Raw genomic sequence first — 288,358 nt, 5'->3', positions numbered from 1 at the left:
TGAACTCCGTTTTTATGTGAATGTTAGTGCCACACATTGAAATGCATGATAGAATTTTCATTAATATAACATGTAAAGGTGATATAGTTGTGCAAATGTAAATTACCTCAAGGTAGTGTTATGAAAATACCAGTGTAAGAGTATCGCATAAATTGTCCTAAAAGACAATAAAAGATTGACATCATTATTTCATGATGCACATCTTCCCACTTCTAAACTTATCTCCTTACTTACTTACAAATGGATTTTAAGGAACCCGGAGGTTCATTGCCGCCCTCACATAAGCCAGCCATCGGTCCCTACCCTGTGCAAGATTAATCCAGTCTCTATCATCATATCCAACCTGCCTAAAATCCATTTTAATATTATCCTCCCATCCACGTATCGGCCTCCCCAAAGGTCTTTTCCCCTCCGGTCTCCCAACTAACACTGTATATGCATTTATGGAGTCGCCCATTCGTGCTACATGCCCTGCCCATCTCAAACGTCTGGGTTTAATGTTCCTCATTATGTCATTTGCAGAATACAATACATGCAGTAACTTCATCCCTCTTAGCCCCAAATATTTTCCTAAGAACCTTATTCTCAAACACCCTTAATCTCTTTTCTTCTCTCAAAGTGAGAGTCCAAGTTTCACAACCATGCAGAACAACCGGTAATATAACTGTTTTATAAATTCTAACTTTCAGATTTTTTGACAGCAGACTAGATGACAAAAGCTTCTGAACCGAATAATAACACACATTTCCCATATTTATTCTGTGTTTAATTTCCTCCCGAGTGCCATTTATGTTTGTTACTGTTGCTCCAAGATATTTCAATTTTTCCACCTCTTCGAAGGATAAATTTCCAATTTTTATATTTCCATTTCGTAGAATATTCTGGTCACGAGACATAATCATATACTTCGTCTTTTCGGGATTTACTTCCAAACCTATATCTTTACTTGCTTCAAGTAACATTTCCATGTTTTCCCTAATCGTTTGTGGGTTTTTTTCCTAACCTATTCATGTCATCCGCAAAGATAAGAAATGATATAACCCGTTCAATTCCAAACCCTGTCTGTTATCCTGAACTTTCCTAATGCCATATTCTAGAGCAAAGTTAAAAAGTAAAGGTGATAGTGCATCTCCTTGCTTTAGCTCGCAGTGAATTGGAAAAGTATCAGGTAGAAACTGGCCTATACAGACACTGCTTTAAGTTTCACTGAGACACATTTTAATTAATCGAACTAGTTTCTTGGGAATACCAAATACAATAAGAATATTATATAAAACTTCTCTCTTAATTGAGTCACATGCCTTTTTGAAATCTTTGAATAACTGATGTACTGTACCCTTATACTCCCATTTTTTCTCCAATATCTGTCGGATACAAAAAATCTGATCAATAGTCGATCTATTACGCCTAAAACCGCAATGATGATCCCTAATAATTTCATCTACGTACGGAGTTAATCTTCTCAAAAGAATGTTGGACAAAATTTTGTACGATGTCAACAAAAGTGATATCCCCCGAAAGATACCACAGTTAGTATTGTCTCCTTTCTTAGATCTTCTTTCAGAGGTCCACAGATGTTGTTCCTTTTTCTAGTAAAAGCAACCTTGCCATTGCTATCCTCTTTTGACCTCCTGGCAGGAGCTAATGTCACTACTTATAGCACATATTAACAGACTATAAACAGAATGGTGACATTAGAACGGAATTATGATTAATAGGAACAAATAAACTGATTGAAAAATATGAATAAATATCTTTGACCGCATGCAGTGTATGCTACTAACAAAACTTCTCAAAAGAATGTTGAAGGGACAAACCTCAAAATAAAACAAGATATATCTCCTACGTTGGAAGAGATAAACTGCAATATGATCTCGTGACCGGAACAGGCCACGAAACTGAAACCCCTAATCAGAAGAAGGAGAATAAGCACAAGCTTTTGTTGAGAAACGTCATTCTTCGGTTTCTCAGAAGACGTATTTTAAGTGTCATATTGCTATTAACAGATTTGTGTTTATGCTTCAGCCGTCTTGATGGTATTACTAAATAATGACCAGCCTATTACTAAGTAATGATCAGATTCCATTTCAGCTCTTCTGTATACCCTGATATCCACCACATACTGACTCTTGATAGTTTCTTGTTGCTTATTGTACAGTGTAGTAATTTAGTCTCTCCGCAGCAAAGCAGGTAGAGTAGCTTACATCCAGAAAATTGGTAGCTTGATTCTGAACAAGGCAAGTAACTGCTCGCCCACTAATAAGGGTTGTAGGTAAGTCGGTTTGAAACTGTCTCTTTCTGGGTACAGGTGTAGTGACAAGTGAAATGATGTTCGGAACACAGCAACATATGTTTTTAGTGAAGAATGTCTTTCGGGTAAGCACAATTAGGCTTACATGAAAAAATTTGAGCAGCAATATATTGAACAATTTCCAATCTCGAAATTACTGCGTCGAAAAACTGTCCATGATTTAATAAATTAATTTTACTGGACTGATTCAGTGCATGATGTTGGAAGGAGTGGTAAGGAAAATATATTTTATATACTCTTACGATAACATAATCCTTCGAAGTCCACAAAAGCCATCGAAATTCGTCATCTGAAAATCCGCATGCAATGAAAGAAAGGAAACTACAACCAGAAGGAAAAGAGGAGAGGTGTGCTATATTCCGATCACGAAATGTTGCACCATATTTGGACGTGTGACGACGTCTATATTGGAGGTGCAAACTGAGGAAACTCATATTTTATGTGCAACAGGGATAAGAAACGTCTTGCAGTGATAACAGTACATCATCAGTAGTATACTGAAGAAATGAATAAATGTAAGTTATGAGACGCGTACAACATACGGAACATAAGACTCAAGTTGTTGACTAGACAAAAGATTACCTAAAATAAACTGTGTTTTCACCCTACAAGCAACTGACAATATTACCCGACCATTCTGTTTATGGAACGACAATCGCTCGTGCTACACAGCGAATCGCTGTTACGTCATCTGTGCAGTACGAGCTCTCTATTATTCTAGTCATAGATTAGTCGTAGACTACCAATGTCTTTCTCTCTCGCACAGACTAACAACATAAGAGCGCAGTGGCTGTTTACTCTCCACACACAAACCGGTCACCTACAACAATGTAGTAACAACAATGCAGGTTACTAGCCGATAGAAAACAAAAGATGCGGGAAGAAATTAATTATATGTATAAAAATGGAATAATAATAATATTATTATTATTAGGTAATAATAATAATAATATTATTAGACCTATTATTTATTTATTTATTTATTCATTTATTTATTTATAATGCAGAATTAAGGCCATAGGGCCTTCTCTTATAGTCTACCAGGTCACAAAGTATACAAGCAGTGAATAATTTCGAGGGAAAAATTGTTCCGGAGCCGGGCATCGAACCCGGAGCCTTTGGTTAAACGTACCAAGCAGTAAAATTTAACAAAAAGTTAAACAACAGAATACTAACATTACCTAGGGTACAACAATAATATCATAAAAAATCGACACTAAACAATATGAAAATAATACCGTAATAGAAAAAAATAAAACGCATATCTAAGGATTGAAATATAATAAAAGCAACTCAGTTAGTACAAATAGTTAATAGGGAAAACGTAAGGAAGAATATAGCAAATGAAATTTACTATAATAATAAAAAAGAAAAAAAAAATACGAAATTTAAATAAAATCCATAATAAAAAGGGTATGTTAATAAATTCAGCTTATATTTGAAAAGAATCTGAATTGAAAAAGTGCAATTTTCATTTATTTTTGAATGTAGATAATGTCCGACAGTCTCTGATATGTTGTGGTAGAGAGCTTCAGAGATGAGCTGCAGAGACGGTGAAAGATGAAGAGTAGCAGGATGTACTGAGTTTAGGAATGGAGAGTGTGATATGGTGTTGTGAGCGGGTATATATTTCGTGTTATGAGGACAAATGTTGAAAACGAGAAGCTAAGTAGCTAGGGTTAGAGTTCCGAAGAATATTGAAGAGTAAAGTGAGAGAGTGAATAGTTCTTCGCTCTTTGAGATGGGCCCAGGACAGCATATTTAGTGAAAGTGTGATACGGTCAGATCTACGGACGTTGCAAATAGCTAAATCGAACACATCCATTATTAACACGCTGTAGTCTGTCAGTCAATCTCATGTTAAGGTCAGTGTAGAGAGTGTCACAGTAATCAAAATGAGCCATCAAGAGCGACTGTACTAAATTTTTCCTGAGAACCAACGGAAGGAAATTTCGGATGGTTTTTAGTGTGTGAATTTTCATAAAAATTATTTTACATGTGTGTGATTTAAATATTCCAACTTAAGGTTTTGTCCTTATAAATTCCTACATTTTTTACTCTGTAACTGTAAGGCAGTGATCGCCAAATTCTGTGTCGCAACACATGTCCCTGCCTCCACTCAAGCGTAACCATGGCATCATACCCCCACCCTCTGTTTACAGCCTTCACTTCGATATAAATAAAGACAGATATCAGCAGCGGACGTACACGGGTGCAATGCGTTTGCGCCAGATTTATTGTTTATTTGTAATTGAAAAGTACGGTCATATTTAAGGGTAATGAGTTTGCGCCAACGACTATTTTGGGTAAGAATTTTCATTTTTCTTAAGTTGGTAGATCACGAAATCTACTAATGCACGATACCCAGGTGGCGTGTTTTGTTTTAGTAGTAGTGGGAAGACCTAAACATTGTGAGGGAGACTAGTGACTAGTGAAGGTTGTCATGGAGCAATAGAGGACAGGACTTTCTTGTAAGAGATGGTTTCAAGTTTCGCAATACGTACACATATGTAGACGGACGTGTACGTTGGCGTTGTACAGTGAAGAATTGTCCTGCCAAAATAATAATCTTAAACAGTGAAACGAAAATTTTAGACGGCCATAATCACCAAGGTAATGAAAGAGATCTCGTACGGCAAAAAAGTACATGCGTCGTGTAAAAGGAAAGCGACTAGTGATATAAGTGTAAAACCAGGCATCATAATAATCTACAACATTCAATGTGAATCCAGAGCCTTGTGCTAGTGTATTGCCTTTCACTGGCGTTAAACTATTACGAGAAGCAATCTACAGAGAATCACGTCACCATATGACGAAACTACCAACAACCTTACTTGAAATTCACGAAGTTCTAATTGAATTGCAACCAATATCCTTCACTAACGAAGATTTTGTATCATATCGTAACATCTTAAATAATATTTTTGTACCAACCTATGAACAAAAAAGTTGCATATTACGTTTGAGTTACTGGCGCAAACGCAGTACTGATATACAGCAACCCATTTGGCGCAATTACAAGTGGCGCAATCGTGGTGGCCCGGAAATACACATGTAATGTTACAAGTGTGTAGGATAATATGTTTCTATGTCTTTTTCAAAACAGAAAACAGATAGGCCTAGTATGTAAAAACTTAATTTTAAGGAGCATGGGAGAAAAAGTATTTTTTTTTTTTTTTGTGCAGATGACAAAAATATGAGATTTTAAATTTGTTTTAAAATTTTAAGTAAAGTATAAAAGAACAATGTACGTTGTCATTATTCTTCTCGTTATAAATATCACCACGCCCTTACCTGTAAATTGAATATCCACGAATAAACGAACAATAAAAAGTATCGGCTTCTATTCACAATCGGGGTAAAATACTTCGACGTTTTTTATCGACATATGTAGTGTAATTTGAAGATTTAATTAATAAACAAACAATAAAAAGTATCGGCTTCAGTGTCTTAATCGGGGTAAAATACTTCGACGGTTTTTTTTTTTTAAGTATCTAGTGTAACTTACAACTTCGTGACCAGCCTGGTACGTCTTTTTAAATTTAAATCTCTGCTGATGTAAAGTACACGTTCTTTTTATGGTAAATAAGAAAATATATATTTTATTTTATTAATAATACAAAAATAATGAGTGGGAGGATAAAAAGTTCGCACGGAAAAAAGTGTGTGCAGTTAATAAGTAGAAGAATATTATATTGTTTTTGTTTTTTGATCTCAGTCCGTCTCTGCACTATTATTCATGCATTACCTGAGGAGATACCCACTCCACCCCTTTACCTGCTATAGTGGTGTGCAGGTTGCATTTCTATTATGTCACAATTTCGTGGTGTTTGGCAACCACTGCTGTAAGGGATATTAGTTTCATTCATTTTAACATCAATACTCTTTCATATTTATCATAAGTATCATAATATTTGGGTTCCATTTGAGTTTTCAAGTGGGTGGGAGTGAGGGAATGAAACCTAAAATGCAATTAACGCTGGTTTGAAACCTCTCCCTCAATATTTAAATTTACGTATTCTTTGTTTAATTTTAATTTCATTGAAATAAATAGTTATTTTGACTGGGAACTTTTGAAATCAAGATACTCTTTGTCTACGTATGGTAATCTGTAGTGGTCACAGGAAAAAATACATTAATAAGTAATTTAGTTCATGAACGCAGTCAGAAGGTTTAGATCAAGAGAGAATATCAATTATCACATTAGTAATCCACCCGCCGTCTTCCAAGGCAAAGGTATACCATTTCAGGACCCGAGAGACGTTTAGAGTGGCATAATGTTAAGGCTTTCACCACACGAAACATTTATCGTTGAGTAGCAGTAGAGGGGTCAGCCTTATCTTACAGCAGTGATCGTCAGCACTCGCTGCAATGGGTAAAATGTAAGCGGAGCCGTCCCGTGTGCCCCGTCGTGCAGCAAGAAAAGATATGGAGCATACCCGCTAGCAGCTACGAATGCACTATAGTGCAGTGTGTTCTCCGCGGGTATGAGACGCTAGCCCTAGGGTGCTCTGTGCTGATGATCGCTGTCTTACAGGCTGGTAGACTTGCTCTGAATGAAATACTCTGGTACTCATTTGTGTTAGAGAATAATTGAATGAATGAATGAATGAATGAATGAATGAATGAATGAATGAATGAATGAATGAATGGATTTTTACATAGTGATAATTATAGGAAAAATAACGATATAACAGAAAAACTAATAATTTACAAAGTAGGTATATGAACAAAAGTCAGCGACAGCAAATAATATAACGAAGAAGAGAATATAAAATCAAAAAAATAATACAATAAAAGCACATAAAGAAATATGTTATACTTCTAAATATTACTTCTTCACTACTAACATTTTCAATAACTCCTGTACATTCTCTAATCACTACACATTAGCTGCGCTCATTCCTCGGTTGCTGACTCAATGCTGACTCAACTGGCTCAATGCATGGGCTACTGTAAAGCTTGCACACACACTATAACTCACAGCAGTTGCACTTCCGCTCACTGCGCATGCAATGTTACTCACTTTCACTGCAAATCTAACTCATTGCTTGGTTACTACAGGGACATCATTTTATTTTTACTAACATTTTTAATATTAACCTGGCTATACCTTTTGCTACCCCTTCCCACGATTGGAGTTCGATGATACTGCGTAAAATAAAAACAAATCACTTTACTAGGTATAGGAGGGAAGAAAAGTAGTTAATCCATTTACGTAAACTAGGAAATATCGCAATTTCGAGTTTGATAATTTTCATTAAGTTTTTGTGTAATCAAAATACAGCACAGTATTAACAATAAGTGTTTTTACTCACGAACTGAACTGAGTTATCCATGCGAAAGTATTCATTCTGCAGTGTATATTATACTGTCTACAGTACATTAGCGTACAATATAGAGAATTAAGTTAAATTGTAAAATAATCATAATATGGATATTTAAACACATTTTTGAAAATGGTGACCGTTCATTTCGATACAGGGTTCAGTCCTTTTGTGCATATTATAGCACTATAGACTATTGTACCTAATTCCAATTACCAGTTTCGTCCTTCGTACTAATAACTCATGTTGAAATAATTCTGTACCTACTCTGTAAAAACGTACCTTACGTACTGTAAATTCAATCTTCACTTCTGTCCGATCCGAAAAAATAAAATTACTCAGACATGCTATCTACTGTCCGTCCAAGTAGTTATGTCGGAGGATCGTAGAAAAGGGGGAAATCACGTTACAATTAATTATTTAACGAGGCCCTTTTATTTAAGTTATTTTAAACACTTGCATAATATTACGTAGACGTTCAATTCCTAACAGAAATTAATGTTTTCAGAAAATACTAAGACAGCCCAGCCACTAGCCTTTTCAGCGGCGTGAGCAGAAGCAGGTGGGGAAAATCGGGATGCGACGTAGGCAAACGGACGACAGCACCTGTGCGAAAATATGATTCAATATTGAAAGCTGTTTCGTCACTAGAAAACGTGAACATATTTCTGGAACGTACTATACTCAGTACTGCTTGAATGCATGTATGCGGCCTTGGTTGTGTTGGAAGTTTACTAGTAGAAGGGGTGGGAGTGAAGTACATTCAAAAACTCAGGTACAGTAAAAATTGAAGTAAAAATAAAATGATGTCCCTGTATAACTTAATGCATTGGTTCCCAACCGCTGTCTCGCGACACACTGGTGTGTTTCGCAGCCCCATGGATGTGAGTGGCAGAGCTTCAAGACCAACTTCTTCTTCTTCTTTTTCTTCTTCTTTTTAGGATGAAAAGCCAGAGAACGCTAAACTTTTTAGTGTGCGAAACTAGCACGTCTTGCCGAAATTTTCGAGAGACTGAACTCTTTAAATGCAAGTATGCAATGCAACATAAGACAATAACTATTACTATTTCAGCCACAAACAAAATCCAAGGATTTAAAATAAAATAAAATTTTCGAAGTCTTCGTTTTTACCAGGTAAATTATTGCCCTTTACTTCAGTTGAGAGTTTTGAAAATGAAAAATAATTCCTGAAGAACTTAATAGCAGAACACCTAAATACGGTAACAAGGTTCTTCCCTAGCTTGTCCGTTTCAGAGTTACAATGGATAATTTCTCCTTTTTGGTACTTCTGGTGAGGTCAACATTCAAAATTCCATCAACCTGTCAATGAGAAAAATGAGTTCCTAGATTTTTCATGTGATTCTATAATGAAAACATTCTAGACAATTCAGTGCAGTCTTTTTGGATTTATGCACTAAGTCAGCATCCCACAATTGCAGAGGGCCATAAACATTTTGCTGCCGTTTCCAACGTCATACTTGTGTGAATCAGCATTTTCCACCATGAAAATATTGAAATCTAAACAAAGTAACAGACTGCTGCATATTGAAGATGATTTACGTGTTGGCCTGTCAATCATAATGCCACATATAGAGAAACTCTGTACAACCCACCAAGCGCAGACTTCAAATTAATTTAAATATGTGAGTTTTCAAAAACGATAATAAAAATCTTTTATTGGACATCCAACATAGAGAAGCTAACTCGGATTTTTGGCACATAACTTTGGTTTTTCCTAATGCCACTCAAGTTGCTGCTTGTTTTTTTTTTTTGTTTTTTTTTTTTTTTGGATTGCGCGTTAACATCGACCTGTCTACAACACCGGATGTCCGACACTACACAGAAGTTGTTATCAGTACTTTATTTTTCTGGAGGACAGCGCTGGAACGGCATTTTTCATTATGGAACCAAAATATGTGTGAATAACGATGTTTTTAATATAATTTTTCTTTTAATTCCGCTCAGACCTTGAAAGTCTTAATTGGACGAAGAGGAAGTTAAAAACAACAAAATTCCCAAGCAGTGAACAGTAAACATCTCTCCGTAGCTATAAAATATTCTGCACTGAATTCCACCACCACCTTTTTCTCCACACGAAAAGCAATGGTTGTTATTATTACTAGATTATTATTAATAAAAACAAATAAGTGTGTCGCGATATCGTGGGCGTTCAGTAAAGTGTGCCACCAGTCAAAAAAGGTTGGGAACCTCTGGCTTAATGGACTCTCTCTCTCTGTAGCTCACAGCACTTTCACTGCAAAACACTGTACACACTGTATCTTATAGGTACCTAGGGGGCGGACTGGTATGTACTAAAAACGGCAAAATATGACTGCACATATGTACTTAAAAACTACGATATATGTATTAAAAATAACAACATATAAAATCTTAAAATTGAAAAAAAAAATAGCAATTTACTATTATTGATGACTTTTCTGTTACACAATATAAGAATATTGAGGCACCATGCTAAATTTTCGTGTCCTTCAACTCACTGCTTAAGCGGTACTCTTATAGGACATTTCTCGTTAGGCAACGTTGATAAAAATAATTCAAAATTAATAATTTTCTTGTAGCTAAGCTGTTTTAAAATACAATACGCTCTACAGCGTGATTCATAAGTCACGCAATCCTCACTAATTTGTTTAACTAAACTAACGACTCATATACATACACGTCGACCTAGTTGGCGAGTTGGTATAGCGCTGGCCTTTTATGCCCAAGGTTGCGGGTTCGATCCCGGGCCAGGTCGATGGTATTTAAGTGTGCTTAAATGCGACGGGCTCATGTCAGTAGATTTACTGTCATGTAAAAGAACTCCTGCGGGACAAAATTCCGGCACATCCGGCGACGCTGATATAACCTCTGCAGTTGCGATCGTCGTTAAATAAAACATAACAATTTTATACATACACAGACTTTATTTATCCAGAAGATCTGTGTGTGCACCGTCGTTATCATGACAAAACTGAATATGACGCGATGTTCGACGAGAGGTTTTGCGAAGAAAATCTTCTGTCGAAGTTTCTAAGACCTGCCACTATAATAAAATGAAATATTCTGATATTTGCCACATTGGTAATGTAGCCACGTTCAATTAGTAGGCTAGCGGTGTCAAAGAGGACGGAAGCTTTGTAGTTTCAATAATTTTAATTATGTCGCGCTGTCCATTGTCGTCAAGTCTTTTGAAGGCCGCTCCAATATTCCACGCTGAGAGTATGGACGGAAGCTTTGTAGTTTCAATAATTTTAATTATGTCGCGCTGTCCATTGTCGTCAAGTCTTTTGAAGGCCGCTCCAATATTCCACGCTGAGAGTATGGACGGAAGCTTTGTAGTTTCAATAATTTTAATTATGTCGCGCTGTCCATTGTCGTCAAGTCTTTTGAAGGCCGCTCCAATATTCCACGCTGAGAGTATGGACGGAAGCTTTGTAGTTTCAATAATTTTAATTATGTCGCGCTGTCCATTGTCGTCAAGTCTTTTGAAGGCCGCTCCAATATTCCACGCTGAGAGTATGGACGGAAGCTTTGTAGTTTCAATAATTTTAATTATGTCGCGCTGTCCATTGTCGTCAAGTCTTTTGAAGGCCGCTCCAATATTCCACGCTGAGAGTATGGACGGAAGCTTTGTAGTTTCAATAATTTTAATTATGTCGCGCTGTCCATTGTCGTCAAGTCTTTTGAAGGCCGCTCCAATACTTCACGCGGAGTGTATATATATAAACCAAAGTTGCAAATTTTAGCAGTGTGTCTTGTTCCATGTTATATTAATATATAGCAGCAACAAACAAGACGTGACAACGTCGCATTTTCATTTTATTATCGGTGCATGCAATAAAGACCTACAAATCTTAAAAGGAATGCCGCTGCCTAATAATAAAACGAGGCTACTATAAGTAAGAAACAGAAAATTGCATTATCGTGCCTATATTATTGTTAGTAGGTCGTGAAATTCTACTTTGGCGAGTACAAAGAAGCTTATGAATACTCTCTGTAACTTCTGCTCTAATCCTATTGCAGCGTTCTAATCTTAAAATTTTATGCACGTGCGGAGTACACAATAAGGTGACTTCTTGTTTTGAATAACAGTTCCTTTAATCACAACTTTCATCCATTATATCATCGCAATATTGTAAATTTGCACAGAGTCAACAATGCATTTAATTAATTGAACGCTTTGTTGATTGCCAAGGACTTGTACAAAATGATTCACGGACAACAGTGCCCTGTCTGCATGTTATCAGACTGATATAAATGAAATATAACTCCTGTAATGTGTTTCAGTATCTGAGTTTCTTCTGTATTCCATTTTCCCGATTTTCCACATTCTTAATCTTGGTTTAAGCACCACATTATTAAATAAATAACATAATGTTTTTATATGCGCTAAAGCTGAAATATGCATTAACCCCTTAAATATGCATATAGAGTAAATGTTGGTAATATTGTGATATGAGTAACATTGTGATAGTTCTTTCTGAGAATTTATTACAATTTTACTGAGCGAGAGGAAGATCGGTTTTATGCGTCAACGTATTAAGGGAATGTTCGTGGACAAGTTTCTGCACAAAACCGGTTCTTCTCTCGCTCAGTAAAATCGTAATAAATTCTCAAAAAGTACTATTACAATATTACCAACCTTTATCCTATACTGTATAACATATGCACTACAAAATCTTGACCTTTGGTTACAAATAACTTGAAATGCAATTACGTGTATATAATGGTAGCATATGATTTGTAACTGAAGAATAAAACAAGTAAATATGCTAAAATCTGCTCCCTACTTATAACTCAGTGCACTTACAATACTGCTCACTGCGCATTCACTGTAAATCTAACTCATTACTCTGACACTAAAAATTCATTGCACTGTTTCTGTACCCCACTTCTACTACAGCACACTGCACACACACTCGCTCACGAAACTTTCACTGTTACGCTCTGCTCAGTCACTATAACTCTCTCACTTGTCATCTTTACCACAATTTAGTATATATATACAGTCACGAAGCTTGAGTTGTGAGGATACTAGGAACAATAGACTGTGCCAGTACTATTTCGCATTGTCTGTGATGAGGCGATAGTAGCGATCCTAGTGGTTAGCAACTATCTATGGATGCATATTTACTACGTATTTAGCTTTGTGACTGTATATACTAGACTGTGTCTTTACTACTAATACTGGGTGTTCAGTTCAAAGTGTGTCATGGCTCGCTGTATGCCGTCATGTGGCTAGCCGATGAGCCTAGAGAATTCAATCTTCCTACACTTCCGCAGAGGTGTATTATCTATGAGGCAGAGAAGTTGCCTAGCAAGTACGGCGTTCATTCTGAAGAGTACGTACCGATACGTACGGTAACGCCGGTAGTGGCAGGAATGTGAACTGTTTGGAAATACGTACTGTCGAGATATGGGGAGAGGGTTAAGACGATTACTTACATATTTGTTGATATTAACTTCGACGGTCAACATGGACACGGAGCATTTGATTTGTGTTGTGGAATGTTGCCGTACGCAACCGATGACAACAAATACCCTGCGTACGACTTTCCGGCGCAAAACACAGTTTTTTTTTTTTTAATTGGGTTCACTTATCACTTTGTAGCTGTATACCTTCCTCTGTGTATTTTTTTTATATAGGCCTAGTTTTTTTGTTACACATACCCTAATTATTTATTCACACCATACATTCACTAAGTACACTGAAGAACAGAATGCAAAAACACACACACACATACATACACACACACACACTTGAAACCAGCCATAACCTTGTACCTTGAATGTACTTGTTTTAAAGGTTTAAAGGTGCAATGATTTTAGTTGCTGTAAATTCTGATTGTTCATGGCGTTGCACTTTTGCTCAAATTTGTGACGTTCTGTTGCGAGCATTTTCAAGAACTCCTCCATTGTGTGTACTGATGCCGTCAGTTGATAGTGTAGAAATCCTGCAGCAAGACAAACCTTGACGAAAACTGCATTTTCAGTTGGAGGGTCTACTAACAAAAGAGTTTGATGCTTATCATTTAATTGTGACGTAGGCCATATCTGCTGCAATAGATGTTTTGCTCCGTCCCAAGTTGTTTTTGCAGTTCCGCAATTTGTTATTCTGTGTTTCAGCGTGTCTAAGTAACCACATGTTTTACATGCAGGCGAGTCCGTCAAGTGGTGTCCGTGTTTTCTTTCCTCCGTCGGTATTATGTGATTGATGTAACAATAAACTGTTGTCTGCCATGCAGTGGGGATGTTGGCCAGATGTATGTTGTGCCAAATTTTGTGCCAGCGTTGATTGGGAAATTGTTCTGTAATACGTGGGGACTGAAAGTTGTTCTCCATGATGTGTGTATAAATTAATTTGGTTTGTTGTTTTGTGTCCGATGTGATTAGTTCTGGAGGATATGACTCTATTAATTGCCATAAAATTTGTGTAGACTTCGGTAGCGGGGATTTTCTGCTGCGCAATGGTGGAATTTGTCTCTCCCAGAAGTCGTTGTCCATTGGATCGCTTTCTCCTCGCTGTCCTCTTAGAATGTTCCGAGTTATGAGTGCTTGGCATTTTTCCTTCACTGCTATCAATTGCAGCCCTCCTTTCCCTTTTGGCAAACACAACTGTATTTTCTTTAGTTTGTACAGGTGCCCTTTCCAAATATAGAAACTCACTGCACGTTCAAGGACCGTCGCGTATTTATCTGGAAGTGGGAGAATTTGTGCTAGGTCCACAATTTGGACAAACAGAACACATTAACATGCCATACTCTTTCAAAAAGATTTAGATTTCTATGTATCTGTTGGAACAGTGCAGCTCTTGTGAGAGCAGTTGTCTTTGTCCAGTTGACTTCAATCATTTCATCGAAGGAACCACATACTGTCATTCCTAGAATTTTCGCTTGGCGTACCGTAATGATATCATTAAATGTGTGTCTGTCAGGCCAGCTACCCAGGGGTAATAAGAAGGACTACCGTGCGTTTATTTGTGCACCGGAGGCTGCACTGTATATTTCTAAAATACGTGACAGTGTCGCACATTCTTCTACGTCACGAAGGAGAAAGACCATATCATCTGCGTACACTCTGCTAGTAAATAGCGGGGATATTGTTCGTGCATCCGAATTTAAGTTCCGATGTGCCATTCGAATAAGAGGTTCCACACTGAGTGCAAACAGGAACATAGACAACGGACATCCTTGGCGTACGGACGATTTGATGGGGATTCGTTTCGTAAAAAGCCATTAATTTGGACTCGGGAATGTGCAGTACTATACATGTTTTTGATAATGTTAATTATTTTATCTGGTATGCAAAAACGTTTCATGACTTGTTGTAGGTACTGGTGATTAACCCGATCAAAAGCCTTGTTAAAGTCCACTGAGAGCAATGCTCCTTTATCGTCATGGTGTTCTTCAAAATGCAGAACCGTGTCGCGAATTGTGTAAAGGTTATGTATAATGGATTTTTCTTGCACACTGCATGTCTGACCAATTTCAAAAATATCCCGAAAGGCCGGCTTCAATCTATTAGCTAGTACCTTCATAAACAGCTTGTAATCAGTGTTGAGCAAAGTAATGGGGCGGTACTCTGACATTGTAGTTGAGTTAGTTGTTTCCGGAATTAAAGTCACTAGACCATCACTGAAACCATCGATTACTGAACCATTTTCTAAAATATAATTCATAAGCTCTAATAGATATTCCTTAATTAAGCGCCAATGGGTCTTGTAGAATTGATAAGATAATCCATCAGGACCGGGAGCAGTATTCTTGGGCGCGCTTTCTAATGCTGACCGAATTTCTTCTTCCGTTATTGGTGACTGGAGATTCTGTTGTTGTTGTTGTAGACTTAGATGTCTGCTCACACTTGTCAATATGTTTGCTGTTTCCTTCTATGATGTTGGAGATGCAGCATAAAGTGAATTAAAAAAATCTTCAGCTTCTTTGATACAATCTTTCGAAGTGTTTACAATATTTCCTTCGGCAGTGCGGAGCAGGCCTATATATTTTATTCTACTCTTTCGTTTTTCCTTTACTAGATGGTAAAGCGCACAGCGTTCTTCTTCGTGTACTGTCGGTACACGAGCCCTGACCATCACACCATTCATGAGTTTTTTGTGCATCTCACAGATTTTCAACTTAGTTGCAACGATGTCTGCCCATTTATTTCCCTCTGTTTTTTGTGCCTCATGACGTTCAGCTAACATCTGGTAATAAAAATGCAATGTTGCTCTGATTTCTTGTGCTCGTTGAATCCCTACAGACTGTTAAAAGGATTTGACACTAGGCTTCACTATTTTCATCCATTTTTCCATTATATTGAATTTTGAATTTCTGACTCTTATGTTTAGAGTTTTGAAATGTTGAACAAATTGGTCTCTGTAGTCAGGTATAAATGATAAAGACTCATTAAGTTTCCAGTAGCTTTTCCCATAGAGGGGGAGTTGTGTATCTGTCTGCAGTGAAATGCAGACACAATCATGATCCGAAAAAGGTGTCGGTATGACTTGTATTCTGTATACATCTGTTGAATGCGGACGCGTGATGTAAAATCGATCTAATCTGGACGATACCTTCTGTCGACGGAAAGTATACTCTACATCATTACCATGAATGAGTTCCCAGGTATCTATTAACTGTAGTTCTCTTGTTAAATTTTCTAATGCTGGCGATGGATTATATTTGCCTGTCTGGTCTTTTGCGTGTAATACACAATTCCAATCTCCACCTATAAGTAGCCGATTGTATCGGTGACGCAGGTAGAATGGGATTTCTTTACTAATAAAATTCTCTCTCTCCTGACGATATTTGGTTCCCGAAGGCAGGTACACGTTTATAACTTGTGTGTTATTAAGATTCATGGATATGACTCTGCCACTAGGATGTGTTTCTACTTGATCGATATCCATCCCCGCACGATAAATAATTGCAGTACCACGATTATTCTCACCGGTGTTCACAACATATTCATATTGGGGACCCAAAAATTCGAAATTATCATTGTTTACTTCTTGCAATAAAAGCACATCTATGTCATTTTGCCTAAGGAATGCATTAAGTAACTGTTGTTTGTGTTTCCCTTGTATACAATTGACATTTAAAGTAGCATATTTGCGTAATATTACCATCGAATAGAAAATCGAGAGGGCTGTGAGAATAAACAGACAAGATCGCTGACGTACATCCATCCTACACATTTAACGTGTCCAAGTCTGTAATAACCTCAAGATTGGTGGTAGAGTTTATATGTCCTTTCCGAGTCGATTTTGCTTCAACACAGTCTTTCTTGTTGCTGTCTTTGAGTAACTGTTGTTTGTGTTCCTCTTGTATACTAGTTATATTTAAGGTAGTGTTTTTGTATACTATTACCATTGATAGAAATCTAGAAGGCTATAAACATAAACAAACAATACCGCGGTCGTGCATATGTCATACACAACTTATATGTCCAAGTCAGTGATACCTTCGATAGTGTTGGCAATGTTTATATGTCCTATATGAGTCGATTTGACTTCCACCCCTCTTTCTTGTTGCTCTCTTTGACTGACTGTTGTTTATGTTTCCCTTTCATATAATTGAATTTTAGAGTACATATTTGCGTAATATTGTTATCGAATGGAGAATCCAGAGGCTATAAACATAAACAAACAGGACCGCGGACGTGCATATATCCTACACATCTAACATGTCCAAGTCAGTAATACCCTCGACAGTGGTGGTATTGTTTATGTTCCCCTTCTGAAACGATTTCCCTTCAGCACCCTCTTTCTTGCTGCTCTCTTTGGTACGTCCATATATAGCATATGGATGTGGTCTTGTTGGACTATTCTTCGTTTTACTACTCGGATTTACATGTGGCGAGTTTTTATCTGTGGCTGCATTACTGGGCCCCGCGTCTCGACTTCGCAAACGTGGGTCCCTTGAATTTTCCTGTTGTGTTGTGGGTTTTAGTTTTTTTGATGGAGTTTCCGTTGGTTCTTCTAATTGTAAAGTAGGCCTACAGCTTACCTCGAGTGGAGCATTTCCAAAATGCGACGGTGACTTCGATTCTGGCGGGATTACTGTTGTTTCCATTAACTCCGGAGCTGCATTTCGTCCGTCTGTGTTGACCTCCTCTGCTGTTGTATCCTCTGTCCGGTCTGTTGTCTCCAACATAGGCTGCTCCGTCCTGTCGGTCACTACGTTTGTGATCTCTGCTGTCTCGGAAGATGTATCTGTGACGTCTTCCACCGGTGCGTCTCGCTCCACGGGCCGTGTCATCGTTCACTCTTCGTTTGATGTCGATGGTCCTTGTGAAGATCTCCTCATAACTGTGTAACTCAATAACATTTTCCGTGACTGAACACTAACTGGTAAGATTGTTTTCCTTCGTGGGCAGTCTTCTTTTTTGTGATCAGGCTCATGGCATACAAAACATAAAATCGGTTGCCCAATGTATGTAACATGTGCATTATAGCCCGCTATCGGTACTGAGCCTGGAATATTTTGTTTCACTTCCATCTTTAGAGCACGGATACCGTTATTAACAGGAAATGGGAATGCTGTGCTCCATTGTTCGTTTCTCACTGAATGGATAACACCATATCTAGTCAAAGCTGTCGTTACTATTGAGTTCGGCACCTCGGGAGGAAGATTAAATACTCTAACTGTTATAGCAGGCGAATCAGCTTTACTAATTTGAAATTGCGTTTGTTCACCGTTGCCGTATTTAAACTTTGTTCCACCTTCATGTTTTTGCACTATTTTCTCATACATAGTTGGCGATATCACTTTTATATACAACGATTTTTCTTGCATGTTCAGCTGCAACATATCTACTTGATCCGTGTTTATGTTCAGAGTTTGTTGTATCCACACGTGTAACTCCATCGCCGTAGGGCGCGGGGCACTTGCTTCAAATTGAACTTTTATTGTGTTAACACGACGTATAGTAGCCATGTTCTGTTCAAAATGTTCGTTGCACTGTCCTTATAACACTCGAAAACAAAAAAAAAAAAAAACTTACAAAATAATTATATATATATATAAACGCAAAAACACTATATATGTAAGAAGTTATACACTGGATGTGCACTGTTGTTTATTACGCGACCAAACGACTCGGCACTGTACTCCGTCAGCAACGCTCGCGTACACAATACAACTGTACTCTACCGTGGTCGACGCCACACTGCATCTCGAAAGAGGTTATGGTAGCACACAGACCGTACAGACCGCCATCTGTTGCTACGACGTTCAAGTTATACCGTACACGTTCTCAAGTTCAGATTGAAGAACGCCTTGAATAATAGGCAACTTCTCAGACATATAAGCTGAAACTCGCTTCAAATCGGTGACTCAACAACAGTAACGTCATGACACACTTTGAAATGAACACCCAGTAGAATCAGGAAGTACCCGAACTTCGGGTGGCAACGCCATGCTCTGTAGGCAACTTCTCTGTCTTGTCCGTGTGGTACGTGGTCTACTCTCCAGGCGTATAGACTCAGTGTTCCGACCGATCAAAGGGGAAAATAATGCTTGAAGTGTTCTTCGATAACCAAGGCCTCGTACATTTCGAGGGTCAAACTGTCAGTAAGGAGACTATGTTGCAATTCTTCGACGTCTTCGGGATATAGTTCGACGAAAAAGATCCAATTTGTGACAAGGACAATCATGACAATACCCTAGCACATTGTTCGGTCTTGATAAGAGAATTCCTCGCACAACACAAAATATATGTTCATCCACAGCCACCGTGTTCTCCAGATCTTACTCCATCAGATTTCTACATATTTCCAAAGGTCAAGTCCCTACTCAAGGAATAACGGTTTGCTTCAGCCGAAGAAGTGAAAATTCATGCTACGTTCTCTCTGCGGGGAAGTGACCAAAGATGGACTGGAGGATTGTTTCGAGGAGTGATATGGACGCTGGCAGAAGTGTGTCACTGCCCAGAGGGACGTACTTTGAAGGTAGTTGTTGTGTAAATGGTTACATATCATCTGCAACAAAGTTATCTACACATGTTCGATTACTTTTTCACTCTACAGGTATAGCGAGTATATTATACTACCGTCTATTAGAGAAGTGCTTAAGATTATTTTTAAAACATTTGTGGCTTTTAATAAAGCCTTAAGTAAGTCTGTAGGTAGAGCATTCCAGTCTCTGATAGTACAGCGAGAAAAGAAAAATTTGCAAGTCTCTTCTCTGCATTCTTTTCCTCAATTTATATCAGTGATCATTCCTTGAAGAGTAATTTTGCGGCAGAAAGAATTACATGAATGATAACAAGTCCATAACATAATCGGGAATCAAACCAACGACTTTCTGTCTTGTAGCGCAACGCCATAAGAGCGACACTATGCATACCCACATCAGTATGGTGGTACTTCATATCCTGTTACAAAATAAAATAATACTAATAGTTAGTAGGTCTAATACAGTTTCATCACAGTCTAGTATATACAGTCACGAAGCTTGAGTTGTGAGGGTGCTAGGAACAATAGACTGTGCAGGTACTATTTCGAATTGTCTGTAATGAGGCGATATCAGCGATCTTAGTGGTTAGCAACTATCTATGAATGCACATTTACTACGTGTTGAGCTTCGTGACTGTATATACTAGACTGTGGTTTCATCTTGAGGGGCTGGTGGATGTGTAACGCAATTTCTTACGTTTAAGTAAGATGAGCATATTATCAATCAACTTGCGGCAAGAATTGTATCCTAGCTCTATACTGCTACTGCAGCGAAGTTTTACAAGTTTTTAACTTATGAAAAAATTACTGCAAAGAAATGAATTTGAAAATGAAACTCTTGTGTTTGGATTTAGAAAAGAAACAGTACAAACAGAGTCCCTTACGTATTCTGAGAATACAGTTTTTATAATCCCTTTATGAAGACGAATGGAATGTTTTAACGTTAAATTATGTAGAACCCCCGGGACTTTTACGCGCATATGCGTCGTCTCGTGTAAGTGAACCTGTTCCACTGTTGTTGCAGGCAGCACTGTCATGGCTGTAATCAAATTACAGCTGCGCCCCACAGCGCGTCGGTCAAATTGCTTAGGAATGACGACTTCGCTACAAAATTGATTACACCAAACTAGGAAAGATTTAAAACTCTCAGTTTTGATTAAACTCGCGCACAATACTCTCACTGCCTCATTCCTTTTGTAATCTACGTATTTTGACTATTATTTGGCAGTATAATTAAAATATATTAATGTTTGTGATTTATATCTCCACCAAATCCTTACGTAATTAAAGTTACGGTTCAGAAATTTAAATACGCTTCATGATTCGTTAGTAATGCGTGTCCCGTTCAAAGCTCTCCTATTTCAACATATTAAACATGAAGTTAGTACAAATTAGAAAATAAAAGTGCACGAAATAAACGAGAAACTAAAAGTGACCCTTTAGTGAAACAGACAAACTGAAGTAAATTTTTTACCAGTTTCATTTCAGCATAATTATACATTATTTACAGTAGCAATGACATCATAGATGGGGAGTCGTAAAGTTGAAGGTCAGGTGATATAGATGTACTGTAGAGCGTCTCGTTTAGGCACAGTGAAAACGTAAAACAAAGTGCAGGTAACGTGTTGGGGGAGGACGAGCTGTACGATAAACACGAGGGATGCACAAGGTTTTAGTTACAACATTTATGGCGGAGCATTAATTGAAATTATATTTTCCAAAAACACACAAAACAAAAGAACACAAATTCCACAACGTTATCATATACACATTTGTAACAAACAAGGAATAAAATTGTAACGTTGAAATAATTCAATATAACAAATCAAATTTTGCTACATACATATATGATGTTGCTTTCAAGTAGCATTTTTACGGTCATGAATTGTATTTCCTGTATGACTAACATAATATCACCGTGTTCTGTGGCCGAATTAACAAAACTACAGTATATTGGTCTGAAGTGACAACACTATTTCCTAAACATAATAATTATACCTTTTCAAACTTCAATTTATTCAGGTACAGTTCAGACCAATATACTGCAATTTTGTTAATTCGGCTACAGAAGACGATGATATTATGTTAGTCATACAGAAAATGACAGTAAAAAATGCTGCTTGAAAGCGACATCACGTAAGTAGCAAAATTTGATTTGTTATATTGAATTATTTCCACGTTACAATTTTATTGCTTGTTTGTTAAAATGTGTATATGATATCTTTATGCAATTTGTGTGTTTTTAGAAAATACAATTTCAATTAATGCTCCTCCATAAATGTTGTAACTAAAACTTGTGCATCCCTCGTGTTTATCATACGGATCATCCCCCCCCCCATACGTTACCAGCACTTTGTTTACGTTTTCACTTTGCCTAAATGAGACGCTCTACTATATATATGCTCTGTCCCTAATTTAGAGTTACGAAAAGATCCAGTGAAGTGATATCTTGTGTAAGTGATGAACACGAAGTAGGTATGATGCGTCTGATTCAACGACCTGGATTTTTTTTTTATTTAGAGATTTCGAAGCTGCTTTGAAAGTTTGGAAAATGAAACTGCACGAAATGAATGCGACCTATTAGTGATACTGAGAACATATGATCTGAAATTAGTGTTTTGCAATATTCTTTTCAATATGTCTAATAATTAGACATATACCGCAGCTATCACAAATGCTGACTGGTAAATTTGGAGGTCAGGCAATTCAGAATTCAACCGAAGAAATTTATATGGTTATAGAGGGGTTAGAGACAATCAGTTTGGGATAGGGAACAGAGGGTCTTCGACGAAAAATTTCAGAGTTGTCAGTTGTTAAAATAGTTTACATTTGATATTCAAAATCCAGTATTAAACTGAAATAGGGGTATGGAATGGTATTGGGTAGTTTCGGATCTTATTAAGGATGGGATGGAAACCAACTGTTAAGAACCAATCAACTGTGTTTTCAAAATTTGGCTTTTCTACAATCTGTCAAATTGACAGAAAATAATAAGACAATACACCACTGCACTGCTTTTTGTTTCATCCTCAGTCATTTTCATTAGCTTACCTATTTTAAAAGAGAACTATTGGTAGACTTCGTGGGATTGCCACGAGAATCGTAAGGTTTATTACACTCGCGGTATAGACTGTATGAGAAGGGGACGTGCAACGGATCGAGTATGCTTCTGATGTAAACACTGAGCAGTATACTGCGGTTACAATAAAACCTGTACCCTGCATTCAAGAAATATAATGAATGATCATTGAAGTAGCAAATGTCTAAACATGTAAATACACAATTATTTTGTAGTGAGATACATTAACTCTTAAAATTTAATGTAATATACTCACATCATCCTTGAATATGTGCATTGCAGTGAAGAGTTACGTACATTTTGAGCGACTGCAAAGTAACCTCCTCCGATGGTCACTTAAACAGTTTTTATTTTGGTAAAATGTACGTTCAACATCACACGATGTAATAGGTGCATATTTGAAGAACGGGAAGTCACTACTTTTTAGCACACCAACTTCACACGTCTTGTCGTGACGTGATAGTACATCATTTATAGTACGAAGTTGTGAATAGGCAGAATTTTTAGCAATAATGTTTCTCAACTTACATTTCACTTTTTCTGAAATTAGTGATATTTTGGATAACGATTTGTGATACTTTATCCACTATATTAAGGGCTTTTGAGAGTTGTAGTTTATACGATTCTAACAGGGCGATGCTTTTGGACACGATTTTAAAATTAGAATCAATGAACAGAATATCTTCCAATAGCTGTTCAGAAGGCAATGATTTTACAGCTACAATAGCGGAACTGTCTGTGCTATCTAATTCATCAATTACCTCCATTATTTTGTCGTAATATTCTGAATAATAATTAACAGCATCCAATCACGTTTTTCAACGGGTCAAGACTGGCTGCGAGGGTAAGGGTATTCCAGGGGCAATTATTTGGAACAGCAACACTCTCATTGTAGTATGTTTGATTGAATTCTTATTTGCACTGTACAAATATTAAGCTTTCACTATTCCGACCACAGTAATGAAAAAATAAATTCTTACATATGTATACATTAGCTGTAGTTGCTCTGTCTATTTGGACCGGTCACAACTCTTAACATGAACTGCTTATACTACGAGACCGGGCGGTCGCTCACCTCCTCTATACTACCGTACATCGGCAACCTGATTGCACGCTGCGTGTGGCAATTCAACGAAGCTATGGTGTAACGGATAACGCTTCAGACCTCAGGCCAAAATGTAGTATGTTCGAGTTCGGTAGTAGTTCTTTAAATCCCCAATCAATAGCGTACTTACCCAAAAAATATTTTACGCCATTGTGCACGTTTGAACCACCAGATCCCTAATTTCCTATCTCAAAATTTTATCTAGGACCCCTCCACAACGCTTAAATTTCTTCAGTTGAATTCTGAAATACTCTGTATTTTAATACTTAACTCTAAGGAAACAAAACCAGTGGAGTGATGGAATATCTGACGAACGTTACAACAATGAAATCAGTTATTTTTGTTCCATATAGTGACTTCGAAATGTGTTACTGAAAGACTCTAGGCTAAAACCTGCAGATTCCTATCTGGGAGAGCCTCAGTCTCAAGGAAGCAATACGTTGGGCTGCAGATCTGCTACGTCGTGAAAAAACCAACTGTCCCAGCATGTCAAGGTGCTCTGCTTTACTGTTGATTTACAGAAGATGAAAAGCCTGATAATCCCGCATACCAGAGATCTACGTAGTTTTGGACTGTCTCGGATTTATTCAGCATGGACGTCATATGGATTTGAGAGTCCCGAATTAGAACATGTTGACTGTTTTTTCCAGCTGTATGTCTCGTATCGTATGTTTACAGCACGTAAAAATCCTATCTTTGATATAGATCATCTGTCAAAATTCGTCGGCCATTTATCTCTTTCCTTTAATTTTTACGCTGAACAATCTCTACAGTAGAAACTAAATACTACTACTACTGATACTACTATTACTACTGCTGTTTTTCTGTTCCAGTGCCTACTGAGTTTCCGGCTGATAAATAGTTACATTCTGGTTTCCGTGTTAACTGGATTAGTTCCCCTACCACCTGCACTAGATAATTGGCTTCTCATTCTGTTTAGCTTCAGTTCTGATATTGTAATTCTTCTGGTTTTTATTTTAAGTTTACTTCCTACTATTTGACTAGGTTTTCTGGCACAGGTGGAAATTAATTAGTCATTGTTTTTTTTTTCTAAATCAGAATAAGATTGTTAATCTATTGTGTCCAATTTTAAATTATTTATTATACTGTTTCTAACTTCTCTTATATTTAAATGCTGTGGAGTAATAAATGTTATCGTTTGAATTGGTAATAGACAAGGTTATTTTGAGTTTAATGAAAAAATACTGCATCATAATATTACACATCTGATGATAGCCTACACCTTGAGCAATAGCAGCCGTTAGGTAGAAGTTGGTGGAACCTTCTGCGCAAGCGTTTAACAGATTTCTACATTCCAGCTAAATCAGTTATATCAGATGAGGTGTGTGAACAATGTTTGCATTTTTTCGTATACGAGCGGAGCGCCCGTTCTTACTTTTGTTACGTCTATTGACGTCATCAACGCACAAGAACATTTTACTTAACATGAATTGCATTTCACTCAGACAAGTTCGTAATACCAAGTGGAAACTGAAGTTTTTCTTTTTAATATCTTATGAGAAACTAGAAACTAGAAATTGGAAAAAGAAAGTGATTTAAGCTCCAATGACCATACACCGAAGAATAAGAAAATTATATATATATATATATATATATATATATATATATATATATATATATATATATATATATATATATGGAAATTAGAGTATGTAGTAATATATTACTACATACTCTAATTTCCAGACATCCGCGCCTTGGTAAAATATGTAATAATTATAATCTAATTATTAGAGACCTGATTTTGTACTGTGTATAGGTACGTAGTATACACTACAAGGCAACTTTGTACACTCATATGTTTTCAATTTCGGATTTTTTCTTCTATGCGCCCTAGTGTACAAATTCGTCTAATCCTGTTCTACGTTTCATCTCCACTTTCGAGCTAGTATTTTATTCTGCAGCAATTATTCGCTCCAACCTTTTCCATTTTTCGAACTATGCTTTATTTTTGGGGACTCTTTCCATTTAACTACCAGCATTTAATTCAGCATTCTGGTTATTAAATTCAAGATTTACTTGATAAAATTGACGAGGAAAGTACTGTATTTATTCCGTGAGTCTGAAATATTTAACATGTCTTCCTTTAGTAAAATCAAGAGGAGTAAATATTATTAGTAGTAGGCTAGTAGGACGCTATTGAACGACGTATCTAACTAGGCCTACATAGATTATTTAACGTTGCCGTGATATTATGGCCGATAAATTTTTCCATGAAGAATACTTCAGAAGCTACCATGTAGTCGCCATGACGCATGTTCCCCACACGTATGCATCATAAGACAAATATACAAAACATTTGCACAATCAATTTCTGTGAGAAGGATGTAGTAATTATCGGTTTCCGTGCTGAAATTTTAATTAGATTACACTGTATTGTTGTTTAGTTAACTCTACGAAGATAGGTTTGAACCTCATAAGTGACACCATCACTCATGAGGCAACCAATCCAGGAGATAATGGAATTAGTGTGACCAGTTTCTTTGTATTATGACCTGATATTCCGACACTTCATCACTACTCATTTAAGCGTACACAAACATAAAAAAGAATAAAATGGATGCAACAAAGTACTGTCCATCAACTAGGTTGATTGATTCAAGACAACACATGACTGTGTGCGCGTAGAAGCCCGCAGCCCTGTCAAATGACGGTCGCCATGTACAAGTGAATAGCGATGGAATGCGCTGCGAAGACCTCCACCTGCAGGTAGTTTATGAACGTTCCCTGCCTACTTGACAAGCTTCACCGCTGTTATGGAGTTGTGGGCTGGATAGGAACGCCAACATAGACCGCACTGGGGATAATCAGTGTGGAAAGACAGACGCGGCGATGCCAGCCTGCGATTGGTGTGGTTTCAGGCCACAATCACTGCATATTGCAGCGCAGAGCTGGTAGTGGCATGCAGCAGACGTGCCTTGTCGCGCATACTGGCCACAGAACTGCAGGGAACGGTAACAATGAATGGTTCTCGTTTAGTTTTTCACTAAGTATGTTCTGTAATAGAGGCGCTAAAACATTTTAGTGCGCAAAAGTGTGATTTTAAACGTTTTAACTTAGCATAGAACTATTATGCAATAGATTCTCGGTGTCCTAGTCTAAATGAAATCGAAGGAGAAGCAGTGGAAATTTTCGAATAATCAAAAAACATATTTAGGAAAATTAGAACTGGGTTCATTTGAACAGATGAAATATTTAGGCGTTATGATGGACCAAAACTTCCTCATATAGATTACGTTTGCTCTAAATTAAGATAATTGATAAATACATTTTATCAGCTACGATCTTTTCTGGCATATAGTGTAAGGATAGAGATTCGTGAAAACTTGGTGATTTTTAGTAAAAATCACATTTTTATTTTTATTTTTATTTTTTGTTTTTGTTTTTGTAGAAATTAAAAGTATGATGCCTGCTTTACACTTTAACCTAGTTTCAGAACCCTACGGCGATTGTGTCATTAATTTCACCACCTTTAGAAAGGCCGCACTCATTAAGTTTAAAATGCATGGAAACTTTTAAACTCATTTTCCCGTGGTTTTATTTTCCCCAATTCTCTGCATTCACATGTCTAAAGATTCCAACACTTTAATGTTAGGAGGTTGAAATTCTTGCTTCATGATCTTTAAAATATACTTAACAAAGTCATATTGGTAAAAAAAATAAAATTGTTTTTAATAAAAATAAAATGTGTTCATGTACTGTATAAATGTTAAAAATTTGAATATTATAGGTCTAAAATTTTCCTCTGTTTTTATAAGATAACATTAAAAATGTTACAAAATAGGATCTTTCTAAAGAGATCAAAGGTTCTGTAAAAAAATTCAGACTTAAAATTTCGGGAAATGAAACGTTTTGAAATATTTAAGTAGGCCTAACTCTTAAACAATTCAACCTTCCATCTCCTCCTTCAATGCGATCCATTTATTTAACTTTAATGCAGTCGTTTATTTAGTATGGAATAATAGGTTGGAGAGGTATAAGAAATACTGTTTTGTACCTCCTGAACCAACTTAATATCGGTACGGAATTATTAAAATGTGTTTAAAAAGCATTTCGAGTATCCCAAAAATCTTATAGGCCTATATTAAAATTTAAAACTTATAGACATTAAAAATAATTACGAATATGTACTATTATTAACACCTTACCACACAAACAAAATCAAGTACTCGGCGAATTATCATGCTTATTCTACAAGGAGATATGGTATTTCTCTTCCACTAATTCAACCTGGTCTGAGATATAGCTCTAAGCTAGTCCCAAGACAATGAAATCCAATTATTATGCATTCATAATATTAATGAATAATTTTGATTTCAGAAGGAAGTACAATGTGTCCCTTTCCCACATTTTAATTAATCATTGCTAACAAAGTTCGCGGAATTATTAAATGAGATTGGTATTAAAGGAAAAAGAAACTCAAAGATTTTTCATTGTCACACACTAATACACCTTTACCTGTACACCATTAGTAGCACGAACAATATCAAGTCTTTATTCGATTTTGTTCCAAGTTCTGTCCAACATGTAGATTGATACTGTTGCAATTGTATCACGGATACGGGTCGTAAATCTTGAATATCTTGTACTGGAGTCGCAAACACATAATCTTTTACATAGCCCCAGAGGAAGAAGTCCAATGGTGTAGGGGTACAAACGAAGTTGCTTATGAAGCACTCGATGCACAATTGATCTCGGCACATTGAACTGCCGGAATGCATGGCGAATTGATTTTTGAGGGTTTCCTTGAAATCCTGCCCTAATTTATTCAATCTTCTCTTCTGAGACATGTCGACGAGAACCTCCGGATTGTTTGTTCACAATTCTAGTCGCCAGAAACTTCTCACATAATCCTTTAACCTAATAATAATAATAATAATAATAATAATAATAATAATAATAATAATAATAATATACTCTGCTATGTTTAAATCTAACACTATTGTACAATGAACTTTCTGAGTTTTTGGTATAGGTGAAATGTGTGTCCAACTTTTCTCCAGACCACGTTTTGACTGCTTACAGCGCCATGATTTCACCTGGTGGCAAGACTTGGAACTAATTACATACATACATACATACATACATACATACATACATACATATATTCGCGATGATTGTTCACGTTCGACATGTGGCCGGGGTGGCATTCGTGAATCCGACGCTAACAGGTGGGCTATCCTGCCTCAGTCCCTGGTGGCTCATTGTCCCGTTTCGCTGACGAGTAGCCTGATAAGCCCCAGGGGCCCGACGTTCCAAAGTCCTTCGTATATAAGGATCGGCAACCCGTATTGCCCCCAAGTTTTAACTCCAGTCTATATTTACTATTGCAGAAGATAGATGAAATGAGGGGGAGGTGGAAAGTGTTGGAGGAATGGTAGAGGGAAACGGGAATACCCTGATAAACCCTCTGCAACGTCTGGTGGTTAGTACTACAGTCCGATCGCATTTTACCCCTGCGAATGACCAAATGCTCAATATCTCTGGGGACAGAGTGGACCTTGGTGTTTTTCTGAAAGCTTTAGCATCGAGAAATATCCTGCCATCATCTAAGATTGAACACTAGGCTTTCCAATACGTAGATATTTTTTTACCAACTGAGCTACGCAGGCGTCAGTAAAGAGAGAGAAATTCGAAGAATTACTCTAGAATTCTATCAGTAAATATGAAAAATGACATGAAATTAAATAGAATTTCATCAGTCAGAAGTTAGAAGAACAGCACGGAAGCATGGCATATTTTACTCGTATATAAAGCCTAAAGAAAGCTGGTTGTAATTGTATGAAAAAAGAATTGTGTCATCAAAATCGAAATAAGTGACATTTATATGAGAGGAATCAGTAAAATGACGTTATGAACTAAAATAAAATTGGCGCACCGTTAGCCGAACGTCTAGAATAACGGATTTCCACACTGGTAACGCGGGTTCGAATCCCGGCGTGTCCAAGTGAAATTTGTGATGGACAAAGACGATCTTAGGTGGCAGGTTTTCGCAAAGTACTCCCTTTTCCCTGCCGGTACTCCACCATTGTACCATTAATCTTCATCATACGGTTTTAAGTAGTTCACCTCTTATGGTAGAACAAAGACATCGCCTTAACCATAGACACGTAACGCTCGTCAGATTTACGACGCTGGATTTTATTTTCGTCCACTGTTGGAGCTTGTGTCAATGGAGACTAACAGTTTTCCGTGTACCTTCTTCTTGTGTTTTGAACTCTCCGATAATGTGCTTTCAGCTGCCAAACAGATTATACGTGTTGTAATTTCATAGGTTCCAATGTAATTATTATTAATTTTAGTGAGAGTATACTCGGGAAAATCAGTACTAGCCTATATAATAAGGTGCCACCACCGTAGCTTTGTCGGCTAAGGCGCTTTCCTGTCGATTCGGAGTTGCGCTCGGGTACGGGTTCGATTCCTGCTTGGGCTGATTACCTGATTGGGGTTTTTCCGAGGTTTTCCCCAATCATAAGGCAAATATCAGGTAAAATATGGCGAATCTTCGGCCTTATCTCGCCAAATACAGGGACATCATTTTATTTTTACTAACATTTTAATATTAACCTGGCTATACCTTTGGATCAACGCCGTTTGCTAACCCCTTCCACGACTGGAGTTCGATGATACTGGCGTAATGTACAAACAAATCACTTTATTAGGTATAGGAGGGAAGAAAAGTAGTTCATCCATTTACTTAAACTAGGAAATATCGCGATTTTGAGTTTGATGATTTTCATTAGGTTTTTGTTTAATCAAAATACAGTACTGTATTAACAATGACTGTTTTTACTCACGAACTGAGCTGTCCATGTGGACTTATTCATTATACAGTGTATAGTATACTGTCTGCAGCATATTAGCGTGTTGGTAAAACTACAGTCAACGGGGATTGACTTCAGAGTGCTCCAGTGGATCAAGAAATTTTTAACTTGTCGCACTCAGAGAGTACGGGTAGGGTAGGAATTATCGAACCCAATTGAAATTACTTCCGGGGTCCCGCAGGGGAGTGTCTTGGGGCCTCTTCTATTCTTGGCTTTTGTAAATGATCTGCCAGTTAATATCTTGTCTAGGGTTCACTTATTCGTGGATGATTGTATGGTATACAGGGAAATAAAAAGTCATGAAGATACTACTCTTCTCCAGAATGACCTCAATAGAATAAACGATTGGGCAATAGCCAACAAAATGAAAATAAATTCTCTAAAGAGCAAAGCCATCAGCTTTACAAGGAAAAGAAATAAAATAGTCGCATCGTATACGTTAGGGGGTGAAACCATTCCGGAAGTTAACAAATGTAAATACCTCGGAATAAAATTTAGCAGCGATCTCGGCTGGGGGGAACACGTTACAGACACAGCGGGAAAGGCATGGAGAGCGTTACACTTTGTGATGAGGGTACTAAGAAAAGTTTCTGACAAATCCAAAGAGATTGCAATATAAATCATTAGTAGTCCAGTAATGGAATATGGTGCTGCATGTTGGGATCCTTCCAGATTAGAACATATTAAGACACTGGAATAGATTCAAAAACGGGCCCTTAAGTGTTGTCGGAAAAATTCACCATTAAAATGGGACACACTCACGGACAGGAGAACGCGAATTCGATTATGCGCAATGTTCAAAACATACAGAGGTGAGCCTGCCTGGAGAGAAATAAAAAATAGGTTGCAGCCGCCAAGTTACTCTTCAAGGAACGACCACTCATATAAATTGAGGGAAAGAAGGCAGAGGACGGACACTGGAAAGTTTTCTTTTCTCAATCGTACTATCAGGGACTGGAATGCTTTACCTGCAGACTTACTAAAGGCTTTACCAACAACCAAAAATGCATTTAAAAATAGGCTTAAGGACCTTACTAATAGACGGTAATTATACACAGTAGTTAAAGGGTGTAAATGATATGTTGTTATTGAAGTGTTGTATCAGTGAAGAATTATGTTGTGTCAGTGAAGTGTGTTGTATCAGTGAAGAAGTATGTCGTGTCAGTGAAGTGTGCTGTGTAAGTGAAACGTGTTCCTGTCAGTGAAGCTTTATAGTTTATAGTGGCGGTGCAAAGAATTTGAACAGTGAAATGTTTTTGAAGTGTTAGTGAAATCAGGATAGAATCAGTGAAATGTGTCATAGTTCCAGTGCAGTGAGTGAGTTGACAGCGAAATGAGTGTAATGTTGAAAGGTACTTGTGCAGATATGAACATATACTCGTGGGTTTTAGTTCGATCTTAGTTTTAAGATACAAATTAGATTTATTTCAAATGTTATTTTAAGTGATCGTTTCATTTAATTTAGTATATTCCCTGTTGTTGTTGTTGTTATTATTATTATTATTATTATTATTATTATTATTATTATTAGTATTAGTATTAAGTATTAGTATTATTATTAATTGTATTTCTAATTAATAAATTTATTATTGTCATTATTGAGTGTAATTAGTTACCACTGCCACCGGGTATATACCCATTGCAGTGTGAATAAATACATACATACAATATAGAGAATGAAGTTAAATTGAAAAATAATCATAATATGGATAATTAAACACATTTTTTTAAATGGTGGCCGTTCATTTCGATACAGGCTTCAGTTCTAATGTGCATATTATCGCACTATAGACTATTGTAACTAATCCCAATTACCAGTTTCGGCCTTCGTACTAGTAACTCATGTTGAAATAATACTGTACCTACTCTATAAAAGAGTACCTTACGTTCTGTAAATTCAATCTTCACTTCCGCCCGATCCGAAAAGATAAAATTACTCAGACATAGGCCTACTATCTACTGTCCGTCCAAGTGGTTATGTCGTAGGGTCGTAGAAAGGGGGGAAATCACGTGACAGTTAATTACTTAACGAGGCCCTTTTATTTAAGTTATTTTAAATAGTTGTATAATATTACGTAGACGTCCAATTCCTAACAGAAATTAATGTTCTCAGAAAGGAGCTGAGACAGCCCAGCCACTAGCTGGCGAATAAAAGCTGGTGGGGGAAACCGGGATACGACGTAGGCAAATGGACGACAGTACCTGTGCGTAAATGATTCAATATTGAAAGTTCTTTCGTCACTGGAAAACGCGAACGTATTTTTGGAACGTACTGTTTACTATGACCGTATGGCTACTATGACTGTATATGCGGTCTTGGCTCTGTGTGGAGGACGGTTGAACTTCATTAGTAGAAGGGGTGGGAGTGAAGTACAGTTACACTTAAAAGGAATGAGACGACTCTTGGTCGTCGGAAGTTAAAGTTCTACAGCGCAGTTCACTCGATATCGACGTAACGATACATAACATGAGAAATACAGCAAGAATTGTTACGAGGACCACAACAAGGACAAGGACCAAAATAAGACAGCCATTTAAGGCCACGATTTCACAAAATAGCTAGGGTCACAAGGTATCATTGCTTCTCTGAACCGAATGGCAAATGCCTGCTATGGGATCTACATTATAGACTGCTGTTGTCACTGTCTTGTCTCGGTAGCTCATATAGTAGCGTGTCGGTTCCACTGTTTAACTGAAACGTCTCGTGTTCGATCCCAGGTAAAACTTTTTTTAAATTGAGGTGTAATTAATTTCTTCAGAGTTCCTAGACTATCTAATTTGTCGAAAAACATGAATAATTTATGCCCATTTTCTGGGTCTTACAAGTGGGCTGAACCTCGTCAAAAAAATAAATCTTACTTGAAAGTTAAGAGTATTTTTCCTCAAACAAAAACCACAAGAAACAAAAAGAGACCTGTCAACTTAAAATCTTGTCCACATGCCTTCAGCTTCTATTACAGCTCTAAGTCGGTCCGGCATGGATGTCAAGAGATGGTGGAATAAATTCTAATCCCCGGCGAGATCTTCCCAGGTTTCAACAACTTGATCCCACAATTCGTCTCGATTTTGAGGGCGTCAGTGGGCATAGGTGGCTATCCTTCTCTTTTTCAATTCCGCCCATAAATGTTTGATGACATTCAAATCAGGTGACTTCGGAGGCCAATTAATGATTTCGATCTCGGGTCTACTTTGAAACCGTCTTTGAATGCTTGAGGCATAGTGCACGGGATGGTTATCCTTTTGGAACAGCAATGTTCCTTCGATAAAACGTTCTAGGGGCGGAAGGAAGGAATATATTTTCCAGAATGTGCTCGTAAGTTCCCGTATTAAACCGGCCATCGATGCGTTCTATAACGCCAGGTCCAACGTAAGACACCCACCCCAACACGATATCACAGTCTACTATATACAGTCACGAAGCTTGAGTTTTGAGGGTGCTAGAAACAATAGACCAATAGACTGTAACGTTACTATTTTGCATTGCGTGTAATGAGGCGATATTAGCGATCCTAGTGGTGAGCAACAATCTAATGTTTGCATATTTACTACGTATTGAGCTTCGCGATTGTATACACTAGACTGTGACAATATGCTAATGCGCCCCGATCTTTCACGTCGGTGCACATAGCGCTGATCATGTGGAAGACCATCCATCGAAATCCACTCGATTGGTAACGAAGGCAAGACGGTCGACAGCTTGTGCTTCCCCCAATATTTGCATTTGCGCAGCCCTCCGGCTCCCAATACCGCGGTTCCTCAACCTGCTGATCACAGTCTGTGAAGAACCGGGAAAGTTAGATGCTGCTCTTATTTCGTTAGCAGTCCGAAAGGGGTCCTGTCGAACTTCCTCGAATAAGAGAGCATCCTCTTCCAATGAAGAAATCCGGGGACGCCCAGGAATAGGGCGATTTTCGACCTCCCCTGAATTTTGGTAACGATGAACCCACCTCTCGGCTGTACTGTACTTCCAGGAACACCGACCAAAAGGCCAGCAGATCTAGCCCCATATCCAGCCTCAACTAGAGCTATAACTCGCTGTCTCATGTCACGTCGGTTCGCCATTACGATGAGAAATGAGGGATGATGATAATACTTTAGTGTAGACAATGACTATTTAATGTGATATAGAATTATTGAAATAAGGGTCATCTTGCACAGTAAGAGTTAATAAATCAACTCTAACTCAAATATTTAAATAACAGGATATAACAGGAAGTCCAATTGTTGCGAAGCTAATCAAATTAAATCTAATTACATTAAGTAAACAAACCCCAAGTTATGACACCACATTGCTACAGCTAAATTGTAGGTTATTAACATAAGCATTGAATAGGTCCGTGCTTATGTGTTGGACGACAAAACCAAACATCGAAAAGTTCGAATCTTGCCGAGGAATGTAACTTCTTGCTTTTTATAATGTAAGTCAGACTTCTAACTACAATCATTCATATTTCTTAGTATTTATTAATATTTATAGCCAACATTGAATTTGTAAAGAAAATACTTTAGAAATCTCATATGGAATTTGTGATCTGTAGTGACAGAAACATAGATTATCTCTCGGAACTTTTCCGCAAAAGTAAATTAAATTCACTCCTTGAAGCTGGAAATCTTAGTCGTAGACTCATTTCCCCACCAGCATACAAGCTGAAGTAGCACAGCCATTGATAAAAGTTTTGTAGACTGAATTAGACTGAATTCCTATTCGGCAGCACCTATATACAATGGCTTGTATGAACATGATAAACACATCCTGTTTCCAGTGTTACTGAACAATTTCAAAATATTAAATTTAAAAACTAAAAAAGGGTCGTAAATGCTGTATCTAGTGATTATTTACATTTATGTCTACAAAATGAATCTTGGAAAAACGTATATGTTACTGGTACTACTGATATTAAGAGTAAATGTATTGTATTTTTCACTTCATTTCAGAATCATTTCAGTGGATGTTCTCCACTCAATGTTGTGAAAAAATTCAAAAGTTCAATCATGTAGATAATGCAGGGACTTAAAACTCTCGTGTATTAAAAAGAAGAATCTATATGTAATGAGCTGCAATGTAACTATCCTCATATTCTTAAATACTACAAGAAGTACAGTGTAATTTATCAAAATTTATGAAAGAGGAAAATAGAACACATTTGAATAGAAAAGCACAAAATCCAGATAATGCAATTAAAGATATTCGAAATATTATTAAAGTTAAACTTGTAGATATCCAAAGAAAGAAAATATTTTTTCATTAAAATTAGTGATCATAAAGTATAGGATCCCAAATCTATTGCAAATTCTTTTACCGTCTTATAGTATATAGTACAGAAATATTATTGACAACTTAAACATTCAAGATTTTGCAAAAGATACTGCAATTAGTTACTTAACACATGCATTTAATAGTTACTATTAATATATGTAATTAATCAATAACTGCAACAGAGCTTATACATTCAATCATAACATGAATTAAATTGAATGCACATTAAATTAAACACGTAGATAAAATAGTTAAAATCAACTGAAGGGGTGAGAATTAAATAATCCAAAGCCACACTTTAAAAAAAATTGTTTTGTGCGAGTGCATTTATTACACATATGGGAAAGCTACTAATAAAATATTGTAATAATTACTCAACAAATGACATGGCCTAAGGACTCTAAACCTTTGTAAAAGTTTTGTCTGTGTGGCTTAGGAATATATTTTTTATTTCATTTTAATTGTCAGTTTTTAATATATATATGCATTTACATTGTAGCCTATGTGTGTGTGTATAAATGCATTCATTAGATTAACGTTTATAATATTATAACTTGTAATTTTGTAAATTCTGTGATCATTAACACGTAATCTGAGGACTTTGTAAAACTCTATTTCAACGTTATTTAGGAAAAAAAATCGTTGATATAAACTAGGAATCGAACTCGCTCTCTTCTACACAACACGCACAGATCTTAGCGTCTGAGCTATTGCAACGACACGAAAGCTTTACTTTCTGTGCGGAGTGTCGATCTAGTCATGAAGGTCCATTGTCGATTTAACTACACGATTTACGTATATGTTTATCTCTTATTTACGTAATATCATCATATTTTTTGCGGTTTTGAACTGAATTCCGGAACGATGCTAGTAACAAACCAAATAGCTTGAATCTAAGTAACTCAATATTCGTTATCTTGTGTATCAGTGCTCTGGTCTCTGATCATGCGCAGTGTTTTACATCTGAGACCTAGGAATATTCAATCGTCTCATTCCTTTTCAGGGAAACTGTACATTAAAAAACTCAGGTACAATAAAAATTGAAGTAAAAATAAAATGATGGCCCTGTATCATCTCACTATCACCAATACCATCGACGCTAAATAATACCGTAGTTGATATAGCGTCGTTAAGTAACAAAGTAAATAAATAAAATAAAATAAATATATGATAAGGTAAGGTTTATCTTTATTTCGTCCCGCACTGTAGCGTCGTGGTCTAAGACATGATACCTAGCCGCATCTCTGGTTAAAGTGTTAGCACGTCGGTCTTCCATCCAAGCGGCCCGGGTTCGATCCCCGGCTAGGTCGTGATGAAATTTGTGTTGGCCAAAGGAGATGTTCCAGAGGAATTTGGAGCTGATATAGGAAGGGCTTGAGGCTCTGGGCCCGTGGAGTTTATTAGGCTAGCCATGTGAGGATGAGACGTGGTTCATAAGGGGCTGAGGCAAGATGATAAAACCGTGGTTGAAACTACAGGGGTTGAATCGTTAATTTAAAACAGGCCTGCACAAACAGCGCTCAACGAGCGCGCGCGCTCCTTCGGAGCGGAAGAGCGGTGTTTACCGCTCGCCGAAACGGAGAGGAAGATATGTCAGAATGACATAGACTTGCTATAGGTAGAGGAGAGGGAAACGACCACTTAGTTATCTAGTGGAGTGCAGTGTGTAGGCCTATTCTCAGTAAATGTTTCACGTTGCTTACCTACTGCTACAGTACAGTATAGAGGAATCTAAAAGACGGAACATAACATTTAACATTTAACGATTTACAGCTCGAACTTATTGATCTTCAATGTGACCTAAGGGCTAAAGATCGTTTGAATGATACTACTAACCTGGTTGAGTTTTACAAGACTAAACATTAGCAATAATATCCACGACTACACAGGCTGGCTGTGAAAATGATTGCTATGTTTGGCTCAACATTTATATTTGTGAACAACTGTTTTCTATAATCAACTTTAATAAAGGCAGGCATCGAACATCTGTAACTGATATTTCATTACTATCAGTAGGCCACTGTTTCTTTCAGCTGCCAACAGCATAAAACCTCGTTTTGTTGTACTGATAAATAAAAATATAACAAAATTATATTGTACATTTAAGTAGCTATAGAATTTCTATTATTTCTGTAAAATAATTATTTCTTTATTAATTAATAATAGTCCAAGATAGTTTTGCAAACACTGAACGGGAATTCATTTCATAAACACTCGTACTAGTACTTCCTTTTGTGTATATTTTGTACGAGATCACCCCTTCTTGCAGTCCACCCTTATACAGAGCGCAGCTAATATCTGCATTCCGCTCAAGAGCTGTGAGCCAGCTCGGAGAGCGCAAACCTTGTGCAGGTCTGATTTAAAAGGAAAACACAGAAAAAAAATTGGCACTGAAGAAGAAGAAGAAGAAGAAGAAGAAGAAATTCCTGCCGTTTTTTAATAAATAAATAAAACTGTATCAAAAGATAATATAGAAAAATGTCATTGAAGGCAGTAGAATTGTCGGGAAAGGCTGTCAAAATTGAGAGAAAATCGATAGATTATGTCAGGGAGAACCGTCTAATGATAAAAAAGAACGGAAGTTTGTAAAATAGAAAAATGCTTCTAAACTTTTTTTATTATCTACTGCCACTAGTTTCATTTGAACTCATCGGGATTTTAACCCACGTCCGTGGTGTGGGAAACAGTCTCTCCAGCCGTTGGGCAAAGATTCTATCTCTGAAACGCGTACCATATAGTGTAAGTAGTGGAAATAAAACTCCTGGAGCCTAGTAAAATGAAGACAAAGTCATACTCGCCTCACAGTTACAATGGGAGGTTATTTCCATTGTCCCCACTTCCCAATGAGGCATTACTGTTGTTACTTGGCTTGACTGAATATAATGGGAATATGCGACGAACTCTGGTAACCAACACCTCTCCCAGTCCTTTGTTTTCTTGTTTTATGTACAGTGAAGTCGCACAGTAGTAATGTGAAGATGGCCACCAAACGGAGTGGGAAAATGGCGCGAGACTTGCCAAATGCTTACCCGATTACTCGGCCCATTTCCTGCCAGATTTGTGTCCCTACCACTGGGTTCATTTCCGCCTAGCGTCTCTTTACTCATCGCTCTCTTTCCCTTCCAGAGAAATTCCAGTTCTTGGTTCAGGATCTTTGAGTACTTCTTCAAATTTGGCTAACACGTTTGTGATCTCAGCTGTCGGTGAAATCTACCTCTAAGAACAAACATCGAAATACCTGGAAAGTAGCAAGGAATGATGCCATGTAGCTGCAGATCAAGAAGACGAACTGCTTAAATTGTAGATCTAGTCTGACTCAACCCTGTTAACAATAAGTATTTTGTCTATAGGTTTTCCAGTTTTGGCTTTTTTTCAATTGTTAACTCATGCATTATTTAAAGAATTAACACATTTTTTATTTTATTGCTGTGTGTGCACGTCTATATACAGAAAGTTCAGAAGGATTACGGCAATGGCGGATGATGGGTTTGAAAGTTGAGGAGACCAAAGGTGACTGATGGAGAATATAAAAATATAAGGCCTGTGACGTACTTCATTACCAAACGCAGAATTTATAGGTTTTAAGAAACAAAAATTAGGTTTTCCAATCTATGTTTTAGGATTTCTTTAGAATGTTAAATCTTAAGTTTAAAAATTTGTATGATTTTAAGGGAAAAAATAAAATAAACAACATACTGTTAATTTACTACAATGGGTCGGTAAAGATGGCCTCTCTTTAGCAAATTTTAAGTTCTAACCTACGAATTAGATCTTTTTAGATCATATCAAATTTAAGAATAATGTTACTGGTTGCTACATAAGACCAATAAGAAAAGCAATATTTCGAGAGTAACGAGATAGCAACAAAATTGATTCGAACCTAAGATTCCGGGGCTTGTTCATTACTATTAAATAGCCTAATTTTACAGCAAATTAACTCGACGATCCTCTTTCTTCGCAAACCGATCAATTAGGTCACAACATACTGAACAACTACTACTAGAAGAAGCTAGAGAGAAATCCGCATTTGTTTCTAAACTCTCAATGTATTATTTAATATACTGTATAAATAAATGTATCTCGTAACACAAAAGAAAAAAATTACAGGAACACCCGCAAACAAGAGAAAAGTCTACCAAAATAAAAGAAAACTTTTACGCAGGGAGAGAACACTAATAACACGTAACTCAATTTTTTAAAACCAAGAAAAGGGAAAGAGAGAGAGTTTCCCTATACAGCCGAAAGCAGCCTCCCCTGAAAATACGCCGCTGGGTTACGGATTCTGTCAGTAAACAGATTTTCAGTCAAATATCGGAAGACAAGTTTGAACCTCATGACACCAATAAGGCGTCATAGACAGTATTCATCAAAATAAGAAAATTACTTAAAATGTAACTCCAAATACCAATACACGTGAACCACAAGGTCTTTTATTAATACTGCTACAGTATTAGGTTCTTTCAAGAATTCCTGTATGCTCACGAATCTGTGACAGACATTCGCAATCTATGGCACGTAGGCCTATAATCTGGGCGGCATAAATGCGAGACCTAGACCTTCAAATAATGCTCTCCGACAACAGCATAATGTGGAAAAATAGTCTGTTGAAGTCAAGTATTTTATCCTTCGTATTAACTGTACTATAGCTTTATTCTACTACCCTTTCAAATGGAAAAGTCTTCAATACCTTCGACGGTATATTTGGACCTATATAAATTACTAGTTTGCTACTTAGTTTGTGAGTAGAAATAGAGGTATAGAAGAGCTAATCGGTCGGAAGATGGAACTTCATTTCAAATAGGTTTCCGTGCACACTTCATGGAATGAACAGCATGTTGATTGTGTTGCCTGCCTAAGCCGGTTCCACCAATTGTTACTTCACACATTCCTATCCAGCTATCAAATCCGTATACCATATCTCTCTAGGGATTGTGGAAACTGTAAGGGCCTAGGTGCATCTTATACAAATCTAATAGAAGATTAGAATCTACCACTACTGCCATTAATCAGTCTTTAGACAGACCATAGGAATACCCACCATGAAGGACGATCGGTTCGACATAAAGGAAACCCAAGTAGTGTCCAATTTTTTAAGACGGAGATGACAGTGGAAGAGGGACCGTTGGTTTAATTACGAGAGAAGCAGGAGAACCCCTTGAAAAACCAACACAATCTTGACTTTTCGACTGCATATTCAACTCCGCCTTTGCTGAAATTTTAACTCTGGTTGGATCCAACGGTTTGCCAACTGAGCTATAAAGACGGCTTAATATTTTGAATGCCATCTCTTACCAACATTTGTAACTCTTTTTTTGGGAAGCATCGAGTGATTGGAGAACACTATTAAATTTTATTTCAATATCACAAGCAATTAAATAACATTTCCTATGCCGTTTATATATCATTATTACCTCATTTATGAGCTATATTGGCAAGCAATATCTACGATTTGAATTAGTAAATCTGTATTCATTATTTGTAACTTTTAAAATTGAAAATGCACTTCGTTACAGCATTATTTTCATGAAGCGATGTAGTTCAAAATGTCATTTAGGAAAGTGGTTTATGTCAATTAGAACAAGAGATTAAAGAAATGAATTTTCCGTCGCAGATAATATCCCCATTTTTTTAATTTGCGTTATTGTTATGTCCAATTAACTTAAACATAACATGGCAGGCATTGAATTCATGATAAAACGTTATTGCAACATTCTGTACCATTATTTAAGACACCGAAGTCTACTCGCCATTGCATTATATCTGCTATAGGGTTCTAGAATTCATTAAGATGTAATTTGCTTTGACATCACGTCAGCGTTCTGTCTTCTGCAACTGTTAACTGTATTAAATGTTTCCTTATACTATATTTTTAGTCGGTTATTTAATTACGCTGTATCAACTACTAGCTTACTAAGCGTTGATATAATTGGTGATAGTAACATGGTATTTGACGAGATAAGGCCAAGGATTCGCCATGTGATTACCTGACATTCGGGGATAAAAACTCGGAAAAACCCAACCAGGTAGTGAGCCCAAGCCAGAATTTAACTCCGGATCAGCAGGCAAACGCACTGCTGTCTGACCTATGCCGGTGGGTTTAGATTACCATCATCTTGGTTACAGTAATGATGACAACAGTCTCCCGAACTAGTAGTCAGAGCTTCTGGCTACAGGTCTTGAGGTCCCGGGTTCAATTTCCTGTAAGATCACAGTAATTTTTCCTTAAAAGGAATTGAGGGGTTAACTGGAAGAAGGGCGTAATTCGAATTATGGCGTTTATGTGTAAAATGGCTATATGCGTCCTTTGGCGGCGTTCATACCAACCACCACAATGTTATACCTCTACTCCCAATAGATTGCAATAGAGAGATATTATTGAACTGCGTCTGTCTTCCATCTCACTACGGTGGTTCGAGGACCGGCGAAGGTAACTGCAAGGTTGTTCGCGTTGTCTGACGAATGTTCTGATCTATCCCATCTTTCGCCTAAAGGAAACGAATATAACATTTCTAATACTGAAAGTGTCAGTGAAAATGAATTATATACGGAAAGGTAGAAGATGGAAACGGTTTAACAAACTATGAAAAAATAATTTAGCAAGCGACGACGAAATTACGGCAAAGCATACACAAGTAGGTCACGAAAAATGGTAAAAGAAATGCAGTAGTATTACTATTTATTTTTGTCAATGGAGAACGAATATAAGGTACTAATAATACAGGCGTAAGCAGTGCTATAAAATGTTAGATCCAGGCTAGCAGTGAGTCTTTTAGGAACGACCATATTTCTCGCAGGTTAGCAGCAAAACATTTAAGCCAGTTGCTGCCAGACGAAATATGAGAGGTCTACAGAGGAACAAGCCATTGTCCATTGAGGATTTTGGGAAACTGGAATCAAAAAGTAACAGGATACATTTCTTATGGGATATCTGGAGAGGAGAACCATTAAGCAACATCAAACAACTGTAAAACCAGAGCACCGAGAATGTTCTTGGGTAGACTGTACAGTATCATGACTGAGAAGAATTTTCATGAAAGTCCTTTATTCTGCTATTGTTTAAAACATCTAAGAAACGAGTGATAACTGTACAAAATATAGTGAAACTAGGTGATACTGTAATGGCAGATATGAGAGGCAAACACTCCGATAGGCCTCAAGATTTTAGATGTTGTTTATGATAGGGTATCAGATCACTTAAAGTGGTATAGTGTTTGGCCTGCTCTCAGTTAAAATGATAATGTGAAATAAGTGGATTAATTATTTTTAATGCTGTGATAACAATTTAGTAAATGAACATATTATGTATAGGCTATTTTTTAGTCGGTGGGAAAAGGCACATAAGTAAAAAAGTCGATTTTTCTGTTGTACCTAACCACATAAGTCTAATATTTTTTCTACTTTTTGAAATAATAAATTGTCTTGTATTTTAAATTGAAAAGGGTCTTACTTTAACATACATGAATTTCATTATTATACTTATATTCAGTTAAGAGTAAATTAAAAAGAAAGTGTCTCCTGAAAAATTATTATTTTTGACTTACGTGCCTTTTCCCGCCGACCAAAGATTTTTTTTTTTTTTTGTAGAACTTACATTGTAATTATCTTCATTATTGTGGTATAGACTCATATCTAGCCTTTCCTATAGAAATATTACAAATATAGAAAAGTCAACAGTATTGCAATATTTTCATTCCTCTTCTATGGAAGAAGGGCGTAGTTAAAAAAATTGAATACTTTGCTCTCGTACAAAATTTAAACATTAGCGATGGAACTCATTGTAATTACAAGAGAACGTATTACCCTACAATATATCTATAGTGTCATATTCCAGCAAGAGATGCGGGGAACAGATTATCTCAAAACCATGTTTTCTGAGTTACGCCCTTCTTCCAGCTAATCCCTCAATTGTTCCTGTGTTTGTCCGTGATCTGGAATTTATATTAAGTTTAAATTTAAGATCTCTATTGGCGTCACATAATCATGCATATCGGGATAATGTAACTGCGCCTTCCAGGCTTTCCATCCTCTGAAGTGGTTTACATATAAGGCACTACCAGGACAGAGGACCAGTAATGACTAAAGACAATCGGATTGTATCAGACCAAAACATTAATGATAATAATGATTACTTTTATAGATGAAGATAGGAGAAAATGGATATTCCGATAAAGTCCTTACCAATACCGCTTTTATTCTCAAAAATTCTGATTACACTTTCCGGGATATGATGTCTGATTTCCTGCTACTGAGATGGCCATGACTTTGGTAACACCTTATGAATGAACTGAAGGAATTCTCATTTCTACTTTTCGGGCAGTTAACATTTATTATAATCCTTAATAATATCTTCAGTCACTAAATTGGATTAAACTGGCCATTGAATCTTAAAAGGATCACGGCTTCTTCCGCGTCGGTAGAGCTTTTGTTTGAAGAAGCCATTCCTCTGCGGAAGCCGACATCGAGGTCTGGCTCAGATTTAATACTGCAGGCTGGGTAACTTTGTAACTTGAGGGTTTTAAAGGTTTCATTCAATGCATTCCAGTACAACTGTCATCGTTGGAAATAATATATTTTTCATTGTTCTATATACCCGCAATTTTAACACAAATATCACTGATTAACTCTTCAACTTCTTTACTGTGTTACTTTTATTTTCCAAACAGGGTTCTTATTTTAATTTGTACCCTTCCATTCACAACATTTTTTTTAATTATTTATTTTTTGTTAGAAAAAATGTTCATTTCAAGCCTGTATAACTTAAATGCAATTTGAAAGTTAGAAAAAATAGAAAATTCGCGTAGGCCCTAATAGGACCTTAAATAGGCACTGAAGAGAATAAAATAAACAGTTTCGTTAAATGAAAAAATTGTCTAATTGTATGAGTACACTACACAGTAATTAACATAAGCACATGTTTATAGAAAAGTTTAACGTATAATATTGACTAGGCCTATAATAAATATATATATATATTTATATATATATATATATAAGTAAGTAAGTAAATAAATAAATAAATAAATGAATAAAGAAAATAATCCGTGGCCGTACAGCCAATGAAGGGCCCAGACCGACCAGCCGGCTGCTGGCCTTACGTCCACATGCCGAAGCAGAGGTGGACGATCATACAACCAGAACGGAGGTATCGTGTGGTTAACACGATGATCCCCCCAGCCGTTATAGTTGGCTTTCGCTACCTATCGTAGCTCCCCAAATGCGTCACGATGCTGGTTGTACACCGGTCCCATACACTGGCCGAAATGTAATGAGAAAATTTCTTCTCCCATGAGGACTCGAACTAGCGCGCATTCCATAACTCGAGTCCTAGGCAGAGCCTTAGACCACAACGCCACGATGCGGGACGATATTGAGTATAATATAATATGCAGATAATAAAAATATGTTCTTATTACAAAAAGAGCAATTATTAGAAGAGAATCGTGTAGACCACTTTTTTAACTAGAGATTCTGACCTTAACAAATCAGTACATTTAGGGGAGAGTCGGGTAGTATCGGACATCGGGTAATATCGGACAGTGAGTTTCTTTCATCTACCACACGATGATAGTATCTGATTGGCATGGTTACGTTTCTGTGATTTCGCATAGAGAAACGTAACCATGTCATTCAGGTACTACCATATGGTGGTAGATGAAAGAAACGCACTGTCCGATACTACCCGACTCTCCCCTACTCTTTAATACATTTTCTCTTTTGTAATAAAGAAAATTTTCGAACTAGTTTGAAAATAGTATGCATAGTATTATAAATACAGCATCATGAATGAATTTGAGGAGTATAGTAAGTAGCGAAATGTTTCCCACGCTAGTTATAACTTCTGCAAGAATCATCATGCTAGCTACACGTTATCATGGTAACGGTTGAATGCTCTTTCACTTCTGCCAATATGTGTGGTTATGTGGCCAGGAGTGGTCTAGTGGGCCTTGTGACTTCACGAACTGGCGCGCAAATGATTCTTTTTTCTTTCATTTTTGAAGTGCCATAAAGATTCGACCGAGGTTTTTGCGTAAATAACATGTTTTATCATCGCTGTTACCAAAGAAGTGATTTTTCGTATGCTATCAATCTATAGGCCTAAACAACAATTTTTCCTTAACTATTGGATTGATTTAGTTCATATAGTGTACCTAGAATTCAATTTACCTTGAAATTCACTTGAAAATTAATATAATAATTTCAGTAAAAATTATTGTTCTTTTTTAATCAAAGCACAAAATTGTCATGAACTAAAATCTAATCTAATTGTTTTGAGTTCGTTTCTTGCATAAGCTGAAGAGAGCAGCCAAATAAGTTTCGAAGAAATTAATTATTGTAACCAAAATTATTTCTACTATTGGTTTAGAATATTATTATCTCTAAATATGTTTCAGGCTGAGTTAACTATAGGCTATTGGCCACTCTTAGTGAACGGTATCTCATTTTAATACACTTAAGTACTGTATCTTTTTTTCCGTAAACGCAGTTGAGTGAAGTAAAAAGGTGTATTTTAATCCTCTACATTTGCTTGGGGTCTTTTTTGACCCCACACCATATTCTATTGTTAATATCGACATCATATATTCCGAAACATTCCAGTAAGATAGATAGATTGGTTATTTTAGTTTCCTTTAAAATTAAAATTATTATTTCGTAATTATATATTGATTATTATTTTCATATTTATTCCTTTGAGTCGTGGATGGCCCTAGCTATGGAACATATCTTCATTTTGTAATTCGATTTAAACTTTTAGTTATAACAGTTACAGGTAGCAATAAACCGAAATAGAACATTAATCTGTCATGTAGGCTATGGGTGAAAGTTTTTAGGTTCAAGAGTCATTGCTTATACTTGTAAAATAAGATTCTTGCACTTTCTACTACAGCAGGTAATGATAATTAATTAATTAATTGCCTAAACATAATAATTGGCACTCAATGCAATACCGATTGTCTTTTTGTGTTTTATTTCAAGATAAGTGAAAGTGTTCTCTGCTAATTGAAAAAATTAGAAACAAAGGTACAGAATAAATAGTTTGTCATTAAAATAACTAAAACAATTAATTCATTCATTGTTTAAACATAGTGAGTAACTCTAGGTGCAATAAAACTTTGAATTTCCTTATATACTGGTATATATAAAAATTTCATAAATCTGTAAAATGTCATAATTATTTGCAACAAATATGCTTGGGGTCAAACAAGTCCCCAGGTAAGTGGCATGAAATTCTAGAGCAGCTAAATTTACGAGGGTTAACATACATATTTCTGTAAAATGCCAGGTTTAGTAAATATTTATGGGTGCTCGTACGGAAGGTGGAGGATGTCACATAATCTCCACCGACCTTTCCTGCAAAGACCGCGTTCCTTTAATAAATGAATAATGAATAAAGACTTGGTTTTGGTATACCATGACCGAGGAGCGACTGGGTACTGTTTGAATGCCATGTGTACATAGAAATCTCTCGATTTCATTAAAAATAAAACAGATTGCCATGAATTCTGTCAAAAAGATGTAGATAAATTTTGACTGGAAAAGAGATGACTGCAGTTTTAAGTTGAATACGTTCGTTCCTGGACCGAGTATGGGCACACTTTCCGGTATCCGTAGTGAGGAGACAAAAATGACAGAAGTTTAAATGCATACTGTAAATATATCTATATTTATTCACCAAACATCAAACCTATTATTAACAAAAATATCTGCAGTAAGAGGAAGACAATTGTATTGTATCTTTTAGTTTTTCGCACAAGGTTCAACAAGTCTATTGCAATATTTAATTTGAATAAAAATTTAATTTTATTGCCTTAAGGTTTGTTTTACCGTTGTCATGTTAGATCAATATCCGAGAAATAAAACATGACTTGGTAACTGTGATTATTGTAGGTAGTAATGGGAAAAGTTGTTGGTAGATCACCGGAGCCTAGAGGTTGTCTGTCCTTGGTAAAAGTAATTTTATTTAACTCCGTTTTTTTTTAAACCGAATGAGAGAAACTTAATATCTGCAATGAAGTAACATCTTTTAGAAAAATGTAATACCATATTCATTGTCCCGAATACTCTATATTAGGGGCTGTATGTAAAATATGCGATTAACATGAAAATTACATAATTTTTATGTAGAATTCATGTTTTCGACCTGCTCTTGAAAAATTGACCACAAGAGATATAAGGAACAGAATTCACTTGACAGCTCGATTCTTCCAATGACTAGAATATGATAAGTCAGACCTTCCATATCTCGATAGTTTTGCGATATTGTGAGGAATTGCTTTCGAATATCTTTAAGACCATTGTTTTGAATTCCGATAAGTCAATGTATAATATAAAATTATTAAATGAATGTATTTCTGTAAAATGTCTTATCAATATTAAAACAATAACAAATAATTACATCATATAAAATTTGCTAATATTACATATAATTATGCTATGTTGCAAACGTTTTCGCCAATCAAGTGGCATCTTCAGGCATTAATAAAATATCTCAATATACATTACAGACATATTCAGAATTAAAATATATACATTAGATAAAACATTTATAAATTAACAATAGTTGTGGTTATTATTATACTACACACGATTAAAGCCATTCAGTGAGAGATGAGTATTTCATTTAGTGATTTAGTTATAATTTAAACAGATTTTGTAAGCTTACAGCATCCCTCACAAAATAAACGTGTTAATGAAGAATCAGAGAATGTTCACAAAATATTAGTAACCTCCAGACTCAATTTTTTGTCCATTATATTTGTGCAAAATACATTTTTGGTCATTATTTCTGCCGATAAATACAGCTTTTTTGCACATGTAATCACTTTAGTCTAATAACTTGGCCACCTCTGTACTTAAAAATTGCAACAAAACAACCACCAAAATGTCAAAATAAATCTGAGGATTGTTTATTCAGATAAATAACAAAATATATAAGCCTAATACTATGTTTTTCTTTGTTGCCTTTTTTTGCCCAACTTAGTTGTTTATAATTCCTTTTTGCCTGCCTATTTTAAATATTTATAATGCCTGACCTTCCGGTCTTTGTAGTGATAAACCACAAGGACCCGGAGTCCCAAACCTTTCCTAAATCAGCATCTTGAACTGACTACTTTTCGAGGACAGGTACCTCTGCAACGAAGTCTCAATTACGCTTGCGGTATGTCATTTGGCAAACATCACGACTATGATGACAGAAATGGAATGTTTTCACTTTCCCTCAGAGGTAAAAGCGGTGTAACGATGATGGAATAAGAGTGTTGCAATTATGACAAGAGAAATGCAAGTGTTAGAAGAAAACAGCCCAAGATTATGCAAATTAAGTTTTCGGGAGTAACTCCCTGTAAAGTTAATTTAAATAATTTCGAGGGAAAAATTGTTCCGGGGCCGGGTATCGAACCCGGGACCTTTGGTTAAACGTACCAACGCTCTCCCACTGAGCTACCCAGGAACTCTACCCGACACCGATCCAATTTTTCCCTCTATATCCACAGACCTCAAAGTGGGCTGACAACAGTCAAGCAACCAACATTTGAGTGCACACTAACTCTGTGTGACTTTAAATTGTGGTTTTCCGTTACGTACAGTGACGTGTATTATGCAAATTAAGCTTTCAGGAATAACTCCCTGTAAAGTTAATTTAAATAATTTCGAGGGAAAAATTGTTCCGGGGCCGGGTATCGAACCCGGGACCTTTGGTTAAACGTACCAACGCTCTCCCACTGAGCCCAAGATTATTTTATAACCAAACTTTCCACTTTGACTAATAGGAATTTGAACCGAAATCTCCAGCTTAGATAACATAATTATGTCAATATTAATTTTTAAATGATTAATAATATCGTAATAGAATGTGAAGAAATTAAATATTAATAACATGTACTAATAATTGTACATTTCATAAGTACTGTAGTGCGTTTTGAAACAGTTCAGTTCTTTGACATGGAAATAATGGCAAAGAAATAGGACGTAGCTTAAAGGTTGGTAATACTGTGATACGAGTAATATTGTAATAGTTATGTTTGAGAGTTTATTAAAATTTTACTGAGCGAGAGAAGGACCGATTTTGTTCACAAATTTGTCCATTAACATTCCCTTAATACGTTGACGACGATCTATCTCTTGCTCAGTAAAATTGTAATAAATTCTCAAAAAGAACTATCACAATATTACTCATATCACGATATTACCAAACTTTACCCTATAACATAAATACATTCTGAAATAAGTTAAATAATTAAAGGCTTTAATCTGAAATTCTTTGATAGAACAGCAGCAAGAGTGATGCATACATCAGAATTATTCCAAGACACTTAACTTAATAGCCAGGATTCGTAGAAGGATACGATGAACATGAGATTCATTGATTAAATCTGACATGTGCAACGATAAGGAAAACTTCAAAAATAAATGTAGTCAAGTTTATCAATGAAATTCTGAGAAATACGTAATTGTACATCCGGTATTTTGTACAGGAGAAAACAGAGTGTTTCATTCTAAAGTGATAAAGAAAAAAACCAACAGGCGAAATAAATAAAAGCACATCTAATAGCTTCAGGGCTGCAGCGACATGGTAAATACATGATACGCAAAAACTTGAATGCTCAGAGGTTAAATGAAATAACAGAGCAGACAAGAATTGAATACAAAGAGCATACGTAACCATTTGGATGAAAAAGATTGTAAAAAGGAAAGGAAAAACCGTAAAATCAAAGGCTAAAATAATTATAAAAGAACCAAAAAAAGTTCAAAAGAACTGATTTAAGATATATAATGTTTTTAACAATTCGTTACACAAAACAAAAACAAAAAAACATATTTTCAGTATAATTTGAGAACTTATGTATCTCTTTCAGATGTTTTACATGAAATAAACAGTATACTTTCAAGTGCAAGAGGCCACCGGCGTAGCTCAGGCAGTAACACGTTGTCTACTGATACGGGGCTGCGCTCGGGCGTGAGTTCGATTCCCACTTGGGCTGATTATCTGGTTAGGTTTTTTCCGAGGTATTCTCCATCTATGAAATAAATGTAAAGTAACCCCTGACGAATCCTTTGTCTCTTGTATAATACCATCTCGCCAACACCAATTACGTTGACGCTATGTAACCTGTTAGTTGATATAGCGTCGTTAAATAACCAACTAAAAGTGACAGATCTATAGTGTAAGAAATTAGGCACATAATTCTGGATATATATATATATATATATCGCATAAGAACCAATACCGCGTAACTGACAAAATGTAAATTTTACAGGAGAAGGAAAAAACCGAATAAAAACCATAAAAATAACGCAATAGTCTTTAAAAGTGGTGTATGGCTATGAAATAGCATAACTAATTTGTAACTAAGTGAAAATGTATGATCATGGCCGTAGACATTTGGCCATGTCACTTACGCGGTATTGGAACTCTGCCGTTGACTACATTTTGTTAGTTACGCGGTATTGTGAGACAACTTTAGCAGCTTCAGGACACATGCTGACAAGCGTTTTCTTTGGGTGAAAACTGCCTTCTGGAAATATTGTTCGTGCTCTTGTATATGTCAATATGTTATCTGCATTGTTGTCCTACTATCTGACTTGAGGTCAAGGTCGGTAGACTGTAGCTTGAATCAGCACTAGATTTCGTTCCAGAAAATGATTGCTGCATTCTTAGTCAATCAAATTCTGAAACTATGGGAAAGGAAAAAGAAGACACAGTTCAATGTTTATTGTTATAATAACAACAACAATAATAACAATAATAATAATAATAATAATAATAATAATAATAATGACAATCTGATACCAGGTACTTTAATTTCACACTACGTATTTGAATAGATAAGTAGAATTGTTACTAAAACGTTGCTGACAAATATAATTTTATAATAATAAAATAATAATAATAATAATAATAATAATAATAATAATAATAATAATAATAATAATAATAATAATAATAATATTATTATTATTATTATTATTATTATTATTATTATTGACAATGGACTTGACTGACTTGCGAATAATGAAAAGAAAATCATATAAAAATATAATATGCCTAATGATGATAATTTTTAGACACAATATTCGTTAAACACAATAAAGAAATAATTATAGGCCTATGCTGAAATCACAAAAAGTAATCCTTGAGTAACCCTAGTGTGGAATACTATCATAAAAACTGTGGCACAATCGGTTCTATATACAATAATATGACGGTAATTTAGGCAGGCTACTAATCCTCTTTTTTTCTGTGCTTTTGCACGAGAAGATGACTTTTTTTACTGAAGGGACGCCAACAGTACTATTAGCTAACCAACATCGCACAGTTCATTCTTTAATTCCCAATGTACACAGAAACATCTTTTTGCAAACCTGAATTTTTTCTCATCAACTTTTAGGTTGTAGACAAATGTTCTCTTTCTTCTCGGTCCAGAATTTGTACTGCCAGTTCTTTTCGTAGGAGTGAAATCTACAAGATTTAATACGTAAACGGTCCTCTGTTCCCAAGTCATAGTTTTCCAGAATGCCTGAAAGATGTGTCTTCTCTCATTAGAAGTTAAATTACAGCCCCTTACTTTCGAATTTTGGCACATTTTATAACTACACTCTGGCCCCAAACTCCTTGCATCTCTTTCCGTATCATGTGTCTCTTTGCCATCTTTCGATCTCTTGTAGCTAAGATAAGCTTCCTCTTCCATTCTAAGTTTTCTATTTTTCATTTTCTTCCACTTACCCTTTTGTGGCCTTGAACGTCTTTCTCTTCTCTGTCAAATTTCCATGAAACGCTTGTAGATTCTTCTCTTTACCTTTTTCTAACGAATGTAAAGATGTAGAATAAGTAGCAATCACGAATTCTTCGGGGTCGTCTACATCTGAAGACGCATCTGAAATTTGGTGCAGATCCTTCATGGACGGGGTATTGTCTTCAGTTTCTGTCCTATCCTATTTCTAGTGGTATTATTTTAATAGTGATGCTTTAAATCATCTCCAGACTGCATAATATGATCATAACCTTACCGGTAACACTGGACGGACAATGCCTGATCTGCAGCAGCCCATTTTCAGAAGGACGGTTTTCTTTTGCATTTGAATTATCAGGCAGTACACCTACGAATAAGATGAGATTACTAGTGCTTATAAATGTGATATAAATGGATTAAAAAACATGTTTAGTAAACATTATCATCAATTTAGATCTTCCTCCTACCGGAGGAAATGGAAGGAACCAAGTTCAGCACCACTGAGTGTAGCGCAAATTATTTTAGCGACCCATTCATGATTATTTATATTAAGTACTTAAATTAAGTTTGCTGTTATGATTCCGTAACAGAAGAAAAATAAACGTTTAATAACTGTGATACTTATTATGCCATAACTTCGTTAATGTTCACAGAAGTTTCTCCCGTCTTGAATGCAGAACATAGCACAGATAGGATTTCGTTCTCGCTAAACTGACTGTCGTCTGATACATTATCCATTTCTTTTCTTGTATCTGTAGGCCTATATAATATTAAATGTACTATATTTCAGTGAATGAACTTGGAGTAAGATTCTGCTAACATTCAATTGATATTAGTGAAATAATTCTATTATATTTACCTTTTAAATAATTGAAACTGAACACTTCTTTAATCTTCTCAGAATATTATACACTTTTGATACAATTTTACAAAGCAGTAACGAGAACAGCTTCGGTACTGAGGGCGCGCAGGGAGTAGATATAACAGCCTATCTGTTGTCAGATACGCGGTATTTCCTACAGACTTCTCGTGACTTCAGATACGCGGTATTGTACCCCCTCCTTCGCACGCAGGCCATTCATGCAATTAAATTCCCACGCTTGTCAATGCATGCAGATGACAGTGGAGGTACCGTCTGTGCAAAAAAAAAACTGTTTTAACCAAAAATTTCAGTTACGCGGTATTGTTTCTTAAGCGACGATATATATGAGTGTTAGAGAAGGCCGTATGGCCATAACTCTGCCAGGTCAAATAAATTATTATTATTATTAGTATTATTATTATTATATTATTATTATATACACACACGTGGTTTCTAAAATTATTACTTGTTGAAATACTTTGTACACTTACAGTATTTGATTACGGTACCTACTGTACTCCAACCACGAGAAAGTCTCAGGAGAATGAGAAGCAGCGGGGTAATGCTGTGAATGAAAGTTGATGTCATAAGATGTCATAAGGTCACACACGTGGGTACACATATCTCTATTGGCTAACTCTCACAGCACAAACGATAACACTGATACACACATACTTCCCTAGTTACAAAATTAGATCACTGTTAATCTCCCTCTGGTCTTTTAATCTCTCCATACAGGAAATAACATATTCAGGAGAGCACATGGTTTTTAAAACTGACGTTATAACGGTAATATATATATATATATATATATATATATATATATATATATATACTTCGCTCCAATAGATGACGCAATAGTAAGCATATTCCTTTCACGATTAATCTCCTGGTTGGAGAACAGTAGAAAGTATATTGTAGGGTTGAGAACAGGTTGTGTAGCAGTGGTTAATATATTGCATGTTTACTGAAAAGCGGAATGTGCAGTAAAAGGAAATACAACGATCGAATTTCTTCCGTCTATAATCTCGGCCGTCCAATAGCTCCATGCTTTATCTTGACAATTAGTCTAATGACAATGCTTCCACTCAACGATTCTTTCGGGAGAGATTCTGTGTGTCAGGTCGCGAGATTCGGAAACTTTGGCAGTTACGTCAGTGGAATAATTTGCAAAACCTTTAATCGTTAATGTGTATCCAGAGCACGATGCTATCGCTCAAGTGTTGCAGATACGATCCCTTATCGCACAGCACGACTGACTTGGTGTGACGATATCGGCTAATTATTCGCGTAATTTGAGACATGACCTGGTTGAGAACAATCAAGTCGGGTCAGCTGACCCAGGGCGGCACGAACGCGGGTCTATCTTGATTGAATTCCAAACACGGCATTTTAAACGCTGTATTAGAAAGGAGCTTAGCGTAAATTTATCAGCATCTGATATAGAGCCTAATGCAACCTTCGTGAAACCCGGCTCACTATCGATACCCTAAATTTATACCGACACACGCCAAACCCTTGTTGTTTTGTCTCACACTGCACAGTGGCCTCGTGACTGAGTATTGGAAGCGTGTTCAAGATCGGGAAAGTCGCAGATTTATTTTGTCCTACTTTTTCACCCACTCATTTACTCACTCCATACACACCCTGCCAGATCGTCACTAACTCACTTTTTAATCACTTTATTGCTCACACAGTGAGTTGTCACAAATTCACTCACTTAATATTGAGTCACGCACAAATTCATTAAGTTCTCTATCACTTTTCGTGCAGCCAAAGACACACTCTCTAAGTCAATCAAACAAGTAATAACTCAGTATTTCACTCACTTACCTTCTCAGTCATTCACCTAATCACTTAGCCACTCATTAATTTACTAATTCATTCCCCTGTCACTCGATAACAAATTTAGGGGAAAGTAGCCATCAATGGACCACCTAACGATTTTTTATTTTATCTAATATACGCGATGCCTTAAAATTCATTTCATAGGCTTGAAAAATTACATTACTAATAAGGAATGATAAAATGAAGTTTCAGGGCTACATCCTATTTATATCTATTTAAAGATTAGCTCATTTAAAATTCGGTTAGTGGTTCAATGAAGGCGACAGGGTTCTATGAATGTACTACCATGTTCCCATGAATGGACCAAAAGAAAATTTGTCAAATATCTCAAAATAATATAAAAAATAACAAATCATAACAATGAACAAACATAGATTCGATTAACGGATGTTGAAGTTACTTTTAATCCAATTGAAATCGTATTTTCAAACTGAAAATAATGAAAAACACAGTCCTTGTCTTCAATGTTTTAAAGTTTTAGGTTATTTCAAATTGGCTAATACAGTAGTTAAACATGTTATCATACAACTTTAAATTACGTGATAGCAACATAATGATGTGATTGTACATATGAAATAATTTTCTGGAGTCTGAGATTATTCTTATACTGTAGATAAAACAGTCTTCTTTTTCAAGACACACAAAGTATTTCTTTTGACTCCATCTAACTTCATGTACTCATTTCGTGCAAGACATACACTGAATCAGATTTTCTTCGATGGTTTCTTCATACATGAAACAAAACTAGGAGTCTTGATTATGATTGCTTCCTGAAAGGAATTGGTTTCCATGAATGATCCATTCTAAAATGCAGTCCATTCTTGGGAACTCCAGCTGGTCCATCCATAGCGACTTCACCATTTTCTAGTCACATTTCAAGAGCGCTGAAGACGTTATAAAAAATTTATGAATATACAACTAAAAAGGAAGCAGACAGAACACTTCTTCCAGCTGTATATACCATTTCATAACTTAATGTCATTAAGCCAATGTGCTCTGTACTTAAATTTACTTTAAAATTATAGTAAAAATAATAAAAACGTATCTGAACTTATTGTTCAGCCTACACGTTTTCTGCCACCACCAAAGACAACTCAGGAGTAACATACACGATGGGGAAGCCTTGAGGTGACGTTTCACGTATACGCAATCAATATGATCAAGAATATGGCAACGGTCCATTGAAAGCAACGGTTCATCGATGGCTACTCTCTCTTATTTACGTAGAGTTCCCAGACGTCCCGTAAATTTCGGGAACATTCCTTTTTTCGGTATTGTGTCCCGTTGTCCCGAAAGAGGTCTTCGGTTCATGTTTTGTTCCTTATTTAAAAATTCACGATTCAAAAGACAAAACTAAGGATATCAACACTTATTTTCTTATGAATATCAATCTGCATCACTGTTGGTGACAATGGAATTCGCTACATTGATAATGTTGGAGGTGACACCGAATGTAAACAATATTCTTAAAACAGTTCGTACTATGGAGAAAACTGCAGTACACCAGATCAGACATTGTTGAATCTTGCTTGTATAATGAGATCGAAATTTTGGAAAACGTTCTCAATTCCAAAGAAGATAGTTAATTGAAGGAAATTCTGGAATTAAAATATTTAGATGAAGTCTGGGTGGATCTGTATGAAAGCGTTGATGAAAAGCTCCAAAATTAAAAGAAAAATAGTAATGGAATTCACTAATGTATATCCCAGGTACAAATGTAAGTGATGAAAGATTGTTCTCTCGCCTGAACTCACTGTGGTCGGATGAGAAAAACTAGTTGCAATGAAGAAAGTAAGATCAGTGGTTTTTTAATCACTTCTCTGTGAGGTTTATGTTGTATTTCATGACTTAATGCTTCAAAATAAACAAGAACTCCATTCTTCAGTAAAGTGCTATACGAGTGACTCTGAATTATAACAGTGTATTCTCAGGTGAACCCATCTTTTAAGGAGCACATTTTATTATTAAGTACTAAACACAATGTGTACAGAGAAAAGAAAAAAAAAAGGTATATGGGGATACAAATTTGCAAAACAACTGATTGGTTTTGTGCTTTTTGCACAGTTTGTCAGGTGGATAGAGAGTGCATTTGTTTTCACAAAGTAGGCATCTGCAGTCATCTTTTGGTGCATGGTTTGTCTTGGTTGAGCAGATTTTTCCATGGAATCCGTGAACAGCGAGACGGGTATAGACGTGTCGCAAGTTGAAGTCGGGCCCTTTCCATATGTCGGTTTTCATAGTTTCAGTTTCGAAGCGTTATCTGGGGATCTCACTTGCTTTCTGTCGCCTTTCTTGGAGGACTGCTTGAGAGACGGTGGTGTCTGATAGTCCAAAGGTTAATTTTATGTCATCCACAAAGAATGATTCATTGGCGATTATGTACGTTAATCTGTTTTCCGAAAATTTTGTATCTGGTGGACACCCTTCAAGTATCTGGCTTTAATATTTTGTAATCTTCTAAGGTTAGATTCTGTAAGTCTATTCCATATCAATTGTATTCCGTATGTCACTACTGGAGCCACTTTGAGTTTGAACAGTGCCATTGCAGTGTCTGTTGAGCACATTTTCAATTCATTTTGCTCAGTTTATACTTTAAGACGTAATATTTGGTTTTCAATAATAATAAATTTTATTCAACTGTCTTGTTTCAAACTGTTCAAAGACATCGTAGATAATCGGGATCGAAAATATATATCATAGATTAAATTTTTTAATCAGTGCTGAGTGTCTCATATTTTTTTTATGTTTCTGGAAATCTTATACTACCGTATTCCCTTACTCACAATCACTCACATAGTGACTTAATTAGTTCATTTAATCCATTAACGCCCATTCAGTTACTCACTTGAATAACACCTCATTCTCTAAAAAATTTATCACTCACTTACTCTCGAATTTATTAACACTTACTCCCACACTTATTCACTCCATCTTTCATTTTTTTTATGATATGATATATTTTATTCCATCAGCTTACATCGGTCGTGATGGCCCTTCACATTTCTGTATACAGTGCCATCACTCCCTTAGATATATATTCTGCTTATTTTTTTTAAACATCCGGCTGTTACAGGTCTCGCAAGCACGGAATACCGACGGGAGGAATGCGAATGAAACACTGCGATAAGGAAGAGCGAGAGATAGGAAAGGTCACGAGACAACTTGAATGATATTCAAGAGTACAGTCGGAAGAGAAACGACATCGATAGAATCAGTCTTGCGTTGTGATAGTTACATTACGACTTTAGTTTGTTCCATTGCGTGTGAATACGTGTCTTGTATCGCACGGTATTATTATTTCATTCGTGAACATATGTTGCGCGTTTACTTAGCTTCGAATTTTTCTCTTGTTACGTTCTTTATTTCCACAGCGATGTCCTCATTTGTTCATCTTCTTGGAAGAGACAGTACTTTCATCGGCTCGCATCTCTTCCCTCTCGGCGTGCCTACATACACACGTCAAAAGACAGCAACGCCACCATTGTTTTTCGTTAATCGTTCCTTGTGCGAGCTCTATATATATATATATATGACCCTGATGACGTTTCTATCACGTCTCTCCCCTCTGTTTTCCTCCCTTGTTTTTATAGTTACCACTTCCTTTCCTAGTTATCTATCTTATTTTTAGTAATCTCATTTAACTTAATCACTTCTCTCAATTCCTTATTAATTGTTCCCAACATTATTTACATTAAGTTGAACTCTTCCATAGTTGTTAACTTATTTATTCACTTGAATCACTAACGTTCACTCACCACTTATTCCCAGTAATCTAATCTGTATATTTTCAGACGAAATAGTTTCTACACTTTTATTATATTTCCATTCCCACTTTCGTTATTATATTTCTATCACTATTTACTTATTATTATTCCCTGCTTATTACTTGTATCTTATCACTAATATTCCCTTGCCTTACTGTCTTTCCTGTCACCACCACCATTTCCACTTTATCACTTTCCTAAGTTTTGTCACTCATGCATACTATTTTCACTTTATCACTTTCCTATGTTTTGTCACTCATGCACCAACCTCTTAAGTTATAATTTTTCTGTCTCTTACTTCTTTCCACCTACCTCTATTCGGTGTCGCTAATGTTCCTTCACCCCTTCCAGTTCTTGCAGAATCTTGACTTCTTATCTTAGTTTATTCATCTCTCGATCCCTTTTGTAATTGCTGACCCATATTTGTTCTTCCAGCTGGATTCAGTGAACTCTTTTTGTTGTCAGCTCCTGTATACCGTCCTTCTGTTCTCCCCTGTCTACCTGATGCCGTCATCATTATTTTAGTGCCGTTTCGTCCTCAATCGCTTGTTGAATGTTGACATCATCGCCTGCTGCTGTTGCTTCGCTTTGCCTTACTCTGGTCGCTGGCCTCTCTTCCTGGTTCATGTGGTTCGCTGAGTGTTTCATTCCACCGCTTGCTATTCTTTCCTGTGTGATGACCTCTTCACCTTCTAATTTTCCAAATAGTTCTAAACAGCATTCCACATCAAACATCTCCCCATTTATTTTTAATTTGTCTCAATATAATCTAGCGAAATGAACATTTTTCCTTGCTGCCTTCATAAAAGGAATCAATATTCCTCTCCTGCATCTTACTTCATATTCAAAATTATGTTACCGTCTAATACTTTCATTATTTAGTGAAAAGACTGACTTATCTCCTCAATCACTTAACCAGTGAACGCAGTTTCTCGTAATTTACTCATTATCTCTTTCATTCACGTGAAACCTCTCTCTCTCACTCAGCCAGTTACTTACTCTAATTCAGTCATTTGTTTAGAAAGTAATAATTCTCTCACTTGACTTAATACTTTAAGCTAATCAGTCATTCACTTACAGCTAACTATATCACTTGATTACTCTTTCATTCATTCAGACATCCAATCAGCTATTTGATCATCAATTTACTAAGCAACTTATTTCCTACTTTAATAAGTTCGCCTTTAACTTAAAACTATTTCAGTATTAATTTGTCTCAGTCATTCATTAACTAGTGAATTATTTACTCAATTGATATTATTTATTCATACATTTATTCATTTGTTCGCTATTATAAGCTACTAGGCATTCTCTGATTACCTTATGATTATATTGAAATTATTGATTCAGATATTTAGGTAAAAGTAACTAATTCGCTTACTAAGTTATTAATAGGCCTCGATTTTAGATATTATGCCTTTTTTGTCCTGAATGAATAAATAAAAACCAATGATGGTGTTTCATGACAAGTTATACCACCTGGAAGAGTTTAACTGCGCCTAAAAATGTCTATTTTACAGATTAGTAGCCTACCTATTTTGTTGTTCTGAGCCTAAATTGCCTAAATTAAATATTTCCGGAGATCTTCGGAATTGTTTAATTCCCGGTAAAATACAAAGTGAAGTTGTAATCTTAGATTTTTTTTTAGAATTATTAATTTTTTCTTTCAAACAAAAATAAATCTCTGACATATGAGGTGTATTAATGTAGCTAACTAATGGCAAATAAATTATTGGGGATCATCAGTGCGGTTTTCGGCGTAATAGATCGACTATTGATCAGATTTTTTGTATTCGGCAGATAATGGAGAAAAAATGGGAGTATAAGGGTACAGTACATCAGTTATTCATAGATTTCAAAAAGGCATATGACTCGGTTAAGAGGGAAGTATTATATGATATTCTTATTGAATTTGGTATTCCCAAGAAACTAGTTCGATTAATTAAAATGTGTCTCAGTGAAACATACAGCAGAGTCCGTATAGGTCAGTTTATATCTGATCCTTTTCCAATTCACTGCGGGCTAAAGCAGGGAGATGCACTATCACCTTTACTTTTTAACTTCGCTTTAGAATATGCCATTAGGAAAGTTCAGGATAACAGGCAGGGTTTGGAATTGAACGGGCTACATCAGCTTCTTGTCTATGCAGATGACGTGAATATGTTAGGAGAAAATACACAAACGGTTAGGGAAAACACGGAAATTTTACTTGAAGCAAGTAAAGCGATCGGTTTGGAAGTAAATCCCGAAAAGACAAAGTATATGATTATGTCTCGTGACCAGAATATTGTACGAAATGGAAATATAAATATTGGAGATTTATCCTTCGAAGAGGTGGAAAAATTCAAATATCTTGGAGCAACAGTAACAAATATAAATGACACTCGGGAGGAAATTAAACGCAGAATAAATATGGGAAATGCGTGTTATTATTCGGTTGAGAAGCTCTTATCATCCAGTCTGCTGTCCAAAAATCTGAAAGTTAGAATTTATAAAACAGTTATATTACCGGTTCTTCTATATGGCTGTGAAACTTGGACTCTCACTCTGAGAGAGGAACATAGGTTAAGGGTGTTTGAGAATAAGGTGCTTAGGAAAATATTTGGGGCCAAGCGGGATGAAGTTACAGGAGAATGGAGAAAGTTACACAACACAGAACTGCACGCATTGTATTCTTCACCTGACATAATTAGGAACTTGAAATCCAGACGTTTGAGATGGGCAGGGCATGTAGCACGTATGGGCGAATCCAGAAATGCATATAGAGTGTTAGTTGGGAGACCAGAGGGAAAAAGACCTTTAGGGAGGCCGAGACGTAGATGGGAGGATAATATTAAAATGGATTTGAGGGAGGTGGGTTATGATGATAGAGACTGGCTTAATCTTGCTCAGGATAGGGACCGATGGCGGGCTTATGTGAGGGCGGCAATGAACCTTCGGGTTCCTTAAAAGCCATTTGTAAGTAAGTAAGTAAGTAAGTAACTAATGGCAAATATTGCTAAGTTTAAATACGCACCTATCACGACAGTGTCAGTTGGAAGGTCTTTTTCAGCTTACAAAATGATTCTTTCAGATAAAAGATGCAGTTCAACACCTGAAAATCTAGGAAAAATTATCATGATATAGTCAAATACCAACTATGAATAGAATAGCACGAGAAGAATGAGTGCATCGAAATAATGTAAAACCATTACAATAATTTTACTTTGTGGTCAATAAATAGATTTACTGTATTACTCGACCGAGGCGAATGGAGCCGCTGACGTAATGTGAACTATCGCGATGAGGTATTACGAACACAGGAGCAGTAACGCCACGACCCCGGGTTGCAGGACTCCTCTGGCCTTCGTGGAATAATGGTTAATTAACTTTATTTCTTTTATTCATTTCATAATTCTTACATCCATTTTCTGTTAATGATAGAGATATTATGTGGCATTACACATTTTTTTATCCTAAATAGTATTTTTAGAACCTATTTTATAGTTTTAAAGCCTACTTTAGGTGTCTAAATCTACAATTTTTAAAGACTAAAAATCCAAGGTCTAGTTATTAGTAATTTATTCACTACAAAATAATTCATTCAATTATTATTCATTCAATGAGGTATTCACTAATTCACTTATTATTGCATTATTGTCTCCATAATGCACTAAGTCACTCGTAAATAATTCTCTCACTTCTTATTCATTTATTAAAATAGGTATTCACTAATTAATTTTTAAATGCATTATTGCCTAGATTATTCACTCACTTGTAATTGATTCGCTTACTTGGTAGTCATTCCTTTAATTAATTGAGTATTCACTAATTCACTTTTTAATGTATTATAATCACTTATTCGTTCATTTAATTAGGCATTCACAAATTCATTTACAAAAGTATTATTACCGCGATCATTCAGTCACTCGTAGTTGTTTTGCTCAATTTCTATTAATTCAATTAATTTATTTATTTGAAAGGCATATTGGTTCCGTTATTAAGTTCAATTTTAATTGATAAATGAGTTCTATTCAGTCAATACTTAACATAAAACACAATAAAACATGTTATAACAACATTTAAACAGATTTAAAAACAAACGTTTTCGCCAATTTTGATTGGCATCTTCAGGTCGTGTAGGTCGAATAGAACATGTTATAATAAGTGAACACTTGGTATATAAAGTTAAAAACAGAAGTTAAAACTATAATATCACTTAAAAACAGAGAATAGAACATAGCAAAAAGCCACCACGATGTGTGTAGAAGCACTGTGTTGAAAGAGGCGTGTGTGACCCAAGGGAACAGCAAAACTCTTCCGTCATTGCAGGTACAGTTTTCAAGACAGATTTGACGATGCTACAAAGAGATCGGTCGTGTGGCCGATTATGGAAAGCAGGAAAGATCCTGTAAATTGTAAGGATAGAATGAAAGAGTATTTAGAAGCATTTAAGTATTATTTAAATCTTCTAAAACAATACTTACAAAAAATGGAAGAACGTCTTGAATCCATGAGGGCGACGAGACGACTGAGCTTTACATTAAGTGGTAGCGTATGACGAAAACTGTATACCTGGCAAGACTAGTGGATAAGTGAAAGTTACTTGCGTATGATCTTAAACAGCGGGTTATTTGAATTTGGGTATTGTTCATTAAGGATCGAGCTATCATTGTTATTAGAATGGGTAGTAATATATAGTTCTTCCGCAGCATTCATATAATTATGATTGTTAATAGTCTTTAAGACCTGAAGGGCTATTAACAATCATAATTATATGAATGCTGCGGAAGAACTATATAATAATGATAGCCCGCTCTTTAATGAACAATACCCAAATTCAAATAACCCGCTGTTTAAGATCATACGCAAATAACTTTCACTCATCCACTAGTCTTGCCAGGTATACAGTTTTCGTCATACGCCACCACTTTTTTTTTTTTTACCGACCATAGGCCGTTTTTCAAAGTTATCTATTTTTGTTTTCTGTTTGTTTACCTTTGTTTCCTTTGTTTTTACTTATACTAATACAATCACAACACCCATGCCCGAGGCGGGACTCGAACCCACAACCCTTCGGACCAAGCGATAGGAATATGCCGTGCCCCTACCGCTTGAGCCATCCGGGCCGGCTGAACTTAATGTAAAGCTCAGTCGTCTCGTCGCCCTCATGGATTCAAGACGTTCTTCCATTTTTTGTAAGTATTGTTTTAGAATATTTAAATAATACTTAAATGCTTCTAAATACTCTTTCATTCTATCCTTACAATTTACAGGATTTTTCCTGCTTTCCATAATCGGTCACACGACCGACCTGTTTATAGCATCTTCAAATCTGTGTTGAAAACTGTACCTGCAATGACGGAAGAGTTTTGCTGTTCCCTTGGGTCACACACGCCTCTTTCAACACAGTGCTTCTACACACAGCGTGGTGGCTTTTTGCTATGTTCTATTCTCTGTTTTTAAGTGATATTATAGTTTTAACTTCTGTTTTTAACTTTATATACCAAGTGTTCACTTATTATAACATGTTCTATTCGACCTACACGACCTGAAGATGCCAATCAAAATTGGCGAAAACGTTTGTTTTTAAATCTGTTTAAATGTTGTTATAACATGTTTTATTGTGTTTTATGTTAAGTATTGACTGAATAGAACTCATTTATCAATCAATTAATTAAGTATTCACTAATTCATTTTAATACAGGGTGTTTCAAAAATACGGGGCATAATTTCAGGTATGTATTTCCCACATGTAGACAATCAAAATAGTTCATTACAACATGTGTCCGGAAATGCTTCATTTCCGAGTTATGGCCTTCACAACATTGAAATTCACCGGAACGTTTTTCTTCCCGCAGGTCGTTGTCACTACAGAAGATGTTCAAAATGTCCACCTCCTGCTTGAATACAGACCTCACATCGATGTCTCATTGACCTGCGAACACGATCCCAAACTCCAGGAGTATTGCGTATGTCCTCAGAACATGCCACAATTCGATTCCGAAGGGATTCCAAATCAGGCACCGGAGACGAATAAACCAATGATTTTAAATGGCCCCACAAGTAGAAATCGAGAGGGTTCAGATCAGGTGAGCGTGGAGGCCAAGCAATTGGGCCACCTCTACCTATCCATCGCATCGATCAGGAAACCTTCGATCCAGTACCGGCGAGCCGTACGACTGAAGTGTGCAGGAGCGCCATCATGCAAGAAGTGAATGTGTTGACGATTGATTAGTGGAGTGTCTTCTAAAACGTGAGGTATGGTTCCGGTGAATTTCAATGTTGTGAAGGCCATAACTCGGAAAGAAAGCATTTCCGGACACATGTTGTAATGAACTATTTTGATTGTCTACATGTGGGAAATACATACCTGAAATTATGCCCCGTATTTTTGAAACACCCTGTATATTATCTCGGTCATTAACTCAATACTAACTGATTCACTCACTTGTTATTCATTTATTCATTATGTCATTCATTTATTTAATTTAATAGGTATTAATTAAATCACTTATTATTGCATTGAACATTAATCTGTCATCACAGATATATGAATACACTCAGTATTTGTTCAGTCATCCAGGCATTTATTCATATATTGGATCAGTAATGCACTTATTAACATAGTTTTATGCAGTCTGTCACTTACTTACTGACTTGCTCAATTATTAAACTGAGTGAATCGTTATATCATTGACTAGGTTGGTTACACAGCAATCCATTCTTTCATTCATGTTCATTAATTAATTAATAATCTGTTACTCAGTTACATTTAAGCCTTCAGTAGAACTTGGTGGTTAGACCTATGACATCATCCAAGCGACCTAAAATTGTGTTGTTATAAAAGAGTGCCGTTATAAAGATGAATTTTACTGATATACTATCAGACAAGGAGGGTAAGGAATGGTGCAACTTTAATCACCAGATTAGGCTTAAATTATAGTTCTTATATTTTTACTCTTTAATTTAGAGTATTTTATTTAAATTGCGCTACATTTTAAATCTCAGTTTACGGAAAATGTTCATTAGTCTACACATTTGCACAGTGCGTGCAGTAACACGGTGGAGGTACTCATTAAATAGCGTCAGTTACAAGTACAATAATCAGTCATTTCGTCTGCATTTTGCTGCTTATCCAATAAACACTTTCTAAATTACGTTCTATGCCCATAATTTACGTCATAATTTCGCTGCTCCTTCTCCTGACGAACAGTTTCGCAACTCTAATAGCTTTTAGAAATCTCTATCCTCATTTCACAGTGGAAGTGGCACTTCAGACATTTTTTCTTCCTTTTCCTCTGCCTTGTAGGTCTCCTCCTCCTCCTCCTCCTCCTCCTCCTCCTCCTCCTTCTTCTTCTTCTTCTTCTTCTTCTTCTTCTTCTTCTTCAAGACCTTCACGATCATTCCGATTTTTAATCCTTTACTTCGTTTACAGTATTGTGATTTATCTAGAGAAAATCAAAACTCGAGTGAGATTTAATTGGCTATTACACAATTAGAGGAAAGTATATAAAGATTAGAAGAAATAAAGTAATATAGTAAAATATTAATCGACCTACTAAAATTCTATTTCATTAATGTTAGCTTTACCAAAACGTTTGAAGGGAGCACCATTTTCAGTTGACTACCTATTTATGCGGGAAACAAATGATGATCGCAAAACATGTTTTGCAGTACCGTAAAGAATTTGCATTTTGAAATGTTGGCAAAAAAGAAACAAATGCTAGGTAGGTGATAAAAACAAACAAATGCTAGGCAAGTGATAAAATTGTAGCAATAAATAGTTGATTGGTTGAAACACGTTTTTTGTACCGTTTTATTGGTGAAATGTAGTATGACGTAGTAAAAGTGTAATAGTCAATATAATCGTCGACGTCATCTTCATTTACAGATTTATTTGATATTTGACAAAATATCCGTGTGGCTGAGACAGTTCTATATAGGTCAAGTAGTTAGTCTCTATCGTTTTTCAATACATCGGTTTGTTTCCACTGAATTACAATATGATTTTGTTTCTTCTCGATGAATTTTACCATTCTTAATAAAATGAGGTTGTGGTAGTGGCAATTGGGGTCCCTTATTACTCTAAGCTTCACTGGTTACAATGGCGTTATACATACGAGGTATAGTAGATACATTGAGTAAGACGAAACAACGTCTGCCCTATGAGAAATGTGACCACAAAAATATCTGACGCTATATACGTAATGTCAATGTACAGTTACCCTGAAAAAGAATGAGACGATTCTTGGTTGTCGGAAGTTAAAGTTCTACAGCACGGTTCACTCGATATCGACGTAACGATACATAACATGACAAATAGTACAAGAATTGTTACAAGGACCACAACAAGGACAAGGACATGAAAGCTTTACTTTCTGTGTGGAGTGTCCATCTAGTCATGAAGGTCCATTATCGATTTAACTACACGATTTGTGTATATATTTATCTTTTATTTACGTAATATTATCATATTTTTTGCAGTTTTTGAAGTGAATTTCGGAACGATGCTAGTAACAAACCAAATAGCCTGAATTTAAGTAACTCAATATTCGTTGTCTTGTGTATCAGTGCTCTGGTCTCCGATCATGCGCAGTGTCTTACATCTGAGACTTAGGAATATTCAATCGTCTCATCCTTTTCCAGGGAAACTGTACATAGCGAACCGTTGTAACGAAGTTCAACTGTGAATTAATTTATTTATTACCGTAGTCACTCTATTTCTCAATCCCTCTCTCGGTAATTCTCTCAGTAATACATTCAATCAGTCTCTCAGACAAGTTAGGCACTCAGTCAGGCATACAGTCAGACAGCTAACCAACTAATCATTCACTTATTAAAATCCAATCTAGAGTCCTACACTTATTATAAAGTTCAGTAGAAAACTGACTTGATATCTATTTTTCATTGTGAACATGATGTCACACATGCAACACTATGACGATCAACAAGAAGAATAGGAGACACGTTAAACAGAGTAATAAAAACGATTAAATGTTTTTTGTCTCTAGTGCATTTTTAAAAGTTGCATCTGACATCTTCCTAATGATCCAAATAGCAGAGAGGAAGGAAATATTGTACCATAAATTTACTAATTAATTATATAACAAACAGGTGACACAGACATGGCAAAAAGATTCTGATCTCTAGCAAAGTTTATAGAAATAAATTATCCTTTCTAAATCTGATGATTTTTACTTTTTTACTGGTGCCATATTTTGCAACAAATGCGACCCTTCTGTCATAGTACCAAGCCCCTATTATTCTGAAAAAATTGTATATATTCTTTATTATCATTTTTCAGAACCAGAATGCATTAAGTGGTTTCATTTTCCTTCCATGTACTTCCTTTTCATTATCATTGACGTTTCATTGTCCGGTAGAGCCCGATCTCAAACTCGTGGCACTTGCGTGAAAGACGAATTGGCATCCACTTACATGGACTCGCCCAAAAGTCTTGCTGGTGGTGTTTGACCAGTACGCTCTATGAGTAAGCAGTCGCCCGCACACAAGAACCCCCCCCCCCCCACTCCGAAGCATCAGAAAGAAGTTCGCGCATGTTGATGCCACGAGTTTGCGATCGGGCTCTATCTGAAAGAAGTGTACATTCTATGCGCACTGATTTTTTCCAAGGACGTTGCGAAGAGCTGGCCTTAGGATTATCATTGCTCGTAGAAAGAATGTCAACTCCATGTTTCGAAAGAGATGTGTCCACTACAGTTTGGGAAAACAGTTTTCAATATGTGCTCTTGTTGCAGATGTGAACCATTATGGGAGACTTTGATAATTGCTGTTTTTTTTTTTCTTGTCTTATATATTAATTCCTCCAGATTGCTTTCACTCTCTGATCTTAGGACAGGCTATATGTTTCGTCTCGATCGCTGTCATTATTGTAATCCATAAGATCTGAAACTAAAGATCTTCGTTTGTTTTGTCTTTTATCAGCTGTTTTACTCCAATAATATATTATCTGACAATTTTCTCTAGTTCTAAATACTTAATTATCATCACAGCATTCATCTAGAAAATATTTAGTAAGAAATCACGCACTTTTTGAAATTTGTTTTAATATGTTGATAAGAAAGTCCTGATAACGATGCCCAGTTAATTTCTATGGTAGCACGTATGGTCCTAGTATCGCCAAGAACGCCTGCCCATAAGTTGATTGAGAATCGGTGCTGACGCCTTGTTTCTTCAACTGTATGGGAATTTTCATCAGCCTACACATGCTGATTACGTAAATTCATAACACCATCTCTGCTTAACCCCACTCATATCCGCAACCAGACTTTGGTTTTCAGTATTCCTTGCGACGTATCATTATTCCATGCCAGGGGTGTTAAATACGGTATGATTATCTGGTAGTCTGCTGTATTGTAAGGCAGAGAAATGCACTGCCATAAATGTACGTCACATTGAGCACCTCCTATGAACAGGTGTTCTGATCTCAGAAAGTATGTGTTGTAGGACCCATGATTATTAGATTTTATTTTCTTGTTTTGATGCATACTATCATCTCCTAAAATATTGGATACGTTTTCTAACACCCTGTATTGTCTGTATTTCTCTATGTGGGCTATTCCATCTCAAATTGGCCGAAATATAGAGAAAATTGACCTTGCAATTTTCAAATACAATGAAACTTTTTCTGTCTGTAGACAACTATGATACAATGCTTTGTGCAAAGTTTGAGGCATCAGAACGTCATAGTGTTTAAATTAAAAATATTTTAATTTATCGTATTTTCATAAAATTAGCAACTTTAAACTGTTGTGGCTCCGAAACCCTTTCACCCAATGATCAAAATCATGTTTTATTTTGATGCTGAAAAGTTAAAGTTTATATTGACACGTAAACAGTTTTTCTTACTTTTTATTGAAATGGAGAAATTTAGATTTTTCTTAATTAAAACACCTTTGCCCACGAAAAAATATTTTTAAAATATATGGTTAGATTCCGCATTGAAAGTACAAATAAACACATATTTTTTCCTGGTGCAACGTTAATAAGAAACTATTTAAAAATCAAATAAAGAAAATAAATAGTACGCGCGTGAGCTAACCAGCTGACTGTGAGGCGGGAACTAGCCTAGGCTAGCGAGGCCAGGAGACATAAACATTTGATGTTTCGTCTAATAGCGCATAGCTGGTCTAGCTTTATCACAGGTTTTCATAAACACAGGAGTAAAATGACGCCCAAAGCTCGCTTATCTTCATCTCTGGGCCAGTGCTTGCTGTGTTGGGCCTTTCAAGTCTAGGCGTGTGAATATAATCTATTTATTACCCCGAAACTTATTCCCGTGACACTAAGCAAACAATTCCGAATCCCTCTTAATAATGCAAGGTTTTTTCTCAATAATTTTTTAATTTTTACAAATGGGCAAAAAGCCTAAAAGTAAGTAAAGTCAGATTATCAGTCTCTCTGTATACAATAAAAATAAGGATTACTTCTTATCATAACCTACCAAATGTCAGCTTCAAAATGAGCTCTCGTTCAATGTTCTGCAGTAAATGGTTCCAGAGTTCTGAGCGCTGAAAGAGGCTTGTTTTTCTAAAATACGCTAAATTTGTCGCTCAACAATACGGAAACGTTTGACTTTCGATAGTATATTTTTGCAAATGCACTCTCCTCAGCACCTTGTATAAATATTGAAAAATTAGAGTATAAAAATGCGAGATTTTTTACTGATCGATTTCATACGGAATAGCCCATATGTTGAAATGAAAATGTACAAAAGAGCTGTTTTTTCATAAAATCGATTTGTTCTTACATTAAACCTGTGTCTACAATAATTGTATTTAAAATTGTGTAATAATTCTGGAATAAATTTTATATCTGATATGCAGTAAACTTATTTCTCGGTAGCTGTTGTCACATTTCCTTCTATCTCTTTCTTAAAATTGGAACAATAACGGCTTCTTTCAGATATATGTCCATATTTCCAGCATACATTCAGAAAATATACTAATCTGTATAATAATGGCATCGTTTATACTAATTTTTTTTCAATAGGCTAATTACTGGCTATGAATCATTGGAAAACTATAATTGCTACAACAATTTTTGTATCAAAGACGATTATCTGCTACGCATGTAATATGCCCAAGCTAAAATTCCTAATTCTACAACTACCACGAATTTATTTTGTTGTTGCAATGTGTGACTCTGTGTTTATAAAGTCCTGCCTTTATAAAACAATTATCACGAAAAATTGCAGAAACCGTGCAATTACACAGCGTAAAACACATTAAATTTAATTTTAAAACCCCTTCCTGGCTCTGCAATATTCTAACTCATTGCCGCCTAATGCTCCTTGCCATCTTAAATCATATCGCGGTAATAGCGAGACCGCTGGTCACATCGGGGCGCTAATGCGAGGCCCGCTAGCTATCAAATGGGAGCAGTTTATCGGCTAATTTAATGACCTGCACACAAACACAGCCAGCGCCATCTTTACCACTTCCCGATAAAACGGCTGTGTGGAGTGCAGGTCATCTGCTGCTGCCATCAGGAAGTCTTTAGAGAGAAAGTCATTTACATAGGCTAGCTCACACTTTCATCGTTCACTATATACGCAATGGGTTGTGCGAACAGCAATATCGACAAATTATTTCGCATAATTATTTCTTTACTTCGCTATAATAATTTATGTTTTCATGCCCAAAATTCCCTTGACTCAGTAATGATCTGGATCTGGCGAGTCCCTTGTGAGTAAGATGTGCAAACATATTACATAGTATAATTTCGAGGAAAAAAATGTTCCGGGGCCGGGAATCGAACACGGACCTTCGGTTAAACGTACCAACGCTCTACCAACTGAGCTACCTGGGAACTCTACCAGGAACCCATCCAATTTTTCCCTCTATATCCACAGACCTCAAAGTGGGCTGACAACCGTCAAGCAACCAACATTGAGTGCACACTAACTCTGTGTGGCTTAAATTGTGGTGTTCTGTTAACGAATAGTGACGTGTATTATGCAAGTCAAGCTTTCAGGTATTGTAAAGTTGATTTGAATAATTTCGAGGGAAAAATTGTTCCGGGGCCGGGCATATTACATTGCATATTGTTAATTTAACCAAATTACATAATTCTGAATAATAATGAAGTTAATATTAGTGTTAAGGCTGTATTACGTGTACTGGCTAAATAAACGGAAATGATAATAAACATTATTATTATTATTATTATTATTATTATTATTATTATTATTATTATTATTATTATTATTATTATTGTTTTGAACATATGACTGCGTAAAATCACAAATTATGGGAAGTCATAGAACAGTATCAGCGAAAAATAATTTGTTTAATTCAGTGAAAATCCTTCATTGAAGAACGTTAGAACTATTGAAAATCACATTAGAACATGAAACAATAACATTAACCTTTAACAAAGGACTCAGGCAAGGTTGTGGTTTTTATACTTTACTAGTCATTTTATACTTTAAAATAAATCAGGGATAGAAAACTTTGAAGTCGCCAGAAATTACGTATCTATAGACAGGAACACAATGTTACAAACCATTCTTTAAGACAACTTATACTGTTGGTAGAATATTATGAAGATGGCTTGCAATTGCGGGTTTTCAAACTTGAGTTCATTCTCATACAATATAGCATGAACTTCTCAGAAAATATAGCTAAGTCAAAGACAGTAAATAGTAAAATACTTTTCAGAGTAAAAAAAAGAATATATTGATAATGAACAAAATTATTTGACTCCTGACAGATTTCGTATATTTGGTAAGCCATATTTCACAGTTCGAACAAAAAATAAACGTTAAGAGAAATTTAGTGAAATATAACATATTAAATTAAATTCTGGAAAGAAATTTTGGTAAACAGACGAGAAGAGAAATCCAAATTCGATATCGTAACTTGCTATCGAAATCAGTTTTTCTCAATGTAAGTCAATGTTGAACTATACGCCAACATAAACCTCGGCTATACGGAGGATGTAGCAGCAAGTTTTTTGAGGATATCTTGTGTGATTTTTGCGCTATGAAGACGGGCGTTGTCATTACGAAGGTTGATGTCTTTGGTCTTATTTTTCATGTCTTCTGAACCTTGAATCCTGTGGCTTCTTTCACTTGGCTTTTTAAAACACTAATCTATTACTTATTGCAATGCTTTAGTTTTTTGTTGATCTGAGAGAAAATTGATTAATATCATTCATTCCACATTTCCAACCCGCAGAAATTAGCTTTTTATTACATGATTCCGCTTTAACGTTTTTCAGTGGTCACGCATCTGAATGTTTCCGCTGAATCTTTTGTTTGTTGACAGAATTCACTGGATGAATTAAATGCAGCATGCTAGAAACTATGGAGCGACCACCTTTAAATGATTAGCGTTATTCAAAAGCTACCGAACGTGACAAATATTTCGTCGTGGAAGTATGTCTAACTCTTCTTGCCTAAGATGAAAGAGTAGTGGAACGGGGAAAAATTCTCTCCGGCACCGGGATTTCAGCTGAAAACCCGGTTCAAATCCCGGTGCCGGAGAGAATTTTTCTCCGTTCCACTACTCTTTCATGTTACGATGACACAGAATATCTGCATGGAAACATCGTATGCACTTCGGTACATTAAAATAATATATATATATATATATCTTCTTGTCTAGGCTTGAGACATGAGCATTTTATACCCCCCTTCAGCTATGTGCAAAAACACCCTCACATCTCTGAATATATGCGTTTGCAGAACACTTTGTTTCCACTTATCTCAATAGATTCCAACTCAGAGATATTACAATCCTGTGTCGATTTAATATTCTCCCTAGCACAGAATTTCTTTGTGTAGAGGTGCCAGTCTTTACCAAGAACATAATAAAATTATACAGTGCCAAATTTTCCAAAACTATTGTTTCGTTCAGTAGGCAAAAGGACACTATCGGTTTTCCGCAGCATCTTTTCGACTCTTCCAAATCCGCGATGTAAACATGTCCCGTCACAGGTAATGTTATGTTTATAGTAATGACAAACTGATCAGCAACTTTGCTATTATCTGTGCATTTCAAACTGGCGGCTCAATGTCAAGCAATGGACTGCATTTGCCACGTGTGCTTACCCCAATCCTGGACCGTTCCCTCAATTAAAATCACCTGTTACAGCCGGAATTGCCTGTCCTTCAGTGCACAGTTTTTAGTTCAGTGACTTGTGCGTGGTTTGTGCTTTTTTACGTTTGCACGTGACCTTGATCCGCCAGTTTGAATTGCACAGATAATAGCTCTTCGCACTTGAATTGCATTTTTGATGAACGCATCTTGTGCAAATTTGCGTGTTCTTCATAAAATAATGTATGAAAACGTCCTCAGTCAGCATATAAAAACACAGTAGCCTAGCAATGGCACATTTCCGCATTTTCTCTCTATTTTCATCTTGTGAATTGGTGTATGTGCCTTTTCGCTGGAAATGCGTCCAAACAGATGTTCTACATCTTCTTCAAAGTTAGCCATGGCTGCTTGAGACTCGTAGACGAATAGTATTGGGGACTTATTTTGTGTTCTATAGTGTTTACCACTATACACTAAAACACTATAATTGGGGACTTAATTATTAAGTCCCCAATACTATTTCACTACCAGCTTTACGCAGCCATATTCCTGCGTCGTATCGTGTGACGTCCAGAGGGCCTGCGGATTAGTCAAAATGGATATAAGACACATTGCAAATAAATGCACATTGGATTACGTTACTTTGAAAATAAACGCGGTTTTCAGATATCTTAACTTGAGATATAAGAGACTAAAACGTTTGCTGTAAGATGAGGGAAACTATCAATTATTTCATGAGAGCAAAAAATGAGAAATAAGTAATTTTGAATTTACGTCACTTTGGAAATAAGCTCTTCTATTAGACATGGGATCTTCAAGGAAATATAACAAGGATGAATGGGAGTGTATGTGCATGAATCAAGACAGATGTAGCATCTGATGAAGTTGAAGATGCCCATTTTTTATTTTCTTTAACACAAATATTTTTCAAGCATTATTTGTCTCATTACTTTTTATGTAATATTGAAAGACAAACCCTAAACACCGCGTTACAAAAAGAAAGTTTTCTTTGTAGGAAAAGGAACTAGTTTATATTTTTACAAATATTAGACTTTAAAGTAAACATTTCTGAAGTGAGAACTTTCATCTTTCAAAAGCATTTTTTTTTTTTAATCTTTCATTCCGACCGATAGAAATACATGATATTTCAGCGAACAGCAATTATTTCCGCCCAACTATCTACAATCCATAGTTGTAGACAACACAAATCCTTTTGAGAAAAACGGCATTGTGTACAGTTATCAAAAGAAAAAGTGGCCGCTCTCCTGAAACAAAGTTCCCTTCGGGTATCTTCGCTACAATTCGGAGACAGGCGATGTTACATGTTGTTGGACCACGTTGCCTGATATCTACAATTATAATTGAAGTATTCTGTGTGTTATTCAATACCGTAATGGTAACGTTCGGGCCTCTTATTTGAGAGATCCTGCGTTCTACTACAACCTCGTGCTTTTTATGTTCTTTTTTGTTCTGTTTTTGAGAGAGACAACTATACATAATGGCTCCTTTCTCTTTTACGATTATTTTAGTAATTAACATCAGGTTCATTAATATACTGTATTATGCATTGACTTTATCAATATGATATTGTGACTGCAAATGGAAAGAAAACAGATTTTATTCTCAATAAAAATATCTTTCGTGGCATAAACAAAACAAATTTACTGGCGTCGGCCTTAAAGCATTCAAACAATTAAGCATTCAAAAAACAAAACAAAAAGCCACAATTCAATATTTAGTCTATCTTCCTATTATCTCGATCATCTTGCAGTCGAGTGGGCATAGAATCGACTAGTCTTTGCAAATAGCGACTGTTCTTAGACACGATATTCCAGGCATTCTGAACATACATACATAAGTGTTCTGTCCATGGGCAGGTCTTTCATTGCAAACCCAGCAATCTCCAATCTTTCCTATTTTCTGCCTTCCTCTTAGTGTCCGCATATGATCCACATATCCTAATGTCGTCTATTATTCTTTTCAACCAGAGACCCAACCACTTCCTTTTTCTCTTTCTAATCAGTTTCAGCATCATTCTTTCTACACTCACTTTTTCAAACACAATTTTATTTTTTATTCTATCTGTCCACTTCACACGCACCGTTCTTCTCCACATCCACATTTCAAATGCTTCAATTCGTTTCTCTTCATTTCGTCGTAATGTCCATGTTCCTTCCCCATACAATGCCACACTCCACACAAAGCACTTCACTAGGCTCTTCCTTAGTTCTTTTTCCAGAGGTCCGCAGAAGATCCTTCTTCTTCTATTAAAAGATTCCTTTGTTCATGTTTGCAGTTTTTCTTGGGAAGGATAGGTCTAAATGCGGTAACATCCCGTTGCTTTCCGCACACCACTATCTCTTTCGCATCTTATTAAATTCCAGGGGGCCCAAGCGTCGTGGAGATGAGGAGAGTGGATTTGACTAATTGGGTCCTGCGGACTTCACCGAAAGTCAAGGCAAGGGTTAAATATTAATTCTATCAGGATGTTTGACCCGATCAGAGACCGGGAAATCTCAATTAGCCTTTGCCCCCCGCATCCTGGACTAGCTTCTACGAATCATCAGAAAATCTTAGACTGTGATTGGGCCAATTTTTCCGAAAATGTTTCCACACTTTTGCCCTCTTAGCTCAGCGGACGAACATCGAAATTTAGATGTCAACGCCTCAGGTTCATTCCTCGTTATTCCTTTTCATTTTATTGTGGTTCAAGATAGTGTAATGTAATAATACAAAAAGAAAAACTAATAGCAGTATTATGCAACTGGATTTTTCCAAACCTAATATTAAATTTATGTTATTTATATCGCTAAAGAACGATTACAATATAAATAACTTGAATATTATTTATACAGTATCACTAAAGAACGATAACAGAATATAAATGATAAATATCGGTTTGTTTAATTGATATAAGATATTATATAATACGTATTTAATTATCTAAATAAAATAACCTATTTTACAAAGAAAGATGTTTGTGTTATAATAATTACTTACATAAAATACAGATTATTTATTTTGCGAAAGAACAATAACAATATAAATAACTTGAATATTATTTTATAATGCTAATGAAGGAAAACAGAATATAAATGATAACTTGAATATTATTTATATCGCTAAAAAACGATAACAGAATATAAAAAACGTGAATATTATTCATATCCGAATTTCACAGATTTATTACAGATGTATTTAAGAAATTGTAGAAGAATAGTAATTAGTAACATTGTCCTATTTATTCTTCTTGGAGCCAAATTTGTAACTTTTAAAAGTGTGGTTACTATGTTGAAGTGTATGTGTTGTAACGGATGCTTGATTTGTTATGTATGTGAGTCAGTTATGGGATGCTTGATGTCGTCGCAATGTCGTAATTATAGTTTGTGTTTGTGTGACTATTGTATATTAATTTATGATGTATGGTACGGAAAGCTGCATATTTGTGTTATAGAAGTGTTACGTATGTGTGTTGTTAATGTTTTTGTATGTTTCAAATTGATACCTGATATTTGTTTTGCAATCGCAATGCCTAATTTACGGATTGTTTATGTTTTGTTTACATCGCGTAAGCTAATTTAATTTTCTTTTCCATTTCTCTTTATGCTTATCTTTTTTGTGTATGAAACTATACATACATATGTAAAATAGGGCTAACCCCCATTGGAGATACAATAATAATAATTATTCATATCGTTATAAAACGATAATAGAATACAAATGATGACTTGAATTTTATTCATATCTCTAAAGAACGATAACAAAATACAAATAACGTGATATCCATAAAGAACGATAACTGAATATAAATGATAATTTGAATAGCATTTACATCGCTAAAGAAAGATTAAAAAATAAAATGAAAACTTGAAGAAGGCCCGAACCCACAACCTTTGAATCATTAAACAAGCACTCTACCGCTGGTCTACGAGGCGCAGATATGGAACACTTTCATAGTTACGGAATTACTTGTACAAGCACATGCATCGTATAACATCGCCGCGACCCGAAGTGGACTTTGAAAATATTCGCTTTTCACGTGTGCGGCCACTTTTTTTTTGACAGCTGTACATCATTTGTGCTTAGTTTTCTACGGAAAGAGGGCGTGTTTATTCTGTGTGTGAAAATAGAATGAAACATAATTACGTGAAAATACTTTTCTGATGACACTTGCACATAGAAATCACGTTGTCACTGTCCTGCTGCTGACCATTACATTTTCTATACAGTAATAATTATTGGGGAAATGAGGTTTTATTGCCGAGGCATATTTGACAAAGAAACGTAAGCCTTTTACTATTTTATAATTTTATTTTGTTAATGTAAATTAGTTTCTGGAGTATTTGGAATGAAGTTGTATAGTTCTTTGTGATATTAAACTAATCATTAATTTTTGACATTCATCGTCAATCTCTATACTGAAGGGTTTCCCGAAAGAAAGTGTAAGGTGTAAGATATGAAAACCTGTAAGAACCCAACTTCAACTCTCAATTGAATGAATGAAAATGGGAAATGCGAGAGAAAACATAAAAAGGTACTCGAAAACGCAAGGGAGTTTCGAGCTCAGAAAAGCTAAATATGTGAACTCCAAGCTTGTTGGTTACCTGTCTCACTCCGAGTTCCACCGTTCCACTGAAGGAACTTCAGAGGATTTTAAAGGGAAAAACTGAAATTGGACTTAGCCTAATAGTCACCACACAAGGGGGGAGAGACGAATCACAGAACGTCATGACAGGAACGTCCAAAGAAAAAGTCTGCATATTGAGTGGAATTTCCACAGTCCTCGTGTTAAGAATGCACCGAGACCTTCACTGTGCCAGCGACACTCCAGCAAACCCGCCCTAAGCACCGAAGGTAACATGCGAAAACCAAGATTTTATATATCAAATTTTTGGAGGGAGTATAGCATAATCAATTCTTAATAATATAATAAAAAAACTGTCATTATTTATCAAAATACTTATTTCCTTTTCTCTCTTTCTTCTGTTCTTTCGTCGGTCTTGGTAGCGTAGTCGGTATAACGCTGGCCTGCTGTGCTCCAGGTTGCATATTCCATCCCGGCCAAGGTTAATGGTATTTAAGTGTATTTAAATGCGACGGCCTCATGTCAATAGATTTACTGGCATGTAAAAGAACTCCTACGGGACAAAATTCCGACACACCGGCGACGCTGATATAACCTCTGCAATTGCGAGAGTCCTTAAATAAACTATAAGATATTTTTTATCAGTACTTTCTTAAATTCGAATTTAGGTTCCTATCTTACTTTTGTCCTTCATTTCCTTCTTTTGTTTTCATTTCTTTCTTTCTTCTTTTCTTCTTCGTCTCCTCATTGCACTTTTCCTTTCTTTGTCTTTCTTTTTTTCCTTTCTTTCTTTCTTTTCTTCCTTTCTTTTTTCTTTATTTCTTTCCTTTCTTACTTTCTATCCTTTCTTTGTTTTCTTTCTTTCTTTTATTTCTTTCTTTCTTACTTTCTATCCTTTCTTTCTTTCTTTCTTTTTTATTGCTTTCTTTCTTTCTTACTTTCTATCCTTTCCTTTCTTTCTTTCTTTCCTTTCTTTCCATTCTTTCTTTCTTTTCTTTCTTTCTTTCTTTCTTTCTTTCTGTTGCTCTGTTTTTTTCATTTAATCATACATTTCGTATTTTCTCTCTTTCTTCTTTCGTTTCTCCCTCTTCATTACGCTGTCGGATGTCTTTCTTCATTTGTTCTGTGTTATTTTCTTTGCGCTTTCCTTCACCTCGTCTTTTTCATATTTATTTTCTCTTCCCTTTCTTTTCATGTGTTTTCAACTGAATTTAACGCAGTTCACGATTAAAAACGAAGTGAGTGTTCATTAACTGGGTCCTTATATGGTTATAGAATCATTATACATTAGACCTTAGATGCAGCACTTATGTTCTAAAGTACAGAGGAATACGTTTAATGAACACTCTCTGCAAAGAGAAAACAAAGTGTTCTCGTAGCAAGGATATCGCAATACATACAACCACAACATCGAGGCGCAAACTGCTAAACACAGAACTAACACCGACAAAAAATTATAAAAATAAAAGAGGTCGCTATGAATATTGATTCACCACAGAAAGGAGATGCTAAATCCGGAACGACATGCGGTAAGCTCGCACCAGTAATGCAGCTGGTCAACCATATTCAAAGCGGACGAGGCTTCGGGCTGTGATGTGAAAACCTTACCATCAGACTCACAACAAACAACAGGTGGGATAATATTGTTGCTGGCAACCCTGTGCAAGGTGAGGCTCCCATAAACCGGCACACACTCCGCGGCGACAGTTAATTTGTAGTCCCAAGAACCTCGTAAATACTCTGCCACTGCCTTCTAAATTATGCAACGCTAATGTGAGACACGTGGCTGTCTTTCCACTTCTTTTCTTCTCAAGATCGACAGAAGCGCGTGAAAGCTGATGATCCTAGTGCCTATCTGGACCTCAACCAATTCGGCAGCCAGGCTAAAAGTACGCATTACAGCTGTACATGGGCGCGTAGACACCTACCCACTTGCTTCTTTTACTATTCGATGTTATTATTATTATTATTATTATTATTATTATTAATATACATGAATTTGGCCCATTGGTTGATCCCTTCCGGTCTCAATTGTCTATTAATCGTTTTAGAGTCTTTCTTGTAATCTTATTACTCTAAGTTGACAACGTTTCATTGTTTATTCTCGGGAACTTTCTCGTGGCATCCTCTGAACAAGCACAAACCAATTATTTTGTAACCCTGAATTTTATCTAAAACTTCATTTCACTTATGTATGTATGTGTATGCATTTATTCACACTGCAAATGGGTAAATATCCGGTGGGCGTGGTAACTAATTACACTCAATAATCACAATTAATAATAAATTAATACTAATAATAATGGTAATAATAATAGTAATAATAGTAATAATAATAATAATAATAATAATATACAGTTAACAAGGAGCATTGTAAATTAAATGAAGCACGATCACTAAAAAGAATTCGAAATTTCCTTCCGTTTCTTCTCAAGAAGAATTTAATGCAGTCGCTCTTGATGCCTCATTTTGATTACTGTGACTGACAGACTACAGCGTATTCATACTGCACGTGTTCGATTTATTTGCAACGTCCGTAGATCAGACCGCATCACACCTTCACTAAATATGCTGTCCTGGGCCCGTCTCAAAGAGCGAAGAAAGTATTCACTCTCTCACTTTACTCTTCAATATTCTTCAAATCTCTAACCCTAGCTACTTAGCTTCTCGTTTTCAACATTTGTGCTCATATCACGAAATAGATAGTCGCTCATAACACCATATCACACTCTCCATTCCTAAACACAGAACATCCTTCTACTTTTCATCTTTCACCGTCTCTGCAGCTCATCTCTGGAACTCTCTACCACAACATGTCAGAGACTGTCGGACATTGTCTAGTTTCAAAAATAAATTAAAATTGCACTTTTTCAATTCAGATTCCTTTCAGTTATAAGCCCCTTTCTCTGCGATAGTTTTTTAAAAATATAGGCTATATATTTCTTTCCTTTCTTTCCCCTTTTTTGTTCTCTTTATCAGCCGATGAATTTATTATCATAGCCTTTTTATTGTAAATTTTATTTAAATTTCGTATTTCCTTTCTTTTTTTTATTTTATTACATTCCATTTTGTTATATTCTTTCTTACGTTTTCCATATGAGTTACTTTTAATGTATTTCAATGTATTTTACTTTCTTTTTTTCTATTATGGTATTATTTTCATGTTGTTTAGTGTCGATTTTATTATGCTATTATTAATTTTTTGTAATATGTTAGTATTCTATTCTTTAACTTTTTGTTAAATTTTAACTGCTTGTATACTTTGTGACCTGGGGCCTGTTTCACAATGTTTACAATCTTTGTAAATTGTAAACTTTGCTTGTAAATTGTAAACTTCTATTTCACGATCTTTGTTTGTAATGTTGAACTTTACAAAGAAATCAAATTTTTACAAATTAAATTTTGATCACTTTACAAGTATTCTGTTTCACAATGAAGGGTAATTTTACAAACGTGTAAACTTTACTTGTAAAATTAGCACATTTTCTACAATACGTCTGAGATGTGTAAAGTTTTACATTGCAACAAATTATGAATAAATACAATAAAGAAATACTTATTAATTTTTGAGTAACTGGATAATATTAAGAATTAAACTAACGTAGTTTTGATGTTATTAAGGAGTTCTAATGACTGAGACGAAGATATTGAATTTAGGTCTAATCAAACGAAGACGCATACGTAAAATTCTCCTGCCAAGAATTAATAACACGTTCTTATCATTTATGAATTTAATGAAAGGTTTCGAATGAGTCCCGCGCTATACTTCAGAATACCGCGTAAGTATTTAATATACGAAGACTGTATTTAATAAATACTCGCACTTAAAAAAGAAGTTCCCTGCACCAAAAGTAAAGAATTCAATAATGCAATAACGTCACTACTTATGCGGTATACTGAAGCCGTTTCGAGTCCCGTTTCGCTGGAATCTCTCCTACAAGATATGGGAGATCATATCCAACATCCAAAAGGGAAAAGTGACGCCCTAACCTCAAAGCGATAACTGTATTGTTTTGCATTGGTTGCATACTAACTGTCAGTTCCATGCGTTAAGATATCAGTGTGCAAAAGTGCCCACAGGGTAGTTGATGTTGTTAAAAGAGTTAAATTCGGGGCAGGTTTTTGATCACCAAAATGTTATTTACTATAGCACAGAATTTTTATGCTGCTGGGGTCACTAATGTTTGTGAGGTTATGGATGCAATATTAATAAATACTACTGGATCAACACAAAAAATGAACCTGATTTTGTAGTTAGACATCATAATTATTTTATCAATTGCATATTTGTACGTGGAAAAAATCTGTTATTTACTTATTTTACTGAATTTGGTGCTAACATTCGTCATTTAAGCCATAGACGTAGTGATATACTCGACCAATCACATCACATGAAACTCCATTGTCGCCAATATATAAAAATCTAAATACTTTTAATTGTCTTTAACAATACTTTATATTTTCTGTTGGTGATATATGAATCAGCAAGCTTAGAATAATCTATTTCAATACAAAATATAAAAATATATACCGATAGTAGTAAAAATTCAGCGACTTTAGCTCTGCTCCTTAGCGATTTTTGTAAACTGTCGTTGGCGATTTTGTGTAACCAATAATGAGTATTTGTAAATTCTTGAGCTGATTTTGTAAAGTTTGAAGAACTTTACAAACACATAAGATAGCATTGTGAATCACAATTTACAAGCATTTATAAACTTTTATTTGTTATTTGAAAATTGTTAATTTGTAATTTGTAATGATTGTAAAACGGGCCCCTGGTAGAGTGTAAGAGAAAGCCCTATGGCCTTAACTCTGTTACTATAAATAAAGAATTATTATTATTATTATTATTATTATTATTATTATTATTATTATTATTATTATTATTACTTAAAATAACATTTAAAGTAAATCTAATTTGTATCTTCACCTTGAGTTCGAACTAAAACCCAAGAATATGGTATGTTCATACATGCACAAGTAACTTTCAGCACTGCACTCATTTCGCTGTCAACTCACTCACTGGACTGGTACTATGACACATTTCACTGTTCAAATACTTTGCTCTACCACTGTAAACTATAAAACTTCACTGGCACAAACACACTTCACTGACACAACACACTTCACTGACACAGCACATTTCACTGATACAACACTTCAAATAACAAAACATCAATTACACCCTTTAAATAATGTGCATAATATACTACCGTCTATTAGTAAAGTCCTTAAGCCTATTTTTAAATATATTTTTGGTTATTGGTATTAGTAAGTCTGCAGGTAAAGCATTCTAGTTCCTGATAATACGATTGAGAAAAGAAAGCTTTCCAGTATCCGTTCTCTGTCTACTTTCCCTCAATTTATGTGAGTGGTCATTCCTTGAAGAGTAATTTGGCGGCTGCAACCTACGAGGCGCATCCAGAAATTAAGTTTCCCTATTTAAAATAAAAACACACACTTTCAGGAAAACATTTATTGGCAACAGGTACAGCAATTTTTCAGCTATTTTTCAACATAGCCACCATCAGAATTGAGACACTTGTCGTATCATGGCATCAACTTTTGTATCCCTCTGTTGTAGAACTCTGCCGCCTGTGAATGGAAACCAGCGTGTGACAGACGTCTTCAGCTCTTCGTCGTTGCCAAAACGCTCACCGGAGGACAGGAATTTCTTGAGGTGCAAGAAAACGTGAAAATCGCTGGGAGCAAGATCAGGACTGTAGGGTGGATGATCAAACAACTTACTTACTTACAAATGGCTTTTAAGGAACTCGAAGGTTCATTGCCGCCCTTATATAAGCCCGCCATCAGTCCCTATCCTGTGCAATATTAATCCAGTCTCTATCATCATACCCCACCTCCCTCAAATCCATTTTAATATTATCCTCCCATCTATGTCTCGGCCTCCCTAAAGGTCTTTTTCCCTCCGGTCTCCCAACTAACACTCTATATGCTTTTCTGGATTCGCCCATACGTGCTACATGCCCTACCCATCTCAAACGTCTGGATTTAATGTTCCTAATTATGTCAGGTGGAGAATACAATGCGTGCAGTTCTGTGTTGTGTAACTTTCTCCATTCTCCTGTAACTTCATCCCGCTTAGCCCCAAATACTGCATTTTCCTAAGCACCTTATTCTCAAACACCCTTAACCTATTTTCCTCTCTCAGAGTGAGAGTCCAAGTTTCACAACCATACAGAAGAACCGGTAATATAACTGTTTTATAAATTGTAACTTTCAGATTTTTGGAGAGCAGACTGGATGATAAGAGCTTCTCAACCGAATAATAACACGCATTTCCCATATTTATTCTGCGTTTAATTTCCTCCCGAGTGTCATTTATATTTGTTACTGTTGCTCCAAGATATTTGAATTTTTCCACCTCTTCGATGGATAAATTTCCAATTTTTATATTTCCATTTCGTACAATATTCTGGTCACGAGACATAATCATATACTTCGTATTTTCGGGATTTACTTCCAAACTTCGCTTTACTTGCTTCAAGTAAAATTTCCGTGTTTTCCCTAATCGTTTGTGTATTTTCTTCTAACATATTCACGTCATCCGCATAGACAAGAAGCTGATGTAACCCGTTCAATTCCAAACCCTGCCTGTTATCCTGAACTTTCCTAATGGCATATTCTAAAGCGAAGTTAAAAAGTAAAGGTGATAGTGCATCTCCCTGCTTTAGCCCGCAGTGAATTGGAAAAGCATCAGATAGAAACTGACCTATACGGACTCTGCTGTATGTTTCACTGAGACACATTTTAATTAATCGAACTAGTTTCTTGGGAATACCAAATTCAATAAGAATATCATATAATACTTCCCTCTTAACCGAGTCATATGCCTTTTTGAAATCTATGAATAACTGATGTACCGTACCCTTACACTCCCATTTTTTCTCCATTATCTGTCGAATACAAAAAATCTGATCAATAGTCGATCTATTACGCCGAAAACCGCACTGATGATCCCCAATAATTTCATCTACGTACGGAGTTAATCTTCTCAAAAGAATATTGGACAAAATTTTGTACGACGTCAACAAAAGTGATATTCCTCGAAAGTTACCACAATTGGTTTTGTCCCCTTTTTAAAAATAAGTATAATTATGGACTCCTTCCATTGTTCTGGTACAATTTCCTTTTCCCAAATAGCAAGTACAAGTTTATAAATTTCGCTATATAATGCACTTCCACCCTGTTGTATTAATTTTGCTGGAATTTGATCGATACCTGGAGACTTGTACTTTTCCAGATTTTCTATCGCAATTTCGACTTCTGAAAGCGTGGGTTCGGGTATAAATGACTCAGCAGTTTGTGTTTCAATTTCGTCCCGATAATTTCTATTTGGCCTATGTACATTTAGTAGTTGCGCAAAATAGTTTTTCCATCTGTTTAGGATTGAATGAGAGTCTGCAAGCAAGTCACCATTCTCATCTTTGATCACGTTTACCCTTGGCTGATATCCGTTCTTAAATTCCTTTATACCCTTATATAAATCTCGAATATTTTTATTCTTACTATTTGGTTCTACCTCAACTCCCAGCCAAATTCCGTCAAAACAGCTGCTGTGCGCCGAGCCGTATGTGGACGAGCATTGTCATGGAGGAGCACAACACCTGTAGTAAGCATTCCACACCTCTTGTTTTGAATGGCACATCGCAACTTTCGCAGTGTTTCACAGTAACGGTCAGCGTTCACTGTTTCACCTCTTGGAAGGAAATCAATGAGCAGAATGCCCTTCCTGTCCCAGAACACCGTGCACATCACTTTCCGTACCGACAGCGTCTGTTTGAATTTCGTCCTGACCGGAGATCCACTATGCCGCCAATGCATTGACTGCTGCTTGGTTTCCTGGGTGAAGTGCGAAATCCAAGTCTCATCGCCCGTGATGATCCTGTTTAGGAACTCGTCGCCGTCATCGTGATACCGTTGCAGAAATGTCAGTGCTGCACCTAAACGTTGCATTTTGCGTTCGGGTGTCAGGTTTTTCGGCACCCACCTGGCACACACTTTTTTGAACAGCAGGTGCTTAGTGACAATCTCATGCAAAAAGGATCGCGATATCTGCGGAAAATGGCTGCTCAGCTCCATGATGCACTGCCGCACCAGCTCAACACGATCATCATTGATGAGGGACGGTCGCCTACTGCGCTCTTCATCATGGACAGTTTGACGACCTTCGGAACTGCCTACACCATCTGCTTCCTCATGATGTTCGGCCCATAGACCTGACAGAGCTGCCGATGAATTTCAATTGGCGCAATGCTTTGTTCATTAAAGAAATTTATCACCGACCGAACCTCGCAGGCGGCGGGAGAAGGAATAAGAGCTTCCATTTCGGACCAATGCTGCCACGCTACTGGCACCAGGCGGGACCTGTTCGGCTGGCATATGATTTATACGTCATAGATATGTTACGCATGCGCAGTTGACACGGCTAATTACGTTTACTTTCAAGGGGAAAAAATCGGGAAACTTACTTTCTGGATGCGCCTTGTATTTTTATTTCTCTCCAGACAGACTCACCTCTGTATGTTTTGAATATTGCGCATAATCGAAGTCGCGTTCTCCTGTCCGTGAGTGTGTCTCATTTTACTTTTGAATTATTACGACAACGCTTGACAGCCCGTTTTTGAATCTTTTCCAATATATTTTAATCTGTAAGGATCCAACATGCAGTACCATATTCCATTATTGGACAAACTAGTGACTTATATGCAATGTCTTTGGATTTACCAGGTCCTTTTCTTAGTACCCTCAGCACAAAGTATAACGCTCACCATGCTTTTCCCGCTTTGTCAGTAGGCCCAAGATAGATTTATTTCCAGACTCTGTCATAAATTCTATTCCAGATCCTCTAATTCAGGCCTGGGCATTATTAACTCTATTTAGTCACTGCAGACCACCTCTTAACTCCCCACTCCATCTTCCCCGACTGAGACAGTAATGTTTTGGTGTGGTTCGAGCAGGCAGGAAGTCAATGACGGGTTTATCAGGCGGACATCATATCTTTTACGAACTTTCGCCTCTCGCTGGTAGCCTAAAATTCACCACTGACGCACAAAGCCTTACTTCGCATTTGCTTATGAGGCAGTATACGCAAAAAGGACATAGATGAGGGTTTCTCCAACCTTTTCACTTCCCCACGAGTTTCTCAGATATTATTGGAAATGGTTGTGTATTTTAATGGAAGGCAGAGAGATTTTATAGTATATTGCACGTGTCGAAAATTAGAGATTTCTAAGGTGATGAGAGAATTTGGGACGCTCCCAAATAATACAGTTATCCATAGGATTGTGTGAAGTGATTCCCACTGTAAAATAGCACCACAATATGGATGATTATTGCTTTTCAATTTCCACATCGTCTTCATTTCTGTCTTCTGCTTCCTTGTTGAATTTTGTTGTTCATGTGCCTTGCTGATCGTTTTGAACGGAATTATAAATTTTATTTTATCCATCATAACTTCAAACTTCCTACTAAACTCTTACTATTTAAGACAATTGTTCTGCCTATCATCTAACATTTTTAATTTGCCCTGAGACTATGCACACTTGTCATAAAACAATTGAACAGAAATAAGGCAGCAGAGATGAGGTTACTCCGATGATTGTTTTTTTTTTCTATCAACAACGTCATTAGACTCACGGAAGTTTCTGATTGCAAGTAACATGTGCAGAATTCGATATAATAATTTTAATTTATTAATTTGATTTTTTTGCTGCGTTAACATTTGCTTGATTAATGTGATTGGATAAACGTCTGAATTCTTTTTCACTTTATATTAAAATATGTTAACAAGTCTGCGGTGAAAATAGCTTTAAAATAACAAAAAAAAAAAAATCAAATATGAAAAACTTAATATTAATCTTTCACTAATGATGGTGAAATGATGTATCTACTGTCAAGTGCGTGAAAACGAGCTAGTTTTTAAACTGAGAGGATATTGATATTTATTTGTCATACAACTTTACAATTCACAGTTATGGTGGACCTTCACATTTCTGTTTTTCGATCCACCATCCCTTTAATACATATAACTCTTTTCTATTAAGATATTCTTTGCCGAGAATTTCTTGATTGCTTTCTAATGTGCTATTATGACTGAATTGCTATATGTCCTTCCCCCTCTATCCTCTTCTATTCTCTCCCTCCTACCTAGACTGTTTCCCTTCCCTTCCTAAATTTCCTATTTTATTACCCCTATCCATATATTTATTTCGATAATACTCCTACAGTTATAGTACCCCTGCTACTACTCCCAATCCAAAACATTGAAAAACATCAAATATCTAGTTCACTTAAATTACACTTCCAATTTCCCTCTGATTCCACTTCACATTTGTTCAGATATCATTGTATTCATTGTTTGATAGTTTATCTTATTACACTCTTACCCTATCTTCTTACACTAACACTTTCTTCTCTGTTCCTTTTCTTACACTTTTGCCACCCCTAACTTTTCTGCACTCACTTTTTAGCACTCTTCTTCTTCGCTATAACCTCTCCAACGCCCTATCTATTCAGTCCTCACAATCACTAATATCTGGTAGTCGCTTCATTCCTACACTCGTTCTTCTCAAAACTGAGAGGATACAGTTCTTTGCAATTCTTCTGGGGTTGGTTTATAATCTGAGATTTTCAGTCACAGGATAATGTCCTGTTTTCTGGTATTGGTTTCTGAAAATATTATTTTTATGCATATTTCAGTAATTAAAATGCATAAATGCATGCGTATATTCTGCTATTTAATACATTGACTTTCAAAGTGTATTCATTACACAAAATGTCTTGGATTTGAAATCCATTTAACTAGGAAAACAAAGAAACAAATTAAATTGTTATTTTAAAATGTGTAAAAGCTCTCCATGTTCTGTTTTCTAATTTCATGAGTTTAATTGTGGTCACAACGTATAGCTCAAAAGGCATGAATACGATACTCGATTTCCATTTAACTATGCTGAATCCTAGCAGCATTATGCTTATCGCTTCGTGATTCTCTTTCTTCAGGTGAAGGAGGTTAATAATTTTCTTCTAATAAAACATGTTCTTTTTCATGTGTTTTGACTGGAAGATATCCATGAGTCTTGAGTTCAGGGCTTTTTGAAGGCTAGCGAAGGCGTACGATTGCTAAGTGTACAAAATTCGATTGAAAAGTGAAATGAAATTTTATAGTTGCAGATGTATCCATTCACGAATCACTTGCTTAAGTCTTTTTTATTCCAAGAAAACTTTATTGTATAAAATGTAGGTACATTACAGTTGAGCTTATACGGGGATCCATCCTGTGATGGTCCTGACATAAAGCAATTTAGAACATGCAAATCTAGCTTCCAGGTAAAGGTCCCTGTGAAGCAGACTTCAATAATTTCAGTTGGTAGAGCGTTGGTGCGTTCAGCCAAAGGTCCCGGGATTAATACCCGGTCCCGGAACAATTTTTCCCTTGAAATTATTGAATTTTACAACAGTTTTACAATATTAAATCTGTGTGTCTTTTGCTTTTTAATCTTCGAAATGGAGGAGTAGGTGGGTTATTTCCTGGAATTTGCCGGATTAGAGAATTTTCATGGCATCGAAAGAACTCTGTATTCTTCTGTAGCTATTGCGGTGTTTCGCACATACCAGAGTGCGCCTGTTATTAATCTAAGATATCGATTTTGGATGGTTTGCATTCTATTAATTTAGCTGTGAGAAGCAGAACTCCAATTAAACAGCCAAATTTCCGGATAGGTCTGATTAATGAAGTATATATGATCCGTTTATATTCTATTGTTAGTGCTGATTTGTGTGGCATTATGTGCTTCAGTCTATAGATGTGATGTCTGCATTTTTTAAACTATTTCATAAATATGACACTGCAATGTTAGTTTGGTATCAAGAGTGAGGACAAGATATCCAACAGACTGAGATTCTGAAACAGGGACTCCTCCCAATGCTATTGGGTGATAAAACACATTCTTCTTGTTAGTAAAGGTGGCAACTTTAATTTCAGAGGATTCATAATAATTCTCCAATTGTTGCAGTAAATATAAGTATCTTCACAGAAGTCTTGAACTTGCCTAGGTGCCATTTCAGCAGTGTCTTTGCTGAGAACTGAAATGTTATCTGGAAAGTGAGCTATTGTGAGTTTATCGTGAACTGGAAAATCAGAAGTATAAGGAATATAATAGTAGTGGCCCTAGACGTGCTTAAGTGAAGCTTAAAATTAAACATTATTTTGGTGCATAGCTTTACTACGTAGAGCTACGTATGGGTGTGCGGGAAATGAAACGAAATTACGTCTCTGAATGGAATAACCACTTATTAGACGACAAATCACGGCACTCTAATGATTCAATGGACTCTTATAAGGCAAGAACAGGTTGATTAATTGAGAAGCATTGTATGTGGTGACTGCAACGTAAGATGTCGAAATTTCTTACGAAGACCATGTGGATGCTCGAGCCGCAGTGTTTTGTAGGTGTCGTTAGCCAGGCGAGGACAATACAAGGAGACCAAGGGAAATGCAAGATGAGCAAGGCGAATACAAGTTTAACAAGAGGAATGTACGATGAACAAAAGGAGTAAAAGAACAACAAGATGAAGCCAAGAAAAAAGAGAAATGCAAAGAGAAGAACGGAGATGCAAGGAGAATAAAAGGAATACAAGGCGAATAAGAGGAAGATAAAGAGAGCAAGATAAATACAAAGAGAACAAGAATGGAAGAAGAACAAGAGGAATGCAAGATGAACAAGAAGAATACAAGGTAACACAATAAGAACAAGAGAAAGACGAGGGGAACAAGACAAATAGAAAGAAACAACGTAGTGCAAGGAGTATAAGGGGAATACAAGGATAACAAGGGGAAAGGCGGTTGGATTTTTATGTGACGTCATTTCTCAAGTTAACCCTCATACTTAGTGAGGAGAAGGATGTAGTTCTACGTCAAAAAACTACTTAAGCTTCTGAGTCCTGAGATATTTGTTGTTTTATTTTTAAAGTTAAATGTAATTCTACACTTCAAAAAAAGTAATTGACATGAAGAAAATGCAGAAAAAATTCTGCAGATTACAGTTAGGGCACAAATGCAGGTAGACTCTACATTAGATTATACTTCGGCTCTATGTACATACATCTTATATCATAATCATATATGAAGTATGGTAGATCTACAGTATACTACACTTTCAGGACTTACGAGGATAAAACAATTTCATGGATTCAGCATTCTACATTAATGACTGCACTGATCGTTACAGTAACCAATCAAGAACCACGAATAAATTCATGACGCCCCAAAAGTGAATGTGTAACGCTGGCTAATGCATGATCATGTAGTATTTGCATCATTCACACCCACGATTTTGTTCATGTGGTAATGTGCAAAATATGGAATAACATACTTCACCTGAAAGGGAGCATCACCGAGGCGATAGAAATCATCACGGCTGACGTGATTCAGCGTATTTGGAGGGAAATGGAGTTTCGTTTTAATGTTGCAGAACTGCGGATGATGCTCACGTTGAGAATTATTACTAAGGTAGGAACTAAAACTTGGAGAGCTTTTGCGCATATGCAAGAAAACTTTCCACAGACAATGTGCAAACGAAAAGATCCAAATATGTACCTGAAATGTCCTTCTTAGGAAGTGATTAAAAGGTCAAGTAAACAGAGACGTCCAAAGTGAAAATTCCCAAAATGTAACACATTGAGGATCTGTTTATACTCGTAATAAGTTTAATTAGAAGTGGATGTTTGCAAAGAAACATTATCAAATCATTGAACTCAAGAATGCATTGTTCAACGTGTTTAATATAATGGAACTACGTTTTTTTTTCTTGATATTTGAATGTCAAATCTCTTTTAAATTTCGTAGAAATAGTAAAATTTACAAAGGAGAAAATGATTTGAGCCTTCTCTTCCACTAAATCAGTATAAAAATACATAGTAAATATAAATAACAATAACGCACGAAAATGAAATAATAATAATACTAATAATAATAATAATAATAATAATAATAATAATAATAATAATAATAATAATAGTAGTAGCAGTAGTAGTAATAGTAATAGTAGGCCTAGTAGTAGCAGAGGTAGCGACGGTGTCAGTAGTAGTAGTAGTAGTAGTAGTAGTAGTAGTAGTAACCGCAGAATCTATAATGTGTTTAGTTACATTAATTCCAAGAGTTAAACAATTACAATTTAATATTCAATAAGATAGTTTGTACCTATCAAAGAAATGATGAAAATAACGAAGGGAAATTAATATGGTAAAAATAACAATCCTATTCTACAAATATTGAAGAAAGATCATATTTTAGAGACGAAAAGCAGTTTTTTTGATAATCTGCTTTTGAAAATAGTCATTTTCGGACAGTTCTTTTATGCACTATTATTCACTATTAACCCTGCTGTTCTGTTAGATTTTACTATACGCATGTTGGCTACTGTTCGGGTCAATATGACCCTACCTATTAAAATTGCATATAAAATTACAAAATCATATTTGTGATCATTTGCATTACTTCAATAACGTAGTTGATCATTATTGTTATTGTTAATATTATTATTATTATTTATTTTATTTGTTTCCTTATGATCTTATATTATTTTGTTTTTTACTATTATTCAGTTGTGTTACTTTATTTTGTTGTATTATTCATTTGTTATTTTCGTACTTTCTTATTAAAAATTAAGAACAATAATTGAATAAATATATTTATTTTACTCAAATGTCTACTTGTAACACTAGACATTGAAAAATTATAAATTGAACAAATGCTTGTGCTGTGTTATAATTATTAACTTCTGCCTTATGTTTTGTGTAACGTAAGAAACTACATACATGATAATACATTTATAACACAATTTTATTCTTTTTCATTGCTTACAATTTGGATATGAGTATGTGACATCACATGAGACACATTTATAACACAATTTTTTCTCATTGCTTACAATTTGGACACAAGCATGTGACATCACATGATGTACACTTGTAACAGAATTCTTTCTCATTGCTTACATTTTAGACAGAAGTATGTGACATAACCTTTACAAATATATTTGCTGCAATTTCCACACAAAATGTTAGTTTTATTGTCATTGCTTGATGGACAGAACTTACAGCATGCATGTTTTGTAGTTTTTCCTGTTGTAGACTCTGATACTGGTACACTAGTCATATTTTCAGGTTTATTTAATGTTCTTTACAATTCTAAATGCTTTCTGTGTTCTTGGAAAGTGCTTTTTCGATTAAATATGTTTTTATGAGTGATTTTTCAAGCTCCTCTAAGAATAATCTCCTTCAAGTCAATATGTTTGCATTCCCATTTGGGTCTATCGAAGTCCACAAGACGTACGCATTGTAAGCAGATACATAAAAAATGTTGTAGAGTAGTATTACTGACCATCTGTTGTTTTTTGAAAGAATTGACTGAACAATATTGTCTGGTTATTGACTGTCAGAATCGTCATCACTTTCACTTTCAGATTCACAACTTAGTCTACATTATGTTCAAATTCTGAAACAGACTCTAAATGTCTAAACTATCGGAGGAATTCACAATTGATACTAACTGAGCATTACTCAATGGTCTTTCCACCATGGTGTCTGAACTCAAACTGTGTAACAGCAATGCAATATTTATTCAGGTAATATGTAACAGTTTAAAAGGAATTATTTCAGAAAAATAATAGGAAACTAGTTCACTGTTGTAAATTAGTGTAACTGATTGTTGATAATTGAATTTCTACACATTAAAATAAAAGCATAACACAATTTCTAGAAAAGTATTAATACCACATTAGGAAGTAATAAAATCTTATGTTGGGTCATATTCATACTAACGTTACACAAGTAACAATTAGAAACTATGACAAATCTACTTGAAAATTTTAAATTGTTTTTAAATCACAAACGTATATTGCATTATTAGACAAAGTCACTGAGTTTCATAAGCATACCTTACTGATTTCAGAAAACATTAAGAAAACAATATTGTGACAGAGCTGGGATACGATCTCACGACCGGCAGAAGGATTACAAGGTCGGCCGTGGTTCGGCGCAGGTTGCGCGCGCATCTGTTTCCTGTGGCATGTGCTGTGGCGTAGAGAGGAGAGGAGAGAGAGCGACCGCGGCAGAGAGGAGAGAAATCCAGAGAACTCTGGATAGGCGTTATCTTCTAGGTATCTGTCGACCGACCGCGAACTCTCCAGAAACTATGGTTTAGTTATAAATACAACACGCGAGTGAACTTGAGTCAGTGTTGTTGTAATCGTTGGACAGCAAGCCAGCCTTGTATAGCAGTGAAGCCAGCTTCGAGACCGGAGTTCGACTTGAGTTGTGTCCGTAACTGTGGAGCCGGAAGTCCTGATTTTGAGTGCAGTGGACCGCAGTTGGGGGACCTGAGTTCGGATTGTCTCTGAAGGTCTGGGGTTCGAGATACTGTGAACTCGAGTGACTGAGCTAGAAGAATTAGCCAAGGCAAACGAACTGTGAACTGAGAACTGACAGTTCTGATTTGTAAATAGTGCTTTGTGAACATTAGTTAAGATTAACAGTTCATTGTTGTTCTCAATAATCCAAGTAAATTGTCATTATCGTCTGTGGAGTGCAATAACGAATACTGTGTTGCTGTGTGGAGTGCAAATCCCATTGTTGACGGGAATAGAATTAAATTGTAGAAAGTGATTATTGTTGCTTTAAATAAAAGTTACAATCTCGTTTTGTTTTAAAAAGTTACAATATTTACGATAGGCCACAGGGTTAACAAAACAGCTGAGTTAACGAAATAATTAGCTATAGCATTATGAAATTGCATTACAGTACACAATAATGTATATAATAATGCAATAATAATAATAATAATAATAATAATAATAATAATAATAATAATAATAATAATAATAATAATTTTTGATCATGTATGGCTACATTTTTATCATAGTGTAAATAGTAAAAAAAAGCGTATTCTAGTGTACATAGTGTAAATAATATGAATATTAGGTAAATATTAGTGTGCTTGTTAAAGTGGTCTATGTTTTTTTCCCCGCGAAATTTTACCAACAAGATTCGTGTGAGCAAACAGAAGTACTTCGCTTGCTAAATGCACGAGTGCCGTCCACACAGTAAAACCTTCAGTAATACTTAATCTTGTACCTTCCTGGATCAAAGTACAGTTCCTAATGCGGGGGTTTAGAGTCATAACGACGTATCTACAAAATTCATGTTTTGAGATAAATGCAAAAGAAGTTTTGCAACAACTGAAACACTATCACTGTTACCGCCTATGTTATTGTGTGCGACATATGTGATAACTCGTTGTTATTAGAGCATGTATACATCCGCTCAACAATTTTTTTGTGTTTAAGGTAAGTGTTACGTAAGAAAAAAAAAAGACTGTGTTGTAGATACGTTGTTTTGACTTTAAATAAATTGTTCTTTTTGCAAGTTACACTTGATTTTAATATTAATGACAATAGAAATAATGCACTGAAGTATTTATATATTATTGTGTAATTACATCTAATTATTGTGAAACAAACAGTTTTATAAGTCTTTCTTCTAATATTGATTAGCAAGGTGCTGGATAATATGCCAAAATGCTTAAAATACTAAACCAGTGGTCGTCAGCACTCACTGAAATGTGCAATGGGTACGCGATGCCGTCCCGTGCGCACCGTCGTTCAACAGGGAGAGATAGCATAACCGCTAGCAGCTACGAGAGCTCTATAGTGCACTGCGTTTTCTGCGGGTAAGAGAGACTAACCCCAGCGTACTCTGTGCTGACGACCCCTGTACTAAACTGATGGCAATATACCATAATTTACCATAACAAAGAGCAATGACTTTTACAAAAACCTGTATCACTGAAACAATAGTAAAAAATTGTTATACAGAAGAAGGAATAGTCCTCAGTAATAATAATAATAACAACAATAATAATAATATAATTCATAGCGCTACAGCACTTTAAGGGTCCAGACCGACCAGCCAGCTGCTGGCTTCAAGCACAGATGCTTAAGCAGAGGTGGAATCTATCTAGAATTGAGGTATCGTGTGATTAGCACGATGGTCCCTCTACTAGCCGTTATAGCTGCCTTTATTAACTGGATTTCTCTACTTACCATAGCTCTCCAAGTGCATCACAATGCTGATTATCATCATCATGATCACCTTCATTAACTTTCGCTTCTTTCCCGTCTGTAACATCACTTATTAATTACTTACAGCATTGTGATGATACTGGTCAGAAAGAATCCCAATATTGCGTAGATCCAGAAGATCTTTATGTTTTTGTTTCTGAATAGGAACTGGAGAAGAAAACAAAGGCTGAAGTGTGAAAGAATCTCGCATTCTTGTTTTAGTTCTGCGGATTAGTATTCTTCTAAACTTAAATTCTTGAGAAGTCCTGTTGTTGTTTTTAAAATAAATGTGTTCTAAGTCTTCTTTCCTGTACTGAAACCAGGCCATCTTGAGCCAATTGACATTATTTACATCACTGAAAACTTTTGTGTCCTTTATCATGTGGCGCCTCAGTTCTGAAAAATTCGGTACATGCTGAATTTCAATTATAAGGTATTTTTTGTTTGTCATTCTGACAGTAGTGAGTCATCCCGATGTGAAATAATTTTGTTCTTTTCTCTACTGAGACATGATCAGAGTCGTACTCTATTTGTGGCCTGACTTAAAGGACATATCATTGATTGAAGGGATGTCAAGATGCCCAACAGCATGCAGAAACATAACAGACATATTTTATATTTCTGGTTTGTCCACCGCATGTGTTAAAAAAGGAATTCCATTCCCTACCAACTGCATTTTTTGCAGGAAATTAAAAAGACATGAAGCAACTTCTGCAGATCCACGTTTGGCAGTTCTTTCACTCCACATAGCATGCGACTTCTCTTCAGAAGTAATATGTATACAGTTGAGTTATACACAATCAATCTTCGCCCATAAAATAATGCTTTAGCATCTGTCTTGGGACAGTAGCAGACAGTCTCCAGATCAAATTCAGGTAAATGAATTTTCCAGTTGCAGCTTCCGCGTCAATGTTGTCTTTTCTAGCCCTCGCTAAATATTTCTGTTCATTGTGAGCATCGTGATCTTGAAAGTGAATTCCTTTGCCTGTGGCATTCATATGAGAAAATCTGTAGCATGTATCGCACAAATCATTTTAGGCAAAGGGAAGTGCAAGTTAAATTCTATGTTGTGAATATATTTCGATAAAATTAGTCTATTCTTTTTAGTAGTTATGCCATCATTTTCATATTTTTCAACGTACAGTTTGAACATTTTCCTACGATTTAACTAATGAGGCAAGTACTCTTTCTCTGAATATTTTCAGGCATAATGTGATATTATTTTTGGAAAATCATTAATATGAAATGTAATTCCTTCCATTACAACATCTGACTTAGCCAAGCTGGTTTGTGCTGTCCTCTTTGATCTCTCGAAATTATATAATGTTCATTCCTTTTATACATACAGCATTTCATGCATGAACGTTTCAGGCAAATCGAGTGTTGCAAGAAACTATGCCTGACAAACTTGCCATTTTTCACCATCTACCTTTGGTTAAACCTGCTTATCTGTGTCATTTAAATTCCAAAATTCTTCATGAATTGGTAGCCACTCAGCCTAAGTAAATTTGAAATTGCATTTCCTTATGCATTTTGAGCAATCTTTCGGTTTAACTGATCGTCCAGCAAGTGATTTGCCTGTGGTCGATATTCTTAACTTTCAGATTATGGAAAATGGCCGTAATTTTCTGAATGTGCATAAAGGGATAACTTTGATTTGAAATATGTACATAGTGACTAATTTTTAAGTAAAATGGTTTATAAGCAATTATAACGCACTTGACATCTGTTGATTCTATCAAAATTCTAAAATTGAATATTAACGACTAGTAATGAAACAACATTACCGGTATATAATCTTACCATTGCAGACTTCAGTATTGATCCTTAATGTTGAAAAAGCATTGCAGAAATTAACTGAATCTGAATTCTCTTCAGTAACACATTTATCATTTTTCAGGAGATAAAGAACTTTTATTCCTCTATAAAAAAAAAAAACATCGATTGCTCAGCACAAGTTCATTGAACGATATCTTTGCATGACTGAAAGTACCGATAATATGTATAAGCACACTTAAATGCCATCTACCTGGCCCGAGATCGAACCCGCAACCTTGGGAATTGAAGGCCAGCGCTATACTAACTCGCCAACCAGGTCGACAATATGTATAATTGGAGTGCACTAGGGATAACAATAATTTTTAAAATCCTTTATTTCAAAGATTACGCCAACAGTGAGTGAATATAAGGATGCAGATACTCTGTACTATGATTTCGTATCTGAAAATAAGTGACACGCATTTAGAGACAAATCAACGGATCTACACATACGCTGTTCTGACATTCAACACCATAGCGTAATATATGGAGCCAAATTAACGTTGTTCTGACATTAAATAATCACGTGCATTTGTAGATACGCAGCACACTATCTCCGTAACGGTTAAAGATAGACGTTCCGTTGTTTTGTCATTAAATAGATTGGTTCCTCAAGTCAGTAATGATGTAGATATGTCAAAATGGCCAATTTTGTAGATACGCTGTTATGACTCTAAACTCCCGAATGAATCCTATAGATTCAAAATTCACTATATTCACTTTCACAAATTAAAGGCTTTTGACAATAACTGGTGGAAAATAAAGGAAATTTTCAACCTAACAGTGGCTTTTAACAAACTTCTTGCTTCAAATTTAGTGGCTTTTTAAATTCAAGCTATAAAAATCATTAGAATGCATTCTTAACAAGCAATATGTAGGCTTATCTCAATTCTGAACAAAATGATCTAAAGGGTTTTGTATCTAGAGGAATCTAATGATAACCACTTTGCCACTGAGGACAACCAAATTACTGAATGAATTATATTTGAGGCCGTAAACAGATTTATCCTTCGCTTAAAGTGAAAACTATTTTGAGAGAAGTTAGAATATTTTCTTTGAGAGATACAAAAATTGATCTTCATATGAGCAAAGTGTACTGTGCATACGAAGTATTTGATCAGTGTTTTAGAATGTAGGTGTATGATGAAGGTAAATTAAAATATTTTCCGGCATTACAAAGAAACTTCTGTATTAAGAACTTACAATAGATTAAATCCTAAAATCTAAATGTAATTACAGATCACAAACACTCTTCGACTAGAATACGACACTTTTCTGTGACATTACATCAATATCTCAACTCACAAGAAAAGATAAAGTGTGATTTGAGTTCATGATTCAAACCGAAAGATGAGGTTGAAGAGGAAACGATGGCGGGGGATAAAGGAGCGAGGATGGGGCAAAAAGAACCATCGAACCACATTAATAATTCGGTTCTAGTGGTTCTGGTTCATATCTTCTCTAACTTCTTATAGACGGCTTTTCATTCCAAGGGAAGGGAGTGCGAGGAGCAAGAAGAGAAGAACACTGCATTAGTCATTTGTCGCTCCACAGGGAGAGATTCTGGCTGGAGAAAACGTCTCTCTGAGTTATGTCGGAGTAGTCCACCTTTATTAAAGTTATACCAGACGAATATTTAGAGAGCAGCATTGCAGTGTTACGCTCTGTGCCTTTGTCACGTGTTTGCACCACCCTAATCATGTGTTGCATCATAACTTCAATGTTTCAGACATTTTCTACGATTTTTTTAATGACAACGTTCTCTCGCCAAAACAACTATATTTTTGTAAAAGTGAGGGCCTTCTTTAGTTATTCCTACTCAAGGGGTTACATTTGCGGCTATGGAGACTTTGTGCCAGTAGTTAGGCTTTCCTTTCCATTCTCATCCCATTGTTGCTCAGTAAGTGGAATGAGGTTTAAAGAAATCAGTCTTGAGTAATTATCGAGCCACCGGTGTACCCCAGTTGACTGAGTCGCTTGCCTGCCGTCCCGGAGTTGCGCTCGGGCGTGGGTGCGATTCCCGCTTAAGCAGATTATTGTCTGGTTGGGTTTTATCTGAAGTTTTCCCAACCTTAAGGCAAATATCAGGCAGTATAAGACGAATCCTTGGCTTCATCTCGCCAAATATCATTTAGCAATTACCATTGCCATCGACGCTAAATAACCTAGTAGTTGATACAGCGTGGTTAAATAAAAAAGGTAAAAATAGGTTAATTTTACCCTATACACGAACTAAGTTGAAGGATTATAAGTGTAACATTGTTCCTAAATATAGTAAGAAATACTCAGCTAATCTAGATATAGGGTATAGGTTGCTACTTAATATTGTGATACGAGTAATATTGTGATAGTTCTTTTTGAGAATTCATTACAATTTTACTGAGCGAAAGAAGACCGGATTTGTGTAGCAACTTGTCCACGAACATTCCCTTAATACGTTGACGCAAGAAACCGATCTTCGTCTCGCTCAGTAAAATTGTATTAAATTGTAAAAAAAGATCTATCACAATATTACTTGTATCACAGTATTATCAACCTTTACCGTACACAAATATTCCTATATTAATTAATTAATTATTTATTTTACGACAGCCATGAGCATAAAGGGGAAGGAAAAAGGAAATGAGATACACCGCCCATTGTCCTTTTCACTTCACCGCTTTAGAAACGAACATATAGTAAAACACTGTGCATCAGTGGCGGATTTTAGGCATCCACCGGGAGCCGAAAAGTATGACGCATGCCTTATGCAATCCGTCACTCAGCAATGCTTCCCTTGTACAACGTGTTCTATTGTTGTGACGAGAATCCAAGTCCCCGTATACCAGTAAGGCATCATGTCACAAAACGCTCACGTCAGAGCATTTCTGATTAAGTAAATATTAAGTACTAAAACTAAATGCCTTGCAAACGGGGCAAATATTAATAATATTTCTGGAGAGCTTGAGGTAATATTATATTTATTTATCTATTTTTTATTTATGTATTTCTTTATTTATTCTTTTATTTATGTATTCATTTATTCATTTATTTATTGTATTTTATAGATATGTTCTAGAAAATATAATTTGCATTAACTTACTATTAGAGTCAGTTTTTATAATGAATAATTACCTACCCACTCCCGTATGATCGATTTTTTACTCTCAATAATATTCCATAATATCGCCTTTCTAAAATTCAAATCGTAATAGTGCAGAAACGTTGCCATTTGATAAAAATATGTTACCTTTAAAATTTGGAATGTATATAACGACTCCTTCGGGTTCCTCAATATGTTTGAAATAATGCCTTTTCTCTCTCCAAAATATGCAGAAATTATGATATATTATTTCAGGCAACATTTCTTTCCGTTTATTATCCTTCCTTCTTGATTACAACACTTATGATAATGCGCAAGTGGTACCGCTCACATAGTCTTTATTTTAGTTGTGTGTCGAGCACCTATGTCAACAGAACGTATTTGAGGCGCCCGAGATCAAAATGGGCTATGTCATAAAAAGTAAATTTCAAGAAAACAGCAAAAATTTCCTACATCTCATACAATGCTGGTACAAATGTGGGAATGCAGCTAATTGATGAAGACGACTATAGTAAACATGCCTACCATGTTCATTCAAATCATAGTGTCCAAATATTTGTTTTGTAAGAAAATTAAATTTAAGATATCCCATTTTGATGCATTTATTTTGAAATTCGTTACTCTAATTTTATATTAATTGATATAATGATGCTTTTGAACATGATTTTTTTTAAATCAAGTTTTCAAATTAATTTAATTTTATTTATAATACCACTATTCACAAATTAGTTACAAAACAAGTACAAAATTGGAAGTCTTTTAGAATATTATTATCGTAATTGCAACGTATTACAGAAATCACAACAAAAACACTTTTCAAACATGTACACAAGTATCTTTATCAAGACAAAAGCATGTACCAAGGCCATCTGCGTCCTCTTCTCCATCTTCCTCGCTTTCTGGTACTTTCCCGGCCATGCGGATTTGCAGGTATATCTGCAAACGGGCATCTCCTTCCCAGGACAATCCAAAATGTTTCTGCAGCAATCCTTCTACGTCTCTGATTTTTAATGGATTGATACTTCCAACTTTCTTAGATACAGAGGGCATTGATGCCCCGCGGAAGCATTTCCCTCGTTTGCATAGTCCATTTGATAAATACTGATTGCTCTGAAAGCGAAAACATGCTTCTCCTTTGAATTGGACGACTGTTCCCATTCTACGGAGAAAAAGACGTTTAACTTCTGAGATCTTAAATCGAAGGGCACTGGTCGGTTTCATCATGTCTTTTGCAAATTCCTTCCACTCACGGATTGGACATTCTTCATTTCCAACCTTGATTATAGTTGCATGCTTCCCAATGATAGTATGATATTCTTCTGGCAACACAATCACCTCTTCCTTTTTTATTTGCTTCTCCACGTTTCCGAATACCCTATCACAAGGTAGAAAACTGTGTCCAACGACAGGGAATAGAACCTCCACAAATTTGAGGGATGATGGAGCTTCATTGTAGAACCACCAACAGATCATCGATATCATAATAGAATTTTTGTTTTGAGACCCGCATCCATCTGAGACTAGACGAATCTTCTCAATTCCAATCAGATCAGTAGATGTCAGTCTATGATGAATAATAGATGCAACTTCAGAACTTCCTTTAGGAGACTCATGTTCCATCCATGTGTAAGAAAATACATTATCTGATGTCAACGTTTTGTCTTGTCTCTGCTCAACTACTGTTTCATTGTACATGTAATACTGCCTAGCATAATATGTTGCTTGATCAGGAAGACGTGGAAGCAACAAATTCTGCTGACAGTCAAAGATCAAAGTGAGAAGGCCTGGAGACATCTCATTCATGATTTCATAAAAGCTTTTCGCTCTTAACAGGTGAATACGTTGAGTAGTCATAGCCTGCAATCTTCTGTCTTGATTTCCAGATCTGATTATCTCTTTGTTTTGCAGACATGTTGAACAAACATCTTTTTGTGGCACACCGAAAGCGAGGTTGAATTTTCTAGTAAATATAGATTCGAAGAATCCGTATTTTACTCTTGGTAAGCCTTCTGTTGGGGCATATTTTTCATTATACAATCTCCAGCAGTTTCGGATCGATTTTAGCTCCTTTCCTACATACACTTTTTTGGAACCTTGGCGACTATAATGGGCTTCCCTGCCAGGCAGCATCTGTATAAACTTTGTCACAGACTCACGGCATAGTCTGAATTTACCTTCTTTTCTGTCTCCACCACGATTCTCTTTTCTGCATTTACCTGTTTCATGGTAAATCTTCAGAAGCCGACCAAGTCGTCCATTGCTGATATTTGGAATAATTGCCAGGAATAGTTTTTTACAAACTTGAATATTCTTCTTGCTTTCTGTCCTTATGAAAAACGAAGCAGAATAATTATTTTTTTCCTTTGTTTCCTTTCATGATGGGCTGTGTACTAACATGTTTCAAAATGAACTCATCTTGAGATTTGTTATCAGATCTACTCAAGAACAGATTGCTGAAGTATGAAGCATCAGAAGGAGTGATCCTGAAACATTCTAGTTTTCTCTGTGCATGCTTGCAAGCAGGAAGTGTGACTGGCCTCCTCATACGAGAATATCTAGAAAATACAAATTTTTCCCTTTACAGAAATTATTACTTTTATATTTCACGTTCTTTAACTTTATAGTATATTACATTATTATTATTATTATTATTATTATTATTATTATTATTACATAAATTTCAATGCATGTGTAGACTATACATTTCATAAACACGATATAATAAGACTAAGTTTTTAAATAATGCGCAATTTCACGTAATTTATTCGTACCTAACATTCTTTTCCTTCAGTCTTTTCCATTGTTGTGGATTTGCTTTCCTCTTCCTCCCCCCTTCAACAGGCTGTAGATGTCCAATAGTCGAGAAGCCGTCCATTGTCGCAATAAATGTAAAGCTGTTGTGTCCAACACCTAACCAAAAAATATAAAATAATATTTTACTAAAGATTCCATAAAGATAAAAGACGTAGTATTTTAGTAGCAATAATTCATAAAATGATGCCTATTACGTTAAATTACAACAAAATTTTATATAGCAGTACAGTCCTTACCTTATAAATTAGAACATAAATGAAGACGTATAATTACTGTGTAACTAAGATCTCAACCATGTTAGTTTTCTGAAAAATCTGGCGGCAAAACTAAAAAAACAAGCTTTGGCACACATAGACCATTATGTTTCATGTGCTCTGGAAATATAACGCAACACTATGAAATATGGCCCATTTTGTTCTGATGAAAATAACGAATCACATATCCCATTTTGATTAATTCATTAATAATAACATATCCCATTTTGATCTATGTACTGATTTTCTCCATGCATTTACTCGTCTAAAATAAACCACTTTGAAATTGAACTTTTCACTGCTGAAAGTCTTCAACCCATACTTTCCAATGACGTCAATAACTCAATTTCCGAAAAAAGGTCACATAGCCCATTTTGATCTCGGGCCCCTCATTTCAAAGTGACATTAGTGATTTATTTAGACTTTTCTAGCTTAAAATATGGTTTCATCACAATCAAGACTAAAGGGAAAGACTAGACAATAATATGTAAACTGTATTGTTTTTGGTGCTCCTAAAGAAATAAGTATCGTAATTTCCCATAACTATGGTCCAGGCACCCAACTATGGTCCAAAACGCATTATGTACTACTTAGTCCCCCAAGGGTTCGGTGTGTGCCATTTAAGGCGCCACTGTGATGGAATTATGTTCCCCATAGATGCTTCTATCTACCATTACACGTGCCAATAATATGGATGCTTAACAAGGTCAGTGTGCATCGTTCTATTGAATGTGTTAAGACACGAAATCATTCAGTTTGTGATTGTTTTATTAAGCTCTCCTCTGTGGAACTGCTACGTTATAGATATATGATTCTTTGTACAATTAAACCTGGCTCTATAGTGTTTACTTTCACGTAATAATTACACAGGCAGAGGTTAAGGACTCTGCGTGAAAAATGTTTAACCTCAAGGCTACAAGTCAGTCCTCAACTATGTACCACAATTTTTCGTGGATCATAGTTTTATTTCATTTTGAAATATTTGTTTTAATAAAATGTGATCAATGTGATTATTTACTTCTGCAAATACGGTATCTCAGTATATTCTAAAACACCATTTAACATTATAGTCAAGTAAACAAACAAACAGGCTGTTCCAGCATCAATGGCACTAGCACGAATGATGAAAACTTCAGAGAAGGAAAACAACCGTCCCTGTGACTATGACAGCGATGAAATTGAATTGGATACAGATTATGATGTTTCCGGTAATCTCTCCATATTTAAAGACAGTGAGTCAGATGTGGAAAAGAAGACGAAATCTGTTAAATTAATGCTAAAGGCACATAGCTAGATGGTAGTAACTTATGCGGGGAATTGTGGCCAGGGAAAGTTTTGGAAGTGAAGAACAATGGAGCTGTTGTTTCATGTATAGTAAGAAGCGGCAATTACTGAGGTGGCGAGAAATAGAAGACATTTTATTCTATAGAAAGGAAAACATAATAAAACTAATTGAAGACCCCAAATGCGTCTCGAAAAAGAGAGATCTATTTTCAATTTCAGATTTACAAGAGAAGTGGAGATTCATAGGATCTAAATAAGCCTAATGAATGTAGTTCTCAGTACGATAAATAAACATTACCAGTGAATTTATTTGCATAATGTTTTGCTAAGAATGTGTTTATTTTGATACCGTAATTTTGCTCGTTAATTTACACTCACCTGCGAAAAAACCGGGCCAACTACATTTTATTTAAAATTTTTGAAAATTGTAGGATTTTTTAAATATTTGTAGGTGTGCTGAGGTTCATTTAGTTATTCATTTATTTTGTGATACGTAACAATGTAATACTGAATACGTAATAGCCAACAACGATCTGAAAAGAAGATTCGTTCTTCTTGTAATATTGTGTGTAAATTTCTCGGACTCATTTCGAGATAAGCTGAAGATGTCTACAGACTAGTAAGCTCTTTTGAGGCAGTATTGGAGTACTTCATTGTATAACTAAGTCCTACCGATTCAGCAAAAGTAGTTGCATTGATAGAAGGTGGGAATAGTCAGCGTTATGTGGCTGCAGTTCTTGGGATTCCTCGATCGACCGTACAACGAGATTTAGAGAGACAGGAGATTATTCCAGAGACCTGGTTCAGGGAGAAAACGAGTAACTTCGGCTCGTGACGACCATTTTATTCTCCTAAACACATTAAGAAATCGCCATTCCACAGCTATTGACACCAGAAGAGCCTTTCAGATAATAAGACAAGTTAACGTGAGTGAGAGAACTGTAAGAGGACGTCTGGATGAATGTGGGCTGATTCCAGAAGACCAGCTAAAGGCCCAGAATTGCTCCAGCAACATCATGTTGAACGATTACGTTTTGCTCTCAATCATGCTATTGGAACCTGGGGGAGTGGCAACGAGTGCTCTTCACAAATGAATCGAGATTTAGTGTACAGATGGACGTGAAAGAGTGTGGAGAAGAGAAGGAGAACGTTTGTTCTTCATTTACCTTCAGTTCGATCATTCCCATGTCAGTTTCCAAGGTGGATCAGTAATGGTATGGGGTGGCATTTCGTATGAAGCTCATACAAAATTTGTTTTCATTAATGGAGGTGCTTTGACTGCTCCAAGATACATCGAAGGAGGTCTAATTTAACATGTGGTACCATATGCCCCACTTATTGGTGGAAAGTTCCTGTTAATGCATGACAATGCTTGCCCTTATGCTACAAGAATCGTGGATGAGTTCCTTCACGACGTTGAATTGAATAGGATGACATGGCCAGCAAGAAGTCCTGATATAAACGCTATTGAACATGTGTGGGAAATGCTAGGGAAGCGAGTTAGAAGTCGTCTAACTCCTCACAGAAACTTACAGCAGCTCCGAAATATTCTAAGTAAAGAATGGAATAAAAAAACCGATCAGACTGACATCCAGAATCTGATCGAAGGGTTCAATCGGCGAATGGTAACAGTCATACAGTTACGGGGAGGCAATACTCGCTATTACCAACATCTGGGTGGCCACAAAATCAGTTGAACATTTGGAAGAAAATTGATACAATTTGTAAGTCTTTACACCTTTTAATTATATCCATTGTTTGGCGTTGAAAATAATAGCGCAAATGATAATGAATAAGTTTTTTTTTTTCTGGGATGCAATGTTTTCTTCATTTCATAAAGGATTTTCTGATTCTCGCCTCATAAAAAATTGAGAAACTTTAAGTGGCCTGTTTTTTGCCGGTGAGTGTAGTTGTTCATTATTGTAGAAAAATGACTTTCAGATTTCATTTGTTTATTGAGTGTTTATGTAATGTGTACTAATAAAAAGAATCCATGTACTTTTTATTTATTTTTAATATTTCTGTGCTAGATTATATTTCTACCTTTAAATTAGAAACTCAATGTATTGATTTACGAATAATTACAACTCCAGCTATAGTCCATCCATGCTTTCAAGGATGAATATGTGAGTGGGCCATAGTTGGGCAACTCAGAATACAACTATGTACCAATGCTTATTATTTTTTTAACATTTGTAATTAAATAATTTCAAACACATATGTCAATATTTATTTAATATAAACTTACAAGAGTCCGAAGACAAAATTTCACTTAATCTGGATGGATAGTACTGAATATACAAAGAAAATGTGACAAATGTGGACCATAGTTAGGGGAAACTACGGTAACAAAGATCTAACTAATTATGAAGATATGATGAAATATTGTCTATATTTGGAACATGATTTTAAAATTAAAGCAGTAGGCGAAACAGGTAAAGTAATTGCTTCAAAATTAATTGAGTTGTGGAATAATGCTTAAATTCCTTCAGTACCTTGTAACAGAAATGTAAAATTATTTTAAAGCTACAGTATCATGATAAATATAGAAATCTCCTAAAACCTTCAAAAGGTCGGATTAACGAGAACAAATATAAACTAAAACTTACAAAATTCCAAGAAGATGCCAGAAAAATGCTATTTAATATTTCAGCATGCAAGTGCAGAAATTATTTTAACATACATTTGTGAAAAGCTCCGCAAAGTTCCTAAGAGTGAGCAACTATTTCTCACTGACCAACGAACCAAAGAAAAATGGTCAATGGCCCTATCGATCTTGAGGCAACCAAGAAAATTCTATAGAAAGAATGGAGAAAGAAGAAAGACACTTTAAGGCTCACAGTTCATATGAAAGGAGAAAGAACTGAAGTTGCTTAAATTTCCGCAAATGAAGATACAAGCGATGAAGAGCAAAGTTGTGGCTCAGAAACGACTCTTGATAATCGTGGGCCTTCGAAATCTAAAACAAAGAAATTGACCCAAATGAGACACACATTACCTTCTGTTGCTTTGGCATGTGAAATAACGGGTGTGTCGGATAGGAGCTTTGCCATAATTTCAAGTGCTGTGCTGAAAGATTTTGGAATGGTTTCTCAAACTGATACTAAAAGCGTCATAGATAAAATGAAAATTAGAAGACAACGATAGAAACTTCGAAAAGAATATGTGAAGAAAGAAAAAGAGAATGCTTCAACGATTAAGGGACTGTATTTTAATGGTCTTAACGACAAAACTCTAGTAGTGCTAGACGTTAAGGGTTCCAGATTACAAAGAAAAAATGTTGTAGAAGAACATTACATTCAAGGACCAGGAGCATGTCTCTCCTTCTGGGTCCCCTCCAAAAGAATCGTTCCTTACCAGAAGGGCCATAATCCAAAAGTGGTACATTTGAGAAAATCTGAAAAAAACTGTTCAGTGTTGCTCATATTCAATAAATGACTTCATAAGCAAAGTGATGAAATAAATGTGATAATATTGTATCCACATAACATAGAAATGAAAATCAAAAATTACTTTCTGCTTATGTTATACAGTAAGTACTAAAAATCCTGGAGTTACGCCAATTTGAAAAAAAAGTATTTTAATGAATTAATTGTTAACTAATTTCAGGGGTAAATTCATTGAGATATTTCCAACAAGAAAGTTTAATACAATTTCGCTAGTTCTCGCTGGTGTCTTTTTCTTCATCTCTATGGATGACGTAAGTGTGCAGTATTTCGATATTCTGTTTTCACGGATTATCCCAGTGGCACCATAACCGCGGTTATTGAAATGAGCAAGTAGTTTCATTCCTGTGAAGAGGTTGTCAAAATAAATCCGGAACGGTAGTGGCTTCTTTCAGTGTTAAAAAGAAGAACAGAATTTCGAAACTAATTTCAATATATAAGAGAATAGTGTGTTTATATTTGAAATGAAGCAATATTAATGATATATAGGCTATACGCATAGCCGATTATATAACAGTTTCTTACTGCCCATACAATCGTTATTACAAATTACAGAGATACAGTATGCACTCATTATATGAACAAGCCTAAAATTAATTTTATGGATCAATTATCACGACCTATTTATATTATAATGTTAGAATAATTATTAGCAAAAAAAATATGTATATATATATATATAATGTATTTTAAATTCTAAATCAATACTAGAAGCTACAAAGATGCAGATGTACTACGCCTCATAGAATTAGTGATCTCATCAACGCCTAGCTTATTAATATGATCACGACATAGGCTATTTATAATTAGTACATTTAAGTCATCCTTAGTAATATAGTAGAATCTATGATTATTCTAAAGTACGGCCAACACAAAATATATCCTTATAAATATCTTCAAACAATGCCATAAAATCAATACTTACACAAAGATTGCCATCGTATTCCAGCCTATCAAAGCGAACAGATAACTAACACTGCAGACAGATCCTGTGTCTCAGGAATGATCTTATCGCAATGACAGCGTTGCCACATATCTTCTGAACCAATAGGTACTTCCAAAATTCAAATCCATAACGTATAATAATTTTTTTAACAGTTTAAATAGTCACATGCGTGCCGTGATCATATGATCTTTCACCGCGTTATTGGATTAAATGAAATGTCGTTGAGCTTGCGATGTAAGGGAAACGTCATATTATATAGGGGATTCTGTATAATTAAATACAGACTAAGTTGATTGCTTACTTACTTACTTACTTACTTACTTACTTACTTACTTACTTACTGGCTTTTAAGGAACCTAGAGAATCATTGCCGCCCTCACATAAGCCCGCCATTGGTCCCTATCCTGAGCAAGATTAATCCAATCTCTATCATCATATCCCACCTCCCTCAAATCCATTTTAATATTATTTTCCCATTTACGTCTCGGCCTCCCCAAAGGTCTTCTTCCCTCCGGCCTCCCAACTAACATTCTATATGCACTTCTGGATTCGCCCATTCATGCTACATGTCCTGCCCATCTCAAACGTCTGGATTTAATGTTCCTAATTATGTCAGGTGGAGAATACAATGCGTGCAGTTCTGTGTTGTGTAACTTTCTCCATTCTCCTGTAACTTCATCCCTCTTAGCCTCAAATATTTTCCTAAGCACCTTATTCTCAAACACCCTTAACCTATGTTCCTCTCTCAAAGTGAGAAGCCAAGTTTCACAACCATAAAGAGCAACCGGTAATATAACTGTTTTATAAATTCTAACTTTCAGATTTTTTGACAGAAGACTGGATAATAAAAACTTCTCAACCGAATAATAACAGGCATTTGCCATATTTATTCTGTGTTTAAATTTTATTTGTTACTGTTGCTCCCAGGTATTTGATAAGGATAAATTTCCAATTTTTATATTTCCATTTCGTACAATATCCTGGTCACGAGTCATAATCATATACTTTGTCTTTTCGGGACTTATTTCCAAAACAATCTCTTTACTTGTTTCAAGTAAAATTCCCGTATTTCCCTAATCGTTTGTGGATTTTCTCCTAACATATTCACGTCAACCGCATAGACAAGCAGCTGATGTAACTCGTTCAATTCGAAACCCGCTCTATTATCCTGGACTTTCCTAATGACATACTCTACAGCAAAGTTAAAAAGTAGAGGTGATTGCACGGTCCATTATTTCTAAGTCTTCCTATACTGCATTATGAATTGTCGTGTAATAATCTTTCCGTGATCTATTTTTATTCATTAGTTGAATGAGTACCAATACCGATTTCGTTACTCTCGTTTTCTCTCTAGTAATATCTATATATTCGAGTGATGTTTTGTAATGTTTTTATCATAAGACTTGAGAAAATATTGTGATAGTGTAATAATATATCCCACTGTTTTCGCGGAAATACATTATTTTACCATCGCTCAAATCTAAAAATGTCACAAATTTCATTCGCACTGCCGGGAATCGAAAACGAATCGTGTCGGAAAATGGCCGTCGCCTGAGTAAGACATGATTCGGTTCGCTAGTAGCTCATTAATTTTAAGTTATTTTTCTCTTAAATACTTTCATGCGCCGAACAGCTGGCTGTACTAAGTGGAACCATAAAGAAGACATCTTAAAGAAACTCGAAATTAACTCTATACAGTACTAACAGACTATGTCTATCAAGATAGCTATCGTATGCATGTGAGGCGTATGTCTAGGACTAGAATCCCTCGTGTAATCCTGCATTACCAACCTAGAGGCAGGAGATCAACTGGACGTCCAATGAAGAAATGGGCTGAAAACTTATGTGAACTGTAACAGTTCTTCTGGGACTATAACCTGTATGGCTGATGATGATGATGATGATGAAATACTTTCATAACGAACATTAATTTACATCGCAGTGGTAACAATTTTTCAAATTATATGACTTCAGAAGCCTCCATTGAGAGTTCAGAATTTCATTTATTATTTTATTGTTTTTTTTTTGTTTTTCTTTTTTTTATTTTTGTTTTTTTTAATTCCTTTGCGTACAAGTAGAATATATTTTATGCGAAGTGTAATAGTTATTATACAAACATAAGAGTAATTATAAAATGGTTATTTAAGATAGTAATAGTGAATACACCTAGAATTATTATTAATAGAATTAGGCTTTTGAGTATTCAACATTTCCTAATTCTGATCATAGTCACCGTGAGAACCTAGAAACTCATATACGTGTAATTATAATATTATTTATAAGGCGAATTTTATTCACCTTGAAGAATGTGACCCTAATGATTATGATTATATATACATGGATTCAGTTGCCGTGACTGATTATAATAAAAATCTGCGTCCTCTGACTGACTTTGGGCCTATATGCCGATGTTCTGGAAATTCATATAGTGTTCAATGAGTAGGAAAACACGGATGTTAACTCGTGCATGTAAACACAATTTGACTTCTAATCAGTAACAGGGCATTGAGTGTTCATCTCCAGATGGGCGAACGTAGGTATCAATTACTACTGCACATGATTGCATGCTGTATTAAACATGTGATTAGCTCCATCACTGGCTGTGATTAACTAGTATGACTCTCAAGACATTGGATTTTGAAGCACCATTTATTGTTCGTTCTAAATACATTTTGAAGTAATTATTTGTTTTTCCTTCTTGAAACTGACATCTTTAAATATCTCTCAATCGGTTACAGTTTTAATTCAGCGTAATTTTACTAGTAAACACTATACTTTATTAATAACATTAATAATAATATGAAAAAATATAATAATAATAATAATAATAATAATAATAATAATAATAATAATAATAATGACATTTTAATGGATTAGCCTATTACAGATTGTTCTCCGTAATGTATAATGTTAGAAATTTTTTATTCCAAACTTTTTGGAGTTTTTCTGTAGAGACCTACTCCTTTTTCCTTTGAGACTGTATTTGTAGATTGCTTAGGCAATTCTGTATCCCGCGCCGTGGCATCGTGATCTAAGGCAGACATGCCCAGCCGGGGCAGTTCTAGCCTTCAATCGAGGTGCAAAAGTGACGTAGAATCTCAGAATACCATGCAGGCACTAGAGTCGTGCACAACCGGTTACGAAAAATAGAAATAATATATTGCTACTGAACGCCTGGCGCTATAGACAGTATGCGAAGCTCTTTCGTCTCGCGGAGTGGTACAGTGTTCGGTTTAACGAATGTCCGAGTCTTTATCGGGTGGACGGTTCTGGATCATGAAATACAGATAATATTGAGCCATCCAGGAGTTCCAAGAAACGTTGCAAAAACGCGATTATGATCGTGTACCTTTCAATTGATATTTCCTCCTCCCTCCTCATTCATTCATTCATTCATTCATTCATTCATTCATGTCGGAAGGTAAATAAAGAAGATAAACTTATGAATACTAAACTGTTAGCATGTTGGTCACTCTATAGGCCTTAGCTATTAACATTAATGAGTTTTCTTAATAATGTGCAATAAAACGTAATATTCCACCTGTTAACGAAGAATGGTCATAATGGCTTTCAGGAAAACACAAAATATTATATGTTACAACACACCTTTTCAACATAGCCTAAATAATTGAGCTCGCTGTTCTAAAACAGCTGACACATCAAACAAATGGCGATTGATCACGCGCTTAGCGTATTGAGATCGTTTTGATTACGATTCGCGTTTTCATGCAAATTTTCAATACGATCCAGTCGATCCGATCCCACTTTTTTTTAGGAGACCTTGAGATTCAGATCGTTTTCAATCCTCGTTTTTTATGGAAATTTTGAATACAGTAATCACAGCTGACTGCCAGCTGATTCGTGACATGGTCAGTGTAATTCCAACATTTCGCAAATGGGGAAGAGGAGATTTTAAATTCGGTCGAGAAAAACTCGAGACGAAGCAGTCGCTTGATTCTGCAATACGTAGCCTTTCGTTTACATCTCATGTTGGATGAGTACAATGCAGAATCTTGGGCATTGCGATATTGCCAGCGTGCTTAAACTTTCGTTGCAATTATTTAATTAACCTTACACTTAATCTCAAAAGGTATAATAGAATTTTTGTCCGCCGAGTTAGCTCTGTGGTAGCGTGTCTGTCTCCAGACTAGCCGGCCCGGGTTCGATTCCCGGCGGGGTCAGAAATTTTAATAATACCTCGCGACTAGGAGAGATGGCAACCAATATGCCTGGGTTAAACCCCAAATCTCTCCGCAGTGCATATGAAGGGAAGGCATATGTCACTGATGATAGTGATTCGTCCGTCGGATGGGAACGTTAAGACTGGCGGTCCCCTTGGTGTTATTCGACAGGAGTAGGCTACGTGCCGGCACCGGGTTTCCCCTTCTCCCTTCCTCATCATCATCACATCATCATTATCATCATTAGTCATTCCCGACACTACACTTACACATACACTCACCCTAGTACACGACATAACTCTTCACAGATGCACATCATGTACAGCGTAACCCGCCGAAGTGGTGTACAACTAGAAAATGGGTCACAGTTCTGCTATCTATCCGCAGCATGCGGAATCCCAATCACACAAGTGAAGTGGAGGACATTGGATACACACACATAATAGATTTTTTGCTTATTTCCACAAAATCAATCCTTCCTTTAAATGCGGAGGTTACATCGCTTCCACTCTGTAGGCTATTTGTCTTATCCTTGTCAGTGTTGTCTTGTATCATACTGAGCATATGTGTATGAGGCTCCTAATTTTGAATGTTTAGTGTTCGTTAAACAGACCCTCATAAAAGTGAGAACGAAGCAGGTCAAAGGCCCCAGTCCTTGAAGGTTGATGAAGCCGATGATGATGGTTATGGTCACAAATAGTTCCAGACGAATGAATCAAGATGAGATGGCGGATGTGCATGGTAATGGGGTTTCAACTCGCTCACACCCAATTGATTAACGGATCGATGTACATTGCATTTTCTAGTTGTAACCGAAGCGTCTAGCCACGCCAACATGCCCGCATGCTACTTTATGGAGATTACGTGCGGCCTGTTAGCAATGCAATTCGCTATCATCACACACAGCAAAACACTGAATCGAAATGAGCATTGATTTTCACACTCCGCACGATACTTCCACACTCACGGCAGAAGTGTCAACCGATATTTTGGATTCTTTTCTCTTAGCCAGTTTCCCTCTGTCAGGATTTTGCCCTTTGCCCTTTCAGACAATTTTAGCCATACACTCTAAACAGACATGTAGCGAAGCTTCCGTGATGTGGATTACACGTTACACGTGCTACTTAACATTTACGTATTCCACGGCCGAGTCGTTCTTCATGGTTACCATTCTCTGTATTACCCATATATCCAGAGTCATGATTTCATGCCCCGTCAAGGATACTGAATTTTTATAAGCTTATAAAAATATACTAGCACAGGTTCATCCTGAAAATAAATTATGGCAGAAATTCCATGTTGCAGATTTACGACATATAAGAGAGTCTGCCACTGAGTGACATGGATGCAGACAAAATTCATATTCTAGTTGTAACTCAGCTACGGAATATATAACTGTGAGCGAATATGCTGTTGATACAGTACTTAATTCATGTCTTTGATGTCTTGCGTGACAGCCAAGGCCTTTGACGCAAAAAGCATAAAACAAAATAAATATAATGAAGGAGAATGCATTAAGTAATACGTTGTATCATGGACTAGATGATCAATATATCTTCAGTAATAAAGAAGTGCGGAGTATAATAAAGAACGAGAAAAGAAGAGTAACAAGGTGTCTAAATTCGAATCATAAACTGATTATAGAATTAACTTTAGTTACGCTGCAATATCGATACAAATTTCAGTAGTAGGTTATAATTGCAGTCAAAGTTCTATCCAAAGGACTTATATGGCGCAGAAAATAAATGAGCAAAATTAATTCATGTCGTCATCAACAATCGCTAGTTACACCTCCCTATTGCCCCTTTTATCTACAGCCTTATACAATATTTATAGACTACTTTTTTCAATACTCTGTGGTCTCTCTACCTATTCACATATACCAACAAATCTTGTTGGCAGTGCTTTAATTCTGTCAGATAGTTCAAATAAACATAAATTACTCCGCATCTCTTCATTCGCATTTTTCTCCAGAAGTAATAAGCCCGCCGTATTTCTAAAGAATCTCATATCTACAATTCTTATTATTAGTTCATGCTCTTTAGCGAATATCCAGAATTCAGGTATACATATTTTGGAAGCGTCGTAACTTACATTATAGAAATTGTAGTCCTTCCTCAAGGTAGACTGCATTGGTTGTTTTATTGTCTATTAAAACCTTAATTGATATGACATGATACTTAAGAGTAGGCCTATATATTATTATTATTGTTGTCATTAATAATAATAATAATAATAATAATGATAATAATAATAATAATAATAATAATGTCTTTATTTAACCTGGCAGAGTTAAGGCCGTAAGGCCTTCTCTTACACTGAACCAGGATTAAAACTTGCTTACACAGATGAACATAAAACTGTATCGGAATTAAGTAATTACGTACTGATAAAATTTAGGTAGCCTACATAATGAGATCAAAGGAGGTAGTTACATAAAATTTACCTCATAAAATAAAAATAAACATAGTGAAATACATATTAATGTTGTTAGAATCAAATACGAATCACATAAAAACAGAAGCCGATAATTCAATAAAAAAAATTTACACAGTAAAAATAAAAATAAACACATTAGTATACATATTAGTATTAGATTACAATTAAGTAGGATTTACATAATTAAACCAGAAACCGAGAATTTGAATAAAATGTACACAAAAAATAGATTAATAATAAAAAACAAGAACACAGTGGGACACATATTGGCGTTAAGTGATAAATAAACACGATTTAGATAATAAAAATAAACAAAAAATAAATAAATAAATACAGTGGAACACATTCCATTAAATATTTGCAATACTTTAGGTCTGGCAACTCATCATAAGATATTTTTCTAATTTACATTTAAAGGAAATTAAAGTTCGGCAGCCCTTGACTTCAGGCGGCAGAGAATTCCAGTGACAAGAAGTAGCAACAGTGAAAGATGAAGAATAAAGAGATGATGTATGCAGTGGTATTTCTAGCGTGTTATCATATTGTGACCGAATATTTAAGTTATGATACCGAGAAAGACTGTGGAATCGGACAGATAAGTAAGAGGGAGTAGAGGTGTGCAAAATTCGGTATAAGAGAGAAAGGGAATGTAACTTTCTCCTCTCATTTAACCTGAGCCACAATAATTTATCGAAAGAAGGCGATATGTGATCGTAGTAGCGGACATTACAAATGAAACGAACACACGCATTATGAACACGTTGCAGTGTCTGGGATAAATCCACCCTGAGATCACTGAATAAAGCGTCACAATAATCGAAATGAGGCATAATAAGAGTCTGTACAAGCGTCTGCTTTAATTTAGCTGGATAGTGGTACAATCTTTTTAATGAGTAAAGAGTGGAAAATACTTTCTTGCATGTGTGTTTGATATGCGTGTCCCAGGTAAGGTTAGATTCAAAATGAACTCCCAGGTTTTTTACAGTTGAACTGAATGAAATGATCACTTTATTCAGAGTCACAGGAGGAAGGTTCAGCTTATTAATATCGGGGATTAATCTTTTATTCGAAAATAAGATAGCCTGTGATTTATCTGTATTTAAGTTAAGTCCGAATTGTTGAGACCAAGATGAAACGGATTCGAGATCTTTATTGAGTCTATTAATACAGTCACTTAGTCTATCAGGACTGGCGGAAATGTATAATTGAACGTCATCTGCATAAATATGATATCTGCAATATTTAAATGACTTGGCGATATCGTTAATATAGAGACAGAAAAGCAATGGACCCAATACCGAACCCTGGGAAAATCCTGACTCTACTGTCTGCCAGGAGGAGAACCGATTATTAAAGACAACACGCTGCTGGCGGCCAGTGAGGTAGGAGTGCATCCAGGTGATAACGCTGTCAAAAAAATTTAACACTCGAAGTTTAGTTAATAGTAGATCCATGTCAACAGAGTAAAATGCTTTATTATTATTATTATTATTATTATTATTATTATTATTATTATTATTATTATTACTATTATTATTATTATTATTATTATTATTATTATTATTATTAAAGAAGCTACTTAGTGCTACCATTTTTTAAAAGTTCATATTACAACTAGTTATTCAGAAGTAACTGTCCATGTCATGATGAAAGGAAAAGATCAGAATTTAATCTAACACAAGACAAACAACAAATTTTTTTTTTCTGAACAACTTGAAGTAGAAGTGCTGGGTAATTTTCGGCGTTGGACCTCGGACTTCATTAACTTCAACTTCATATATCATCTTCAGTACTTTCAGGTCGACTAGGTACCGTGATTTACCTCTAGATGTCATCTATCTGAGTGAGCTGCACAGATCCCAGGGAGTCGAAGGGGCTTTCATATCAGACTACGGTAGGTCAGGGAGTGTTGCTCCCTCGGACAGATGGCGAGAAGATGAATCGCGATATCTATGGTGCCGCGATCTTCAGATCAATATAGTAGGATGTAGCAAGACGTAGTAGCCTACGTGAATTGCGAACAGATGCCATCGATCTGAGGAGGCGGCAGAACATCAAAGAGAGACGGAGTGGTGTTTCTGTATATGCGAGGACTCCGTCAGAACTGGTTTCTGTAACTCAATCGATAAAATGGTATTAAGCAGTGAATCACATAGTCACAAGATTGCTGTTCTAAGGACTCTAACAATTATTCCACAACATAAGTAGGCTGCTCAATAAGCCTCAGGCTGAGATGCTTGCCTTCGGACTTTCCTCCGAAATAAAACTATAGGAACCTATTAGCAATATCTAATATTCTCTATGGGTGCGAAATTTGGATTTTTAAAAGGAACAAAGAAATAATGTTTTAAGGAAAACAGATAAACAGATAAATTATATTCTTAATATTGTAGTTGTAATCCTCTGGTAGAGGGGAAGAGAAGGCCTGATGGCCTTATCTCTACCAGGTTAAATAATTAAATAAATACAGATGACAGTGTCACAAAGACAATGAAAATATTAAGAAATCTCTAAAATCTGAACGCGTATGAAATAGAGAAATATATAACTAACTGGATGCAACATGTACGGGGAATACACGGACATAATTCGTTAGATAACTCTGAAATACACGCCACAAGGAATAAGAAATCTAGAACTTCCTCTCAAAAGACATCTGGATAACTGAGGCCACACGATCCAAATCCATGATGATGATGATGATGATGATGATGATGATGACGATGATGATAATATTTAGTCAAAATGGTATCCAGTTGGAATTGAAATTACCAGAAATGAACAGCAATACTGACAACTGACGCTTGGTTAGAGCCAAAGTCAATACGACTGCACCGGAAGCACGAATATGCATGTTTGACAACAATACAAGTAATAACAACCGTGTGCTCAAGGGCTGTTTACGAACCTTGAGGGAAGTAATTATAACATCATATGTTGTATTGTCCACTCTGAAATCACCGGCTGTAAGAGCAGGTCGCTCATGAGGTCATGTCACATGTAACTTCACAAAAATGTGTTTTTAGTCGTACATTGTTTACACGGATTTGTGATACTCTGGAACACTCATAATGTTGTTACCATGACACTACTATTCAATCACTTGATGAAGGGGAATACATCTAAGTATAAAGAATATGTTTTGTACAGTGAGATACATTTGAAAGTTGAGAGCGATTATAGCGCACATCGAAGTCATTGTTACCGGCAAATAAGTCATCTCTCCCCTCATAAGCTGAGATATCATTACTAAGAACAGCGCGTGTCTGCACAATAATATGTGTAATTCTAACGCAATAGTTCTGTAAATTATCTAGTAGTAATAGTAGGGTTTAAGAAGGGCGCTTCAGCTACTATGGCTATTTGCGCCCTTATCTAAAATTCTTAATGTAACAAATACATAAATAATATAATAATCAGAGTGCTAAAAGAACTAAAAAGCGTTGTCACGATAAAACGAGGCACACAAATGCAGTATACATAAGGTGATTTCTACAGAATCATAAAAGTGAGCAATTCTACCACACTAGGTGGTATTCAAGACGAACAAATAAAACAATAAAACGAAGGCCACCAGAGATAACTTGTCAATCATATTTTAAAACCATAAAATTTTATAAAATATTCGGATGTATAAAGTCCGAAATGTCAACAATGTAAAATCAAATATAAAACAACAAATGTAACCTCCGGATGTAAAGGGTCCGGAGGATGAGTAAAACGGATCAATAAAAAACTAAATCACCTTATCCAAACCTGTATTTGACAAAAATCTCAGAACTGCATTTGCACAATTAAAATCATTTCCAAGAGCGTCACGTAATGTCGGCCGAATTCCATATTGCCTCCGTGCATGGTCATATTTCCTGCAACGCAATAAAAAGTGTTCCACCGTAAGTGGAACATGGCACATATCGCACTCCGGCTGAGGTTCGCCACGTAGGAGATGGCCGTGTGTCAGATGACAATGGCCAATCCTCAACCGGGTGAGTAAAACCTCCTCGTGTCGCGACTCTCTTGTAGACGAATCCCAAACTCTAACAGTATTCTTTATATTTCGTAATCTGTTTCCCTCTTGTGCAGACCATTCTCCTTCCCATTGCCACCAAATTTTAGATTTCAAGTAGTTTCGAATGTCCTGCCACCTCTCGCGCCAATATACCAGAGAGCCATCCTGTGCGCCAGCCCTGGCTGCAGCATCCGCGGCCTCATTTCCTGCAATCCCTACATGGCCAGGAATCCACACTACTCCAATCTCATAATCAGAGCAAAGGATAGTATGGAACAGCTGCTGAGTTCTTAAGACAAGCGGATCATCACAATTAAAAAACTGCAAGGACTGGATGGCACTTAAAGAGTCGGAACAGATAAGGAATCTGCCCCGAGGTTGCCTAATTAAAAACAATAAAACTCTGTAAAAAGCATAGAGTTCAGCAGTAAAAACACTAGTATATTGGCTTAGTCTGTATTTAAATATCTCTCCATTTGTAACGAAGGAACAACCAACACAATCATTTATCCGGGATCCGTCAGTAAAAATTAATGAATAATTTGGATATCGGGATAAAAGTTCACTAAAACGAAGTCTATAAACAAAAGCTGGTGTAAAATTCTTAAAACAGCGGCTCAGACTTATATCAAACATGGGACGTCGCATAATCCACGGTGGAGTGGTGGTATGCTCCAGTGTGCGGACTGATGGTAGATGTATATCCAGCTCAGAGAGCAGTTCACGAAACCGCACACCTGCTGGACGAGGTCTCCGTGGATTTTCACTGTATCGGCCGTAAAGAGACGAATGATGGAAAGAGTCGTAAGAGTTGTGCTCAGGCTGCGAGCGGAGCTTAACAGCATATGAGCACAACAAAATATGACGTCGCCGATACAGTGATGGTTCTCCTGCTTCACAATACAGGCTCGCTATCCGACTGGTTCGGAAGGCCCCTGTAGCGAGTCGTATCCCATGGTGATGTACAGTATCTAAAAGACGTAATTTAGAGTTATTTGCTGAGCCATAAATAAAACACCCATAATCCAGCTTTGATCGAATAAGAGCTCGGTAAAGGCGTAAAAGCACTGTACGGTCTGCACCCCATCGGACCCCTGACAAAAGGCGTAAGATATTTAAGGATTTCTCGCAACGCCTTCTCAAATCACGTATATGCGCCTCCCACGTTAACTTATAATCAAAGATAAGGCCCAAGAATCTCGCAGTGTCTGTATATTGCAATTCCACTCCATTCAGACGCAATTCGGGATGTGGATGTAGTCCACGTTGGTTGTAAAAGTGGACACACTGCGTCTTCTGAGTGGAGAATTTAAAGCCATTGCGAACAGCCCATTCTGATAGTACGTTGATGACCAGCTGCAAATGTCGACCGATGGACGGAAGATATCGGGAGCTGTAATATAAACTGAAGTCATCAACGTACAACAGAGAAGATACTCGGTTACCCACACAGTGGGCAATTCCATTGATCGCAATGCAGAAAAGAAGAACGCTTAATACAGAACCCTGCGGAACGCCGTTTTCTTGGAGGTGTTCGTTAGAAAGTGTGGTGCCTACTCGAACTCGGAAATACCGCTCTGCCATGAACTTCGCAATAAACGTTGGTAGACTACCATGAAGTCCCCAGTCATGCAGAGTTTGCAGAATGCCATACCGCCATGTGGTATCGTAAGCCTTTTCTAGATCAAAGAAGACCGCCACAAGATGTTCCTTCTTGAGGAAAGCATCTCTAATGGCGGTCTCTAGCCGAACAAGATGGTCTACGGCGGATCTGTGCTTACGAAAACCACATTGGATGTTAGATAATCGGTTTTCCGATTCGAGTACCCACATCAGGCGTTTGCTTATCATTCTTTCCATAACCTTGCATACGCAGCTGGTGAGAGAAATTGGTCTGTAGCTTCCAGACAAAGAAGGATCCTTTCCTGGTTTCTGGACGGGGATTACAATGGCGGAACGCCAAGCAGATGGGAACACTCCCTCAGTCCAGATTCTGTTATACATTGCCAGAAGAAAGGATTATCCAGCAGGCGGAAGATGGCGAAGCATTTGGTTATGGATGTTATCAGGACCAGGGGAGGTGTCAGGGGATGTGCCTAGTGCCGCCTCCAGCTCCTCGGATGTGAACGGTGTATTGTAGTACTCTGTATTATCTGATATAAAATTGAGGTTTCGTTTTTCCGCAGCATCTTTGATTTTCAGAAATTCCGGGTCATAATTATTTGAGCTGCTAATCTGTGCGAACGAGGTAGCGAATATTTCTGCAATTTCTATTGGACTGGAGGTCGTTAATCCATTGCTTATTATTCCCGGAATTACAGAACTACGTTTCCCCATTATTCGGCGGACTTTGTCCCATACGATGTTAGATGGGACATTCCTTTTCATTGAATTGACGTAGTTTGTCCAGGACGTCTTCTTAGCATCGCATACAGTGCGACGAGCTTTTGCTCGAAGACGTTTAAACTGGACAAAATTTTCTTGGGTCGGATGGCGCTCAAATTGGCGTAAGGCACATCGGCGGTCTCGGATTGCATCTCTGCAGGCATCCGACCACCAGGGGACAGAGAAGCGTTTTGGCCTGCAAGACGACCGGGGGATAGATAATTCCGCTGACTTGATAACCATATTTGAGAAATGGTCTACTACGGAGTCCACACTTTCATGTCCGTTATCTTGAATGATATGGACTCCGAAAATCCGACCCAGTCCGCCTTTTTAATAACCCAGTTTGGAGATCGAGATTCCGCAGGACGTAAAGCGGACATACGCATTCGGATGGGGTAGTGGTCACTACCATGTAGATCGTGAATCACAGACCATTCGAAATGCGTGGACAAAACTGGGCTACAAATGGAGATATCTATCATGGAGTATGTACCATAAGCCAAGGAAAGGTGTGTTGCTTCCCCTGAATTCAGGGTAACAAGATTTAGACGGGTACATACCTCTGCTATTTTATTTTCTCTGTCGTCATCGGAATTTGAGCCCCAAGAGTAGTGGGATGCATTGAAATCCCCCACCAAGAGATATGGTGCAGGTACCTGTGAAAGAATATGTTGAATTTCAAGTACTGTAAAGGTTGTATCTGGGGGCATATAAACGGAGACTATTGAAAACTGTATGGTAGGTAAGGTTACTCTGGCAGCTATGCATCGATGAGGACTGTTAATGTTTAGAACAGAGGAAAAGATATTCTGGCGGAGAAGGAGGGCACAACCTCCGTTAGCACGAATACCGGCAAGATGGTCATACCGGTAAACATTGTATCCCGAGATTTTCAGGGAATGTTCAGGTCGGAGGTGTGTCTCCTGTAGACATAAAATAGCAGGGTTCTCACGATAGATCAATTGCTCTAGTTCTGCATATCTACTGCGTACACCGTTCACATTCCATTGTACGATATCAGTCATTATGTGGATCTAAATTATCATGGTGGCTTGACGGGTGATTTTCTCTTCTTATCTTTTCTAGGATTTCGTGCCGTTGACTGAGACTGCTTGGTCTTCGACCGTGGGGATTCGCTCGCAGATCGCCGCACGCCCGATCGTGATCTTGATCGAGACCGTGATCTCGACCCGTCACCAGAACAGGGAGCGCGACGTCGCGGCGATCTTTCTCTGTCGCCACGGTAATAATCTTTTTTGGAATATAAGGCCTTATGTCAAGGCCACACGAGTCGTCTGACTCAGCAGTCTGAGTGGCAACGTCTACATACGTCTGGGTTGCGCTTTCAATACGCTTCCCAGGTATACTAACAAGAGGTGGCGTTTGCGTAAATACATCTATTGCTTGTGTTGCCTTTTGCAAAACTGCTGCATAGGACTTTTCCGTCGCCTTTTTCTGTTGATCTAAAATACGCTTACGCGCCTCGAAAAACGTAATATTTTCTCGGACTCTCAGTTCTTGGATATCCTTCTCTACCATATACTTCGGGCAATTTTTAGAATTGGAGGCGTGGTCCCCAGCACAATTCACACAGTGCTCGGCGCTGGCACACGGGGATTCCCCATGGTCAGAACCGCCGCACCTTGCACATACGATGTTGTTTGTGCAATGTTTTTGCGTATGTCCGAACCGTTGGCACCTAAAGCACCGCATTGGGTTCGGCACATACGCACGAACTGGGACACTCTCGTACCCGACAAGGATGTACTCTGGTAGGACAGGCTTTTCGAAGGTCAAAAAGACAGTGCTCAGCGGAACAGTCTGTCCGTCCCGCTTACGTAATAGACGGTAAGCCTTGGACACAGACTGTTCCGCCAGTTCTAGTTGGATCTCTTCATCAGACATACCGTCCAGAGAATCCGTATGCACTACTCCCCGCGTGGTGTTTAGCGAGGAGTGCCGTTCGACTTTAATAGGGTAAGACCCTAGCAACTTCGCTTTCAACAGCGTCTCACTCTGTTTTGGAGATACCGTCTCGACGAGGAGACTACCGTTGCGTAGGCGAGTTGCATTTTTGACCTTCCCAACGAGTCCGTCGAGTGCGCGTCTCACGTAAAATGGACTAATGTTTTTCATTGTCTTTTCTGTTCCGTCCAAGGTGATACTGATAAACTTCGGAGGCGGCACTTTGACAGTTACTTTCTCAGGGTCCAAGTCCATAGCAATTTTCGTCAAAATTTGACCACCAGTCGTATCAATTCCTGTCTTCTGTTTTTTATTATTTTTTTCTGAGGGAGGAGAAGAGGAGCGCAAAGAGGCCATTTTGAACTGGCCCGCCCTACGGAACTGTCGGCGTCAGCCTGCCACCGGGGGGGCGAAAGAAAAAGACACTTAAAAATTCTTCGCGGTCTGTGCCGGCCGTGGGGACCCCCCCACAGCCCGATCCCAAGTAACCCACTTCACGCAAGTTACCCTTCAAACTGGTCATTACACACCTAATGGCAAATCTTACACCAGAGGCGTGTCGCAGTTTTATGCCCCTACCACGGGAATAACCGCCCGTGGCTCCCCACTCTACACCGAATACAAGTGCCAGACTACTGCGGCTAACTCCGACCGAACCTCCCAAAGCCGGAGCAATCCGAGACCGCACGCAGCTTCAGGGGACTTGTGGTTGATTACACTGCGACACCCATACGTCAGCGGTAACACGTCGGAGCGATATATCCGCCCCGGCGAGCAGAGTCGGTCACCGGGACGTTTAAGTCGCTCCGGACCCCCATTGGGGTTCTACGTGAGTGTACATGACTACTGGTCCGGGCTCCGCACCTAGACTTGCATATAGGGGCAGTATGAAGGGTCCACTATTGCTTCGTTGCTGGGCGCCCTGTCGGGTCACACAAGTTGGAAGTCGCGCTCGAAACCGTGGGACAGGACCACGGAGATAGGAAAGATCCCCGCTGGTGAGACGGGAGTTATAAACCTAAGAAACTTAACCTAATAATAGATATAAGAATTAGAAGGGGAAGAAGAATAAAGCCTCATCTGGCATTGTTAACAAATCCCGTCATGGTGGCGGACGTGGCAAGAACAAAAACAGCGGGGATGGAGAGGTGAAAATGGCTGTGATGATGTGGTGGGCGTTCCGCATGCAATGGCGGCCGGCAGAGAGAAATAGTGATGAAAAAGAAGAGAGAACGAAGAGGAGTGGATGGTGATAGGACGAAAAATGGCCGAAAAGAAGAGCACGAGAGCCACCATTGCACCCCCCGGTCACCACTTGGAGGAACCCACCTCGACCGGTAAATTATGTAGGAAATAGTTTTTCTAGTAGACATTTATCTTCTGAATAAATATCCGTAAATCGCGTTCAGACGCAGAAGGGCCTTACTTTCGCTGAACTACGAAATGTAGCATATTACACAGGAAATTTCTGAATCTCACTACAATACTGTTCTAGAATATTTTCCCTTAATTGAAATGTATTTTACGTATCTGGTAGAGGACTTATAATCTTGAAATTCAATAATATAGTGTAGGATATACAGGGTGTTTCAAAAATACGAGGCATTATTTCAGGTATGTATTTCCCACATGTAGACAATCAAAATAGTTCATTACAACATGTGTCCGAAAATGCTTCATTTCCGAGTTATGGCCTTCACAACATTGAAATTCACCGGAACGTTTTTCTTTCCGCAGGTCGTTGTCATTAAAGAAGATGTTCAAAATGTCCAACTCCTGCTTGAATACAGACCTCACATCGATGTCTCATTGACATAAAACACGATCCCAAACTCCAAGAGTATTGCGTATGTCCTCAGAACATGCCACAATTCGATTCCGAAGGGATTCCAAATCAGGCACCGGAGACGAATAAACCAATGATTTTAAATGGCCCCACAAGTAGAAATCGAGAGGGTTCAGATCAGGTGAGCGTGGAGGCCAAGCAATTGGGCCACCTCTATCTAGCCATCGACCAGGAAACCTTCGATCCAAGTACCGGCGAGCCGTACGACTGAAGTGTGCAGGAGCGCCATCATGCAAGAAGTGAATGTGTTGACGATTGATCAGTGGAGTGTCTTCTAAAACATGAGGTATGGTGTTTTCCAGGAAGTTTGTGTACGCCTGCCCCGTAAGTCTGTTTACAAGTACATGGGGTCCAACTAATCGATCACCAATGATACCGGCCCACATATTGAGGGAGAACCGCACCTGGTGATGAGATGGAACAGTTGCACTTGGGTTTTCATACGCCCATACATGCTGATTGTGGAAATTTGTTATGCCATCTCGTGTGAACTGTGCTTCATCTGTAAATAATACTAAGGCAGGAAAGTTCGGATTTACACCACACTGCTGCAAGAACCACTGACAGAACCTAACTCGTGCAGGGTAATCTGCTGGTGACAGGCAGGGCCTGTACACGTTGCAAATGATAAGGATACAATTGATACTCTTTCAACAGTCTCCAGACAGTCGTATGAGGAACATTGACTTGCAACGCTACCCTTCGTGTGCTGATAGGAGGAATCATGTTCACAACCTTCAGAATCTCCTCCTGTACTTCTGGAGTTGTAGATCTTGGTCGTCCCCTTCCCAAACCAAGAGAGTTAAATTTTCCATACTCGCACTGACGGTAATGGAGACGTACAAATGTCTTCCGATCTGGAAATTGTCGCTGTGGGTACGTCTCCTGGTACAATCGACGAGCCAGCGCAGCATTGCCGTCCGCCTTACCGTACATGAAGTGTATCTCTGCCAGCTCTTGATTTGAATACATGTCGCACAGTCTAACGCCTACACAACACTGAATGTAACATTCGCCTCGGAATGAACTGTCAGAGTGCCCTCTTAATGTCTCCTTTGACGGCAACGACCTGCGGAAAAAGAAACGTACCGGTGGACTTCAATGTTGTGAAGGCCATAACTCGGAAATGAAGCATTTCCGGACACATGTTGTAATGAACTATTTTGATTGTCTAGGCCTACATGTGGGAAATACATACCTGAAATTATGCCCCGTATTTTTAAACACCCTGTATATGACAAATAAGTAGTTGACGCTGATTAGGGTATATGAAATTTCTCTGTTTCCTGCCGCAACTTTAGCTAAGCGACTGTTTTGGTGGACTTTTCGTTCAAGCTGTGATAAAAAATCCATTGGAATTTGTTGCGAACGGTGTGTTTGAATAATTTTCTTAGGGTAATCTATTTTTCTGCAGCAACTTCTTATTTTTTATAACGTAAACATTCTTCCTTAGGCCTACTAATTGCACGAAGGTATAAAGATCAGTTATTGTCATGATGCAGGACTTCAAGTCGAGATCTTCACGGAAATTTACGTACTCATCACTTCTGCTACAGAAAAGCAGTTCCGGGCATGCTATACAATATGTATGTTTTTATGTCTGTGTATAGCCACACTCTAAACAATTGGTCGGATTTTGGTCAGTTTTGGTATCTAGCAGTGCTAATTTATATTGCAATGAAAATGGTGCACAACAAGCATATATTAAAATTGTCTCGCGCCTTAGCTGCGTAGTCTAAAGCATCATGCCTGGATTAGCGATACGGAATTATTATCGGTTTAAGTCCTCATGAGAGAAGAAATTTCCTCCTGAAATTTCGGCCAGGGAATAGAGAAATTCGATTTGAAAGCCATTTATAACTGCAGGAGAGGATCATCATGCTAAACACACGTTACTCCTGTATTGAAAGGATGATCGTTTACCTCTGGGAAGGCATGTGGACGAGAAGTTACCATTTTTCTTTTATTACATTAGAATTGTACAGTAATTTGATATAAAACACAGAAATATTCTTCAGTTCAAATTCAAACATACTATTTACTTCGTGATGATATATTAAGTAGAACGAATTGACATGAAATGATACTTATAGAAAGTCAACGTTTTTTAAGAAAATTACTGTACACATATAGAATTGTTTCTACTTTTCTTTGTGATTTCAGTTCACGTTTTATTTCTTCCGAGCACTCGTGCGAGAAAATTCTGGTCGTGAAACGGAACTTTTATCTACTTTGGAAACTGTTATATATGTATAAACAATCAAATAGCCTATTTGAAACATCTCACCTTTCCGTGTATAATAATCCATTCCCCAGTTTTTATTTAATTAACTACTAGGCCCTTATTAAAAGGCTAGGAATTTTCTTTTCTTATGTTTAAGATCAAGTGTTCAATCTCAAGTAAAAAAGTTATTGTCATGTTTTATGTTTCTTAGAAATGCAAATTTATTTGAGAATTTTTTGTATTTATATAACCATAGGTAATATTATATAATAGAACCAGAACATTTTGATAACTAAGATACAGTTCTGTTTTGTCTTTTCGTCTCATTTAAACATTTATGTTATTTATTTCAATAATGTATATTATTCAAAGTTACGAAATCTTTCCACGCCGACCAAATGCTATTTCGAGAATGACGAGCGAGACTCGAAGCGCACGAGAATGACAAGCCGAGACTCGAAAGACAAATGCAGCGAATACAACGAGCGAGAGCAGCAGTTAGTTTTGTTCCTCTCTAATAACAAGATACAAACACCAAGTCACATGGATTGAAGGTATATCTCTTCCATTGTTCACGACGGAAATCAAACCACGAACTGCGTAGTTGGGAAGCGAATGCGCTAGGCCTATCCATACTCACAACGGGAAACAATGATAGATTTTGAAGCTGTAAAATTTTTATCAAACTTTGGCTGCGATTTTTTGTACATTATTTTCCATTTATATGTAAGAAATGTATTATATTTATTTGTCCAAGCGTTCATGTACATATCCCGTTAAATGATTAACGTTCGCTAGTTAGTTAGATTTGCCTGGCTGAATTACTGTATGAATCATTAATGGCTGACAGTGTTACTTACTAAGTTTGAGAGAAAAAAAAAACATTTTTAGTTATAAACCCTTAATTTAATTAGTTATTTTGATTTTATATCACTTTCAGAAACTGGTTTTCGTAAATATACATGTATAAAATAGCATCAGAAATAGTTACAATGTACAAATAGTCACAAGAATTGCGTTAATTAAATGCATGCACTTAAAATACACTAATTACTAAGATAGGAGATTATGAGAAATGAATGTTTGAGTAGAGTAAGTAAAGAACAATTATCTTACACAGAAATGCTCTCATATTCGTACCGGTATCTCTTTTGAAATGTAGTTAAGTAAATTAAATATAATCCAAAATATCCTTATTAGCATGATAAATGAACTGAATTGTTGTGAAACGTATACTGGGAGAGTATGTGTCACCCGTCCTTAAAGCAATATTGAACAAATATACCGCAGCAGCTTTTCAGCACAAGTCCCGTGGGATCCATGATAACAAGCGTTCCACGAAGCACGGCAATATCTATCTTGAGTTAGGGCCTAAAAACTTTTACGAGCCTTCAGTCGTGTCAATAAGGAGAAAATTTTAGATTCTCCTGCCAGAATTAATCGAATTATTACTTCTATATTATTCAACAGAAATACTTAATAAACTAAATTTCTATATAACATTATTCCTTTGGAAGAACATGGTCGTATCTCCACACCTCCAGTGAGAGACGTAACGACTCGGGAAAGAAAGAGAGGGACAGAGGAACAGAGATGCCGGCTCTGTACTGGAGGAAATGCTGGTCTCCTCTTCCTCAATTAATTGGAGACGTTGACAAACTAAAGAAGAGAGGAAAAAAGTTAATGCTTGTGGAGTTAAAGAACCAGAAAAGGTTCTGAAGAGAGGACACGAATCGGTTCCTTTGTGAGATGTTTTAGACCACAAGCGTTTCATGTCAAATTGTGATGTAGGAGTTATTTATAACGAAAGCGTTTTATTATATTCCTTGAATGCATCTAGCAGCGAGCAAAAAGACCCAGACCGTCTCCGATATTTCAATTCACAGTCAGTATTTTAAATAATCTTTCACTCTCATAATCGTCATAAACATTAATTATGACTGCGACTGGTCCTTTTACTAGGGAGAGTTCTGTCCGTATATAGTCGCGATTGTCGTCATAAGAATGCAGTAAAGTTGTTAATGCTAGATCGTCTCACAAGTATTTTGATATAAATCTTCTACTCATTTGTGTTTAAGTTGATAGATAACAGACGATTTGTTTGTATCTGTTCTTGATAATATTTTGAAACATATTTGAATACTGTAAATTAAAAAGTATCTAAGCGCCACCAATTAAAAACACAGAAATAATTATTTAAAAATGTTTTTATTGGGATACGAAGTTCACAGTCAATTGAATACAAACGTACAAAAGAATATGTCCAAAAATATTTAGTAAACAATGAGAAATAAACACTAATTCAGTGCAATACACAAGAACGAAAACTGGTATCTGAAAAAGATCTATGTACCATGCTTGTGTCGCTATGAAATGTTCGATGTCCAAATATAAAATATGCAAATTATTTTATACTGTGTGGCATAGCCTAGTTTAGACATATACAATTATAAAGTTGATTGTAATATGCGGAAAGAAAACTGTTTGTGCTCTTGTGACAAATAAGGAATCATTTTTCTCAAATAACTTATATTTTCGTTCTTGATGCGAATTTTGCACACGAGCTGCTGTAGGCCCGCCTTCTCTGATTCGGCACCTGCCCACCAAGTGCCCGGGCGCCTAAAGTGCAAAATGCCCGACGTGAGCATGTCTGGGCTAGTCTCATAAATTGAGACCACTTATACTGCCTGTGGCTTTCCTTTCTTTTCGTAAGGTGGTAAGACAAATGTCTGGATGACATTTAAAAGTAACGGGCCCTGGATTTACATTTCTCTACACAAATGTCGGCAGTTTCCAAATTAAAGCCTTCGCTTACTCATGTCACCTTCGGCACTCCAGAGTGAGTTTACTCGAGTATCATTCGTGCAGAGCAAGGGATCTGATCTCTTCCTTCTCTTTGAGAACTGCGGTGCTCCCTTTCCCCACTCGCTGTGCAGGCCTTTAACATCTTCGGCGATCCTGCTCTGTTGCTATTTTGCCGTACTTCGTCTTCACTCATGTGGTAGCTATTATGATACGTCAATTATCGGCTTTCTTCTTCAAAGTTCTCTAATGTTCCTTCATATGGAACATCGATAATCATAGTGAGAAAAGTGGAAAACAGGCTTGGAGCTTACATAGACACTTCTTCTCGGCCCCAAATTCCCTTGCAACGATGTGTTTTAACGTACCTTTCAAATGTTTCTCCTCCATTTCTGCAACTCATTCCCTTATTAATTAAATAATTAAATTAATGAATTAATTATTAATTATTTCCTTCGTTTATTCGTTATTTCGTTCTTTCGTTCTTCCGTTCTTCCGTTCATTCGTTCTTTCGTTCATTCGTTCATTCGTTCGTTTGTTTTTTTTCGTTCATTCTTTCATTAGTTCTTTCGTTCATTCCTTGTCCTTCGCTCACTCACTCACTCACTCACTCACTCACTCACTCACTCACTCACTCACTCACTCACTCACTCACTCACTCACTTATAACAAAACACAACATAATTCATGTGCTACCCTGTACAAAAGTTTTATACGTCTACATTCTATAGACTTTCACTCAGAAGAAAGAGAAATCATCATCTTAGCTTATTCTTCTGATTATCGTAATTATCAGAAATTTTATATATTAGGCTCTCTAGGACTTCTTTTTTATGGTTATTTAACGATGCTATATAAGTGTGAGATTATATAGCGTCAGTGGAATTGGCGATATCAAGATGGTATTTAGCGAGGTGAGTTCTGGAATTAGACATGGAATTACCTGAAATTTGCTGTAATATTGGTCAAAGACGCGGTAATTCCCAGCCAGGTAATTGGTCCAAGCGATTGCGGACTGGAAACACGAGTCAAGCTCGCTGCTCTTGAGCTACGTCGGTGTCTTTTTGCAAAAGTTACATTTCCATTTATATTCCACTCCTCTTTCTGAGTTGTTACAAATGTGTGGCGCCTACCCCGTCGTCATTGTAAGATAGGCCTATTCTTCTTTCTTTGATCTTCCATTCTGTTAATACGTTGATACCAATTCTTTTGTATTTTATATTACCTCTAACAGGTCTTTCATGTCTGAGTTCTAATGTCATCCTTGTTCCTGTTTTTTTATCTGTATTCGCCTGTTTTTCTTAAAAATATCCTTTTCGCTCTTTGAAGATGTCCTTTTTCTTCTTCTCTTAGAACCCAAGTTCGACTGGCATGTAAAATCATTGAAATAGTCTTTATTTTCTGGAATCTAATTTGTGCTTCATTCATACCTTCCTGAAGGCCTTTCTGTATTATACCGCGTAGGCAACTAAAATGTGTTGCTTTATTTTTATAACTTCGTCATTCACTCAAAATAAGTGACAGCGATGAAAGTATAAAATCTCGGAATTATTCAATGGATTGAGGTATATAATTTTAGTTGTCTTCCTGTTGGTGTGTCTCTTTTTTATCGGTTATTTTTAATGCTTGAAAGGAAATAGAATTAAATGGTAAATTTGCAAAACGACTTAAGTGCCTAGAAGTAGTTTTGAGAAAATTAAAGAAAACTGTTTTTGGCCTCGCTGAACCATATATTGTTACAACATAATTTTTTATATGTAAGAGAAATAGTTTTAGTATAAAAATGCATACATTTGTACTATTCTTCAGGTCGTAAAAAATTTAATTATCATCAGGACTTAAGTTGTGCTGCAAATTAACTTCAATCCTTCATCATAATTATTAGGTTACTGATACATAAACATGTTTAACTAAATGTATTTATACCAAAATCATAAAATAATCTTATTGCAATGGTTGAACAACATTATTTTGAACAATTTGTTAATCACAAGAGCACAGACCTCTGATGGAGAAATGTATGATGTTGAAGAAATGTTTCTGAGCACTTATTGCCATTAAGAATTTGATTAGTATGTTGTTCTTATTTTGTCCCGGACAACTGTCTGCAAAACAAACACAGTTATTTAATATACTGGATGGGACACAGTTATTGAAGTAGTGTGCAGGAGAAAATTACGTACCTCATTAAGACTTTTCTTGGTCTGTCCCTCATGGTAGACGCAAAAGGACATTTCACTAGTTTTCATGTTGTGCTTAGAGAAAGCTGGGACGGTAAACTAGCGATAGTAGTAGATATCCTGAACTGGTGTTTAGGCAAGCATATATTTTTCATGTAGTCAAATGTGACAGTAAGAAAATCCTCTCTCTCGTTGTTTAACTTGGCTCCATTTTGCAATACTTTTTACTTCAGCTACAAGTTTAGCACGATTACTGAGCATATTGCTTTTCATTTTCATGCTTTGTTCTTAAAACGTAATAAATTTTCTCAACTAAAGAATTATCAATGACAACAGACAAAAAACATTTTGTCAGCAGATTGTATGATTAAACTTATATGTAAGTTTCTTCAGTATTTGATAGGCAAAACAACTTAAGTCCAGGACTAAAGTCGTTTTGGCCCTCAACCGAACATTCTGTTGTTAAGAAAATCAATACAAAGATAGTAGATTAAAGTCATTCTGCTACTAAACGATGCTCCTTGCACACAATAACATAATCCTGCTCTCAACTGAAAACCCCCAAAATGTGGACTTAAGTCGTTTTGCAAATTAACCATTCAATTGTAAATATAATCGTTATAATGTAAATCTTTGTGGCACTTAGGATACGATTTTACATATGTTTTTCTTGATATTATACATATTTCACGTTCACCCAGAACTTATTTCCGAGCTGTAGTCTACAACTAGGCCTACATAGCCGTAGAGAGGTATTCTCACGCTATTAACATAGTGTCAAGAATAATTTAGCTTAAAGCCTTTGATGTTACATTATACTCCACATAACAATAAAACACCCTGTAGCTTCTATCGTGTAAACATCAAATTATTTTAGCGCTGTTGAACACCTTAATTAAATCATTTGAACATCAAAAGAGCCCACTCCCTCTCCCTTAATAAGATCAGAGAATCCCGTCCACATGTGCTGATTGAAAGTCAACCGGGGTTTTATCTGCAAGATGGGTCCAGTCGGAAACTACAGCCTTTGTGGAGGCATGGACGCAATTCATGAGCGATCAAACACAGTAGAAGGCTCTTTTCATTGTAAAAATCCGCTGAGATATCTTTGAGCGTATCCATAAAGTTGGGCATCATGGCAGTAACCGCTACATTCTAAACTTCTTTGCATTAATCAAATATTTGCAAATACAGCTGCACAAATATGATCAGTGAATGACAACTGATAATAAATAAGCAATGAGTTGACATATAACTGACCGTTTAAATTTTAGTATATTGTTTATAGGCTTGTTATTTTCTATTTGTGCTGTTCAATTCTTTTGTTCTCAGTTAACCCTTTCCAGCCCAAATTAAATTGAAAATTAAAAATAATATTTTGACATGAAGGAGAAACGCTGTCCGATAGTGTTTTGTTTCGGGATTTCAGGGCTGCCAGCTATATTAAAAATAACTAAGAATATGGCTATGATAACATTTGGAGTCATTTGGCATTTTACATGCATTCTCAGAGCAGGTAAAGTGTATGATGCCATATGGAATCATTCGGCTGGAAAGGGTTAATGTCATTACAGTTGCTGCTACATTACAAAACAAATCTTACAAAAAAAAAACTAAATTATAAATGAAACTATTCGATATATAGTGTTATTATAAAGTAACTAACATATTTAAAATCAATATAACTGCCAAATTTGATAAATGAAGAAGTATTAAGCTTCTATAGAATTTTCTAAGCAAGGGATTTAGTTATTCCTTCCTGAAACAGAAGGTTGAATTGTTATGATGAAACAATTAAGTTTTCTTTATTACACATATTTTATAATTTTGAGATAATTTAATTAATTATTTAAATATACAGAATACAGAATATAATTACAACAAAAGAAATAGGAATAAAATAATATAATCAATATAAAAAGAGGATACAATAATAGTAACAAAATTTGAGGACCGAATCAGCAGCGCTCGTGTTCGGTTGCAGTTCAGATATATTATTAATATAAGAGGAACATAGAAAATAAAATAAAATAGAAAGTAAAATTAAAATTACAGCTTCAGTGAAATTATACAATATAATATATTAATACAAGAGGAATATACAAAATAAAATAAAATAGGAACTAAAATTAAAATTACGGCTACAATGATATAATATAATATTAACATAGATAAGAATAATATCATGCGTGAATAAAGTAGCACAATTTATGAAAAATATATATTCCGAAATTGTAGAGCAAAAATATAATATAGGCTGATTCATTCATACACATAGGCTATACATTTATTTAATCAAATTGAAAACCTTAACAGGTTTCTAATTTTCTTGTTATATATTAGTGGGTTAAATGTTAGAAGTTCTGGGTATAATTTAACTAAAGAATTATACAACCGAGGGCCAAAATTAATGCTATCCTTCAGACCAGCAGATGTGAAACATTTAGGTTCTACTAATATTGAATTATTATTTCGTCTTTTGTCATTATTATGTGACTGTAATATAAACTTATTATGGTTTTTATGATAAAATTTTAACAGAGTATATTCATAAATTTGTTCAATATTAAAGACATTAAATTCAGAATAATTTAATTGAGTTGGATAATCGAAACGTTTTTTCAAACAAATTTTAATTATTCGTTTTTGTAGTAAATTTAACGGACTAAGATTCATTTTTGTACTTTCACACCAAACAATAATGCCATATTGAATGGTTTTGAATATTCAAATAAGAAGGTTTGTTGCAATGTTACTATGAATGTGGTGGAAACTTCACTGTCGGGTGAAGAGGCGGACCTTGTACCATGCTTTCCCATCATGCATAAGTTAAGGAGTTTGGAGGAAATTGTTTAGTTCATAATAAAATAAAATCGGAAAGAGAAACAATTACACGTTCTTTGTGAAAGCCACAACCTACCTCTAGTAGTGCTTCTGAAAATGAATCCTCATAAAATGCAAATAATTTGAATTGAAGGAAGCAGATCATGAAAACAGATATCACATTTCATTACGTATATTAGCTCATATGGAACTTGACCGGAATGGTTGTCTCGAATACTGTGGACAGATGAGACCCACTTTACTGTCAGAGGTGGTGTCAATACTCCCGATTATAGTTAAATAAGGACAAAAGAAGACCAATGTTAAAAGAATAAATTCCATTGTTATCAGAGTTCATAGCCGCTTAATTCTCCTTTATTGCTCAATTATTTAGCAGCTATATTTATTTCAACTAAGTTAGTTTATAATAACACTACTCTATTTAAATTTTACTATAGAAACTGAAGGCTAATTCTTTTAAAATTAGAAACATAAGAACTAACAATTGAAGATATATGTATGTAATGCCTACCCACTTTACTTGTGTGATTCGGGTTCCACATACTGAGGATAGGTGGCAGGACTGTGACCCATTTTTCACGTTGCACACCACTTCGGCGGGCCACGTTATGCATGATGTGTATATGTTAAAAGTTAAGTTGTGTACTAGGGTGAGTGTATGTTTAAATGTTCGTGTAAGTGTAATGTAGTGAATGAGTGAGGATGATGAAGGTAAGGAAGAGAGAAGGGTAAACCCGGTGTCGACACGTAGCCTACTCCTATCGAAGTGGGTCGCCAGGCTTATCGTCCACATTCGACGGACGAATCACTATCAACAGTGTAATAATTTAAGGCTAATTACAATTTTATCATGTCTTAATATATCTTTCGGAACATTAATGTCCTTATAGTTCAATTTAATGACAATTTGGCACCGAGTTCTTTGTCCATTGACCTCCCACCTTTGCCAAGTGGATGATACATTGACTTAGGTAGAACCACTCCACTTTCCTATAACGAAAAGAATGACTGCACAAGGATATGTTACCCACATCTGTGGAGTAACGGGTAGCGCGTCTGGCCGCGAAACCAGGTGGCCCGGGTTCGATTCCCGGTCGGGGCAAGTTACCTGGTTGAGGTTTTTCCGGGGTTTTCCCTCAACCCAATATGAGCAAATGCTGGGTAACTTTCGATGCTGGACCACGGACTCATTTCACTGGCATTATCACCTTAATCTCATTCACACGCTAAATAACCTAAGATGTTGATAAAGCTTCGTAAAATAAACCTATTAACCTAACCTAAGGATATGTTTAAAATGTCTGAACTGTAAAAAATACTACTAAACTGGTAAATGCTCACTATGGTGATATATAATATCAAATATAATTAATAAGTTTTTAGGAGTAAATTTACATTTGAGATCCTATACCCGGCATATTAAATTTGTTAGTAATAATGCTTTTGGAGCTACAGTACAGTTCTGTGAACTATTCAAGCCACTTTTTTAAACCTCTTGCAAAAATTCACAGTATGTATACTACTTATACCATTTAGCCTTCTATTTGCTGCTCCTTCTTGGAGTTTTTGCCTAAAGACTATTATCAGGAAACTTGAGATAGTCGAAAATATGTTCCGAACTATTTACAATAGTGACTACAGCTTCAGAAATATTCGAATTAATTAAGATCATGACTTCTAACACACATCACCCAGAATATAGCTAAATAACCCTACACCCAGCATGCGCAAGTACTTACCCTCTTTTGAGAGTAACTAATCTTCCGCATAAGATCAATAGGACTACACGCTTTAAGAGACCTAATTGTATATGGATACGGTACATTTTTATTCATAAGCTATTCAACGGCATAGCTCAGGCGTTAGGCGCTTCTTCCTTATGATCCGAAACTCCATTCCAGAGTGTGTTCAGTTCCCTCTTTGGTTGAATACCTGGTTGGATATTTTCCTAGGTTTTCTCCAACTGTAAAAAGAATGCCAGACAATATATAGCAAATCTTCTGCATTATCTCGCCTAGTACTGTCCCTAAACCATCAATATTCCATCGACGCTAAATAATCTAGTAGTTGGTTCGTTTAATAACATACGAAAATATTCGTGAACTTAATAGTTTTGGTTGTAATTACCGAAAAATATAAATACCTTCGATATGAAACATTTTATGACGATTTTCTTCTTTTTAAACCCGTTTTCAACCACATTTGTATATAACTATGAAAATTAATAGTGCAGTAAAGATTTCTGTGTTTGAGAATAAGGTTCTTACGAAAATATTTGGGGCTAAGAGGGATGAAGTTACAGGAGAATGGAAAAAGTTACACAACGCATAACTGCACGCATTGTATTCTTCACCTTACATAATTAGGAACATTAAATCCAGACGTTTGAGATGGGCAGGACATGTAGCACGTATGGGCGAATCCAGAAATGCATATAGAGTGTTAGTTGGGAGGCCGGAGGGAAAAAGACCTTTGAGGAGGCCGAGACGTAGATGAGAGGATAATATTAAAATGGATTTGAGGGAGGTGGGATATGATGATGGAGACTGGATTAATCTTGCGCAGGATAGGGACCGATGGCGGGCTTGTGTGAGGGTGGCAATGAACCTGCGGGTTCCTTAAAAGCCTTTTGTAAGTAAGTATAAAGATTTCTGTTTATATTGTAAAACAAAGTGACGTGCATGATGAAATCAATAGTACAAACTGATGATTTTGGATGTCTGATCAAGTATAATTGAATATAGAGCGAGCAGAACTTCACTATACCGCAACACTTTTTCATCCGCAGTCAGGCGCCTTCTTAGCCGAGACACGCTATACCGGTCATATGGGAGTGAACAAAGCACTCATGCAGTTATAGGTACATTACTTGGGTTACTGCGTTTGTTGGTTAAGGAAGGTAGCAATTTATCTTATTGATCACGTTATATAATTATGTCATGTAATAATAATAATAATAATAATAATAATAATAATCATCATCATCATCATCATCATAATAAGCAAACTAACAGAATATAATTATCTAAGACATGGACAGAACATCTATCATTATAATAGATGCAAAGATAGTAAATTCATTAAGAAATTCGCTGAAAAACTATTGAAGTACAACGATCTGAAAGAAAAATAATTTCTTTCTTTGTTGCATTTAAGCTTCTACATAGATACTTAAAATACCATACTTGAGCTAAACGAACTCGCAAAATAACGCGAATTTTGGATCATTGTACGAAATATGTTATTAACTACGAAATATACCTCCTTTGCCGGAAAAGCTAAGAATTTGCACCAAAATTGTATTCAATACTAAAAAAAAATTCAGTTAATAGACTATATCAATCGTTTGATAACGCGAATATTTCAGTGTTTTCTCTATGGATATTGTGTACATTAAACTCACTTTTATTACCTCCATATTTATTGAAAAAGATCGAGTTCTGTAGTCGACTACAGGAAATATTGAAGACTGTTGTGTGTAACGGTGTAACGTGCATTTTACCATGCTTATTTTTATATATATTTTTGCGATGTCATATGTGACAAAAATTTTATATTAAACTTATCGTAGTACGTTCAATTGACAATTTATTTGCTAAATACCCATCATATTGAAAACTGATTCACGAAATACCCACCGAGATAATGATAGGTTTGACACCTAAATCACCTATTCTATTTCACCAAAAAATACGGTCCCTAAATACGGGGTGTTAAAAAGTGTCCGATATTTTAGGAAGTGTTAGTATGCATCAAAACAAGAAAATAATGTCTAACAAACATGGGTCCTACAACACATACTTTCTGAGATCTGAACACTTGTTCATAGAAGGTGGTCATTAATTAATTAATTAATTCATTCATTCATTCATTCATTCATTCATTCATTCATTCATTCATTCATTCATTTTATTCCATAGATCTCACATGAGCAATGAAGCTTTAAGATGTGGAACAAGTCAAAATTTTACAATATTACAATTACAATTTTTACAAATTTTTATAGTTTTACAATTTAGTAATTTTATACAATTTTTACAATTTTGTGCAATTTTTTACAATATTTTGGCGAGATGTAGTGAGATGAGGTGAGGTCCGAGGATTCGCCAAAATATTACCCGGTTTTTACCTTTTGATTGGGGAAAACCTCGGAAAAATCCAACCAGGTAATCAAATCAAAGGGGTTGATGCCAAGGACTCGCCATAGACTCGCCAGATACCATACGGCTTCAGTTCCACGGCTGTGGAAAATCTCGGAAGAAACCAAAGACCAAAGGGTGATCCAACCCAAGCCCGAACGCAGTTCCGGATCAATGTGACGTCCATTCATGACTGTTCGAAATTTGTTTTAATACGTTAATAAGAAAGTCCTGACAACGATCTCCAGTTAATCTCTCTCTTAATTTATCACCAAGAACGCCTGCTCATACGTTGATTGTTTGGGAATCGGTGCTGATGCCTTGTTTCTTCAACTGCATGGGGATTTTCATCAGTCTACGCATGCTGATTACGAAAATATTCACAACACCATCTCTGCTGAACCCCGCTCATATCCGCAACTAGACTTTTGTTTTCAGTATTCCTTGCGATCTATTAGTATTCCATGTCAGGGGTATCAACTACGGTATGATTATCTGGTAGTCTGCTGTACTGGAGGGCAGAGAAATGAAATGTCATGAATGGACGTCACATTGAGCACCTCCTATGAGCAAGTGTTCAAATCCCAGAAAGTATGTGTTGTAGGACCCGTATTTATTAAACATTATTTCTTTTATTGATGCATACTATTACCTCCTAAAATATTGGATACCTACTTCTTTTTAACAACCCGTATAAGGAATGTGGTTCATTAAAGGAACAGTCACACCTGTACTCACTTGTGTTCTAGTAAACATATCCAAATAATCCGAAAAATTTGTTCAAGGATGTTATGTAAAAATCTAAAGAATTCATAATCAATTTTTTTTCTACTTAAAACTGAATCTAGCGTCATTCACTGAAGCTCTACAGAGATTCCTGTCTTGAGCTGCGTCTTGATGGCTTCTTATTATAAGGATATTATAGTCCACTTGGTACTTCCATCGGAGTCGTGCCCTACTGAATGGCCTTCTACCTCTTGTATAATTCTCCATTACTCTTCGGAGAAGACTTGTACTGTCTCAGCGTAGAACATGACCAAGACACTTTAGTCTTCGGCTTTTCACCAACGCCGCTATATCTGAATTATTACAGAGAGTTCTTAATTCCCTATTCTTTAGAATTCTCTAGGCATAATTTTGTATATTAGAGCCAAAAATCTTACTCAAAATTTTATTCCCGAAAGTAAAAATTGATTTTTCCGACTTTTTTTATTAAAACATAGGCTAATAGTACAGAGAAGATTATTTTTATAGCTTTAAATTTCTATTCTGCAGAGGAATTTGGAACTTAGAATTTTTAACGACTATGAGCCTAATAATAATCGTATACATTAGCTACATGATGCTTTTATTCCCTTCGCAAACATATTTTCATCATTAATAATACAGGCCAGATAGTTAAAGTATCTTCTTTAAATTTACAATAAAATTATGGTAGGGGAAAGTAGGGTAAGAGTACGCACTTTTTGGATTTTAAGCTCTAGTTGCTTAGTAGTTTAGTTAATACATGTGAAATTTTTATAGAAAATAGAATATTGTTCCCAAAAACTTGGACATTGGAGAAATCTTAAAATAATATTAAATTCCTCTTCAATTAATTAATTACATTAGGTACTGAAAATGCGAACTCTTGGTCGACATATGGTCTAAGAGCACGCAGTCGTAAACTTCAAGAGTACGCATAATTAATAATAATAATAATAATAATAATAATAATAATATTTATTTAATACAATACAGTTGAGCTACATTAGGCATTGCAGCCCGAAAGAGCAGAAGCTCGTGCTCGGGCGCAGTTCAGATCAGTTGCATATACTATATTTATTTTAACTATTATCTGTATATCATCATTTTGTTTCTTCTGACCATAAAGATGAATTGAAACGTATGGTTAATTAATTCACTTATTTGATGACAGATTTTAGCAACAAGAACAAAATGTATAAACAAACAGAGACACAAAGATCACAAGTAACTTTAACACATAAAATTTATTCATAAAAATCACAAACAAATAATCTACGTCCACTGTAACTTGTGCAGTGTTCATGCCACCAATTATTACATTAGTCACATTTTACCCAGTCGCAATCAGGGCGTTCTTTATACTTTTCAGAACACAGATGACAAGCAATGATGTTCGCCTCGTTTATATTGAAAACTTGTGCAATGGACCTTTTGCTGTCACCTCTAGCTAGTCTCTCCTTTATCTGCCCCATAATTACTTCCGTAAAAACTAACTTTCTATTGGATTTTCTTTTATATTTCCCCATTGTCTCCTAATTCTTGCAACTTAAAAAAATCTAAGATTCGAATAAATAGGATATAATTAAATAAAATATTAAAATACAATAATAATTTTAACTAATATAATATAAATAAATGTAAGTTAAAATATTATCTCTGTAAAACTTTGGCTGCTTTAGAGTCTAAGAGTACGCATGTGAACACTTGGGCACGTACTCTTAGCCACTAGCGTAATATTTTACAATAGGAATTACTGATTCGTGTCTGCTCACATCTTGGAGTGGTAGTTCATGCTTTTTTAACAACAGTACCCAGCCGTATTTTACTATATGATGGAACTGATAACTATTCACCTATTACCCTAGTGTAGTAACATTCAGATAAAAGATGATAGAGGGCAAAAAACAGATTTCTTACATTTAAAACAACTATACGAAACTCGGAGCGATTTTCACCACATCCCACTTGTCTTTCTTCACTCACACAACATAAGGACAGTCAGTTTTGCCAACATCGAAACTACCATAATATATTCGGAGAGTACGTACTCTTAGACTGTACGTACTCTTACGCTACTTTCCTCTATCTCTTATATGAATTTATGTTATTATAATACCTTGATAGTTTCATTTAAGATATCTAAAGAATATGGAACACAAAAACAGCATTCATACCTACGTTCGTTTCTGCACTGGAAAATATATCTAAATATTCCAAAAATACGTGGACCAACATCCGAAACACGAACAAATATCAGACATACAATAATGGATCCTTATGAAAACAGCTAAACAGCAACTATAATGAGACTAATCAATTCTTAACCCTGATTTATGACGAAATAAATGAGATTGTATCTGGGATTAATAATAAATATTAATAATTACAGTCGACCTGGTTGGCGAGTTGGTATAGCGCTGGCCTTCCATGCCCAAGGTTGCGGGTTCGATCCCGGGCCAGGTCGATCGCACTTAACTGTGCTTAAATGCGACAGGCTCATGTTAGTAGATTTACTGGCATGTAAAATAACTGCTGCGGGACAAACTTCCGGCACATCCGGCGACGCTGATATAACCTCTGCTGTTGCGAGCGTCGTTAAATAAAACATAACATTTAACTTTTGATAATTACAATAAAAGTAATAATAGTGTTAGATATTTCGACTATGAGGAAAGCACTTCCAAATTTGAAAACAAAAGAACCCAGGGAACAACGTGAAAATCATCTAGAATTCTCTCTGCTGACAAAAATAGCAAAGCAAACGAACCATCAGAAGTTTATGAAAATTGGTCTTTTATATGAAGCATCCTGGTGAAAGAGCTGACCGGGTAGCCTAAACAAGACCCTGCAGGCGTTGTGAGATCAACGGAAGAACGAAACAAAAGAACAGCACGTACTAGTGTTACCAACGCAGCATGAAATAATCCTGTGGCTTTTAAAAGCAAAATGATGTATTTAGGAACATTACACACACCTTTATACAATGTGGACAATGTCAGAGGTTTTGTAGGGCTTTCAGGTTGTGTAGCGCTGTGGATATGCAGCACAGTAATTCTAGATAATGGCAAGCAGCTGGGAGCGGCCTTTAAGTCCAGGACAAACACCGCCTGTGTCCACAGCCATATTCCATTTCATTTAAATAGTTTGGTCGATAAAATTACGAGTTAAAGCTCGTATGACTCCAGCCACCTGCATTCCTTACTGTCCTTAAAATTAGTTCACGTAACTGTAATATTCAGGGCGTCGCGGAATGAAGTAATTAATCTATATTATTGCTCCATTTTGGCTTTATGCTAAAACTAAACCCTAAAAAAAAACTTCTTAATTACATAACGCCGGCTATGGTGTACGGAAGCGCCAGAATACAGCGTCAATCTATCTAGGATCAATTCTCTGTGTATGGCATAGATACAGGGTTGTTTCTGATTTCTGATAACGAATTTGAATGACGTCATGTGCGTCAGGAATCACACCGACAGCTGAATTGCGGCGAGAGGTGACAGACCAGTAGTAAGTGATTTCATAATCAGAGTGCACGTTGTATCACAGTAGCAATGCCCAAGAAAATCGAGCATTTTTGGGAGGGGTACATAATAACCCTTTCCGATGCCAAGTACAGTTACCCGTAAAAATTATAGGAGTCTGCAAAAAACGTGATTTCGTTATTTCCAAGAAAGGAATCTTGTGTGTACGTAATAAGATTGGCAAAGCTCAGATGGGATTAATTCCAGAGTGGAAAAAGGAAGCAAATCCACCCCCGTCACAAGTCGCCGCACCCCACGAGATGATAAAAATGAATTCCGTTCGAGCTTTACCTATCTTATTAAGTATCCACACAGAAGATGCCTTTCTTGGAAATAATGAAACCTCGTTTATTGCAGGCTTCTTTTATTTTCACTTAACTGTACTTAGCATCGGAAAGGGTTGTTATGTACCCCTCCCAAAAAGGATCGATTTATTTGGCAATTTCTGCTGTGAGTCGCCGTGCACTCTGACTATGAGATTACTCACTACTGGTCTGTCACCTCGCGACACAGTTCAGCTGTTGTGAGACTCCTGACGCACATGATGTCATTCAAATTCGTTATTACAGATCGGAAACAACCCTGTATTTGTGTCGTTTTAGATATTATAACATATGTATTATAGATTTGGGATAAGCCCATCCTGAACTGAACATTTGAGAAAAAGGCGAAAAAGGAAGTGAAACTAGAAAAAGGCGAAGAATAAAAGAAGGAGAGGTAAAAAAAAGTGACAGAAGATTCATAGGATGTCTGTAATTGTGTGAACAGTTACTTTCTCGATAGGGTGTTATTGTGATATTTTGGAGTATGTTCTTATTTATAAGGATTGTGGATATAATCGAAAATGAAATAATTTCATGCAATTTATTTGTGGTAGATAACTTATTATTAATTATTATTTTTCCTTCGTCTCTCTATTGAATGTATATTGCATACCATTACAAATATTTACAATGTGAATTGGTTTGTTGAAAGCAGTTAGTAAGGGTCTATGATAAGAGAAATAAGAATTATAATTCATTAAACTATCTAACTTTATCACTAGCAAACACCATATGACTGCAAGAGTCTGATCTATTGCTAAGCAAATGAGATCAGGTGTTGACATTAAATGAAAACCAACCATATGAAGAAGCTCTTTTCATACGATCATTAGATGGATAGTTTTCTGTGTTTGTGCGTAGAAGTATTTTTCAATACATTATTTTGTTTCACAACTATTTTTCAATTCCTTTTCTTGCAGACCTCTTAGGAACGTCAAGAGTGGACTCTGCATCAAAAAGAGGTTGAGGCTCCTCCTCCTTCTGCAAGATAATTGGTTTCCTATGCTCTAAATTAGGGTAAAGGTTGGTAATATTGTGATACTAATAATATTATGATAGTACTTTTTGATAATTTTTTACAATTTTACTGAGCGAGAGAAGGACCTGTTTTGTGTAGAAACTACACCACGAACATTTCCTTAATACGGTGACGTAAAAAACCGATCTTCCTCTCGCTTAGTAAAATTGTAAAAAATTGCCAAAAAAGAACTGTCATAATATTATTAGTATCACAATTTTACCAACCTTTACCCTACATGGTGCCCTTCTCCACAGGTATGGTGCGTCCATTTTTGTCTGCTAATGCCATGAAGCTCGGGTAGATATTCAATTACCGGTACCCTTGTAGGTGCGACGTTTGTGGAAAAGTGTCATGGTGCTGTTTAACTGTCTCTTGCGAATTTAAGTTGCTCTTTTGATTATTATCCCCTTCAATATATTAAGGTAATAAATGGCTGATAGAAAAAAATCAAACATATATAAGAAACGAGGAAAGAAAGGAAAATGACAGAGGAAGGAAAAAAGAAAGACATAGAGAAGAAAATGTACGAAAAAGATAATAGGAAAAAAGAGAGAAGGAAATAAAAACAAAAATAAATAAAAGCGTCAAAAAAACCAAAGACAAAAACAAAAGAAAACAAGAAGGAAGAAAGAAAGAAATAGATAAAAGAGGAATAAAGCCGTCATGAAAGGACAATAAAAGGAAATTAAACAAGAATTGGATGGAAAAAATAAAACGCTAAAAAGTGATAAAAAGATGGGAGGAAAAATCGGAAATTGTGGAAGGTAGGAGGAAAGAAAGAAAATAAAATAATAACGAGACTCCAAGAATTCAATGGAGAAAGAAATGAATAAAAGGAAGCGAAGCAGGACAAATCAAGAAAGAAAATGAGAAGAAAGGGTAAGAAAAGAAATATGGGCGACAAAATGGGATGGAAAACGATTTGAAGCGAGAAAAAGCAAAAATTCAAAAGAAACTAAAAGAAAGAAGGAAACGAATGAATCAAGAAACAAGACAATTACTGGAAGCAAGAAACAAGAAAAAGAAAGGAAAATAAAGTAATAAGAAGAAATTAAGGAATAAAATAGGAAGAAAGAAAAAACCGAATGACAGGATAAAAGAAAAGAAGACAAAGATATAAGGAAAAAAGAAAGAAAGAAGAAAGAGAGAAAGAAAGAAAGAAAGAAAAAAGAAGAACGAAAGAAAGAAAGAAGAAAGAAAGAAAGAGGAAAGATAGAAAGAAAAGAAAGAAAGAAAAAGAAGAACGAAGAAAGAAAGAAAGAAGAAAGACAGAAAGAAAGAAAAAAAGAAAGAAAGAAAGAAAAAATAACGAAAGAAGGAATAAAGAAAGAAAGAAGAACGAAAGAAAGAAAGAAAGAAGAAAGATATACAGAAGGAAAGAATAAAGAAAGAAAGAAGAAAGATAGAAAGAAAAGCAAGAAAAAAAGAAAAAAAGGAGAACGAAAGAAAGAAAGCATAATAAAGAAAGAAAGAAGAAAGATAGATAGAAAGAAAAAAAGAAAGAAAGAATAAAAAAGAAAGAAAGAAGAAAGATAGAAAGAAAAGAAAGAAAAATGAAGAACGAAAGAAAGAAAGAATAAAGAAAGAAAGATAGAAAGAAAAGAAAGAAAGAATAAAGAAAGAAAGAAGAAAGAAAGAAAGATGGAAAGAAAAGAAAGAAAGAAAGAAAGGAAGAATAAAGAAAGAAAGAAGAAAGATAGAAAGAAAAGAAAGAATAATGAAAGAAAGAATGAAGAAAAATAGAAAGAAAAGAAAAAAAGCAAGAACGAAAGAAAGAAAGAATAAAGAAAGAAAAGAAAGAAAGAAAGAAAGAAAGAAGAAAGAAAGAAAGAAAGAAAGTAGAAATGAAAGTAAGAAAAAAAGAAGAAAAAATGGAAAGAAAATAAAGAGAGAAGGATAGAAAGAAAGAAAGAAAGAAAGAAAAAATATAGAAAGAAAGAGAAAATAAAGGAAGAAAGAAAGGAAGAAAGAAACAATATGAACAGCGTCCAATATAAATGTTACAATAGCTCTCGAGTTTGTAACATATCAACACAAGCTTTCTGACACAAATACGGAGGGTAAACACGTCAGTGCACGCGTTCGTGGACGGTGTGTAGGTGACTACGACCGTCTATCTTCACCTGTGTGCAAAAGGTTTCATAACCACGAGTCTATTTCAGGAATTATCACCTCAACGTTAGACAGCACAGCATGAAGTCCCAGTATCATGGAGTCTGAGGGGAAAAAAATGGATTCTCCATATTACAGGGTTCAACTTCTACGGACACAGAACAGGACCTTCGACATAGGATTATTGGACCCATACCTAAGACAATAAATACTTCGCTTCGTTATTAATATTCTAGGCGAGATTCGATATCATACTCATTAGCTCCAAGAAGAGGCAAAACTTTACCTTAAGTATATGAGTGAAGGAAAGAAAAAAGGACAGGAAGGAAGAAAACAGAAACAGAGGAATATCGCTCTTGTATTTAAAAATAATATCCAATTGTTCTTCTAATACGAGTAATTGTAACTATCCTATTCTAGATTAATGTCTTCAAGTTAAATATTTCATAATAATATTCGACCAACACTTACGTTGGGATAAACACGTTCTTTCTCTTTACATTACATTAAGAAAAATTATTCACTATTTTGTTATCCTACACAATTATTTGACTATCCACACTTTACGATTGATTTACCTCGCACTAGTACAAGCTATGCTACAGTACGGTGTTTGAGGATGGGGTTGTGCTTTTAGTACCTCCTCATGCCAATAACACTGATACAGAAAATAATAATAAAAATATATCTTAGTAAACCTCTTGAGTATCTCTCAAAATTGTTGTATTCTGAATGTAAAATATTAGATATCAGTCAAATTTATAACAATATCTTATTGAATTTCGTACACAAAAATCGAAATATATTTAATTTCTATTCACATAAATAATATAAAACTGAAAGATCAGACAACATATGCTTTACAGAGCCGTAACTGTAGCTTATAGTCGCAGTAACAACTTCGGTCCAAAGGTTTATAGAAAGATAACAGCTAATTCCCAAACATACAATTTGCTAATGCTCCTTATTGTTTAGAGAGAAATTATAAAGTTCCAATTATTGTGATGTCTGCTTTTTTCTTTTTTACGTTTTATTCTGCTGATTAATAAAATATTTATGTTAAAATTTTCTGGAATGTCTCCAGAACACGAGTATATATTACTATTTCTGGGGGAGTTAGAGAGATATTTTTTATATCTAGAAATAAATTTATGTTTTATTATATATTACTATCAGGTCTCAGGTTACTGTTGTATAACGTAAGGTAATGTTGTTGTATTATATATAATATAAACAGGATACGTTGAATTTTATTAAATATTACGGTATATCACGGCGGGTTACTCAAAAGTCTTGTTCAATATAATATAATTTTATTAATAAATTGTACGAAAACCCTTAGACCACAGAAGCTTGCCAAATTCTATATATATATATATATTAGTTGGGAGGCCGGAGGGAAAAAGACCTTTAGGGAGGCCGAGGCGTAGATGGGAAGATAATATTAAAATGGATTTGAGGGAGGTGGGATATGATGATAGAGAATGGATTAATCTTGCTCAGGATAGCGTACTTCACTAACAATATATATAGATCCAACTATTCTACACACAGAGTCAAACCTGGACCGACAGTCTTTCCATCTCTGACAAACAATTTGCAAGCTCTCGCGGATAATGTTCTTGACGCCGCACTGCACAGTAATGTCGTAAGTAATCTTTCGTAATTTCTGAAGATACCATTTTTACTTGAAGACGAACCTATTTCGTCTTATTTTTAAGCTTATTTCACTACTTATGGATGGTCTGCTCTGCCTTGAAGAAAATCGCGATTGTGAAGTGTTAATTTAATAAAAAAAATGGACTTTTTTACTAAAATTTTTTACATTTTATGTGTATCATTTCCGGATAAACTGACCCCTCAGGCAATCTGTCCAATATTTTTCTTGAAATCACTACACACAGACAGAAGGCGTACCGAAAGCAGAAATTTAAGATATGAGGAATATTGAAAACGTGTATTTCTTTTAATATAAAGTAATAGAATTTTCCAGCAATATAATAATTTTCATCTATAATTTATCTAATTCGAAGTCAATAAACTACTCACAGGATTCAAATTACAAAGAAAGAAATGAAATCATTCAAATTTAATGATTTACAATTGGTGTGAATGATATGTATTAGCTTTTGTTCTGTCTAAACAACAACGAGAATGCAAACTATGCTCCCTATCGCATTTCAAATCAAGATATATCATCATGTGTTGGATAATAATTGGAACCACAGATGGATCAATAGTTTAACTGGAAATACAGTAAATTTCGTATTCTTTTCTACCATAATCAGCAGAGGTAAAAGTAAATTCTTCGAAACTAAATTTCTTACCTAATTTATTTGTGGTCTTGGAAATTTCATGCCACATTTAGTCCGATTTAATGTCAGGCATCATCCGAACAATGTAACATGCGTATGTAATTGAGAGTATCAGACGGTTCCTCATCTGCTAATCAACTGCCCTCTCTTTGAAAGAAGACCCATCCTATTCCTTTACATCAACCATTAGAACATCAATTAAAGTAGCTTCTCACCACTGAATTTTTATACCCATATATATATATATGTGTGTGTGTGTGTGTGTGTGTGTGTATGTAATATGTCTGTTTTTGTTTGTAATATGTTTGTTTTTTAATTTAATATATGTATATTTCTATGTGATATATATGTCTGCTGCCAAAAAATCTGAAAGACAGAATTTCTAAAACAGTTATACTGTATTACCGTTGTTCAGTATGGTTATGAAATTTGTCCTCTCACTTTGAGAAAGGAACAGAGATTAAGGGTGTTTGAAAATAAGGTTCTTAGGAAAATATCTGGAGTAAGAGGGATGAAGATACAGGAGAATAGAGAAAGTTACACAACGCAGAACTGCACACATTGTATCCTTCACCTGACATTATTAGGAACATTAAATCCAGACGTTTGGGATAGGCAGGGCAAGTAGCACATATGGGCGAATCCAGAAAAGCATATATTTGTGTGTAATATATATATTATATATATATAATGTAATAGGTTTCTATTTATATGTAACATGTCTGTACTTTTTAAGTAATATATATATATATATATATATATATATACATATATATATATATATATATATATATGTATTTGTAAGTAAGCTTTGTGTATTTGTAGCCTATCTAATATTTATGTATTGAATTATGAACCTAATATAGGTAATGATAAAGAAAGATTCAATGTAGTCGGATAGAGCTATCCATTCTTTGGAACACCAAATAACTTACTATTCATTAATACCGCACCTTCTAAAATTGTACCATAATTTTGGAAATATATATAGTACATTCTAAAAATATGTATATATATATCATCATTATCATCGTCATCCTTGCATGTATTGAACCTAGTGGCCCATTACGGTTTCTTGCCAACGCTTGAACGGTCTGCCCAAGGATCTCTTGCCCACAGGATGGTAATTTAAAATTTGGCGTGGAATTCTAGAATGAATTATATATATATTTATTTATTTATATATAATTCTAATTGAGGGGGTCAGCGCAACAGTGGTCTATGCCATTTTTTAATGTAGGAAAAGCAAGTTAAATTTATATATAAATTTTTATGAGATATTTTTAGGGGAAAAATTACATGCTTCCTACCAAGCTATATGATAGGAAGATAGTTCACGTCAAAATCAACAGAAGGCTCAATATTTAATTTTTCGCATTGAGGATTAGACCACTCTTGCGCTGACTCCCCTCATTTCAAAGAGCAGTTATTGCTTGTAGTATTACAGTTGTCAGCTATTCTCTTTATTGAGGAAGGACCCTGAAGCAAATGGTATAAAAATTTGTATTGCACTGAAAAAAATCCGATTGTCAGATGAGTATGGTAATTATTGAAATACACAAGACAAATAGAAACATAATTTTCTTCGATTTATTATAATACTCCTTTGTTAGGATTCTGTTGTTTTTTTCCTTTCAGCTTATGCATACACTTATGTCTAGTTGGCTTCTTAGATGTGACACTTCTACAGAACATACTGCTATTCAATTTCCGTGACAGGTTTCCTCTTGAAAAGCCTTGTGTTACAAATATCGCGTTCTGAATATTTAATTCCTTTTTAATTATCGCCCGTGAGGCATGCAAATTGGCGGTCATTTTCGCAAGCATGCCATTCTGTGTGGTCAGAAAATAAAAAAAGAACTTCCCGCGGCCTCTGTCTGTGTCAATGTTAGGGGGTATAACGAAAGCAATTATTCAACTTGCTTGCTAATTCTGGGGGCCAAAAACAAACAGAAGAGGATGTAGCCGCCCCGGAGCTTAGCACAACGCGTGACGTGGGCAACAGACAGGTCGCTCGCCGCACACCTCCGGGCCTCTTTAATCTGTTCGCTCAAAAACTAATTACACAAATTTTGAGCCTGCATTCCGTACTTTGAAGTCTTATCATAACACATTTCTGTCTCTTTTCATCCCGTTTTAATACGCGCTGCTTTTGTCAAATTTGTTTTTCTGTTCTTCATAATACCTGTCAAACCAATGAGCCGATTTGTTGCTGACGTCATGAAAGTTCTACACAGTTCGCAGTTTTATCTTTAACCAAAGGTCTATTTTCAATATCAGTATGGGAAATGTTAAAGCGAAGCATTGGAATGCTGAAAAAAAATCTATATCGACGAAATTATTATTATTATTATTATTATTATTATTATTATTATTATTATTATTATTATTATTATTATTAGCTATTCAAGAAATGAAATGTATATTAAAAAAACAAAATTAATACAGATATTGTAGATGAATAAAAAATATTCCCAATGTACAGATCTCGGATTTTATCTCTGCCAGTGGGCGACATCATAGTTTGCGGCGGAGATGAAGAGGGAAAGTAGCGGTTGTACTAGTCTGTGAAAAAAAAAGTTCGCCCAAATGCTTAACCATGAGTACCTAAGTATTTAGTTTCCCTACGATCGGCGCACACTTTTCCAATAGGTAAAATTAGTGCACTGTCCTCCATATTACGCACTGGTCAAAATCGTCCAAGTTCGTAACAGTCTTACGATGTTCGCGACTTTTATCTGGTGTGAACGAACTGGCCGAACTGGCTTCTCCTTTCTCAATGGCGGATAGTTCTTGTTTTATCAAACGCACCGTTCTCTCTGATATGCCTATATGCAGCCACTGACCTCTCTTGTGATATAACTACAGGAATACTGAAGTCACCACGATCTGCTTCATTCTTTATAAATTGTAATACATTAGCCACCAGCTGCCGACTTTGACCACTCAGTTTTTTTGTTTTTAACTTTGGAGATGATGGGTGAAAAATTGGAAATTGAAATGACTACCAGTACACAATTTACAACACTTTGAACTATTAGTAATTACGAAACTAACGCACTAACTACTCGTACTATAAGCTAGACTTCTATAACACTATAAACTATAATAATAATAATAATAATAATAATAATAATAATAATAATAATAATAATAATAATAACTCTGGCAATATTGCTGACCCGAATCGACTTCCGACACACACATTACTAACAGGGAGAACGTCCACCGTTGTGGATGAGGGGTTGAAAAGTTTAACTCCGAATGCAGCGGGCCCTGGTTCAATCCCCGGTTGGAACGAGTTCCCTGGATGAGGTTTTTTCGGGATTTTTCCCTCACTCCTATGGATGAATATGAGGTAACTTTATCAGGCTATTGGAACCCCACTCATCTTCTCCGCTTCCTTTCCTCCCCTATCATCATTTCATTCATCATCCCGTTACTTCTTCTGGTTTCCAGATCGCTCTACAAGCGGCACTCCGAAGCTGCTGGCTCTCTCGACCGGCCTCCGTGAATTGTTTTCAAGTGATGATGGATAGCTTCTGTAACGGAACCCGGGGCAGACCTTCTCGGGGGAGGACTTCCGCCTCGGACCGTTAAGGGAGCCTTGGGGAGTTGCCGAAGCAGGAGTGGTACATGGACTCTGTTGGCTGTAGTGACCTGTCGTTAAGGGGGTCAAGTGTTTAGGTCGATGGGCGTAGAGGATCGATGGGCACGCAATTCATCCCATATCGGGGGTGTACAATAGACCTCAGGTCGTAAGACCTCAGGTCGTAGTACATAGGATGTTCCCTCCTTCCCTCCTAAAAAAAAAGTTCTGTTGGGAGCAAGGCCACCAGATATTGTAATAGCACTCAACGCCTTCAACTATGACAAGCGCTCGAATCCCAACTGCCATTCACCGGCAGAGATAAAATCCGAGATCTGTACGTAATAACCGAAAAATATAAAACAAAATGTTTCCAAAATAGTATAGACAAACTAACACGAAACAGACTACCAGATATTTTTAAAGCTATGTAGTTCTACCAAAAAGACCTAGGAGAACGACGTTTGAAAAAAAAAAGGTTGGAATAGGTAAACAAAATGCCTTAACTGCATGAAAGCTGCATTACTTTGACTACTATTAGGTCTATTATTGTTACCGAAATTCTTATTATTGTTATTATTATTATTATTATTATTATTAGGTCTGTTATTATTATTGTTATTATTATTATTATTATTATTATTAAATTGACAATAAACTGCGTCCTTGTGAAATTTCTTGCTAAACTCTCTCAATTCCCTTTTGTTCTATGGTTCTTAACGCTTGTTCTGTCCAGATATACACAAATCAAGCCATCCTTGAATGTTATACATAATTTGTAATCAATTTTATCAAAAAAAGTTGATGGTATCAGACCTACTCGTATATTAAATAAAATGACAATTGTTCAATATCAGTCCGGACGATTCTCTTCTTGCTTCCTTTGCATAAAGTTAAGAGCCAAATTAGAGTGCAGGGTGGAAATGATGTAACTGTGCGGACCGAAATGAGCAATAGAATACATCAAAAGTAATAAAAATCTATTATGCGTTTTGTAATTAAGTGCATGATTGATGAGAAAATTAAGCTGAAATTCTGTGTAGTATGGCAACAGCGCATCGATGGTTCACCTGGGAATACATACATGACCTCACGTCCGAATGGAAGTATTCCGTAACGTAGTCACTGCAGAATGGTTTCAAGACTTCCTAATGGCAGGGAATAACGACACGTAATAATTTTTTTTTATTTAATTTGAAAGGAAACCGTCCATTTTGTTGAAAAACTGCAAAAGCATAATCATTCCTTTCCAGTTTTTCTAATAATGAAGGTAAAATTCAGCATCGCACTGAGAATATTTATCGAGTAAAAGAGTGTTAACATTTGGTGGAAAATTATATTTCTGAGGACTAATATCATATTAGAATGTTTTGTCGTACTCTACGCAAGGAATAAGTTGTTAAAATTGTTAAAATTTACACAGTTATTTTTCTTCCACTCTGTATATTCCAAAAGTGTTTCTAAAGGAAATGTATGATTTCTAATTTGAAGTAATTTATATGAATGTATTATCAATTTTTGTATATCTCAAGTGATTGAATTGTTTGTGCTTATAAATTGAATTATCTTACTTTCTATGTATTATATTTTATAGCTCAACTGATGATTAATTGTTCAGTTTTGTAAATTTAATCACCTGATTGCTATGTACTGTACCGTATATTTTTTGTAGAGCCACTAATGTACCTCAGTCGGCAGACTCGCTGGCCTGCTGATCCGGAGCTGCGCTCGAGCTTGGGTTAGATCTCCGTTTGGTCTCATTACCTGGTTGGGTTTTTTTCGACGAATGCTTGGCCTCATCTCACTTCATCTCCAAAGAAATTGTAATCTTATAAAATTTGACTTGTTCCACATCTTAAAATTTCAATGCTAATGTAAGATCTATGGAATACAATAAATAGAAAAAAATTACCGTTACTTATTTTAAAATTAGGGTATACGCTACTTTTAATATGAATCCTATAAGTTAGATTGAAAATCCCCTATATCCACTTTCACAAATTAAAGGATTTTGACAGTAGCTGGTGGCAAATAGAGGGAATTTTCAACCTAACAGTGACTTTTAAAAAATCTTTTGCTTTAAATTAAGTGGGATTTTTTAATGATTCAAACTATATAAAACATTATAATTCGTTCCTAGCAAGCAGTATATGGGCATAATTCAGTTCTGAACAAAATGATTTTTAGGGGGTTTAGAATGTAGAGGATTCATATAACATCTTCATAAGAGCGATTGCAACATGAAGCTATATACATTAATTATATTTTAAGATAAATGTGGCATAATTTGTAGAAAACGAGAATGAATAATTTTATTTTTCAGCAGGAGATGTAGCAAATATAAAACTTTGGAAATATGCAATCCAGTAATAATTCAAAATTGGATTGGAACTCATGCCAAAACGAAGCATCATTGCACGAGTAACGCTCGTTACACATAGACCACGTTTGTGGCCGAAGTGAATTGTTACGAAACGCATGCGTTATTCTCATTTCATCGTTCATTTCACTACGTATAATTGCTCATTCATTCATAGTGTTTTGCCCAAGGGTAAGTCTTTCACTGGAAACCAGCATTGCTATCCATGGAGTATTAGAAGACGACACATCTTTACAGACACACCCTGTGCATATTTTTATATACACCCCTTTCACATTCTCGATGCAAGTCTGTAAGCTTCTATCCATGGAGTACGTGCCCAACTCTTCAAATATCCTCAGAGAAAGTTCACGGCAGAAAGAGAGGAGGCAGAGTTACGTTAGTTCGTTAATAATTTCAGGTCTAACCTTTGATCAATATGCTCCAAATTACAAATTGCGGGAATACCAATGTTACTGCTTCTGCATTCATCATCAGTAACAGACAAGAACAATGCTCTGTCCCCAACAACTTTTGTCTCTCTGCTCTCAAAAAACGAATAATACGTAATAGTTCTCCTTTTCGAGCTATATTTTCTTGTACCCTTTACTTTGTTCATTCTAAGAAGTTTATTTCAACATCATGATCATTATGTCTAGTATCTTCACAACATGAACTTGTACGTTTTATTTCTAGATACTTATATTCTTATGTTTGGTCAAGAAAATTTAGTCTAGGAATATTCTCCATGTATTAGAAATGTCATGGGAATTCTAACAGACGCCGGCACTGTATAATCATCACAACTGACTGACGATCATTCATTTTGACATTGCACTTTAAAGTCATAGATGGCTGAGAACCAGATTGTTCCAAGTATATTTTACTATTTTTTGTTTTCAACAGGACTATTTTTAGGTGCTGACTTTCAAAGCTGGACATAAAACAGTTTGGAATAGCCTCATAACAAATTTATGAGGAGGAATATTTACAAAAATTCGTTCGATTCATGTATAAGACAAAGACATGGAACACAATGCAACACAGATTTCCTTTTCCTAAAAAGTTGGACTTAGAACAGTCTGGTCCTCAGCCATTATAACACATTACTATTGATGCAGGAATGTACGGAATGGTGCCTCAATGTAAATACAATTGAAACAAAAATATGACAGTGAGAGGGATATATCAAGATTTTATATTTGAAGAAATACTGGAAACATTTGAATGGTTGGCCAAAATAAGGTTGTAACCATCATTTTTGGTGTGTTGAGTTAAGTATGGCACCAGGTTGTTTGTGAAGTCTTCTGCATGTTGTCATCAGCGTTTTATCACTAAGACATTTTATTATACTTCACTTCACCGTAGTCTGTACATTACAACATGTAATAATACTAAAATAACTTAAGTGTTTCCTAAACCATTAATTTTGATTTACAAAAAAGCAGTTTTGATTACATCCTTGTTCTTGAGAATCATTCAATTAATTACACATATACTAATATACTGAAGAGTATAAATATCGAAGAGTGAAAATTACAAAAGAGAGGGAAACAAGTCAATACAATTACGACAGAAATAAATCTTAAATTTCTATATTAAATAGTCTTTTGTGGATAAACAGGTCACGAAAGAAACTAAGACCTAAATGTACAAACCATTTGTTAGAAGTGCCTTTCATAATGCTCAGTAGTTTGGAATATGAAATCACAATCAGAAACAAATTTAAAGCAGCAGAAATGGACTTCTGTAGACTAGACATATATGCTAAATTTCTCGATGGAATAACATCTTGATTAAAGTTTTGAAGAGACAATCAATTTTCAAAATTCAATTCTTGATTTTATTCACCAAAATCAATTGAAATAGTATGGGCACACGAAAAGGATAACAGATGAAAGGTTGCCAACGTGAAACGCATATCGCTTGGATGAAGAAAAGGTGAAGACTGCGTGTCACCTGCACTAATAAGAGAGAGGAACAGTGAAGAAATTTTATTGGCAGAGAGACAAGAATGAAAAAAGAGAATAAAAGCAAAACTTTGCAATCGTAAGCTTCAGAAGATGTGTAAACATTGTTAAACCTATTAAAAGCAAAATTTCAACGATTCGGTTTACCTTTGTTCTTATGTGATAAAAGGAAAGGGAAAAAATTCTACTGATTTCTAGCGATTGAAGAATTTCACGGCTAACCAAGTGAAATTAGTCACTTGTAAAGACCTCTAAGATTAAGAGTTCTTTCTGTCTTCTCTCTTTCATCTGAAGGCCACGATCGATCAGACCTTCTAAACATAACATTTTCGGATATTTGTCACAGCATCCACGTTTAAATCGTTGAGTAACAGTTCTAAAAGTGCAAAAAATACACAAACACTTTCAATTACAACCACATTTAACCACACATATAATCATATATTGCTTACAAATTTGTTTTCAACAATTTTTTTTATTTCTATTGTAATGGCAGCTAAGAATTTCGTATCGTAATACCGATGTTGAACTTGGACTGTAACGCAACCGAATGCATAGCAGCACGAGACGTCAAAATTTAATGAAGATTAATCAGGGAAAAAATAGACATGTTACACACTCCTGTTTGCATAATTATTTAATAACAGATTAGTTTACTTTATTGAAATTATGGATAATATTATCATTACTTAAATAATATAATAACAAGATAATAGCTCACTTTGTTCAAAACCTAAACTATTAATATAAATTAACAATATTAAAAAGTATTCATGACTGTACACAGCTCACAGAATGACAGTATGCGTTATTTATGTGAACTGCGTATCGTCTTACAGCGATCGGAAGCAGAGTGAGGCACGGGTGAGACCTATACTCCTCGCTGTAATCAACTGAAATCTGTTGTTTTGGTACGAACTTCCTACCTATGCTCATAATAAGACTTAGGATCTGGGACACTTTAGCAACCAATGTACGCACAATTTGACTATAGAATTTCTCGAACATAGTAGGCAGACATACTGTGAATGTAAATAACGACTCTCAATGTGCTGCGTTATATTCTACTGTTAATAGTACAATCTAGTGACGGTGGAAAGTGAAGTATGATACATACCTCACAAGTTTTCATGTCTCTCGGCGATGTTGAAGGCGTTAGCGTTACAATGAACAACCATGTAAATACTTGAAACTAGTTCGAAAAAAACTGTTCACTATGAACTGAAAATGCACTGTGATGGCCTGAGTTCGTTTCGTAGGGAGAGACTAAAGAATACTGTACCCCTGATCACGAACCGGATTGTACATTAACGCACAGGTAAACAAAACTCAAGGCTCCACCTCACTCCATCTATACTCCGTCGCACTGTAACTTTACTTCATTCTTAAGTTGTCTCGGATCCTAAGCTTGCTCATAAGTTAAGAACTACTGCATGAACATGTGTAGATGTTTGGACTCCTCAATAATTATTACATTATATTTTGTAGTTTACACAAATATGTTTGTGATAGTCTGTTTCTCCTACTTAGACTGTGGTATTAATAATCGTCTCGAACAGATCCATACTCTGATGTCACGAGAATGGAGTCGCACAAGGAAACTTCATTTTGTCACAAATTGAAATATCTGAATCAAAGAGTTTTTCATGGGAGCAATTGAAGAGGTGGATTCCAAAACCAACTAAGTCATTTTTTTTTGTTGTGATTTTTAGCTATGCTGCTTAGTGTGTTTTCCAATACATGTTACACAATTCTAATAACAGAATACAAGTTAAATTCAACTAAGGCATGTCGATTTTAAATGTCAAAATTGAAGGTGTTTTCCAAATCCAACTAAGTCAACTGTTGTTTTATTCCAGACCCAACTTAGTCGGTGCGCATGTGCACTGGCTATCGACACAGCTGACTTAGCAGTGTTTGTCCCGTTTTATTTCAGTTCTTCTATTGTAGTTGCACGTTGCAGCTCGCTACTAATATTGCTGATGTAACATTAAAACATACCATTAGTTGAAAACAGGAATGACGTTCTTAAGCTGATGAAATACATAGTAAAGCCAAACAATTTATGAACAAGCACTGAAGGAACCTAAAGGGGATAATGATAATACTGTTCATATATATGATGAAGAAAATCCATTTGTTTAAATTAAGAAATAAAAATTGTAAAATTTCAAATTGAAACTAACATGTACATTGTACATTAAATAAGTTAGATCTCAATTTCAGTGAAAATAGAACATTGCAATATTCAATTCAACCATTTTCAATTTTTGTAAACGTAAAGTGTAAAATCTACGTTACGACTAATGGTATGTAATAAATTAAAGTAATTGTCATAATACCTACAGTGTAATATTTTTTTTCAGTTAACACAGCATTTGTAATTCAATTCTTTATTTCTGTAAATGGAAAGTGTAATAACTTATTCCATGTTAAAACTAACACGTAAAACGTTTTGCAGTATTTAGTAATAAATATGTGCAACATTTTCTTGAGTTAACACAGCATACTTGAATTAAGCAGTATAGGGAAATATTCTGAATTTTTTCCAAATCACACTAAGTCACCACTTAGTGCAAATTTGAAAAAAACACGAGCCTATAAATTGTGAGATATAAACGTAAATGCCAAAATATTTCGTAATATCATATCTCTGTTATGACTGATGTGGTATAACATAAATTACTCAGACTATCAGCTTCAAAATAATTATTTCAATTTTATTGCTCTCCTGAAAAAAGTAGTGTTTTGACTTAGTTGGTTTTGGAATCCACATCTTCAATTGACATATTATACTTAATAATATTCTGAAACCCTATGTGTTTTATTTATATCGAATAAACTAATGTTCATAAAACGATTCACAAATTAAATTGAATAATTCAATAAATTGTGAACAATGAAGTTACTGTCTGTATAGATATCGTGAATGTTCTTCTGGAGTGCATAGTTGTTTCTGCATATGTTTTAGTGCAAGATATTGATTGCAAGGCTGGATGACAGCAGATGATGAATAGTCTTACTTATTGCTGGACGCTTGTCATGCCTCGGCTTACTGTAGCTACTCAATTTGCCTGGAATGATTGAGTGGGCCGTCGTGAAGCCTGAGCCGGTAATCGAACCACACCAACATTTTAAGAACACAATTATTCTGACCGTTAAGATTTACTCCAACACATTTCGTCTCTACAGTTCTTTACATCTTTAGTTATTTCACGTTACTATTTGCACTTGCGCTCCGCTAAAAGCTAGCTTCGAACCGAATTGAATGAAGCTGATTCAGCTAGTAGATGTGACATCAGTCGTTGAAATAAATGCCTCATTTATAAAGAATAAACGTTTTAGGTATCTGAAGTAAAACTTATGAAAATCATTATTCATTTAACACTTAAGCACTTTTATGATGTTCTGTTTTGCTCATTTTGCCCCTTTTGGCCTAAATAATTTTATGTTTTTAATAGGGGGGTCTATTTGTATTTACGTCTATAGATTCTCTAAATTTGTAATAACCGACAGAATGCGATCCAGTTTGTTGTATGCGAAATATCTTGAGATAAGCAATTTTTATTGTCTTGATTAAAAATTCAGTATGTGGCAACATGAAGTCAGCGCACAAAATTTCGGACTACAAAAATTACGATTTACATGAAACTACTAGCATTCTACGCTTAGAATTTCTTAAATATACGCAGTGATCTCAGTAGAGTTAAAAAGATTTTTCGATCCTAAAAATCAACTTGAATGTCAAAAATTTGAGAGTAAGAATCTAGACACAGTATTAGGAATTCATAATATAGAATTGAGCCACTAAAATATGTTATGCTTCTTCATTACACAATTTTTAATATTATATCACACGGAATATAGTAGGCCTATTATATGTCTTTCTCGTGTTAAATTTTATCGTACCTGGTTACATGTTTCAGCCTGTTATGGGACATCTTCAGACCATGTTGGTGCTGGTCTTGGCTCCTTTTGTTTGTGTTTCCTGTGGGGGTGTGTTTATGTAGTGTAAGAACCTTTCATCATATTATGATAACGCAGAATTTCTGCACGGAAATATCATAAGTACTTCCGTACATAGCAATAATATGATATGCGTATATAATCACTTAGTGATATAAGACGGCGCTCATTCCGTCGGATCCCGGCCACTTAGTGCACCTCTGCACATTAGTGTGTTGAATATTGTGCCACTGTCACACATCTGTGACACAGTGCGTGAGGGTTGGTCACAAAAGAGAAACTAAGAGGTGGAGCTTAAACTGAAAAGATTAAATCCGGCATCGGAACTGGAATCCGGTGTGGCTTAGTGGATAGAGCGTCAGCACGTAGAGCTGAAAACCCGGTTCGAATCCCGGTGCGGGAGAGAATTTTTCTCCGCTCCACCGATCCTTCATCATATGATAACGCAGAATTCCTGCATGGAAATTTCGGTACATCGCAATAATACAAACAGCGTGTTGTAACATGCGTGCTTTCAAGCGAGGATAATTTAGTGTTTTCACTGCACACTTCGCGTTTTGTTTCTTTGTAATACTGGAAACACCGTATTTCGTTACCAATAATAACCCTCTTGACCATGTCTTCATTTTCCGAAATATCATTTGCAAATTCAAGCGGCCCTTGTTTGGTAATCTGGAAAGATTCGAGGCACCATTTTTGCACTGTCACTTCCCCCTTAAAAGGCGATGTTCACAGTTTCTCTTATGTCAATTTAGAACACTTAAATTTTGTAGCATCCTTGCATTAGCTACTCCGTGCAATCGAAAAGTTCCTCCGCAGCTCCATTAGTTCTAGTAATCCTGTAGAAAGTTGGCACTTCCCCATTAATTTCAGCTTGACAACCTGAGATCTCCAGTCCATCACATGCTTAGCGGCCAGTGCTGCCATTTGAATTCTCTGCCTAGTGGATTCTCTGCTGCACCTTGGCTACACAAGCACTGCGGAGAGACTTCTCGATCACACTCTATTAATGCCTCTAAAATTTGACTAGTATTTCGTCGATATTTATTTATTTGTTTATTTTATTTATTTATTTTTATTTATTTATTATTTTATTTATTTAGTTAATTAATTAATTAATTTATTTATTTATTTATTTAACCTGGTAGAGATAAGGCCATCAGGCCTTCTCTTCCCCTCTACCAGGGGATTACAACTACAATATTAAGAATACAATTACAATTATAATTACAATTAATATTAAATTTACAAATACAATAAAAATCAAAGTACTAAAAGATTAACTGATTAATAAAAGCTAGACAGTTTATTGTAAAAGTTAAGAAGAGAGAAATATTTCTTTTATTGATTAAGCAAAAATTAAACCTACTCTACGGAGTAAGAAAATGCTTAATAAGCTTGCTTTTGAACGCTACTAAATTCCGACAGTCTCTGATGTCACTGGGTAGGATATTCCACAAGCGCGAGAGCGAGATTGTGTATGATGATGAATACGATGATGTCTTATGTGCTGGTATGGCTAGTATGCGGCTATTTTGCGTGCGTGTGAAGAGATTATGATATGATGACAGGTAACTGAAACGGGAGGCAAGGTGGGTAGGTGTAGAAATGTGAAGGATTTGGAAAAGGAGAACAAGAGAATGAAAATTTCTACGTTCGTTAAGCCGTAGCCAGTTTAGAGTTTGGAAGGATGGGGTAATGTGGTCAGCGCGACGGACATCACAGACGAAGCGAACACAAGAATTATGAACACGTAATTTTTGCGACTGGTTGACATTGAGGTTAGTTAGTAGAAAATCACAATAATCGAAGTGGGGCACTAAAGACTCGATGTTATTGCTCTGTTTTATATTCCTATTACATTTCTGACAACATTAGACCACACCTGCTGCTCAATAAAGAACAGATCTACTCACCTGCTACTTATGCAAACATTAACAAGAACATATCCAAAAATATCTAGGTACATGCTCCTGCCCAACTTGCAACATGGACGACATTACGCGGTCACTCTCGAAATTAAAGTTTTACACCTCGTACTGGCGAGAAATGTTGAGTTGTTTCTCTTCAAGAGGAACGATTGGTGTCGACCGTTCACGAGGGACGTTTGCTGTGACCCTCGTTGGTATCTGTGAAATCATACCGGACGGGAACTGCCCGAGAATCGCTCTGCTGGTGGTCGGAGGGGTCTACATTATCTAATGACAATTTGCGACCTATGTCTGTCGGCTCCCTGGTATCTCCAGAGCTGAAATGCGTCCGTACGGCCATTCACTCATCCAACTCAACTCAATCTCCCGGGGGTTATACGTGTAATGGACCCAACTGAGTGGTCTGTGCGGGAATCGACATATCCGCCCAATCCGCACATGCAGACATAAAACAGTGGCAAACATATCAAAGGGAATTTCTTAGATCTATAAAAGACTATGCAAGAGAAGATCGAATATGAAATGAATACATAATAGTGTAATTAAGGATATAGAATGATTCAGAAGGTTGTACTTAAATTGAAGGAGCTTATAGAGAAGTTATAATATAATGAACTTTACAATAGGAACTCATGGTGTAGGAAGTAATCCTGAGTCAGTATAAAGCTGTGAATATCTGGAACTACATAAAATATGCCAATGGATATAAATATAGTAATTGTATACAAAAATGTAAGTACTGGGAAAAATTACATGAATTTAACAATTAATAATTGAAGAGGTGGATTCCAAACTGGCCTAAGTCAAAATAATAAGTTAAAAAATTATAAAAATCGATAAAATCGCGGGTGCTCGTGTAAAGGGGGTTGTCAAATTGTACGGTATGTGAACTTCTCTCCTTTGGTACTTGATAAAACCCCTTTTTCACAAACTATGGAGCACTGTAATTGCATCATAGATGGAAGAATAACTTAACCCATTTAGCACAAGAGAAAAGTAATTGTGGATAGTTCAAATCTGTACTTATTCCAGTTTAACCAAATCATACTTAACCCCCTTTACATGAGCACGCGCGAAATAATTTTGACACGCCCAGTACCTGCAAATGTTTTTATTTTCAACGGATCTAATTCAATACTTAGGAGAGTCCATTAAATAAACTTACACGGTTGTATGGCCTTGAAAAGGATAAATTAAAACTTGTGTAAAACAAATTAAAATCGTAAAAAAATGACTTAGGACACTTTGGAATCAACCTCTTCAATTTTGCATTACACGAAATGCTGTTCGAACTAGCAAACACAACATTTAGTGTAGGTATTTCATCTTCGAAACAAATTTTGGCGCACTCTCCCAAATAACACCAGGCATCTCCCGAACTAAATCAGATGCTGCAAGTATCCTGACTAAAAGTGTTTCTGGGTCCTGCACCGGTATCTCGTTGACGATGTCTTACATATAACTCCGAAAGAAGTAATCAAGAAGCATCAAATTAGGAGAGCGGGATGTCCATTCATTCGGATATTCTCTTCCTATCCAACACCCAGGATATGCGAGATTAGAAAGTATAGCATGAGTAAAGCGTGCTGGTTCTCAGACCTGTTGCATGCACGTCTGCTGGTACACGATAAGTAGCACATATTTTAACAGCACTGGAACAACTTCTTATGAGAAGTGTAGATCTTTTTATTCAAACATGATGGCAGGAGTAAGATGCAAAGTATGATTACATCCGCAATATAAGTCTTGGCATTACGGACTTGTACTGACTGAGGATTGCTTTCGAGATCAAAGGTTTCTATTGGAAAAGCACTATATTACCACCCTTCTATAAGCTCCTTCAGTTACAGTACAACCTTTTCATTCACTTGGTATATTTCAAGAATAGGAAAAGCAACAAAATATAAAAGGAGTGAAAGGAACTTGTAGTACGTATGACGCCGCAAAAAATATTCGCTGACCATCACTGGTATGAACCCACCTAATAGAGAAAATGGGGAGACCCAGGGGCTGCATACCAACTGGAACCCGAGTAACTGTTGAATTTTACACGATACAATATGAATACACAGTGCGTGTCCAAACCACATATTCTACTAACTAGGTCCCAAATGTTGCGCAATCTCCATATGGTGACCATAGTGCCTGTCTATGGCACTCCAAAGTGACTTTCATATATGAATATGTTAAAGTGGGAGTGACGTTGTGTCCCTTTAGAGTTTATGTGGATTTCGAAAAGTCTAGTCATAATGCAATTTTGAAGAATAGGCCAAATGTCACTTTTAAAATGTTGCAGATTTCATTTAGGTCAAAATTGGCTAAAAATTGCAATTATTTAGATTAAGTGTAGAGTAGGCTGACCAGACGTCCCCGATTTCCGGGGACAATCTCCTGGGGAGCAAATGTCCCAGTTTTTGTCCCCGGAAATTAATTTCGTCCCCAGAAGGTTTGATTTCGTTTCAATAATATTTTACACATAAATATTTAAGTATCGTGATGAAACTGCTGTGATTCATGCATATTTACGAACGGTTCTCAGTATGAGACACAAGAACCAGCGAGCACAGTATGAGATATTCTGCACACTTTGAGAAGAACATAGCATCTTTGTCTCCATTCAAGTTGCGCGGAAATGTTAGAACTACTGCAGTGTCCATTTTTAAATAGTTAAAAAAGTTAGGAGTTTTGTGACAAACCAACAGGCCAAAAGTGGTCTGATGTTTTTCAACATTTCAAAAAAATTCCATTCCATTTGATAATCTTTTCAAAATAGTGTCATTAATCATGTGTCTTTCAGTCAGTAATTCATCATTTAAAATACTTTTTTTCTACATAATGAACTCAATCTGGAGTGATGAAAAGTCAAGAATAAAAATTGAAACAGTTAAAGCATTGTTAGAAGTGAAAACAAACTTACATTTCTCATGTGAAGAACTTAGGGAATGAACAGATCCTTAAAAAGATATATCTTTCAGACAAGTACTTCAAGACAAGAGTGGAATGAGACCTCTGCCATTGGTTGAATAGCAATTATCTTCTCCCTCTCTCTGCCGGAAATATTTACTTCGCCTGTCAGACATTATGGAACGAAGTATAGATTAGAATTATTGATACTAGTTCACAAATGTACAAACTTATACAAACTTACTAATTTAAAAATGATCTAAATACAAAAAGAAGTTACACATAATAAATATACAATTTCCTAAACTATTAAACTAAACAATTTACTCTATCGCAAATCTCAGTAAATTATTGATTCAAACTTGCACTTACATCTGGTTTTAGTGCATGTTTAAACCAATCATGATAACCATTAAAACCTTAAAATTTATTTATCTCCTCCTTTTAACAATTTTCTACCGTAAACAATTTTTTTAAATCAATTTTTCTTTTTACTTTAATCTTCTAAATCTATTCTATAACTTTCATATTTATGTTTAGTTATATGTAGGTTCACTTATGCATGTTAACTAATTATTCCGTGTCGTCATACTACATCCAGGTTAGCAGTTGTTGACATATAGCCAGCAGACTTCAATAGCTGATTCAGTATTTTTCAGTATGTAGGTCAGTCTCAAAATTTTCTACATGATTGTCAGCAAGTTATTTGCGAATCATTTATACATATATCTTGCAGCATAAACACACCTGACATAACTTATTAATTACGTAAATCAATATCAATTACAGTTACAACATTCTTTTCGTTCTACTTTTTATTAAAATTATTCTATGTTTAATCTTATTATTTATATATACAAAATTAATTTGATGTTGTCTTTAAAAACATACTTTTTTTTTTTTAAGGAGTGATCGTCCTCAACTTCATCTTCCTCGGTAGAATCCGCTAAGTTTATGGTGTTTCACTTCCCCTAGCGCGCCTCGAACTACCCAATGACTGTTGCACTATTTGTACACGATTTTCACTTTCACTGCACTTGTTGGATGAACCACAGATGCTTCTCTTTGCAGAACTTTCACTCGATCGCCTCTCAGACTGATTTACCGCCCCGCAAGCCGCTTCTTCTCGTATAGTATAGATAGGTAGCAGAAGAAAATGAAGATATTGAAAATAATTTGTCTATGTGCTCATATGGTTTAGCACAGGCCTGCACAAACAGCGCTCGACGAGCGTGCGCGCTCCTTCAGAGCGGGAGAGCTGTGTTTACCGCTCGCCGAAACGGAGAGGAAGATACGTCAGAATGACATAGACTTGCTATAGGTAAAGGAGAGGGAAACGACCACTCAGTTATCTAGTGGAGTGCAGTGTGTAGGCTATTCTCAGTAACTGTTTCACGTTGTTTACCTACTGCTACAGTACAGTATGGAGGAATCTAAAAGACGGAACATAACATTTAACATTTAACGATTTACAGCTCGAACTTATTGATCTTCAATGTGACCTGAGGGGTATAGATCGTTTGATAATACTACTAGCCTGGTTGAGTTTTAAAAGACTAAACATTAGTAATAATATCCACGACTATACAGGCTGGCTGTGAAAATGATTGCTATGTTTGGCTCAACATTTATATTTGTGAGCAACTGTTTTCTATAATCAACTTTAATAAAGGCAGACATCGAACATCTGTAACTGATGTTTCATTATGATCAGTAGGCTACTGTTCCTTTCAGCTGCCAGCAGCATAAAACCTCGTTTTGTTGTACTGATAAATAAAAATATAACAAAATGATATTGTACATTTAAGTAGCTATAGAATTTCTATTACTTCTTTAAAAGAAATATTTCTTTATTAATTAATAATAGTCCAAGATAGTTTTGCAAACACTGAACGGGAATTCATTTCATAAACAATCGTAATAGTACTTCCTTTTGTGTATATTTTGTACGAGATCACCCCTTCTTCCAGTCCACCCTTATACAGAGCGCAGCTAAAATCTGCATTCCGCTCATGAGCTGTGAGCCGGCTCGGAGAGCGCAAACCTTATGCAGGCCTGGTTTAGCATGTTGATTTTTGGTTCGTCACCCGTGTGAGGGCTTTTAATCAGTATCAAATATTGAAAAGGAGAAAAACTGTCTTACCATATTTTCAGCAGTATCCAGTATTGTAGGTTAAAGGGGAGACACAGGACAAACCTTAAGAAGGCACGTATCCTAATCCATATGCAAGGAATATACAGTACATACTCCTTTCTCTACCATGCACATAACTCTGATATGCTAAATTTGCAGCGAGAATCGTTACCACATTGACTATAGCGTAAGACTTTTTTCTTCTTTTATGATGCAATTCTTGGAAGTAAAGCTGCAAACAAATGCTTCGGTTGCACAGACGATTGGACAACATGTAGATTACACGTATTGAATGTGTTACATAACACATGGAGTATAATCTGGGTAGAGGTTTACGTCACAGATAATGTTGTATACACGGCAAGTCAAAGCGGGTTAATACTTGCAGCCTTCCGCTCGTTCCCACGGTATTTCAATTATGTAGCTAACAAATGCAATAGTACGCTTTAGGGAGTTTCAACCACAATAATAACGTTTAGTCACATTTCATTATAAAGCAAACGTGCTCATTAGCTTTGACACTGTGTGTGTGTGGGTGTGGAGTCTCGTTCTTTGATGAAGTTGGACGGCTAAACTTAAAAACCGCCTAGATGACAAACACGGTAGATCTATTACATTTTGTTCCAGTTCCAAAATTTTACTTTGGGTTTTATATAATTTATTATTTCAGCAGTATTAAATATATACAGTATGATTCCTGAGGATTTACCGTCCCTTATAGACCTTATTTCCGAAAATATTCTGAGCAAAAAAGTCATATAAGCATTTGTCCTAATCTCAACTTTCAGAGTTACGCTAATTTGAAATTGTTTGTAAAATACCACTATTCTTGAGTTTTAAGAGTAAAATAATATTACAGATAAAGAATGAACTATTCAGGAGTATCATTTCTTTAATTAGCTAGTATTCTGAAGTTAAAATTGTGTTGTGAATTTAATAGTTGCTTCGTACAGATTTTTTTTTTCCGATTTTTAAGTATTAAATCACATTTTCTTACGTATTTATCACAAAAATAGTTACATATTACGCCACTCTTGTAAATTATTCAAGACTGTACATTAGGATGCATAATTAAACTATAAAGAATTAAGTTTCTGAAGTCGTATGATTTGTAACAATTTTTGTGATAAGTGCGTAAGAATGATGTCATTATTAGTTAAAAATTGAACAACAAAATCTGTACAAAGCAACTGACAACACATGTTTAGCTTCAGAACACTAGCCAATTGAAGAAATGATACTTCTGAATAGTTCATTCTCTATTGGTAACATTCTTTTATCGCTAAAAGTAAAGAAATAAGGTATTTTACAAACAACTTCAAATTAGTGTAATTCTGAAAATATTGAGATTAGGACACATGTTTATATGACAACTTTTGCTCAGAATATCTTCGGAAATAAGCTTCGTAAGTGATGGTAAATCCTCGTGAATCACCGTATATAAAAGTGTAATGAATTTGTTATTCATAACGCTATACAGTACATAAAAATGTGGCTAGCAATGACGGACAAATAATCAGAAGTTTTCGATTTCCAGGTCTGCCAAAAATTGTCTTTTATTAGGATTTGTTTCTTAATATGTAGGTCGTAGGCATTTGTGTTGACATTACATTTAAGTTAGATTTACTTAGAATAAATTTTGGGAAGAAAGGGCGAATGCTACCAAAAATCCGTTGAATATTGTCGCGACCCTATGGATCAGCACATAGCTGCAAATGTATGAGTATAATCATGCTTCCACAAAATATCAATATGAAGCTACTGGATCAAGACCAGTGATGGTTGATGAAAAGTATAATGTTTAATGTGCAAATTAACGGAGGGGGAGAAGTGAGGGATTTACCCTTCGGATTTACAATTCGAATAAAATGAATTATTCATACGAGAGGGGATAATAACTTTTCGCCTTTCCCTCTGTTGAAATATAACATTTATGCAATGTAAGAAATGAAATGCGAGCGAAATAACTCACTTTTAGGAAAGTGGTAAGGTGACATGGACGTCCACAAGGCAAATTTTGACTTAATCTTAAAGAAATACATATTATATTATTATTTAATGTAATTCAATCTAAGAACGTTATTTTCAGTGTTTAAAAGTTTTCATACTAGATTTTAATTGTAGTTTTTGATATCCAAATTGAGTTAAATACACGGATATTAAAAGAAATTTTCAGTTATAATTCCAAATTTTGGGTGCATGTCTATAAAAGTAAGAGACTGTACATATGACGGAAATTTTCAGTAATTACATAAATTTAAACAATTTGGGAATTTTATTTCTTATTTTATTAGCAGCTTTACAATTTTGTATTCCTCTGGTCCTGTTTTCCTTCGGTAAATTAAGGCTAAATCCAATGGTAATCGAAAAGCATGCATTACAAGGTCACATCACAGAGAAATGCGTCGAAATAGAATTCAAAATATTTCTACTGTAATTATAAATACTTATAACCATTTTCTTTAACTATTTCGGCGGACGATGTTTGTCGCCGGAAGCTAGCATCTTTGACTGTCATTTTAAACAATGCGAGTGTTCTTTAAGTGTCTGGGGATACATTGTGCAAACCAATAACTTATTTCTTAATTTTATTCGAGGCAAATGAGAGCCATTATCGAATCCAAAGCCATTTTGTGCCTTTAATTTCATGTAATAAGTCTTAATTTTTCTACTGAAATTATCAAACTTTATAAGTATTATTTCCAGATAAATTCACTTAGGCCTATACCCGTTAATTTTGAACATGAGCATTCACCCGATGATTCGGGGGAAATATCTGCATATAGATGTAGAGATAGGGTGACCATATTCACATCGATGAAAAGGAGGACACAAAGCTTCAAAAAGGAGGACATTAGAAAAAAGAGGACAGAAAAGATGTACTTAGATTTAGACTCAGGCCTATATTAGGCCTATACTTTAAACTACGTCAATATCTATTCTATTACAAAATATTACAGTACACATTTAGGCTTATATCATACTTACAAGTATGTTAATATCTATTTTATTACAAAATAATTGTGAAAAAATAATAATGATTTCACAGTTAGCTACACATATGAAAGTCAAGGCAACTATAATTATACATCTTGATTACACAACTTTTAACACTATATCACTTCGGAATATGTATTACATGACTTTCTCGTGTTAAATTCTGTCGTACCTGGTTTACAGGTTTCAACCTATTATTGGTTTCATTAACAGGTCGAAACATGTAAACCAGGTGCGATAGAATTTAACACGAGAAAGTCATATAATATATATTCCGTATTATAATTATTAAAGACAACAGAAAATTCTTTTTAGATTTACATTTGCACCTCGATCTCTCGATTTACTAGCTGCCTGTGAGCAACGACCATAACAAGAAGGAGCAAAAAGAGTTATTATGATCGTTGACAAAGAGTATATTCCGTCGATACTGCTGCCACCTACAGGCAAGTTATTTGAAAAAGGCGTCAAATCAGATAATTTCAAAATATCGGGCATACAAGTTACGAAAAGGAGGACAATTCTTAATTTTTTTTTAAATCCGCCCGGGCCTCGGACAAAGGTCTAAAAAGGAGGACATACATGTCCGGACAAAAGAGGACGTCTGGCCACCCTATGTAGAGGTAAACAGGCGAACGGCATGCCCAAAGCCATTTTTCATTATCAGTGAAGCTGGAAATTTGTTTTGAACGGAATTCTCGAAATGGATTTTTAAAGAATCACAATATTTTCTCTAGAGGATAAAGAAGAAAGTAACAATTACTCCAGAGAATACGAGGGTTATTGTTACATATACAAAGTCAACCAACTCTAGGTGTAAAGCATTGTAACCTATGCAAAATGACTCTATGAAATGTGTGTGGAAAATGGAGCTGATGAAGAATTTTGGTATTGCCTTTGTTTGTCATAACATGTAATATCACTCCTAGCTTGTATTCAAGTAACAACAATTGGATAATAAAGTTTTAAATGTAATAATTAGCAAATGGTTTAACATATCGAAATCTTCCCAAAGGAGGAAGACGTAGAGGCATTTTGGTTTAGGTTCAGTTCCAGTGGAGGTAGTATTGTAATGTTGCAATTTGATTTTGAATACTGCTAAATAGATATCGATAGAATTGTCAGTTACAAACAACGGATACAATTTAAGTGAATAAGTCTTGGAATGTCATATTTTCCTTTACAGTTTTCAAAATTTCCAAAATGATCCTACTCGAAAATCCGATTGTGTTATCTTATAAAGTAAATAGGCCTACCATTAAACATTACTAACATCCGACTGAAGAATCAGGACACCCGTTAGAACTGTCTTGCACCAGGATGACGATGATATAAAAATTGTAGAATTTCGTCACGTAAAACTGGATTACCCCGCGAAAACCTGTTATAAACACCATATTTGTTTACCATAAGTTCTAGTTTGTTTCGCTGCGACTTAAAGACAAATTTCCAGCGCAAAATTACAATTCTATAGCCAAAAGGTTATTAAAATATATTATTTTAAACGACTATATCAATATTAAATTTTGACCCTAATGTGTGTCTTGTATATGATGCAATGTTGTAGAATACAGACACACGAATATCTTCACTGTTTTGTAGTAGTAAGTTCAAATGGACCAAGTTTAGTTCGTTTTTGTATCACCAGGTGTCGCGAACATCTCTCTCCGCTATACATCACCTTAAATTAATTAGCCCGCGTCTCCTCCTCGGAGCGCATTCGACAGCGACCGGGAGTATAATTTAATTTCATATCATCCCTTTAATCCACATACTTTAGGAAGGGCTTAAGTTAGATGCGGGTAAGCTGGTAAGCTAATACCCTAACTTGTACAAATTCATGTTAATGAATTCTCGTTGCCGACAAACCTAACACCGAGGCGTAACTCTCAACTTTAGCATCATCGTATGGCTCTATAGTTCACGACACAGTTTCAGACGTTCAGGTGTTGCTCCGAAGAAAGGGGATAACACTTTCTAACATCATGCTATTTGTCTCAAGCTTAGTGAAGATAAACTGTACAAGTCATTGAACCATACAAGAAAGAGGAAAGTGGAGTTGGTATGCTTTCTGAACTTCGGAACCAAGATTTACGTCATGGAAGAATTTTTAGTCGTTTGTTTGGCGACGCTGTACCAACCTCTAGGTTAGCGTCTATAGAATTGGTGATAGCGTTATGGTATTTGGCGAGATGAAGTCGAGGATCCCCGTGTTGGCTCGTGCATTAGAGAATTATTAGTTATGTCTATTATGTATATTTATTCTGATGTCAAGAGAAACACATGATTTTTAATGTGGATTAGCTTAAAGCTATACGCAACTTAAATTTCTAAAATTCACCATTTTTGAGCTAGAGATATGTAATTATATCATAATTACATATTGTAAATTTCAATTATTTCTCATAAACTTAAAAAAAATAAACTTCTTTTATTTTCTTTTAAATTTTTTAGTGAAAATCCTAATTCGAAAAATATTCTTATTTTTTATAAAAATCTTTTTTTTTCTTAAAGGTAACACTGTATATTGTGCAATGGAGTATTAGTAATGTTCTACTCTACTTTGTTCATTTGTAAAAAAAATACAATTTTTTCAATGTTCAAACATTAATAAAAAATAATACGGCGTTACGTATAATTCTCTAGCAATAAAACTATGCTGAGTATAGCCTATCAAATACTTCAGTTCACAACAGAGATGTTAATGAATGATATCCCAGGTCTCATCACTCTAGTTTCAACCACTGAGAAATAAAATTAATGCTTGTCATTGAAAACGTAGAAGAATTGTTTTTTGAGATAATTAAATTGAAAGGTTTGGTTACACATAATTCGCACATTAACACAACTTCTACCTATTATATTAAATTATACTTATAATTAAGATAATGTGATAAAATTTTCGTGGTACCGTATATTTTTAGCGCGAAAATAAAAGAAATGAACAAGTATATATATATATATATAATTTGGCGAAATACGACTACTTTAAGTAACGCATCGCCTTAACCTTGAATATCACAACACGCACTTTCGATGAAATTATATTGAGCCATCAGAGTCACTCGTCCGCTTTCAGGCCTAGCATATTCACATAATTATACATTATTTTATTACAGCCGGCTTTATTTTCAAACTTCCCAGTCTAAATAACTATTTTATTTTCGAATAAATTTAAAATCAACAAAAAAGCCACTGTAGATATTGAGGGGATATTTTAAAAAAGTGTTAATTGCATTTTTGGTTTCACCCCCTAATTTCCACATCATTTGATACATCACATGAAACACCTATATTATGCCACTTTAATTGAATTTGACTGCACTGCGACTTTACCAGATCTATTGAGTTCACCCTCAGTCTAAGCCAGGGCTGGGCACATTACGTGATTCTGAGAAATGAGCGCTGTGTGCTTTAAAGAGCGGTTCTTCCGTGCACTGTGACGTATGCATACTGTACATCATTCAGTGTCAGTGCAGTTGTGACTCTGCAGTATGATGGCGAACTTTGAAGACGGAACTTCCGCTCATACACTAAAGCGGCCCGCTACTCCCAATGCTTTTAATGTATCATGGGAGGAGGAGTTCTTTTTCGTAGAGAGTAGTGGATTAGCAAAGTGTTTAATTTGGCATAAAACACTACAACTTATTAAGAAGTTCAATGTCCAACGATATTATTCTTTACAACATGCTACTGTATATGACAAATATGTTGGTAATGAACGCCATAAATTAACACAACTTAAAGAAAATGTTTCTCAGTTACATTATATTAGAGTATCTATTTGATATTTATATTGCATTGTAAGTTATTATACATTTAGTAATATATAATTTTAAATTTTACAAGTATTATGTTATATTATAGTATGTTATATTACAGTTTATGATATATCATATCATATCATATCATATCATATCATATCATATCATATCATATCATATCATATCATATCATATCATATCATATTATATTATATAAAGTTACATATTATGTTATATTATACTCGTATTATCTTATGTTATGTTGTGTTATGTTATGTTATGTTATATTATATTATATTATATTATATTATATTATATTATATTATATTATATTATATTATATTATATTATATTATATTATATTATATTATATTATGTAATTGTAATCCTTTATTACATATGTTTGTATTATTAATATACCATTAGGCCTATGTCTGATAGTAATCCTTTATGTTTATATGATTAATAGCCTACCATTATGTAATTGTTAATACACTGTGCGTATGGGTTATGTAAATAAGCCTAATGATTTGTGTGTGTGCATAGAGCGAAGTTTATTTAATTAAAATAATAAGAGTGTTGTAAAGTCTGTACTGTACAATGGATTGATGTAATATCCTTATAAACTATTATGTCCTGACAGACTGAATGAATAGAACAACCGTGGCTCTTGTTATATTAATGCAGGAAAGGTAGGCTAGTTGTAATATGAGTGCGCCACTGCGTGAGCGTTCTGCTCTGGCTTGCCTTGCGAAGCAGCTCTGGCTGGCTAAATGGAGCCGTTCTCATTCCCGGCCCTGATCATTTCCAAACCCACACCGGCTGACTACACTAAGGTTCGCGGTATACTGAGGTTTCGATCAGGCAACCTCCATCCGTCTCTGGGCCAGCCCCCTTCGTGTGTCACACGCTGGAGTTTGAGGAATGCTATGGGATGATGATGGAATGATATAGATGCCTAATATGGAGAAACGGGAGAACTTCAGAAAACCACACCTGCGACCTTCTCCGTCACAAGTGTCACTATCAATTTTCAATGAAAAATCCCAAGCCTGACTGGAAATCGAACCTGGACCAACTGCGTGATAGGCTGAAGTTCTGATCACTCATCCACCGCAGGGGATTATTAAGATACTTTCTCTGAAAGACTATTCAATTGTTTATACATCTCAGTGATTTGTTCTGTTTTCTATTATAGTCTGACAATCTGGACGGAGAAAGGCGCCCAACTTCTTTGGACAATCGACAGTAATAGCTAGAGCCCGGATGTTAGGCATAATGCCTTTTTCAAACTGAGTGTATGTATGAAAGACCTATTAGAGATAAACACGTTTCCATAAATTTGGGGACGATAGGCCCAATTTTTATTTTGCTCTTTTTGCCTATTTTCGCTCCCGTTGCGTATTTTAAGTAGAAATTCCTTTTTTTAGTCTTTTTTACGTCGTTATTGTATATTTTCTACGGCGGCCGGGTAGCTCAGTTGGTAGAGCAGCTGGCTACGGACTGAAAGGTCCGGGGTTCGATCCCAGGTGGTGATAGGATTTTTTCTCGTTGCCAAACTTTCAGAACAGCCCCGAGGTTCACTCAGCCTCCTATAAAATTGAGTACCGTGTCTTTCCTGGGGGTAAAAGGCGGTCAGAGCGTGGTGCCGACCACCTCATTCTAGTGCCGAGGTCATGGAAAGCATGGGGCTCTACCTCCATGCCCCCCCAAGTGCCTTCATGGCATGTTACGCGGATACCTTTTCATTGTACATTTTCTATATTTTTTAATGCATTTAAAATAAACAGCACATAAATTATAATAGAAAACAAAAAAGAACGGTTGTACAAATAGAAAATATATATTCACCTCACACAAATATTTCCTGAGAATCTTAATCAGTGCTCAGGTCACTTCGGGGTTTACCAGCGAAAGAAAGGGGATGAGGAAATTATTAAAAGCAAGTCTCAAGGTCCCGTTACTGTTGTCACTTGCACGCACAAGTCACGCATACTTTGAAGTATCTAATCCCTTCTCTCAATCCTCTTTTTGAGACAATAAAAGTCGGTTTTTCGCGATCTCTGAAAGAAAGCAGAGACAGTCTTTCTGAAATAAGTTGTTTTAAGTTTGCTCCAATCACTTTAGTAGAAGTAGAAAGATCTTTTTCGAACATGAAAAACGTTCTCTTTGGCAGACGGCTCACTATGACAGTTGACAACTTAAAGAAGCATCCTGTTGTGACATGTAACTGAGGAAAGTGAGTACCGTATGGGATAGTTTATTAAGTATTTGTCTATTTTTGTATGTTTCCATGAATAATAAATGCCTATTACACTGCCTATTTTTAATATTTTTAGTGCCTATATGCCTGCCTATTTTAACCAAAATAAATGCCTACACATCCGGGCTCCAATAATAGCAATAGGGAAGTCAGTCCTACGGTCTTGCCGCTATTACTCCCACGGAAATAACGTGGCTGTTCTTTTCTTTTAGAGGCTGAAAAAACAGGGTCATAAGAGTAGTGCAGTCGAAAGGATTGGATGAATGAAGAAAATCCATAATCCCATCGGAAATCGAACCTGAAATATTCAGGATTCGAAGCGTAACGCTTTAACCGCAATACTAGCAAGCGTCCCAGTGGTACTTATAGAGCGAAAAAATCGTAGTAAAATCTCAGATTGAAAGCGTCAGCCAAAATTTATTGGAATTTGTCGTCCAAGTGGAATTTCGATACTTCATTATCTCTGCAGCTGAAGGCATCCTTACATGAAATGCTGGTATCACTGCGAATATTACTACTATTGGCAGTCGAGAATCTCAGTTGGTATAGCAGCTGGCTAAGTGTAGAAGATCTCAAGGTCAATCTCTGGAGGTGGCAGAATTTCTGTCGTAGCCAAACTTCCGGAATGGCTCTGGGGTCCATTCGAATGTCTGTTAAATTCAGTACTGGTGTTTTTGGGTGTAAAAAGACGGTGGATCCGTGGTCCTGCTCATACCATCTTATTCTAGTTCCACGGTTATTATTAAAACATGAAATTCTGCCTCCATGTCCTTCATAGCGACTAAAGCAAAACACTTCATTTATATACTGCTCCTACTACTACTAGTACTACTACTACTATTACTACTACTACTAGGCTTACTACTACTACTACTACCTCTTGTACCATTACCAACACTTATAAAAGTACTATTACTACTGCCGCTACCACTATTACATTATTTCCACAACCACTAGCACCACTAGTGCTGCCACTACCTCTTCCACTACAATTACTACTACTACTACTACTACTACTACTACTACTACTACTACTAATAATAATAATAATAATAATAATAATAATAACAACAATAATATAATGATTTATTTTAACTGACAGAGTTAAGGCCATTCGGCCTTCTCTTCCACTCAATCAGTGTGATAGAAAATTACTACAATGCTATGAATATAACATAATTAATACAATACAATGCAAAGCAATACAATACAATGCAGAGCAATACAATACTAGACAATATAATATATAATTAATATAATACAATGACAATTCTTTTCATCTTCACAACACCAATAAAATAATTATGTAATACTAAAATTAATAATAATAATAATAATAATAATAATAATAATAATAATAATAACAGTAATAGTAATAATAGTCATACCTAAATTAAATTAAATTGTTAAACTCGATCACAATTATAACTTCAATTTGACTGCGCCCGTAAGAAATCGTTTAGCCTTTTCTTGAAAGTGGTTATTATCTGGCAGCCCCTTATCTTCTGAGGTAGAGAATTCCATTCACGGGGGACTGAGACAGTAAAAGTGGATGTATAGTGGGATGTTCTGTGGGCAGGAATTGCTAGGATTTGGCTCTCCTGTGACCTGGTGTTTAGATTGTGATTGGAGGATAAACCGGTAACGAAGAAAATTTGGAGTAGAAGCGTGGAGAACTCGAAACAGAAGAGAGAGCGAATGAATTGTTCTTCGGTTACTAAGTTGCAGCCAGGATAAAGATTTGAACGAGGGTGTAATGTGGTCAAATTTGTGAGCATTGCTGATGAATCTGACACTCATATTGTGCACACGCTGCATCTTATTCGAAAGGTCAGTATTACGTCGCAATAGTCAAACAGTGGTAGTACGAGGGTTTGCACTAAAGTCTGTTTTAATTCTGGCGGGAGGAAGTTTCTGAATGGGTTACTACCACTACTACTGCTACTACTACTACTACTACTACCTCTTGTACCACTACCACCACTTATAATAACACTACCACTACTACTATTAAAAGTACTATTACTACTGCCTCTACCACTATTACATTATTTCCACAACCACTAACACCACTAGTGCTACCACTATCTCTTCCACTACAATTACTACTACTACTACTACTACTACTACTACTACTACTATTACTATTATTACTACTACTACCACCACCACCACTACTAGTACTAAAACTGCTACTTCTACTACGAACTGTATCACCACCACCACCACCACCACTACTACTACTATCACCACTACTATTATTATCACTATAACTACTACTAACACTAACACTAATAATAATCCGTGGCACTACAGCCCGTGAAGGGCCTAGACCGACCAGCCGGCTGCTGGTCTCACGCCCACATGCCGAAGCAGAGGTGGACGATCATCCAACCAGAATGGAGGTATCGTGTGGTTAGCACGATGATCCCCCCAGCCGTAACACTAACACTACTACGTCTAAAATCAATATTACTACTACTTTCACTACCACTACTACCAAAACTACTATCTATACTACTGCCACTACCAATACCATCATTACTGCTATCACTAGAACAACTATTATCATCACTATTACTATTGCAACTATACTGCTACCATTAACACTATCATTACTACTATAACTACTATTACTATAACCACTAATACCATCACTATTACAACTGTCATTACCACTACTACTACAAACACTACCACCAATATTACTATTATTATTATTATTATTATTATTATTATTATTATTATTATTATTATTATTATTATTATTATTATTATTATTATTACTCCTACGAATACTCAACCAGCTGTACCCTAAGTCATTGATATTTCGATATGTGTATATTGTACTGTATTTTGTTTATGTAAACCCATTGGACTTCCTGTCAACAGTATTTGGATTGAAGTTAAACAAAAATTTGTTCTATATTTCCACAATAAATAAAACATGTGTAAGCATTTGGCATACAATTTTTACGGCGAAAAATAATAATACTTACTTACAGATGGTTTTTAAGGAACCCGCAGGTTCATTGCCGCCTCTCTTAAGAGCCCGCCATCGGCCCCTAACCTGTGCAAGATTAATCCAGTCTCTCTATAATAATAATAATAATAATAATAATAATAATAATAATAATAATAATAATAATAATAATAATTTCTATTGCCAGAAAAATGCAATACAAAGAAATTGTAAATTAACAAAATTCTAGCACTCTCATGAAGAGAGAATTCTCGTGCTCATGCGAGGATTTGATACATAAAAATTTGCATGCATAAATTACAATAAAATAACAATATAAAATTCCCTGCATACATTCTTAAAATTCAAACTGTTAAAGGTAAATAGACATGAGTAATTTCTTTATTAATTTGCTATAATTTCTAAGGTCGATATTAGTTGTATGGTTGAAGTAATGCTCGTTAAACACTTGGGTTCAAAGAAACGTATTGCATCCATGCCTTTGGTTTTGTGTTTGTGAGTACAAATTTATATTTTATATGATTTTAATTAAAATCATGCTTTTAGTTAATATAGGTCTATAAAGTATTTGATTGAAATATTATTTATTTTTTGGAAATAATATGATTATTACTTTGAATACATTAAAAAATAAATATACTTATTCTTACAGAATACTTAACTAATGAAACTAGAAACTGATATGAGCTCCTTGTAAGAATGCTTGAGTTTAATATTATCCTCAAAAATCACATTCATAAGGGGTATGAATATAGAATTAGAGGATAATCTGTAGCTTGATGACAAAATCAGTTTTACACGTCTCATAAAATCGTAACAATCTATAAGGTCCTATCCATGATACGGCAAAATGGAGGAAGAATGTTTAAATTTTATATCAATTTGATTTTTAAATTTCTATGCCAAATGATTTTGAAGACGGACAACTTTCCCAATTCGTTCCCCTGACCTGGGGTCAGCCTCTAGCCCGTTCACTTGAAGCAATAATTTCCACACAAGCAGCTGGTTCTTTGTTGCGGATCCCCGCGTCATCAGTTTTCCGTGTGTATTCTTTTTTCCCTTCAACTTTTCTTCTCTTCGAATCCGTTATCCGGAGACAGGAGATGAATCCTGGAATAAAGCCGGATGCTGGCTGGTCAGGTAAGGCAGGGGCTTAGTTCAGCCCAATGCGCGAATCGATTCTCTTCGGATAAAAAATCGAGCCCATTACTAACGTTTCAGTGCATATCTATGGGAATTGCACATATTCTATGCTTTTTAGTCTCTCCTATTGTAGCGTTAGAGTGCTGGGACTGCTGCAAAAAGAGACGTGCCCAAGGTACAGTATGTCTGGCAGCTCAATGGATTTATGTAACAAGGACGTATCTCTCTATAATCAGCAACATGCATAATACAGTATCTTTATTCTCGATGGAATAGGCCTGTAACATTGCCATATATGAAGAGTATGTATTGAATTAACTCGCCACATATATTTGAGCAACATATGAAATTAATCCCATTCAGGAGAGACTATGATAAATCATGGTGAAAACCAGCCTAAATCTTAAAAAAAATATTTGTTCCTTTGAGATACTTTTTGAAATCTGAACACGTAATAATAATAATAATAATAATAATAATAATAATAATAATAATAATAATAGCTAATTATTTATTTATACTGGCAGAGTTAAGGCCATAGGGCCTTCTCTTACATTCTACCAGGTCACAAAGTATACAAGCAGTGAAATTTAACAAGACGTTAAAGAACATAATACTAACATATTACAAAAATAATAGCATAACAAAATCGACACTAAACAATATGAAAAAATATCATAATAGAAAAAAAGTAAAAAGGGTAAAGTTGCCTAATTCCGTGATATGTTTTTTTTTCCACTGAATGTCACGGGATTTGGTATCTTGCTAGGAATTTCACCGATGTCTCAAAAATAGGTGAAAAATGCACTCTTTGGAGATAGATGTCTGGCTCTATGGTCGAACGGCAAAACTCTGACTGACATTCAATTTTAAAGAAGTATCACGGGATTAGGAGTATGACGGAATTAGGCAACTTTACCCTACAGATCTAAAGATTGGACTATAAGAAAAGCAACTCAGTTAATTCAAATAGTCAACACTGAAAACGCAAGAAAGAAAACAACAAATGGAATGTAGTAAAATAAAATATAAAATACGTAATTTAAATAAAATCCACAATAAAAAGGATATGATAATAAATTCATCTGATGATCAAAAAAAAAAAAAACAAAGCAAGAAAAAGAAATATGTATATTTTTACAATGCAGAGAAAAGGGCTTATAATTGAAAGGAATCTGGATCGAAAAATTGCAATTTTAGTTTATTTTTGAAACTAGATAATGTCCGACAGTCTCTGAGATGTTGTGGTAGAGAGTTCCAGAGATTAGCTCTAGAGACGGTGAATGATGAAGAGTAGGAGGATGTTCTGTGTTTAGGAATGGAGAGTGTGATTTATAAAATTTAATGCGCTTCTTTGTCATTGTCAGCCGCTGTGCCACTATTTTTCAAACTTTGGTGAGCAGGGTTTTCAAATGAAACTAGACTTTGACTGCAATATCCCGTCACTTTATTTTTGTTTTTCAATTCTTCCCCCTTCAAAATACTCTTTGGTTTGCAAAAAAAGTTACATAAATTTAATTCGTGACGCCATTTTTAAAGCTCTGGTGAACAAGATCTTTAAATGACTTTGGTTGCAAATGCCTATAACTTTTTTTTTTGCCTTATTCCATAATTACTATTAATGCTGCAGGCATGATATTTTGTACACACATTCTTTAGGATATTAGGGAAATTTATTTTTAACAAAGTTTATTATATCGTTGCATTTGAAAAATATGGTTCCATAATTATTTCTATGAAAGTACCTCTAAAATTCATCCTTAAGATTTAATTGTCTGTCTTAAAATTTTTAAAATCAGTATCAAAATAGTGCTCATTTTAAAGAACGTGCATTGTCTTTAAATATGGCTCAGATATATCCGTTTTAATGAATTACTGTTACCGTACCTGGTATTTTTTTTAAATATGGACACCATTTCCTTTTCTAACACTAATTTCGAATTTAAGTTGCTGCAGCAGTGATATTTCCACATATAGAAATTGAAAATTTTGCTTCAATTACCGAAAAAATGTCAAATTTTATTATTTTGTTCTGTTAAAAATTGGATTAAATTGATCTTAAATGGTTATAAAATAAACGCAGTACGTACAGAGCATTGGCCTTTCTATATTAAATTATGTAACCAAATATCATATTGTAAGCATCAGACGCCCTACAATTCAGCATCTTTAAACTGTAAAATATATATACTGAAGGTATTGTCACCAATATAATATTAAGATATTTATGGACACGATGTGATCACTACGTAAGCTATAAGCCCACCCAATCCGCCCCAAACGATGTTATAAAATCAGAAACATGAAGGTAACAGAAGAAGATAAGGCTGTGAATAATAATTTGGGTATATGAACCGAGTCTTAAATTCACTGTAGATCTTAAGAATTTCTCTAAACTCCAAACAGTAGCCTAGAATAATTTTTTATGACACTTTGACCTGCAGACATTATTAAGCTTCGAAATTAAACGCAGACGAAATTGACTAGAGACCTCTATCAGGGACAGTGTTCTTTTACATGCCGTGAATCTACGATACGGGAACCACAACTTTACTTATCTGGCAGAGGAAGACATACTCAAGATTTATCTCCCTTTAAAATTCGACGTTCTCTTCGTTTTCAACCCGGGAAATATTAGACTATAAAGAGTAACCTGTGCATTTCCAGACGCGGTTGATGAACGCTTACTATACTTCATAGTCTAAACAGTGTGAAAGCGTAAAAACTTATAGAAATATGCAATGTTTAAACAAAAAGAAAATATTGGAATTATCATTTATCAACAATGGACGGAGTAAAATTAAATTGTGACTGATGCAGGCTAGCTGTTTGTAACGATCCCCACAGTAGGTTTTCAACTGACTACGAAAAGAGTTCCACTCTTCAAAACGTTGTCATTTGTCCGAGTTCTGTCGTCGTCGTTGTTGTTGTTATGATTATTATTATTGTTGTTATTATCATTATTATTATTATTATTATTATTTCCCTCAACAGATCTAAGAGCATCACATTCTAGGGAAAGTACGCAGTAAGAACAAAAGTAGCCTAAGTTTAGAAAATATGTTTTGAACAAGTTTAAATTTTAATTATCTGAGTTGCAATACTTCTTATAAATGGGATAGAGGCTAGAGATAGAAGATAAATATCACATCACGTGTGGAACCATTCGGAAGAACTTACAGACAAGTACTTACAGAAATTAAATTTTTGCAACACTATGACGTCACCAGTTTTCTATTGAAGAGAAGTCTGAAGTATGACAGAAAATTATTACAGCCAAAAACAAGCAGAGCATAAATTAAATTCCTCAGATCTCTGTTAGGATATTCAAACATAGATAATATCAAACATCAAGAAATAAGAAAACAAATTAACCATATTTCCTATAAATAATAACAATAAAGCACTGACAGGTATAACTATATAATTAATTTAGATTGGATGAGTTATAAACCGCAATTCCTAAAATGGTGAAATCACAGAAACTGAGGTCGAAATATACAGGACGTCAAGACAAGATGAAACGAGATCGTATCAGATCGTAAGGCCTATTCCATGTAAGGAATAATAATAATAATAATAATAATAATAATAATAATAATAATAAAAGAGGATAATGTAACATGAGATCATTTATTGGATTGAAATACAAGATAGATGTGGTATAAACTTGAAAACAGCATGCAGAACAACAGCGTTGATAAGATATTCTTCTATAATAGGAAGACCAGAAAGACATATTTATAGTGCCAGGATGATATTACCAAAGATGGTGGAATAGCTCTACTACATCATCATAAATAACGGTATCTAATAATACAGGCATCATATTTAAATAATTTCTTATTTATTAAGAAGAATAATTTTTGGAAAAGGTTGTATAGTATTTGGAAAGAAAGTACCGGTAATGTTTGGCAGACTCATTCTTTTCCAAGAACGCAATCTTGGTCTACTTGATGCACCTTTTACATTAATACGTCTATAAGTTCGGTCCCGTACTAGGGTGCCAGCTCAGAAAACTGACCAACACCTTTTCAGGCCAGTTTTATCGCGCCTATAATTTCTAAACTACAAAACATATTCCAATGATACTATGGCGATCGACAGACGAAGGATAAATGTATCCAAAGTGACCTTGAGTTGGAGCGGGTGACATCTACGTGTGGTGAAAGTTGTATGAATTGTCGGGTCGCGCGGCAGCAGAAGCAGTGTAACTCGAGAATGCGAAAGTCGAATGACACGTTCGAAACTGTGTCAAAGGATTCGTAACGAACCTGACTATAATCTCAAATCAGCAACAATCAGCATTCGACAAGTTAAATTGAAGAACTTTGCTAGAGACATTGTGTGAAGTGAGAAAATTCACAATGTCGAGGCATAAGCAGCACAAATGGCAGCAGGGGTATGACCAACGGATAGCAAAGAATAGATCACGATAATTACTATGGCAACCGACATATTTACTCTCAATGCAGACAAGATGGCTACTCACAGAAGTCCCAGCAAAGCGAAGATGTACCGAGTTTTCGAAGGTTTCCGGAAGAAAAAGATGTTGATTGTCACTGCTGACGTTTATTAAACAGGATTTCTATCAGTGACGTATTCATGCATAAATATCCTAACAAGTATTAGGCTCTCTAGCTCTCATCCATGTGAGTCGCTTGAATCTACGGACTTCAAAAACCGCAAGTTTCCCTGTGCGTGTTGTCACCATAAAGTTCCTTGAAACTTGACAGGACACACCTAACACAGAAGACATACACTGTTGATAACTCTGTCCCTAATCAAGGGAGATAAATCTCACTTTCCTACCTGTAATCGAATTGTGGTCCCATGGATGAGAAGTGACAGTCACTAGATACATAGTTGAGCGTATTATTTCTAGGGATACAATGAGAATGACACTACTATTTAACTTAGGTCTATTATTTCAAGTCTCTTTGTGAAGTCACTTCGCTGGTATTTACACTCATATTATTCCAAGTTTCTTTCTAGAGTCATTTAATTACTACCACTCACACATTATCTACCTAGTGAGCCCTATATCTCCTACACTGCAGTCTTTATAAACTTTCTCCAATTTCTTCACACATCACGGTTTTGCGCTGCTTTAAACTACAAGCTGCCAGCGTTCTTCGTAATATCGTCAGCCTATCTTGTTCTACAGCTGGTTCGAGCCCTAATGGGGGAAGATAAATTTCGCATGAAATTTCGGTCAGTGAATGGGATCGGTGCCCGTCCAGCATTGTGTTTCATTTGGAGAGCTTTGATAAGTAATGAAATCCGGTTACGAAAGCCAGCTATTTTACTACTGCGCAGATCATCGTGCTAACCACACGATACCTCCACTCTGGTTGAATGATTGTTCACCCTTGCCTCGCCATGTGGCCTTGAGGCCAGCAGCCGGCTGGGCGGTCTGAGCCCTTTAAGATCTGTAGCGCGACTGATGATCACGATGATGATGTTGTTGTGTAGTCAACTGTCCGAGGACAGGTCTGAACCTCACAAGCTATATCAACAAGACATCACTCATGAGGTAACTAAGCCAGGAGATAATGGGATGGGGTGACCAGTTCCTATCCTCTTCCATTGCATTCATCGCCGACTAGCTACATATTTCACTAATCAGACTTCAGATGTTCACAAACAATGAATAATTGTTCTTCCTCTGACACATATCGTCAAGTGAGATGTACTGCCTGGATGATGATGATGATTATTATTATTGTTATTATTATTATTATTATTATTATTATCTTATTCTAGGTCTTTTTGGGTAATCGTTCCGAAATTCTCGGGTTTCACACTGTTGCTACATGTATTCAGCGCTGTGGAATTTAAGCTATAAATGTTGATACAACATAAATAAAATTAACAAGTATTAGGTAAAGAATTCATAATTAAGTATAAAAATAAAGATAAGTATCCAAGATTGTAATAGAAAACTATATTATAGATCAAGTAAGCAGGTTAAACATTTTGGATGTGCTATGTCTTATAGACCTATAGTTAATCATGCCCAAAAAGGAAGAAAAAGGAATATAAAATTAAAGCTTTATTAATGTCACGATAAAAACGCATTTAAAAATCAGGATATAACCTAACATATTAGGAAGTGATGATGTTTGAAAGTTATTGTATGACAGGAAATTTAGATTTGAAATAGAAAAAACACAACTGGACTTGTGTCAAATGGAATGAGAATTTTCAGAAATATTGAAGAATAAAAGCTATAACGGCTGAGGGGATCATCGTGCTAACTACACGATACCTCCATTCTGGTTGGATGATCGTCCACCTCTGCTTCGACATGTTGGCGTGAGGCCAGCAGCCGGCTGGTCGGTCTAGGCCCTTCACGGGCTGTAGCGCTACGGATTATTATTATTATTATTATTATTATTGCAGAATACAAAAGAATAGATATCAGTAAAAATTATAAATATTTGAGATAGGTAAAAGAATAAAATAACACAGATATTTAATTGGTTATTTCACGTAAAAAGAATGCAACCGATTAGAATACCACACCGGTTTATGAATTACAGATCGATTGCCAGGAAAGGCATTGGACGTCCAAGAAAGCAAGGGACAGGACAGTACACTGCTAAAGGCTGCTCCTAATGAATGCAGGATGATGATGATGATGATGATGATGATGATGATGAATAAAAATAAGTGCGATGAAGAGGGTATTACACTAGACATTTAACCCTGCAGGGAGTGAGGAGATTGTCAAGTGGCTTTAGAAAGTAGTTGGGAATCCAACACTTTTTTTTTTGTATTTTTTGCATGGAGTTTAAAAGCCTAAAAGGTTTTAGAAAAGGTAGAGCGGCTATTTACGAGGTAAAATACGTGGATAAGAGGCGACGAGTTTTCAATGCCTTCGATGGTTGACTAAGTGCCTTCGCAGTCCGCTACTCTGCGCAGTGCACGCTCTTACGCGATCACAAACATTCGCAGATCCAGCTCTAACGACACGTCCATTTCTGCATTCTCGCGACCTGAGGGCATTAGGTTTATTTTCTTACATTCTAAATATTAAAAAGAACTAACTTCCATACGAAATGGCTGTTCTTTATCGCCCACACTTTTTCCGTTATACAGAATGACTTTTTATATTAACCATGCAGATAAACTTATGACTATATAATACAGTTAAACATTTGGAACGGCATACGATATTACTACAGTCTAGTATATACAGTCACGAAGCTCAATACGTAGTAAATATGCATCCATAGATAGTTGCTAACCACTAGGATTGCTGATATCGCCTCATTACAGACAATGCGGAATAGTACCGGCACAGTCTATTGTTCCTAGCACCCTCACAACTCAAGCTTCGTGACTGCATATACTGTACTAGACTGTGATATGACACCATTTCAAAAGAGACACAATGAATTTAACAACATTTGTTTTATTTTTCTGTGCAATACAGTACACTTCGGTCGCTGAAATTTAACTTTTGTAGACTATGATCTATAACGGATAAATAATCATTTCATGCGAATTAAATCACTAAAATTGGGTATTAAGGGGTTAGATACAGCTTAAACTAGTGAAATTTTGAAAATAATCAACATTTTTTTCCCTCCATTACTATATCGTGTACAATAATGTAAATTAGTATGTGTAAAACACTGTCCTTCTGCTGCATGAAAAAAATGTTTTTTACGATTAAAAAAAATATTTACATTTTTTTTTTCAAAATTCAGTTCACTGTGCAGTGATGAAGCGTTTTTTCCACATAACTAAAAAACTATCCAACATTCTGTTATGAACATTTTTGTGTGTATTTATGCATGTCATATCTACAATGTGATGCAAGATCACTTCTCTACCTTTGATAGATTGTCTAATAAAAATAAATTCTTAAAAAAAATATTCTAATATCAGTATTTTCTTCTAACACAAAATAGAAAATAAAATTTATTAAGGAATGTAGTTTAAAGAGCATGATATTGTAAAAGTGATTTTCAGCAACAAAATAAAAGCGAGAGAACATGAAAAAGTTAACAAGTTTATGAGTTATGATGGAAACGCTTCATCACTGCACAATGAATTACCACCATTATGAATTTTGAAAAAAAAAAAAATTTATATCGTAAAAATATTTTTTTTCATATATCAGAAGGACAGTGTTTTAAACATACCAAATTTCATTATTGTACCAGATACAGTAATAGAAAAAAAATGTTGAATATTTCCAAAAGTTTTACTGCTGTAAGCTGTACCTAATCCCTCAAGGGAAGTGAACTAAGCGCACTATAAACTGGCCGCCCATAACAGTTATAATAATGCACAAAGTTTCCAGGGTGCTTGTGCATTGTATGCATTTGTACGATTGTACCGAAAAAAAGAAAAACGGTGTTATTGTCATTCATTTACTGTATTTATAGATCATACATCAGCATTGAAGCTTTAAGATGTGAAACAAGTAAAAATTTTACAAGTTTACAATTTTTTGGCGAGATGAAGTGAGATCGAGGATTCGCCATAGATTACCTGGCATTTCCCTTATAGTCGGGGAAAACCTCGGAAAAATCCAACCAGATTATCAGCTTAAACGGGGATCTAACCTAAGCCCGAGCGCAGCTCCAGATCAGAAGGCTAGCGAGTCTGCCGATTGAGCTATGATTTAAGATTTATACTGTCAACAACATATTGCACATAATAATTATTAGGGTTGCCTTACTTCTTGAAAAAGTAGAATTATCCTGGATTTTCCAAGTAGAAGAGTATTCTAAGTGATATTTAAAAATCGGCTTAAGTGTAATACACTGGCCTTCAAAGCTATCTAACCTCCAATTTTCTGATCGTGTAAACGAACTTTCTAACCATAGGAAAATTCAGAACCAAAGATATAACAAATTTACAAACTTTTAGACAGTTCTGTTAGTTCTCAATAGGTAACCCTATTTTTGGGACTGTAAAAAATGTATTTGAGAATATGTTGATGTCGATTAAGTATAAACTCTGATCACATATAACAGATCGATCAGCCTAATGGACTTTTAAAGGAATCATTTTTTACAATTTCACCACAATCTAGTACATATAGTCACGAAGCTCAATACGGAGTAAATATGCATCCTTAGACAGTTGCTACCACTAGGATCGCTACTATCGCCTCATCACAGACAATGTGAAATAGTACCGGCACATTCTATTGTTCCTAGCACCCTCACAACTCAAGCTTCGTGACTGTATATACTAGACTGTGATTTCACTATGCTGATAACTAGCCACTGCAAAAGGAGTCACTTTATAACCCTTATGGAATTGCATGGAACAACATACTGTATTTCCATCTAGCGGTCGTAACTAAGAAGTGCTTCTTCGACGGTGGAAGCTCTGGTGGTTGTCTTCTTTTATGTTGCCATTTCATAACATGATAATATATATGTAATGAGGGGTATAAATTAATCTCATAATTGACAGTATCAGCGGTTTCCCGCTAAATCTAGTGCTTTATTTTCGCAATCATTAGAGGGGATGAAATCTTGAATTTTATAATGAGGGTATATTTATGTACTATTGGCTATACAAACTGTTACCTTCGCCATCTATTCATAGAGCTAATAACTAAGGAAGCGACACTTACACGAACAAATTATCGAGCACTATCGATTAGTACGGGTCAAATATCTTTGAACGTCAGTGTACAGTAGTGGCAAAAAAACCGCACCGACCCTTGTAGCTGATTTCAGAGTCACATATTCAAATTTTGCTAGTCACAAAACACATCCATCTTGTATAATTAATTGTAACAATGGAATGTATTGCATTTGTTCGATTATTACCGTCTTTTGTTTCCTTCAGTGCCTCAAACTTGCAGACGACAAAACTATGAGAGTTTTATTTTCATCTGGCATCAATATTACATTTCTACCTCTATTCGGCAAAGATAGCTGCGTATTTTTACATTAAATAGCTGTAAATAACTCTGGCATCACTATCCATATTGAAATAACCACAATTTGACACAATACACAGCACAGGATTCTTTTCTATTAGCTACAAGTGTCGGTCCGGTTTTTTTTTGCCACTGCTGTACAATATCGGAGCGGGCGTGTGGTAATTCTGTAGAAGCCGCTTGCTTTTGCATATGTCCTGAATTTTGAGACTTTATATAACAAAGAAGTTCACTATTATTAAGCTTGGTCGAAATGATGTTATATTAAATTCTTCTGTTAATATTACATTTCTGTCATGCCTGCAAAGCTAGGTGATGTTATTTTCTTTATAACTCCGTAATGAGACAGCAGATTGCAGTTCGGTCACTTCCGGTTTCAGATGTTCAGCCTCGTGCAGTTGTTTGTTTACAATGTGTTCAGTACTGTAGAATCGTGTCTTTTTAATTAAATGGATATTAAAGAATGTCCGAATGTCGAAAGGAGAATATCAAAATTCAATGATCGTGGAGGGAAAGGATTTGTTCATCAACGAATTCGTAGTGTAAGGACTATGATAGTGATTCACTAAACGAAAGGTTCTAGGATCGAATCCCGGTGAATTTAAAGGTAAGTCAGGTATTCCGATTTAGTAGAATAAAGTAAGTAGAAGGAGAAGACAGAAGCAAAGGAAAATATGTGAGGAAGGGAGAGGAGTGAAATGGTACAGGGTGAGAGAAAGAAAACCTCTGGTAGCTGAGGTGGCAGGACGGTAGCCCCCAATTGCAGAAAGTAATTTACTCCAACCAATAATTAGAAATAGTTGACTCCCTCTTGAATTTTTTAAATAGTTATCCGGCAAACTTACATAAGAGAAACTAAATTTCCAGAGCTGTCGTTAAACGCAATTATCAATTGTTTACATTTCTTGTTCTCTGTCTTCTTCGCTCTAACAAACGTATACTCTAGCTATAAGTATCTATTGACTCAGCCAGTAACCTTTTACAGCGTTGTCACGGTCACGTTGAGAATTTAGTCAACAGTTATTCTAAAATACGTTACTAAACGTTTGATTTCAAACATTTTCTTTTCTCAAAACGAGCAAAATTGTATTAAACTCTGCTGTTGTAGATATGTCAAATATTAATTCCCTGAAATTAATGACAAGATTTACGGTTCACTTCTGTATTTGCGTGTGTGTCTGTAAGATTAGGTTTTGCATATTTTGTTGTCCTTAGCTGTGCATATTATAAATATATATTTTAAAAGCATTCGTTGTACATCATAATTACTATACTTTGTGTAAAGATGCGCTGAATATTTACCTAACCCTTATAAATCCCTGCATAAGTATACTTGTAGATATCTTATGCTTTTCAGCTACATATTGGTCCCGAACATCAGTGATAGGGGAACCTGCTTGATGGATCCGTTAGTAGGAGTTGCTCTTCGTGCTAAAAGTAAGAGATCTGTACTCATCTCCTTGTCTTGCCACATGAAGGAATCGATACTTTACTCCTAGACGACAGCGTCCATGGCTCAACGCTAGTGCGTTAGTCTTCAATTCAGGCACTCCAGGTTCGAACCTAAGCCTTATCGTGATAGGATTTGTGCTGGACAAAGCAGACGTTGAAAAGATTTTTCTCGGGGTACTCCCATTTCTTTCTACAATTCCATCAAATGTCTCCACCTTTCCCTCAGTTCATCTATCATCTGCAATAAAACATAGGTTGGGGTGAACTATTAGGGTAAGTACAGATTTCCATGCTGATAATATACAGGAAATTAATATGTATGTATATATATATATATATAATTGATATCAGTACCCAAGAAAATAGTATAAAATAATATGTTGATAAATGAAATAAGCTATTTAAGTTTAAATTATTAATACAAATACCTATAATTACAATAATTCACATTACAAAAATATAAGAAAAAACTTTGAGTTATTATATTGATAGAAACAATTTGGAGCTCTGAGCCCCTGAGGATACGACCTGGCTCTGTCAGGGCTCAGACAGAATGTTCCATCTGTCAGCATCGGATTCACGAATGCCACCCGGGCCACGTGTCTGACTTGGACAATCATCGCACAATGGACCAAAGCATGACTACGTGCAGCTCTTGAAAAGCCAAGTCAAGCAAGCTCCTACACGTTGAATAATTTTATTCTGTATTCAAAATACGATACAAAAACCTAAAAATTTCTTACTGATTAAAGGCACGTATGTTTGTAGTGTATGGTAGGGTGGAAAAAAGAATCATCATCCTCCTCCTTTTCAGTGTGTCAATTAAGGGTCTTAGTGACTATGTAGTCTTTTATTTCATTTCCTGTTGAGTCTACATAGACAAATTCCTCCTCCATTATGTAGTGAAGTGCCACCACGCAGTCTAGTATAGGTCATTCGTTATCGCGTGAAACCAAATGCAATCGTGTGCCATGCCTCATAGTAAAAACCTTACGGTAGAGGTAAGCTAGCTAACTAGCTTGCATGTTGCATGCGTAGCTATGGAGAGAAACTCCTCAGTTCACTTTTTCCTTCCCCTTACGCGCAGGTAGGTTTCACGAGATACCGAATTACCTATAATGACAAGGTGCTACTCACTATCCAAGACCGAACTTGGGCGTGAATTCGAATCCCGCTAGGGTTGGTTAACGTTTAATTTTTAGGTTTTCTCCAACTTTAAGTCGACTGTCAGGTAATCTCATAGCAAGTACTCGAGACTCATTTTGATACCAATAACTCCATCGAACACTAGGTAACTTTATGAAGTCGTGGTGCTCAGCTGATAAAGTAGAACGTCCTGAGTTCGCGTTTGAGTGACTAGCTTCATTCCTTTTCCTAACATTACTTATGCAGTAAAATATAACATTATAAACTAGTTTCATAATATACTATTATCGTACTAGGACGACCAAGTTTGGATGCACTGTAAACAACAATTTAAGCGCTGCTCATGTCGTAAAGAAAATATTTGGCTAGCGAAAATAATTTTCTGATTTTAACCAAATTAGTGTGTGACATTTTCGGAAACTGTTATTTCTTACATTATCACTGCGACAGCGTAAAACTACTACTAATACTTACTTACAAATGGCTTTTAGAGGACCCGGAGGTTCATTGCCGCCCTCACATAAGTCAGCCATCGGTCTATATCCTGAGCAAGATTAATCCAGTCCCTACCATCATATCCCACCTCCCTCAAATCCATTTTAATATTATCCTCCCATCTACATCTCGGCCTCCTCAAAGGTCTTTTTCCCTTCGGCCTCCCAACTAACACACTATATGCATTTCTAGATTCACCCATACGTGCTACATGCCCTCCCCATCTCAAATGTCTGAATTTAATGTTTCTAATTATGTCAGGTGAAGAATACAATGCGTGCAGTTCTGCACTGTGTAACTTTGTCCATTCTCTTGTAACTTCATCCCTGTTAGCCTCAAATATTTTCCTAAGCACCTTATTTTCAAAAACCATTAACCTCTGTTCCTTTCTTAAAGTGAGAGTCCAAGTTTCATAACTGTTGCTCCAAGATATTTGAATTTTTCCACCTTTTCAGACGATAAATTTCCAATTTTTATGTTCTTCTCACAAATTTAAAATTTCTATTCTTCCAACAAACTTAAAATTTGTAATCTGCCCACAAACTTCAAACTCGTAGTTTTCCCCAGAAACTTCAAACTTGACTTCTTCCCACAAACTTCAAGTTTCATACGGAGAAAATACTTTTTCCTATACCACTAAATATTACATATGCCTATTAAAGAAAGGGATAAGCGTAGAGTTGATAAATTTACATAAACACCAAATAATAATCTCATACGCCTTTTCTTCAAGTAACCACTAACATCAACATGTTCCTTTCTTAACATATCTTTGTCTTAAAAACTGCAAGTGTTAGTAAAACAGGTAGGTTATGTATTTTCTTCCAGGAATGGAAAAATAAATACGTGCACAATTTAATTACATGCTTGCTTTTGAAACCAAGTACCACCTGTTAAAATGGGGAAGAAATTGCTAATCTTTGTGTACATCTGATGTAGAGCCACTGGCTCTAATAGATTTACTGCACGTAAAAGAGCAGAAAATAATAAAGAAATTATTCCAATGTCAATACTCAGTTGTCAACGTGGTACCAGGTAACACTAAGATAGCAATAGAAAAAGAGAGGGAACATGTCGATTGAAAAATTCACTCATTCATAGGCCTCTGTAATCTTATACGTTGACGCACATACATAAACTGAAAATGGGTATCAATTAGGCAGAGATCAGTCAATAGTTTAACTGATAAGAGTTCGACATATGAAACCAACCACTCCAAAATTATTGAATGAAATATGCATTTATATCGGCAATCAAATGTAGCAAAATTTTCTAGACCAAAAATGTTTTCCTTTTTAGTTATTTTACGGCGCTTTATCAATTGCTAAGGTTATCTAGCGTCTGAGTGTGATGAAGGTGATAATGCCAGCGAAATGAACGCCGAAAGTTACCCAACATTTGCTCTTATTGGGTAGAGGGAAAACCCCGGGAAAATCCTCCAAGTAACTTGACCCAACCAGGATTTGAACCCGGGTCCGCTCTTTTCATGATCAGACGTGCTAACCGTTACTCCACAGCGTGGATTCAAAAATGTTAATTGAAGGAAATATTTTAGAACTGGTTTGAAATTTTAGGAATCTGGGTTTAGAAATACCATACAATGGAAACCGATTATAAAACCTATGTGGAATTGCAGGAAAAAAAATCCTAAAAGGACAAATAAGAATAGTATTATTATTATTATTATTATTATTATTATTATTATTATTATTATTATTATTATTATAAATACATGAATCTAAATCGAAGAAGCAAGCTTAGTAATTAATTAATGAAGAATCTCTCAATGTGGATCAGTGAGTGAGACAGAGTTGTTCGTTATCGCCAGTACTTTTCAGTCTTTATAATGAAGTTCTGAAGATTTAAAGCACACTTCGGGCGAGGACGCAAAATTTTTAATTTTTATCTATATACTGTACATCCGTCACTAATATGATATTATAAGTGTAATAAAATTAGGGCAGCTGCAATGAATTTCAAAATCATAATTATATTTGCTGGGAGGTCATTTTTCCCATATTTGACAATTTCTTTCTCTGTTATTAATTAAAAGTGTTATGTTTTTTTTTTTTTATAATTCAAGAAATCTTTGTTGTGTATAATGTACATTATACTTAGTTGAGTTTGGTAGAGTAATATTAAAGACACATGGAATATGTGTTCTGGGAACCATTCTGTGATGGTCTCGATATATCATACAATAGGCCTGGTAAATCGGCATGTCTTTTCGTTTTGAATTTTCGAAATGACGGTGGACGTGGGTGATTTCCTGAAATTTTTCAGATTAAGAAATTTTCGTGATGATCAGAAGAACTGTGTAACCCTCTGTAACTTTGGCTGAGACTTGTATTCACCTCCGGAAATACTAAATCAGAATGAAATGTGGACATTTGCATATATTAGGCTGCGCCTGTTGTTAATCTGAGACACCGATTTTGGATGGTTTATTCTCTTAATTTGGCTGTGAGAAGCGGAACTACATATTGAACAGCTACATTGTGATACGGGTATGATTAATGAAATATGTAATGATCCGTTTACATTAAAGTGCTAGTGCTGAATTTTCTGACATGTGGTTCAGTAGATAGATTCAATGTCTGGATTTTTTTTTAAATACCGGTATTTCAGAAATGCGACACTGCCATGTTAGTTTGGTATCGAGAGTGAGGCCAAGATGCCTAACATATTGAGATTCTGAAAAAGAGAATGTATTAGTTTTGTTTTCATTGCTAGACACATAAAGTTTTCCATAGATCTACTTATAATTGAACATTCAACAGTCTGGTGATATGTCTTCTGCTATCATGCATACGTATTGCCTTTCAGAATTGCAAACCTATTGTTCATGTAAACTGAATTTTAAAAAATCAGGAAATAGTAGTAATTCAAAATTACCAAATATTATGACTTTAGTTCGTTTTAAATACTTTATAATATGTGCTGTAAAAATGTCATAATTATATTTATAGTAAATTTAAATTTGTATCAATTGAATATTTATATGCTACTACAAATTCAAAAGAGACTTTATATGATTTTCATGTATAATGTTAAAACATTTTAATTCGCAAATTCTAGATAAAATAAGAATAATGACATTTTAATTATCAAATGGAAAGTAATGCAACAAATAACAAACTTCAAGTACTTAGGAGTAAATATGGACTACTTATAATCAAGAAAGAGACACAAATGAGAAAATAAATTATTTCAATAAGATAAATGGGACTATAAATAGAAGTTTTATATAAGCTACAAGTGCAGGATAGACACATAATTAAGGTTACATAAAGTTATGGTCTTGTCAGTTTCGATATATGACTCTGAGAATTAGACCCTGTGAGGAAAAAAAACTGACGAAGAATAGGTGCAGCAGAAATGAGATTTCTCCGAATATTACCTGAGTATATCCCTATGGACAGGTTAGAAACTCAGATATCAGGGGAGAATTAAATAAATGCAATCTGTTTTAGAAAAACAAGACGATCGTAGAAGAAGCTGTTTATTAGACATCTAAAGAATGCAAACTATTCACCTCTCAAAATAAGTACAGATTATTAGAATATCAACCAAAAGTCATAGATACATTGTGTAGGGTAATAATAATAATAATAATAATAACAATAACAATAACAATAACAATGACAATAATAATAATGATGATTTATTTTATCTGGCAAAGTTAAGGGCGTAAGGCCTTCTCGTCCACTTAACCAGCAAAAAGTATACATACATCTGTATGAACTTACAAGCTACAAAGAATACAACAATTTTATTTAGATAAAAGTTATGGGTGCTATTCATAGACATTTCACAGCACGCGTTACGAGCGTACTAAGCTAGCCCCGGCTATCCACTGGTTACTAGTACAGAATTCAAATCATATCCTATCGCTAACACTGGTTTATGAATACGAAAAACGCTGATAATCCACCGAAAGCCCGCGCTAAAAATGTCTAAGAATACGGCCCTAAGTGTATACAAGAGTTACTTATGAATTAAACCGTAAAATACTATGAACTATTAATTAAATAATGAAATACAAACTGTGTAGCAGAATTAAACTAAAACACGTAGAATGCTAATACATTTCAAATAATGTTAGAATATAGAAAGATATTATTATGAGACAATCTTACGAAAACGCGCTATCAGGATGCATGTGTAAAGAAAGAAGTTACCATATAGTCAGTTTAAGTCAGTGTAATAAATTAGAGTGTATTATTAAGAAGGTTATCCTTTAAGCTATTTTTATAAATGTTTATTGTCTTGTAGCCTATAAGAAGAAGAAGAAGAAACAGATTAAGAGATCTAAATCTGTCAATAGAGACTAATAATATAAAAGTAAAGTCGTTCCCTTTATAGGCCATTGAAGTTCACATGATAGTGAGAGTTAAGATTCCCACCTGTACAGACGACCGGTATTAATGACAGTAGGGATGTCAGCCTACGTGACCGCCACTTTTACCCACAACAAATATGTCTGGTATTAATTTTTTGGGGACATGGGTAGCGTCGCGGTAAATAGCAACGTTGCAAGCTGGAAGGTCGCGGGTTCGATTCTCGATGGATTCTTAGATTTTTCCATTGATCTAATCCTTCCAGCCGCATTATGGCCCTGCGGTCCACACAGAAATGAGTACGACGGGCGTTTTCTTCAGAATAAAGACGGCAGGCACATAGGACTGATCTACTGTCAGTAAATGCCGATTGACTGTAAAGGTGAAAGCCTTAACCTCTCGCCATCCTCTGGGCCGATCTGGCCTCTCATGCGGTTAACTTTACCTTTACTTATTTATTTTAGATGCTGAGTAGACCCCAAGACCATAGTGAGGCCGGAACAATTAGATCAATAGAGAATATATTATATGACCCCATCGGGAATCGAACCCGCGATCTCGGCTTGTACAGTTATCTCTTAATCGCGACGATACCGCGCGACATATGATGATTGTGATATTAATAAGGATGTGTTATTACTATTATTATTGTTATTTTTTTCAGTAGGGTATATCTGAAACGTTTCTGTTCCGAAAACGAATGGATGCAGCCTGAGATATCTAAAGGGGATTAAAAATGTTATCTCCCTCCTATATCAAGCAACAGTGTTTCTTGTGTTGTATTGTCTAAGCTTCGCCTTCACTGAGCCCTAGCAAGCGGGATTTTTTTATTCAAGAGGTCCAAGTTCGATCCCCGGCCTTGTCTTAATGGAAATTTATGCTGGGCAAAGCACACGATGTACATATATACATAGTATTATGCCAAGTTGTTTTGACATAGTGGGTTGGAATAAACTGATGGGGATCCTAAAGAAAATAGGTATGGATTGGAAAGTGAGAGAAGACTGTTCATTAAACTTTATATGAAACAACAAGTCAAAGTCAGGATAGGAGAAGAAATGTCAGAAGAAAGTGAAATTGGGAGAGGAATACGTCAAGGATGTCCTTTATCACCTACCCTATTCAACATCTACTTGAAGGATTTAGTGAAGAACTGTTTTCAGAACAGGAGGAGTAATAGTAGGAGAAAGAAGAATAAAATGCATAAGATTTGCTGATGATATGGCGTTCTTAGCAGAAGAGTAAATGATACCAAAGGATATGCTACTGGAGCTAAATGACAGCTGTGAAAAGTTTGGGATGAAGATAAATGTAAATAAGGCGAAGAGCATGGTCATAAGTAGAAAAATAAAGAAGATAAATTTGCGAATTCTAAATGAGCCAGTAGAGCAAGTGAACAGCTTGTAATACTTGGGGTGCACTATAAGCAGTAACATGAGCTGCTGCAAGGAAGTCAAACGGAGGATAGCAATGGCCAAGGAAGTGTTTAATAGAAAAAGGAGCATTTTCTGCGGACCTCTGGAAAAAGAGACTAGTAAAGTGTTTTGTTTGGAGTGTGGCATTGTATGGGGCAGAAACGTGGACATTACGACGAAAAGAAGAGAAGCGAATGGAGGCATTTGAAATATGGATATGGAGAAGAATGGAACGTGTAAAGTGGACAGAGAGAGTAAGAAGTGAAGCTGTGTTGGAAAGAGTGGGTGAAGAAAGAATGATACTTAAATTGATCAAGAAGAGGAAAAGGAATTGGTTGGGCTACTGGTTGAAAAGAAACTGGCTACTGAAGGATGCACTGGAAGGAATGGTGAACGGGAGAAGAGTTCGGGGTAGAAGAAGATATCAGATGATAGGAGATATTAAGATATATGGATCATATGAGGAAACAAAAGAAAGGTAGAGAATAAGAAAGATTGGAGAAAGCTGGCTTTGCAGCGAAAGATCTGCGCTTGGGCAGAACACTAAGTGAAATGATGCCAAATGACAGGTCTTGCACTGCAAACCCAGCATTCTTGAGTCTTACCTATTTTCTGTATTCCTCTTAGCCTCCGCATAAGATCCATATACCTGAATGTCGTCTAACATTTGATATCTTTTCCTGCCCCGAATTCTTCTCCCGTTTACCGTTCATTTCTTTCTTCGCCTACTTTCAACACAGCTTCATTTCTTATTCTGTCTGTCCATTTCACACGTTCCATTCTTCTCCATATCCACATTTCAAATGTCTGCAATCGCTTCTCTTCACTTCGTCTTAATGTCCATGTTTCTGCCCCTATACAATGCCACATTCCATACAAAACACTTCACTAGTCTCTTCCTTAGTTTTTTTTTTTCAGAGATCTATCAAAAGCTTCCTTTGCCATTGCTATCTTTTTGCTGTCTTTGCAGAAGCCCATGTTACTGCTTATAATAAGTACGCCCAAATATTTGAAGCTGTTCACTTGCTTTACTGTCTCATTTAGTATTCGCACGTTTATAGCTTTTATTTGAGGTACTCCTAGTTTCCTCTTGTCACTTCATCAACATTCTCCACCTCTCATTTATTTCATGTCTGATGCTGATATAGGCCTTAATCAGGCTAGGGGTTTAGAGCCCTGGGAATGAAGTTCGTTTGGGGATTGGACCTTGCGCTGCAGATTTGAGAAAAAATTACCCGTCTCTCAGAACCGGATTCACGAATGATACCCAACGGCAAGCCATCGGACTTGAAAAAATCATCGCATATAGGGCGCACAACGCGTCGCTGCTGTCAGTGTAAGTCAAGGATCCGGCTCTCGTAAACCAAATCAAGTCTGTGTTGTCTAAAGTCGATGGCTTTACACCAGACGCGGGCAAACTGGTAATCATGGTTACATCAGGTAGCGGGGAGGGCTCTAACGTCACGTTCCTCCCACCAACTTCCACCCCCTCTGTAAGCGACCCTTAGTCGATGTGACGGATTGTTTTTGCGATGTTGATTACTCATAAACGCCCATTCCAAGTAGATTGGGAAGAAAAAATTCTCCTGGTGTGCTCGTGGAGAAAACGTGATATGCGTACTATGCAACAAAATCTTTATATGAACGCATAGAAGCAATATACACAGATATCACAATGTCATAAGAATCGCAGCTTAATTACAGGAAAATAGTCGTAGTTTGAAGTTCAGTCCTACACAATAAGCTAAAGTAATAATATTAGCTCGATGACTTTTCTGTTTTCAAAAATTTTTAAAGAAAATTCCACTCTATCTGATCCATTTTCTTTTCTATTTCTTTCTATTTCAATTTATAGGGCCGCAACATACGGAACAGCTTGTAAAATTAAAAACCGAAATATTAAGTAACCAGAATAGAGAGGAAGCGAATGTCTTGACTCAAAAACAAAAGAAAATTCTTGCCAGTGACATAGTTGCATGGGAAGTCGCAAAATCATTGAAACCTTTTAGCGACCGGGAATTTGTTAAAACATCTTTAATAAGTGTGGCGAGTGTTATGTCCCCTGAAAAAAAGGAACAATATGAAAACATTAGTTTGTCTCGTCGTATAGATGGCGCCAGCGTTTTTGGCGTATGTCCTAAAGTATAGTGGCCAGTTTGTGAGCATGTTGCTAGTGCAGCTGAGAATAGTACGACTTCCTATACACGTTACATCAGCCATTTGTCAAACATAGTTGTCAGATTGACTGCGACAAAGGTAAAACACTCGTTCTTAACGTTCCTGTTACTTATTTCACATGCCAAAAACGGTGACGCGGACTTTACTAACTATAGGGAGAAGAATAGAAGATATTTCATATCTGGTGGATGAGCAACTAAAATCTAGTATTTCCCAATTCATAGTGTATTCACTAGCTTTAGATGAACGTTCGATCCTTGCTCAGTCAGCATGGATCTTATGGTAAATTATCATTTATTTTTATATCAACTTCTTGTAAAAAAAGTGTACAATTAATTTAATTGTAAAACATTGATGAGAACATACTTAACGCACGGCAGAGATAATGTGTGCTCATACCTTATATTATGTTTCTCTTACAATTCGCCACTGCACATGAAAGGGATGAAGTACATTCCCCTGCCATACAAACTCTCCTCTGTGTGGCGGGTAGTATCTTAAGATCTGCCCACCACTGCTTTACACCATTTGGCCACATGACCAGGAAGTATTGACCCTTCTGAATATCTAATGCTCATTCAAGAGTCCTTATAAGCGTGAGAATGGAATGATACAAAGTTCACGTACTTGATGATGATGATGATGATGATGATGATAATAATAATAATAATAATAATAATAATAATAATAATATATTTTATGCAGATAGGTCTAGAAGAATCATTACAAGTGAGATCTTGTCTGTAAGGTTTGGCTGCTCATGGTATACAAATTCCTTTCCTTCCTCCCAAGATCCTTTCTAAGCGCCAAGAAAAGAATAACGGAAGTTTGATATGATGTATCGCGCGAACGCCATGATGGATGGGGCTTCGTAATCTAAACAAATGAAGACAAGTGTCACCATAACGCCAAGTGCTCGGAACGTGATATTAAAGTTTCTGTGTGAAAAGAAAACATCGAAAACACGTGTTCCTCATAACGGTCCTTTTATATTAACATGTGTTACGCCCGTCGCCATTACGTTACCGTCGACATGTACTGAACAGGATCTGACGTGTTCCCTTACTTCATAAGCACTATGCTGCAACTCCGGAAGCGGTAAGAAGAGATGAAGTCCTTCGCTGTGGCTCAAGTGATAAGGTTCGTGTCACATAAGAACGTTCTTGAGTTATGCAAATACAGTGTTGAATTTAGCACTTTTCTCCAGGGTGAGGAATTGGGTGTGAGCTATAAAGTAAAATGGCTCTGTTGAAAAATAAAAGTAGCTACTAACCTGAGAAGAAATTTAACATCAACGCTTCATCAAGTATATGCATAAAAGATACTGTTCAGAAACCACAAATTAATGTGACAAATATTGTGCTATATAACCTCAATTACGCATTATATTCTGTATTTTTTACATTTAGTTAATATAGGCATCCTGCAATAAATAGTTTCTGCTTAACCGGTGACCCAGCCAATTCATTTTACTCTTACATTACCCTACACCTTAATACGTACTTGAATTGTAATTGTATTTAAATTGAATATTATTCACTGTTTCACAAGCCCGCTTGAGTATGACGGCATTTTCTGCTTTTTGATGTGTGGTAGGCCTACATAAGACGCGAATGAATGTCGGAGAAGACAAACTGTATGAAAATGTGTCCAGCTTGAACGAATATCGAAAGATTCAACAATATTCTGTGTGAATTTTAAAGTCAGAACTATCTTAATAAGTACTATTGATTGTTCAGTGTCGCTAGCATCAGTGTTTTCATATATTGTCAAGGAAAATCACAAAAATATTTCATTTGACTTTATAATTGAGCCTGAATATCAACCCATATTTATTCTATTTCGCTTATACGTCAGGAAAAACGTTTCAATATATGTATACAATTTTGGGAGGATATTTCGTCAGATGCTGCGTTGTAACAATTTTAACAAAGTCACCTCCACATAAGAGTTTCATGTTTTTGGAATTTTGGAGAGAAATTCGGTAGCTTACCCTGACTTACTTTTCAGTATTTATTTCGGGTAGTTTTAGCTCTTCTAGCTCCGTTATTCGCGCCTATTCTATATAAAAAACATGTTAATTATTATTATAGTAGTAGTAATAACAATAGTAGTAGTAGTAGTAGTAATAGTAATAGTAGTAGTAGTAACAGTAGCAGTATTAGTAGTAGTAGTAATAGCATCAGCAGCAGTAGGAGCAGTAGTGACAGTAGCAGCAGCAGTAGTAATAGTAGTAGTAACAGTAGCAGTAGTAGTAGTAATAGCAGCAGCAGCAGTAGGAGTAGTAGTAGTAGTAGTAGTAGCAGTAGTGATAGTAATAGGTAGTAGTAGTAGTAGTAGTAAAGCAGTAGTAGTAGTAGTAGTAGCAGTAGTGATAGTAATAGGTAGTAGTAGTAGTAGTAGTAGTAACAGTAGCAGCAGAAGTAGTAGTAGCAGCAGTAGTATTAGTAGTAGAATTAGTCGACTTAGGTATTACTGTACTTATAGATCGGTGCATCACACATCTGATACTGCTCTGTCCTTTCTGCACGCATAAGTATTGTATAATGCTTTTAAATTCAAATTATGGTTTATTTATCGACGCTCGCAACTGCAGAGGTTATATCAGCGTCACCGGTGTGCCGGAATTTTGTCCCGCAGGAGTTCTTTTACATGCCAGTAAATCTATAAATCTACTGACATGAGCCTGTCGCATTTAAGCCGGGATCGACCTCGCAAACATCACTACCCAGTGTCCTTAAGCGCGAATGGACTGTATTACTCATTCCGTCACTGAGCAATAGTTACCGTAACTCGGCGCAAGCGCGCTGCCGTCTCCAAATTTTTAAGAGTCCCTCGATTTATTGAATATAAGAATTGAGTAAATGAGCATACTGTTGCCGGTCGGTTGGATCAAATCACGACATCCATTAATATACAATTAATCAAATAACAATAAATTCGGTTAATGAGATAATAAATCTCTCCTTGTCTGTATTGTTTAGTCCCTAGAGACCCTTTGTAATTAGAGTTGAGACGTTGAGCCCATCAATAATCAAAATAACATGCAATTATTTGGTACCATTGAAAATGTAAAAAATAAATTTCCTATGAGAAGTAAAACCATAGGCCTATTAATATTGTATATACATATATTTAAAAAATGTTATACATCTTTTTATAATATTTATTACTTCGGAATATATATTATATGACTTTCTTCTGTCAAATTTTATGGTACCTGGTTACATGTTTCGATCTATTGTGGGTCATCCTCAGAACTGGTCGTTGTTGGTCTTTGCGCCTCTTGTTTTGTTTCCTGTGAGGGTGTGTTTTTGTGGTGTAATGTAGAGTCAAAGAGTGTGTATGTTCTGAAATTGAGTTGTGTGTTGAGAATTTCATTGGGGTGTGTTTTTGTGTGTCTGTATATTTCATATTGTTCTAGTGTGTTTAGTTTCTGGCTTTTTGGTTGAATGTGTGGTATTTCCATGTCTGTGTTGATGTCTCTGTAGGTGTGGTTAGCATTTGTGATGTGTTCTGCATATGTGGAGGTGTTTTGTAATTTTGTTATGGCTGTGATGTGTTCTTTCTAACGTGTTTAAAACGATATGCCTGTCTGTCCTATGAAGAAGTTTTTGCAGGTGTTACATTTGAGTTTGTAAACACATGAATTTCGTGTGTTAGTTTAAGAAAAACTTTGTATACTGAAATATTGAATTAATGATTAAGAAATGGGAATTACTTATTACGAAAAGACGTTTAATCAGAAAATACAGGGAGTTCCTATACAAACCGGTCATACTCCATGTGCCTAAAAAAATCTGTTGGGCGGCAAGTGGTCATACTCCGGAGTATGGACAAATCCGTAGACTTTTTTGTAAACCCGAAGGCTTACACTGCGTCTGAGGCTTATTGTGCTTACCAATCCTATTCTGCGAATGATTCGGTAGCCGAATGGCCGCTCTCTTGTACAAGTACAGCATGCCGCACCGTGATTTTAACTCGGGTTGTGGTATGGATGATTATGATATTTTGGATTAATGATGGCAAAATAAGTCCGAGGTCCAACGCCGAAAGTTACCCAGTAATTCTGATTTAATTGGTTGAGGGAAAACCCCGGACAAACTTCATTCAGGTAACTTGTCCCAACCAGGATTTGAATCCCGGCCCGCTCGTTTCCGTTACTTGTCAGAGGTGGACACACTTTTTTACGCAGACCAGTTTCACTCCAGCCTTTACCGCTTTGATTCCTCGGCACTATCGTTACTATGCCGACGGAACATTACCACAGTCTAGTATATACAGTCACGAAGCTCAGTATGTAATAAATATGCATCCATATATAGTTGCTAACCGCAAGGATCGCTACTATCGCCTCATCACAGACAATGCGAAATAGTACTTGCACAATCTATTGTTCCTAGCAACCTCATCAACTCAAGCTTCGTGAGTGTATATACTTAGACTGTGACATTACCATCAGGGACCGGTCTGCATAGGAACTATCTGGATGTGTCACTCTCTTTATTTATTTATTTTTATTTATTTATTTATTTAAATTCAAATATACAGAATAAAGAAATATAATTACAAAACAAACAAAGAGAAATACAAATAAAATAATACAAGCAATATAAAAAAGAAGATACAGTAGTATTAACAAAATTTGAGACCGAATGAGCAGCGCTCGTGCTCGGTCGCAGTTCAGATAGACTATAACATTAAAAAAAAATATATATAATAATAATAATATAAATAAGTAAAATAAAATAGGAACTAAAATATAATTACAGCGGCAATGGAATTATATAATATAATATTAACACTAGAGAAGAATAATATCGCACGTGAAAAGTAGGACTAATATATATTTCAAAATTATAGAATACAAATATAATATAGGTTGATTAATTCATACACATAGGCTATAAATTTATTTAATCAAATTGAAGATATTAACACGTTTCTTGTTATATGTTAGTGGGTTACATGTTAGAAGTTCTGGGTGTAATTTAGTTAAAGCATTGTACAACCGAGGGCCAAAATTTATGCTATGCTTTAGACCAGCAGATTTGAGACATTTAGGTTCTACTAATGTTGAATTAATATTTCGTCTTGTGTCATAATTGTGTGTCTGTAATACAAACTTATTACGATTTTTATGATAAAATTTTAACAGCGTATACTTATAAATTTGTTCAATATTAAATACATTAAATTCAGAATAAATTAATTTAGTTGGATAATCGAAACGTTTCTTCAAACAAATTTTAATTATTCGTTTTTGTAGTAAATTTAACGGACTAAGATTAATTTTTGTACTTCCACCCCAAACAATTATACCATTTTGAATGATAGACTGAATAATGGCCAAATAAACATTTCGTAGAACTCTAATAGGTAAGTAGCATCGAAGATTAACGAATTTATAAATTGTTTTACGAAGCCTCTTACAAAGATAAGTAATGTGATGAGGCCATTTTAAATTCTGATCAATAATGATACCCAGATATTTGACATACTTGGCTTCTTTCAAAGGTGGATTCTTGATAGCGATATTTCGACATGCAGAACCGAATTAATGCCTGAGATTTTCTCAACTTTCTCTTTTCTTATTGAGTTAATTTTGATAATTTCTTGCACATTTCTAACTCCGAATAAAATCATTTCCGTCGTTTTGATTCTCGCATAAGCTCCTTGGTGAATTAGCCACGTATCATTAATGTATGTTGTAATCTCGCGATGTCACACCATTATCCCAACAGCTACATCAGGGATGTAAAATAACCTGTGTTACGTGCTCATACACAAGCAATACAAATCCAACAAGGTTCACTTTTTAGCAAGATAACGTACATTCATCGCTCTTAAGGAAATATTGTGTGATTTCTTGACAGCTCGCAATGCAGACCCTTTAACATTCCTGGGCTACAGCGTTGACTTCCAATTGAGAGAGGAGACCCGGATTCAATTCCTGTCTAAGTCCAAGAGGAATTTTTGGATTATATAGAACGATATTTGCTTCAAGCTTCGACATGTTATTATCGCTTTCCATTCCAGTAGTATTCATAATTTCATTCATAATCATCATCATCATCATCATCATCATCATCATCATCATCATCAAACAATGTTAATGGAGATCTACAGCCTCTTCACTTTATTATTAATCCTGTACGTGTATACTTCTTTGTCAATGATGGGGTGATTCCTGATAGCAACTTCAGAACATGGCACGTAAATGTAATTATAATTCCATAATACTATACGATCCTCTGTTTGAGGTTATGGCTGATATGTACATCTATTATCAGGCAGTATATCTCACTTCACGGTATGTGTCAGAGGAAGAACAATTCTTTTGTCGATTTGCAAAAGGGGACACGTCCAAAATAACAAAGTGTTGGAAAATGGCAAAAAAAAAAAAAAAAAACATAACAGACTTAAAAAATTAAAATGTACCTGAATCCTGAATATATGTATGCATGGTAATCTAATTAGAAAACAATATGTGAACATTATAATTTGTTAACTTAGTTATAGTTTTTGCGATTTTCCAACACTTTGTGATTTTGTATATGTCCCCTTTTTAAAATCGACGACAGAATTGTTTGTATGCATCTGACTAGTGTAATATGTAGCTAGTCGGCGATGTATACAATGGAGGTGGAAAGGAACTGGCCACCCTATCCCATTATCTCCTGTCGTAGTTGCCTCAAAAGTGGTGCCTTCTTGTTATCACTTATGAGGTTCAGACCTGTCTTCGAACAGTTGACTAAACAACAACAATAGGCTACTATACGTGTTTTGTTCACGTATGTTAAATGCGTATTTCCACGTATATTTGCAAAGATAAAGACGCTTTACTTCAAAATATATGTTATATTCCTTATATATCAAGGAATTGAAATAATATTTGATAATATTATACTATACTGATATGCCTTACTTCAGAATGTAGACAATTATATTGTACATCCTGCTTTGATGAACGTCTACTCGATTAGGTGTTATCAGAGACCGTATGTCTTTCCGTATGTCACTGCAGCTGAATGCATTATTCAGTGTAACTCAAAACTTGGTCCACGGTCAGGAATGAATGACGCCATCCTTTCTTGCCGTGATATTATTAACAATTCATAGCGTAGAATTTACTGTCCTTAACATCTATGTTATTCCAGTTTCAGAATTGAATAGTTGAGGTGCAGTGTTGTGTGCAGTCAGAAGTTGATTTTTCTGAGTGACATTGAATAGCATAGCAGAAGTAGTGCTCATTATACAGGACTCACTTCACTGGCCCTGTGAAGAATGCAAAAGGAATGCATCAACTTTCTCACTCCAAAACTACTTGAAACCACGCTTCTATTCGCCAGCTTCCGAACTGATAAAGCTTCATAAAAACAGTATTCAGTATTAACCCCTGCGGTAGCTGAATGATCAGACCTTCAGCCTGTCAACATATCTTATCAATTCCGCTACATCACCACTCCCAGCTTCACCTGTGATGTTCTCCTCCGACCAGGGCCGGTGAGGTGAGTCCCACACTGTAGCTAGTCCTTCGGTAAAATGAAAAACAGACGACAAAAACCTTTGAGAAGTGTGTCACAGATTCAGAAGTCGTCATTCCAATATCTGACAGCCGCTGTCAATGTAAGTAACGTTAACTTAATTAATTTACAAATATTAATTATTGTATAATAACCTTAATCTTACAGAGAATATAGTTCTACTTTGTTTCTGAGCCGTTTTAATGATGCAATACTCGTACTTTCTACATGGCATTTGAAAGAAGTAGGCCAATTAGTGTCCTACTTTAATGCTTTTATCACAGCTGTTGCTCATGTATGAATAAAATTATTTTGCAGATTGTTATTGTTTAGTCAACTGTCCGAAAACAGGTTTGAACCTCATAAGTGACACCAATTATGGATCACTCATGATGCAACTAAGCCAGGAGATAATGAGGTTGGGTGGCCAAGTTCTTTACCCCTCCATTACATACATCGCTGACTAGTAGGCCTCACATATTACACTAATCAGACTACAGATGTATACAAACAATTGTTCTTCCTCTGGCACACATCGTCAAGTGAGGTGTACTGCCTGATAATAGATGTACATATCAGCCAGAACCTTAATCAGACGTAATTTTGCAGATATCAGGATTAAAAGTGCAGGGAAGACTTTACTACCAAATAGAACACGGCGGGAAACATGAAAGATGTAACATTTGTCTGCAACTTACACGCATTAAACTTATAGGAGAAAATTTGGATATTACAATTATATCAATACGTTTCGGATAATTACGTAAATTCATAATTTTATACGTCTTGATTACACAACTTTTAACACTATATCACTTCGGAATATGTATTATATGTCTTTCTCATGTTAAATTTTATCGTACCTGTTTAACATGTTTCAGCCTGTTATGGGCCATCTTCAGAACTGGTTGATGCTGGTCTTGGCGCCTTTTGTTTGTGTTTCCTGTGGGGGTGTGTTTGTGTAGTGTAATGTGGAGCCAGAGAGTGTGTGTGTTCTAAAATTGAGTTGTGTGTTGAGAATAAAATTTCATTTGGATATGTTTTTGTGTATCATATATTTCGCATTATTCTAGTGTCTTTAGTTTCTGGCTTTTTGATTGAATATGTAGAATTTCTATGTCTGTGTTTATGTCTCAACACACATCACAAATGCTAACACATATACAGAGACATTAACACAGACATGTAAATTCTACATAGGCTATTCAACTAAAAAGCCAGAAACTATACACATTAAAACAATACGAAATATATAGACACACAAAAATATATCCAAATGAAATTCTCAACACACAACTCAATTTCAGAACACACACTCTTTGACTCCACATTACACTACACAAACACACCCCCCACAGGAAACACAAACAAATGGCGCCAAGGCCAGCACCAACCAGTTCTGAAGATGGTCCATAACAGGCTGAAACATGTTAACCAGGTACGGTAAAATTTAACACGACAAAGACATATAATACATATTCCGAAGTCTTAATTTCAGTTTAGGCCTACTAGTAAAACAATGCCCATTCAAAAATTACTTTAATATTAGGTAATTTTGAATACTCGGTTGATATTTGACGCATAGTGTAAACATTGGTAATTTCGTGGCAGTGGTTATTTCGTGATACTTTTTCTTTGCTCTTTTGTGAACTAACCAATGGTGTTATGAGATCCAAAATTCCGCCAAGGGATTGCATATGTTGTCCAGTTTCCAGAAACATACAGCTAAGCTTTGTGTGACTATTGTAGTTGCTTCAGTGAGCTTTTATGTTTGGAGAGAGCAAGTTTGCGTCGACTTCTCAGGCTTACAAATTTTGTGGATGTTTGTAATTACATTACAGGCTTATTACTAAAGGTAACCATATGATATTTGGTACAAATATTTATTGTATCTTCATGAAATTTTAGGAAATGTTCTTTGGAATTTTAGATACATCTGTAGTCGCCATATAGGTTTAGCTTTACTGATAGAAATCTTAGCTGTTTGAGGCGAAATTTTGTTGAGCATTAAGTGTTACACATTATACTATTTTAAAAATTGTATTACAATACGAATTTTAGAAATCTGAAGACAAGATGTGATAACAAAAAAGAAAACGGAGACGCAATGGGTTCAGTGTAGCTTCTCTTTGAATTGTTATCATGCTAAGTGTCAATGATAAGTGCTAGATGACTTACTTGCAAGAATTGTGACAGAAGATGGAACATGGCTCCACCATTTTGGACCGGAGACAGAGGCAGACAACGGAGAGGCATCATGCAAATTCACCAAAGAAATAGGAATTCGAAAGTACACCTTCGGCAGGAAAAGTTATGGCTACTGTGTTTTTCGATTCAGAAGGACTCTTCCTTGTGGACATCATGCCACACGGAACCACCATTAATTCTGACGGGTATGTGGCAACTCTCAAGAAACTTCAAGGTTGACTGAGTCGTGTTCGACGACATCGGGAGAAGCAGGATGTTCTGCTATTGCACGACAACGCACAGCCATATGTCAGTCACAAGACCACAGGCCAGATCAGAAAATTCGGATAGACAACAGTGAAACGCCGCCTTACAGTCCTGAACTGGCATCGTGCGATTACCATCTCTTTGGTAAACTGAAGGATCCCTTCACGGAAGAGGTTAGAAGATGACTCCCTTGTGCACGCTGCTAAAGAGTGGCTCAGACGTGTTGGTCCAGACTTTTACCGTGCTGGTCTAGAGGCCCTCGTTCCTAGGTTACGTAAGGCAGTTGAAAGGAACGTGTATTATGTGGAAAAGTGATTTATGTTCCTTAAGGATGCATCTAAAATTCTGTGGAATAGCAAAGCTGTAGGATAAAAATATAATTTTTAAACAAACGTTATGCATTACTTTTGGAGTTACCCCAGTAATATAGGCTATAGTGAAGTCCGTAATAAAAGTGTTCACCCTTTCAGGGCAAAGAAGATCCCTTTTCAATTTCAATTTTTACTTTGCTTTCATTCTTATTATGTGTAGATATGTATTTCTATGTTTTCTTGCTATGAATTTTAGACGGAATTACTATGTTTGAAGTCTTGTAACAATAAATGAGAATTTCACTTGACTTTAATGAATTTTTCCACAATTCTTCTACCTCTCACGAAATTATCAATGCAATATCACGAAATTACCAAGGTTATCACGAAATAACCAACCTCTCAGCTTAGGTTGTAAAAGTGGTTTTGGCACATATTCAAGAACGTATCTAATCTTTTATGTCTCCAGATTTGTACAGCAAGTTATCGTCTTTTAGATGAAAAAATCGGAATTAGGATATATTTACACATTTGTATTTTAAATTAGTTTTCATGAAATTATCACGCAATTACCAATGTTTACCCTATATTGTTACACATTTTGACATTCAGAATATTGAATTTATATTTAGCATGTTTATTATTGCTAAATTGTCAGTATTGATGAATTCCTTCACTGATATACAAACTTCATTTTCTATACAAATGAAATGTTACCCAATTGTTGTAGTTCTTTTCTGTAATATCGTTTTATAATGTTTCATATGTTTTATACAATTCATACCTAACAGTATTAATAAGTCTATCTCTGGTATATGTTACTTAACTGATTTATGTAACCTTAAACGTGAAAGTGTAAAGTTTTTCAACAATATTTATTGTTAAACTGTTTCTAATTGGCAATGACACAAATATGCATTTTTTTATTTAAGCCTACATTTTGTAAGTTTCAAGAACGTATTTTGTCAACTTTAAGCACATAACTCACAAAATAATGTATATTCCGACGTGAGGAAATTTTATAAACACTATTTTTCAATTTTAAGCACATAAAATAGATGTTGGTGGAATTTTAAGCACATAATTATCCGAGCCGTAGGCTAGATATCAAATTTGCGCCGTGTTAACAAATGGAAACACATTACCGTCGTTTTATAGAACTTAAATGTTTTAATCCACTATTTAACGATGCTATGTCAACTACAGGGTATTTAGAATCGATCTAATTGGTGAGATGAATTAAAGGATTCGTCATTAAATTGCCTGAGTTTTTTTCAGAGTCGGGGAAAATCTCGGAAAGATAAAATCAACCCAAGCGGGAATTGAATAAACAACTGACCGCAGCTCAGGACCAACAAGAAAACTCAGCTTCCCTCTGAGCTACGCCGGTTGCTACTTAAATGTTAGTCTGCAAGAAAGTAGGCCTATAAGCATGAATCACAGATGAGGAAGCTAGTACAAGGTAAGAGTTTGGCATAATTTTATTGTGAAACTGGAGGAGAAGGAGCGTTTTCGTTCGCAGTGTCCACGCTACAATCGCCGTTACATGGTGTCGTCTATGGCTACAGGCTGTTTTAATCTACACTCTCTTTCGCACGGTGGATTCAATTTCACCGGCGCGGCAGGCTGACTACGTGGAGCTTGTAATTATATCGCCTTGCTGTTACGTTTCCTTCCTTTTTAATTTACTTTACCTCGTCTCCTTGCACATTTGCAATTCAAAATTGGACAGACCGTCGTCACCTTTGTTTTCATATTCAGCACGCCAAAGTGTTGTAGATACTGAAACATTCAGAAACTCATCAAGGTCGCATTAAAGATACTGAAACATCAATGAGGACTTCAGAATTCATTCTTTTAACATAAGACTTCCAATAGAAGAAAACATTTTCCTCTGTGGCTCGAGTGGTAGCGTATCAAGCTCAGATCCAGGGACTGGGTTTCGATTTCCGGTAGAGTAATGAAGATTTATGTCTCCCTCCTCGTCTCTTATATCCTCGTCGTAGTATCGTGGTAATCATGTAAGAACACAATTCTTTTAGCAGTAATGTTTATATTGGTACATAATTCTAAGAGCAGATAGATTATTATTATTATTATTATTATTACTACTACTATTATTATTACTTACTTACAAATGGCTTTTAGAGAACCCGGAGATTTATTGCCGCCTTCACACAAGCCCGCCATCGGTCCCTATTCTGAGCAAGATTAATCCAGTCTCTACAATCATATCGCACCTCCCTCAAATCCATTTTAATATAATCCTCCCATCTACGGCTCGGCCTCCCCAAAGGTCTTTTTCCCTTCGCCTCCCAACTAACACTCTATATGCATATACATGATACATGTCCTGCCCATCTCAAACGTCTAGATTTAATGTTCCTAATAATAATAATAATAATAATAATAATAATAATAATAATAACAATGATGATAACCTAAAGCATGAACCAAATAAATTTTGGAAATATGTTGAAACTTTTCGAAAAACTAATAGCAATCCCACAGAATTAATAACAAATGGCGTCCACATCACAGATCAAAAAGAAATTGCAAACGCATTTGCTGATCAATTTAAATCTGTTCAACAAAATCGTAATTCTAATTTCATTACATATGATTCTAATATCACTGACTATTTGCCCCTGCCAAAAATTACATCCGATGATGTAACTAAAGCCATTAAAGAGTTAAAACCTAATAAATCTAAAGGTACGGATAGCATTCCTAATTTTATAATTAAGGGTTGCTCCAGTATTCTCATACCCGTTTTAACTTTTTTATTCAATCTTAGTTTAAAAACAGGAATTTATCCTTCACTTTGGAAGGAAGCATCTATTATCCCAGTTTTTAAAAATGGTAATAAAACAGTGTTACTAATTATAGACCTATTTCTATCCTAAACAATTTTTCTAAAATTTTTGAAAAAATAATACTCAAACACATTTCATTTTATGTTAAAAATAAGATTAATTCAGCCCAACATGGATTTACTAGAGGGAAATCTACTACTACTAATATAGTTTCCTATCTGAATCTCATAATGCCTACAGTTGAAACTCAAGGTCATATTGACTCAATTTATTTTTATTTTAGCAAAGCAATTGATGTTGTTCCTCAGAAAATTTTATTAAATGAATTAAGTAATTTTGGTCTCTCCACTAACTACGTTAATTGGTTTGAAAATTATTTAACAGATAGACAATCTTGTGTTCGACTAGTTAATCCTCTCTCGGTTCCATTTAATAGTTTATGTGGAGTTCCTCAAGGGTCTACATTGGGACCTCTCTTATTTTTATTTATAAATGATATAAGTAAAAGAATAAGTTCTAGGTGTCTTTTATTTGCGGATGATCTCAAAATCTTTCGTAAAATGAATAGTTTGGCTGATTGTCAAATTCTACAAAATGACATTAATTCAATTTCAAGATGGTGTGTTGAAAATGGAAAGAAAATTAAGCTATCCAAAACTTTTGACATTTCCTCCTCACCGAAAACTACTTCCTTAAAATTTAATTATTCTCTTAGTAATGTCATAATTACTAAGAAAAATAGTATTAGAGATCTTGGTGTCATACTTGATTCTAAACTATATTTCCATGATCATGTGCATTATATTTATACCCATTCATTAAGAATGCTTGGTCTAATTAGATCTATAACTTACTCGTATTCTTTTTCTACTCCGATGTGTTTATTAATTTTATACTATACATTGGTTAGATCCAAGCTTGAATATGCATCTGTTGTATGGAACTCCATTACTTCCACTGACTCGGCTAAATTGGAGAATATTCAAAGAAAATTTATTTCCTTGTGTTCTTATAGATTTTTACCAAATTCCGATTACTATAAATATGAGATTAACTGTAAATATTTTAACTGCTGCAGTTTATTTGCCAGACGTAAAGATCTTGATTATTTATTTTTTTGTAAAGTCATTAAGGGTGATATTGATTGTGAATCATTCATAAGCAATATCAGTCTTCGTATTCCTGCTAAAGGTTTACGATTTCATAACATTTTTTATAATAGAAATTCAAAATCTCTCTCTCTCCGATCTGCAGATGTATAAAATATGCTAATTTGCATAGATTAAGCTTGGATCCATTTAATGTGTAGTATACACCTTTTGAGTTTATCATGATATATCCTTACTTGTTATTATTGTTAGATATTGCTATTTATTTTGTTGCATTTGGTCTAAGATTAATGATGACTATTATATTGATTGTATTCCATTTCACTGCCATTTCTATCATTCATTCTCATCATCATTTGATGTTTTGTTTTGTTTTGTTTTGTACCTTGTGCTAAACTATAATTGGCCTTGTGCTGTTGTTTTGCACGTTAATATTCTAAACAAATAAATAAATAAATAAATAAATAAATAAATAATAAATTATTATTATTTATTATTATTATTATTTTATTATTATTATTATTATTATTATTATTATTATTATTATTATTATGCCCGCCCGCTCGCCCCAGTATAAACAGTTAAGGCTGATTAACCTTGCAGGAACCTCACTTGACTTAATGGAAGGATTCACTGAAGAAGAATTAGCCGATAGTTTATTCATTTAATGTACGGAAGAGTAAGAGGATCTGCAAGCGTGACAAGGGACCTCTGTTGGCTACGATTTTCAAATTGTGGGATTCCAAATAGATTACTGTTCGTTGCTGTGTACCAAAGACTCTGTCTCAGACAGAGGATCATGGACCAGAACGTGACGTTGTTTCCTTCGTAATGTGATACGTTTCTAAAAATTTCTATACTAGTTAAGAAAATATTAACAAGTGAGAGATTATTGTATTTCGTATGATTCCATTATTTTTAATAACATTATTAAATGTGAATTTATTTAAGTTATTTCGTGATAGTTTAGAAGTGAATGCCATGTCATTTATAAAGCCTGTTTAGCTTGATAATTTAGGTAACAATATTTTAAATTATTTGTTTCAATTCAGTCAAATAAATAATAATAATAATAATAATAATAATAATAATAATAATAATAATAATAATAATAATAAGAATAATAATAATAATAATTATTATTATTATTATTCACTTCTAAACTATCACGAAATAACTTAAATAAATTCACATTTAATAATGTTATTAAAAATAATGGAATCATACGAAATACAATAATCTCTCACTTGTTAATATTTTCTTAACTAGTATAGAAATTTTTAGAAACGTATCACATTACGAAGGAAACAACGTCACGTTCTGGTCCATTATTATTATTATTATTATTATTATTATTATTATTATTATTATTATTATTATTATTATTATTATTATTAACATACTTGTGAGAATAAACATTTAGACTCCGTTCGAAATTAGGACGTATTACAGTACAAAATAAATCATGAATGTAATGCCATGCATTAATGTAAAAAGGTGATTGTGTTTGGATACAAGATAAATTATTTGATAACATAACATGTTACACCACAAAGACCTTCATGGTAAGCCTGGATAGTAGACAACCCGACAAGCTTAGACCTCCTCGTAACTAGCGAGGCGTCCGTAAAGAAAACAAATCTCCTGAAAGTATTAACTAATCTAAAAACATGATATCTTTCATGTGTAAAGAATAATTTCGGAGATTGAGAAATTTGTTACATAATGTGGTTCAGTATACTAGCCTCGATTACTTCTAAAAATATTGAACATATACCTTTCTCACCTGCATATGCGATGATTGTTCAAGTGAGAGAGATTATTTGAATGACATTCCTGAATCCTTGCTGAGAGGTGGGCCATTTAACTTAGCTCTGATTGGACCAGATCCCATCCCTAGATAATTATCTGATGCGACCAAGAGCCCGGAGTTCCAAATCCTTCCTACGAAACATCTGAAACATAATATGTTTAGCTATATTATAGCTACTATGCAAGTACCTCATCTCAGCCTATTTTCAACTATTGCAGATATATATATGAGGCGAGATGGAGTGTTGGTACAATGAAAGAGGGAAACAGAAGTATCCCAGAAAAACTCTCTGCAGCATCTCCTTTGTCCGTCACAAAGTCCACCACGACCAGACCGAGAAGCGAACTCTAGCCTGGTTGGAAGACTAACGCAATTGCACAGAGTTACAGACGGGTACCTAACTCTGCAGTGACAAGGATGGAACTCTCATAAACTCAGTAGATCCATAGGTATGCAGGAGTGCTGTGACTTATGATCCACTCTGTATATTTCCAAGTAATTCATGCACTTGACATACAGGGTGGCCCGCTTGGGTATGAATAAAATAAAAACACCGTGTGACATTTATTACTGAACTTTATTTGTTGAAACTTTGTGCATACAACACTGAGAGATGGGAGATTCCTCAGAACTCAACATGACCCCCATTGCGAACCCTGCACAACTCATAACGGTGATGCAGTTCAGCCAATGTCCGTTGTAACATTGTGATTTGTTGATAAGCTTAAATAATTTTTACTCTCAGATCATCAATGTTCGTGGGTTTCTGTAAATAGACAATGTATTTAGGTCATTTTCAAAATTTGTATAACAAATGGACGATTGAGAACGTCAAAATTAAAGTACTATTTAGTGCATATTCTGCATGTATTAATGTAGTGCAATGTCTCTGTCATAGTAATCAGCCACTGTACATTCATCTTGCTTTACAGCACTGTTTTGAATGATGTAACAGACATGACATGGAGTAACAGATCTGACAGGTAACAGACATGACAAAGCAAACATAAGCATGTGCTAACCTAAAATATTTTTGCTTAAAAATCTGCAAAATAGCAACTTAACTACTGCACACGTGCACTATTATGTCCTCTTGATCTTGACTTTATATGTTGTTATTTGTGGAAAACACAACACAAACAGATCTGACAGAGTAAAAATGCACGCTTAGACTAAAACGTAAAGCAAGAGTATGACACACAATCTCGCCAAATCAAAATGGGTGAACATAGCAGTACAATCAAAATGACTCTTTGTGCATCATCTTGGCTTGTGCTGACATCTGTGGGATTTCTTTTTCAACTGTGTATCCATAGGAACAGAATGTTGTAACAGACCTGACTGACTTACTGGGCTAGAGTAATTATGCAATAATATTTAAGGACATATAAACTCAGACATAAATGAATAAGTTTTGATAATATCAAATGTTTCTTTGATTTTTTTCTAAATTACATTATTAAAGAAAACTTTATCTGGCATAATCATGCTCCATTTTAAAAACTTAACTAGTATGGACACAGCATTTTAGCTGTTACTATGAGAATTTTAGTTTATTCTAGTGAAATATTCCACATGAAGGAAATAATTGTTGTGACGTTTACTACATTAGTATTGAAACTACTCACTGTTAGGAATTTATAACTCTATCGTTATAAATGCAATAGTGGAAAGGGTAAGAATTGATGGACGTTATTTTTTACAGAAATTCTGCAAATGACCCATTTAACAAAATCCTACTCGTAGAAGTCAGGAGGGGTTAGATCTGGGAAAATTGGGGACCAAGCCAAGAGATAGCTGCGTCTCGTACCGAGTTTCGCCTACGACCTCCTGGATGATTTTTTAACACAGAACCTGTTTATACAAGTGTTCGATACCACAACATTATGCAATCGTATTTAGGTACATTACGCACACCATATTCACGTCGAAATTCCCTTTTAACTCTTTTAACATTCTCAAATTTAGCATACCAAAGAACACATTTTGCCCGCTGTTGATTTGTAGTAGTCATTTTAAACATCTACGATTTTTATTTGTCCTTTCAGATTATGCATTATTGATTGTCATATGAAGGATACACGGGAAAAACGAACAATGTCACATTTCCATTAAGGGTGAGGTTATGATCTATTTCAGTATATTACTGCAAAATTTATTGGTGTTTCTACTTGAAATGAAGGAACTGATGAGTGTATCTGTGGTTTTAATTCTCCTTTACCACTTTTGGTAAAAATAACACCAAAGTTAGTAGTAATACAATGAATTAGATAACGACGTTACCCTTAACAGAACTGTGACATTGTTCGTTTTTCCCGTGTACCCTTCATATATGAAAACTCCCATAACCAGCAAGAAATTTTTCCTACTATCATAATAGCTTTATAATAATAAAGCCAAACGGATCAGACTGTACTGTAAAAATAACATTACCAGCAGTATCAACATAATACTGAAAATCTGACATTGTGATATAGCCTAAGTTATGCAAGAATCTACGGTAGTATAACTTTGTAAGGACTGCTACATTTTTCGATCAATTATTATAGGCCTACATATAGTAGAGGTTAAACATATCCATGACAAGTTCATTCAAGGGATTAATATTGTCCGTTCGAGTGGTAATGCTGCAGGGTCGTCGAAAAGGAGGAAATCACGTAACGGTGACTTAATGGACACTTCATTTTAAACAATTGTGTAATATGTAGACACCAATTTAGTCTACAGCAAATATTTTCATGAAAGAGCTAGACTAGATTAGCAGCCCAGCCACTAACCTTCACAGAAGTGTCAGCAGAAATTGGTGGGTAAAACCGGGATGAGACATAACAAAACGGACACACAGTACAAGTACCATTGTTAATAACGTAGCACAAAATTTTAAAGCGAAGAAGCAATTTAAGTTACCCTACAATATTGTGGATTCGACTAGCGAAGAGACTGGGGTTTCATTTAGTTTGATGAAGACCATCTCAAACGAGTCGTTAAGTCTTTGCCTTCTCCCACTCGGAGTTTAAACTTTTAGAGACAGAAAAGGAATCATGTGAAGCACCGTGAGGAGATAATGTTAGATGTTTTTGTTTTTAGAAACAAATCAGGCGAAAATGTACACAGTTCAGAAAACAGTGCCAACTGTGAGGAAATGAAATACGTGCCTTAAGCAAGCAACATAAAGTATTGCAACTGGGAATATCTCAGGAGATACGTGCGATAATTAGGATTCCTGTGGAAGAAATACAAAAACAAGAGGAGGAATTGATAATTTATAATCTGAAAAACAAGATTCATAAGTAATATCTAAAAGTTCATGGAAACCAAAATTAGTATTGTAGGTATATTATGTTTGCATGTTTTCCATACTGTTTGATCATGTTTTCTGTCTGTTTAAAGTATCTTGGATCGGAATGCTGTGTGTTTGTGTTATATGGAGTGATTGGAAATGTTGTATATGTGTGATACCGTGGTAGTGGGCTTCCTGTATATTTTGAACCTGTACATTTGTTGTCTGTTTTTGTTATTGTGATGTGTAAGAAATGTATGGATTTATTGCTTTTTGTTTCCAGTAGGTTATGTAGTGTAGTGTAGTTTTGGATGCATTTTATTTATGTGTTTGTGTAAGTTTTCAATCTGCCTTTTGTTTCTTTTGTATAGTAAAGTTTATTTCTTGTCTTTGATGTCTTCAATTATGTCTAGGTTCCATCATGCTCTGATTTTATTATAATAGATGAATTCAACATTCTTTATCTTCCTTTCCTTTGTTGTCCTGAGTTATTTTTATGTTCTTCGTGTTCTTTATCTAGCCTTCTTTCAATCAGTCATTCAATACGGAATAATAGGATGGGGTGGAATGACAAAGACTATCCTAACCCCATTAATATTACTACAAAAACGTATCATCAAAATTTGTCTGCATAAACCACTTGATTATCCGACAAAATTTATTTATTCTGAATTCCAAGTAGGGTAAACATTGGTAATTTCGTGATAATTTCATGAAAATTAATTTAAAATGCAAATGTGTAAATATATCCTTATTCCGATTTTTCATCTAAAAGACTATAATTTGCTGTACAAATCTGGAGACATAAAAGATTGAACACGTTCTTGAACAAGTGCCAAAAACCACTTTTAGAACTTAAGCTAAAAGGTTGGTTATTTCGTGATATCACAGTGATAATTTCGTGAGAGGTAGAAAAATTGTGGAAAAATTCATTAAAGTCAAGTGAAATTCTCATTTATTGTTACAAGACTTCAAACATAGTAATTCCGTCTAATATTCATAGCAAGAAAACATAGAAATACATATCAACACATAATAAGAATGAAAGCAAAGTAAAAATTGAAATTGAAAAGGGATCTTCTTTGCCCTGAAAGGGTGAGCACTTTTTTTACGGACTTTACTATAGCCTATATTACTAAGGTAATTCCAAAAGTAATGCATAACATTTGTTTAAAAATTATATTTTTATCCTACAGATTTGCTATTTTCACAGAATGTAAAAGCATCCTTCAGGAACAAAATGTCACTTTTCCACATAATCCCCGTCCCTTTCAACTGCCTTACGTAACCTAGGAACGAGGGCCTCTAGACAAGCATGGTAAAAGTCTGGACCAACACGTCTGAGCCACTCTTTAGCAGCGTGCACAAGGGAGTCATCTTCTAATCTCGTTCCGCGAAGGGATCCTTCAGTTTATCAAATCGCACGGTTCCAGTTCAGGACTGTAAGGCTGATGTTTCACTGTTGTCTATCCGAATTTTCTGATCTGGTCTGTGGTCTTGTGACTGACATATGGCTGTGCGTTGTCGTGCAATAGCAGAACATCCTGCTTGTCCCGATGTCGTCGAACACGACTCAGTCGAGCTTGAAGTTTCTTGAGAGTTGCCACATACCCGTCAGAATTAATGGTGGTTCCGTGTGGCATGATGTCCAAAAGCAAGAGTCCTTCTGAATCGAAAAATACTGTAGCCATAACTTTTCCTACCGAAGGTGTACTTTTGAATTCCTATTTCTTTGGTGAATTTTCATGATGCAACTCTATTGTCTGCCTCTGTCTCCGATCCAAAATGGTGGAGCCATGTTTCATCTTCTGTCACAATTCTTGCAAGTAAGTCATCTAGCACTTATCATTGACACTTAGCATGATAACAATTCAAAGAGAAGCTACACTGAACCCATTGCGTCTCCGTTTTCTTTTTTGTTATCACATCTTGTCTTCAGATTTCTAAAATTCGTATTGTAATACAATTTTTAAAAAGTATAAGATGTAACGCTTAATACTCAACAAAATTTCGCCTCAAACAGCTAAGATTTCTATCAGTAAAGCTAAGCCTATATGGCGACTACAGCTGTATCTAAAATTCCAAAAACATTTTCTAAAATATCATGAAGATACAATAAATCTTTGTACCAAATATCATATGCTTAGCTTTAGTAATAATTTACAATTCATTTTATATATCAATATGCCTGGTAAATTATTAAATAAGTAAATAATAAATTTCAATCTTAAGACATATCAACTTGCAAATGTTTATTTGCTATGTAATAACAATATGAACGTTTTCGCCGTTTAGGGCATCTTCAGATATAACAAAAAACATATAATCTGGACCTATAACAGTAAATTATGCAAATGACAAAGAATAGAAAGCAATATATGTAATACATAAAATTGAAAAGCAAATTAATAGTTAATATTCTTTTATTTATAGAACATCTTCATTTTATATACTTCAATAAACGTGAAGACACGTAATAGGATGTCAAATTAGAGTAGTCACCAATCGTCAAACAACATCCATTTCAAAAGCCAACGATCTCTCTAAGTAAGTAATCTTATTTTAATTATTACCGTTGCCTTAAATCACTTACATATATTTGGTATTATAGCTCATCTAATTATTACTAATTCTACGAATTACAATATTGATTTTCTCTACTTAAATTTCAGTGTATGATTAAAATTCATACCTAACTTATGATTTATCTATTACGAAATACTCGTACATTCCACTACACTCATAATCAATGAGCATTTATTCAAATATCTCAACAAATCTAATCACACCGAACAGCAATTCTTTAACATAAACAACATTAGTTCATTAATAAATGTTTTTTAGTAAGTAATCTTATAATAATAATAATTATCTGCGTCTCTATATAATAACTCGTTTATATTTTTTCATTCATTATTATTTCTCCATTTCAATTTTCAGATGAAACAATTACAAAATACACGAACATCAGCTATGCAAACTATCTTGTAACTCACGACAATTCTCAGCTATGATTACTCTAAAATATTTTATTATCATCATTATAAATTTTAAATTTTAACATCATTGACAAATTTTAAACATTGTATATTTAATTGTAACATGAGCTATATGTATAAAATATTCGTCTTGTCTAATTTTAAAATTCAAAGATTATCTCTATATTCATCCTGCATTATGTCATATTTACATATAGCTCATGAATCTTATGTATTACATATATTGCTTTCCATTCTTTGTCATTTGCATAATTTACTGTTATAGGTCGAGATTATATGTTTTTTGTTATATCTGTAGATGCCCTAAACGGCGAAAACGTTCATATTGTTATTACATAGCAAATAAACATTTGCAAGTTGATATGTCTTAAGATTGAAATTTATTATATACTTATTTAATAATACTTTAGTAATAAGCCTGTAATGTAATTACAAACATCCACAAAATTTGTACGCCTGAGAAGTCGACGCAAACTTGCTCTCTCCAAATATAAAAGCTCACTGAAGCAGCTACAATAGTCACACAAACCGTAGCTGTATGTTTCTGGAAACTGGACAACATATGCAATCCCTTGGCGGAAATTTGAATCTCGTAACACCATTGGTTAGTTCACGAAATAACCACTGCTAACCCTACTAAAAATTGAGCAAATATATAAACATACATTACTAATTTATTTTCACAAATATCGAATGAATTTTATAACTGAAAAACATATATATATATATATATATATATGTATATATATATGTATATATATATGACACCAGAAGAAATGTCCCAACTCATTTGACAGAACCTAAATGCCACACTACAGCTGGATTAAGACAGAGTAGGAATTATGGACCAAGACTATACAATTCAGTATTGAAAAATAATCCAGACCTAAGCAATTTACACATTTTTAATTTTAAAAATGAAGTGAAAATGTTTGTATGAAATTAGTTAAATTTTACTATTATTTTAAGTGTTACTAGCATTATATGTTACTAATATTTATTGTATTTATCTGCTGCATGTAACCTATAAGATAAAATATTGTAATATATATAAATAGATCATTTTCTTAATTAATAACAGTGTATATTTCCAATAAATTATTTCTTAGCATCGCCATAGATATACACTTGATTGCACTTGTCACTATCTGTGTCACTAGAGAGTTCTTGAAATTTATATTTTCCCCGCCATTCATGAAATATTTTGATATGATACCTCTTGCACAAAAGGGGAGATCTATAACTTAAACTTGACTAATATATTTCAGTATTATTTGTATTTATCCTGGGAATAATGAACAGTTTGACTCGTAGACGTTTTGTTTTTCAGGATTAACTTCCCATGAATATATGAAAAGATTCGAAGAGAACGTCAGGATGTAGACCTTCGGCTCCCTCTCCTACCAATAATGCATTAACACGATGTCAATACGGCGCGGCGGTTGCTGTCGTCTGCGATACAACGAACTTTTTTTTGTTGATTTTCGAGTTCGTTATTTTTTTCTGGTTATTATATGCTTACTTAAGTTGTGTTAACTCTCGCTAAGTGGTTTTATATTTTATTTTATCAGTCTTAGTATTAATGTTGTTATTGTTAATATTTTGTTTTATTATTATTGTTATTGTTATTATTGTTAATTAATTAATTTGTATTACTATCTTTGTATTATCTCCGTCACGGTTATTATTATTATTATTATTATTATTATTATTATTATTATTATTATTATTATTATTATTACTATTATTATTGTTACTATTATTTCTATCATCAACATTATTATTGATGTCTGTAAAATTTATGTAGACTCCACTGGACTGTACCCGAGCACGACCATATGCTCATTTCGGGTATCTATTCCTACTGTATGTACCATTTCAAATGTAAATTGTGAATAAATTTGAATTTGAATTTGAATTTCTAAGTACCATCATGTTCTGATTTTCTTCTGGTAGTTGAATTCAACTTTTTGATTTCCTGTTGTTCTGATTAAGTGCCATCATGCTATGAATTTATGGCGATAACTGAATTCAGAATTATTGATGTTCTGTTGTTGTCCTGAGTTATTTTTAAATGTCATTATCTCTGATTTTGTTGTGATGATTCATTCAGACTTATTCATCTTCTATTGTTGCCCTGAGTTACTCGTATTTGTAAGTACTATAATGCTCCGATTTTCTCGTAATAATTTAACTCAAACTCCTTATGTCCTGGCTTTGATGTCTTAATTTATTTCTATGCTCCATAATGCTCTAATTTTCTTGTAGAAGATGAATTCAACATTCTTTATTTTCCATTTCTTAGTTGTTACGAGTTATTTCGAAATACCATCGTGCCATAAAATTTGCTTTCCTGACTTTATCGGTGCCGTCATACTCTGATTTTCTTGTGGAATTTGAAATGTACGTCGATCTCATTTGCCACAAGCGTTAATTTGTGTTAAAATAACTAGATCTACTAATAAATATATCTTAATTTTAGCTCCTATATAAATCCATTTAATTTACATTAATGGATTACGGAAATCGTGGTTACATCCACAATACTAACTCAGATAGAGCTAATTTGCTTGAACTTAGTACCATAATATTAAGATATCTGGCAGTAGAACATATGGCACATTTTTTTGTCTCGTACTGATAGCTAAGTTTTGCATGCCGATTATTTATTTCGATCTTAAGGAGAGACTCCACTGAAAATCATAAAAATTTTCCAAAAATATATTATTGGCTATTTCTCTTCTTTGGAATGTATATTTTTATACCCCAAATACATTTAGGTCAGTTCTGATTACAAATAAGATATTTTTTAACCTAGGCTGTAAGGTGGCGTGGCATTTAAAGAGCTGTCAAAATTATTTTTTTCATCGAGTAATTCTTTTTTAAAAATTTCTGATTACAAATCTAGTAACTTTTTGTTATAAAGTTGGCTCCCCCAAGTTACTATATGGATATAGCGGAGGAGAATTTTAAATTACATAAATATTCATTTTATTTTCAAATCTGTTTTTCCATAAGTTTATTTTTCCTGATTCGACACCAACTTCTTACCCCAAATATTAATCAATCTGGATAAAATTTTTACTGCTAGTATTTATGAGATATCTGCATGTTTCTATACATTTATTTTGTGAGATATGCTGCAAGTTTATTTTATTAATTTTTTCATTAATTATAGAAAAATAACATTCAACATTTAAAAAAAATTGTGAAAGTGAATAAATGAGACATTTCATAAAATGAATGCACAGAAATGTTTCTCTATGTCTTGTGAATGTAACCAAAAGAGAAGGAAGCTTAAAAATTGTGATCTTCGACTAAAAACGTGAGGTTCAAAATATTTCTAAAAAGAAAATAAGAAAATAAAAAGTCAAAAGCCAAACACATTTTGAAGTTCAAAATTTGGATTTTATTAGTCTTATACATAGTAAACATGCTCTCAAAATTTTGTTAAAAATAATTAAGAAAAAGTTGTCATTTTTAGTGGACTGTCCTCTTAATATGAATGCCTGTTATGAAGTTTTTACATAAGTACAGTGAAATCTGTGTATTTGGACACCTACGTGTATTAGACATATCATTATATTGGACAGTTTATTGGAACTGGAGAAATTTCTATACTTTTACATATCCAATACCGTATATCCTCTATGTTGAACACCCCTCAATCCTGGAAGCTGAACACTTCTTATAGTTCAATCTGCGATGCTTTTCTTGTTCTATCGTGTATTTTGCTATATGTTTAGAATTGAATTTCATTGAACCCTTGTGTTTTACAAGGACCATTAGCATAGTGGAACTTCAGTATTAAATGCATGGGAACAAAATTGCAGTGGGAAAGAACAAGAGTTCGCAAAACTGTTAATGACGAAGTATTTGGATACAGCAGTTCCTTAACATTATGAACAATAATTTCACTTTCACTGAATGCTAAAAAATAAATTTTACTTTACCTTGGACACCCCGTTAGGTTGTACAATATTTTATTCAGGTTAGAGAAGTTTCACTGCATTGAATTACTATGTAGCTTCATTAAAATAATTCCATCAATAGTAATCGGAGTATATTACTCACAAAGGAAGTTGAAAGATAGCAGATCATTGTAAATTTGAAAGTATTATTTTGAAGAAGTTTAGCTAGAACACTTCCAAACGTTGGAGCTTCAAAATAAGAATCGTTTAGCCCACTATCATTGGTAAGGAATGAAAGAGACAAAAAATTGGGAAAAGCACTGCAACGACGCTCCCGTTTTCCGGAATCTCTTGAGCTCTTAATGAGAGTTAAGCATTCTTTGCAATTTGTTTTTGGTTATTAATGTGATGCTCATTATACGTATCCCTCAGGTTGCGAGGTACGTGTAGGTAAGCATGAAGCCAAGAATGGATTATGTACTGTATATACATACATTAGTGCTATAAATATAAAACCAACAATAACTTCATCTATTTATGGTGTGACAAAACTTCCAGACTGAAGAATAAGCCTGTTGAAGTAGAAGATTAATAATAATTGTCCTTAAATAATGATGGGATCAGGCAAAGACATTCTATATAAAGAGCTATCCACTGTCTCTTACCTTTGCAAGACCTGGACAGGAGCGCCAGGTTTAGTGACAAGACGATAATTTTTAAAGGAAGCTTCAGGGTGGTCCATGTCAGTGCCTTCATTCTCCATCTCCTCCTCCTTCCGCACTTCACTTTTGTTACCAGATCTTCCAGATGATGGAGTGCGAATGACAAAACAAATTGTGGGCGCAGCGTGCATTCTTACAATCTTTGTGTTAAAAATACTGTCTATTATAGTAGACATCCCTTCCGAACCATGTTAAGAACACAACGTCCTGTCCAGGACATGGTGAAAGTTTCCTCCCTTCCAAATATAAATTCTAAAATCACCCTCATACCGACAAGAGAACAGTAACGGTCAAAGTCCTCGCTTAAACTAAGCTGCTGTCAAGCATTTTATATTACTTCGTTGTGTGAAGTGAAGCCTTCAGTGGAATGAGGGATGGACTTTAGAGTCTGTTCCAAACTATAAAACTCCAACTTCATTGTTATTCACTTATTCAGTAGGTAACTACTACTGACCTATTTGCTTGGAAAATGATTTAACAGATCTATCGGTAAAGAAGAAAGTAAAATGCATTCCAAATTATCTAAAAGTTTTTCAAAGTACTAAAAATGACCAAAACATTCCGAAGAAATTACCTATTAGTTAAAAGCGGCAAAAAATGCAATATAAGAAATTACTTTTTCACGTTGATATTAACATAAAAAGGATTTCTATATTAATAGGCATCGTCCTAATGTGATAAATAAGAAGATGATTTTTCATCAACATCCGTCCCCTACATATTACTAACGCAGGTAATATATATGTTACTATTCCATACTCATGAAACACAAAGTTGAGCAAGACTCAAGTAAGACAATTATTAAAAATAAAGAAGTAGGGCACACCCAGGTTGCAAAAAATAGTACCGGGGCGGCGCGGCGCACACATGTGCCATGGAACGACTACACCCTTGGGAATTAGTGTGAAAACTAGCAGGTTTTCTGTCTGTGCATCAGCACAAGTTCTGTAAGAAAAGAAATGTGGTTAGAATAATCGTCATCAGATTGTATGATATAAAAACTGGATAAACTGTTTCATTATATGACGAGAGAGCAGTAGCCTACCTAGCGGGAAAACCTTGAAATGTTGCCATCCCCATTAATTTAATGACGATGTAGTTGCGTGGTATTGTTGACAGGCATGGCGCTATCCTTATGCTGGGTATTAATACTTAAATTAATGTACATGTTTTAGGATATAAATAACATTAAATGAATATGAAGTATTAGTAAAGTTTTCTTAGTTTATTTATGTAATAGAGATCGTCATTGTGAAAAGTTTTAAAAGTTATTTCTTCCTCTCAGTTCCGGGCGCACCGTATTCTGAGGGCTTATTGTGCTGCCTATGAAATCAGTAATGGAGATAAGGTATTTGGCGAGTTAAGTCCGAGGATTCGCCATGAAATACCTGTCATTCGCCTTACAGTTGGGGATAAATGCAACCAGAATATGACAAGCGCGATTCGAACCTCTGGCTAAGCGTAGTCTCAAAATGTTATCTTAGTTACTGACGTAATAATCATTCTGCCTTACCCTAGAGCTAGGATTTGATGTAATTATATAATTTATTCCCATATATTATGTAGCTAAGAGAAAAACAAAAATGTCGGCGAATCATAGCACAAATACACTTATTCCCAAAAACTTAAAGGTACATATTATTTTGATGTATATTAAAATATTTTACATATTTTGATGTATTTGCCTCTTTAAATAAGTCAAGTCAGTGTACATTATTAAATTTTCGTCTCATCTGCTCAATTAAAGTGCTTTTAGATATTGCTGATATCGGCTGTTCCTCTATCTCTTGTGGATGCACCAGTGAAACACATTACGCCAGAGTACATTCAGGTTTCCACAATTAAAGAATGGACACCCATTTGCCATGTTTAAAGTTTTATATCCCTTATAGAATAACTGTGGTGGTCTGACATGTTTGCGAAAGAGGCTATCAGTGGTCGAGGATAGAGTTTTATGGAAAGAACTAGGAAAGGGCATTGTACATAGCGAACATCATCAGAGTTAAAATATTGTAAATAGTAAAGTCAGTGTGTGTGAAAGTGTTAGTTAAAATGTTGTAAATACGAATAGTAAAGCCAGTGTTTGTGAAAATTCTAGTTAAAATATTGTACAGTAAATAGTATTTTTAGTGTTTGTCAAAGTGCTGGTGTTAATAATACGTGGACAACACACAAAATAAACAAAGAACGAAGTGCTGGGACTAGTTACAGTTTAACAGTGTTAGTAGCCATGTCACGACAGTATCCACAACTATGAGCTTATTCCTAACCTCAGCGCTGAGCAATTTGATGGCAGCACGGTGTTCCGAATTTCACTGATGCTCCGGCGTTGTCACACCAATTCTATCAGCCACCATCAATGAATCTGATTGGTTCTTGTATATGCCGGGAATTAGCAAATGTATTACATCATGCACTGTTGTGTCATAGCGGTGTGTTCTGCTAATCTGCACAACGTAAAAAAGTATGTTAAATGGCTTATGAACGAACATGTCAACGAACCAGTTATTACTACTAGTTCAAGAAATAAATTGTTTATGCTCTATTTATTTTGAGCGAGATGACTTACAACTTACTTAAAAATGGCTTTTAAGGAATCCGCAGGTTCATTGCCGCCCTCTCATAAGCCCGCCTTCAGTCCCTATCCTGTGCAAGATTAATCCAGTCTCTTTCATCACATCCCACCTCTCTCAAATCCATTTTAATATCATCCTCCCATCTACGTCTCGGGCTCCTCAAAGATCTTTTTTCCTCCGGCCCCCCAACTAACACTCTATATCCATTTTTGGATTCTCCCATACGTGCTACATGCCCTGTTCCTAATTATATATGGTGAAGAATACAATGCGTGTAGTTCTGCGTTGTGTAACTTACTCCATTCTCCTGTAATTTCATCCCTTTTAGCCCCAAATATTTTCCTAAGAACCATATTCTCAAACATCCTTAATCTCTATTCCTCTCTCAAAGTGAGAGTTCAAGTTTCTCAAGCATACGGAACAACCGGTAATAAGTTATAACTGTTTTACAAATTCTAACTTTAAGATTTTTTGACAGCAGACTATATGATAAAAGTTTCTCAACCGAATAATAACACGCATTTCCCATATTTATTCTGCGTTTAATTTCCTCCCGAGTGCCATTTAAATTGAGCGAGATGACAGTATGGATATTTCGCAAAATCTTGCTAACGTAGCATATACAAGAACTTGTACAGCCGCCATGATAGTCGATTGAACCTTCCAGCAGTTTTGTTCCTATTTCGCTGCAGTATGACGTCATTGATATCCACCGGGCCTCTAAGATTCGGAATACGCTATATATCAGCTCGCCTGAATTGGCTTATCAAGCGTGTACCCATGAGCCACCCCTGTGAAAGAGGTCATACCCCCAAGACAGGGAGGCCTTTGCCCAACATAGGACATCATGGAGAGCATTCGATAAATAATGTTTCTGTAAGGAACAAATCTCAATGCGAACATGAGTTCCATAGTTTTCTATACTTCTACATAAAATGCACGTAATTATTAATTGTGCCCAATGAATCAACGGACACTGGTGTACTAAAACGTGAGTGGAGGTGAATAATGTTCATTCTTATCCTGTCCATCGTTTTGAGTATGCAGTATATTATATTTTTCCCATTTTGTGCCGTTATATGCTACTAGTCGGCGATGTATACAATGAAGAGTGAAAAAAACTGGGCATCTTACCCCAAAATCTCCTGGCTGATTTGCCTCATGAGTGGTGCCTTATTGGTGGCACATATGAGATTCCAATCAGTCTTCGGATTAATGACTGAACATAACAGACATTTGTGGACACAGAGTTTTCTTTTCTTTTCCTTGCATACCTATTTTTTCTTCAACATTTAGGCCCGTCATTGCTCCGGACGCACCTTACTGTGCTACCTATGTTTTATAATTTAATAACGATTCATCAGCCCTTTTACCTTGATTAAGTTCTACAGACCAGATATAGAACTCGGTCCAAAATCTTTTGGTTCCAGAGCATCTTTCCCAAAGATAAGGTTGCATACCCATAGATTTGTCACTAATATAAACGTAGATATACACAATATAATATCTATTGCAGTGAGATGAATGTGGTAATCAATACGAGTAGATCTCACAATATCAAGTATTTAAGCTCTCTCTTCATATATCGGAAATCAATGTAAAATATATTCATTTAATAAAGCGTAAGATTGTTTAATTATATATTTTTAAATTCATTACATATTTATCTATATCTTTTACCCATTTTCGCTACAGATCTATGTACATATTTCTCGCTTTCGTAATACATTAAAAGAGTGCTCTGTTTATCACATACCTTAATATTTCAGTGCTTGAATTTTAAAATTTAAAATTTACTTTTCACTCTATGTTCCTCGTGTGACGTGTTTGAACATTCTTCTAAGTTTATTGGGGTAAAATACTAGCAACTACTTCACCATAGAAAAACTCGTTGACTGTCTTCATTTCCAGAAACTCTAAGAACTATCCAAGTGTTTCCAGATCTACTGTCTTTCCTTTTATTTCACAGCAAGTCCCAGATTGTTTTGAATTAGTTTTAAATATCCTTTCAGCTTATTTATTTGTGCCATGTTCCAGCGATCATTAATGTGTCATCCCCTGATCAGCAACATAAAAAAGACAATATTTTTATTTGTATGAAATAGATTGTCATCAGAAGATATTACTTAGAAAAAAGAAACAATTTAGTGACACGAAGTTGACATGCATTTTACACCTTTCGCAACAATTCAGTACCTTTATCATGTAATGTATGATATTAGTCTTATGATTTATTTTGTTGAATCATTATTCAAGAATCATACATAAATGAAATAATTTAATATAAACGCGTGTAAGATGATGAATTTTCCTTTTCTCGATCGAACGGAGAGCTTTATTTATATTTTATAAAATAAGATATTTGACTGAATGCAGTAGGCCTGCAGGATATCATAAGTTGGATGAGACAGAGAAGACGAGGATGGAAAGATCATATCTCCAGAATGACGGACAACACACTGACTAGGATTGCAGGAAATGGAAAAGCACACTCAAGAAAACAGATCATCTGAACGTTTGAGAGACAGGTGGACGTCATCACCATCATCAGAGTCCAGTAGATGTTGGGAAAACAGAGTTTAAGCCTATTTTAAGAAGAAGAAGAAGAAGAAGAAGAGAGGAAGAAGAAACGGCAACAGAAAGAGACTTTATACAAGATGTTAACATTATAACAGTCAGAGTTAAAATTAACAGGTTTACAAAGAGACTTGTTTTCTGGTCAAAATCATTTGACAAATATTTATATTTTATTCATTCCAGTGTATTAAAGAGCTCATGGAAAATTTCGTTACATATGTTCGGTAAATACAGTGTTCTTGCGGATATACAACCAAGTTTCCAAAATTTTAATCAACAACGTTTTGAGAACATTCCGGAAGTAACTGAAAACAATTACGCCTCTCATAAAGATGATAAATCCGTTTTTAGGCAGTTTCGTTCAACTAGTTGAAATTCCAGAAGCTATGAAGGAAAATCTCATTAAAATATGTACCTGGAAATATAATGTTTAAATTATAAATTTTTTACGCAGAGCGTGGTCCAATTTTGGATCAAAAGAATCCAAGAATACCTCGAGCTTGTAAAAATTACGCAATTCTTAAATTTTTAAATATTTACAGCCTTGTATTTATGCAAAATGAGTTTTTCGTCTATGTTCATCATCAAATCAAAAGTAAGAAATTTCCTTGAACTTGTATAGCATGCTGAATCCAGATTTGAGGAACTACTTTCTGAAAAACAGGCACATTAATCGCATTAATTATTTTTTACTTTATAACTACTGAAATATTTTTATTGTTATGTTCAATATTGTTTACGTTTATGTTTAAGATACAAAATAAATGTTAATAAAAAACTTTTTGACTTATTTATAAATCATCTCACGACTCCTCTCAACTCCTTACACGACCCACTGAGGGTCGCGACGCACTTTGGGAACAGCTGACTTAGAAGAAATCGCTGTTCACAGATAAAATCTACCAGATAGACGGCTACTTTTATGGTATCAGGGATGTTCAAGATTTGTTTCCTCAAAAATATCATAATGTATTTCTTACAGCATGTTTATACCGTATTTGGTAGAATGAGGCAATAAACACAAAATCTTCATCTCCTTGAAAGTGAAACTCATAAACTACAGGAAAGTGATGATGATCTTAGGAATTTCAAAATTACGCTTTCAAGACGGTGCACAGAAATTTGGTAAAGGATGCTTGTGCTATCTGAAAATGTGAGCTCAAAAGTTCGATGACTTTTTTCTGCTTCGTGTGGTTAGATTTGGAAGATACGTCATAGAAAACTGTGTGAACTTCTTTGAAGTTCTTGACTAATATACATTTCCGCATAAATTTTGCAGTTTTTCAGTGTGGGGAAATTTGAGGTCACCTAAACTAATTAAGTGCCATCACAGAAGAATAGTGATCACACTGAGAACTGTATGACGAAGGAACTATATTCACAAATAGTGAAGTATGCATAGTTATATGAGTATACATTCCTTCTGCCGAAATAATCTACGTATTTTTACAATTTCAATAGTGGAACAAGTAGTAACGAACTAGATATAGGCGTAGACTCAATGCAATTAATTGGCCTGTGAAATTTAGTTTTAAACACTACATGAAAACGTTTTACGCATATTTGCGGCAGAGGAAAGACATTGGAATAAAAAGAGCTTATGGAATATGTAAATGACACAAAAGTAAAAAGAAATTATGGAAATTAGTATGACAATTTACTTTTATTGCCGTCGTATTTCTGCAAGGCAAATAAGACCAAGTGACCTGTTCTGCTCTTATGCCACCAATTTTTTTTTTTTTTTTTTTTTAGGTATTTACAATCTTGTTTCTCCGCATGCCTGGTAAGTTACAATTTGTTTCGGTTATCTTGAATTTTCCATTCAATTAATAATATCTTCAATACATTTTGTCCTATAACTTTGAGGATGTTATACCTTGAGAGTACTTTCAAATACTTTAATATCGCTCCACAATCGTTTCGATTCTGATTCATCTGTTTAAATATTATGATTATACTGTTTGACAAAACCTTTGTCCGTATATCAACTATTTAGGCCTACTAAGATATGACATAATTGTTAGAAAAAATGTCTATGGTTCAATTAAAATGACTTAAAATCATACGGAATTCTTATGATTTTACTTATTGAATTGACATTTTATACTAACATAAACTATGTATAGATAAGTATTGACAAAATATAAGCATTTCATAACGGCTTTTCACAGTTGGCAGAAGTGTAGTCTATTTCAGCAGATCAAAATACAACCCTAATGATTTCCTCCTACTCGTTTGTGCCTTTTCTTCCATTTTCTTTTAAAATTTTGTGCATCATTATTGGTTCTCATCCTGTATATTTTAACATTATTTTCTTAACACCATGCGATCTTCATCTTAAAATGGTGTCGGAGTCATATTATTTTACCTCCATTTTCACCTTCGTATTATTTCCCCATCTTTACATTTACAGAACGAATTATTTCATCGAGGATGTTGGCGTGCAAATTGGTACTGGTCCTGTGGTAACCGGCGGGCTCATGATCAAACTGCAGCTAGGTACACCAGCATCATTACCGATCAAGCTTTGCTAATTCCAGGTAAGTGAAATTGAATCGTCTTTAATGCACGTAACTTATATAGGTCTAATACATATAGTTATAAAATTACGACACACGCAACTCATTTTACTGTCTTTCATATAGAAAGTGTTATTTTAGCCTATTGTATGAAAAATTTCAATTTCACTTTGAATGTTCATGCCAATAAAAATATTACTACTGATTATTTCTAAAATAAAAATTATAACTTTAGAAGTTAATTCCTCATTTAGTATATAACGTTATAAGTTTAGCAACGCAATAAAACAAAATCGAGAGAGAAGTTACAAGAGACGTGACGTAGTCATGCGCTTTATTTCCGAGACTTATTTTGAACAACTGTGAATATTTCAATGTTTGTGTTCTCGTCGTTCGTTGCCGTTTCGACGAATGAATTTTGTATACTGTTATCCAGTCGTTGTCCCTGCCAACACTGACAAGAATATGAAGTATATTATTTTAATGTACCGAAGTACACATGATATTTCCAAGCAGATATTCTGCGTCATCATACGATGAAAGAGTAATGGAACGGAGAAAAATTCTCTCCGGCGCCGGGATTTGAACCCGGGTTTTCAGCTCTACGTGCTGATGCTTTATCCACTAAGCCACATCGGATACCCAACCCGGCGTCGGACAGAATCGTCTCAGTTTGAGTTCCAACTCTTGGGTTCACTCTAGTGGCCGCCCTCTGCACTACGTCATAGATGTCTATGAACGTAGGATTGAAGTCCACACATGTGCTGAGGTGCACTCGTTATGAGTGACTAGTTGGCCAGGATCCGACGGAATAAGCGCCGTCTTAAATCACGAAGTGATTTACGCATATCATATATATTATTTTAATGTACCGAAGTACACATAATATTTCCAAGCAGATATTCTGCGTCATCATACGATGAAAGAGTAATGGAACGGAGAAAAACTCTCCTTAGAGCTGAAAACCCGGGTTCAAATCCCGGCGCCGGAGAGAATTTTTCTCCGTTCCATTACTCTTTCATCGTAAGAATATTAAGAGTAATTTTACATATTAAACATTTGATATTAAATTATTTTAGTACTAATTTAGTACAACGATTTGATAAGAAGTGACTGATAAAATTTTGTATGTCGCACGAGAGTAAATGAATTCCATACACTCGTGAATAAAATCCTATCTTACTCTTTTGTAACACAAATTACTATTTTTGCACCATCGTGGTTTTTCTCGTAATTTTTGTATCGCAAATATAAATTGCACGATTGTATTTTGTAATGCAAATATAAAATTCCAACTTATTTCTCAAATTGCATTTAAGAGTGGCAGGCTACTTGTTGTAAGGGATTGTGTGCGGTCTAATATTTTTTTTATACGATCAGTTTATCTTCGTCCTTACCCAAATTGTTTATATGTCTTGTAGATAGATTCTACAAAACATAGAAACTCCAAAAATTAATTACGATTATGTTTTATAATCGGACATATTATTTGGTAAATGATATAAATCCTATAGCAACAGTACGAAATATCCTGTTAAATTAATATTACATCATTAAATTCAATTCAATTCAATTCTATTTATTTGGCCATTAGACATACAGTTTTAGGCTTCGTCAGAATACATTGAAAAAAAAAACATATAAATATATTTAAAAAACACTAATAACAGAAACAGTAAAACTTAAGTAATACAATGAAAACATGAAATAATTTGAAACTTTTAAATTGAAGAAAACTAACTAAATTGCAATTAAAACTTATTTATTAAAATACAATTTCATACAAATTTGTGTTGAAAAACTCAGCAACAGAATAAAAGGGATTATTTAATAACCAATTGTAAAATCTAGTTTTGAAACTATTGATTGGTAATTTATAATATTGACTTGGGAGCTTATTATATAATTTCATCCCCATAATTAAAAAGTTTGTATTGCTCTTGTGTAATCTACAATATGGAATATTAATTTGTTCACTATTTCTAATTTCATGATCATGTATATTGGCCACTAATGAGTAATTGTCGATATTTTGTCTAGTGTAAAGTACTAGATCATATATATATATATATATATATATATATATTTATATTTATATACAAATTTATGATTGTTAAAATCCGTGATTGTCTGAAAAGTGGCCGACAATGTTCCAGATAATTTGATTTACATAAAATTCTAATGGCCTTCTTTTGTAAAATCAAGACGCTTCCAATTTTGGTTCCATTTCCCCAGAAAATTAGGGCATATCGATTTATCGACTGAAAGAAAGAAAAGTAGGCACATCTTAAATAATTTTGAGAAACGCAAGTAGTTAATTTCTTTAGCATTGTTAATATATTATATAATTAAAGCACATCAATCCATGTGAATGTATTCATTCATTTAGTATTCTGCCCAAGCGCAGGTCTTACACTGCAAACTCTTTCAAGTGTACTTTGTATACATATTGTTTAATTTTCCATGTCATAGAGGCAGAAGGAGTTGCTCCTTTGAAAATTGAAAATAAATATAGTAAGAATTTTATTTAACATTTTATATTTAATATTATATTTGTAATCCACACAGAATTGGAATACATATATAGTCCACTCCAAAACATATACACTCCTACAGAGAAGAATGGTCACATTAACATCCAAACACTCCAGATAACAGGCAACAATGGAACACGAAAGGATGAGGCAGCTTATTAATGAGCGGTGGATTATTTTTATCTTCCACTGACATTTGGTTTACATATGTAATCCATACAATTTTCCCCTTTCTCTCTCTGATTCTGTTATAACGCACTGACCATGATCTGAATTCCAAGTTCCAGTTATGACATACAGCACATTTTAAACAGTCCAAGTTCCAGTTTTAAGGAACTGCGCGTGCTCAGTATTCCAAGTTGTAGTTATAACACCCTGAGCATGCTCACTATGCCAAGTTCCTGTTCTAACAGACTGAGAATGCTCAGTGTTCCAAGTTCCACTTATAACATACTGGCATCCTCAGTATTTCATTTTCCATTTTAAACGCATTGCGCTTGCTCAGTTTTCACAGTTCCTGTTTCAACACATTGCGCTTGCCAGCTATTCCAAGTTCCACATTGAACACATTGCACATGCTCAGTATTCCAAGTTGCAGATATAACACACTGCGCATACTCAGTATCCCAAATTCTAGATATAACAGACTGCGCATGCTAAGTATTCCTTGTTCCACTTTAATCACATTGTGCATGCTCGATATTCCAAGATCCTGTTTTAACATACTGCGCATGCACGCTATTTCTAAATCCAGATTCAACTACTACCACGGCCGTTCACCTAGTACGTCACTTCATCCGTCAGAGCGCTCTCAGACGTCACAGAATAGATATCGCTATCAATCCCTTCATTTGTTCTTTCCAAATAATCCTATTGGCCGGGTCATTACGTCTCACGAGGATAGAGGAGGAGAGAATTTACCTGTTTTAACGGAGATACACGGAACGTCACTCGGGTTCCGGTACGCGGCAGATACACTTAACAAGACTTAGGATTTTGGTACGCGGCAGATATAGACAACGTGACTCGGGCTTTGTACGTGTTGGAGATAGATCAGTGGAGTAGTTATATTGCGACGTGTGTGTTTGGGATTTTAGTGGATCGTAGTTTGAATCATCGCTTGCTAGTGATACGTCTTGGGGGCAAGTTTTAATATTTGCATTTGAGTAACATATTTGTGAGATATATGTGTTTGAGGTAAATTGTATTTGGGAATTATGTTATGAGATATGATTTGAAACGTGAGTTCATGTTCCGAGACGGTTAGAGTGATAGAGCAGCGGTTACGGTCTCACATATTGTTTTAGTGTATTCCCTGCTCCATTTGATTATTGGTTTCCTTCGCCGCTATTTGTTATCATATGCGTCGAGTTTTGTTGCTATTTAAACGATCCTTGAGATTGGAATTATCGTCCGTTACTTATTACGTGTATCTGTCTCCATCCCTCTCTTTCTCCGTTGGGTGTTCATTTTGTAAAGTGCAGAGATTTGTGTTAGTGCAATTTGCACAGTTTATGTGAGCAATATGTGCAATGGGTAATGTATAGTGATCACTCATGTAATGTCTTATGCTGGGTAGAGTTTCTCTCTTATTGAGTGTATATGTATTCATAGTTTGGTTACTCAGTTTGAGTGGTATCTATGCTCGAATGGATCATGTATTAAGTTAATGTGCCGGCTAGGTGTTGTGTTCAGATTCATACTCAGGTAGTTAATATATATATATATATATATATATTTAAAGAGTGGTTCATGAACATATGGCTAATAGGTTAGTCACTGATTGTCGAGAGACGGCCATATTAGATTGTTTAATCACTTATAAGTGTGTTGGCCTCAGCCTTGTGATACTTGCATGATTTACATATCCTGGGGATATCATTTCAGATTAGCTTGTCCTAGTTTCACTCACCCACTTCTTATTTATTGTTATTTCATTTTTCATTTATGTACATTGTTACTTATTATTGTTAATTATATTTGTTTTACAAATTCACACTATTCATTTCTAAAAGTCTTCCACTGCGCACATCCAATCCTTCCAATGTGCCGTCCACCTGGCGAAAGCAGCCAATATAAGAAAGATAAAGAGGAGGAGTGGATGATCGTACCGCCGCCGCCCTCCACTCACACCACACAACCCATTCCGCATACAGTATTGCGAGTTCCAGTTATATCACACTTCGCATTTAACGCATTCCAAATATGAGTTATGGCAAACTACGCTTGCACTGTATTACAATTTTCAGTTTAGCACACTGCGCATGCTCAATATTCCGAGATCCACTTTAACACATTGCACATGCTCAGTATTCAGCGTTCCAGTTTTAACACAAATTCCAAATTTCTGTTATGACACACTACGCATGCTCATTGTTCCCAGGTCGAGTTTCTCTCTGTCCCGCTATCCCTCCCTTTCTCCCTCTTACATATGTAATCCAAATGTCAGTGAAAGAGAAATTTAATCCGCTGCTGATTAAAACGTTGCCACATTCTATCGTGTTACAGTTTTGCCGTATTGTGTTAAAATTGGAACACGGAATATTGGGCATGCGCAGTATGCTAAACTGGAAGAAGTAATACTGTGCAAGCACAGTTAGTCATAACTCGTACTTGGAATCCGGTGCATGTGCACTGTGATATAACTGGAACTCGCAATGCCATGCATTTGGAATTGGTGCAATCTGGATTTTCGAATAGCGTGCATACGCAGTATGTGAAAACTATAAATTAGAATATAGAACATGCGCAATGTGTATAAACTGGAGCAAGGAATAATGAGCATGCGAGGTGTGTTATAACTAGAATTTGGAGTATTGAGCAAGCGCTGAGTTTTGATACTGGAACTCGAACCACTGAGAATGCGCAGCGCGTTAAATTTCGAACTTGGAATACTGAGCATGAGCTATGTTTTGAATGCGGATCTTGGAACACCTAGCAAGCAAATTGTGTTGAAACAGCAACTTGGATTACAGAGCAAGCGCAATGTTCTAAAAATCTATTTATCTATATATCTGTCTAATCTATTAATCTACCTATCTAAACAATCTGCCTGCCTACCTGCCTGTCTAAATGCATGCCAGCCTGGCAGAATACCTATCTATCTATCTATCTATCTATCTATCTATCTATCTATCTATCTATCTATCTATCTATCTATCTATCTATCTATCTATCTATCTATCTATCTATCTATCTATCTATCTATCTATCTATCTATCTATCCATCTATCCATCTATCCATCTATCCATCTTTCCATCGATCCATCGATCCATCGATCCATCGATCCATCCATCCATCCATCCATCCATCCATCCATCCATCCATCCATCCATCCATCCATCCATCCATCCATCCATCCATCCATCCATCCATCCATCCATCCATCCATCTATCTATCTATCTATCTATCTATCTATCTATCTATCTATCTATCTATCTATCTATCTATCTATCTATCTATCTATCTATCTATCTATCTATCTATCTATCTATCTATCTATCTATCTATCTATCTATCTATCTATCTATCTATCTATCTATCTATCTATCCGTTTGTGCGTCTATCCAATCTATTCATCTATTCCTCTATCCATCTACCCACTTATCCATTCTATCCATCTGTCCAATCTGCTTCTATCCATCTATCCATCCATCTATCCACATATCTATCTATCTATTTATTTATCCATCCAACTATCTGTCCAATGTGTCTATCTATCCATCCAATCTATGCAATTTGTCTATCCAATCTATCCTACTATCCATCTCTCCAACCATCCATCTATTTATTTGTCTATCCATCTATCTATCCATCTATTTGTGAAATTTATTCATGTCTCGTGACAAGCAAATGATAGCGACAAAAAATGGAATATATGATATTCCAATAAACAGTATGTATCACACGATCCAGCTTCATGCAGGATGTCATTGATATTGTAGGTCGTAGACCACTTGCTATGTAATTGTCTGAAACCAATGTTTTTCATGGTCTACACAGTAGGACGTATCGAAAAAAATTCCCAAATTCGAAACGTAAGTGTATACAAACGTTGTCTTGTAGTTTCTACTATAAGGAGTAAAAAACTGATTACAATTTTCACCGAGCCGCAGGAGGCCTAAAGATTATAATATGATGTAAAATTTGTAGATCTTTTTATTTTCATAATTCTTCGGAGCATGGCCAATGGGACTTAAGTCACTTGTTTTTTCCGATACGCTATTAAAAAGAAAAACTTCAGTTTTAATTTGGTATTGCGGACTTGTGTCAGGTTGGCATAAGGTCATAATAAAATAAAATTATCAATTTGCCTTAAGTCTTATTTTATAACACTCTGTCTGTAAATATAAAATTTACTTTGTCATACGTTAAAAGTGTTAAAATTGTTAAAAAATGTATATACCTTCGACAGACGGCCCGTTTCGACGCTATGTGTCGTCGCCCTCAGTGTCTCTTGAACCACTGGTGATCTTGATTCTGCGATGTGCAGTTGTCGATGGTAGGGGTGGGGATGTGTTGCTCCTATGGTGGGGGTTGGCTGTTTGTATGTTATGATTTATTATGACGACAAATAATGTGTGCGTATGGAACTGCAGTTGTGTGTTAAGTATATATTGTCGGTATGCTATTGTATTCTTATATATTTCGTACTGTTCTAGGATGTTTAACTGTAAACTTTTTGGTATGAAGTGTAAAATTTCCATATCTGTTTCTATATTATTGTAGTCATGATTATTGTTGATAATGTGATCTGCATAATTTGATGTGATGTAGGGTTTGGTTATAGCTTTAATATGTTGATTATATCTCGTGTGAAAGGATCTCCCTGTCTGTCCTATGGACTTTAATCAATGACTCTGTCTATATTAACGGTTTATGTCGATATAATATGTATGCCCTTAGCATCATCAGTATAGGCCCTATGATGTACTGGAGAAATGTTACGTTGCCCACTTAAGATTGTTATGCCTCTTTACTTAAAGTAACAGGTGCCAACGCTGTATTATTGAGGAAGTGTGTAAGATTTATATTTATTCTGTTGTTACATTCTATAAGCTTAATATGAAAGGATAGCATTAACGAGTTACTGAAAGTGTTGTAAGATGTTCTGGAGTTGAAAGAAAAGGATTCTTCTTGCACAAAAGCATGCTCATATTGACAAATGTAGGTAAATGTTTTTAATAGAAGGATTTTCTAATATAAAATAGATAAATTGACTCGCTCTATAGACTAGAATCAAATTAAAATCATGATTTTAGAGACTGATATTTATTTACTACGTACGACTGGTTCTGTAAAGTTTATTTTTTGTCTATCATCTGATTTCATCTTCTGCCCCGAACTCTTTCCCCGTTCACCATTCCTTCCAATGCATCCTTCAGTAGACAGTTTCTTCTCAGTCAGTGACAAAGCCAATTGCTTTTCCTCTTCCTGATCAGTTTCAGCATCAATCTTTCTTCACCCACTCTTTCCAACACAGCTTCATTTCTTATTCTGTCTGTGCATTTCACACGTTCCATTCTTCTCCATATCCACATTTAAAATGAGCAGTGTATTATGATAATAAATTATTGAAGTAATTTTATAGTTTTGTCCTTTTAATGTGCATAAATCTCATCCGAAGTAATATAACATTGTAAAATTCCTTTGCAGAACGAAAAGTTACATTTATTCTGATCAAATTTCTGCACATTTAAAGGACAAAACTAAAATTCTTCCAATAATTTATTTACGTATGGTAACAATGGTTATTAGAGGAGGAAACAGTGCATATAGGCTACTGTGGAATCTCGGACACCAAATCACTTAGTTGAGTGCGCTCCTTGTATAATGGCAGTTAACGTATGTTAACATACATATATGCCGAACATGGAGTCAGGCCAAAAAGGGAAAAAGACTAGAAGAGAGGGATTCGATCTGGAGCTGTGGATTGAACTTCGGCGTAGCTCAGTGGTTAGAGCGCTTGGTACATAGAACCAAGGATCCGGGTTCGATCCCCGGCGCCGGAGCGAATTTTTCTCCTCTAATAAGCAATAATTTATTATCATAATTAACTGATGTCTTAAAGTGACTGAGCATATTGGTAATTAAATCAATGGCTTTCCCAAAAACGCTATAGGCCTATATGTTTCAAATAAAACAATTTTTATCTCAAAAAGGAAGCAAAGACGAGCAAAATTGTAATAAAATCTTTGGTTTGAAATATCTGAAAGAATAACCCCCTGAAATTAATAACATTACTTACGGTTCTGTCTATATATAGCTCCAGGATCTTCTTCATTTTTGCAACGATTCCATTGAGAGTCCAGCTCCAATTCCACTGTAACTTACAACCAAATGTTCGGTTTGCAGGGAACCCTTCAATTGACTTGTCTTTTAACTTTGATCAGTGTCTATCAGGTTCTAGGAATGCATTTTGATGGTATACTGTAGGTTATCTTTTCTAAAAACACAACTGGTGTTGTGTTGCGAAAGAATTTTCCACTAATTAATTGCTTCCATTATTCTAACACAAACTGATAATGTGACCTCAAACTTCAGATATTTGGTGCAGTGTTACAGTCCTGTTCTACGATAAAGTGTGTCACTGTCTATATACGGCTGTAAAAGAGTGGCGATCAAAACTGACAGGTGACCGTTCAGAGTTGGTAGGAGCAAGAACAATGTCATCCATTGTCCCATCGGGTACCAATATTTGGTATGACTTAAATTTTATGCAAATTACAATGTTGAGTGATGTCTTAGCACCTGTGAAATTATTGTAAATGTTTCAGTTATAAGCATATTTCTTTAGATAAGAAAACACTTTGCCAACATAAGGATACTATTTCATGTAATTTTGAACGTAACGCGAAAAAGAAAATGAAGAAGAATGTTGCCTCGCACGATTTTGAGTAAATTGGTATTTTGTTTTGTTGTTTGACTTACGTCCTATATACAAAATGTTGAGACAGTGATAGTGATAGTGCTGAGACGACGATCAAGCAAAGTAATCATAATCTAACCCCTCCAGCCTTTTTATATCAAAAATCATGAAAGACCTTCTCTAGAATGGACACTGGTCCTCTTTATTGAGAAGCAGTTAAACAGCTGACAGAGCTACGGCTGTGCCCTTCAGGAAGAGGCAGAAGCTGGGCTGTGAGTAGATTTTATTTCTGGAGAAATCTTGTCTCATCTTCATTCTCCACGTGGATTTTTACTTACTCCCTCCATTTGGTTTTAATATCCTTTCATTTATACTGAGATTGTTATCAGTAAAACTTCTACTTCTTACACCACATTTGTATATTCCTCCAGGAAGTTTCCACGAGTATTTAGTGGTAACGAGCTTTTATATTAGCCTGCACACTTGCAGTGTCCCACCACGCCAGTCACTTGGTACCAAGGGTGTTATTATAACAGTACAAAATTCAGCTAGAACACACATTTTTACCTAACAAATCAAGGTCTTTGTTTCTTTTAGTTAATGAAAAACATAAAATGCAGACAATTATTAATTTCGTCATTTCTTTGTGTCAGACTTCAGTTTGCCTCATGGATATGCAATACTGTATTTTCCTATGATATTAGATACAAGTGGTGGCAATGATTATAAATTGCAGAGAAATTGTGAATAGCGAGTTCCGAGAAAACTGCCTTAAATTTGGGATTGGAAATATTGCAACTGAGTCTCCGTCGTGTGAAACTAGCGATGTCAATCCATACTGAAATGACAACACAACTATGGTCCACGATACAACCTTTCAAATGTTGTACTCCATAACGTTATAGTCATTCAAAGAGTGTACACATTTTATTGGGACACACTGTATTTTTGCTTTACTGTAGTTTGAAGTCAAGTCACTGCGGCTATCTACGAACGGTCTATGTTACTTCTACAATGTTCTTTCAATGGTTTTATCGTGGACCATAGTTGTGTTCCAGAACCATAGTTATGGGAAATGACGGTACCGTAGCTAGACAGTACACTTTGATAAAAATGTAGGACGAGAATGTAGTTTAGTTAATATAGGCCTACTAACATTCATATTCTAATCGATTCTAGACTGAATGAAAGAAGTTAGTTTCCAAGAACTAAATGAACATTTCGACAGCATTGTTTAATGGCAAGATCGGCCATTATCATCTTATTCGTACTCTATAATATTTCAAATTCAATCATTAGTCACAGTTACGTCATCAAGACTACAGAGATACTTCAAACTTAACAGCAAAGTCAACCAATATTCTCAATGATCCAAATGATTTACAATGAAATTATTAAATTCACAGTTACCAATTACCAAAACTAGACTTGAGATTTCGACTTCGATATTCAATGAGAACACAAGACTGACCCAATGCGTTTAGTTGTTTATATCAGCGGTTATCACCATAGTGCACTCTTGTGCTCGCGTCTCTTACAAAGAAACACGCTGCTGCATCCAGGGCTGCTGGCAGGTAAGCAGTCAGTGGCGGCACTTCGTTCGTGTCAGAAATTACGTAACTTGGTAGTGGAATTCAGCACTAATAATTTAATGAAGCACATAATGTTCATGTATACTTTCCATTAAACATATTTCATATAATTAATAAATACTCAGTATGTTCGATTATAATGTCAATAACTAAAAATATAAGTCTCTTCTGAAATTGAGGGGTCTAGTGAAAAAAGCAAACAAGCCACAATTTATGACAAGTAGAATATATAATTTCACTGGGATTTTTACCTTTCATCTGAGCCTAAAGCTAAATAATATGAATGATTAGAACCGGACACAGATAGAACCAAGGAATTGATACAAATAATTTTTCGAAAATTTCGTAATTTAAAATCTGCCGAAATTAGATATCTAGAAAAAATATACACGGATCAAATTAATTTTAGAATTAAACGTACCCGAAAAATAGCGAATGGAGAAAGTTACACAACGCAGAACTGCACGCATTGTATTCTTCACCTGACATAATTAGGAACATTAAATCCAGACGTTTGAGATGGGCAGGACATGTAGCGCGTATGGGCGAATCCAGAAATGCATACAGAGTGTTAGTTGGTGGGCCGGAGGGAATAAGACCTTTGGGGAGGCCGAGACGTAGATGGGAGGATAATATTAAAATGGATATGAGTCCACACCTGTGGAGTAACGGTCAGCGCGTCTGGCTGCGAAACCAGGTCGCCCGGGTTCGAATCCCGGTCGGGGCAAGTTACCTGGTTGAGGTTTTTTCCGGGGTTTTCCCTCAACCCAATACGAGCAAATGCTGGGTAACTTTCGGTGTTGGACCCCGGACTCATTTCACCGGCATTATCACCTTCATATCATTCAGACGCTAAATAACCTTGATGTTGATACAGCGTCGTAAAATAACCCAATAAAAAATGGATATGAGGGAGGCGGGATATGATGATAGGGACTGGATTAATCTTGCTCAGGATAGGGACCGATGGCGGGCTTATGTGAGGGCGGCAGTGAACCTCCAAGTTCCTTAAAAGCCGTAAGTAATAATAATAATAATAATAATAATAATAATAATAATAATAATAATAATAATAGGAAGAATGATAACAGTAGTAGTGACAGTAATACCGGTACTAATCGGCCTCGGTAGCGTAGTCGGTATAGGGCTGGCCTTCTATGCTCGAGATTACGGGTTCGATCCCGACCCAGGTCGATGACATTTTAGTGTGCTTAAATGAGACAGGATCATGTCAATAGATTTACTGGTATGTAAAAAAATTCCTGCCGGACAAAATTCCGGCACACCGACGACACTGATAAAACCTCTGCAGTTGCGAACGTCGTTAAATAAGCTATATATATTTTTTTTAAATACCAGTACTAAATGTAATGAATTTTAATCAGCGTTTAATCAGCACATGTTATTTATGTAACAGAAATATTTTAATTAAATTTCAAAACTGACAATTAATTACAAAACTTTAAGCAATGGAAATATTTTGAAAATAAATTTGAAATCAGGGCGATGATTTCTATGAGAATCCGCAGTTCTAATAGACATAAGTTTAATTACTTTGCACGCGAAAGTCAGCCAGACGGAAACGCTCCTTTGTTTAACTCGCCGTAACTCAGAAATTAGTAAATATTTTGAGTAGCAATCACTTTTAAAACTAATTTTCATTCTTTCTAAACATTTCTCTCGCTTTGACACCCATCTAAAGTGAAAAATAAAAACGTTTGCCTCTTACCAACTTTTGAGAATATCAATGTCTTTGAACATATCACTTCGAACTTAGTATTTTTTTTCTTACTTTCCAAAAACACAATTTAATTTCGAATTTTTTCTATGCTTTCCTTAGAAATTTATCTATGAATCGTAAAATTTACAGCATGATTGATTGGCTATCATAGGAGCTACGACATTATAATATTTAACGGTGCGACAACTATAGTCCTCTCTGCTAGCTACTGACTACTCTCCACTGATCGGCCGTAACAGCTGAGGCAGCTTTCTTCCTCTCCCTTCTGCACAACCATGCATGTTCCGATACACTTCTTACCCGATACCCATTTCAGCGAGTGCTGACAAACACTAGTTTATACTGTACAATAAATTCAGCATTGAATTCATAAAGTTACAATTACCACCACTAGTCGATAACTCTAAAACAAACGTGTGAAACAATATTTTACATTGAATTGCCATAATGTGGTCGCAGTTACCAAGACCGGACTAAATACTTCAGTAGTTAGAAAGCAGGATGAATAAATGCTAACTCACTGGCATTCTGTGTCCATTCGTATTGAGGTTATCAAGACATAGACTATCGAAACTAAATTAAATATTGCTTTAATAACTGCTACTACTCCCACATGGCTGGGTCACTGGTTGAGAAGAAACTACCTTCTGAAGGTTGCACTGGAAGGAATGGTGAACGGGAGAAGATTTCGAGGCAGGAGAAGATATCAGATGATAGAATACGTTAAGATATATGGATCATATGAGGAGACAAAGAAGAAGGCAGAAAGTAGAAAAGACTGGAGAATGCTGGGTTTGCAGTGAAAGACCTGCCTTTGAGCAGAACACTATGAATGAACGAATGAACTACTCCCACAGCCAGTGGTATGCTTCGTCACTCCTGTAACCGAGTCGTTGTGATTAATATCCTGGTTGGTGCAAAACCACTATCCCTTATATGTCCAAAAGGACATCGAGGGATCCAGTAAACTTTACTTCAAATCAGGAACAATAAATTTTCTAATAACACAATTCAATAATGTTATGATGTAACAATATTACAATTATTACAGTAAGGAGTGTGTTTGCACTCAAACAGATGCAATGGCACAAGAACTAACACTGAGGTAGTAGACGCGAATAACAATACTGAATTGAAGAGGTGATTAATTTACACTAACGATACAAATTATGTTAAGATGTTCTAATATGAATTAATATGAATCTAACGAACGCCTGGAAGCAAATAGACAAGTAATAGGAATAATTATTTAGATCTTCTAATTAAGTACACAATAAAATAAGATCATACAAACGTCTTACCCAACTTCCATGTGATTTCGAACAAGGTTTACTTCAGACAAGTGGCCAGATCAAAGTGAAGCACTGTAATCAGTAGGACAACCGCGAGTAGATTGGAAAAATAATTATAGTCGCGTCGCTGTTATTTCCGGCGTGACTCCTCTTTGGTTACGCCTTAGGAAGTGAAAACTCTATAAATTCTAGGCAGATAGTATCGTTCGCCATTTTTGTTCTTTCGTTGTCGAGCTACCAGGAGAGAAATCTATTTGCCGTACCGTTAAACGTTATCATGTCGTAGCTCCTATGATAATAAATCAAACGCACTGTAATTGAGCACCAAATAACGTCCTAATATGCTTTCTGCGAAGGCCAACGAAAGAGCCAAAATGGCGGGCGATTATATTAAGTATTTATCGAGCCTTAGGAAGTGCATAACGTCATCAGCAGCGAATGACAAGCCGCACACGTTTAAATGTAGCCGACCTGCAACGTGATTGGCTGCCAGAAATAAGAGCGACGAGGCTATAGTGAACTCTATCGCAAAGATTAAGAACTTAGGAACAAAATATGGGGAATCCTGACAAAGAAAAGGAGTAAGCGGTGTGAACAATATTAAGCGAGAACAGATAGATGAATACTATCTAATTATTTTCACACTGAATTTATAACGTAATACTTACCAAAAATTGAGTGGGTACACCTACAACAATATTAAATGAGAAAGCAAACCCGACCATTGCCATAATACTGGCGCTGGAAAACTAATTTTACAGTGGATCAAAGTCACATTTACAAAATTAGTTTGGATAGCCTAGGGATACTTCGAAATAGTATATTATGTAACGAGTCTATAATGGTAGTAATTAAGAAACACATTTCATGTGAACTTCTTAATTACCATTAAAGGCAAGATGCATATGACTTTTTGTTCGACCATAATTAAATGTCTAAATTTTGAGCTTTACAAATATCTTACCTTGTTACTTTACCGATAATGAAATGGTGACCATGAGTATATTTTCATTGTGTTCTCGACTATTGCTACAGATGGCAGTCCCGAACCATGAGTGTCTTTTCAGCCTGTTTCCGAGTAGTGCAACAGATGGCAAGCACGGAGCACTTTTGCGTGTACGCCGTATTTATTGATTTTTGTACGGCTTTAGTTTGACGATTTTAACCTGAAAGCAACACACATTAAACCACAGAAAATGAACTCAATTTATTAGAATATTAAGATTAACGTGAAGAGAATTTATCTTATTTTAAATACATGTTGTTAAATGTGCAGTTTCAAGGCTTTCGGGTTGTTGCGCGTACGATATTAATCAATATCGCATAAGCCTAGTTGGAAGTCGATAGTTGAAATAACATAATGAATAGCAGTACTTTAATGTATGTCATTAAGGTACAGTTATATCACCGTAATAAGCATATTATAGTATTGTCGAGCAAATAAATTATATATATTACAGGATAAAGCAAAATCGACCAACATATTTTCAGTGACTAATGAGTAACTCGACAGTTGAAATTTACGGTTATTTTGTGTACAAATTTAAGTTCTTTGTTATGTTTCGAGGAGAACGTTAGGGATGTTAGCCATTGGTATACATGAAACATGTATTTGGAATGAAGGTGAACTAAAACAGTGACGTAGCTTTCCTGCCACATAAAGTATGACTTGTACTAGATGCAGCAACAGATATTTACCACGTCAACTATGATTCAATTTATCTAATACAAAAGGCTGCGAAAATGTCGATACATAATTTTGCTGACATGGAACCTCGCGTGCGTGACGAATGCACCAACATATTTGTACAAGGTGTGAAAATTGACAGCGAGTATCAAGTCGAGACAAATTAAGAGGAGCCAATGACTTAGTTGTCAAGTCACCAGCACTGCAAACTAATCAACTAACTTACTATACATCCTGTATAACTAGAAAATAAAAACTCTTGAGTAAGAGTGAATGCAAAGCTGCCTCGTCTTACACCCGCCCCGTAGGAGTATGTGGCACGACTCATATATAAAACGACAGAGCAAATAAAAGAACACAGTTTCAAAGAGGACTTGCCTAAAAGAACCTCGGAATTTTAAATGAACGCTGAAGTAGACCGTCTCTCAAGAATAGCTTTGTTTTAATGGGCAAAAGAGAACGCCGCATTCTCCATTAAATTTACTAGTTTTTTATTTCATACATTTTTTCCGTTGTCTTTGACTGCACAACTTTCATAAAGGAACTTATGAATATCATTCAGTGGAAGGGAAAGAGGTGGAAGAAGTTCGGAACGCTCTGTAACTATGTCTTGGTGGGGAATATGTGCATAGCATATGTTTCAATTATGTACCGTACAAGGAAAGACTCTATGTTGTATTACAAGTTCAAACTTCTTTATTCTTCTGGTTAATTGAGCGTCCATGATTGCATAGCAATTAAATCTCTTCGTAAGATTTTTTCCTCTCTCCATTACGTATGATATTTTTGTGAAATGACTTTTATCTTTCATCGAAATAATGGTAATCTAATATATAAAAGTGAATGTGGGTATGTATGTATGTTCCCTATACAAATCTACACGCTTTGACCAATATGTACCAAAGTTTGCACATTTAACCTTCATAACCAGGAGAAGAACATAGGCTATATTAAAATTGTTAAAATGGACGTTAAATTAATTAAAATAGTAAAAATTAAAAATAAATACGATCAATCATTCATGTATAATACTAAAATGCAATCTTCTATAGTCAATTGTTCTTTATTATTGTCTGTTGTATTCAACATCGACTTTCATGAGGCCATGGAAAAAGCAAAACGATATAAAATAACATTGTAGATACATCATGAAGGCCAAAATCTAGACATTTCATGCAATAAGTATCCTTATGAAGTCCAGAACCGTATTATGTTTTTCTCGAGGCAGTTGTAGATAGTGTTTTATCAAACTGAATTCTTAAATTCTTTGCAATCACAAGGATTGCCAACACATAATGTAATACTTAATATTGAATCACCAATAGTACTATTGCGAAATATTGAGCCACAAGAATTATGCAATGGAACAGGAATTGGTGTGAAAGAACTCATGACAAACGTAATAGAAGTGACAGTATTAACTGGCAAAACGAAAGGAAAAGATGTTTTTATCCCACATATTCTTATGATAGCCAATAACATGCCATTCGATTTTAAGCAACTGCCATTTCAGTGCAACTAGCATTCGTAATGACCATAGTAAATTAAAGCCCAAGGATAGTCGCTCAAAGTTGCAGACATTCACTTAAATCTCCGTGTTTTTCACATTGTCAATAATTGCGTAACTTGCTTTCAAGTGAGCACACCTAAACATATATATACATTTATACAAAAGACGGGAAAACGAATTGTATGCATGAGACTTTTGTCATGTTCCTAATGTAGTATGTGAATATACGTAAGTCCACTAATAATAAGATATTAATTTACATTTTCTTTATTTTTGTTCATTTGAATTGATTGGGATGCCGATATTTTAAATCCAAGATTTGGACGGCTATCATTTCGATATACTACTTACAGTAATTCTAAAATGTATATCTTTCAAAATATTATTGCCCATGTCCAATACTGTGTTATTGCGAAATTTTATCTGTGTAATCAGGTTGCCAGTGTAGTATGTCAAGCGTTGTGGAAAGAACGATCACTTCATTTTCTATAACATAGGAAGTCTTTCAGAATATTATTATTTATGCTGAACAATGACTTCTTGCAAAATTATACTCTATCTGCATTCTGTATATAAAATAAAAAGTAATATATTTAATATGTTCTGAATTTGTTAGATATAATATCTCATGTAATATTTAAAAGGTCCACACCTGTGGAGTAACGGTCAGCACGTCTCGCTGCGAAACAAGGTGGCCCGGGTTTGAATCCCGGTCGGGGAAAGTTACCTGGTTGAGGTTTTTTCCTGGGTTTTCCATCAACCCAATACGAGCAAATGCTGGGTAACTTTCGGTGCTGGATCCCGGACTCATTTCACCGGCATTATCACCTTCATATCATTCAGACGCTAAATAACCTAGATGTTGATACAGCGTCGTAAAATAACCCAATAAAATAAATAAATAAATATTTTTAAAAAGGCCGGGTATGATATAAGCGGGCGTACAGCTGTCAAGGGGTAAAAAACATTCCAATATAAATTGAATTACGTACGTATATATTGATTCTTTGGTACCACCGATAGATAAATTTAGGCTCACAATGACACCCCAACGATTCAGACTGGGAACAAGAGAATTCTCTAATTACCATCAGTTGTCTCTGAAGTTCAAGTGAAAGCACACATAGACATGAAATTACGTGAAATGTATGTCAGCACAGCTTGAGTTAAATGTACAGATCTTATAATTATTTTTTCTCTACCTCTGTACAACATTACATTTGTGGCGGGGAGGAACGGAGACAGCAGAAAAATTAATGGTGTTTAATATGCTGACAGCCACGACTAAGATAAAGCACTTGAAATTTAGCAGTAACTGACCGGCAGAGATATATAAACAAAACAAATAAATATATAAATTTAAAACAAAGTTGAACGTCAGGCACATGATGAAATATTTTCTTTTCGGTGCCTGGTCTACAATTATTTTAAATTTAGTTAAATCTGGCAGGCATTTGGCTAAGGAGTATTAATTCATGTAGGCTAAGTGAAGTTTAGTAAAGATTCATCTTTATGTGCGAGGAAACTTTAGTAAAACAATTCGTTTTGGTTATCTATAGTTGGGTTTCTGAAATTTCCGAAAATTTAACAACCAGTTCATTTGAAAACAGAAGCAGAAAGGAAAACCCGGGCAACGCCGGGTACTTTCAGCTAGTGCTTTATAAATGTCTACAGACATCAAATTAAAATAAGATTGCTCACGACAGATTCCTAAGAAATCTTTTCGTAGACAAAATGACTACACTACTCCGTCGATATAGAAGAAAGTCAACGTCTACTTACTTAGATATAACACGCGGAGCAAGTTCCCTGCAATCGGCAAACATCATGGTTAGGTACTGCATGAATGTCGAGGAATATTAGGCCGGGAATACACGGGCGCGCTGCGGCAGTAATGCAACAAGGGTCGAACAGAATTCGAGGCCTCGTTCGCTCGTTTGTACGCGATTTCAAGCACGCGCTGCGGCCAGAACGCGCACACCTCAAATGCCGCGCAGCGATCCGTTTCTTGTCGGTTTTTGTCGCGAACACAAAGGGATTCGTTGCCGCAGTGTGGACGGGTTCGTTGCCGTTTGTCTCGTGAAGCGCGCACACCCCAAGCATGGAGTGGTCTGAACTAGACTGGACCTCATAAATAATGCCCTGTCTTGTGGAAACCTGGCGATATTGACAACGGAACGTGCCAGTGAATACGCAAGATGAGACAGGGCTCCAAAACGAGCGAAAAAGCAGGATGATAGTACAGAATTACTGACAGACACTGTTGGAATTATGCAAGCCGCTGCTGGTACGTTAATTTTTTCAATTGGTTATTTTACGACGTTCAGTCAACTACTAGGTTAGGTTCTATTTAGTGTCGATGAAATTTGTGATAGCGAATTGGTAATGGACGAGATGAGGCCGAGGATTCGCCATAGATTACTTGACATTCGTCTTACGATTGAGGAAAACCTCAGAAAAACACAATTAGGTAATCAGCCCAAGCGGGAATCGAACCCATGCTTGAGCGCAATTCCGAATCAGCAGGCAAACGCGCTACCGCCTAAACCACGCCGATGGTTTCTGGGAGGTTAAGGATCACTATTGAACAGTGTGAAGTCAAATCATTTTGTACGTTCTTTTATCGAAAATAATAGCATATCATGCGACTACTAGCAAAGGAATTCAGCAAGCTATTTATTACATTCAGGTGAAAGCAAAACGAAACTTCTTTGAAATACCAACTTACTATGGACAAGAACGTTTTCATTCATCTGCACCTTCATTTGATGTCTTATTCCCAAATGGGTTACTCTAGACAACCTACTCAATCAATTACTCCCTCAACTTACTATGCTTCAGCTCCCGAACCACCGCAACGTCCTCCGACTCAAGTCTTCTCAAGCCGACTTTAATGACAAAATCTCCAATCCCATTCTTACTACGCTACACCCTGTCACTTTCGGATTTGAATCAAACTCTCTTGACTCTCTCCAACATCATCCAGTCAAAACTCCGTCCCCAGAATGTTAATCACATAGGCTACTCCGATAGTCAAAACCAGCACATTTAATGTTTTCTGTTTTTTTTTTCTTATTATTTTTAATGAATTGAATAACAATTTTTGTAGTATTTGTTGTATATATTTTGCATTCCTATGTTTTATTTTGCTGTTTCGAGTCCTCATGGAGGAAGAAATTTTCTTATGAAATGTCGGCCAGTGTATGGGACCGGTGCCCACCCAGCATCGTGATGCATTTGGGGAGCTACGGTGGGTAGCGAAATCCGTTTGCGAAAGCCAGCTATAACGGCTGGGAGGATTATCGTGCTAACCGCACCATGCCTCCATTCTGGAATGTGGTCGTGAGGCCAGCAGCCGGCTGGTCGATCTAGGCCCTTCACGGGCTGTAGCGGATTATTATCGGATGTTTTATTTTAAAATCATTTTCTTTGGCTGATTTAAAATACTCATTTTGACTACACTTAAATTAAAAACATCAATTGGCAAAGTCTGCCTGAGTAGCATAGTTGGTATAGCGCTCAAGGTTGCGGGTTCTATCCCGGCCCAGGTCAATGACATTTAAGTGTGTTTAAATGCGACAGACTCATGTCAGTAGATTTACTGGCATGTAAAAGAACTCCTGCAGGACAGAATTCCGGCACACCGGCCATGCTGATATGAGCCATTCAGAGCAGAAGTGGTGCAAGTCAAAAGTGGGTAATGAGGGTTAAAGTAAACATTCTGTAAAATACAGCGCAAAGTAGCAATTAATATTCAATTCATTTAAACTATTAGTAGTCAATGGATAGCACGAAGGACATATTAACTCATACTTTGCGCTGTATTTTACAGAATTTTTACTTTAAACCTCATTATCCAGTTTTGACTTACACCACTTTTGCTCTGAACGGCTCATATGACCTCTGCAGTTTGCGAGCGTCGTTAAATAAACCATAATTAGTTTTTATTTGGCAATCAAATTTTGATTACTCGAAAAAGAAAATGTTTGTAGTTTCATTGTATGTGTTTCTTTATTACAATGCGACTTCGAAATATTGATTTTTCTTTGTGTAATATTTCGAATTTTTAACTCTAATTCTCTCAATGGCTCATTATTTGTATTGCAATTAAAATATCTCCATTAAAGAAGCACATTATGTTGGTACTATGATTTAACTCATCTTGACACTTTTCTTTAAGGAGAGGCAGAGGTGAAATTTTGAACAAAAGCTGAAGAAAAAATGAAAATTTGGTTTTTTCCATTTTTATTATCTTTATTTTCATATTCCGATGTTAGTTTTTGATTTTGTACCCTTTAAAAGTATGAAATTAAAACCAAGATAACTGTATTACTATATTATTCCCATAATAAACTAATACTTATCATTATTTATATACCTTCTCTGAACATATAAATAAAAAGAAATATTGAACATTTCTTACAATATGGTGTATAGAGCATTTTATATCAAACGATATAAATTTTTATAAAATTATTAATATTTACAGAACTATTGTACTTAGAAAGTTGAAACTTGGTATGTTTATTACTAATAACATACTTAATATCCATGATCAATTTCAAACAAATCGGATAAATTTTGTGGATTTTGAAATATTCACCTCTGCCTCCCCTTAATGCTGGGCAAACTTCTGGAATTATTTCTCCGATAATGTTTTGAAATTCGCAAAAGGTATTGAGGGCTTGTAAACTAATCCCCTGTCACCAAGAATCGTAAAGTCAGTGCGAACATGGAATATTGACATATACAGACAATCAACCAAAAATACTGTTTTACATGCTTAGTTAATTAAGTACACAATAACATTATTCAAAGGATGAATTGAGTTTAGTACAATAAATAGGCCTACTGTCCTATCTTGACTTCAGATTGGTTCTCGCACGTTGGTGACTGATTTTTTAGTTTGGCCCAATTTTTATCAATAATTCTCCAGAACTGGTGGAAATCAGCCGAGTAGTCCTAAGGTTTTTATACTGGCCGCTTATTGAAAGTTTATTGCATTTAACAAACTACTCCCTAGCAGCTTCTTGTACAGTCTGTAGGTCTACGTTTCTTTCTGTTGAAAATGTATCCTATTACTACCAAAGCGCCAATAGCAGTTAACAAAGCCTCCTCGTTTTTCCATGGCCGTACATCGTGTTAGATAGAATGGAACTAGAAAGGTGTTTGAGGCATGCGCGCTGCTCAGATGGTTCGTATCGTGCGCACCGCTTGTTCCAGAGTGCACAATTTCCTCCGCGCATTACATGTAATACCGCGTTACTGCCGCAGCGCGTCCGTATAATCCCGGCCTTATTGACAGTAAACAATCGATCATACGGAAATGGGTATTTAAGAATTGTTAATTCATTTTAAAAGAGTGAATCTGATACAATGTTAATACAAATTAATTTTATATCCTACAATATATATATATATATATATATATATATATATATATATATATATATATATATATATACAGGGTGTTTAAAAAATACGGGGCATAATTTCAGGTATGTATTTCCCACATGTAGGCCTAGACAATCAAAATAGTTCATTACAACATGTATCCGGAAATGCTTTATTTCCGAGTTATGGCCTTCACAACATTGAAATTCACCGGAACGTTTTTCTTTCCGCAGGTCGTTGCCGTCAAAGGAGACATTAAGAGGGCACTCTGACAGTTCATTCCGAGGCTAAGGTTACATTCAGTGTTGTGTAGGCGTTAGACTGTGCGACATGTATTCAAATCAAGAGCTAGCAGAGACACACTTCATGTACGGTAAGGCGGACGGCAATGCTGCGCTGGCTCGTCGTTTGTACCAGGAGAGGTACCCACAGCGACAATGTCCAGATCGGAAGACATTTGTACGTCTCCATTACCGTCTGTGCGAGTATGGAAAATTTAACTCTCCCGGTTTGGGAAGGGGACGACCAAGATCTACAACTCCAGAAGTACAGGAGGAGATTCTGGAGGCTGTGAACATGACTCCTTCTATCGATTTCTACTAGTGGGGCCATTTAAAATCATTGGTTTATTCGTCTCCGGTGCCTGATTTGGAATCCCTTCGGAATCGAATTGTGGCATGTTCTGAGGACATACGCAATACTCCTAGAGTTTGAGATCGTGTTCGCAGGTCAATGAGACACCGATGTGAGGTCTGTATTCAAGCAGGAGGTGGACATTTTGAACATCTTCTGTAATGACAACGACCTGCGGAAAGAAAAACGTTCCGGTGAATTTCAATGTTGTGAAATGAAGCATTTCCGGACACATGTTTTAATGAACTATTTTGATTGTCTACATGTGGGAAATACATACCTGAAATTATGCCCCGTATTTTTGAAACACTCTGCATATATATAATACAATAAATAAATAAATAAATAAATAAATAAATAAATAAGAAATTTAAAAAGATAGAAAGAAAGAAATAAAAAATAAAAAAAAATATTACCTTAAACTCTGAAGAATATCCTTAATATTTGCGTCGTTTTCAAGGCGTCGAATAATATTTACTTTGTAACAAATGGTCAGACGTGAACATGTTTGTGACATTATACCCTACCGGTTTGCGGGGCTTGGATTCTCGTCACAGCAGACAAGTTGCACTGTTTTGTTGCTTTCATTAGACTCACTGCTCGGCGCAGCAGTTTATTGCACTTCTCTTTAAGCACTGACAGGGAGATTCAAAAGGTATGGTTTTGGAAGCGTGCAGAATTGTCCAAGAAAATCTTCTGAATATAAACTCAAATCCTCCTGGTTCAGCTATTGTTGCATTGGTCCCCTAGGCGAGAAGTCATTTCTAGTGTCTCTTGAGAAAGTATCACCGGCACATGTCCAGAATTGTTAGTCAATAATGAAAGGCATTAAATAGCTCTGGAGATTCGATTGTGTATTTCAAAATTTCCAGTTGGATATTGTTGATGAAATTGTGTGAACGTGTAATTCATCGTGATTTTTTTTTTCTTACTGAACGGAAGAGGTAAATTAAATGAAAAATAAACAAACAACCTTTCATAACATATTTTGTACGGTTAAAAAAATATTTTTGTAAGGAAAAATGTTATATTATACAGGTTGCAAAGGAACGTTTTATATTACTCGTACAATAATTATTCCTAGAGCTATGACAAACAAAAAGGTTTAAAATGTTTTGTTCCTTTGCGGAAAATAAAAACAGTTTATGTTAAAATGTTTATTCGAAAATCCATGATATTTATTGTAGAATACGGGTTGTTTTTATAGTAATTTTTAGACTATAGAGTAAACTTTTATGGCCATGTTTTAGCAGTAATTCAGTCATAAAACGTGACAGGGGATTCATATGTTTATGCTCTGGGTTGTGTATTATGCTATTTTGATATTTAGATTTTTAAGAAATTTGTTTTTATCTGTAAGAAATGTGAATATAATTGAGAATGAAAGAAACTTAATGCAATTTATGTCTTATATTATTTCTTTATTGAGCATATACCATATGTATGTATCTTCTTACAAGGTACATTCGCGAAGTGCCTGACTGATAACGGTATAAAATCAAATAGGATGGAAAGTTCAGCTGTAATCAATGTTTATGGTACCAATTGTACCTGCCAATGGTGCAATTATACAATGTTTATGAGGCTAGATAGGTAATGGTATAATAATGCCTACGGACGGAAACTCATCTATAAATTAATAATAATTATTCTTAAGGTAATAATTTTAGCTGCCCTTACATATACTTAAACATTTTTGTGGATGTTGATGTAGAAATTCGTTAAGCACAATTGAATCGGTCATTTGTAAAACCACATGAGTCCACATTTTTACGAAAATGAGTTACCGGTACTATAGGAAGCACTGTGGGTAGACGCATCATTTCCAGTCAAAACAACATGAGTCCGATCATTACTAAGCATTCTATAAAATCTTAAAATATTGAGTTCTTTCAAAACCACATCAGTCCCGGACTCATGTGGCTTTAACGCTTGACGCCATGATGCAGCCATGACGCATTTGCTATCATGCACTTCTTTGTCAAGGTGTTGGGCAGTGAGTGTAGTTCCAAGAGTTCTGTAGAAGAAAAATAATCAACAGTATTCTATGAAAGTACCTGTACCAGTCAGAATACACATTTTTAATAAAACTACGTCATTTGAAAGCAAAAATGAACAAGATGTGTACCTGTATATCTTCAAGTACTTGTAGAAGTGCATGATATAAAGAGAAAAAATCCTCGAAGAGAGATTCCAAGGCAAGAAACACCGTCATTTTTGGAGGGATATTATGCAATTTATGTTATTTTCTTATTGCAAACTAAAGATATGTCTGTACTCATACATTGCCATTAAACATGTGACACATTGGTATGAAAATTAATTACTCGCGAATAACATTTTTTTAGTCGACTATGATATTTTTAATTTAATTTGTGAATGATATGAATCATTTTGAATATGAAATAAAATAACAATATAAATTGATTGAAAACTGTATAATAATGTATTCCACACTACAACAAACAATACAATCCATATTTTGTCAGGATACTGGAGTTGTTATTATTGGTACTTGTTAAAACAACATGAGTCCAAGAAATTAAAATAATATTTTAAGGTGATATGAAATGAGATAATTAAGATACAATGCTTTTGTAATCAGAAATACTAATGCACGGTCCTCCTGTAAAAATTTCACACACCTAACAGAAAATGCATTAACTATAGGTATAGTTTTTTCTATTTTTCTCGAAACTTTTTTTCTGTGACTCACGTGGTTTTACAAATGACCGATTCAATTAATGTAAACGACAATAAGCACATTCGTTGAATGATGCATTTCTTCAGTTGGGAGTTGAGCAACTCGAATCTTCAGTGTCCCAGATAACATTGGCAGGAGCTTCAAATGCATCAGATTCAACTGGAAAAGTAGCTTTCTTCCAGGCATGCTTAATCATGGTAGTGAATATGGGGGCACTGAACTGATTATGGGTAAGTGCATGCAGGTTGATGATAGCGTTACGGCTCTGGAGATCAATATCACTATTGTCAATCAAACTCTTTCACAAATACGTTTGGTGAACTTCTTCCATTGACGAAAAAAATATACATCCAACAGATGAACAAGGGATTTGTACCAGGTGAAGTGGTTGTTACCGTTACCTTTATGTGTTTATCACCCATATTCACTGACATTATTAAGCATGCCTGGAGGAAAGCTACTTTTCCAGTTGAATGTGATGCATTTGAAGCTCCTGCCAATGTTATCTGGGACACTGAAGATTCGAGTTCCTCAACTCCCAACTGCAGAAATGCATAATTCAAGCAATGTGCTTATTGTCGTTTACATTAATTGTGCTTAACGGATTTCTACATTAACACCCATAAACATGTTTAAGTATATGTAAGGACAGCTAAAATTAGTAGAACAATAAATGAGTTTCCTTCCGTATTCATTATTATACCAATATCTATCTAGGCTCATAAACATTGTAAAATTGCACTATGGGCAGCTAAAATTGGTACCATAAACTTTGATTACAGTTGAACTTTCCATTGTATTTGATTTTATACCATTATCAGTCAGGCACTTCGTGAATGTACCTTGTTAGACATGAAAAAATGACCAGTTGCCATAAGCTAAGTCCCTTCCAGAAGGCTTTGTTGATTTCGTGAGAAGTTAGTTTTATACGTGAACGAATTTCTTATGCAAGACACCGCTCTGTTTTTCTTTACTTTGATTGTTTATTGATTTTTCTGTCGGTTTATAAATCTAGTGTTATGAATAATCTATAACAAAGATACATTCAAGTAGTAAAACAAGTGCAAAATATACATCATGTGAACCAGACGCTGCCCGGAGGTGGACTTAGACAAATTCACGCAACAGGATATCGATTAATGTTTGTGTCTAAGAATGCATATGTATTTACAAATTAGTGTATTATCTGAATTGGTCTGTTGGAGAGCTGTTAGTATGGGCCTATGATAAGAAAAGTAAGAAATATAATTCACGCAATAACTTAAGTTTGGGATAGGTGATAGCTTCGAGGTTTTAAGGCGTGACGCTGCAAACTGAAAGGCTTTTCTCCACTGATCTATAGTTCCCTCCTCACAATGGCCCTAACGTTTACTCACAGTCACCAGCGTAGCTCAGTCGGCTGAGACGCTTGCTTGCCGATCCAGAGTTGCGCTCGAGCGTGACTTCGATTCCCGCTTCGGCTGATTACTTGGTTATTTTTTCGAGGTTCTCTCCAACTGTAAGGCGAATGTCATGTAATCCAAGGTGAATCCTCGGCCTCATGTCGCCAAATACCATCTTGCCATCACCAATCTCATCCACGCTAAATAATCTAGTAGTTGATACAGCCAAGTAAAGGAAAGTTCTCAACCTCTGACCTAACAGGTATTTCCTTGTGGACAGAGGCGTTAGGTACACAGGACTTAAATTCCTATAACAATCTAGTGCTGATTGCCTCTATCAATCCAATTATATTAGGCCTAATTATATGACCATCAGAGATATTTCTGCTTTTCTATGTGAATGCAGTTGGTCTGCCTAGTTAGTTCTGTGGCAGCGCGTCTGGTTGCATACTATCCGCCCGGGTTCGATTCCCGGCGGAGTCGTGTAAAATTTATACCTCGGGACTAGGAGAGGTAGCGGTGCACAACTTCTCAACACTAGATAGTGCACCAATATGCCTGAGTTAAATCCCAAATCTATCCGCAGTGCATATGAAGAGAAGGCATATTATGTCACTCTTGATAGTAATTCGTCCGTTGGAATGCGACGTTAAGCCTGGTTCCCCATCTGTGCTATTCGACAGGAGTAGGCTACGTGTTGGCACTGAATTTCCCCTTCTCCATCTTCATCGTCATCCTCACCCATTCCCTACACTACACTTACACGAACACTTACATATACACTCATCCAAGAACACGACATAGCTCTCCACAGATATACATCATGCATAGCATGGCCCGCCGAAGTGGTGTGCAACTTTACAAATAGTAGATAGTCCTGACATCTATCCGCAATATGCGGAACCCGAATCACGCAAGTGAAGTGGGTAGACATTGGATACACACACATGTGAATGCAGTCTAAATGTAACCCTCCGAGGTCGGGTAAGTGGACAGGTGGGCTGGCACATACAAATTTTAGATATACTTCCTCATAGGATTGTCTGTCACTAAACATAAATCTTCCTTTCTTCTTAAAGGATTAACATTTACTAGTTGTAAATAGAAATTTACTTACACGTAACTAGGTTTTACAAATTTCGTTAAAATGTATAGCTGTTACAAATTTCAAATGGGAAGAAAGGCATACGCTTACAGTATCATTATACCATCACTTATTTTAGCATTTATATAATTTTCAAATGCCAATTTTCTTAAATATAAAACTTACTGTTATTTAATTTCAATTTGTGCAAAATTAATTTCATATATCATCTTAATCAGTAGAATATTATATGATTGAATTGAAGTCTTCATTTTTCTATATACACTTTTAACACTTATATATCACTGACTAAATTTCTAACTTCTTTACTTATTAATATTTAGGATTTAGGCCTACCTGGCTGACTAGTTTCAAAGACTTGTTCTTCATTCTCCAACGCCTAGTCAATGGACAAAGAAGAACAAGACTTCAAAACTAGCCAGCCCGGTAAATCCTAAACATTAACAAGTAAAGAAGCTGGAAATTTAATCAGTGAATTGAAGTGTCACACGTTCGGAAATTGAAGAATGTCTTTGGTTTGCAATCCAGAAAAAGAAAACTTATGTTCTTATTTTTCTTTTGAATAATGCTTCAAGAAAATAAGATATAAAGATGATGTTATTAGCAACATTATAAAAGAACAGAGTTATTGTGGAGCGTGTAACATTTATAATGAAAAACAATGTATAATCTTCGTGAATTTATATTTTAATCGGGTATTTAAAGACACTGCATCAACTACTCGGTTCTTTAACTTTTGATAAACTGGAGATAGCGAGACGGTATTTGGCCAGATGAAACAGAGGATTCGCATTCATTGTCAAATTGAGAAAAAATCCTGGAGTAAAACTCAATTAGATAATTAGCATACGCAGGATTTGAACTGACGCCCGAGCGTAACCTGGAAGTAAGCTTACGGCTCCCAGTCGCTATTTTTGGATCACTTTGTTGGTAATATGAACTTACAAAGCCGAAACTGCAAGCTGATTTTGCAGATCCCTAGACATACAAATTTCTAACAATCTCTGAACCTCGAAATACACGATGGAAGACCGAGGAAGTTTGTTGCCAATATTGCATCAATATATAAGAACGAGTTCACACCTGCGGAGTAACGGCTAGCATGTCTGGCAGCGAAACCAGGTGGCCCGGTTTCGAATCTCGGTCGGGGCAAATTACCTGATTGAGGTTCTTCCATGGGTTTCCCTCAACCCATTATGAACAAATGCAGGGTAACTATCGGTGCTGGGTCCCTGACTCATTTCACCAGCATTATCACCTTCACTTCATTCAGACACTAAATAACCTGAGATGTTTATACATCGTCGTAAAATATTTTTATATATAAAACAATTATTATTTTCAATCGTACCGGGCTGATTAACATACTACTTTTCACCTACAACAAATCTCACATATTTAAAATTAACAAAATTTTAATACGTGATTAATATACATATTTTTTTCTTGCATACAATATTTTTACTTGCTTCACATTTTGCCTACTCATTAAATTTGGCATCCTTATTGTCCGCATGCTATTAACGTGGTGTAATAGGTATGAATTTATTTGACATACTTTGATAATGTACATATATTATAAAGTAAAATTGTGGCCACATGTTCTTAAGTAATCCAAAATGCGTCACTCATCCTTATGTTGTTGATATCTTTGGGCTTTATGCTGTCTTCTGATATAAGAATCCCCTAATTTGAGTCTGCGCCGTCCTTCACATGTCAGATTTCCGTGCGACTACCAAAATTTAAAAAATCCTCAAATTAGATTTGGTGGTATTTTTTTAAGAAAATATTTATTTAGCGTTCCTTGCCAGCTTGTAAAAATACAAACTTGCAATTAAATAAATATCTACACTTAGTGGGAACTTGCATGTCATGTTTCACTATAGGCTGCAGTGCAAATTATTTTAATTTTGCCTTATAGCTGCAACGCCCCAAACATAGACCGACGACGCATCAGGGCGTCGCGATGCAAAGTTTGAGAACCCCTGGCCTAAAATATCAATGTTGTCCCCATCTTGTTGTTTCTATAAATTCACCCTCCATAATTTTTATACATCCGAAACCTATATAATCTTTAAGCAAATACAAATAACGATGAAAGAGTAATGGAACGGAGAAAAAATTCTCTCCGGCGCCGGGATTTGAACCCGGGTTTTTCTCCGTTCCATTACTCTTTCATCGTATGATGACGCAGAATATCTGCATGGAAATATCATATGTACTTCGGTACATTAAAAATAATATATAAATACAAGTAACCTTAGAAACTATAACAGGAACTATTAACAATGAGAACACAATAATTACAGTAGAGTATGTCAAAATATATGTGAATGTACAAATAAAATAAAGTAGTTGTATGCTAGAAAAAGTGTGCCTAATAGGTTGTGTCAAATTACATTAGATGAAAAATAAATACGCCAAATACTTGTATGTAAAATAGGTTATGTGTCAAATTATTTTATGTCAAATAGTAGTGGGTAAAGTGCAGTATGTCAATCCACCCGGAACCGTTTTCAATATTGAAATAAATCACTCAAAAATGAAAATGTATCTTACCTCGCAAATATTTGACTAAGCAATTAAATTTGTCACATGTGCCATAACGATATTTCTCTAAGTATACTGAAAAAAATCACAAATTATTACTTTGTATGAATCTATGACGTAAGCCAATAGTGGGCGAGGCAGTCAAACTATTTGCTGTTGACGAAACCATGTTGTGGCAGATATATTTTATTATTGTAGCTGATACTGTAAGTGTCAAACTGCACAGTAGCATACGCTTTTCTTCAATCTCTCAGCGGTGTAGTATGTTATGCTAACAACACAACAAGGGAAGCCCACAATGTATGTCTGTCTAATGTCGCTCAAGAGGATATACTCTCCCCTACACCATATTGAATTTGTCTGTAAGAAAGAGAAAGGTAAAACATGAAGAAGAAGAAGAATTACCCTAATATTCCTGCCTGCTCTAAGGACTGGAATCACTACTTCTTTGAACGCCCGATATAACGGCATAAATGCTTAATTGTTACTTTTCTTATTGGACCATTACACGTTCGAACACTACACGCCCCTATAAACTGTATTCGTTAAAGAAATCGAACTGCGGCAAAGGAAAGTTTCCTATAAAAATGTTACATTCACTGAAGAATGTAAGCTGAAACTATTTAATAATTTAAAATGTCTTTGTAAATAACTTACGAAAATAAAGGATATTAATCTATTGCATCTATTTCGGTTAGAATTACGACATCATAATTGGTTACTTAAGGAAAAAGGAACGAAAACAATCAAGTTAAGTGTTAAGAATTTATTATGTTTTCAGTTGTGTTACATGGCTGTGAATCGTGGAAAACAAGAATAAATTACATGTAATAACTAGAGATCGGATTTTATTTAGTATGTAAATAAGAAGTATGTAGCTAAAAATGTCAAAATATGTAATAAATAAAAAGTATCTAACTTAAAATCCAAGGGGGCTCATACACCAAGAGACCATGATCGGGCATGCATTCCAGTAAAAGTTCAATATCTCCAACACTGTCTGCAATAATAAAATGAAATTTTGGACATAAGAAGTATACATTTGGGGCTTTAAATGTGCATTAAATTTATTATAATATGACAAATATGAAGGTTGATATTAGAAAAGTAAAATTTTTAATTTTTCAGTATGCCGGTTGTTTAAGAAACATGATTTCTTGCAATGGGTCAATCTGATTAGTGTAATCTTTTATTTTATTCACAATTGACACTATAAACTAGAGGATAAACCATCAATGAATATTGTGGTAGGCCCGACATCATTTTGAGGGATTTAAAAATTTTAGTATCAAATTATTATTACTTTTTTCACATCATGTTCACAAATGAAATGATCTTGTGTTGCAAGTATATCTGAATATTTAGGTGTATCCTCTAGAACATACAAAAAACTATGTTTGTGCAAAATTGCATGCAATTTGGACCATTACTTTCAGAGATATTGTGTTTTTTGTGTTGAAAATATTAACTTAAGGAAAAATGACTTTGAAAATTCAACATGCATTCCAACTTACATATAAGCCTAAAAAGCTCCTGCAGCATATGTTGTACCCACTTTGTGATGTTTTTGCTATGCTCGTCAAGCATCAGCCTCCTCCTGGTCCTTCTTGCCTCCTTAGTGGATTCACGAAGCCGCTTTTCAGCATATTTTACACGAAGGATGTCACGTTGTCTAAGAGCAGTCTCTGCAAAATTTTCCACTGTCATATCCAAGTGCTTAAGTACTTGTAATCTGCAGGCATGTCCTTCATTAAATGTAGCCACAGCATCAGCTACTTTCACCACTTTGTACCCACAGTTTGTGTTTTTAGGGCAAATAGACCACACTTTATTGTTAAAAGATTCATTTGGCTTTTGCGTACAATCTTTGAGACACCTTTTTAGAAGTTTTGTGGCTACTAAATCTTTGAAAATAGGCTTAATTTCTGTCATGACAGCCATTGGATTAGGATGGGGATGTCTGTAGATTTTTCAGCACCTTCTGCTTGTGCTCGACGATATCCACACCATGATTCTCTTCCTGAATGGCACATAGAATGTAAAGGTTGAGAATCCGTTGATGCTTCATGGTACCAAATAGCCCATATTGACATCCTCATGTCTTCAATATTCCCCTTATTTCCCCTTATGGCAATGCCATAATAAACTTGCAGCTTATCTATAACAGAATCAGTGAGACGACCAGCACCACCAATACCTTTCCCATCAGCTAATTTTTTTTCCTGACAATTTTTTTTTTATTTCTAATTCTGGTGCCCATTCTTTTCTGTATATTGCCCACGCATTCTACCTTATGGATATCTACTTGTGGTCCATAGGGCATGGAGTCATGTACAGCTTTAAAACTTTTTGTGTCACCATCCCCTTTGTATTCAACATACTTCACCTTATATTTTCTCTCGGAGCGATTGAAAATATCTTGCAACCCACAACACTCCATACTGGCAGCACTACCTTGGTGATTTGCTGTACACAGAGGGGCATTTTTCCATCTAATCTTCATACTGAGGACCTTTCTTTAGATCTTTCCATTTCTTACATGTTCTGCAATATGATGATTTCACCTTCACATCGATTACTTTCCCTGACTCCGCCCCAATTACAGACACAATACCATAACGTGACAAATGACCACGGGTTTTCCATGACCCATCTCCTGAGATGGAGATTTCACGCTTTTAAGGTTCTGATGTAAGCATAATTTCATCTCCTACAACCCTCTTCATTGACTGTTTGCCACTAACTTAGAAGCACTTAGAATTCTGTTCACAATTAGAGCATACGTAGTCTGACTGGTGGAGGCAGGTCCATGAGGCCACAAAATAACTGAAAACTAGTCAAGCCTTGTCCAAGATATCTCTTGACATACAATATCCTTCTATTAATTTCGAAACACTATTGTTTCTATTAGGACTACTATAGAATTGTCGTTTATCAACACAAACACTACATTCAAAATTAAAAGTGCTGGCTAAACCCTGAACAGAAGTTTCTACTAATGTTATTTCACCATGGTATATTTTACAACACACATTATCACTAATTGCTCTTATAAGATTAGGAATGTGAATAATTCTATAACCCACAGCTACATTATTTACGGAATGAACTCGTGCACATAACCTCCAAGTCCAATAGAAGTTTCTTTGCAGAAGAACTTATAGGGGATTCAGAATTCTTAGTAGTATTTTCTTCTTTCTTCTTTTTTTGTGAATTGATTTCCTTGGAAATGTCTCTTTTTACGTCGTGCAAAGCTTCCCTTTCTGCCCATTTTACACCACACAATAACACACTTCCAAAGCAAGTGGGAACATATACAAACAAAAGTAACAAGCAAAAGTAACATAAACACAGTATACCAATTTACGAATTTCAATTCCATGGTTACTAGAGTATCTCCATGGCGTCTAGAACATGGCAAGCAGCCATTTTCAGTGTCATAATAGCTGAGAATTGATAAAATGTTAAGAATAAAAAAAAGCTACTGATTCTGACAGCTGACGCCACGCCCACCTGATGCACAAACTGACATTTAAACTTCTATATTTCCAATATATGACAGAATTTAAGTATAAAAATTTAGGGTTATGTTCAGAATGGTGTGTTCTTTAATGTGAGACGAAAAAGAAAAAATCGAAAATTTTGACACTGGTTGGTGTATGAGCCCCCCTTAAGGAAAGTTTCCTATAAAAATATTACATTTACTGAAGAATGTAAGCTGAAACTATTTAATAATTTAAAATGTCTTTGTAAATAACTTACGAAAATAAAGGTTATTGATCTATTGCATCTATTTCGGTAAGAATTACGACATCATAATTGATTGGAACGAAAACAATCAGGTTAAGTGTTAAGAATTTATTATGTTCTCAGTTGTGTTACATGGCTGTGAATCGTGGAAAACAAGAATAAATGACATCTAATAACTAGAGACCAGATTTTATTTAGTGTGTATATAAGAAGTATGTAGCTAAAAATGTCAAAATATGAAGGGTACAAGGGGAAAAACGATCAATGTCCATCAAAAATCGAAATTGAGTTAATAATGCTATGTTATAGTGGAAAGGAAGTACTATCATGTGGTCTAGCTAGTAATAAGAAATCATCGTTCTTGACATTCCACTACGTCAATTTCTAATAAATACACACATAATGAAGTATTAAGTGCTTAAACTTTAAAATTAGTTTTTTCTCGAAACTTTCTAAATTGGACCTTGATCGTTGTAATAAATAAAAAGTATGTAACTTAAAAATCTAAGCTTTATTAGACCCATTTTTTACACTGATAAAAATTACAGGTGCAAATGTAAATCAACCTCATTTAATTATTGTTTAGAGGTCCAATTAATAATTAAATATTTTCCCAAGATTTCTGCGAGCATTGACTGTCTCGTCAACGGCAACCCATACGTAGGAATCACCAAGTTTAGCTCTAATCGTTTCCATTGTGTCAGTGTAGCAGGTGTTCAAATAATTTTTCCAGAATGTTGATTCATCCGGAATATTTAAGTCGCAATATTTGAGTAGGAATGGTCGAAAAATTTGGCACTCCAAGTTTATATAACGGTATGTTTTCAACAACCATTACCAAGCACGAATCTTTATTAAATTCACTGGTAGAAGACGAAGAAATACCACTTGTGTAAAAAGAACTTGTTTTTATGACAGAGTAAGTTTTTTTATTTGTGACATGAAGTTCAATTTTTAAATGCGTTTGTCACACACTTTGCACAGCACGATTTTGACGTCACTAATAAAGGCATCGTCAATTGAAATCCAACCTTTTAACTTGGACGCTAACTTGGATGCGACTGGCGCTATAGCAGTAGACTAGCTAGCAGTATCAACTTATGTCAAAATAATCTTCTGAAGAAAACTGAAAGAACTACTGTTTTCTTTCAGAACAGTTGATTGAGGGTGTTTGTGCCAAACGGTCATACCCACAGGGTAATTTTCACTCTTTCCTTCACCGCGGTAGCACAACAATGACCCATCCTTCGCTACTTTACCGTTACTTGTTAAGGAATACACAAAATGTTACTATGACACAAGAATGTTCTTTTTTTTTTTTCATTATTTTCGATTATTAAATTATTTTTATGAATTAGAGATGTGGGGGCAAGTTTTATAAATAATTTTAAAACGTATAACTTATGAGTTAAATCGAGAGAAAAATGGTGAAAAAGATGTGTATTCTTTCAAGACATGCAGTATCCTTCAAAATGTGTAAAATATGTAATATATGCCCAGATATTTATTAAGTACCAAAATATGTAAGAATATGGAACTTAAAACTGATTACTTTCAAAAACCGATTGTCGAAATCTGTTTTTCATTTCTCCAAATATCATTTTTGTTCAATATGATTTTTATTTTTAATATATAAATTTTCTTCATTATGTTAATCATTGTATTGGTTCAAATTATCTTAATGAATTGTAATTGTTGAACTCTTAGAATTACATGTATCAAAACACACCTACATTTTGCTCTTACTATTATTACAATAATTATTTTTATTCCATTGTTTTCTGTATTACTGTTTTTATCATATCTGATATGTATTTTTACACTGGTTGATTGGAAGAGAAGGCCTTAAGGCCTTAACTCTGTTAGTAAAAATAAATCAATTAAATAAATGAATAAACAATTTGAATTGTAGGAAAGATCATCGTAGTGTCATTCATTATCTGTTATCACTAGAATGTGTTGTTAATATTCTACGGGGTCTCGTTTTAAATCATGACTTGAACGTCAACTGCACACAAACAAGATGCAAGTCGTCGTTGTTCCTGCAATAAGTCCTATGTGCAAAATATACCATTTTTCAGTAGGAAGAAAAAACACATTTATTCATTCTATGGCAGTGGTACATAGCAGATTGTGAATTCTTACATTTTCAAAGAAAGAAAATAGGCTAATTACATATAGGAGATTTTGATTTTTTGCTCAGTATTTAAGTTATTTAATAGAGCAAAAATTTGAAAATCGATCAATATGTCATATAGGAGTTATTGCAGGAACAACGACGAAGTGTTCCCTAATAGTATCTGTGTCGCGCGCGAAACATGACGTCACGCCAACAATGTCTGTGAACAACTAACCTTATCTCCGTACGCCTTGGGACAGAATACTGTTCCTAATCATTAGGATGTATAGGCCTAATATCTCGTGAGAAATGTTATTTTGCTATGTTTGAAATCAATTTCTGATTCAATGGACTAGTATTTACTAAAGTACAGCAGAAAATCGCTGACGCAATATTAGTCATATGAAGCTATACGCTATACTATCGTGCACAGAAATGACCGGAAAATGTAAACAGATCATTTGCGCTCCAAGCTTGCTGTTTGAGACTGACCACACTCGCCTTTATACTGGCAAACAAACACAGCAAACCGAGTAGTGGACAGTAGGAAAGAGCTAGTCTTTGCGTATTATCTCTTCAAAGACTAATTCCTTTCCTACTGCACGCCACTGGGTCTGCGTCGTTTACTTATGTGAATAACCGTGAGCGTGTTCTATCTGAAACAGTGAATTATAAACTTGAAGCTCAAGTGATCTGCTTACGCTCTCGGGCCATTTCTGAGCATGAGAGTACATTGTATTTTCTTTACTAATGAATAGAGTCTGAAGATTTAGCTCTATTCTAGCCCGCAACAAGGAGCATTACGTTTGTTTACCGTTGCTCCATGCATAAGGTATTACTCGACCAAGGCGAGTGGAGCCGCGGGCGTAATGTGAACTATCGCGATGCAGTATTACGAACACAGGAGCAGTAGCGCCACTGCTCCGGGCTGCAGGACTCCACTGGCCTCGGTCGAGTAATATATACAGTCAAATTACAAAAACATTCATATAGTAGGACCTCAAGCTCAAGGCAACGCGGTCAGTCTGACAGGATTTGTCCACGCTTAATAATACTATCAGTTATTTCTGAAAGTATCACCATTGTAGCATCATCGCAGTTGCCAATGACTCAAGCTATAAAAACAAGTGAACAATGTGTCACATATTCTTACTAGGTTTCCTAACGGACCAATTGTCACAATCCAAAACATAAATTTCTTAATATAGGTACTCAAGAAAAATTATTTGTGTATGCAGTGTCGGTTATACAAAATAATATGTTGATTGACTCCATAGACGAAAACCTGCAGGAATATAACTAGTGTGAAAGTGCTTCACTTCAGATGGACCTACTATGCTCCTAATATATATCGCGTGATGTGGAACGCTCTTTTTCACTATACAAACGGCGTCTGAAAGAGCATCGCAGAATTTTTTTTAAATAATGAATGCTTAATTACCGTGCATAATAGATATTGCTTAAATTAATGCGTGATGTTGGAGGGAAACTATCTTAGTAGAATGTTGTGTACAAACTTGTACAAGTTGGATATGTGTACAGTAAAACATATGGAATACTCATCCATTGTTTCACATTACCGACATACAAATTCCTTCTTCATTTGCTTATATAAAAGTAAGTATATTAATTAAAAGTATACAAAGTAATTCATAATGTAGTGACATCTGGCGAATTACTTCCCGATTAACTAAATCGTCTAACCACGCCAAACACGAATATGTTGTTGTCCCAACGGACCTGTCTATAATCCTAGTGGTTAGGCTGAAGCTATTCCTCAAAATTTAAACTGCAATATTCAGTGCAATGCTATAGGCCTACATCCAACAAAATGACAGCAAGTGAGATAAACTAATTTCTATTCCAGGATGATCCAACACTACTTTTGACGAGGGTGAATATTGTGTAGCTTAACAAATCAAGCAGTACGAAGTGATAAAGTTTCTCACTCCGAATCGTTGTTGATTGCTTGAAAATTAAAATGACTCAAACTACTTACCATTTTATGGTGTGAGTTATGTACGAGTATAATCTTAATGTATAGGCTATAAGTGAATTAGTGTATTTCTTTCTCTATACAAATCTACACGCTTTGACCGATATTTGCCAAAGTTTCCACATTTAACCTTCATAAACAGGAGAAATGGGAAATGCGTGTTATTATTCGGTTGAGAAGCTCTTATCATCCAGTCTGCTGTCCAAAAATCTGAAAGTTAGAATTTATAAAACAGTTATATTACCGGTTCTTCTATATGGCTGTGAAACTTGGACTCTCACTCTGAGAGAGGAACATAGGTTAAGGGTGTTTGAGAATAAAGTTCTTAGGAAAATATTTGGGGCTAAGCGGGATGAAGTTACAGGAGAATGGAGAAAGTTACACAACACAGAACTGCACGCATTGTATTCTTCACCTGACATAATTAGGAACTTGAAATCCAGACGTCTGAGATGGGCAGGGCATGTAGCACGTATGGGCGAATCCAGAAATGCATATAGAGTGTTAGTTGGGAGACCGGAGGGAAAAAGACCTTTAGGGAGGCCGAGACGTAGATGGGAGGATAATATTAAAATGGATTTGAGGGAGGTGGGGTATGATGATAGAGACTGGCTTAATCTTGCACAGGATAGGGACCGATGGCGGGCTTATGTGAGGGCGGCAATGAACCTTCGGGTTCCTTAAAAGCCATTTGTAAGTAAGTAAGTTGTAAGTAAACAGGAGAAAAACATAGGATAAATTACAATTGGACAAATAGAAGTTAAATTAATTTAAGGGGACACTCAACTTAAAAATTGGTGAAAAAGTGTCATAGAAATGAAAAATTTAATTTCTACACTAATTTACGTGACAGAACTAAATCAATACGCAGAATTCTTCCCCTATTCATTGAGAAGTCACAGTCAAATGCACAAAGCCAAAAAATAAAAAAAATGATAATTAAAAGTGATATTTCAATTAATAATTGATTAAAAATTGAAATATTTTTTATTTTGAAAAGTATTGGATCTAATGAGCTGCGATTTTGCATGTTACTTTCCATGTGTATATTAAACTTTTTCTCCAAATTTGAAAAAGATTGGCCAAATAGGAAAAAAGTTCCAAAATATAGTTGAGTGTCCCCTTAAAATAATAAAAAGTCAAAATAAATACGATCAAACAATAAAATGCAATCATCTACAATCAAGTCTGTGGTCTTCAGGTAAAGTGGGCTGTAATTTTTTGTGCAGATGGAATTTTGTTCCCCAGATGAATACAGAAGTTAAATTATACAAGTGAGTATGCAAATATAAAAAAAATACTATCAGTTGATGTGTTTTATTTGTGTAGAAAATTATTTGCAATAAGAGTCCGAAGTTTAATTTAAATTTATCTCCAAACTCATTTTTATTACTTACCTCCCTTTACCGAAACAACACAGAACTGTTTTTTTTTCTGTTGTATCACCGCCTGCTCGAATGCATCCATACATCCGATGGCTGCTCATACTTCCTGTTCTTTCAATGGTCAAATTTCCATTTGGATAGTCGTCTGTTATGGCACACCAACATTGCAAATACACGAGCAAAAACAGTAGCAAGAATGGAACAACTGTATCCCCTTCTAAAAACACGTGCATTGTCAGCATCTAAAAAAGTGACAATTTATAAATTGCTTATTAGATCAGTGCTTTTGTATGGTTCAACAGTATGGGGATACGCACCTAAGACAACGTTAGATCCCATTCGAGTAGTACAAAACAAAGTGTTACGTGTAATTCATAACAGCAGGTGGTACACAGGAAATGAACAGATACATCAAGATCTAAAAGTGGAAAGTATCCCAGTTATCATTAGGAGATCCGCTGTAACATTTTATAAGCAGGCACATTCCCACCAAAATGTGTATATATCAAAACTAGGAACTTATAACCCTCAGTACTACACAAGATATTGTACACCTTTGTTCCTCTTCTCATAGTTATCTGTCAAATTTGTTTTCACGCTGTTCATCCTGGTTATGACGGGAGTGCAGCATCATAAATGAACTACCTCTCAGCAGTAAGCAAAAAGCAATTAGGAACAGTCGGGAGATCACCCAAGATTTCGATACTGTATCCAAAAAAGTTGATGAATTAAAAAAAAAATAACATGAATAAAAAATAATTGTCGCTAGATGGTAGCTCCTAACGGCTAGTGAATCGCTTGCGGATATAGGTCCTATGCTTTACGTTTGTAGTATATGATTAAAATATTACTTTGTTTCGCGGCTTTAATAGTTTCTTCCTCCTCTTCGTTAATCTATTATATTCTTTGCTCTTGAAGAAAAAAAAAGCCTAAGTAGAGATTTCAAGAATTTATCCACAAGAGTTTCTGACACAAGTTTCTGATAGTTATTATTCCTAATTCTCTTGAACATGTTACACTGGCACAGAATAAATACCGGTGGGACAACGTTTTTATTTTTTTCATAGTTTGGAGCAGACATATGTACGGATCACCGCCGTCTGGATCCCTTCGCCTGGCGTCTCGTTGTTAACTGCCTGCTCTATGCTGCCGATTTTGCGTATCGTAGATGGCAGCAGCTAACACCCCCTTCACGAAATCACGTACAGTACAAGAGTTGTATAAATTATCCGGTAACATAAAAATTTCAACTTTTTTGTTTTGAATATTATTTTTACGAGCATGCAAGAAAATTAAATTTTAACTAACACACATCCTGTTGGCATAATCCACAGTTTCAGGACTTTCCTAGACAGCGGTTTACTGTAGCACATATATCGGAACACATTTTCTGTTTCCTTTTTTCCGATATTTGCTAACAATGGTCTAACAAATTTCACAATGAGTATTTCGCTAACCATCTTTTGATGACCTGAGACACTACACTTCAGTAAATCACAATGAGAAAGGGGCGAAATCAAGTATTTATGCATTGTTTTCAGTATGTGGCTCGATTTCTTACAGTATGGCACAGCAGCTTCAACAAATTCTTGCACGTGTTTTATTAGCCCTACAAAGGACTGTTAAGGATAGCGAAGGCCTTCTCTATCTTGATTATGGATTAGTTCCATGACTGGTGTTGATGAATTTGACTTGAAATGTTGCTAACACATATGTCACAACTTAATCTTTCATCCACCACACGAATCAAATATCCACAAACCAATGCTTGAGTGGCTGTTTGCAGGTTTATGAAAACCGTAATTTCAGGCTCTCGAATTCTATCGAGAAGGACAGTTACGTAATCTGGAAGAATATTTTCATCAGCAGATTCAGCACTGGAGCTCGTGCTTGGCAAGCTTTCCCACTGTAATTTTGATTTCTGCTAGCAACGTTGGCTTTCTTTTACAATTTTCCCTGTCGTCTTCTTCTTGGAAATGAAGGCTACAAACACGTGCATAATCGGATGAAATCCACTTACTTCCTGTGGTATCACCTTGTCTTCTTATAACAGCTAGCCATCTTTCTCGAAGTTCTTCGGCCGAGGGAGTTTCATGAAATCTTATTCCTACCGAACTAGATTTTCCCTGTTTGGATTTACAAAAAGGCACACAACAATTAACCATTTTCAATCATTACTACGTTTGCGACTATGTAAATCTGTGCTCAAACACCGACATGTATAGATACGCACTGCTATACACCACACAATTGTACTGATATGTGTGCGTTGGGTGGCGCCAATAGCGGAGAATTATATCAATACATGTGTACGGCGGGTTCCATGTTAAACTATAGCATAGAGCAGGCAGTCAACAATGAGACGCTAGGCGAAGGGATCCAGACGGCGGTGGTACGGATGATGCTGCCACCTACCATTTCATCGAAAGCATTGTTAGAATAGTCTTATGAGCAGGCATTATAAGCAGCTATCGGATATCGGATGCGTTCAAGTAGGCGGTGGTTGTATTGAACATCGTCTTTTACGAGGCCGTGGAAAAATAACACGAAATTAAATAACATTGCTGATACATCATGAAGAGAATTCATGCAATAAGTATTTTTACGTAGTCCAGGACTGTATTATGAGTTTCTCGATACAGTTGTAGATAGTGAGCAGGCTGTGATTATTCAACTGAATTCTTGAATTCTTTAAAATCACAAGGATTGTCAACACAATTTAATTTTAATATTGAATCACCAATAGTACTATTGCAAAATACTGACCAACCAAATTTAAGAAATGGAACAAGAATTATTGTGAAAAAATTCACGCAAAACGTAATATAAGCGACACTATGAACAGGCAAAACGAAAGGAGAAGATGTTTTTATCCCACACATTACTATGATAGCCACTAACATCCTTTCAATTTTAAGCAATCGCAATTTTAGTGCGACTAGCATTTGTAATGGCCATATTAAAATAAAGCTCAAGGACAGTCGCTCAAAGTTGCAAACAATATTAACTTAGAAAATCGTATTTTTCACTGAACTTACATATATATATAGTGGACGGGGAGAAGATTACTGTCCAGTGGATAGGATTTTATTAGTTTTAACCTCCTTTTCGTCCAACTTGAAGACTTTCTAGACATAAGTGGAATTCAAAGAAAAATTATGCTAAAAACTATGCTATTACCATATTTCTCGGTCTTGAGACGAAAAATTCAACAGAAAGGTGCACCCTAACGTTAGGGCGCCTTCTCTTAAAAAAGAGAAACTTAGAACTTTTGTTAATACGCCCTTCTGACATGATGCCCTCGATATGGTATGTCATTAATAGGTGAACAATAATTCAAAACCCAGTTTAAGTATTTTGTTTAAAACATTAATTGGTCGAACATCACAAGATGTTTACTTGGAAAAAAGTTATCACGATATACGCACCTTCTTCTAGAAAAGACAAACGTAGAACTTTTCCGAGAAAAATATCAACGAATCACTACTAAGGTTCAGGGCTAAGGACGGAAAAATATGAGAGTCATGTCAAAAGAGGATATGTTGTCATATTTTCGGGGCTGGGTGTGCAGGATTCTAGGATTCGAGAGCAAAGGCCATGTTTGTGCAGCGAACACTGTGGTACAGCAGCTGATCGAAATTATTTATGTGCTGAATTCGTGCAACAGCGCCGGGTCGATGGCCGTGCTAAAGCCGAGCATGCATCTGTTTACCTCCAATTACGATAAATGGGGTACAAGGATTACGTTCAGCTCATAAATAATTAGCGGGGTTCCTGTCAAAATACCGCAGCAGTAGCCCTGACAAAAAACAGCTGCCTCTCATTCCTGTCCTGCATCGTTGTCACACCTTCCTTTCCTAGACGTTGAATTATTTCGTGAAAAAAAAAAAATCCGATTTTCCAGCTGAAAATAACGGATTGTCAAGGCTATGAAAGTTGCAGAACGCTCACACGTTTTTCAACCGTAAACCTCAGCTCATCGTAACTATTTTCTTGTTCTCCATCGCGAGGCCGAAAATTGTATTAAATCATCATGTTTTGATTAGGCTACTTCAAAGTTTCTTCGGTTTACTGAAATGTTTATAAAATGTATACTCCCTAAAGTAACAACAATTCTCTTTCTCCAGTACCACCACCACCACCACAACCACCACCACCACCACCACCACCACCACCACCACCACCACCACCACAACCACTACCGCTAGGGGTCACCGGCGTTGCTCAGTCAGCTAAGGCGGATGCCTACCGATCCGGAGTTGTGCTCGGGCGCGGATTCGATTCGCGCCGCTTGGACTGATCACTAGTTGGGTTTTTCCGAGGTTTTCTCCAATCGTAAGGCAAATGTCAGGTAATATATGGCGAATCCTCTGCCTCCTCTCACCAAATATCATCTCAGTATCACCAATCCCATCGACGCTGAATAACCGAGTAGTTGATAGAGCGTCGTTAAATAACCAAGTAAAACTATCCGCACCACCACCATAACCACCCCACCACCACCACCATCATCATCATCATCATCATCGCCGTCATCATAAAGGGATTTGGTACTTGTGCCAGATTCGGCTTCAAATAATTGTTGCCAACATCATAGTTTTGGGCGTCCCAGACTTTTCTGCCTTTTCGTTACATATAGACTAGTGAAGCTTTTCTGACTGGCCCTTTATATTTTCCTTCCACTTACTTCTGTACAATAATATACTACCAGTATGTTTTAATTATTATGTTTCCTTCTAATGTACTCTATTATTTTTTCATTTAGTACTTCCCTGACATGTTAATTTCTCTTTCCCTCCATTAGCATAAACTTTGCCACTGATCCCTGAAAATTCATGTCCGCTACCTATATTAGTTAACAATTATTTTTTGTTAGTATGCAGGTTTTATATCAATATAGCAACGTAGGAATGTCCATTATTTCTTAAAACTTCAATAGTGTATCCTTCCATATGTTGTCTTTAAGCGTTCTAATAATTGTGTCACATATTACGAAACCTGGAAATTTTTTCTAAAGAGTATTTTTTTTAATCCATTGTTAACTCTTTACTATATCTTAATGCTTTCTAGTTGAGCTTATAGATGTCGTTATTTTGTAAACAATGTGACCTTGAAACATGTACTACTCCACCAAGGCCAGTGGAGTCCTGCAGTCCGGAGCCGTGGCGCTACTGCTCCTGCGTTCGTAATACCGCATCGCGATAGTTGACATTACGCCCGCGGCTCCAATCCCCTTGGTCGAGTAATATTCAGATTTCTGCCCAGAAATAGGCCTGCTGTTATGTTTATTTTTGAAGCCTGGTTAATTAATGACCGGCACACTCGCAACCATACTCATTCATAGACATTTCCAGATCCTAGGCACCGAGAGAACTTTTCTTTTCCAAGGAAATTTCTCCGAGAACCGCGTCCGGAAATCTAAACCGGGACCTCCAGATGTAGAAGCCAGCATGCTGACCACCAAACCACGGAGACTAAACTGTAGTTTAAAATTGTGCTGCAATCTATGCATCACATATTTTATACTTTAAAATCCAATAACTTTCCAGCATTAGATTAATTCAATAATTTTCCCAGTATACTGAGGTCATGCCATTATTACTCCTTTCTTTGGCATGTTTCACATCCTCCTTTTCTACCGCCTTACAATTCAATACGCTGAGGCGAGAGACGAATCCCTTTTACCAATACCATACAGACACGCATTGCAGGCCTCCTTTAGTCGTGTGTTCAATACATCACAAGGTCACCGCTGAGACGACACTTGACAAGGGAGAAACACTCTGTTCCGTGAACAGAAGATAAATCTCTTCCATTGGCCATGCCATAAATTGAACTGTGGACCGCTCGTATCGAGAGCGCGTACATTATTCAGAGAGCCAATGCGGCGGACGCCATTATTATTAACTCACTAATTCCGAAGTTTCCACTCAATAAATTTCAGCCCATTCCTATGGACCCACATTAGTGTGTTTTAAATGGAGGAAAGATACGAATAGGTCTAGGCCTCTTTATTCAGAGAAGTCAAAAGTTGTTGAAATTTAAGACAATCGGTTTCTAATTCGAAAACTCCGTAACAAAGTAGGTATATGCTAATGGAATGTCCAAAAGAAAAAAATAAATATAAACGTCAAATAATAAAATAAAAAATAAGAATAAATAGTTCCAAAATTAACACTCATAATTAGGCTATCTACCTGAATCTTGAACGAATAAGATAAACTAAATTATACAAAGTGTCTGACTCAAGACGTTCATAAATTGTTTTAGGCAAAACGCACAACACGACTCTGGTAGAAACTTTTCGTTGTTGAAATTCTCTAACTCGCAGCTCTTGTATTCTAGTTTTAATAATGATTGAAAACGGATAAAGTAATATATATATATATATATATATATATATATATATATATATATATATATATATATATAAACGGATTGACTGATTAATACAGTGCGATCGAAAAGTTCCTCCGCAGCTCTATTATTCTAGTAACCCTAGAATACGGCTCTGTAGAAAGGTGGCACTCCCCGAGTCATTCCGGTTTGACAACTTCACACCACCAGTCCATCATATGCTTAACGGCCAGTGCTGCCACTTGAATTTTCTACGAAATACACTTGAATTCTCTGCCTAATGGATTGTCGGCTACACAAGCACTGCGGAGAGACTTCTCGATCGCACTGGATATTGATTCATACGATGAGTTTGGGTAAAGAAACAATAATTTCTAATATGCGGATATGCAGGGTAGTTACTGGCTCTCAGCTAGAGTCATGAGTTTTATGAATATTTCGACTGCCTGTGAGAATTAGATCCCCTGTTCTTCTTTTCGTAGGTGCTCTTTAATGTCGAACTCCGATAGCAGATGATTCTAGAAGATGCTAGCTAATACTACTTTAAAACGAAAATATGTAATCAATGAAACATCTTATGCACCAGGATGCTCCACAGCAAAAACTATAAAAACTTTAATTCTGTCTTCGGTAATAACTCACGGTTGGAATCTCTGAAACTCATAGCAGCAAACGAAAGCGACAGAAGAATTCAATACAAGATACTCCAGCAAGAAGTATACGTCGGCATGGCCCAGCTCCATGCGGTTGTCAATTATCTCATACGTCGCAGATCATTTGCTGAATTCAATTTTTTTCATGATCTACCCAGGTTGTGACGTTCTCATGGTAGTGTCGCTAGATGTGACATACTGAAAATATCTTTAAGTAGGATGAATCAGTTGTTTTAGAACACTTACTCTCTGTTCTTGATAGATTTCTACTTTCCATAGCGTCCAGAATTCTCTCAAGCCAGATTCTTTTAGGTCTTCTCTTTTTCCTTCTTTCCTGTGGTACCCAAATCAATGCATGTTTAGACAATCTATCATTTGTTTATACGTCGAACATATTCGTACCATTTCCGCTGTTTGGTCTCTTATTTCTACGATGTTATTTTCATTTAGCACGCCAATTTTCTCTTTTATTATTTCGTTTCTAACTTTCTCACGCCTAGATATTCCTAAAGATCTTCTTACAAAGTCAATTTCTATTGTTTAAATTTCCTTTTTAAGTGCATTTGGGATCTACCAAACGTCTGGAGCGAAAGTGAAAACGCCTTTTATTATTGTTCTTTTGCATGGCTTAAGTAATGAAACAAATGCTCTCATTTTCTTTAATGGGAATCAAATTCTAAGTCTCTCAATTTGTAACTAATAATAATAAATATAGTTGAATCTATAGCAGAAGTTCTCAAATTCAGCTGAACTGTAAGTATTACGAAATGTTCGACGATTTTACCATATGCTTTCCCTATGGTCTCGAAGAATCGGCCTCCCGTAACACAGGGCACAAACACATCAGCTGATATCAATAAGTAGATGACACATTCATCATTCGAAACATGGTCAGAAACGCTGAAAACATGCCATGTTCGTCGCATTAGTTATCATCCTCTCTGCGGAGACTGAATCACACGCATCGTTACAACATAGGCCTAATGTGAAGGCATGCAACAAATCCGACGCCACTCTAGTTTTCAAAGTTTAGCCACATACAAAGCCCTCTGTGTATACAGTACATACTCCATCATAACATCATCTATCGATCAGAGTTTCCTCATAAGTGATGGTGGTTTCTGACGCTTCAAGATGTGGCGAACTAAGACTTTGGTGAATTACGTAAGCTCCATTGTGTGAAATGTTTACATGTTTACAATTAATGGAATTAAGTTTAACAGCTTGTTCGAAGATAATGTGTTGTCAAAATCATCATCGTTAACATCACGGTCTAGGCTATTATGCCCGTTCTGTCTCTACTTCAACAAAGGTTAAGTTTGCTTAAAATTAGTTTCTCTACCTCCTTCTTAGTGGTGCAAAGTTTTGTTTGTTTTTCTTTCTTTCATTTTATGTTTATAAAGTATTTGTGGTAAAAATATTGGTTCCACTTAGAGTATATGTTCCTTCCATCTCCGTGTACAATTATATATATCTCTTTCAGGAGAATGTGCATATTTAATTCTTCTTTAATATCTGGGTATCTACTGTATACTTCGTTTGTTTCCGATTTGCAGGTCGGTGTTGGTGTAGCCATTATTCTATGTAAATTCAATATACTTTCTTTGCTTACCTTTTACATAATACACTTTTATTACTCCTAACTATTGCTATAATTTTGAAAGTTCTGTGTCCATAGGTTTCAGCTCTTTACTCCTATAGCTTTGAGCTATTTTATAGACAAATAAGGAAGTAAATAAAAATAAAAAAATAAAATAAATATAGCACTAATATGTTCATAAACATGTTTTGTACTCGCGTTATATTTCTGTTCCTCTGCACCACTACTTTTCAAAAATTTCTCAAATCTGAGTTAATATTAACATTCTCTATAATCCTGAGCTAAAATATCAGCCATAGTTTCTCCTGGTAGTTTGTCAGTTGCAGTGAGCTAGTCGCAGAATAAAAATTTGTTTGCTACCAAGAATAATTAAGGAAATATAAATTTCAGAATTTA

At 35.6% G+C, this 288,358-nt stretch overlaps 1 non-coding gene across 1 annotated transcript; it reads left to right on the top strand.

Moving 5' to 3' along the window:
• Nucleotides 1-247,582: 247,582 nt before the first annotated feature.
• On the top strand, nucleotides 247,583-247,655 carry TRNAY-AUA (transfer RNA tyrosine (anticodon AUA)). Its single transcript has one exon. It is a non-coding gene; the product is annotated as a tRNA-Tyr (tRNA).
• Nucleotides 247,656-288,358: the final 40,703 nt, after the last annotated feature.

The sequence above is a fragment of the Periplaneta americana genome, chromosome 3 (genome assembly GCF_040183065.1).
Source record: "Periplaneta americana isolate PAMFEO1 chromosome 3, P.americana_PAMFEO1_priV1, whole genome shotgun sequence".
In the NCBI taxonomy this organism is placed as follows: domain Eukaryota; kingdom Metazoa; phylum Arthropoda; class Insecta; order Blattodea; family Blattidae; genus Periplaneta; species Periplaneta americana.
This window is presented reverse-complemented; position numbering and strand designations above follow the sequence as displayed.